The sequence below is a fragment of the Coturnix japonica genome, chromosome 8 (assembly GCF_001577835.2).
Source record: "Coturnix japonica isolate 7356 chromosome 8, Coturnix japonica 2.1, whole genome shotgun sequence".
In the NCBI taxonomy this organism is placed as follows: domain Eukaryota; kingdom Metazoa; phylum Chordata; class Aves; order Galliformes; family Phasianidae; genus Coturnix; species Coturnix japonica.
The window spans coordinates 4,045,648-4,311,200 of record NC_029523.1 but is presented as its reverse complement, the minus strand read 5'-3'; the positions used below and the strand labels follow the sequence as shown (position 1 = coordinate 4,311,200).

Below are 265,553 nucleotides of genomic sequence, written 5' to 3'. Positions count from 1 at the left end.
ATGTGGTTGCTTGGGACACAATTGTTGTTGGAATGGGAAGGCGTGGACTACAGCTTGTTACCAGACCTGGTGCTCTGCTGTGCGTGCTCCACTCACAGATTGAGCTCTGGGCCTTCCTTTGCAAAGATAATGCTGGGAGATCATGTCAGAAGCAGCGCTGTGCTGTGGACGTGAGCTGGATGCACCTTATGGGCTGAACAGGTGAGTTGAATTAGTTACTTGGTGGATTCTGGAAGGTGTTTCAGGAGAAAAGCCAGGCTGGGGAAAAGTTCCTTGTGCTGCCCTTGCCACCTCAGACTGCACCCTGCAAAAGGAAAAGGATTTTTGGTATGATAATTGATATTCAGGGGAGAAAATGCCTGATACTGGGGATTAAAAGTGAGATTGAATGGAGAAATTCTCCAGCACCAGAGACTAGATGAAAGCTGGGGCCTCTGGTCTGAGCTGGGAGCTGGTGCAGCTCTGCGTGGAACAACATAGCTGCATTTTGGTACAGCTGGTGGCACAGAGGCTGAACAAATGCAAAAGGCAGCAAAATCAAGGTCAGTGAGGACCCAGCCTGGACTGGGGAGAGACTTACGTGCTTTAGTTCTTAAAATCTTACCTGATCTGCATAACTGTGAGCGTGGTGAGAGCTATTCCTCTGCCACATTTGTTGCACCCTCAGCTCTGCACCATTGTTTACAAGCCTTCCAGTGCTTCCCCACAGCAGTGGGTGCCTCTGAAACCTCTGGGACTGCAGTCACAAAGATGTTCTTCTGTGGCCATTGACCCAAATATGAATCCTGACCATATTTGTCACATAGGAGAATGCAGAGGGGTTTAAAAAGGAAAAAAAAAAAAAAAGCGTTTAACTGGAAAGGAAACCACCTGTGAAATCAATCTTGATGGTTTCACTTGGTCATGGCTCTGTTCCCTTCCTGTTCCTCCCTACTGCCAGATGGATAGTGGTCTCAGTGAAGTAACTTCATGGTTTTGTGGGGGGCTTCCTCATGGTATATGAACCTCATCTGAAGCACTCCCAACTCTGCTGCTGTAAACTCAGTAGTGCTGACTAGGATGTGCCAGATTGGAGTGGAGCAAGCTCTGGAGTTGGCTGTGGGCAGTACTGTGTAAGGTAAGGGGGAGAGGGATTTTGTAGTCTTAAGGTCTGAAGGGGGCCCCGCTCCTGGTGAGGCTGGATGCCTGGCGTGGTGTGGGTTTGAGCCTAGGGGTGGTTTTAGAGGGCATTTCTGGCAGTCTGTGTTTGAAAGGCTTTGAGTGACCTCCTCCATTGCAGTGCTTTCTCCCTCCTCTCCAAGCTGTCATTTGTGCTGAAGTGATTTGCACTGTTTCTGAGCAGTGTCTGTGCAACCCGCAAGTTTTGTCTTAGAGTTGTTTTTCATGTGTGATTTGAGTTTCTTCTAATTAAGTAGGAGAAAGATTATTTCCTAGTGAAATGGGCCTTTGATGGCTGATGCATCTTGTTCCTGCCTGCTTCACCGTGACCAATAACTATCTTGCTAATAGTTATAGCACAAGTGATGTCTGGTTCTAGATTAACCTCAAGCCTTGGGTCCAGAGAAAAAAGTGATACAGTGGGCATAGGGAATCACTTTTCCAGCTAAATTAGCCTATGTAGCAGAAACACTGGGTCACAGCTTGACTGCAGTGATTGAGCACCTGGTGGGAAGGCAGGGCCAACCCAAAGGAGCTCAGCTGCACGCAATGTACCTGAATGACCAGAAGGGCTGGAGTCAGGATCCACCCCTTCCCTTCCAAAGCACTGTGCATGTCTCGCAGTGGCAGCACAGGGCAGAGGAAAGGTCCAAATGGCTTTGCATGCTGTAATGTCCAACAAGTAGGGAAAAGTGCCATACACCTGGTGATTCTGCCTGCACCCATAATCACTTGCATCTACATTGTTTTTACTCTGCCCACACATTTCAGCTGTACCAATAAGCACACGAAGAAACCACCCTCCCTCTGCTAAGTGACTCAGTTCATCACCCCTCCAGGAAATGGAGAGATGATCTTGCTACGGCTGATAACAGCATCTCTTCCTGAGCCTAGCAGGCAGTGAGACACCTCTGAGATGGCTGCGTGCAGCAGCTCTAGGGGTATCCCCACCTCCTCAAATGCAAATGTGCTCTGGAGATCCAAGAGCCTCTGCTGCAGACTGGGTCACCTTGCACAGTACAGGCGGGGGACTCCTCACAGGGGTGGTTTTCTCTTTCCTGCCTTGTGTGGGGCTGCCCTTTCAGGCTGCTCAGCTCTGTACTCCAGCCCTTTCCTCTGCAGTAGATGTGTGCCATGCAGTGCCACGTGTGGGATGGAGGCATGGTGTTTCTGTGCAGAGCAAGGTAAGGTGACTCGGGTGAGTGTGATGGGGAAGCCCACATTAGGATAGAAGGAGCAGGACCTGCAGGAACGATGGGAAAGCTCTCTCCATTTGAGGATTGTTTGCTTTTAACAGGAACTTCAGTGAAATGAAGCATTTTATGGGTTTAGTCTATCACTAAACTTCTGCCTTTGTGACACTTCTGATTAATGTTTTTTAAAATTATTTTTTGGGGTTTACTTTGGCAAGATACTGCTTTGTGGCATCTGCTCATGTTGACTTTCCTGCTTTGAAGGAATGCATGGATATTTTACTTGGCTTGCACATGTGGATGCATGCGCTCTCTTGTCATGTGAGCTGAGGTCTCAAAAACCAAATTGGTTTGGCAGTATTTGACTCATGGCACAAGATCTCCTTTAGAGATCTTACTTAGATGGCAGCGTTTGGGGATATACTGACTCATAATGGATAAATAATGGGTTTCATAATTTCATCCAGCACAGAGACGCTTTGGTTTTACTTTGACACTACGAATGGATCATGGTGTGCTGGTCGTGGTGCATCATAATACTGGTGAAGTAAGAGCAAAGACCGCTAGATGTCAGTATAGACCAAGGTTTGACGTTCAGTAGCTCCAGCTTGGTTTAGGAGTTTGATGGCATATAAATAGCAGAGAAAAGGCACAGATTTCAAAGTTTCAGTTCTGTGTGGAGAGCGTAGAAGGGTGGCAGCAATGAACTCCTTTGTTGTGCATGGCAGTGTCCCCAGCAGCCTTGTGTCCCTGAGCACAGTGACTGCTTTGAGCAAAGGCTCACACGGGTCTCTCAGGAAGGAGATGTTGAGATGGCTTCAAGGAGCTCTGCTCTACCTTCCCTGGCTGCTGGTAGTGATGTGCGTCTCAGGTTCCCAGGTGTACTCATCGAGCTGCCTTTCTCCACTGAAACGGCTTTATTTGCTTGTACAATGCAGCGCGCTGCCTGTATTGGAAAGCAGCATCTTGCCTGACGGGAGAAAGGGACTCTGTTAATGCACAATTCTCTCACCAGAGGGCAGGGGAAGCCTGTGAAACAGCAAAGTGGCCTCAAGGCCTGTTGGAGAGAGCTGTCCTGGGCTGCGATCTTGCAGCTAATGAAGGATAGTTCTCTCTACCTTCTAAAGGGATCTCGGGGCAGGCTGAGCTCACTGCATCATGGTCTGGTGCATGAACGGTATCTCCTTTCCCAGAGTCCCTCATGCTCTGCTCTTCTCTGCTTCTACCTTTGTCCCAGCTCAGGCTGGAGCATTGCCTTAGCCTGCCCAGTGTGTGTGTAGCCTCAATGTGGAGCTTTGGGAACCTGCTCCAAGGGATGTATAAGTCTCCCTGAATGGTGCATTTTGTGAGGCTTTGTTTGTGCTCTCTGACACTCAGGGAAGCAGAGAGCTGGGCTTAATTTGAGAATAGGCACATGGGCTGTAAAACTCATGGGTGTTGTGCAAGGCAGAAATGATGCCAGCTTGGTAGTGGAGGGGTAGAAGTGTATCCCTCTTGCTTTGGATACATAAGTGATGGGAAATGGTAACATGCAAAGGGACTGTGTTTCCTTAGAACAATTCTGCTCATGGGCCAATTAACCACAAAGGACACCTGTGGCTCCAGAGAGACTGGCCTTTGAACCAACTACAGCTGTGCCAAGCTTCCTGCTGTACAGTGGTCTGGGCTGCAGTGACTGATGGCAGCAAAGACAAGGCATGCAGCATTCAGCACTCTCACACCCAGTCTGAGCTGCTGTGAGCACTGAGCCAGTGAATCCAGAGTTGCGTTCGGTGTGCTTATTTACTACTTGGAGCAAAGGAATGACAGCAACTGAGGTTTTCAGCTAGAGGCATCTTGATTTATTGTGAGCTTTTTCCTTTTGCTACTGCTGGAAGAACAAAAACATTGGGTGTTTCAGCTTTCTGGGTGCTGAAAAAGTTATGGAACTTGGTTAGATCTGTTTTATCTATTAAAAGAAAATTAATCTCTGGCTTTTCTTGAAGGAAGCTGGGATTTCAGGAAGATATTGCCCATGAATGTCTGTGCCCAATTAGATTATTGCTCAACAGTGTTTTGTCTCTTGGGAATCTTCTTTTTCTTTCTACTTTCCTTTTTTCTTCTTCTTCCAGTTAACAGAGCAGTCTAGGGAAATTATTTGGGACAGATAATCTTAGAATGAATCTTTAAATTCTGGATTTGGGTGAGTTCTGATGTACCCTGTGAAGAAACCAAATAATCTACACTTTGAGGAAGTCACTGCTGATTGTTTCTTTACACTTTTCTCTATTGTACCTATTTTGAATCTAACAGACAACTCAGCCTATGTGGGAATGGAAGAATGACTGTTTTTCTTTCCCAGAGATGTGCACTCTCCCACTTCTGGCACAGCATGAAATGCAGCATGGAGGACTGTGAGGACAGTGCTAAGCCACAACTAGCTGCCTTGCAGCTGGGCTGCATCAAACCAAGAGGTTTTGTGTTGTTCCTCCAGTGTGGGTCCACGTATCCTCTGCCAGCATGATTACATGAAGTTTATAACTTTAAAGCTGTATATGGACTGATGTATTCAGGACTGAGAAGTAAGACTTTAAAATCTATGAACTCTGGGTATAATCCCAAGCCAAACAGACACAGTTAGCACTGAGCTGTCAGGAAGCAGAAATCCACCTTCTGTATCCAAAGCTAAGGGGAAGAAAAGTAGCACCTTCTGCTGCATCTTCCTGACTACTCTGTGTCTTGTTAAAGGTGGGAGTAGGATGTATCTGGATGCAGAGAATGTATAAGAGATTGAGACCAGGAGTTGGGAGAAGTTCATTCTCAGCAGTGGAATCCCCCAGCCAGTGTTTGTTGCAGCCTATAGAAAGAAATGACCTGAAGCTTGAGATCTTAGTGCAGGATACATCAGCAGGATACATATAGCAGCAGAACATCCCAAAGCACTTGGGTCTGCAATCCAGCCTTCCGCTCCAGGAGCCGCTAAGTCTAAGGCCTCCTTAGTAACAGGGGCAGAAAACTTCTTGAGTTTCATAGGTGCTCTGGGCCAGGATGCCCTCTCTTATCACTGACATGGGTGGGTTTCACAGTAAGATTGTCTGTGTGATGGGCAGGCTAGGATTTGTTTCTTACTGTGACTCCAGGGAAGGCTGTGAGCTGCTCTCCAATGCTGAAGCCCTCTGGCTCCTGCAGAATAGATCAGGTACCTAACATTCCTCAACTTAATTCATGTTATGTTCTTCACATTTGCTTCTGTCCTTCCTTTAGAGCTTTCTTATAGTAATATCTGCCTGCAGTGCAATATCAGCCGCTGGTTTGTTTCCCCAGAACTCAGCTGGGTACAATTCCAGCTTGTGATGGAAGCAAAGTCAGCAATGAGGAGATAAACATGGGGAGGAAAAAGGGGCCATTTAAGAGCACAGCTAAGAGGCAGGAAAGGGGAATTCTCTGGTAGGATGCTGCATAATTCTATTTTTTTTTATCCCCAGCTGAGAAGATTTTTCAGTAACTGCTGAATGACCAAGCTAAAGCAGAGGTAACCAAGGACATGTTTGACCACAACAGTGTCTGTGGCTAGTGATGGCTCTTTGGTGCCTACATTTACTGCTCATAGACGTGGCTTCTACTTGGCTTTTGATTCATTATTGGTTTCCCGTTTTTGCTTGGAGCGTCACCTCAGCATACGCTGTGTTCTGTGATATGTCGTAACCTTTGGGCTGTTGCCCCTCTAAAGCAGATTGCTGCGCAGCATCTCTGCCCAGTTTTTGTCTATCAAACAAATACTTTGAGGAGTCAGTGTAGTTGTTACAGCCAGATGGGAGCTGCTCCTGTGGCCTGGAGTCATCAGTGCCATAATACATCTTGTTGGAGGTAGCGGGAGAGGAATTGAGGAGGTCACCCAGACTTGCAATGCCTTACAGTAAGCCTGGTCTTGTTCTGCTGTATGCAAGTGAGGTTACCTCCATGAGAAGATGAAGATGACAAGGGCAAATACTTTTCAGGGAATTAAGATGAAATGAAGAGCTGGAAGTGGGAGAATTTGTGTGTGCCAACTGACCTTGTGAGGCCTTTACGTTTGTGTTAATGGAAGTTGCATGACTTCAATCCCCTAGTTGGGTAACACCAAACCCTCATAAGGCCTTTTTTCCGTTGCTGTGGAATTATGGTGTCAGAGCCTGCTGGGGTGTGAAGACCTTAAGATCGCTTGAATTCAAGATGAGTCAGCCTCCAACACTGAAGGGTCCTGTACTGGCTGACTCTAGCATTTCTAAAACATGATGCCGAGCAAGTTGGGATGTGCTCCTATTTGAAGGCACTTGGTTATTTGTCATGACAACTCCTCAATGATTTTTTCAGTCAATAAGCTTGGAAACATATTCCTCATCCCAGAAAAGTTCAGTTGGAAAACCCTGTGAACCAAATATTGTAGTTGCTTCTTTCCTGGTCTGATGGATTTGCTCTCTTTTAATCTTCAAATGGTTCTTTGGTACTTAGAAATGCTTTGATAATTGCAAGATTCCTCTGAGCATCATTTTTCAAACAAGTTGAGTTGTAGCCCTCTCCCACCTTATGAGATGTTTGACTGGTTCTGATGTGGTTTGTGGTTATATATAACATTGCTCATGTGACCCTCATATACTTCTGATTTTTTTGCATTACTAGTGAATGTACTTTGACATGTGAGTGTGAACCTTCCTCAGGAGATGCGTGTAAGTGAATAACGCAGAAGGATTGGAACAATCAGCCTTTCCCAGGCTGGCTTGCAGGGTCCCTGTGCTGGAGGTGCAGAAGTGTGGTCTGCAGGTGCTGCCGCAATGGACACTGCAGAGCCCAGTGCTGTTGTGCAACTCCAGGAGCACCTCACTGAGCACAGTTCGTGCACTGAGTTGCTGTGCACTGCAGCCATCCACAAGCATGGGATGAAATTAGTTTTGGTTAGATGATGTCTACAGGGTAGTGAAAGTTATGCGTCATCCTTCATGCACCGAACTGCAATCTCTCCATTGGTAATTCAACACAGTGTTTCAGTACTGGTCTCTTTAAAGATTCAGAGTCCTGCTGTTGCCCTGTCACAGTGTGCAGGCTTTAAAGACGTATGTTCTACTAGTCTCCGTGGTGTGTGTTAGCCATATAAAGAGCAGACATGGTGACTCAACCACTTCCCTGAGGAGCCCATTCCAGTGTTTAACTGCTCTTTCTGTAAAGAAGTGTTTCCTAACATCGAACCTAAACTTACCTTGGCACAACTTGAGGCCATTTCCCCTCATCCTGTCACTTGTCACCAGTGAGAAGAGACTTGCCCCACTCTCACTGTAAGCACCTTTCAGATACTGGAGAAGAGTGATAAGGTCTCCCCTCAGCCTCCTTTTCCCCAGACTAAACAGCCCCAACTCCCTCAGCCTCTCCTCATAGGGCTGATTTTCCAAGCCTTTCACAAGCCTCGTTGCCCTTCTCTGGACCTGCTCCAGTGCCTCCATGTCTTTTTTGTACTGAGGTGCCCAAAACTGAACACAGTATTCGAGGTGAAGCCTCACCAACACTGAGTACAGGGGCAGGATGGCTTCCCTAGTCCTGCTCACCACACCATTCCTGATACAAGCCAGGATGCCATTGGCCTTCTTGGCCACCTGGGCACACTGCTGGCTCATATTCAGCCCACTGTCCATCAGCACAACAAGGTCCCTTTCCATCAGGCAGCTTTCCAGCCACACCTCCCCAAGCCTGTAGGGTTGCCTGGGGTTGTGGCCAAAACGTGGGACCCGGCATTTGACTTGGCCCTATTGAAACTCATGCCATTGACTTTGGCCCATCAATCTAGTCTATCCAGGTCCCTCTTTAGTGCACTTCTTCACTCTGGCAGATCAACACTCCCTCCCAGCTTGGTGTTGTCTGCAAACTTACTGAGGGTGCACTCAATCCCCTCATCAATATCATTAACAAAGATGTTAAACAGAAGCGGCCCCAGCACTGAGCCCTGCAGGACACCGCTTGTGACCGGCTGCCAACTGGGTTCAACTCCATTGACCACAACTCTCTGGGCCCGGCCATCCAGCCAGTGCTTCACCCAGCAGAGCATACACCCATCCAGACCATGGGCAGCCAGCTTCTCCATGAGAATGTTATGGGGGACAGTGTCAAAGGCCTTACTGAAGTCCAGGTAGACCACATCAACAGCCTTACCTTCATCCACTAAGTGGCTCACCTCATCATAGAATGAAATCAAGTTTGTCAGACAGGATATACTATTCATAAACCCATGCTGACTAGGCCTGATCCCCTGGCTGACCTTTAATTGGTCCATGATGGTTCCTGAGATTATTTGTTCCATAACCTTCCTGGACACTGAGGTGAACCTGATGGGTCAGTAGCTGCCAGGATCATTTTTTTCAGCCCTTTTTGAAGGTGGGCGTCACATTTACCAGCCTCCAAATCCACCAGGATGTTCCCAGTCAGCCAGGACTGCTGAAAAATGATGGAGAGTGGTTTGGCAACCACATCCACCAACTCCCTCAGCACTCTAGGGTGCAATCCATCCAGCCCCATGGACTTAAAAGCATCCAGCTTTCGGAGCAGGTCCAAAACCATCTCATCATGGATTGTGCAGGGCTTATTCTGTTCCCTCTCCCCATCTACCAGCACAGGGGGCTGTGTTCCCAGGGAGTAACAAGTTTTACTATTAAAGACTGAGGCAAAGAAGGCATTAAGTACCTCAGCCTTATCCCGATCCTTGGTGACCAAGTTGCCCTCAGCATCCAACAAGGGATGGAGATTCTCCCTAGCCTTCCTCTTGCTGTTGATGTGTTTATAAAAATATTTACAGTTCTTCCTTACCTCAGTGTCTGAGTTCAGTTCTAGCTGTGCTTTGGCTTTCCTAATTTTCTTCCTTCACAGCTTTGCTACATACCTGTAATCCTCATAAAGTTTCCTTTTGTTCTTGAGAGCCAGCCAAAGGTCTCTGTTCAGCCAGCCCAGCCTCCATGCCTGTCGACATGTCTTTCATGACTTTGGGACAGTCAGCTCCTGCACCTTTAGAACAATTTCCTTAAAGTATTCCCAGCCTTCCTGGGCTCCCACGCTCTCCAAAGTCACCTCCCAAGGGACCCTCTCAACCACAATCTGAAAGAGGACAAGCTCTGCCCCCTGGAAGTCCAAGGGGGTACCAGTTCTGCTGACTCCCACCCGTGGTTCAACGAGGACTGAGAAATCTAGTATCTCATAACCATGTCCCAGATGGCCTCCAACCTTTACATTCCCCACCAGACCTTCTCTGTTAACATACGGCAGGTGCAGGACTTTGCTTTCCCTTGTCAGCCCCCTCACCAGCTGTGTCAGGAAGTTATTTCCCACATACTCTAGGAACCTCCAGGACTGTTCCTTGTCAGCTGTATTATAATTCCAGCAGATGTCTGGGAAGTTGAAGTCCCCCACCAGAATAAGAGGGAGTGACCTCGAGACCTCACCCAACATAAATATATAAACAGTTTCATAGCATGCTGCCTGGTGTTGATGGTGCTAATGGACATGCAGGATGCTCAGACAGTGGTGAGAGGGTGATAGAGCATGCCATAGATGAGGAGATGACTTCAGGCTGTGTCTGTATTCTTTTTCCTGCCGGTAGATTTGGTGCCTTATAGATGGATGCACTTTGAGTCTAAGTCTTCTGGAATGCAGACCTAAGTGATGTTCGTATCCACCCCTCAGATTGAACCTGGCTTATTTCATTTCCTTCTGTTGTTCCGTGATGCAGTTGACTTCCAATATCAAAGTCTGGCAGAGCTGTACAGCTATTTGAGAAAGGTCACCGAAAGCCAGAAGAGTTTCACAAAAAACATAGATGAAAAGTTGAGTCAGGTTCACTGAAAAGAACAAAAGGCTTCTCTTTTTCTTTTAGAATTATCTGTTTTTTGTGAAACTCACTGGTTTTGCTGTGACCTTTATTTTTTTTACCCAGATGCAAGAGGCATTGTTTTTGCATTCATATGAGGAAGGACTTCAATACAGAGCTCACATCCTGTTCTTGATGCTGCAGGATGGACTGAGACTTGGTTGGTCGTGGTACCAACACCTCTTGTTGTCAGCCTCAGCATCTATTCCTGAGTGGAAGGTTTACAGCTGGCAGTGGGGGGTGATGCTGAATTCTTGCATCTTACTAGTGACTTAGCAGTAGCCCTGCCCACCTGGATTGCTTTGGACTGTGCTAAGCTGTTCCTGAGCTTCAGGTGCTGTATCTCAAATCGTTCCCTTCCTCTGTGTTGTGTGGTGGCAGGTGGGGTCTCCTTTTGTAATTTAATGCCATCTTGCTGAAGTTTGTCTTGAGTGATAAAGATCCTAGGAAATAAGAGTGGCAGTGCCTAAGACTTTCTATCAGCCTGAGCTTTATGTAGAGGATTTTGTTGGCATCTCTGGCGTACAGCTACAGTGATATGCTGTTAGTGTGGCTTCTTTTGTTTTGGCGTAGTTCTGAGGAGCCAATAAAGTGCCTTTTGAAGAGTAGTGAGCAGCATGAGGTTGTGATGCCCCAGATGCTTTTTGGGAAGGGTAATAGTTAATGTGACAGGTCACAGTCTCAGGTGACTTTAGATGCTATTAATAGCTTGTCAGGCATAACATTGTTCTTTGAAACCAGAAGCTATTGGCTGTGGCAGCTGATGGCCCCAATGTGGCTTGGTAGTTCCTGCAGGCACCACTGAAACCAGTTATCTTTCTAGGCTTGCTGCTGCCATCTTGAGAGAGAGGCTGTGGAGCAAGGTGTAACTCAGTGACACTGCTTTGTGAATGGAAGGAAATGTTTAGCTGGACTGTTATCCTGATCCATCTCTTTTCCCTTTGAGGAATCCCATATAAGTCACACACGAATAAGTCCGTAACAAATCAAGCAGCTTTCTTAGTGGGGAGTTCCCTGGCCACCAGCAATGGTTGTCTCAGTGCTGCAGGGTTGGCAATGGTAGGGATCCTTGGATCTGTCCAGACAGCATAGTTTTCAAAGAAAAGTGTATTTAAGTATTGATTTCAGAGAAAACCGTGTGCAGCCTTTTCTTGTTGCAAAGTGATCAGGTGAGGCATCTCATTTTAGTGTCCTGTGGGCTGGGGATGAGACTGTTCCCCAATAGCAGCCATATTAGGCCAGGAGGCTTGTGCCTGCTTATTTTTTTGACTATGGTAGCATAGACCTCTGAAACACTGTTACAGCTCCAAGGTCCTTATGTTCTAATGATTCCCATTTCTCCAGTGGAACCCTGCCTCTGTTCCTGTCCTTTGATATGCCTATCCATAGTTTTCTAAAGGAAGGGAGCTCATCTAAGCCATGAGCATTGCTTTGCCATCAGCAGAGGTGCAAATGCTTCAAGGATGGTCTGTGTGTTGCTGGCTTGAGCACAGCCTAGTCAGTCTGCATGGTGCGATTGGGTGGACAAAATCTAAGAGCATCCAACTTTGACTTTGTGGCCAACTGATTAGCTGTGCAGATAAGATGGTACGATTTCTGTGGCTTGAAGAAGAAAGTTGCCTCAATTCAATTAAATCTGTGATTAAAAGCTTTGGTAATAAGACTAGGGCAGATCCTTGGGCAGATAGTGGGTTCAAGGTGGCTTTAGATGAAGTGGCTGTATCCACTGAGTAGCAGGAAATGTCTGTGCCTGCCTACTTGGTAACCTTCTTTGATCATGTGTGAACTGCATCTGAGTTCAGGTCAGTCATACCCTTTCACGCTTGGGCCTGTGATTAATCACTAATATTTGCAGGGGTTTGACTGTCAGGCAGTAACTCGGTCTGCTACAAGTCAGCTTCATCATGTTAGGAGTCTGTTAGAGTTGACTAGAAATAAGCAATCATGAGCATCTATAGGAGTGTCTGTGCCTCTAGAACTTAGATAGTTGAAGCTTAAAATCTGCATCTAACCAACTAAATATAACCAAATATGTGAACAGTACACAATATTTTTTCTTCTTTGTTAGGGAAGCTGGGAATTGCTAGAAGAACTGTAAGATGCATTAGGAATTGGTGTGCTGGGAGACAGCCAGCAATACCAAGATTAGATGTGTTGGGATGAGTGGAGGTGAGGAGTATTCCTCAGGCTTATCTCAACCCTATCTGCAACTTCCATTAATTTCTCTAGATCAAAAAGCCACATGCTTTGCAAGATATGCTGTGGGCAGAAGTTAGGAGGCATTTTAAGCAAGGAAGGATCAGAATTATCATACCAGGAATACTGAGACCAGAATAACAGAAATGGGCTGAAACTCAGCAGCATAGAGTTCTCAATGACTAATAACAAAAACTTATTCTTAAGCAGGGGCTTTGTCAGTTAGAAAATACTGAGAAGGAGAAAGATGTCAGTGTATTGGCTGATCACAGGATGACTATGAACCATTAGTGTGATTTTTCTTGTGAAAAAGGAAAACTTAGTGTAAAGAGGCACCAGGTGAGTCATGATAGTCCTGGTCCCCACTGGGACACGGGAGTTAGGATGGATGTGAAACATTCGTTACTCATGATTGCACTGAAAGGAGCCCCAGCAAAGAAATCTACAAGAAGGCTAAACAAAATGAAGGCACTGAATAGTTGTAAAGTATGGGAGTCTAACTCAAACTGTAGAACAAACACAAGAAATAGTGATGAATGTAATTTGTCTTCAAATCAGGAGTTCTCTTAGAAATGAAGTGCCAAGAAACGTAGCCAGCCATTCCTTAAGATGATATCCTAGAAGGACCTAAAGGAGAGACCTGTAATAGCATGGCCTGGTCTGGAAGCAGGTTCATTTAGTGCGGAGCTCCCAGACAAGCTGGTAGTTAAGCTGCTGCAAGTTCTATAGATAGTTCATTAGCACAAAATTAATCAGTGGAAACGTGCTTTTATAACTGGTTTAACTACAAAACCCTCCAAAGTTGTTCCAAGCTATATTCACAAGCCTCAAGTTTGCTGTGTTTTAACAAAGTGCCACTGCGCACATTTGCACTATTTTTTGAACTAAACAATTCCAAGGCACATTACTAGATGATAGAGCTGTGATTTCCCTGTGTTCTTATCTAAATGGGGCAATTAGAGATTTGGAAAGTAAAGATAATATTTAATCATCAATGTAAGCTTGGAGTAGCTGCTGCAGCCTTCTTTTGAGCTGATATCCCTGCAGCCGTACTTCAAGACAAAGCCTGTGTCATTGCTATCAGAAGCATATTGCTCTTACATAAAGTAGATAGACGTCCAGTGATTTGTCAGTATAAATATTAGGTGCTTTTTGCTGGTACTTCTAATGCCTGTTTATCAGTGCTACCAATTCTATATTTTTAATGGTAATCTGTTTCCTCTAGGAAGTCATACCCAAAGGAGGAGAACTGCTTATAGTCTAAAGGGGCTTGTGTGATTTTCTGTGGGTCCATGAGGTCAAAAATAGAGAGGCAGCCCTAGGAAAGCTAAATCTAACAACAGTGCCACATGGGATATGTTCTGCTTGGGAACGTTGCTGAGCCTGGCAGGACACCACAAGGCACAGGGAGGATGCAGCTCATCCACCTCCAATCACAGTACACCCCTTTCAGATTACTCATGCTCTCCCCTTCCGTGCAGCAAATGTTGGTTTGGGGTGGATGGGGAATGGGGAGAGTGTTTTTTACTCTCACCTGAAACCCTGTATGCTTCTGTGTTCTGTTTTCCTAAATTGTGAACAGAAGAGGGTCAGACTGTGGCCTGAAGCAGATAACTTCGCAAGCATGTTGTAGATCTCTGGAGTTCTCTTTCTTTACAATTTTGCAGCTTTTACTTTAGACTTGGAGTCATTACGTTCTGTGCTGGTCCAGCCTCAACATGGTTAAGTGCCATCCTGTTAGGAAGCATCTTTTCTTACCCATTTAATACCTGCTACTGCACTAATATGAGGAGATCTCTAGTTAATGGCTTTTTAGAACTTGTGAGGTTGCTGCGGAGCTTGCTCCCATTGTGCAGCACCAAAATCTTCTCCTGAAGATCAGGGAGTTTCAGAATTAGAGACCCAAGCAGTGCATTGTCCAAAGTCACTGATGTGTCCAAAATCACTGGTGCTTGGTGTAGCCCTCACAGGGAGGAGCACCTAGTTCCCATCAGCACTTATTCCCGAACTTCCATCAGGAGCTTATCTACTGTTTTTGATCCCAGAAATAAATGCTGGAGGCTTTAGGTCATCTCCACTAAGGCTCCTGGCCTTACCCAGAACCTGCTATGAACTGGATGGGATTAAAAACTGTGGTAATTTCCTGTTCTAAATATGTCTCCTAATGTGTAGTTAGAGAGAGGGACTGTCCACTCTGCTTCTATGTTATAAAGATTGTAGCTCAAAGTATTAGCTTATGTTTATCTGACTACCACAGAATTTCTTGTGTTTATCTTGCTTCCCCAGGTGCTCTGCTTGTAATGGGGAATGCAATGAACTCCTTGGTAGCAACTTATTCTCTTATCACTGCTTTCTGCTGAGTTAATTTTCCATGGATACGTTTCCAGCCCTACATTCAGAGATTTCTTAAAAATAGTGCAGAATCCAGGTCAAAAACCCAGGTGGTCCTAACAAGGCAGGTCTTGCATCCCCATCTTCCTCATTGCTGGGAGCAATTTGAGCTGCAAATGGATATCTTTGGGCTGCTTTCCTTAATTTGCTTCCTCTTGCACTCATGTACCACCAGGTGCAAAGCAAGAGGGAAGATGCTGGAGAAGACTGGGAGCAGTTTATCCATGTCCTTGATTGTAATGGAGGTGCAAAGCAGTGGGTATCTAGATCGGATGGTTTCTTTTTTGTGGTTAATCAAAAGTTCTGTTTTAAAAGTCCGGAAACTGTTCGGACCATCACTGGCAGCAAATGAGCTGTTTTTATACTTTAACAACAGTAGATATTGCCTGGAGCCATGCAGGTGTGTGTCAGTGCTCAGTGGTAGATGGGCCACACCAAAATATTTTTCATGTAGAAATCCCGAACCAATATTATTCTGTGCTATGAAGCATAGCCATGAGGTCCAGATGCCTCTTTGTGTCTGCTCCTGGGAGAAGAGCAACTCCTTCGCCTGCCCTAATGCCTCGCGAGTATGAGAGCTGGCCCTTGTTACCTGTGCTAGGGTGAACTCTGCAGGTCTGCACACCTTCAGTGTTGTATAAAGAGGCTACGATGCTCAAAGGAGAGAGATGGCTGTGAACTCAGCCAATCTAACACTAATATATCACCCTCTCCGTAGCTTTATTTCTTAAGAGACAAGAGTAGTAAATCTTACATTCCTGTTCAGTTAATTCGAGATGAATGTTGAGTAAAATAATGAATGAGAGATATTTGTAGATTCTGCATATGACTCTTGATGCAAATCGATGCATTGCTTTTTTACAATTGGTTTCACAGCCCTTTCTTCTTGGAAACATTTTGCCCGAGCAGATAGAATAGCCTTTCTCCCCAAGGACACTGTAGAATGCTTTTCCATCATCCCTTTCTTTGCCAACATGCAAGTCAGGCTGAAGTGGATTTTGTTGTGGCATTTTACAAGGCTGGCACTTAGAAAAATATGGGTGGACCATTTCAGCTGACAGACAAATGCAGTAGTACAGCTACAGTGTGGTAAAGTTGCTCTCTCAAGCAGCACTGTCCCTGGGCATCTTGGTACAAGGACCCCATGGACATGGCTGTTACTGCTCTGGGGCTGCCTGAGAAGCACAGAGAGGCAAGCTGCATTTCTTGCTGTGTTTTCTGCCTCTTCCTCTGTGCTGGCTGTTCTGTGCCTTTGGGTGGGACAGTGAGCTGGAGTTGGGTAACTCTTGGAGTTTGGAGTTGGGTAAGGTAGGGTGACACCAGTGAGGAGTCTGCAAGTGTCCCTAGGCACAAGGAGTTTGTATTTGCTTCTGACAGGTTATTCTGTCATTGTCTGGTCTGTAAATGAGGTCCAAGGGCACCTTGGTCCCCAGGTACTATGTGGGTTCTTAGTTTCCCAACAGTGACCAGCAGCGATAGCTACCACAGTGAATGGATTATGCAGGAGGTGGAGAAGTGCCATCTCCTAGCACTGCTGTGCCTGGAACAGGGGCTACTAAGCACATGCAGGGCTGCTTATGACACATGGGAGTCTGACTTGGTCTCCAAGCGGAGCTGCCAAAAATGTTATGGAAATGCCAGTTTCTGAGCAGTGCCACCATGGAGAAGGGGACTTGTGTCTGAGGAAAGGCACCTCTTTGCTGAGACCTGCCCTGGGTAGCAGTGTTGGCACAGGAAAGCTCTTGTTGAGATTCTTCTGTGTTTGCTCACCCATCTTACAGTTTACTGCCCTCACAGTACAGCTTCCACTAGACCCAAAGTCATACTTCAGTAGTCCAAGAATAAAAAGATATAGCGTGCTGCCTGGACTTGTGGCCAATCCCAACATGGAGAATGGATATCTTTGTTTTGAATCAGTCATTTTGGAGTGTGCCCTGATATCTGTTTTCCTTCCGTGAGAAATCTAAGTGGTTTTAACAGACTTAATCTATCTCTTGGGCTTTAGCTGTAGGATTAACTGTAGTCAGAGTCAGCTTGTCTTTTTTGTGGTATTGTTGGCAGCAGCCGTGTTGCCTCTTCTTCTAGTGTGTTGCACAACTCCTTGGGGTGCAATGATAGTAGGATCCCCTTTTCCTTTGTGACTTTGCTCTGAGAGCAGAGTACTGGAGGAGGGTATCTGCTGGTGTCAACAAGAAATGATCCTGGAGACATGGCTGGCCCACAGTACACCTGGATTGCAAAGGATGAGATGTACAGACTTTCGCTCCAACTGATGGTGAAAAAGCAGCAAATGAGAAATAGCCAAAAGCACTTGTGCCAAAGATCATCTTGTCTCTCCCATCTGTGGATATGAAGGCTGCCTTTGTCGGCTTGTCCAGGGAATATATGATTTGCAATCCCTCGTCATTAATTTCTGCGGTTTATCAGTTACTGGTTAATGAGGCCATGAAATATATACCAACTTGTAGGAGACCAATGTACTCTTTGATCCTCTTTTTGTTGTGAACGTATTTAAGAAAAACAACAGCAAACTTTTTTATCTCCCACAGTATTGGCTGACTTCAACTCTGAGCTTTTTCCACATGAAGTTTCTCCCTACAGAAGCAGATAACAACCCTATAATGGTCTTATGTCTCCTCATCTTTCTTCCAGCAGCCATATACTTTTTCCAAGTAAGCACTAGATGATTCCTGTTCAGCCAAGTCAGCCTTCTGCTATGCCTGTTACACTTCTGACACTTTGGAATCACCTGTTCCTGTGCTTTCAGGGGATGATTAACACTGATGGACTTTCAAAAGCAGTTTCCCAAGGGAAAATAGTGGGAGGCTATTCATTTCCTTTATAGCCACAAACCCCTGGCATACTGCCTCCCACTTCTAGTTCTTGTTGCAAAATGCTGACCAGAGAAAGGTGCTAAAATGGTGGTGACTGTTCTGGCACTGCTTGTGGGTTTTCAGCCCAGAAAGAAGTTTGCAAATATCCCCTGGAAGTTCCTCTGCAGAGTCTCATGTTGAGACATCCCAGGTGTGTGTGCTTTGTGTAGGCAGGCTCTTCCTTTCTCCCCGTGTGATAGGGGAAGCTGCACTGCATCTGCGATGCTATAGTTTGGGATGTATTGGCCTTAGATTCTCGAAGCAGTCAGAACTCAATCTCCTGGCAAGTAAGAGTCACTCCTTCTAGATGTGGCTCAAGAAGCAAAGTACCCAGTATTAGACCACTGGCAAAAGAAGATGAATTCTGTAATTAAGAAGATGTTGGAAAACATATTGGGCAATCTTATATTTTCTGGCATGACTTACAGATGTTGGTGAAGTCCTTGGATTCCTGAGCCTGGTTGTTAAACTTCTCAGTCCTCACATGACTACTGTTTCCATGTGCAGTAATCTCCAGGGGGTTCTGCATGTAATCCGGGAAGTTTAACTAATAGAAACTTGGGTATTGTGCTCCAGAGAAGAAAGGAAAACACTTCCCAAACACATCGTTGCAGTTCAGGGAGCGATGGAAACCTTCCTCAGTTAGATCTGCACTGCAGTTAAGATTGCAACTATATTTATTCATTAGTTGTTGATAGTAATTATTTTTCTTTAGGTTTTTTGTGCCACTGCCAGTGTTGCATGTTAGCTTACATGCAGGTTTTTTCCCCAAAACTGGGATAATGAGTTCTTGTATGTGAAGTAGATACACAAAGCTGTTCTGATTAGGAAGTGGCAGCTGTGAGGAGGTGTGCTGGAGATAGGTGTGCCTGTGAGCAGCCACAAAGCAGAATAAGTTTCAATCGTGCTGCATCTTAGTAGATGTGCTTGGGGGGAGTACATTGAAATTATTCAGCACTGGGTTAAAATAAATGGAAGGAAGCATTGCCTTCACAGAACACAATCCGAGTGCAATGAATTGCTACAAGATATTTTAGAGGCTGAGAATATATCTGGTCATAGTGGTTAGATACAAAAAGAGGTCCAGGACTGACAGTCCTCAACAAGTCAACTGTTTTTGCTTGCCGAGAGGTGTAAAGCAGTGGCTTCTGACGTGTGTGTATCTATATGCACCTTTTGTTCTTCCTCCAGAAGAATCTGCTTTTTACTGCTGTCAGAAACAGATAGTGGGCTAGATAAAATAGCTTTCCTGGGTGAACACTGTTACGTAAGAGTTCAGCACTGTGTGTGGTTTTGAAGAAAAGTCTTGGTTTCCTGGCAAAGGTGTGACCACTGTGTCCTACTATACCCTTTCCACTGCAGGAGCTTTGTCCTGTGACCCAGGAAATGCTAGCACGGCTTTCCACAAGCTTTACCAATAGAGGTTGATTTTAAAAAACAAAAACAAAAAAGGACAACAGTCTAAGGTCTCCAGGGCATTTTGAAAAGTAGGATGTCTCCCCACTCCTTGCTCTCCTTCCTTACATTAAGCACGGAGCACGGACACTGAGATTCTAGAAGATGACTTCAGAGGAGAGAAACTGAGCAGAGCGAACACATGTTCAGATGAAACTATGAGATCTTTTAGAAAGCTAATGATAACTGCTGCCTACAAGGAATAACCTGTTAATCAGCCTGCAACTTTTTAATGCTTCAGGTTTTGCCAAGATTGTTTTCAGTGTTAATTTGGGAGGCTTCCTTGTAGTTCTCAATTGTTTTCTATTCCTTTTCTTGATGCTTGGATTGCACAAGATATGTGGGCAGAGTGAGAGGAAGTGAAGGAAAAGGAAGCCTCACAAAGTTCTTGTGGTTTTACCCACAAGAGAAGGCAGATTTCTCCTATTTCTATTCTGTTCTTCTCTCTCTGGGATAATTACTGCTCCGTCAGGAAAAGATGGTGGGTATTCCTTGGTCCTGTGAGCTTTACTATCAAATCTATGGTGTGAATTTGTCATCAGCACTTAGGAGGTAGAGCAGGTACGCTTGTTAACCTTTGTGGCTTAGTAAGGATGTCATCTTGCTGTGGGATATTCCAAAGAAAAGACTCAAGATTTGCCAGGATTATGTAATGCATCAGTTATAGGACATTAATACCATAAATAATGGAAGTTGAGAAAGTCTTAACTCAGTGAATCTTGATTCAATTTCCTGTTAGAATCGCCATAAACAACAGTTTGTTATTTGAAATAAGAATGTATGCAGAAGGATAACCCATACATGTACCCTAATCCTGATATTCCTTCTAAAGCACTCAGTGCTACCTCCTGCTAGAGGCAGACTTAATCTTAAACAGTCTTTTAGTGTCTAATCGAGTGCTGCTGTTCTTACACACGTATACAGTGATCAGAAGTGTGCAGCTGTTGGCAGACAGATTTTTTTACCTACCCTTTTTATTAGGACACTCTTACGCAGAAGGATGAGTCCTTTACCTAGTGTGATGCAGGGAGGTGTGCTTACATCTGCCATTTCCAGCTGTCACCTCGCATGCCAAAGGTGAGGTCTCTCACTCAGTCCTGCACTTAAGAGTGCTATAGTTGATGTTTAACTCTGCCACTCAATTTGAAGGTAGTTTCTGTGAGTTCTTCAGCCTGTGTTGCATGGCCTACTTGGATCAAAGTGAAATCAGGATGCTGGTTATATAAAATAAAATACAGGTTCTCTGTCTGTCTCTCAGTGCAGAGCAGGGAGTCAAGGAAGATAAATGTGAGATGAAAAATTATATGCCAGGCTGAAATCTCTATGTTGCAATGGCTAGAAAGTACAGTTGCAAAAGAAAGCTGTTCAGATTTTAGCCGATTGATCTGTTTGCTACCTCCAATGCAAGCAGAGGATGGTGTATAGTTTAATATACCCTGTAGAGTATCATGCGACTGCAAGCAGAGGGGCCTGTTGCCTTCAGGGTGCTTGTATGAGCTGTGAACATGGCTGGTGATGTGACTTGATTGCAACTAGTAGATCTATGCAAGTAGTTTATGCGGTGATGTTGAAGGGTGAAGGATCAGGTCTTGGCTTGTTCATCTCAGCTAGCTACTTGAATCAGATAGCTGATATTGCTTGTGTCCCTTCCAAATTGCTGGTGAAACTGCAATGTGTGAAGAAATTGGATTTACAATGTGTGCACGTGAATTTGCATTTGAAATATGAAGCCCAAAGCAGGCTTCAGTATTTGTCTGTCTTGTTCAGCTTCTTACCTGGCATTTCCACCTAAGTACATACATACTTGTCAAGCTGCAAGTCAAAAGACTTGGTGCTAATAAGGTTGCTATTGAAGTACACGCAGCTGTGCTAATTCATTTCATAGAGAATCTGACCTTTCATTAGTGGAGTTTGGTTTGACTTTGTGCTCAAGACTTCCCATACACTTACATGACTCAAATTTCTCTGTCATGACTGTTTGCTTCCTCCCACCCACCGCAGAATGCTTCTTGAGGTTGCAGAGGTGAACAGAGGAACTGGGAGCTGGGAAATCTTCGTTCTGGTCACCGCTGAACTGAGGGACTTGTGTCTGTAACTAGTTACATCTGTCCAACATCACATCCATCTGCTTTATGTGGATGTACTACCTTGTGTAAGCAGTTAGATGCTGCCACTAGCTCAGCCTTTTTGTTGCAGAATCCATTATTTTTTACATTCCTCTCAAATAGGAGCAGATCGCTATTTATGCAGTTACGTACTAACTAGCATCCCTCATCCTACTGAGCATGGCTTTAGAGAAATAGGTTATCTCTTTGATGTTTTGGCTAGAGTAGTGATAACTTGTGTCAATTAATGTTCAAAATGTCTTTTAGATGTTGTACATGTAAAAATCTCTGTCAAGAAGTGACAGTCGGTGCAGTCTATGCCAGGGAACAAATGGAAGGTGATAGACTTGGGATCAAGGGGTGGGACGTGGGGGGGAGTGGGGAAAGCATGAAGCAAGTTGAGCAGGTCAGATTCTTTATCCTTTCTCCTCTGGTGGGCAGCAGGGACATATCCACTGGAATCAGTGAAGCGACATTACTATTATGAAATAAGTATCTCTAGTATGAAAGAAAGCAGATCAGATCAGTCTAGAAACTCTTTTACAGGCAATATTCTTTCTAGTCCCTCACTGACTCCTGATCGTGGTTTTTATCCACTCCAGTGTCTACCTTACAGCATTTTAAAGCTGTCTCTGATGTTGGCTCCTCTGATCTTTTAGTCTAAAAGAGAGGAGAAACATGGCTAAGATGGAATTATCTGATAGGATCCTCGTTCTACAGCTGCCAGTCAAAACTTGTGACCTCCTGCCTATTGTGACCTTGTGGCCTTTTTCTTCTCCCTTAGTTTTACTACTTTGCAATTTTATTTTCTTCTTCAGGAGAACTGCCGCTTGTTTATGGGAGGAAGAAACTAAGCTATTTATCTCACTTGTTCATTGGTGTCAGAAATATTTACAAAGATCTACTTACACACCTTGAAGTGTCCTTGAGGTTTGAAGCACTGGTTTGTTTGGTTTCTCCTAGCCAAGAGACCTTTGCTTTCAGGCGTGGGATTTGACAGCTGTGTTAATGCTGCCTTGTCGTTGTTGTGCTTGTTCTGGTCCTTCCTTAATGCATGTTGTTGTTAGCATTCCAGGGAAATGGTTAACTAACAGTCAACAGCAGCATCTGGAATGGCCCGTGGCAGAACATAAAACCTGACACTCACAGAAAGCACTTAACTCAGTTCTTTGCAGAGATGTGTCAAGATATCCCTGTAGGATGATGAACATTAACTCAAGATTATATGGCTGTCTTATAATGCAGTGTCATATTGCTGTGATGCTGCTGTCTTTCTGCTGTCTTTCACTTATGTCAGTATTTCCTTCCTTTTCTAGCATTGCTATCTTCTGTGCTCCTAACTTTTTAATATGTAAGGTTTGAAAGAAAATAGGATTTTGGCTTTTCTGATGTGACATCCTTCCACTGGTGAGCTGTAGTACCTATTGGCACTTGCAGTGTTGTTACTCTGCTACCTGAATCTCCAGTTAAATATTTTGGAACTGACTGAGTAAGCAGAGCTTGAGCAGTAGGTGTGAATTTAAACATTTTTTCCCACCTCCCACTTCAGCACCTTTGAATTTCAAATAAATTTTGTTATGGAAATGTGCAGTCATCTTGCAATGCAGATGAAATAGGACAAATTGCATAGGGGAAACGTAGATCTCTTAGGCACAGATCACTTCTGTTTGCCTCATCCAAGATAAATCTGTGCATTCTGTTGATAAATACATACGAGGGTGGCCTGGGAAACTGTATTGCCAGAAGATGGCCCTTGTGTTCTCCTGCTTGTTGGAAAATACAGCCTCTCACTAAACAGAGGTATGATTCATATTATAAAAACAGAAAGTACCAGAGAGGTTACGTAGAAGTCCACTTCCCTCTCACAAATATGTGAATGTTTAAAGATATGTTTTTATCCTGCACTGGGAATAAACAATCTCAGTACCATTTGTGGGAGCAGGATGTAGACAGAATGACATGAAAAGTACCTTGTTACTTGCCTTGCCCTTAAGGACAATTTCTACATGTTCTCACATCCCAGCTGATGCTTTCTATCTTAATTTTTATTAGCATGCTCTAGTGGATAGAGATTATGGGAATTGTTATTTCCTGATTCCTGTGATGTGGTATACAGGCTCTGCTGGAGAGGAGGCTGCAGTTAACTCTGGGAGCACAAGTCTGGTGCAAATCCTTGCTCATAGAGGTGAACACGTAAGAAAGGCATTTGGATGACAGCTCCAGTCTTAAGATGCAGCTTGGTAGTAAACTAACCTAAAATAAGTGCTTCAGAGAACTGGGAATTTCTGCTCTGGAGAACCTAGCTAGGTATGTGGCATTTATTGGAGTGGATTGGAGTACTGGAGTGGAGTCTCCTTCTCTGGAGATATTCAAGACCCGCCTGGACACCTACCTGTGTGATGTGGTGTAGGGAACCTGCTTTGGCAGGGGGGTTGGACTCGATGCTCTCTATTGGTCCCTTCCAACCCCTACAATTCTGTGTGATTCTGTGTGATTTCAGCTTTTTAGAGTGGAAAATTGAGGCCAAAAATTGTTGTTGCACGGTGCTCTCTGAACTTGGTGAATCTCTCCTTCCCAAGCCCACCTTGCCTCCCACTGCTTACACTTACAATAGAGTTTTTCTTGGAGGTTTGTAGCTGTAAGAGAGAGAGCTAATAAGGAAACAGCCTTCCATTCTAAAAAATGAAACTGAATTAGAAAACCAGAGAGCTTCATTTTTTTTATGAGTATTGTAGCCAAGCGAGGTTACAACCAATATGTAATTTTTCTTGAATCTTTCATCACTAATAATGACCCTTCCATGCGGTTTTATTTTTGCTGCACATTTCATAAAGGGAACTAACACTTTTTCCCCATGGTTTTTATATAAAATGTGTGCTCAGAAAAGCACTATCACCATCATTTAAAAAGCAGTGGTGGCAACAGGAGTGTCCTTCCTTGAAATTCCCTTTTTCCAGTTTAGCAATGTCAACTAATTAGATTCCCTGCTGAGAGCGGGTCATTCTGGGGCTGCTGCTCTCTCTAGCTTTCCCAGTGATATCTTTTACAGCGAGATCTTTGGTGCTGTGTGTTTTAAAAAAGAAAAAAAGAAAATTGTGACTGCTGAAGAAAAGTTTGTACTGAAACTTTCAGCAAAACCTTGAAGGAGGGGGGGAGGCTTCTGATACCTGCAAGTTTAGTTATGCTGGAAATACATCCATCTTAAAAAGAAATACAGAAACAACTGATGCTGTGAAAGAATTTTGTCTGGCTGCCTCATCTCATAGGTATTCCTCCATACAGAAGGTCAGTGTACAAAATACACTAAATTATGAGAAAAATCGAATCTGGCATTTAGACGCAATTTACACATTTTTTTCCCCTTTAGATCACAATCCTTTTCTACTCAAAGAGCAGAACCTGCTATCCAAAACTTCATGGGAATGCATGGGAAGTGTGTAGGAATGTCCTGTTGACACATGAATGAAACATCTCTTTGAATGCTTGAAGTTTAAAAAGTGCTTAATGAATTAGGCTAGACCATTGCAAGGAGCAGAGGAGCTGTTTCCTGCTCTCCTGAGATCCGCACACCCACAGGCTCCAGGGGGGGAGGATGGAAGCCCCTGACACCCACAACAGTCATGTAGTTTTGTCTAATCCATGATTGTTTAGCTTTTTTTGGTTGTTGTTTGTTTCAGAAATGATTGTCATAGTCACATCTCATTATCATCAGTTGTGGAAAATGCCATTTATTGTAGCAGCCTAATTGAAATGTTTTGGTTATTATGCATTAGAAGTTATTGCAGATCTATGTCGCAATTGGTTTTAGTACTGAACATTAAAGAATACTGGCAATGTCATCTTCTAAATATAAGAACAAGTATCACATGATAATGGTTTTTAATGGAGAAGTTTCAAGGCAGCAGAGCTGCAATGAGTACTTAGGATGAAGTAGGAAACATTGCTCATGCAGTAAATCTTCCTACATCTGAAAAGTTGCCAACTCAGAGATGCTTCTTTGGAAGCTGTGATAAATTTGTTTTCCTGTGGCTATTTATGTCCCTCTCAATGAATATTATTGCAATAAATCAATAAGCAAATCAAAAACTTTGTTAACAAGTAAACCTAAGATGGTTTCTCCTGCACATTAGGTAAATAGAGCAAGAGATACAATCAACTTTGGTGCTACAGTGTGTGGGGTTGTTTCCTTGTAGAAAACAATACGCTGTTCTTGAACTCACTTGGGTGAGCCATGGCAGCCATCATGGCAGTAGAAATCTGGTCCACTGGTACTATTGTCCACAGGATGTGTTTGTGCACACACAAACAATCAAAACCATTCATTATTCCTTTCTAGTCTGCCACCAAAACCATTGCAAGTAACTGCAAACTACTCAATACCACGAAGCGTATCATGCCTGCTTTAGAATTGTAGGCTCTGAAATTGCTTTTTAGACATTATTCATCTTACAGTCATAGATAAAATGTGCCATATTTTCACATTTCTATTCTTTTATATTCTGATATCTTTGCGTGTTTTGTCACTTCTTTCACAGTTCATTAGTGGAAACTGTTTTCTTGTGCATTCTAGTTAGGGCACTGACTCTCACTACATACTTGGAGTACTAACTCTGGATGTAGCAAGGCGCCAATGATGTGGGTTTCCAGTACAGGGAAAACTGGATGAAAGAGCAAAAAAAGCTATTTCTCTTCTTTATGGCTTTGTGCTGTCATAAGGCCTGATTTGGACACAGGATTACAGATGGAGGAAAAATCTGAAAGTATTTGGAATGCATTTGTTTAGCAAAACTCCAAAGGATGTGGTCTCAGTGGACTGAACTATTTGTAATCTTTCCCAGTCTTTCCCAAATATGGGTTTTTAATATTCTATCCAATAAATAAAATCTACTAGCTTCAAAATAAAACCATTTTTTAAAAGAGATTAGGCAAGTCCTCTTTGGATTAAGAGCCATATTTTATCAGAGGACAGCTAGTTATTCAGGCAAATAATATTGGAGTGAGTTGGCTGGTATTTTCATTTTAGGGCTTCAAATCCATCTTACTTCAAGAAGAAAAGTCTTCATTAAGCCACAAGGCCAGAGTTTTGTGAAGGAATCAGCTAATCAGCATTACATAAAATAAACTTAAATAATGACCTTTCTGGTCTTAGAGGTTAGTCATCTAACTGTAAAATAAAAAAAAACAGGCTTTATAACACAAGTTATGCTGCCAGTATTTCCCAGTCCTTACGGCTCGGTTGCATTACATTCAGTAATTCCCACCAAGTGAGTGTGTTTAGGCCTCTCATCCTTTTGTGTATGTTTCAGTTGCTACTCATTTAGCATGGTATCAGAGCTGTTATTACTTGTTTGAATTCCTCCCCATGGTGACTTTATGCACCATGGTTTGTGTTTGGCAAGGGCCAAGCTGGCAGGCCGTGTTTTGAATGTGAACTGCAGTCATTCTGAAAACTGTAATTTCTCCTCTCTGAAGAAGACAATTCTTCGCATCTCATTTGAAGCACAGTATGGAACAACTCTTCTGTCATTTGCCATGAATTTAGTTTATATTATCTTGTGCTTTGAAAGTCATGCACAAATCAGATAGCTCGGCAAAGTAATGCCATCATTAGCAGATTTCCTTACGATTTAGCAGTTGGTCTTTAGGAGATAGGACAGATAATGAAAGATCTGCTTAGATTTGAAATCTGTTTGCTTTTTTTTCCTCCCATCCCCTGTGGTAAGACAGATATTGGCAAGTAAACCTGTGAGGCATTGGTCTGGCTGAATGCTCAGTGCTTAGAATTCAGGATCACTTGCCTTTGCAGCAGTGTTTGTTGTTCTTTAGCACAGGATGGGAATTTTCTTGGTAATACTACCACAATCCATATAACAATAACAGAACCAGTCCCACAGTTTTCATTAGTAACCACTGCACTTGTCTTCCACGTGGCTGTGGGTCTGAGGTAAGTTTGAAGTTTTATATATAAAAAAAATTCTATCACTTTATCAGGCACTTCCCTCTCCATCAAGGTTACAGCATGCTGTTGTCTTTCTCTTAGTTTATTGGCTTATTACATGCAGTCAGAACTGAAGAAGCATGCTAAATTGTAAGAGCTGGTGGTTGTAGCTGAGCTGGCCAAGAGTTAATGAGGCAGCTGCAAATAGCTGACATTCTCGACATTCTCACTTGACATTCTCCCATACACTAGGCTGTTTTGCTTGATCCCCATTCGATCTGGGCAAGGGGGAGAGCTTTCCATGTCCAACTTGGTCAACCCTAAGTTGTCAGAAAAGAAGTAGAGAAAGTTGCTGTGATAATCTCTTGATAAAACTGCAAACCTGAGGATGAGGTCAGGGTAGACTGTCATGTTTGCGTTGATGTTTATAAAGGACTTTAGAATGTTCATGTTATTTTGGGACTTGTATTATCAGTTTCACTTGCCAAGATTGAGTTATCTTCACAGACTTTAATCAGCCCCTATTTTCACACGTTGCTTTAAACATCTTCACCACATTTATGTGTCTCCTGGCTGGTGTTTCTTTCAGTTTTAGCAGTGGTTAATTTGACACAGAATTTGTCAGTGCCATCTACTAATATGAATGGCAACAAATACTGTTTTTAGTCTGTGTGTTACCCAGACTATTGTTGACTGGGGTGCCACAATGAGGAGGAGAGGAAGGAAGTTGGGTGGGAGGGAGATAGAATGGGGAGAGTGGGGAAGCAGTGGGGAAGTATACGTGAAGTAGAACAGCTTGACCTTTGTAGCAGTAACTTTCCTTTTAATTAAATAGTTCATTTACCGAACTTCCTTTCTTCTTTGTGGCTGTGTAAATTCCCCGTTTTGTGTCCCCAGTGATAACACTCACCCTTCAGCTGCCAAGAAGCAAATATGCTGTTCTTATAGCAGAAATTCCTCCTGCTTTGATGTTGGATCCAGTAATTCAACAGGAAAATGATGGCAACTGCATTGACTCTGCAGTACTTTGAGTCAGGCATTGTAAAGAATGTTGTAGCTTTAAGCAGCCTTTTGGAGAAGCTGCATCAAGAGGGCATAAGGCCAACCATTACCCACCCTTTTATTCACAAGCATGTATGTTCTTACATCTGATCTGCAGGTACTTGTGTGGACTGTGTATGTCACATAAAAGTATCAAATCAAATTTGCTCAGTGGGGATGATGCTATGTGCTGCCTTGTTATTAGAGTACTGGACTAAAAGCAAATGAAATTGGGTTTATTACATGTTTTCCTGTAATTTCTCTACTGGGTCTGGTCCAAGTCACTCCTTTCTCTGCTCCAGTTTTTAGGGTGCTAAAATCCATTTATTCCAACTGGAAATAGATAGCAGGAGTTTATCAAACTCTAAAATATGTTTTGTGTTATGGGTAGAAGATGCAAAACCAGTGAGAAATGAAAGAAAACTTAAGCTGTTGAGCTCTTCTGCAACTATTTTTCATGTTTTTTGCCTGAAGTTGCTATGTCTCTTGGACTGGGAGAATCAACATTTCTTGCAGGTTCATTTTTAAGTCCTTGATATAGCAACCTTGACATATGTTTTCATTCTGCAGCAAGTCTTACGTCACTCTTAATCTTGCCAAGATCTTAACCCTCTATATTGCCGGTGATGATGTGTATCCGTAGGGAACTGAGCAATGGATGAACAGGGGCTGTGGACTGATAAGAAATACTGTGGGACCCCAGCTTGCCTTGTAACCCTGCATCTGTGTGCCACTATTTAGCTAGAAATCTTCCTCCTTTCCAGAGGGTACTTTGTGTTGTTGTTTCTAAACAGATGTTACTCCTGTCTAAACTGAATTTTAGACTTCAATCAAAGAAAGCAAACAAACAAAAAATGACAACAACTAAAAAGCAAACCAAAGATCAACAAGAAACAAGTATCTGAAATAAACCAGTGGCCAACGTGAAGAATTCTGGAAATAGAGGTGGTGTCTTTTTAAGGCAGTGCGGTCTTACTGCTCCACAAGGAGGATTTCTTTAAGCAGCTGCACAGTCATTAAGTGGTCCAAGCAGACATACATGAGTTGAAATTCAAGGTCAGGCCTCAAAATCAAATGACATGTTTTTCCTTTTACTGGTCAAGTTGAATTTGATTTGTGTATTCTTGTTTGGTTTTGGTTTTTTTTTTGTAAAAGGGTTTGTGTTTGATAAGAGCTCCAGCAATTAGAAAAATTTAGGTCTGTGTTGAAATAACCACAGATGTGCAAACCACAAATAGATCTTGTTTGGGTGGATTTCCACTGGTGCCCTTCTGTACAGCTTATCTGGATCCTCACATCATGTATCACAACTCACATCCATACAAAACAAATTGTTGCTGACCTGTTTGGGATGCTGCCTGTTTTAGGTCTCTGTAATAGGACCTGTCTCAGAATTGTCTCGCTGTTTGCAGGTGCCATGGGTAAAAGTCCATAACACTTATCAGCTCATCTTTCTGGACTCTCTACATCTAGGAAAAAGAAACAAACAAAAAACAGGAACATGAGATTCATGTAGAAGTGCTGTGAAAATCAGTGCACGTCTAGACCCCTTTCACTGTGTTCCTGACACTGCTGTTAAGTGCTCAGTTTCCCAAGACCTGGCTTTTCTGCTGCAGTGAGGCAGAAGTAGCATCTTTGGGTCAGGGAGCTGTAAGGTGTGTTCAGAATGTTGACCTGGAGAGCTGATGAAATGGAGGCAGTGTAAAGTTTCTTGTTGGCAAGGTAACATTTTAGCTAATGTGCTCAAGAACTGACTGTGGACTTCATGCTGGAATGGCCTGCACTGTCCTCCTTGGGACTTGCTGTAGGCATAGGTGTACATAGTCTTCTGTGGATGCCCACCTCTGCTGTATAATAAGAATACCAGTTTTTTCTGGTAATGCAGCAGCAGTTTTTAGAAAGTTCATGTTTAATCACCTCAAGGTGAGTAAGGAAAACACCCGAAAAGAAAGTGACAGCAGCTGTAGTACTGGTACCTGGAGACAACCTTCTGCTGACATTTTTGCAAAGCATGAATCAGGAAATTCAACCTTCCTCCCCTGCACATGTTTATCATGGTATAAACCGTGTGATCTCTGCTTCCTGTGACCCAGAAAGTGCTTAACACTTGCTTAACATTTATTGCACTTTTCTTGCTAGCTAATTGCAGCTCAGACGTCGGTGGTGTCCATTTGAAGTAGGACAGATGGGTGGAAGAAGTGTCAAGCAAGTCTCTTGTGACTCAGATTAGGATTTGGTGTTGAGATGGGCAGAAGAGGGAGATGAGAAATGGATAGGAAGAAAATGTAGCAGGAGAAAAGGCAGGGAGAGAGAAGTTGAGTTCAGCTGTGACTCTAGAAGGCCATTTAGCTCTGAGCAGTGCTTCTCCATTAAGCTTTCCATTGCCAGTAACTACTTAAAATGGGGCTGGGCTCAGTATGAATCTAGATGATGTAGGAAACGGTGCTGAACTTAGTCTGCCAAGCTGGGGTCTAGATTTATGTTCATTAAAGCTGTGAGTCTTTGGATCATATCTTGCCTGTAGAAAAGTTAACTGGTCTTTCTTCCATCATTTCTAAACTCTCTGAATTCTGGACATGGCAGTTATCAAGGAAAGAATGATACTGGACCAACAAGGAGCCACTCATCTCTCAAAACAGGGCAGCCTCTAAAGCCCCTCAATTCTGTTTGACCTTAGACAGCCAGAGTTAGTGAAGACACTGACCTCACCATCCTCCCCTTCCACTTTATATGTTCCCACATCAATCTTTCACTTTGTGCCATTCAGCAGCCTTTCCTTGTGCTTGCTTCCATCTTGTTCCAAGAGATTCTTACTCATAACTTTTCTTTCATAATAGGTTACATGGCTGTTTCTGAAAGCTGTGATGTAGTTGTGAAGAATGCTAGTGTGACAGCATACAGTTGGAATAGTGAAGGGACTTTCCTCCCAGCAGCAGCAAATAAGCATGCACGTTGTGCTCTGCATTTCCTAAACCAGAGCTTGTCAGCAGATGCAGGATTAATGGCATATTAGGCACCCTGCCGCAGACCAAGAGGTCCCTGCAGGAAATCCGTCACAGCTGGGGACAACCTACACTACAGGGGGATGCTCAGGCTGAGGATACTCACATACTCATGTACGAGTGTAATGTGAATTTTGCAGAGGGAAGGGTGTGTTCCGTCTTCCTTCTTATGACACTGAACCTGCATGTTGTTCTCACTGCTGCGTCAGTGCAGGAGTTTTGACATGCATTGTAAACCTTTACTGAAGAATTTTCCCTGCTATACAGTTGAATTTAATTTCTTCTCTGTACTCGTTATCCTACAAAGAGATGAATAGAAGATAGGAGCTTTCTCAATTTAATGCTGGTATATTTTTTTGTGGCATTCAATTTCAGATGGAATGAGTTTAGGATCAGGAGGAGTCAGGTGAAGGAATTCCTGTGGGGAAGATGCAATGCAGGAGTAGCTGGTAAAATCCTCTAGTTGTGTTCAGTAGAACACAAAACTAAGAGACAGGCAGGCTGGAAACAATGTACAAGGAGAAAGAGGTGGAACTAGGATCCTCCCCTTCCCAGACCTCATTAACGGGCTGGCAGTGGAGGTGAGTATTTCTTGTTGGAGATCGCTGTGTAGTTGAGGCTTTGAAAGAGTAGGCAGATTCTTATCTTTTTTTCTGTGTACATGGCTGCTGCATTTGAGTGTATCCTCACTTGCTGCAGCCTAGGACTTTGCTACTATGCTGTCACTGCTGTGCTTTCCATTGCATTAACACTGTTACACCCATTTTAGGAGACCGTCAAGGTGAGGCTGGATAAGGTCCTGATCTAGCTATGGTGACCCTGTTCATTCCAAGGAAGTTGGACTAGATGGCCTCCAGAGGTTCCTTCTGACTTTTAGGGTTCTATGATTCTGAAATGGACATTTCTGTTCACTTAGGCTGCTCAAGGTTATTGGGTGAGCTTGGAATTGTGATTCTTAATTTTTTAAATATCAGACCTAGCAGACGATTTGTGTCCAAACAAGGATGCTTGAAATGGAGCTCTCTTCCAGATGGCGTTGCGTAGCAGACCTTTAAGAAATCTACTTCATTGGAGTTTCTCCAGTAGAGATAAGTGGAAATTAAAATATTTCCTATTTTGGTAGATGTGGTGGGGTGCCTGGGTGGATGAGAATGTTTTGTCAGGCGATAAACAGCTGATCTTCCTTTCTCTTCCTTAAAATGCTCTGAGCAGATTATTTTTAAGGACAACTCCATCTCTCTCATGATGAGATATTAATGTGGTTAGTGTAGTTTATGAAAGGAAGTCTTTTCATCCTTGCCAAAGCTCTTCCCTCTTTGTATGGATTCTCAGAAAAACGAAGTCCTCCTAACATTGGGAAACTCCCTTTATGAACCTCTTTTCTCCCTCAGTTCTTCAAGCTAATGAGACTACCCACCTGAGTTGCACATTAGTCAAACTGCAATAACAACTGAGGCTTTCAGACCTGCTCTAGATGACATAATACTCTTGAAATAAGCCCCTAAACTCTGGAAGAACTATTTTATTGTTGATTTTATAAGCATCTGAAGGGAGGGCATACAGAGGATGGGGCCAGACTCCTCTCAGTGATGCGTAGCAGTAAGACAAAAGGCAGCAGCACAAACTGAAACTCAGGAAGCTCTGCCAGAACATTTTGCTGTGAAGTTGACTGAGCACTGGAAAGGTGGTGGAGTCTCCTTCCCTGGAGCTATTCAAAAGCCATCTGATAAGGCCTTGGGTAACATGCTGTAGAGGACTGGATGATCTGCAGAGGTCCCTTTCAAGCTCAGCCTTTCTGTGATTCTCTGAATTCTCTCTCATGTATCTGAATCTCACTTTTAGTTGCTTCCCCATGTCATCTCCATCATGGTGTTTGTGTTCTGCTATGCATGCTATGGCAGGAAGGCTGAGTACTAAAGGCAGGCTTTACATGCAGTGTTTATATCTGAGACTGTAATCATTAATCCTTGAAGAATATAGTGTCTTGCTCAAATAGGGTAGACCAGGCTGCTCTGTTGTCCCTGGTGTTTTTCCCTCTGTGGTATAAGACTGCTTCAAAAGGACTTATAGCTGAGCTGGCACTAGAGTCATAATGAAGCATGAGTTCTTCTAATTCACTGCTTGTTTGGTTACATCCCTGGGTGATTGTGTTTTGCCTTGGAAAATATTGTCTCTGGGTCTGGGGGAGAAATGACCAGTATTGTAGGGTTCAGAGTTTTGGTGAATCCCTATGAAGGGATGTGGATGTATAATTGCATGCGAAGTACAGCTGTGCTATCTGTCTGTGTAGGCAGCTTCTTAAACATCTGTAAGGATGTAGCAATTGAGCTTTTTGCCTTGGAGGCAGAGAGAGCACTTGAGGGAAACCACGTGTCCCATCTCTAAATCTAGAGAGAAACAACCTTTTGTCATACAGAGAGCAAGAGAGAATTGAAAGAGTGGAAACTGTATTGTTGCTTTCCTTATACCAGTGAAGTGGGAAGATACAAAGATCTCGATTATGCTGAGTAATCGGTGATAAAAAAGGGTCAACTTTTTTGGAAGGAGGCAGGCAGTGAGCCCTGCAAGGAGTGGTAACCTTGCCCATGGCAGTGGATTGGAACTAGGTGATCTTTAAGGTCCCTTCCAATTCAGACCAGTCTGTGATTATTTTATATGATTTTCTTGGAAGTAAAATTGAATGAATGTGTCCACACCATTCTGTGATGACTCTGTGGTACGGCTGGTGGAAGCAAGGACTGTAACTATAGTTCTCTATCAGCTTTGTCTGTGGCTGTCAGAAAGGCAGGGTGGGACTGCTGGACAACAGTGAGTAAGTTCATTTTTTGAGTCATTTGGGTGGGAGCACAGCTGGGGAGACTAAGCAGGTCACAGCAGCGAGGACACTGGGGGACTGGGTGGGAAAAGATTGTATCCTCAGAAACAAGAGTCTTTGAGAATTAGCAACGGATAAGTCTCGGTCAGAAGCAGAGTGCTGATGTCACAGCCATTGCGAAACAGGTTCTTGAATGCCAGTATATTGAAGGGTCTGGCTAGAGGAGCCAAAGCAGTTCTACCTGTGATCGCATTGGTGTGGCTATGCTTGGGAATACAGCAAGAAGCCCTACAAACAGCTGCCATAACTACTTAGCATGCAGTTTGAAAGGAGGTGACTTCAGGGTGATCTCCCTGAGGCTCAGGGAAAACCCTCTTCTGCAAGTTAGCCATAATGTGATTGGCATTTTCCCACTAGAGGGCAGTTTCATCATGTGCACGTATTCATGGCTCACAAATTATGCCTGGAGTCCTCCTTTAAGACCAGCTGAAATTCATTTGAAAGTCATGGTCGTCACTTGAATTATCTCAGTAACTGCAGCGCTTGCAAAATGATAATCTCATTTACATGGAACTATAAAATAATGATTAAGTATTGAAGAACAATGTTTTTTCTTAACTGCATTGTGTTCTGGGGAGCAGGTGTGCAGTAGATAGATACACACCCTCTTCTCATTGCCACCACATTGCAATGTGGCTGGGGCATGCGTTCTGCACTGAGATCAGGAACACAGCTCCTGGATTGCTTTTGCTGGTAAAAGCAGAGAGATAGGACCTTTGAACCATGGGGGTATTGAATGTGCTCTTCTCAGCTGCCCATGCACAGCACAGAGGGGGATGTTCTCTTTTACTCCTTATGGGTGCCTGGGTTTTGCCTTCCTGAGATCCGAACTCGTACTGAGAGGAACATCAGATGGTCACCTTGCTGGGAAACTTATATACTTACCCAGAACATTTGTCCCAGAGCCAAACAGTGTCCGGGAAGAATGGCTAGAGGCCTCACATCTCCTTTTTCTCTGTGGTTAGAGTTTGTGGGACACAAGGAAGCCTTTCCAGTATAAAAGAGCTCTGATTCAGCACTTGTGACAATGATGGATGTGTAAGTTAGTGTTGACCTTTCCACCATCTTGTGGCAAGTGGGTTCCCCATTATTAGATAGAGTCAACATGGACTTAATTCCTATCAGTGCTTGGATTAGCCACAATTGTTCACTTTACATTTTGAGGAGACTGTAGTGTGTTTTGGGCCATGAATTTCTTCTCAGCCCTCTTGGAAGCTGCATGTTACCACCTGAAATGAAGCCAACAGTTCTGAGACATGGCCACGTGCACTGGTTGCACACTATTCTGCACCACTGAATAGCGAGAAGCATCATACCAACCTGAACAGATACAACAGAAATGCTTCTGTTTCTCTGAGGCTGCCGAGTGCATCAAACATAAGAAAGCTATGCAAACTCACTTGGGGCATTCATGGAACACCAGAGAAATAGCTCTATGTTGTCTCTGCAGGTGGCTGCTCCTAGTAGATCCTGCAAGGCTGTGTGATCTCTTGTCTGCCTCAGTCTTTCTTGCTTGTGTTTGGGAACTTTGGCCGCAGTGCTCCTTCATTGCCTTGCCTGCCAGAATTTGAGTGATTCATTTTTCTGGGACAGCATGAGCAAGTTTTCAGCTGTCTGGGGCATAAGCAGAATGGTTTACTTAGGCAGGATGGATGGAGCTCTTAACTCATGCGGTGCTATAACTATCTGTAAGGTTGGACTCCAACCTATCACCTTACCAGTGCTATTCACTCCTGGTTCTGTAGGTGCAGCTCCATCTCTTATTACTCCTAGAAGTTGTATGAGGAGAAGATCAGGCCTGTGCTTCAGGCTCTCTAAGCGTGCCCAAGCCTCCTCTTTGAAGGAACTCTTCCATCTTTTACTCAAGGAATACACCTAAAGTACATGTTGCCTCTTGTGTGTGAAAACCCATCTCCCTGTGGGGGAACCTAGCTCCATCTTTATCTTTTCCACTTTTGTGGTTGATTTGGGGTGGTTGACCAGGCTTCTGCGATGGACTTAACTAACACATTGTAGTGTAATCTTGTGATACTTGTTTATTTCTCTGATTGTTTCATTTTCTAAGTGTTTCCAGACAAAATGTAGGCTGCTTCCTGTTAATTTTCCAACCTCTGTTCCCTTCCTCCCATCTGCCTCTCCCCTCTCTCACATTTTCCATGAGAAAATACATTGCTCACAGGATATTTCTTCTTCACTGTCTTTTTCTTTGTGCAAGACGTTTTTGCTGTGCAGACCTTTGGCCCCAGTCCTCTCCTCCAAAGTTGCTCTCCTTGACTCAATCCAGGCCCAGGAGAAGTGTGTTAAGAACTTTCTCCCTTCTTCAACAGCTAGGAGCAAAATGTGTTTTGTGTCTTCTGGGGATATGAATACAAATGTATGGGCAAAGTCATACTTAAATACCATTTTGTGGGTTCTAAAGCAATGGGATATTAAATACATACATACAACCTAATCTCTACAATCTCATTTCAGATCAAGGACATTGTGTTTCCTTAGAACCTGAAAATACTGATTTGTGTTCCATCGCCACACGGGACAGAATATCTGTTCTTGTATATTTCTTAATGTGAGCAGGCAGAGGCACACTGACTCATTCTGTCTCAACTGAGGTTTTTCAGAAAGGGTGAAGCAAAACGGGGACTGAAACCTGTTTCACCTTCACATTGGTTTGTGCGGAGGATCAAAGGACTACCATGCTGAGAATTTTCTGTGTGAACCCCAGCTTCCCAAAGCATGGGGAGTAGCCTCAAACCCTACTTTATGGACAACTTTCTCTTCTGGCAGTCTGGCTTTCTGGAGCAAGTGAAGTGTAGTGAGCCATGTCCTCTTGAGTTCCCACAGAAATCAGGAGCTCGTTGTGGTAACTGATGTAGCTTGCAGGGCCCAAGCCCTACCTTGGTACTGTGCCATTGGCTGGAAGTCTCTTTTTGGGTATCAGAAGGTATTTTATTTTTCTCTACCTCCTTGCTGAGTTGCTGCCCTCATCATGGTGACCTTGGATGTTCCCACCTTCTGGCTCACATCAGAGCTTGTTAGTTCTTTAGCTCAAAACAGTCGTTTTGACTACTGACACCATGGAAAATGGCATAGATGGAGCAGAGGAAGGGGACTGTCTTCCATTTTCCCCAGCAAGAAGTTCTGGGATGTCTTGGTCTCTGTGACTAGTGAAATTTCCTAACTACTGTATGCACGTTATATCCCTTGATTCAGTTACTTACTGTCACATCTAGAAGTTTGTAACTAGAATGAAATTGTCTGTTTCTTCTAATTCAGAGATTTTCTTCCAGAAAGAAGAAATTTCCAGTGTTATTACCACTTAACTGTAAGAAGTGAGGGTTCAATGACTGAGGAAAATTACTCAGTTTTCATTTCTGGCTTTTCTCTCACCACATTTTCCTTACCTGTTTCTTGAGTAGTGGGGCTATGGGTGCTTCTCTGCTCTGAAAGCTTTGCAGGTTCCCCAGGAGATAAGATTGCCAGGGTCTGCTCCCCAGTGTGCCAAGCCTACCTTTATGCTACCAAAACAAATCACTGGCTTTATTTGCAAGTCGTCGTATGGAAACTATACCTGTTTGATTCTCTATTTAATCTTACTTTACTCTTCTGCCCAGAGCAAAGCCACCGGCAGATGACTATTGACTTTAAAAATTCCATTAATTAATTGCTGGAAGAAAAAAGATGACGTCAAAAGTGCAGTCTTTGATGATGTAGCCCAGCAGTTCTGTAGACTTTAATCCAAATAAGGCTGCAGTGCTATGTCCTGATTGAAAAAGCTTCCTGTAATTCACAGAAAGATGAGGAGGAAGCTGTGCAGTCAGGTGGACTTGTAGCATGTTGTGCCTTGTCTGCTTCTGAGACACCTCGAGTAGCTGTTCTTAAGCTGCTCTTACTGTCTAGACAAACAATCATTTCACTTCTTGCTGTTACTGGAATAAATACATCCTGGAACTGTTTATACTGCTAATGCAAAACCCAACATTTGTCAACTGCCTTGAATTAGTGTTAATGTGTTAACTCTGGTAGATATTTCTCAACAGAGCTGAGAGGTTCAAATGGGTCATGCTTTGTTTACGTTTGGTTGCCTATCACAATGACTTGCAAAATCACAGAGTAAGTTAAACAAGATTCTGAGATTCCAAATCAAGATAAAGTGCTGAAATGTTTGCCATTTCCACGGATTTTCTTTTAGTTTGCTTTTAATTATTATTTTCCAGAAGCCTTATTAGCTCGTGAGCTGTGCAGCTCCTGAATCTACTGCTGACATTTTAACCTCTACAGAGGCTCTTTTGGGCGATGGCAGCACCACGGGAATTGTTTTGTCTTCCAGTGTATGCCACACAGCTTGGTTCAATTAGAGATTTCTGTAAAATTACAAGGAAGATATTCAGAAAGCCCAACTAGAGCAACTTCTTGCAGTCTGTAAGGGAAGTAAGTGCTACATTTCTGGCTTCGTCTTGAATTGAAACAGCTGTGACTAGGTTCAACAAAGCAAAGTTTTCAGTTAGAAATGAGTGACAAGACCAAAACATATAATGATCATTTGATTTTTGTGGAAATGCAGTTTCTGTGTGTGTTTAGTACTGCCATTATGTCCTATCCAAATATAACAAGGAGCAAGTCTTTTCTCCTTTAAAGAAAGCAAAATAGAACCAAAATCTTAAGCATCCAGCGCAACACTGAATGAGTACAAATAATGCTTCAACCTGTGAATGTCATTCTCTGATTGTGCGCATCTTTCCCTGTCCCTCTTATATCACAGGCCAAAATCCTGACCCTATTCAATTTAATGCTAAAACTTCCACTAATTTCAGTAAGGGTTGGATTTTACTTATTCTCTGTTTCGGTGGTGACAAGTATAATGAAATACATCTTAGCTGTCATAAAGCTGCTATTGTAGTGCTTTTAAGTTCCTGTGTAACTCCTGGTTCAATGCAACCTCTCATTGGTTCAGACTTCATTGGAAGTCTAGCCAATTCTGAATACTGCTATTGAACTTTTGATAAAGAACTGCATAACTCTTGGGGACCTGGCTTAGTAATAGACAAACAGTTGTGTTGCTGGTAGGTGTTTTTGAGGTTTGGAGTTGGCAAGTGATAGTGCAAAATAAATTTCAGCATTGCCTGGGAAAGGGCACCGGCTCCTCTGCTTTCCCTCCTTGTCTGTTACCAGGGAGCCAATGTCAGCAAATCAGTTACTGCATGGCAGGCAGAGTGAATTGGGAGTGTGGAGACCAGTCTTGTTTTCCTGGGGCAATAGCAGGCAGTTTGCATCTGCTGACACTACAGTAGTCCTTAGAGTTCTTCCTGCTGCTCCCTACCACCTCTCCTAAAGCTGGGCTCCTAACAGATCTCAGATCTTTATAAATGAAGCTTAACCTGCTTCTAGACCTGGCAGTGCAAACGGAGCATCTCCCATGAAGGAAAGACCTCAGTGAGATTTCTAGTATTTCCCTCACTCACTTTACACACCTACAGTTTGATGGCATTTCCCTCCCACACATGAGAAACTTTTATCTGTGGTTTGAGAGTTTGCCCGAACTCTTGTAGCAATAAAACCTACTTTGCTTGTGCAGCATTTTAACAGCAGCCTCTGAGACCCAGGCTACAGGAAGTAGAGTGAGGAGTTCCGCCTTCATTTTGGAGACTTCTAGTTACTAATTAATCCTTCCATCTCCAAATCAGAAAGACTATCTTGTGAAGAGAACAGAAGGCAAAGGCTTGTCACGTGTTTTGGGCTCTTTGGATCTTGGGAATAACTAAGGCATTAAGTCTCGCCTTCAGAGACATTCAGCTCCCCTGCTCAACTTCTAGTAACAGCTTAGCCAGGCACACCCATTGCTGGTTTAAAGAGGTTCTTGTGGATGCCAAGTACAAAGGCTAACCCTAGATTTTGGGCAATGATGAATAATGCTCCTCTATTTATCTCCTCACCACTTGTAGTTTTATGTCTAGTAGTGGTTCCCAAACTGGGAAATCCTTCTTTGTCTAATGTCTACTCAATTTCTAAGTCTTTGCTTTTGCACCTTGCCCCTATCCCTTCCCTTCTAATGCTAGCATGTTCTAAGACAGTTCCTAGTACTGTCACATCTCATGAGTGCTGAGTTTCCATCTTCAGAATATTCTCCACAAGGACATTGGAATAACTGCTAATTTTCTATTCACTCACTGTGGACCATGAGAGCCCTCTGTGATTCTTTGGATTTCACTGTTGTGAATGTTTGAGTGAACTTATTTCCTCTCTACCCTGAGTTTCATTTACCCATAACATGAAGGGAACAGGTTTGACTTGTTGATAAACGTTTTATCTTGAAAACGTTTGGAAATATGTGGGGAAAGACAGATGCTGTTAAAGTTCAGCTCCTGATATCGTATTTTTGCTGTGTGTACAGTTTTTAAAAGGCAGTGCAACCCAAAACTCCGTTTTTCATCTTGGATAGTTGTATTTCAGGCATTCATAAGTACCTCTGTGTATTTTTCAGTTGCAAGGAGTCTGGACAGCTCTTCATATCTCGTAAGCACAGTTTCCCAGTATCTGTAGGTGACTAGTAATTGCTAGACTTTTTCCTGATCTCTCATCTTTTGGTGGGAAATGATGTGATGTGATAATTCTTTCCATTTAAATGCTGTTTTCAGTCTGCCAAATTTATTTGTGGGACCTACAGCTGCTCATTTCACCTTCAGTGTGGAATTTCAGAGGAGTGCTCCTCGCTGACTGGGTAGCTCAGACTGCAGCTCCTGCACTCGGAAGAGTTTGTTCTCTGCCCCTTGGGTTCTTGGCTGAAATTTGGCAGGGAAATCATGTAGCTTTCAGGAAAACAAAATTTTGCAATTTTACCAAAGAAAAGTCTGGAGCCAGACAGAGTGTGATCGTCTGTCTGCGTCGAAGGAACGTTTCTTTGTTGGCAGCCAAGTGATATGTCTGTCTGAGATGGGTCTGTCTTCCTGTCTGCCTTTAGCATTTCTGTGTCATTTCTCATCTGCACAGAAACAACTTTACTATTTACATAATTAATGGGCAAGAAATTGCTTTAGTCTCTCAATGCTGCTTGTTTTGAAGAAAAAAAGAAAATATGGAATCAAGTAGTATAAAATGCCCAGCCCAAGAACAGTGTACTGATGTAGAAGTGCTTGTGGCCCCTGTGGATCTGACAGAGGAAGTCAGCGTTAACACTGAGGCTGTGTACGTAGGCAATGAATCACACAATGGGGATATGGGAGGAGGGCTACGTGGGTACTGGGAATCAGGAGCAAGCAGGACTGAGCTGCAGGGAAGGTGCAGTGATCAAGTGCTCTTCTTTGGGATGTGCTGGCAGAGTAACTGCGGCATTTTCTGATCTCTCATCTCCGCTACCTTCTGCATGTGGCTTCCTCCTGAGGAGGTGTTTATCTGAGCTTTTCAAAACAACCTGCGTAGGTTTTTCTTGAGTGGTGTTAGCAATCCAAGACCCCAAAATAAACATACGCTTATTAGCAACAGATTTCCTTTGCATCTACCTAATGTAGACCCTGCAGAGACGGAAGAGATGAGGATTTTCCTTGTTTAGTCTGTCTTTGATTTTAGACTAAAGATGTTTAATTTTAAAGTAACGGCTTCTTGGCTACTATCTTGCTTCCGAGATCTGGAGCCTGAACTCATGGCAAAACATGTTATCAGTAGCTGAGGGACTCAGCTTCAACTGAAATGGAGTGAGATTGTGGTTGCTTTTTCCTGGGGGCCTTCACTATATGCTTTTGTAAAGTGATTGAATTAGTGAGATCTATTCCATGTAGGAAGAAAAGACTGAGTTAAGGTCTTAATTATCTTCAAAAAGTTTAAGCAGATAAATATACGTGGGGAAGAGGATGAGCAGTTTTCCACGTCTGTGGTGGATAGTCCTGAGCTATTCTAGTGGAGGAACATTCAGACTGAAAGCTGGAGATATCTTTTATAACAGCAAGGGTGACAGTGTGCTGACGTTGACTGTCCAGGGCTGAACCTGTTTTCAAAGCTCCCCTATATAATGCAAGTGCATCCTCTTTCATGGCCTGACACCTACTTATGCCATTGTGTTACACTTCTGCTTAGTGATCCTTCTTACATTTCCTTCTGATGTCGCTTGCAGTTGCCTGTGTATGAAGGAGTACTCTATCTGCAGCTCATCCCATTTTGTACTGATGTTTCAGTTTCTCCTGTGCCAGTAATAATAGTTACATAATAGACCATCTTCAAGTTTCTGCCTAGCTGGTGTCTCAGTTTCTACTTTCAGTTTGTTTCTGGGTTTGATGTAGCTCATAATCTTTTGTATTGACTGTAAAAAGGATGATGGCAAACATGAGGCGTCTGTGCTGGCGTCTGTGCGTAAGTCTTACAAAGTTTTCATCTTTGCAGTTAATATTGCACTATCTGCTTTTTGGTACCTTGCTCTTTAGCTTTCAATATTGTTTGTCTTTTAAAAAATGGATCTGAATGTGTCTTGAGATTTTTAGTACAATCTGCTGTTTAGTTCACAACTACTTGGGAGAGGGTTTTGAAATAGCTGATGTGACTGAGCATTGCCCAACAAATAGGTGTTCAGCTACAAAAAACAAAGACTTCTGTTGTTAGAAAGGCTTGTTACAAACACACAGGTTATACTTTACTTAACCAAGTATCTGTCGAGTACTCACGTTTTGGATGAAGAAGCGCCAGTTGGGTAGTTTTCACTCCTCCAGGAAAATCTGCTGACTTAGTCTTCCTTTGCCCTGAGAGTTTTCATGGGACTGAATAAAAGCAGAAGCCTGCAGTTATTAGGTTGATGCACAGACTTCCCAGGAAGCAAGGATCTTTTGGCTCCTCATCAATGCTGCAAATGCAGCCTGGAGTGAAAAAGCCCTGGCACTAAGGGCTACAGCTTGCTAGAGAAGGGTTCTTCCTTCCCAACGTGGTACGGCCGTTTTTAGGTCCTCTGTGCTACTTGCATCTGCACATTCATTTTCTCTTTCTCCAGCACTAAATGACAGCGTTTATCTGCTGTGAGATCAGTGAATCTAGAGATGCTGCAGTTGCCCTTTGTGAAGAGCATCGAGTACAAGAATGAATTGATATCTCTGTAGTGCTTTGGAAAACATTCAGTGTGGGGATTGGAAAAGATGGAAAGAAAACAAGTGAAATAGAAAATACAAATACCAAGGAGGAGTTATGTGAAGTTGGGCAGCAGCCCAGAGAAGAGGTGCAGGGAAAGTCACTGGCAATAGAACAGATGTGAAAAATCTTTCTAGGTCTGAGATGATGTAGTCTGGTGTTCCCTGACACTCTATTAACTTTTCTCTGAAAGCAGCCAAACCTTCCACTTCACTGCCTGGCCAGCGCTGGAAAAAAATGTACTTTGAAGGAGTAATTGTACTGGTATTATTCAGCCTACAGTGATGTGGAAGCAAAAATTAGGCTATTCAGTATGATATACTGCAGTCCTTGGATAATATTTGGTTATTGAAAGAACTGATGCTTGAAACAGCAGATTTAGTTTGAAATGCTTTTTTTTTTTTTTTTTTCTGTTAATCCGGGGACAGAGAAGTAGCTGATTAAGTAACCAGCTTCAAAAAACAGGTTAAAAAAAATCCAGAAGTTTACATACTTTGTTGCTTTCTGCTGAAATGTCTTAAAATGCAATAGGAAGGGGTAGCTGAGGATGAGAAGGCAGTGGAAAGAGAATAAAGGTAAAATATGCCTATTTCTCTCCCCTGTGCACACTCTAAAGTTCATTCACTTCAGGAGAAATCTAATACATTTTCTTAAAGATAACTGTTTTCTTAGAAGGTGTGGCATTATGGATGTAACCAAGAGTCAGGTAAAACATTGACCCCTAACCCCATGTTCCTTCATGGTGGAAATAATAATAGATATTAGAAGATAAAGAGGAACTGAGCTAAAGTGAGACATCAGGAGTATTTACAGGTGGAAATTTTATATATTCCTTGGTTGTGTGAATACTTGGCCACTGATCTGGCAGGTCAGAGATAGAAAGCTGGGATTTGATGCAGTTACTGTGGAGGACTGATTTATCTTAGAGAAGTTCTGAAATGAGAATTAAAATCATGAAGTGCAAAGTTACTTTTAGGAGAAAAGCAAGAGCTTTTGCAATGGCTCAGGAAGTTGTTCCTTACAGAGGGTGGAGGAGGATGGGGGAAGGATGGCTTGTTAGTGTGAATGTGATTTAGGAAAACTTTGTAAGACTGTGGGCTGCATTGCGTCAGACTTTAAAATTCCTTGTAGGGACAAACAAATGGTAGTTCAGCTGTAGAAACTGTTTGTAAAACCCTAATGAGAGCATGGACTGCAGTTTTGATCCCTACTATTGAAAATGGGAAGAACAACCTGCTATCAGATGCCCTGCTGTCCTTCTAGCCAAGCAAGTGGCCAGATATCAGAGGCCAAATAAACATTTTCTCTGAGACAGTCAGTGACTGTTGTATGGAACACGTCCTTCTTCCCTCTATTTAGCAGGGAGTTTCACTTAATGAACTTTCTTTAGTGTTTTGTTTTTAAGCATCTGTAACATGGTTGGAAGCTGAACTTGATTACCTAGAACAAAACTCAGTGACACGAAGTAGAAGGCTACTCTTTTGGGAGTGATTAATAGGAATTACTGCTGTTTCTAAGGAACTCTTCTTCTGAAAGTGGTGAAAGGATAGAACTTCAGCACATTAGGAGTGTGCTGCAACTGCAGAGGAAGCACTCTTTGCTCCTGGCTTCATCAAGTGCAGTCTCTCCATTTGGTAGATTTCCTATTGTCACTTACTGTCTACTCCTGAGAAAGAAAGAGCATCTGAGGCAGTGCTGAAATGTACTGCGTGTTTCTACAGTTGTGTGAATGACTTGTTTTACAGGAGGGACATAAAATATTCTGAGGGACTTTGTCATGATCCTGGAGATTTTCAGTTTGTACTCAAAGTACTTCCCCCAGTGCAGAGCTTGTTAACCTGTTGAGTAGAGACTTCAAGAGAAAAGGAGCATTTCAAGAAGGGGGCCTCAGCTTTGCTGTCCTAAGCAGTAATTTTGGATTACTGTTCTCATCTATTACTGTGTGTACTTACGAGGACTGTTTTCAGTGCCTTTCTATGTGACCAGTTTGTCTTACTGCAGTCTGTGAAATTGTTGGCAGAGGGATTAGAAGTAATCATAAATTGCATAGGCAGGCATGAATAGATGGAAAATTCCAACCTTCTCTGGCTTTGTGATTGCTAACACTTTTCTTAATAAATTATCTCACCTCCTTTTCTTGTGTCCTATTCCCTTTGGATCTGGCCTTTCAGTTCCCTGAAGGGTTAGAGAAGTGTCTCGTAGAAACAAACAGGAAATGAAAATGATTGCTTGAATCATCTTATTATTCAGACTTGGGGAAAATGCTGCTCAAAATTCAGCCCAGGGATGTATGGAGGCGTTACGTCATGCCCTGAAGGACAGTAAAAGCAAACCTAGGAATAGATATGGTGAGGATGAGCTGGTTCCTAGATGTGTTTATTCTGCTGGGTAGGTCACTGAGGACATGATTCTGTGACTTGGTGGATTAGAAGGTAGAGCACAACAGTGAATCTGATCAAGATTACTTGATGTTGTCAGAGCTGCTGGCCTTTTTATAACTTAAGAAATGCTCTGAAAAGGCTTGAAAGTACTTGGTGATTTCCAATAGGCTTCAAGTTTTTTGTTCCATCCCTTTTTTGTGCTGTCCTGTATTTATAGTTCACTCATTACATTCTAAAGCTTTCTATATATAAAAGCTTTCTATTTTGAAATGCAGTATGTTTTTCTTCCAGTCCTGTTCAAGTGTCTCACCATCATTAGCTATGCTGTTTTGATGTTGTTACCTGTTCTGACCATGGACTTCCACAAGCAAAAGGAGCTGGCTATCTGTGATGTTTTGGTGGTCTCCAAAGTAGTTTCAAATAAGCTGTGTAGTAGTAAAAGGAGGGATGCAATAAATTGAAAGGGGATCCACACAGGTGATCTTGCTGAAGTTGCTAATTCTTCCGTGTGCCTTAAGCAACAAATCTATTCACAGAACAAGGACTCTGACATAAGTGAAACACAGGCAACTGAAAGGGTGTATGAGATGTTTATGTAAATAGTGGGCTGCAAGCAAAAAGCTTCCCTGTGGGGAATAAATCCTCTTGGCCCTGCACTATTCTCATTTCTGGTAAGAATGAGAACCTGCAGTGATCAAGCACCCTAGTCCTTGTTACCATCCAACAATTATGCTCCAGAAGTTATCAGTTTTGGTGCTGCAGTACTGTTTGTGACTCATAGTCATCTTGTGTTGGAGTGGTACATCCACACTCTACAGCTGCTGAAGAGGAAATAAGCGTTATACCCCAGCTAGCCCTTTTGTAATAAATGGTCAGTTAGTTTTCTGTCAAGTTTCTTTGTGGCAGCATTCTTTGAAATGCTTGTTATAGGACCTTCCCAGGGAAGGAAGGAGAAAACCTTTTGGCATGAGGCAGAGAAAATGGTGTGAGGAGGAAGGATTCTACTTGACCAGAGAGCTGGGTATTTTTGGACTAGAGGAAATCTATACACAAAGGACAGAATCTGTTTGAACCACATGTGAAACAGGATCTGAAACTTCACACCCAGAAAAGTGTAATCCATGAAGCTTTTCAACCAGAAAGTGGGGGAAAAAATCCTAGGTTTTGGTCCCATTAATTAAAATTCAAGGCCCAGGTAAGACAACTATAGTTTGAAGTCTGTATTGAGAAGTGCATAATCATGATGGCTATTCTGATTGTGATCACAGAATCATAGAATGGCCTGGGCTGGAAGGGACCCCTAGGATCATCAAGTTCCAACTCTTCTGCCACAGGTAGAGCCACCAAACTCCAGATCTGTGCCCAGGCTCTATCCAAACTGGTCTTGAGCACTTTCTAGAACAGATAATCCACAACTTCTCTGGGCAGCATGTCCCAACACCTCACCACTCTCTCTGTAAAGACTTTCTCCCTGACATCCATCATCTTCTATGAGCTTAAAACTGTTCCCCTTTGTCCTATCACATAGCACAAGAGGTCACAAAGGCTGCAAGCACAAGGTAGTAGTGAGTAAGAGTAGTGTGAGACTCTACCACCTCTCCTTTTTGCCACACACAGACTAGGGGACTGTCTCATCAATACATGATGGACAGAAGAAATAGTGAGATGCAAACAGTGGCAGTCTGCAAAGGAAACTAGCAAGGAAGCCTGCAAGAGGCAGTAGAGTCCCATCCTTTCTCACTGCACATCAGGCATGGTCTCCCAGACTGTGACCAAAGAGCTGTTCTGCTCCAGTACTCACCCTGTGGACTCCGTGTCCTTACAGGAGATGTAGACAACAAATCTAAAAAGACCTTCATACTTGCAAATGCAGTCAATTTCAGAAAGGGAAACTACATAAAAATGAGGAAGCTTGTTGGAAGAACAATAAAAGAGATGAGATGGTTAGAGGGTTGACCTTTGCAAGACGAATGGACATAGGGATCTCACAGTGGAGGCTCTGAGACAGTACATGCCACCTATCTGTGTCAGGAAGCAATTGGCTTACAAAAAGGGTCAGGCTCTTAAACTCTGGCAGGTTACTTACAACATACAAGGCTGGTAACAAAAATCTGAGGAACAATCCTGTCCTTTTCTTAAGCTATTTTAGAGGACAGTTGCTGTTTAAATGGGGGCTGCTTGGTACTGGAGAAGATGATAAGATGAGATCACAGGAGAAAGCTAAATGAATTATGTGGCTTCCCACCTGATGTAGGAGGAATAGGCACATTTCCCCAACTGTTCAGCATGTGTTCAGCAGAACATCTGCTTGATAGAAAGCTGTGGGACTGATGATGGGACAACATGGACAAGAGAGCAGTAGTAAGTCACTGTTATCAAGTATTGTCATGGTAGAGCCCTGAAGGAAGCTAGCTCACTGCTTATCAGGGCAGGTAGCTTCTCTTAAAACTGCCTCAGGGTTTGAGGTCTTGAAAGGTGACAGCCACAGAGACGCTACTTGTTTATTAATATGTTGCTGCTAAGTAGATGAGTAAAGATACCCAATAAACAAGTAGCGTCTCTGTGGCCCTGAGAGGTATTCTTAAATCCTTACTTATAGCAAAATTACCCAAATCAAATGTCACCACAGAGCTTGGGATATCATTGCTAAGGGTAGGATGGTGTCTTCAGCCCCCACATATTAAAACACAGGATGATTAGGCAAGAGTTGTTATCTTGGGCTGCCATCCTTAGTTTCTCCCATTTCTGGAGGAGTTACTATAAACAGGTAAAAATAAACAGTTTATATGATTTCTTCTCTAAGCAGTATCAGAAAATAACTGGACTTATGTTTTGACTGCCAAGCATTTTGTGCAATGGCTAGAATTTCAGCACAGAAACAAAAATAATATTTAAAAAACATATATGTATTCCTATGAAGCACTGTGGTTGGGGACATAAGCTATAAACTTGGCACTCAGAGGGGTCTGATTTTACTGAATGATTGAATTTTCATTCAGTTTTCAGTCATGTGAATGAATGAATGATCTTTTCTGTTTCACTTAACTTAGTTCCAGTGTTGAATGAATGTCTGCCAAGCAGATCAAGGGCTGTCCAACAGCCAGTATAAGCTATGAGCTTAGGAGTGTGGAAAGCTTTTATTTCCTTCTGTGTTGGTTGAGTGATTCACTGCTTTCTGGTCAGTGGCTGGGAATCCCACTGTGTAAATAATAATGACCTTCAGCTAAATGTTGTGTCTATTTTTAAGTGGGTGAACACAAATAGCTTTGATCTGGAACAAGTTAAGTGGGTCTCCCTAGGTGAATTACTTCCCTCCTTCCTTTCCCAGTCTGGCCTTTTTGTATCAGTTGGAATGAGCTCTGTAATTCAGTCCTGTTCACTTCCCTACTCATCCTCAGAGAGATAAATTGAACACCTGCGGGTGCAAGAATATGGAGAGTGAATGTAAGAGTATAAAGGAAATGTAAGTATGGGAGAACATATAGGTATGGTTATGGGAGGTAGGCTTGGAGTAGGGTGTATGTGAAGTCCCCACAGCACAGCAGGGTGGGGTGACAACTTTTTGTAGGTTTTTTGGGGCAACAGAAGGAATCACTTCTGAAAGCAGTGTGAACACTGCTAGTTACAGTCATCAGTCTTCAGACTGTAATGCAGGCTTCACCAAGCGTTTAGCATAACAACAGAAAGAAAATGTCCTGCTCCTATTGATGTGTGATTCTGTGAATAATTCCTGAATACTGTAAAGATTTTACTGCTGTATTGAAAGGTTATTCTGATCAAGAGTATGTAGGTGGTTACTTCATAGGACCCTGTGTTGGCTCATGAAGGAAGGCAGACGGGCTGCAAAGAGTTGTTGTTTTGCAGGCCTGCAGAAAGGGAGACATTGAAGAACTGCCCTGCTACCCCCCTCAGAAGTGGGTGCAGGGGCCCATCAGGATTCACTGGAATCCTCAGGCATTCAAAAGTCTTTCCTTTACTTTCTGCTTAGAGGTTTTGATCTCCATGATTCTCTGTTTCTCCTCATGAGAGAATGCCTGTCCCTGCTCTGCTTTGGTTAACACAGGTGTGGACTTGCTGCATATGAAGGGAAAGTCTACGAGGGACTCTGTCTTTCCTGTGAGCATCAATTTCTTGACATTAGAGGAAAATTTTGCATCTGGGAGTGATGTCTCAGATCTAATTACTTGTCATTTTTGCTCAGTTATATAGTTTTGCTCATACCTTCCAGATGTCCTACATGTCTATGCTATTACAACAACAAAATCCTTGAATATTTGTCATTTTGCCTAATTAAGGTGCTTGCTCAGAGTTATAGTTCTGCTTATAACTTCCAGATTTATTGCTGATCTATGACAAACATCCTTCCTGACAACAAGACTTCTATAGTAAGAGCAGCTTCCTTGAAATAGGGCCATGAGTCCAAAGCAGTAATTAAATATGTGATAGGTAGGTGTGACTTACGTATGAGGTGGGTGTGTAGTGAAAGGTTTTGGGTTACAAGTGGAAGCTAGTGTAAAGCCTCAGATCTGCTTGATTTGTGGAGATAACTCACCTTAAGTCCTGTGCAGAAATAAAGCAATATCTCCTCTCTAAACACTTGACTTTTCAATGTGTTTTGGGAGATTTAAAAACTGACAGCAGGAGGAGGGCTTGGCATAGAATTAACCTGAGGTGAAAACATGTTTATATTTGACCCTGATGACCAGAGATATTAATCAACCTGGTTCTGAGCTGCAAGTTCAGTGATCAGCTGCAGATAGGTAGAGAAATGCCCAAACTGGAACTTGCTATTGCTTTTCCCCTAATCTCTCACACAGTGTACCTTCCATGCATCCCCAACTATTATGGTCCTCGCCCCTTGCACAAGGTTCAAGGCAGGCCAAGGGAGGTGGTGGGTGAGCACTGTGCTAGCCAGCCAGGTAATGCCACTGAACCCTGCAACATGGTCACGTTCCTGGCATGCGGGAGCTTTTTTCACCCACTTCAGGCATCTCCTGGTTGTCATAGACTGTTACCTTTGAAAGAGGAAAAAAAAGTTGAAATCTAAATGTGGCACTTCTAGGGTTTATTTTCTGAGAGCTCTTATCTTGCTTTTACTTTCTGCAGTGAGGATGTTTGGGCCGAGTCTCATGATTAATGCTCATCTCTGCTTGCCTGGACTTTCAGTGACCCTAGAGAAATCACATCATCTTGCCTTTCTTCCCTCTCTTGGAAGTGCTGATAATACTTCCCTCCCCTCTAATGCATACCTTGCTTATCAGGCTAAAATCTGTGATGACACGAGCTACTTTCACTGACACGTGGATGTGAAGTGCTCAGTGCAGAGCAGCCCTAAAATTAGCAGACAACAGCATGTGCACAAAGCTGACTGTGGGTTGATTCCTCCCAGAGCATCCACAAGTTAGCACTCACAGGTAGCAATACATTAAAAAATAATAATAAAAGGATGTTGATTTTCCTTTGCAGAGGGAAAAACATGCTTGAGCTTTGGACCAAGCATGAGTCCAAAATACGAGATTTTAACGGTGACTAATTAGCATATATACTGAATTCATTGAATTGCTCCTCTGCTCTCCTTTTCTGCAAGGCTGTTTCAGGCCTAGTGAGGAGGGAGAGCACAGCCTGCCTGCTGGTACTGTTGAGTGGCTGTTCCTCTGGAGCATGCCACCATTGAACTAGTATAGAAGAATGTAACAGTGTGGGTTGTTCTATATTCCAGCAGGGAGCAAGAGTCCTCACATCTTTGCAAATGCTTCCCTAAACCAGATACTTGGCTTGCAACATGGTGAAAGAAAAAGGAAGTTTTCGCATAAGTGGGCAGCGGGGAAATCCAACCGCATTTGAAAGGGCTGGAGTAGAAAACTGCTCTTCCCTGTTGCTCATCACGCAGTTTCTACAGCATATAGAAATGGGCTCACAATAAGACAGCACTCCAGGCACTTGCTGGATTTGCATCACCTCTCAATTCTTTCTCATTTCAGATCAGGGTAAAGTAAATGAGCATCCTGCTTACTAGTTCTGCTTTTGTGATGAAAGGAGCAATTTGGTAGAGATACGTGGGCTGAAAGTTTGTAAGTGCTTCCTGCAAAGGAAGTGATTTTCCACAAGCGCTCATGTGACTTAGGAAACCCGTACCAATGATGTTCAGTAGAACTTCTGCAAGAAAAAAATCTTGTGGTAAAAACCTTCAACACATTAAAGTAGTTATGGGAGTCATAGTCCATTTCAGAAGTGGCCAAGACTTTGCTAACTGAATCCCAATGACTTTTGGGAAGTTCAAGGCACAAGCATTCAAGCTGCACCAATCATGAGATTTGGTCTTCCTCAACTCTAAGGCTTTATCTGCATAAGGGGACTTGCAGCAGTACTTGTCTTTTTAGGTGAACAGCTTTGTATTAGATGATGTCAACAAGGTGCTCCGAAAGAAAAAGCTGGCTTCCATCTCCCACTGAGCTGCTGTTTCCTTGGGAGATGACACTCAGTTTTCTGGCTTGTTGCTTCTTCTATGGCCACTGGGTCTTGTGTGGCTTGGACTTCTTTCAAAGATAAGAAAAACTGAACGTGAACTTCTTGAAAGCAAGTCACAATTTGAAATTCCTCCAAACACTTGGACTGGATGATCTATGAAAGTCCCGTCCAGCGGAACTATTCTGTCATAAGCTGCATTCGTATTCTCAGCATGGATGAGTCATTTACTCATTGAGGACTTTGGAGCAGTCAGTGTTTGGTGTTAGAGACATGTGAATGTCCCTGATGCCTGCCACAAAGCTGGCAGAAAACCTCTCAATGCACAGTATGCTTTTTAACCAGCATGAATAGAGAGTGTGTGGGAGCTGTGCTGGTGCAGGATTTAAGGCACAGCTACTGCTTATATCACTCACCCGTCCTCATAGAGCATAAAATGTCTGTAGACATATATTGTTCTCCACACGTGGACAATTTAGACAGAAAACACCAAATTTGGACAGTTCCAACCTAGAGTTTCTTTGCCCAGGATTTGCTGGCTGGTCCATCTGACTGGCCAGAGTCAGCAATGGTAATGTGTGTCTTCCATGTTATCAGAACTACCTCTGCACATACTTAGAGGAAAGGCCAGGCTGGGCTCGATATTCTTTGTGGCAATTTTTGCCTGAAAGTCTGAATCAAATTTTCAAATCAGGCTGTAACAGAAAGCATGTAGCTTCTATTAAATATAGAGGGAGTAGTGTACTAAAGCAAGTTGATGGTAGGTGGTTTGAGGATGTTTGTTAAATAAAAGAAGCAACTGATATTTTGTGATTGTTTGTAGTCAAGCACTTGTTTTTAAAAGTGATTATTCCATTTATAGAACCACACTTTGGCTGGCTTCTGAAAACACAGAGCTCTGTTCTTATGGCCCTCACGTCTCTGATGCTGCAGGGGGACGTGCAGTGTGCTAAGCTTCTGGGAAAGCAGGAACTCCCTGAGTCCAGGAAAAAAAAAAATTGCATTTTTTCGTGTTGAAGGCATGTGACTAGCTATTTATGAAGTCTATCTCATGATACATTCATGGTCCTTGAAGTCATGCTTCCTGTAGATTAGAAGGAGTATCTAATTAAAAGGCTGCACAGAAATATGCTACTTTTTTTATAACCTGACATCTCAGCGATGTCATCTTCCCCTTGTCCTGTCACAGCAGACCCTGCTAAAAGAGTCCGTCCCCTTCTTTCTCACAGCGCCATTGTAGATACTGACATGCCTCTCCCAGGTCTGCCCAGAGCCTTCTCCTCTCTATGCTGAGCAGCCCCAGCTCTCTCAGCCTGTCCACAAAAGAGAGGTGTTCCATCTTTTGGGTCACTTTTATGGCCCTCCTCTGGACAAAACCCAATAGCTCCACGTCTCTCCTATACTGAGGACTCCACATCTGGATGTAGCATTCCAGGTGAGGCCTCACAGCACAGAAAAGAGAGGCAGGATCACTGCTCCAGCCTGTCTAGGCAAAGTGATTTAAATTTTCAAGGAATCTGAACAATTTGGTTACTGGGGGGCTGAGAAGGAATGGTTGGGGCACTATTATTGTTTCTTGAGAGTCATGAATGTGAGGGCATGTTGTGGGCAAAGCCTGATTCAAAGAGAAACAGAGAACAGACAGAGTTCCCCAGTTATCTCTAAAGAGTAGATCAGGGTCACAAGACATAACAGGGTGAGTAAGAAGCCATGGGAAGATTCAGCAGGCACAAATTGTGAGAAGGATGTTAAGAGTGTGCCCCTGTTCTATCTAAGCAACCTACTGATGGGCATGTTGAAAACATCCCATGGGACACAGAATTCTCCATGCAGTTTTAATCTCGTGGCATTTCTGCGTCTGCCTTCTGATTTCAGCCCTGCTTGGAGGCCTGTGTGTCAGAGCCAGATCCTGAATGGTGCGGTGCAAGGTCAGGGATTTTGATGGCTCTGATGTGGAATGAGAAGTCTTCCTTCCCCTCCTGACCATTTTGTACTTTCTCTGTGACCCAGAAAGTAAACTAGGGGCAGTTGTCTTGCCATGATGGCTTCTGCTGAGTGCTGAGGCTGTATAACATGCCTCCCCTTTACATTGCTTTGCCTTCCTGCGTGTCCTTAGGAAGTGAGTACTGACATCCCCCCTCCTCCCATCCCCACAGTGCTGAGCCACAGGCAATGCCCCCATGTGTAGGACTACATTCAATGCTGTCCCAGGCAGTTCGTAGTACTCTTAATCCATGCTAATGCTGCCAACCTCTCTGAGCAGTAGACACAGTTCAGTGAAAGTAGATGAAAGGTAGAGAAATGCGTCAGTCAGTTATCTTCTTGGTCCGTCTCAAAGAAATGAGATACGCTTGCGGTTTGTATGATTTTCTTATTTCAAACTAAGAGAAAATCTACTGAGCAAAGTAAGAACAAGAACGATGTTTTCATCAGTCAAAGACTGCATGAAACAAAACTTGAGACTACAGGTGTCCTGGTAAAATGTTGTCTCCTGGTTCTTTAGAATTACAGTGCATGGGATATAAAAAATTCTAAGAGCTGCCAGCAACACTAACAGCCACAGCTCACCCCACATGATTATTTGTTTCCATTCTGCTACTCAGTTGCTTTTCTTTCCCATGCACATCCTTCCCCGTGGCTGTTATGAATTCTGAGCGCAATGGAGGTGTGTGAAGGTCCAGGTGGCAGGAAAACAAAGCACATAGACCCTGAGACAACCTGCCCAGGCAAGGGGCAGCTGGGCCACAAAGCACATACAGCAGACTGGTTTTCCAAGAGTGCTTTGCCTTTGCAGAGGCCTTGAGACCTTTGCATGTTGTGCAGGTGATGTGACATTCATCCCAAGAAGCAGAGCAGCTTGCTTCAAGGCTTTGAAGCAAGCAGCATTTTGATACTGATGGTTTTACCCAAGCAGGTGAAGGGTGTGCTGCTTCCCTTCTAGCTCATGTTTCCACCACCCTGTGGCAGTACTGACGTGCCTGTCTGTGTGGAACAGAGGTAGGAGGAGTGCTTGAGCCTTCCCCTTTCGTATCAGGACTGAATTTGCCCTGCCTTGATACAAAGTGTAGTGAACAAAGCTAGGAGCGTTACTCCAGCCCTCCATGCCTACTGCCCTTATGTGTGTTTTTTAGTTCTCTTTTCATATTTAGATACATAGAGTAGCATTTGTTGTGTTTCTAGGCTGTTCAGCAAGTGCTGGTATGTGACATGAATTCAAAGAGGAGCAGTACTGCTTAGGCTTGACTGTAAAGGTCCTTGTGCTCTGAACCAACCAAGAGGAGGAAGCTGCCCTTGACAAACTCCAATGGGATGATTACCTTGTTAGAGGCAAAAAAAGGGCAAAGCTGCAGATGGAGGTGAAAAGCTTTTCTTCTGTCACAGGCTGATTCTGAACTGCTTCAACCTCTGGCTCTAGTGCATCATTTGTGGGCAGGCTGTGCAGGAATGAGATACAATACCTTAGTTTTGCATAGCACCTTTATTAGAAGGGACAGAGATTCCAGCAGGTACCCAGCTCTGCAGTGCCACCACTTACAAAGCAGAGCTCCCCCTCAGTTCAGGGCACTGAATATAGGCACCTGTTTTTCCAGGATCTTTGGGTCAATCCTGTGATGCACCAAGGGCTCTTCCTTCCAGAAACATCTTTCTCTTGTACTTTGCGATCGAGGTCCATGCAGTATTATGAAAGTTTGCTATTTACTTTGTTTTATGGTTTATTCTGTCTCTGCAGGATGCCAGCCTGCTATGACATGCACTCCAGCAAAATGAACTCCATGTATAGAGAAATAGCAAGCTCTTCATCCATGATTATAAGTGCCCTAAGGTTTCTTGGAGGATGTAAGGGAGGAGCTGACTCAGAGCAGAACCCTGCTAGATTTTATAGAGGCCCCAGTAAGTCTGATGTCCAGAGAGAATACTTCTAGAATTAATGTTTACCTCGCAATGCAGTTTATCTCCCTTACGCAGATGAAAAGGTCTGCCAAAATTTACTGTACCATTTTCATCCCCCGAGTTGTGCCCCACAGCCACAGTGAGAGCAATGTGTGGCTCCTTGTACAGCACAAGTGCAAAAGACTCATCCGTCGTCGTTTTGCGGCTGACCTGGGCGTAGATGAAGTAGCTGCCGTTCTCCATGATTATCAGGCATTCGTTGCAATGCTCCACCAAGCCCTGGCAGTGTTCAAAGCTCCATTCCCAGGTCATGCTACCTCTGTCTTTCGTTGGAGTAGATTTTATTACTGAGGAAAATACAGACAAAATGAGTATGGTGATTAATTATATTTAAGGACAATCTTGCTCTGTACATGTGCATGTACTGTCTCCCATTGCCACATCTCTGCATACTCCTTTCCTGATGTTTTTCTTTAGAGGATAATGATGATTGTTGTTATTGTCAGGGATACTTTGAGCTTAGTAACTTAGAAGTGCTAGGTAGAGATCTTAGTCTGTTAGGAGAAATTCTGAAGACCCTCATTTACGTGGGTGACTTGGAGGAACTCCATGCTGTTGTGGGTCAGCTGCTCAAAGCACCCCAGAGATGCAGGGTGCCTTCAAGGCAAAGAGCTGGGTCTGAGCTGGTCCCTAATGTGAGAGAACTTCAGCTGGATCTGACAATGATGTGGATGGTTATGGTATGGTAATCCTCTGCTCACTGGCTTCTCTGGATTTGTCCCTCACAAGTGCTGAGCCTATGGGGTCTTGTGAAATTTTGCTCCTGTTCCTGCACTGAATAAGCACACACCTCCAGCAGCAATGTTTAAGGGCAGTGCCAGTTGTCATATGCCTGGTATTCTGTTAGGGAAGTGACAACTTATGGCAATGTCTGTTTGTGCATGCCATGATGATGCATGTTCCTACCATACTCAATGCATCAGGGTCTCAATGCAGTGAATCAAACAACAGGTGATAGGGTATCTAGCTCACTCCATAGCAGTACCTGCAGACATAACCTCTGTCCGGAGCATCTAAGCTGGTTAAGATCTCACACAGTCAAGTAATTAGTTAAAGTTTAATGGATGCAGAAGCGCTCCATGGGTGTGTTAAATCTCTTTGAGGATCTGAGCTGGTACATAGGATGCTTCTCTAGGACTCCCCTAGCTTGAGGCCAGGGAACTGATGGTCAACACCAATTAAAATTGAAACTGCCTCTGTGATACTGCTTTTATGGGCCATTTTCAGAGGTGAGTTTGGTTGGTTCTGGCTAAGACAGGAAGTTGCTGGCTGGCAGCTCTAGGTACAGAGCTGAGAATATCCCTGTGGGGGCCAACATATATTATGGGCTTTATGTTTCTGTGGTCAGAATTTACAGCTGTGTGGAGCAGGTGAAGCCACACACAAGGACTGTAACAGAATACTAAGGAACACTTATATTTGTCCCAGCATGAATCTGACAAAATCAGAAAGCAGCTTCAATATCTCCTAATACTTACAAGATCCATGTGCCCAGCACGTCCCCCGTGGCTGTGGAAAGAAATAAAGCTTCATCAGTATTTCCTGCTGAGACCTTTCACTCCATTTTTGAACTCAACAAAACAGCATTCTCATTACAAGAGCACAAAAGTGGTCTCTTAGAAAGGGAAATAACCTTTATGTCTGTAATTCCAAACAGTGACTGCTTTCAAGAGCAAACCTTGCTTCAGCTCTCCAAGACTGTCACAAGTGATATTTCTGTGGACGTGGACTCAAGGCCAGTGCTGTCGCATGGGGAGCTTTACATGATTGCGCTAGTTTCATAAAACCATGAATTGTTCATTCTGTGCATTGCACCTTGCAACTATTTATTGCCAGTCAACAGGGCAGTGCACACTGCAGCCCACACAGTGGTCACTGCTGCTTCAGAGTGTCCCTCAGGCTTCTTTGCCCCTATGCAAAGAGTAGAAGGAAACATGGAAGGGTGAAGTGATGTTCTTGAGGTTGTACCTGATCTGATGTGCAGGGATGGGAGGACTGCTGCTGACTTTTAAGCCTTCTTCTCTTTAACCCCTGCATTACGTTTAGTTGGGGAGTCTGGCATGGTGCTTTGTGGTCTGGTAGTCAGACTATATAGTTAAGGGTTTCCTAAAGCCCTTCCAGACAAGGGAAGGAGGTGGTAAACTGGCAGCAGTGAGAAATTACAGTAAATTCAGTAGTGACTCAGTGTTTGTTTATGGAGGTTGTACTCTCCTTAGAGAGCAGTTTTGGATCTACAATCGCTGCCTGGCCAGAGACCCTAAAAAGAAGACTGAGATCAAGTTACAGCTATTGGGATCCATCTCATCTTGCAGATTCCAAGCTCTGAAATGCTTAAAATCCCTATTGAAACAAAATCTCAACTGCAACTTAGGAAGCTGCTGTCCTGCGTGCTGGGAAGGATTCCTTGGAGGGAAAGGCTTTCATTACCCAGCGCTGTCTCTTTCCAGTTAATATAAGCAAGAGGACAAAAGACAGTTTTTTTTTCTTACTAAAGCCTTTCTGCAGCATGACATTAAGTGATGTGCCAATGGGGTGTGGGAACTGCTCTATGGTTCACTGCCATCAGAGGGATGCAGTTGTGATTGCGGATCACACAGAGCAGCTGACTCACAGCTCTGCAGTAGATGAGGGATTGTAATAGGGCAGCTAAAAGTACCATAACAATGGGGATTTAACAGTTTTCATGTTCTATAAAAGCAGTCAGAGCTTTGCAGGATTTGTCCTTCGGTGAGTCCCTGATGTCATTTTGCCACAAGGAGGTGGCAGACCACAAGAACAAGCCATCCTTCTCTTAACAGAAGGGGACTTTTCCCTTGTCCTTTTGTTTCTCCAGGAGTAGAATTGGAGCGAGCTGTATCGCAGTGGGACACGTAAAATATCCCAGACTAGAATTTGGATCCTCCCAGAGACTAAACAATTTAAAAACCGGCAAGCAATAAGCTGAGCTTTGTCACATCTGTTGCTTGGCTCTCCCTTGAATCCGTTTGTTGTAGCACATGCAAACATAGGAGTAGATAACACAAAGTCAGCTGTTGATATCCAGAAGGCAACATGACTCAGTAACTGTTATTTAGGTGAGAATGTATGAGCATTTGGTAAAACTGAGAGTGAAAAGGTTTCATGCTTGGGGAAATACTCGGACTCCTCAACCTCTTTTGTCCTTGCAGAGCAACATCAGTCTGCATCATATTAGGAAAGCCTACCTCACTTATGCAGGAGAGAAAACTTGAAAGAATAAAAATTAAAACATTTTTTTCCCTCTAATCTCACTAAAAGGAAAGCAAAATGTTGAAGATGTTTCCCAAGGAGCCAGTGGAAATGTTAGTAGCTCAAACCTTGGAAAGTAAAAGCATTAGTGGTCTCCAGAAGAGAAAGAACGACTAGATTGCCACTAGATGATAGCACAAATCCGAAAATATTGTTAGGAATATTTGTGTGTTGTATAGTCCAGAGATGGGAATTTGTCCTTACCTGTTTATCATGGAGCAAATAGAAGACTGCAGAAACCAGGAATGAGATGAAAATCAAAACAAATATTGAAGTATATAGAACTACTTTACAACATTTCCTGTTCTGTGGAGTATTTCCATTCTCCATCGAGTGTGGTGCTTCCATGATGCTTATCTTCAGGACAGCCAGAGGCAAGTATGCAAACAGCACCGATGTCAGAAAAGACACAGCCAGAATTCCTGCTCACTTTCTTGCCACGATGGGATATGGAGATGCTAGTGGTTTCCCCATGCTAATAACACTGAGAGGAGGGGCTAGCCATGGTTTATTTCATCACTAGCCTGGGCTAAGGGGTAGTGTATGACTTTCGTTTGGCTCACAGCCCAGAATGACAAAAGTGAAACTCCAGCAGTAAGCTGTAAGGACTCCCAAAAAGCACCTCAGGCTTGATGCAAGTCAGGTTTACAAACTCTCCAGTGAGCTCAAACTGAAAGGACAAGGTCCAAGTGCAAGAACTGCCGATGGCTGCATGCCACCTGCTCCCATCTCCAGAGGCATCAGAGCTTTTTTCATGGCTGAGAAGTTGGCACCAGATTGAATCTGTTTCTCATTTTGACAACACGGATCCGAGTGCCGATGACGAAAGGGCATTTCTGCAGTTCCCTGAGGATATGATTCATACGGTAAAAGTGAAACTACACACTCTGAAATACATGACTGCAAACAAGCAGTACTGTGGAGCCGCAAGTATGGTCTCAGTGGCAGATAGGAACATTTGCATGCAACCAACAGCACCCAGTAAAGCCATTTGAGCAGGACAGAGTGTGAGAATGGTTGGCTTTCTTTTTAAATGACTTCCAGTTTGCTGTTTGAAATGTGCTGGCTGATTTTCAGAGTCTTCCCAAAATCATTTATTGAACTGTCAACTTTGAAATCACTTTCCGCTTTTACATTCTACGTGATCTTTTAATTTCAACGTGAAAGTGTTCTTCATTGGTGTTTATTTACAAAAGAAATCTGGATGCACCAATACATCGCTTAGAGGTCTGTGGTGGCTCTGCTGTGTTCACTAGCTTTGCTTGTGGATGGCGAGTACGGAAGGTATCCTTTATACACTTCAGTGCCTCTGCTCTTCCCCTCCTCTCTTCAACCTGCAGAAGAAACCTCAGGTTAAAGAAGAGGAACACCTGCTTATGCCAGGTCCAGGCAGCTGCTGAGCTGAGCTGGCTGAGGCAATGCCAGCTGTTGGTGCAGGACACCCCACCTCCATCATTAGCCCAAGCCTATCCAGCACCATGGGAAAACTCCAGATAGGCCTGGTGTGATGTTGCTGTGGCTCACTGTCCCCAGTCTGTATGCATCTTCTGCTTGTCTTGGTAGCGACGCTGCATGGCTGACGTCAAGAAAACGGTACTTTCCACAAACTCCTAAAAAGGGCAGTAAAAGGCTTGGCATGTATGGAGAGAGCTATTAACGCCTATCACATGTGCCTTCTTCCGCTCCAAACTGTGCAGTGATACAAACGAAGAGCAATGGCCGTCTCTGCTCCAGCCCCTCTTCAGACTATCTTAAAAAACATGTTTTGTTGAAGCTATGCCTGCAAGAGCCACAGGGAATCCAGCTGTTCCTCTTGGCCTGACCCAACTGCTCAGTCACCCCAAAAGGCAGCAGCACTCGAATGACAAATATGCAATTACAAATACAGTCTGCAAGTGCTGCAGGAAAGGACCCATCTCCAAACAGTAGGGCAGAGAGCCTGCTCCCAGAGCACTCCCGTGGGCTGCCTTAGAAACCTTGGTTTGGCCCCAAAACGACATTGGCTTGTGGTTCTGATGCTGCAGCCCTGGGATCTAAGCTCGCCACTTCTTAAACTAATGGCTTTGACCACATAAAAAGCCCCAAACTATCTTCATTCTAAAGCATGAAATTGAGACTTCCTGTGACATTCCGTGTATCACAGTGGAAACGAGGGTCTAAAAAGTATGTCAAGAAAGCAAAACATAAGAAAATATCCCAGGAACGGAAAAGCAAATCTACCAATAACATTTCCAGCAATATTTTTTTAATCTGGAAAATAACTGCATTTTTCTTGCTACCACAAAATAGAGCTCAGGGTACAAAACTGTCATTCTCTGGACTCATCATTTACGAGTTAATTAGATGTGTAGGGTGTTAAAAAAAGGGAAGGATCATACAGCTTCAAGAAGGGGTTGGAGATAACTGTTTCCAGATATTGAAGAGGCATTTCACACAGAGGAGGTGGAGTCCAGCTCATATGCTATTTATATGCACTTTATTAAGCAGAGATACAGCAGTTTGTGTGCTCTCAGTTAAGTGGAAGCACTGAAGGGCTGTGGCCAGGGGCTGTAAATCTGTCTTCCCACCGTGTTACAGACACGCTGCTGGGTATGTGGCGGTGCTGCAGCTTTGTGCTTAGAGCTGCATTTTATTCTGTCATTTCCTGCAGCTTCAGCCAGGTCTTACAGTGCTGAAATGACTGTTTAAACTAAAGATGATTATTTACTTGGAAGAATATTAATAGCTGTGGCTCAATTGTGTTTTCTCTGCAGATCCCAGTGTTTTCTGTTCAGTCAGTGTTTAACTATGTTACCCCCACTTAAGAAACAGACTCGAGACTAAGGCCAGCAGAACAGAAGAAGCAATTGCCAACACGTTTGGGCTCGTTTTCTTCCTTATTTCTCAGAACTTAAAATGGGATTTTGCAACGTTTATTGCATGTTTATTGACAGGGTAGGCAGTATATGCAACTCTTGTCCTTCCATTTCTTTCCTCTTTCCTATCAGCCTTAAGAGGAGATGGAAACAAATTCATAGTAGAAATAGCCACACTTCCTACAAGGAAGCAAGATGCAATTCCTGCCTGCCTTTCCTCCCCTGTGCTCCTTCCCTGATTTCTTTAGAAGTCAAATGTAAAATAGGACTGGCAGCAGAAACGACTTCTCTGAAAGCAGACACAGGCCACCTCTTGCATTTGAGTTTGCTTTGGAGTCTATGGGTGTAGGCATTTGACTATTTGCCAACTTTTGGATGAGCTATCTGTTACAAATGATTAAAGCGCAATTATTCTGCTTTAAATTAACTCATTTCAAAGCAGGAATTTCATACGCTCAGCATTCTACAGTCCTAACCTCACTTTCTCTGCCTAAGCACCACCCTGGAAGTGATGTTGATTACTTGGGCCAGGTGTGGAGCAGGACTCACAGATGTACCACTGTATACTTAGACACGAGCTTACTGTAAACCCGCTCAACAGCAGGTGACAACTGTGGTTGGAGTGTTTGTCCAAGTCCCTCGCTTGAATGCCAGGTTGTGCTTTTTCTTAAACTTGCTTAACCCCAGGGAAGTTTTCCGAGTCCTACTGGCTTGTTTTCAGTGACGCTATAGATTGCCCCATCTTTAATTTGTGGTGCCGTTTTTCTTTGGAAACAAGATTTTTTCCAAATGCCTCAGCTTTCCAAGCCTTTCGTCAGGCTGTAGTAGTTTGCGCATCATGAAGTCCCCATGGGAGGCTTCTGACCCACAACATGACCGCTTTTGGGAAGCCCACCCTGAGCAGCAGCCAGCGTACAGGCAGCAAGAGGGAAACTGGGACAACAACCTGACAAGAAGCACTTTTTAGTTCTGGGGCTGGCCAAAGGCCGAGGCTAGCATTACAAGCAGAGAGGCAGATGTTGGAAAAGCCTGGAGTGTTTCCTGCTCCCTCTTTGGGAGAACTCTGGGTTCTCTTGTTGCATTACAGTCAACTACCAGGTACGTGGGACAGCCCCCTGATTTTGCCTTATGCTTTCAGCAAAATAGTGACACTCCTGACATTCACAGCTATGCTGAGCCCATCAAGGACAGCAATGTCAGTATGCTGCAGCACAGGGGGACACCTCAGGGGTCTGGATGGAGCCCAGACACATGGGCAAGCCAAGTGTGGCTCTTAGAGAGAACCCTGTGCTCAAACTGTTGTCTGCAGGATGTGCCAAATGTGTGATGTTCCTCCCTGTGTTGTCCCCTTGTTACGGCTTTGTGTCTTGTTCATAGGTTTCTATCCACAATATTTTGGTTGACCTCTGTCTGTAAAGCTGGTAAGCAGTGTTATCAGAATGGCAACTCAGTCAGTGTCTGATTGCTGGGATGGATGAAGCAATGTGGCTGTGTAATTAATGGAGACCTAGATGGAAAGTTGTCCCCTGCATAGTTTGTGTGTGACTGGAGCCTTAATCCAGCTGTCAGCAGCTTCAGGAGGAAGGATGGAGACATCACAGTGCCACCGGGTAACTGGAGGTGTGGCCTTCTCTGTCAGTCCTGTGGGAACGGCAGGGGTGGAAGAGGGACTGAGTTGAATTACCACCTGACATCTGCTCTCCCACAACTATTAAGGGAAGATGTTGTGTCTTTAGAACTGTGTGAGAACATTTTCCATTGCACAGCAGAGGTTTCTGGTTCTAGTTTACAAAAAAGCTGTCATTCCTTATTCCGGGGCCTTTAGTCTCAGTCCAAAAGTGCATTTCTTCCAGCACACAATACCAGCACTGCTCTTACATATCCCCACAGCAGCAGGGTGGGTTCAGAGCTGCAAAGATCTCCTCATCAGCAGCTGGTCTGTCTGGCTTTTGTCCAGTCTTGATCTCACCACCTGTCTGTATTGTGTGATGTAAAAAGGGCTAAAGCCAAGGCTAGCTGACAGTTCACACTGCAGTCAGCATCCAATCTGACATAAGGAACCCATTGGGATCACCAAGTCCAACTCTTGGCTACACACAGAACCACCCAAAAATCAGACCACACATCTGAGAGCATTGTCCAGATGCTTCTTGAATTCCAGCAAGCTCAGTGCCATGTCTTCTTGCCTGGTTAGCATGCTCCAGGGCCTGCCCATCCTCCAAATGAAGAGATGTATTTCTCCTGCAGGGAGAGAAGCCTATGAAGGCATCCCACATAGATGTGACTGAGTGCAGCAACCAGAACCTAGGCTATATTCCTCAGCCTTTTTGCAGGAGGACTAAGGCAAAGCATGACACGGTCTTCCAAGAGTTAATCTCATGACTTACCTCCAGGTCACCTTTCCTTTACCCTCCTGCAGAAAAAATTACCCACCCTTCTCTTTTTCTCCACAGCTGTTGCTGGATAATAGGGATTCTCTCATAGCCTCCTTCACTTTCCTTTTCCATGCTGTCACCTCAAAGTTAATGTTCATTTCCTCTATGTCATCCTTAATCAGTAGACACATAGGATGGTGTCATCGTAAGTCAGTACAACAGCTGATGCATTCCTCTATCCCATTCATACTTTCTGTGTGCCAGCTTTCTTCTGCTTTCCAATACGAATGTTTTTCTATTTAGTGTTTTCCAACTGTAGCCCTTTTAGCATTGTATCAATGTAAAAGCCAGATCTGCTACTGGTGCTCCACTGAAGACAACCACTTGTGGGTATCAGTGGGGTCCCTAGATGCAGCTAATGGAGCTGCAGTGACAAACTTGTGTGAGGTGTAGGTGGTCCTACTGAGACATTTCCCATCAGAGCTTTCACCAAGGGGTGGAAAGTCTGTGTTCTCCATTTCATGTGCAGTCACATCAGGGTGTCAGCTTCAAGAACTTCTGAACTCCTATGGTAACATGTGAATTAGTTGAAAATCACATGGTATGTAGGCGTGTGGTCAGCTGGATTCCTGCGCAAGAGGCTTCTAGGGCTTATTTGTGTGGTTCTTGGCTGCTGGGTACACGTCTTTGAATACTGTGGTTGGCAATAATGTATTTGAAAATCAGACAAATTTTGAAAGGTACAGCAAGGATAATCTGAGGAGCATTAGAAAATCTTAGCCATGGTGGCGTGCCTTATCTAGAGTCTATTCTTCCCTTGTAAGTTCAGTTTAGAGCCATGATTTTCCTGGTATGTGATGACATCATGTATCATGTGTTGTGACAGACTGGAAACTCTCCAGCTTCCACACTTTTGTCAGTAAACTGACTCTGGATTGACAGCGCTCTGCCATCTTCTTTCCTCCCCTCCCCAGCCTGAGTCTTGTGTCTGCTTCCTGCTGAGTTCAGCAGCTAAACAGGAGCTGGTGTGGGAGCTTTTGGAGGGGCTGAGCAGGAACTGCATCTACCAGCGAGAGAGATGTGTGGTAACTGGGAGCTGGGCAACATCCACCAATATCTCCTGGCAGCGAGATGAAAGACTTATTTTAGGAAGAAGATGAGTTGGGTGACTCTGAACAGTTTCCATTCAGAAAGAATATTGGAAAAGTAGTCATGTTTTCTGAACACACTGTTCTCCTATTTCTTTCCTGTGAAGACATATGTGTTAGTCATTATCTGTTGGTGGAGTTATATTTAGCCAATTTATTTTCCTTGTTCTCTACTTAACTCCTTTGTTTCAGTGGCAATGCTGCTAAATGTAAAGGTAGCCAATTTGTAAACCATTGGCATCTGTAGCTTGCAGAAATCTCACCAAAGGAAGCAGCACCAAGACAGCAAGCAGCAGCACTGTGTGGCATGGATGCTGCTGTATTGCAATAAGGCTTGAGTGGGAGAAAAACATAGTGAAACTGTGGAGCAGCATTAATATTGTCTGAATGTGTGGTATTAGTGTATGCCAGGGGTTAGAAATGGCTCAGCACTGCCCTTTGGGCTGAGACTGCAGGTCCAAGTACAACAATACAGCTCACAGAGAGACCTCCTTTGGAAGTGCTTGCTCAGAGCGTTGGTGCCATCGGAGCTGCTGGTGCTCTTTGAGGAGATCTGTAGGAGTAACGGTTTGGGTTTCATTTTGCAAGTGCTACTTTATAAAGGTAAGGACCATCTGCATCACAGACCTCTCATGTTCCACCAGCCTAAGTCCTGCATTCAAAGCAGAATTGGAAACCAGCAATGAACTAGTGAATTGCCTAGTCCAAAAGGCTAAAGAACCTTCCTTGATTCCTCAGCCACCATTACTTGGCTGGGAAAAGACAGCAGCTTCAGTCTTCTCTGTTTCTTTTTGCTGTGGAAGTGAGAGTGCTGCAGGGTGTGTGAATGAGAGCATTAGTAGGGATAGCGTGATAGGCATGGGGTAGAAAATTTCTTATGCTGCTTTCCATTCTAAATAGGACAAATATAGAAGTGGTTGGTCTCCTGATGGAACCCAGGTTCCATCAGCTTGGTCCATATCAACTGCTGGAGCTGCTGGAGTTTTTGTTACTAACTAGGTTGTTGGCTTAGATGGATTTATTTCAGTTATAGACATCCCCTTTTTACTTTTGGCTTCTCTGTTTCACTTGCTGCCTCTCTGTCAGCTTAACTTGTCTCCTCTACACAAAACTGAGACAGTTCTTGTATGAGACGAGTTTGAAGCAGTGTTCCTTGTGGTAGTGTGGGAGGTTGCACAGACAAGGCTGAGGTGTGCTTCTCATGTGAAGATGATGGAATACTTGGAGATGCTGTGGGATGTGCAGAGTCATCACTGGGGACAGCACTGCACCCACAGTGTGCTGCAGCAAGGAGCCGAGGGAAAGCAACAGTTCTTATCTCATTCAGCTCTTTCACTTTCCTTCCAAATTGCTTTAGGAAAGTGAAGTGCTGTTTGTTTACTCATCCATTTTCTGTCTGGCAAAGATCCCAGCTTGCCAAGATTGAAAGAACTCATCCTGAGAAATGTAAAATCGTTGCGTGATTATTCCTAGCCTAGGGCTGAGAGGCTTGCATCATCCACCCCCGGCCACTGTGATCTTCTTCCTCTCAGTCCTTCAGAAACATTTATAAGGTCACATCATGCATTGCATCTGTGTCTGGCACTCTGCCTCCCTCTGCTTCTACCCTGGTGAAATGAAACTATGTCCCGCTGCTGCATGCCACTCAGCTCTGAGCCACATACCCACTGTGGGCCAGCCTGCCAAGACATCTGGCTCCAAAACACTTGTCACTCAGTCACTGTAGTGTACTACATAGCATGAGCTCCTTTAGACAAGCAGCCAGAGCTGAGATGCTCACTGACACCCTGGTCCCTGCCCTGCCCTTGCTCCCTTGTAGCATCACTCAATAATATCTGTGCTGATAGTATTCTCATAGCCTAATGTCTAGATGTTGTTTTATAGTTTCTCCTCCTGACTTCCTCCACATTGCATCACTAGATGCTGATTTTATTTCCTCTGTGCATTTGAAGAACACCCACTTTATCAGCGATGTCAGCATCGTGAAATTTTGAAGCTGGAGGTGTGTGAGCTGCTCAAAAGCCCTCCCATGCACTGCCTTGCACAACCCTCAGCCTTCCATCACATGAGGCTTACGAGAGGGGATTTCCAATTCCATCTGCTGCAGTGGGGCCAGTCCTGGTACACTGTGTGGCCTTGGGGCAGTGCTGCTGGCAGGGAGGCAGCCTGCCCTGGCAGCGATGTGATCTGGGGGTTTTGTTCTGGGGAGCTGGATCTTTATCCATTCAATTTTGTGTAACAGAGGACTGATATCTGTCCATTTAAAGGGATATGCACCTCCATCTGAGCTTGACTTGTGTGGAGTAACGAGCACAGCTCTTAGCTCAACTCCAACTATATGAAGTTCTGTGGGTCCACATGGGGTCTGACAATTCTCTGTCCCTCCTGTGGCCATGCAGCATGGGGGTACCTGCTCTGATTATCCATAGTCCAGGGAAAGAAAGAGGAATGCTGTGGGGACAGCAGGTGTGCAGAACCCGGTGATGGAGTACCCACGGGGAAGGTGGATATCATGGCTGTGAAACAGATTCTTGGAGGACAGAGTTGCAAAACCCCTACATTGCTACTGAGGGTATCCCAGAACAGGGATTTTTAGAGTTCATAGTGTTGCACCACTCAGAAAAGCTCAAAGTGCCTTCCCATGCAGCTTGCAGACCGCAAGACTGATTGTAAATGTCTGTTGCGGTAGCAGCAGTGCCGCAGGCTTGGGCAAGCACGTGCTATGGGCCTGTCTCCAATCCCTGGGGACATGGTGCACTCGTGCATGGCCAGCAGCTGAGCAGCTGTGCCCTGCCCATTGCTGGTTGGTGGTGAGCTGTGGTCTGCATCAGCCTGTCCAGCTGGGAGGTTTTCTGCTTGGCAGGTCAAGAGCCTGCTGTGCTGCGCAGAACCGAGTGACTCTGCCTTAAAGCTCCTCCGTGGGAGTCTGCTTCCCATGTTTTCTCAGCAAATGGGCTATGTCCTGAGGAAGACAAGCAGGGTTAAAGCACCATGAAGGAAAGCAGGCTGGGGGACCCTATCCTGCACCCAAAGCATCCCTTCTCCTTTCATGTTTGCACTGCCGGGCTTGCCAAAAAGCCAGGAAAGCAATGGCCAAGCACGGTCCTGGTGTTCAGCCAGGGGCTTCTCCTGCCCCACTAGCACAGCCAAGCTCGGTGGCTGCTTACCATCTCTGCTCAATTGCTTTTTGCCTTTCCAGAGCTGAGCTTCTGCTCCTGGCCTCCAGCACGTGTTAGAAAATCCTGGCTTGTCCTCACTCCAGGCCAGAGGTAATAGGAAAACCGAGCCCTCTGTCTCCTTCACACTTTGTCACTGTAAATCTCCCAGGGTTTGTTCTTCCCTAAGCAGACTTCCCTGGGAGATGTCCTGGACAAGCTTTGTTTCTTGTCTAAAAAAGCAGTGTGGTGTTCTCCAGGACTGTGTGAACGTGTGGTTTATTCATTCACTGAAAGACTGTGAGAATCCAGACAGAAAAAAGACACATTCTTCCCTCCTTCTCTTTCCAAACAAAATATTAGAGAATATTCGGTATACCAAAGTGTTTTGGTTATCCCCATAGGAAATGTTTGCTTCACTCTTACAGTTATTTATTTGCCTTTGTAACAACTGCTGTTAGTTTTGAAATGAAGCCTGAATTTGAAATGAAACATGGAAGCACTGAATTTTGAGCAGTTAACAGAAAGCTACTGCCTGGGATTGTGGCTGCCCAGAGCTGAGCCTCGGCTCTGCTACATGACTCAGTGCAATTCCTCAATTGACTTGAGTAAATGCCTGATTTGCAGTCAGAGGAAAGAGGTTAGTTTTAGCAGAACTTGAGGCTGGTTTTAGCAGAACTTGAGGTTGGTTTTTAGTAGAAATTAAGGACATTTCATCTAAATTTAATCTGTTTGCTCATATTAAGAACAGTCACAAAACTTTTCCCCACATCTAACATGTGAGAGGACTTTTTAAGAGCTCCAGTCCTTACTTTCCCTACACACACCTCTCAGCTTGGGGCCACAGCAGCATCCCCAGTTGCAAAAGGAAACTTCAACATGGCTTTCTTGACACTTGAGAGGCAGCATCAAGGGCTTTCACTCAATGCAGTGGCGTAGAGAATGTGTGCTGGGAGTGGTGAATCAATGAGCTGAACGTTTAACTTAATATCCCTTTGCCCTGTAACAGTACTCACAGCATCCTATGTTTGGCATGTCACTACCATGATACAGGCACAAGTGAGTTTATTTGCAGGTAGAAAGCTAGGAAAAGAAGGAAATTCCACCAAATACAGTGCGTGAGGGAATACAGCTGGTGCTCTAAGAACAGCTTATCTGGTGGTGCTTCATACTCCACTGGCCTGTGGAGGATTGAAAGTGACAGATGGTCCCATTCTACTTACATGCCCTCTATATAGAAAAGCTGATTAAGACTCGGCCAAACAAAAGCTTAAAATTGCAGTCCATTCTGTAGCCACAGATGTTCCTGCCCAGCCCAGAAACTGATCATCTGGCATGACTAGCTGGCATCTATTGCTCCTCTGTTTAATTATTGACCTCATTCAGAAGCCTCTCCCCTGTCAAAAGGACAGCCATCTTTCTTCCCTCTCCTCCCAGCAAAGAGAGACGTCATTGCTGAGTGCTCTTGAGTGGGTAGGCTGTTGACAGGTCCCTGCTGCCCACCTGGCACCTGGCAGGTGAGGGCATGGACAGGAGGAGGAGGCAGGGAAGGTGCAGCCAGAAAGAGGGTGTATTTTATTTACAGACGTTCTGACTTCAGGGCATCCTATTTAAATGAAGCAAGAACAATCTTGTGATGACAAGGCAGCCTTGGGGAGTTGAAACCTGCCTCCTTTGCTTCCACTGAAAGGCAGATCCTTGGGAGCTGCCACCTCTATATTTTGGCATCCATGTAGGTCTGGTCTTGTTTGCAAAGGTCCAGATGTTTCCCCCACACATTTGAGCTGGTATTTGGTATACTTACTCCACCTGTTAGCACATAAGGTGCTCGCAAACAAATTCATGCATCTTTTTCCCTTTCACTGCTCAGGGCCATTCGTATGTATGGTAGTTAGGAGCCTCACCATTTAGGCTGAAGCTATCTGAAAGCTAATTTTCTCATCCTGACATGAGTCAGTGTGTCTGTTCTCAGAATATCTTTTCTCTCTGCTCAGGTTCTGAGGCAATGCAGATGGAGGCAAGAAATCACCTAAACCTCCATCCTCTAGGAAGCTTGAAAAGTCAGCCAGAGACCAGAATGCAGCTGGTGATGTCCTGATTTTGCATGGCAGTTTACACTGATGTGGAAGAGAAGCGGCAGCCATCATTCCACCTGAGGGGAAACCTGAATCCCAGTTGAGGCCTCTCTTATTTCTGCAAGTTACACCCTTTCTGTTGAGCTTGTGTAACCATGCAAAGGAGGGAAGCCAACTGCAGTTGGAAGAAACAGATCCAGGAATGGAGAGAACTAAGCTCTCCTTACTCGTATACTTCATGGCTTAGGGCTATAGCAGCATTACAGATTGCAACAGGAAAGCTTCTGTATAGCTTTGCCCACAACAATTGGTGGCCTGCTGGTTGAAAGTGACCAAATAAACAGAATTTGAATATTGGTCTCTGGTAGGGTAGGAACCTAGAAATCCTGGAGAGAGGAAGAAGATCCTGTGGCCTCCTTTTGATATCTTCCACCCTCCTACCAGAGGAGTTATGGGAGCAAGGCATCCTGGATTGCCTTCTGCAGGGCTTCATTGGTGTCCATCTAGCTAGCTCCATTGCACTCAGAGGAAGTGAGGTAGCTCTCTTGGGGCCAAGAGTCTAGCCTTTGGAACAGAGAGATCCCGAAGTGAGCAGTGAGAGGGACTGAGATCCATGGTCAATAGCATTTATGGGAGAGCTCAGGTAATTCCCACACATCCTACTATGGCATGTGGTGGTAAGTGAAATGGATGCTTTGGAGGAAGTATACCTGATTGTGCATGTGCAGCAAGGCAGTGGGTTGTGTAGGCAGTCATTTCTGGGGGCAAAATTGTTCTCTGTGGGAACATCTGTGCCCTCCCAAAGCTCATCTACAGGGGATGTTCCCAGCTGGGTCTGCATTGGTTTAACTATGGCCCAGCCAGTGGTGGGACTGGTTGAAAGCTGGCTTGAACAACAGCAAGTACCCCAGGGACCAGGATAGCTTACTCATGGTGCTGCACAGGAGCAGTACAGACTTGAAAGCTCTGAGTGCCTGTCTTGAGCACTGCTCTGCTGTTTGACTAATGAGCTAGTGCTAGAGACCAAAACAGAACACAGGCACAGCCAAGGGCTGCAGGCAGTACATATATGAAATAGGTTTATGAAGTTCATCTAATATTTGGCTGCAGGTGTATCAACTGCTATCTGAGTGCTGTGATTGATGCTTTAACAGCCTGCCTAAGGGATACTTGTGCACACTAGCTTTATGTCTTATCGCCAGCTGCATTTATCTGTTGGCTAGCTACAACCACAGGAGTAGCTGGGGCTCCTTCCTTCTTTTAAACAGTGTCAGAGTGTCTCCTGCAACCACCCAGTGGCTGCTCTGGTATTTCAAGCTGAGGAAAACCATCAAGGCAATTCAGGGACACCATCCATGGGGATGTGAACGCACTTGAAAAATAGACACACAAGAATTGAATGAGGTTTGACAAAGCAAAGTGCAAGGTGAAGGTGATGCACTTAGGTCGAGGCAATCCCAGATATGTGTACAGATGGGGAGAACTCATTGAGAGCAGCCCTGTGGAGAAGGACTTGGGGGTCCTGGTGGATGAAAAGCTGGACATGAGCCAGCAGTGTCCTGGGCTATATCAACAGAGAAGTGGCACCAGGGCTCTGCTTACCCTTGTAAAGCCTCATATGGAGTACTGTGGGCCCCCGGCACAAGAAGGATGCAGGCTGGATCGGATCCTAGGGAGGCCGTAATCAAAGGGCTGGAGTACCTCTCCTATGAAGAAAGGTTGAGGGAGCTGGGCTTGTTTAGCTTGGAGAAGGCTCTGGAGAGACCTCACTGTGGTCTTCCAGTGCTTGAAGGGAGCTTACAAGCAGGAGGGGACCAAGTTTTTACACAGTCTGACAGTGATAGACAAGCAGGAATGGCCTTAAAATTTGAGGATAGATTTAGGCTTGATGCTTGGCAGAGATCTTTTGCTTGGAGGGTGGTGAGGGCAGTGGAACAGGCTGCCCAGAGAGAATGGATGCTCCATCTCTAGAAGCATTCGAGGCCAGGTTGAATGGGATCCTGGGCAGCCTGATCTGATGGTTGACAACCCTGCTCATGGCAGGGGTGTTGGAACTAGATAATCTTTAAGGTTCTCTTCAACTTGAGCCATTCTATCATTCTATGATATGACGCTAAGAAAGATCATTTCAGACCCTGAGGTCTACACCCAGTCTGGGACCATCAGGTGAGGAACAAGGCAAAGAAGAAAATCCCATTGCTTTCACACCCCATTGGAGCCCCAGGAGCCCAGCAGTCCTGATCTCTTCAGGGAGAGATAAGCAAAGCCACTCATTCAGAATTGCACTACAGAATTATAAAAGCCAAAAATATTTACCTATGAGTGGGATTACCAAACAGCCATAGGCTCAACGGAAAGGTACATAAGAAATGGGGTATCTGATAAACATCAGTGCTGAGAGAGCACGTTAATCCGTGTGCTTATGTACACGATCCTCAACAGATTGCTATCTGTGTAACTTAAGAGAGATCTCTGCTCTTTCCTTATGACTGCTCTATATCCCCTGAGTAATCTAACCTTTTAAGTTGTGTTTTAACCAAAACTGTTTATTTAAAATGATGTGATTCAATAACTTTTTGGTATGATTTGTAGTAGTTTCAAACACATTCCTTATTGACCCCATATGAATCACCAGATTTTGCTTTGCATTGTGGTGCTGATAAACCTAAATTCAGCCCCAGCCTGCAAGACTCTGGACACTGACAAGGTCTGTCTGTCCATTTAAACTCTCCTGCTGGACTCCCTGCTCCTGTTTTGATGCTTCCTTTGAGAAAGGCAGCTCTTCGTCTTCAGTCTCTGTACCTGATTGCATCTGCAGAGGCAGTTTTTAGTGATTTTATGTCTCTCTGCTCTTTTGATTGGCTGTGTTCACAATATGAAGAGTTGTAGGAGTGGCACAGATGTTAATTATCCAGGAGAAATTGTTTCTGCTAAGCTCAGGCTTTAGTTATCAATTTCCCTTTCTCTGCCATTCTGGCACAGCTTTCTTTTTACATATTAGTGTCAGAATAAGGTTGTTGAGGGACATGGTTTAGTGGGAGCTATTAGTAATAGGTGAACGGTTGGACTGGATGGTCTTTTAGGTCTTTTCCAACCTTGGTGATTCTATGATTCTATGATTGAATATGGCTTGCTTCTGGCGACCAGTGGCTGATATTCAGCTCAGACCACCCCCACTTGCATTGCTCATGGTCTCAGCTTGTGCAAACACCAAAATTAGTCCTTCACATCATCAAGCACGGGACACAAGAAACACTGGAAGAAGGTTCTTGTTGGCAGGTTTGTACTCTGGATCTTAAGGTGTAACAGAAACCCTCAATTAAGAAAAGACAAAGGATGGTGAGTCTTTTGACCTCCATGAGGTAAGGCAGTGATGTGGTATCTCAGGGATTTATTTGGTGATGAAATCACGGTGTGGATGTATGCTTTAGGGAGCAGATCCTATATGGGGTTAAATGTATCATGATCTTCGGAGGTATGTTCAGTACTGATTTTTTCTTTATAAATAAACCAAATGCGTCCCTGGATTTCCAGTAAGTAGGTATGAATTCTGACTTAAAGCCAATAGTAAATCAAATTATTATGAAAAAACAGTTGTACCCAAGTCAAGTCTTGTCTTGCCTCAGTCTTTGTTCTGTTTCCTCTCTGAATGAACACCAATAGATCACCTAAGTGCTTTGGCCAGTGGCCCAGCTCCACACCCTGGTGCCTGAGGTCGCTAAGTGGGCGACCAACCCAGCAAACCACAGAAGCAGTAAAAAGTGCAAACCCACAGGTGGGATTGTGTTTGTGCTTGGGATCTGCTCTAGCTAGTAATCCCCTGGGGACAGCTTCACCTCCTGACGAGGTGACTAATATTGCTATTTAGAACAGCTGAAACTGGCTGTCACATTTTAAAAGCTAAATGTGCAAGTCTTTGCATTAGGATGAGGAAGTGGGTGTTTGAGGGGGCAGTGGATGTATTCCAATGTTTGCCGAGGTTTGCTTCACAGGGTGCCGATTCATAGGAAAAGCATTCCTTTAGTTTTCCCCCGGTCCCACAGTTGCAGACACAATCCATAGATCTGCTTCTGGCATGGTGTCCTGATCTCCTCTTGCCTGTGCTTGCGTCCTCCTCCTGCCCAGTACTAATCTCCCTGGAACATGTCAACCAGACTCACTACCTCCTCCTGCCTCAGCCTGAAGCCTTCCTGCTTCAGGCAGGAAGATGCTGCTTATGAGTGGGGTGAGCTCCATGACATTGTGCCACTGTGGCACACAAATACTAGCTGTGGTTTGTGCTGGGATGCTGAGATGCTGGCTTGCTGCTCAGCATCTCAGGGGGATCACATACCTTCAGCCTGTTCTCTGTTTGCTACTTTGCTAGCCCTGACTAATGTAGCCCTCTGCTTTCTGCTGCTGACACTGGGCAGTGCCAGCCTTGCATCGGTGGGATCAGCTGTGCTTTGCCAAACACACTGCAGCTTCCTTGTTCTCTCTTCTTAGTGAAATGAGCAGGCAATAACTGTGACTCATGCTGGCTCTCTAAAAACCACAGGTTAATTATTCATCATTAGTTGTAACCATTTGTGGTAAAAAAAGGTAATGATTTTTGAAGGGAGGTGAGACTAAATGTTTCTATTTGTTGTTGCTGATCTCGGTTCTGCTGTGCTCTGCTCTCGGTGGTTTCATCTCAACCAGGAAGCAATAGCCCTGCAGTTCTGATGGGCAGGGTTGACCATGGCTCTTACATGAGCTTTATCACCCTGTCCCTTCCTTCACATATGCAGAGAGTGGGAAAGAAAGGGAAGGAATATGTGGTGACCACCTCTGCAGTTCATGCAGTAGCGTGGCTCTAACATAAGATGCAGTAGCAGTGGAGATTGCTTTAATATTGTGGCATTGTTGATAATCCCTGGCTGATGAGTGTATTATGTGTAAGAGTTCTTGTGAAACGGCCGATGAGGGACAGACCACAAAGTCCCCATTAGTTGGGGCAGCAGAGCCCTTTTCTCTCCAGAGCCTTGGATTTTCTCCAGCTTCTAGATCCCACCACAGGCGTTTTTGAGGGGTGACTCAGTGCACTAATCTGGTTGGTCAGAGCTGTAAGATGTGACATAAGCACCATCTACAAGCTGCTACTGGAACTTAACAACCCAGTAGCAAAAACTGATGTTCATCCATGTAAGAGACTTTGAGCTTCGTGGAGACAGGGATCCCAAGACACAAACAGAAGCTGACGATATAGAAACTTACTGGTGAGTTAGTCTCACAAGTCATTAGAATTGAATTGTTTCAGCCTTTATTTCAAGACAAGTGTGTGTTCATGTATATATAAGTCAGTCTAAGTAGTATGGTTAGGTCATGGTTGGATTTGATGATCTTTAAGGTCTTTTCCAACCTGAGCGATTCTGTGAATCAAAGTGCAGTGTGTGAGATGCCCTCTCCTGCTCTGAACAGGAAGGTTGATCCTTTCTGAGGGACGGATCTGTCAGCATTGAGGCTTAGTCTCTTAGCTGGGTGTAGCACCCTGCAGGCACAAGCCAGCCTGCAGCTCAGGCCTGATGGAAAAAGCTGCCTCTCAGCACTCAGTGGAGTCATTGCTTCAGCCATGGAGATTTCCTCCAGAGCTGAGGAGCTGTGTGTGTAAAATGTGCCAGCAAGTGTAATGTACATGGAAAAGCTCACCAAAGTCTAGAGGATTTCTGAAGCTGCCTTTGATACCTGTGTCTGCAGTGGTGGTTGCTGAAGAGCCAAGCAGAGCAGGAAAGGGCCGTGGCATGGGGAGAATCTGCAAGTGGAGCTTAGTGCTGACAACCTGAAGTTGCAACCCTTCCCTTTGGACACTTCTAAGAAATAACATTCTCATGCCTATAGTATAAATATATAAATACCTTTAATAATAGACTTTGGAGCATACAGTCAGCAAGGAGATGCCGAGATGTTGCTGGAGTTCACTGGAAGCCAGATGGTCAATTTGTCCTTAAAATCTGCCCTAGTTCAACCAGAAATGCCACAGCTGCCAGCTGTGCTCAGGGCACAATGTTGTCCTTGGTAGCTGCTGTCTGTAATATGGGCTCCTGGCCCACAGTGGCCAGGAACAGTCTGTCTCTGGATTCTGGCAGAAGCCAGGCAGGGTATATATGGGTGCACAGATGTGTCATGGAAGTTGGGTTGTGAATCTCTTTGTTGTGCATGCTTTCGTAGCAAGGCCCTTCGGACCTATACAGTCATCCCTGAGGAGATGTTCAGACCTTCAGGTTCCACTTGGTCCATCAGAGAGAAGTTACCAAGTGGAGGGCCTTCATGCTTCTTTCCAAATTTCATGTGCCTGGATCACTTTTGGGTTGAACCATTCTCTGCATATGTTCTTGAGGGAGATTCTCCTTCAGCTTAACACCTCTGAGACCTGGCATCAAGATGCAAGCATCCCACCCGAAATATGGCTCAGGATCAATATTCTGCAGACAGCTGGGATGGCCTGAGAGCCTCCTCCCTCATAGCTGCTCCTACAGATCCCAAGGTAGCTACAGGACCTTTGTCCCTGCAGTCCAGCGTGGTCCTATTAGCTCCTTTTGGAAGCCCACCTTCCCTTTATGGTCTTTATTTGCCAGAGAGCATTTACCCGGTTCTCTGCAAAGGCATTATCTTCCTGGCATATCTTCCTGATTTAGCACTTTATTTTAGCAAATATACAGCACATTTGTATTACATATAGATACTGCCAAGTGACTAGAGACACCCGGGGTTTCTCTGAATATGAATGAAGCTTGGATACATTTCTTTGGCTTTCATCTCTGTTGTCCTCAATGGCTTCACACACCCCTTTGTTGAGTGTTGGAAGGATCCATCCTAGCTGCATAGAGCTCCAAAGAGATGTATGCACTATATAAACCTGTTTGCATAGTGATTTGTCTGCACTCCAGCTGAGGCTTTCCACAGCCCCAAGAGGAAGTCTGCCTGTACAAGTACAACTTGGGGAACAAGCCTCCTACATTCAAATGGATCAGTAGGAAAAGCTGTACTTTATGTGTTACATTTCATACATTGTCTTCTACGGGATGCAAAAGATGGGATTTAGTAGAACAAGGCTAAACGTCAAACGCTGGATTGTGGCATTGGAGCTGGTCGACAGAATGATGTTGTTTTCAGCAAACAAATAGAGCATCGTGATGAGATCTACTGCATTGCTGCTGTTCTGGACATCTCGCTCCCAGAGCGGGGGGGCATTCTTGTTTTCTGTATTCTGCATCATCAGCTTCAGTGAGCCCTTCTCCAGGTCAGGAGAAAAAACACCCTTCAGGGACACCACGTAGAGGCCATCGCAGGGGATCACTATGGAGCCATTTACAACAGGAATGGAGGTAAATTCAGCACTAAGATTCATGGCCACTCCTGCAATGCTTTGACCTGGAACAAAAGAGAGAAAAGATGATCCCATTAAGACAAATATCTTCTTGATAGCAGACAGTTTTGTACAGACTACCTGCAGGTAGGGTGGAAAAACATAGGAAAGGAAGAGGCTGAACTAGAGAATGGGGCAGACTGGAGCTAGGTTATCATCTGTGCAAGACGTACATGATGGGCAGTGAAAGTTTTCAGGTTCCCATTCCTGAGCATGCTGCACCTCTTGGACTGCAGCTCCAGTTGGTGTGGATACCTTCCCCAGGTTTCTGTTTATATGCTATTTATTTACTTTATTAATTAAGACATGGAAGTAAAGCATTCCTATGAGTTTAGGAAGTGTGGATTTCTCAAAAGAACAGGAAATCAAAGCATTATATAAGAGGAGGGAAAAGTTATCCAAGAAGGAAGGAAGGAGAAAAGAGCTTCCTCTGGAGATGTGGGTAAGAAAAATCCCTGCCTTTGTGCATGAAGAAAGCAGGATGAAAGAGCAGTGTAGACAGTAACAGAAGGAATAGATGGTTATGGGGCAGAATCCGGAGAAATTAAAACGTTAGCATGAAAGGTTTTCTCTGGGAATGAGCAGTGTGAGTTCCCAGAGCTGTGCTGGAAATGTTCTGCTGTGCCACACACCACGCTGGAGAGGCTGATGAGAAATCATCATCATCAGGTCTCCATCTGCACAACACAGCCCTGCTCTGCAGTGGGCAGACTTCCCAAGCTTTTTCTCTAGAAGCACAGCTCCCTATTAGATTAGACTGTCTGCCACCCTTGTCATATTCACCAAATGCACAAACAGTGTTTTAATGGTGGTTTGAAAATGTTAGTAGCTGCTCCTGTTGCTGAGCTGTGGCATGGGGCAGAGCATGCACCGTATGCGGTTGTTTGTGCCACCACGTGTGTGCTCGCTCTTCTCCAGGAAATCATTTGCATTTTTCATGAATCAGGAAATCATATACTTCTTTCAGAAACACCCCAAGAGGGTACTGTGTGTACACAGTAAATTTTCAAAAACACACGTTTTGTTCTTTAACGGAGTGAATGCTTGTTCTAGTATCTAAGCATGGACAGCATAACGCTGCTCCAGTTTCCTCATCGTTGGTTGGTTTTGTGCATCGTGGCACTGTTCCTCTTCCCACTGCTCTCCTGGCCTTGTCCTTCACCAAGACCACAACACCAGGCACTGGGTTACCAGAGCCCCCAGGCACCACTGGGACCAGTCTGGGAAGTGGGACAAGTGCCTCAGAGCACCAGGAGACCCCTGCCCAGCTGCCCACCTACCTGTGTACCGGATGTAGGTCCACTTGACTTTGTCACTGGGAGGCTGAAAAAATAAGAAGAGAAAAAAAAAGTCACTTTAATGCACCTGGGTCCCATTGATTCTGCTGGTTTCGCTTTCATTTTCCTGCTGGGAACAGGACTGCTGCCAGCCAGCTATTCGCCTCGCTTGATCTTACTAGCATTGTTATTATTATAAAGTAAGACTTCAGAGTACTTCCCAGCCAGTCCAACCTTCAGCCCGCAGCTGAACACAGCAGGGGCATGTGGTCCTGCTTGGAAAAGCATCCTGGTGAGCGTGACCAAGGCAGATCAAGCAGCAAGGAAGGACCTTGGGGTGCAGAGCCTCTCTGCATGGCTGCTCGAGTGCAGCTGGCAGCTGAGGATGCCTTTCTGCAGAGCTGGATGTGCCCTGTCTGTCACCCTTGTGCTGCGGGGCACCAAAAGGTGACTCTGGCTCTGTAGGCTCGGAGCAAGTGCTCTCGGTGCATTCTCTGGGTCAGGCTGTCACAGGATTCAGTGCTCTCAGTGGCTCCCTTCGAAGTGCATTATGACATGTTTAAAATTGGTTTACATGTTACGAGTATAACAGAAAAAGTGAATGCAAATAGAGAAGTGGGTATTTTCGTGATCAGATATGCGAAACACCGAGCTTCTGCATTAGATTTTTTAAAATCTGAACTTAGCATCTCAAACACATCTCTCGTCTTAACCACAGGAGGCCCAAATCTGCAGTGTTTTCACAACCACAATTCTTCAGTATCTTGACTGATTGAAGAGTGACACATTAAGCTGGCTGCTGTGTTTTCTTCTCTGCCTATGCTATAGGTTTCCAAAATGTGTTGACATGCATCTGACCAGCTCTTTTATATATTTTACCCCATCTGTTACAGAAATAACAGCAGTCTCCTCACTGAACCCATGGGTTTGGTGCTGCACCCTGGCAGAGGCAAAGCGGGCAGGGAAGGTGTTTGGAGTGGCAGCCTGCTGTGCTGTATGTGCTGGAGTGTGAAGAGGGTGCTGGCAGGTCTGCTCTGGCACCCTCTAGTGCTGTTACAGCTGATGTTGTGCTTGTGAAGCTGGATTCAACTACCAAAGACGAGTATTTATTGTGTCATTGCTATCTGACGCCAGTGAAACATTACTGATCCTATCCATCACTGCAGTGGCTTGAGGCTACACTTACTATGTTTCTAAGTGCCCAAATGTACGAGCATTTCACCCTTTGACTCAAGAGACTGAAATTTCCAGGTAGTTTCCCAACAAGACAGCTAAGTGCGGAACTGCTGAGCTTCTGAGGCCAGGCAGCATCCACTGCGAGCTGCCCCGTCTGGCTGTCAGTGGACGGGGTCTGTTAAAATGTGTCTGGGACAAGCTTGTGGCAATTCTAAGAACATTAGCCCCACTGTCACTTTACATCTTCGGCACATCTTTGGTGAAGTCTTGAAGGACTTCACCGTTATCAAGTAATCTAATATATTTTAGGTGACTGTGCACTGAAAGTGAGTTGTACACCAGGATATCTTTCTCATCTACATTAAACCTCTGTAAAATTACTTCCCCTGCATCTTTTCTTGCTCTGTTCAAGCAAAGCCATCTTGCAATAGGCCATAAGGAGCCTTTGATCTCCCAGTGCCATTTATTCTGCCTGTGTTCATCAGTAGGGGGTTTCACACCCTCTGACTATACCTGCAAGCAGCCTGCCCTTGGTCTTCCCCAGCTGGCTCGGCAGAAGGAGGTAATTTCAGCAGAGATGGGAAGTCACGAGCGTTGCAGATACACTATTGTTAGTGGCTCGTTTGGAGGTAGCAGCTGAGGTTTTCTCTCCCAGCCACACAGTGATACAAACCAGCTTGCTGTACTTTTTTGTTAGGCATGTCCTGTGGTGCAGATTCTCTCATTCTTGAACATGTTTCATAATGTTATTTATACTGGTTTCACTGAGTAGCCCAGTGGGATTTGGGGGTTTGTGAGGACAATAGAAAGTAATCAAACATGATCTTGCTATGAAGAAGCACAGCTACTGTCTGGCTATTACAGTTAGCATGGCACTGTCCTGCTGCGGAGCTTCCCAAGAGCAGGGACAGCCTCTTGGTCACTGCCAGGCTCTGGGCTTGTCACCTGGATGGCACTGTGCCCTCACTCCTCCCTAAAGTCTGTCTCCCTAAACTGCCCCCAGAGTCAGGTCTGATTAGCACTGCTGCTTTCTTAAGGTGAGTCCGTGGTTACCCTACAAAGTCCCGTAAGGGGACTCATGCAATGAAAGCCCCCCAGGGTACAGCCCCCGAGACCCCTCCTGCACAGCACACCCTGTCAAACAGAGCACTTGGTGCTTAAAATAGTGGGAATGGGTTGTGAGCCTGCACTTAGCAAGTGTTTAAATCAGGACTAGTCCTTCCTGGTGACTCCCAGGGCCTTGGCTTTTCATCTGCCGTGGTTGCTTCTCCTTGAGCACCCCGTTTCAGTCATTTCTATTGAGGAGGGAAACTCCAGGTCTGCATATCCCGTCCTCATCAGCTTCTGTCTAGGGTTTGTAAGGCTGACAGGCAGCACTGCCATCTTTCTCTGGCAGTGGAAGACTTGAGGTTACATTTTTACAGAACAGAGAGCTGCTGAGAGTTGAGGAGTTGCAACCAGAGTGGGACCATAGAGAGGTTTCTGTGTTCCATAGGCTCGTAGAATGGTTTGAGTTGGAAGGAATATTTAAAGGTCATCCAGTTCCACTCTCCTGCACTGAACAGGGACACCTACAGCTCTGTCAGGTGCTCAGAGCCCCATCCAGCCTGACTTTGAATATTTCCAGGGATGGGGCATCCTCCACTTCTCTGCACAACCTGTGCCTGAACCTCTCCACCCTTATCACTACCTATCAAGCAGAGCACCACAGCTTCCCCATCTCTATTGGCTTTAAATACAGCTTCTCTCAAAACAACAACAACAAAAAGTAGAAGACTGAACTGAATGAAATGTGTTATCTCTTGGAGTTATCAGTGACATCACTGTAGAATGTAACAACTGCTGTGAGGTACAGGCCAGTGAAATCTGCACAGAGCATGAGGCTTTTCATTGCACAGCAAAGCACTTAGAGCACCAGGCCATCTCTCCCTTGCAGTCTCATATGCCTGGCTTGCTTCTCTGTCGTATCTAAGTAAGAGGACAGAATGAACTCTGGTAACATGAAGAACAACACACTTCAAAGTGATCACTGCTCCTGGAGAAAAGATGTGGGAGGGGTGCATAAGCAGCACTGAAATAGCAGTGAAAACTTGTTGACAATCCACCATTTCTCACATATATACACACACAGGCATGTACCATCCTCTGCAAATGCAGATAGCTGTTCCCAAAGCCCAGTGTGCTTCTCCTCCATTTTGCTCTTATTAAAAAGCATCTATCCACTCAGACAACCTCAACTAATTAAAAGAGCATACGCAAGTTGCTGCAAGTCAGCTCCACTGGCAGCTGCTGAGGTGGTGGGGACAGACATCTTCTATGAATGCTCCTGCACAGTTCATTTTTGGAGCCATCCCACCTCTTGACAGCCTGTCCCCTGGCCCTGTACTTGGTGACTTTGGGCACTATTTTGAGGACAAGAGGTATAAGAAAGGTGTGAGAATTATTAGGAATGCATCAGAACCTTATGGCTAGAATAGGGATAAACCTTTGTCTTTACTTACGAAATCCCATGCTAAAGTTCTACAGGCCAGCAGACAACAGGTTGAACATGAGCTCTTACCGTCCAAAGTTGCAGTGAATCTGTACCAAGGTAAATCAAGCAGGCAAGCAGTAATATCCACTGAGTGGCTGCAGACACGAGGTACAGCGTGTTCCTCTTAGCCTGGCCTTTTTGCCAGCCCTTCCACTCATCGTCACTCATCACACCAGCAGGTTCCTTTTCACAGTCCTTCTGATCGTTGTGCTTTCTCAATTCCGTATCTGGCTGTTCTTCCATCTCTGCCAGCAGAGCAGGGACAGGAGGGCCTGTGGAGCACAAGGCAGATGAGGTAGGTGCTCCTGTCCCAGGAGCAGAAATGAAATGAACACGCTGCCTTCAGGAGAGGGGTTTTATGTGCACAGAGAGGCAGGCGGGGGAACTTCTTTGTGACTAATCTGAATTTCCCCTTCCTTCTTTCTTTCTTTCTTTCTTTTCTTTATTCTTTTTTTTTTTTTTTTTTTTTTTTTTTTGTGAATGTGGGGGCTGGTTTGTTGCATCCCAGTTCAGTTTTGAGTAAGGGCCTTTGAATGTAGATGTGTTTATGTCTTTCATAGTTTCAGCTGTGGATCTCTTGATATGTGATGTTTCCAATGGTAGCTAAGAGTCGGATGGACACCTATCTCTCTGAGCAGCCTTTTGACAGTAAAAGCTCTCATCTTTCTGTTCAGACTCAGGATGGGGGTTTACAGAGTTGGCTGCCTGCCTGGTTTGTAGAGTACGATGCCACTGAAATCTCTTTTCTGTAAAGAAGCAACTTAGAGGAGGGAATATGGGACAGATGGAAATCATAAAGAACTGGAGACAAAATACGTGCTTTTCATTTCTCTTCACCTTTGTCTTCTAGCTTTAAGGCCATGGGATGCTGCACAAAACTTAAGAGGGAGAAAATGGAGAACTTCTCATGGAGCATCCCTTGTTGCACTCATTGAAACCTGCACCTCACCCCTACAAGTGGAGGGACACCCCTGGGCCATCCATGCTTCCTTCCTGGAAGATCACTGCCTTTTGGGACACTGAAAACTTGAAATGCAAATCCAGTTTTTCCTATCTGTGTCCAAGGGTCTGCATTACATGTTCCTCTGCCGTCTCCCCTCCCAACACTTCCCCCTTGCTTAGTCTTCTCGTGATACTTGCATGTGATGTATGGAGTTGGTGCGTGTCAGTTGCCTGCAGCAAGGGCCATCTCTTGTGCATGTTTTGGGTGACGAGATGCGAGGCCTCACTGGAGGCTGCCCACCACTGCTCTTTCTGCCACTTTTTCAGCCAGAATTTTTTTGTTGTAAATCAGCATATCGTGACTAAAGTCAGGTGCTACCTTCTCCCAGTGAGGATCGGGCCCATGGGGAGTGCTATAGTACATCTGTCTGTCAGGTATGAGTTGTCAGAAGTTTCCCTTCCCCAAAATGTTCTCTCTTAACTTGTCACAAGGCACGTGTCCGGACAAACATGTACTCTGCTTGCAGAGAAAGCAAGAATAAGTGGTTTTTTTTTCTTCATATGCTTTTTTTTTTCCATTTAAGCAAGGATATTTCTTACAAATATGAATTGAACAAAGGGTGGAGAGCAGCAGTTGAGTGAGCAAACTGCCGTGAGGACACACAGCTCCTCAGCACGCTTGTTCATGAGAAATAACCTCAGCTGCCAAATGCTGGTAGTTGGAGTCAGGAATACACTCTGGTGCTTGTCTCAAGAGCAAGACAGAAGTCATGGAAACTTACTGAAAAATGCTCAACTTTACAATTTTCTGTTACTTCTTGGGTGCATGGGAATTCCTATCCCACTTTTGCCAGCTCACTGGGACATGCTCAAGCCCCACGTTGAACCCCAGCTCACCGAGAGGTCCAGGAACAACTCTAACCCTCTTTCCTTGTCCCAGATGTGACTGATGCCATGGTGAGGGGAAGTGATGCTGCCTCTGAGGCCGTGGGGACACAGAGAGGGAGGTTATTTGCCCCTGCAGGTCTGCAACATCCTACCTCAACTATCTGCTTCCATGAAAGGTCCCCAGGAAACAGGCTCTGTGTTTCCAGCCACAGTGTCCATCCAGAACAGGCTTAGTGAAGAGGTCTGTTAATCTCAGTGTGTCTTCAGAGTAGCTTTCCATTGGGGAAAAAATCTACCTCTGGATCCTTCCCCATGGCACTATTTTCAGCCACCTGCAGCACCTGGCCGTGCCGGCTGGGAAGCTGGGACCAGACTCTACTGATCCCATTAGGAATGGTTGGGTTGCTGAGGGTCTGTGTGGGCTGCAGGCATTTGCACCTCCTTGTGTCCTGAGGTGCCTGCTGTAGGCACGGCTCAGGGCAGATGCCCATTACTCACAGTTTCCGTGGCAGAAGCAAGGGAGGAGCACTGTGAGGCAGGCATGTCCCAAGCCTGTGCTCCTACCTGTAGCGAGAGCCACCAGCAAGTGGCTGCAGAGGCAATCTGCACAGGTCTGGTATAGCCTGGCAGCGAGGCTGGCACTTTTTCAATGGGGAATCACTGAAAGAGAGAGAAATCTTTACACTGCATCTGCCTTCCTGGAAGAGCAGGCACTGCCATGTACCAGAGTAGCTCTGCCATGTGCAGCAGCCCAGGGCTGCTCTGCCCTCTGCTCTCCCATCCTGGCCCTCCAAGGAAGGAAATTATTTCACCGTTGCTGCTTGGTTTCTACAGAAATACTGGACTTGCAGAGCTAAGACATTCCAAACCAGCGTGATCCCCTAATGCTTACATTTTGTTACATGGCTTTGATCCAGACACAGTTTCACTCGTCTCCTTTGGATATCGCACTGATTTTGTTTCTAAAAGAATATGCCCTGAAAATGTGGGTGGAGGTTGTTCATATGTGTTTCTGAAATTGCTTTGTCATTTCTGTACTTCCCCAGTGCAAGTGTCGCTTAGCCTGGGTTAACAACACAGCAGGCACTGAGTATTGAAAGCTGCATTTCAAGTAATGCATTTGGCATTGTGTCCGAAACAGGAAAGAGGACAGCTCATTCAGTATCATCATGAACAATGATGCACAAACTGTCTTCCGCGGTTTTAATCGCCTTCATCTTGTCCGCCTGCCTTGCATATTGAAACCCAAGTGCATGCAGGGTTGGTGGTTTCAAGTATGTGCTATGAGAGCTCCTGCTTGCACTCCTACAGGAAATCTTCCTGGCCTCCGGTTTCTTTGTCATCCCAGTCACTTTCCAAAGAAATGCTTCCCATTGGTACTAACAGCAAAATCATTCCAGCCAGAGCTGATGGCTAAGCCTTGGCTAAGGCAGGTTGGCCATGGGCGAGGCCATCCTGCAGTGTCACCCCTGTACCAGGTCTTGGGGCTGCTACCCATCAGTGTCCCTATGCCATGAGGCTGCTGTACTCCAGCCTGTGGGATGAGGCAAAGAGCATCCTCACCATAAACCACAGTTCCTGGCCCATTGGGAGCATTGCACACATATGGAGGCTCTTCCCCAAGGCCTGGCAGACCCCATTTCAGTTCCTATTTCCTGATAAGCACACTTAGAACCCCAGGAGGAGGAAACTGGGAGATACATGGGTCAGACAAATTTCTCAGAAGAAGAACTGCGGAACATCTGATGGAACTGTTTATAAACATATAGAAAGAAAAAGGAAATGAGAAGCAACAAGTGTGGGTTTCCAGGAACAAAAGCTAATGTTGTCTTGTGAAGGACAAGAAACTCTTGGGCAGGGAAGTAGCTGTGGGAATTTGTGGTGTCTTTGCTATGAGGTCTGACTCTTTTTTGGTAGCACTGATGATGAAAGATATGTATGAAATCACTGCTGGACCGAAGCAGAGTGAGTTGAGTGATCATTGATGGTTTGGTGATAAAACAGAAGGGCCTGTCCTAAATTCTGCAGTTTCGGAGCTCCAGTTGTTTTGGGCACTGTTGACACTGAGCTGGGCAACACTGATGCTCCTTTGGAGGCAAGGTCCCTCAGGCTTTTTCTGTCTCTTCCCCGTGGTCTTTGCCTCTAATGTAAAAGGCTGGCATCCACTTGGAGCAGAGTACTAGCAGAGCACTGCTGTTGCTGTCATTGGTGCCATCAGGCAGTACAACTTGTGCCCAGTGTGGTGCTGTCCTTCCGTGCGCAGTTCCTTCTTTTCCACCGACAGCTGCCTTTACCTCAAGCATTTTGACTCATGCAGTTTGATGAAGCAGAACAGGAATTAGCAATTGAAGCCTTGCAGTTGTGTAGGAATGTAGCAGAAATACTAAGTCATGGCTTGAAGCAGTGATTGAGCACCTGGAAGGAAGGCAGGGCCAACCCAGGGGAGCTCAGCTGCATGCAATGTACCTGAGTGACCAGAAGGGCTGGAGCCAGGATCCACCCCTTCCCAGACCTCATTTAATGTCTGGCGGTGGAGGTGAAGGCATCTCATGCTGGAGATCCCTAGGTACTTGAGGCCTTCCAAAGGTAAGCAGTTTTTCTTTGTTTCTGCATCCACAGCTGCTGCATTTGGGTTTATTCTCCTTCGTTCTAGCCTAGAATTGTGCCGCTCTGCTATTATTGCTATTCTTTCCATCATATTATTGCATTACAAGGAGGGGGGAAAAACTGAAGTGTAGGAAAGGCAACGTTTTCATCTAGGTCTTGCTGCTCAGCATGTGCTCTATCCAGTATCCTTTAATGCTTCCAGGGATAATTGAACTGAGCCAGTCTTACTTATAAAGGTTAAAGCATTTTGCTCCAGGATCTTGAGTGCTCCTGCTTCAGTGTCTTGCAACCACGTGAACTATTTTTCACCATCTGGTTTTGTTTCCATCTGGTATTTTCATGCTCCTCGCTTACAGCTGCTCTTTGGCTGCTAATGCTCCAGAAATTTCTGCTAACACAGGCATTGGGCCTGGAAGTTGTATGAGTCAGATTGCTTTTTGGCAGTGAATAGAAGAGAAGGAAATTGTGAAAATGCTGTAAAGTCATGAATCAAATTCTGGGCATCCATGTGGAGGCAGGATCTCTATGGGAGGTCATGGAAAGCATACCCAGCCTCACAGGGTGACAAGGCTTTCTACTTTCTACCTTCCAATGGCTTAAGTTTGATCACAGGCAGGCAGAAGGTTCAGAGCCAAGGCAATAGGAATCATAGAATCATTAAGAGTGGAAAATACCTCTAAGGTCATCAAGTCCAGTCATTCAACCACTAATCCCTGTCCCTCTGTGCTGTGTCTCCATGGTTCTTGAATGCCTCTAGGGACAGTGACACCAATACCTCACTTCCAACCACTGTGTTGGAATCTCAGTGAGCAGCAGGCTGAGCGGCATCACCATGGCACCTCTGCAGTTCTACTGCTGCATGTAACTGTTCCCCAGTACTATCACAAGGGCTGTTGCCATCCTCGGGCTAGGAGAAGGTTTTTTTCCAAGAGGATGGTTGCACAAGCCTAATTCTGAGATCTAATTCTGCACTAAGCACAGAAAATCCGGGCAGGATTAAGGCTTCTAATTGGGCCAGTGGGTTTTCCCAACCCTTAGGGACTATGATGTGCCCAGCACAGGCCAGGCAGCATATGGAGCAGTGCTATATGTTTAATGGCAGCATGCAATGGACATGTTGTAATGCTGAGCTCCCAGCGAGCCACAGAGCAGTCTTGGAGCTGGGGGAGGTCAGTGTCCCCTCCCCACGAGCAGTGGCATGTTGCAACAGAGCTGTGGGGTTTTAAGGCCAGCTGTAGGCCTTTATGTGTTTTGTTTGATTGTTTTTGGTTTTGTTTTGTTTTTGCACAGAGATTTCCCAGTGCTGACAGTGACCTTTGCCTGGAGCGTTATCTCTTTCCAGTGAGCCTCTGTGGATTTTGCTACTGCCTCTGAGTGGACTTCACTCACCACGACTTCAACTGAGTGGGCAGGAGCTGAGTGTTCGCTCTGGCACCTCTGAAAGGTTGGGGTGAACTTAGTCATACCAGTTTTCCTTCCTGTTCCTCAGCATGAAATCACACCCATAGCATAGTGTTAGACTGTAAAATAACAGGAGACAAAAGTCAAGCACATCTTTCTTTTGACATCTTTTTAGAGAAGAGAAACAATTGATGCTGATAATAATTAACAATAAAGCTCCCATTAAAGTAGGCTCTTTTGCACAGCTGCTGGGCTCATCCAGCTTTGCTTCCTGCAGGGTTGGAAGCCACAGGGAGGGATGTGCAGCCAATAGTGCTCCATATGCACCCCTGTCTTAGGGCGGGTTAAGGATGTGGCTTCTTTTGCTTCTCTGACTCAGTCTTTATCAGTCTGTTTGCTTCCCCTTATTATTCTTATGGGAGTTTTCTGTTTCCAGAATCGTTTCCCTTGAAAGCTGCAGCTCCTGATTCTTCCTGTGGGTCTCTAAAGTTGCACTAAGCAGTTGGAGGAGCAGAGGACAAGTATTCCTGTCGCTGCTAAATGGCTGAGAACACCCATGTACTGCTACTTCCTGCTTCAAGAGAGGAGTCCATGTGTCCTTTCACAGGTATTTCATTGGGGTCAGTCAGCCTTTTCTAACCAGCATGCATGTAGTACCACTGTATGTGCCTCTCGATCATTATCCGTTAACCATAGGACTTCAGGGACTAAAGACCTGGTGTCAATGGGATTATGTTGATGGCATAACCCCATCTTCCTCGCGTACGTTATGAACTCTATTCCCTTTCTTGTATTCTGGGTATTGTTTTATCGTTTTTTAGCAGCTATCAGATTAAACATCTGCCAGAACTGTTTTCTTCATGAACGCCTCTGAAAGAGCTCTTGACTTTTCCATCCACAAACATTTAGTTACTACTTTTTTTTTTCCCCCCCCATCTGGTCAGCTTAGCTCATAATTTCCCCCCAATTTATATTAGATCTGATAAACTGTCTGGTGCCTGTATTACTGTTTGGGACTGCCCTCTGTTTGCTCCCACTGACCATCATCAGACAGCAGTCACTGCTTTCTGAGCCACTACCACCTTTTAGAACTAAATGACCTTTCCTTGCCCTGAGAAGCACCGCGTGCAGCCTGTCCTGCTGCTGCAGGGCTGTGCTGGGAGTGGGCGCCAACCTTGCTCAGCCTCAGCAGGGCAGCACAACCTGCTCCTTGGTGGCTTTCTCTTTTCTTCTTCATTCCTTTTATTAGTGAAAGCTCCAATTGCCTAGATGCAGCTTGAATGAATGGTTGGCAGGTGCTTTTTTTTACCTGAACAGTATCCCCATAGGTGTGATCTTTCACCTTTGAGACAGATGAAGTCAGAGCATCAAGCTTTCCCCCAAGATTTGCGTTTTGTAAAGCATATCTCAAGCAAACCGCGCGCTCAGTGCGATGTGAACCTTACAACCAGTATTTCTCAGCTGCCATTCACCTCTTGCAGAACAGGCAGATAGAAGCGCCCACGGCCATCGCACGGCCATACATTTTGGTGTGCACGGGGCTCCCCAGATGAGTGCACGCAGCCCCTCTGCACCGCGTGTTTGGAGGGCAGCAAGATAGCAGCTAGAGCCCCAAATGAGTAAGCATGGCCTGAGGTTTTCTCTGTATTACGCACAGCAGCCCTCGTGCTCCGACAGGCTTTAGCAGGGGATGGCATCGTGGCTCCTAGCCCTCGCTCTGGGAGCCCACCTCACGGCTGTCACCCTGCCAGCCCCCAGGCATGTAGGTAGCTGTAACGGGTATGATGCTGCAAGACTCAAGCATGAGCTGGTAAGAGCTGCTAGCTGTGTGCCATGGGTGTTTGCTCTTGATGAATGCTTTGTTTTCTTCCTTAGCTGCCACTTTCAGAGGTCCTTAAGTGGAAAATACAAACAGCTCTGCTAGGTTCAAGGGAGGGTTGTAAAGATACAGGAACACAGCAGGGTGTCAGGGCAGGTTCTGGGAGCTGCAGGGGCAGCTGGGAGGGAGTGGGGCAGTCAGCTGTATTTGCTTACAGGAGTACATCTGGGGAAGCCTGTGCTGAGGTTGCTTTGTGTTGGGGTTTTCCAAATCCAGCAGCCCCAGAGAGATGATGGTGCTGCAGCGCTGGCATTCTAGCAGTGGGACTGAGAGTGCACATATAGCATGAGCATGTATAGATGTAGTATGTGTATATGTGCAGTTCATGTATATGTACACAGCCACACAGCTCAGTACGTGCACAATACCCAATGACTCACAAATGGCCTCATTCTATTCTACTTGCTGATAAATCAGCATGAAAGCCCACAGGCAGAAAAAATATCTATTCAATATAGGTTCCTCCAACTGCTGCTGTGACACACACAGTCTGTGTATTCCTATCCCCTGGCTCCTGCACCACTTACTGCAGTCTGAAGCCGGCCTGGCTTGCTGTGTGCAGCACTTGCACACACCATTGTGCATGCTGCACCCCAGTTCCTCCAGCTGCTGGGGCTCAAGGCTCCCTCCATGTGCTGCTGCTTCCACTTCCTTACGTGCTCTATGCATGGAACAGAGCCCCTCTCCAAGGAGACAGCTATAAAGAGAGCTCAGTCAGAAGACCTGGCACAGCCAGAGCAGCAACCTGGTGCCCTTTTCATCCCTTTTCCCTGTTTTTTCTATGCTTGTTCCTTCCCAGGCTGCACTGGTCCCTCCCTTTCCGCCCTTCTTTGTTCTTCCCACAGACATTCCATGTTAAGCCCTGCACAATCCCCAAGGCTCTTCTTGGAATCCCCTAACAAGTCTGTGTGCCTTTGGGTAATCACGCCTTGTGTTTTCTGGACAGACAAGAGAGCGCTGCGCTCCTTGGGGCAGACACAGGGGCCATGGCGGTGTGTCAGAGTCTGATCCCAGCAGATCCTGTCCTTTCCTGTCCTCTGCTTCTGGACCGTACACTGAGCAATGTACTGAGAATGCTGATTTTTCTATTTCTTTGCAATAGCTGCAGCCTTCAGGATGGGCTCCTGTGCCGGTACTGGATGGGAAGACTGTTGAATATTTTCACTAGGAGGTCACAGGAATGGTGAGTTATAACTCTGGCATTTTGTGGCAAGTTTTTCTTGGTAAATTACCCCCTTGTTGTCCGGTGTTCAGGGATTCTGTGCTTTTTTTAAGTATAAGTGCTATTTTTAGGCATTCTTTTACAGTTCTAATTTTAGTCGCTTTTGCAATGTATTACTCAGATGGCAACAGGGAAGAGTTCAGTCCCCCGAGATGACTTTTCTTTGCCAACACAAACTCTCCCACTTAGGCTGGAAGAGGAGAAGAGCCCACATCATCTTCTTTCATAGCATTTCCTTCTGTTCTTTGCTGCTGCCCAGGGCAGGGAAGGAGCTGTTGTGGCCACAGCCACTGTTCTTGTATTAACAGCTGCCACAGCCACGAGCTGGGATGTGGTTGGGTCAGTGCAAAAACAAAGCTATGTACAACAAGGTGATGCAGAACCCTGCTGGCCTGTGTCTGCTGTGGGTGGGCTGCCTGGCAGGGGTGCTATCCCAGCCAGGAACTAGGAGTTGGTTCATGCCCACTGTGCCAGGCCAATAAGCATGTGGAGTCAGAATCCCACAGAGATGCTTTACTTTGAGCAACCTGGGGTGCCTGCAGCTCAGCACGTGGACACGTTTCCTTTTGAGGTTTGAGGAAGAAAAGCATTTGCATGTGCCTTAACTCTGACCTGGGTCTAGCACTCAGCAATGCCCCTGCGGGGTTTGCCCATAGCCAGGCTGCTTTCTCACCTCCCCAGCTCTTGCCTACAGCTGCACCATCTCCAAATGCTGCCCAGTGGAGCCATCATCACTGCTCCTTGCACTGGCCAGAGGAAGAAAAAACAGCTTCTTCCTTCAGACTGCAGCCTCAGGAGGGAGACCTGGCTGCCCCTTCGTGGGCATGGCCAGGTGCCAGCCCTCCCCTTGCCCTGGCTCCCTCACCTACTCGGGGCAGGAGCATCCTTCTGGGACAGGCACATTTTCCCCTTGGGGCAGTGCCAGTGACAACCACAGTGCAGGATGTCTCGCTTGCTGTCTCCCCATGACTCAACTAGGTCAACCGAAGGCAGGCGGCAGGCAAGCAAGGAGGCAGCCGTAGTGCAAGTGGGGCTTTCTCAGCTCTGATGAACCATGGGCTCTGGTTGATGTGGCGTTTCTTCTGGCCCCGATTTGAAGATGGGAGTGATGGAAAGTCTGGTCACACTTGAGTCTGCTCTTTCACTACATCCCTGTGTAGTGTGGTATTTATGAACCCATTATGAACCTGTGTGCCCGGCAGGCTGGTGCAGAGACAGCATGGTGCAAGGGTCACCTCCCAGCTGTTGTTCCCCTAGGTGGCATGGTGGAGTGTGGAGATGTTGGTTGCTACTGGAAAGTAAAGCCTGTGTTTTTATGGGGCACCCACGCTTGTCTGGCCGTCGTGATGCACCAGCGCTGCTTGGCAGGTGTTCCTTTCCTATGGTAACACTGGAGTGAGTAGGTACATCTTAAACCCATTGTCCCCAAGGCAATGCATCAGGTCAGCAGGAGAGTCAGAAGAGCTCCCTCTCGATCAGCTTTACTTCCCAGTATTTGATACATTTGTGTTGTGGGTTTTTTTACTGCCCTTAAGCTGAAAAACCAGAGATTTTATTGGGGGGAGGGGGGGAAGAAAAATTAATCGGTGGTTGAAAAATGTTTTAAAAAATCCCAGAGAATTTCAGCTGATAATGCAGTGGAGTCATCTGCGTAGTGCAGTCATGTCTCTCCAGCCAGTGATATCATCAATACCACTATGACTTGTGCAGAATATAGGTTGGAAGGAACAGAAGCGCCGGTGTTGGCTGGAAACGTTCAAGTGCGGTGTGTGTCTGCAGGCAGTTGCGTGGCCAACCAGCGGCCTGAGTCCATGGCTCAGAGCTGAACTTAGGTGCCAAAACTCCCCCAGCATCTCGAGAGCTGTGGCACCTCTTGGCACTACTCCTCCAGCCATCATTTTATCCAGCGAATGTGCAGTTTAAGCAAGTTTTGTCATTCCTAACCACATCTCACCTTTGTGGAGCCCTGGCCAAGGAGGGTGAGCTGCCTGCATCTTCTTCCAGTCTCAAATCTAGCCCTAGGCTGCTCGAGATCAGGGTCCCATCCTCAGCTGGATTCTGATTCAGAGATGCAATCTGGCCACATGGCAGGCAGTGAAGTGATGAGGTTGGATTTCAGACTTACAGGCATGTGGAAGCTGCTGGAGGTACCTTTTGTACCTGCAGATGGCTGCAGTAAGGAATCGTGTAAGCTCCCAGGAGAGCAGTGTTGCTTTCTGGTGCTTACCCTTGTGGTTACTCAGCACCGAGTCACATGCGCCAGTTGGTACTGACTCCAAGAGAAAGGAGTTTGTTTGCCTTGGGTTTCCTGTGGGTTCTTGCATTATGAATTCCCTTGAGTTACTGGATCTTGACTTTCTCTGTGACCAGCACTCTCATTTACTGCATGTAAGGTCCAAGAGAGGATAAAGTACAGGAAATGACCACGGGGAGCAGCAGCAATGGGACAGTGATGGCTCTGTTATGCATCAGCCTGACAAGATCAGCTCCAGCCCTCCTCACAGAGGGCAGCCGAGGTGCAGCTGAGGTTAACAGCTCCTTCCCTCAAAGCCCTCGTTCCTGAAAGCACTACTGTGTTCCCGTATAAACTGTAACAGTTTGCATGGAGCTGGCACTCCAGACCATGCCACGTTGCTGTGTTGCAATATTGCTCCTTGTCAGGCTTGCGTGTGAGTTTCTTTCCTTAGCCCTTCACCAAGATTCTACTGCCCCGCTGCAAAGCACATCTCCTCTGTGCAGCTGTCTTTGGGAAAAGGAGCTATTAACCTGTTTTATTCTTATCTTTTAAATGGAAATCCGCAAGCACAGTATCTGTAATGCGCAGCATGGGGGAATGAGATGGTGTTGTGGGTTCAAGCTGTTCTCACCACTAACCTGTCTTTTTTACAGGTCTGTGCCAGCATTAGGGTATGCCACCCTGCTCTTGATATCCCAGCCCTGCCATTGCTGCCAGCTCCGTGCCTGTGATCCCAACAGCTGTGAGTATGGGAAAGGTGACCTTCCCCTGTCATCTGGCCAACAGCCACATCATGTCTTCATCAGCCTTTGGGGGGGTGTTTCCCACCCTGCATATGGCTGGATGCTGGCTGTGTCCTTGGCTGGGGGGCTGCTGCCTTGGGTCTCTGCCCTGTGATGCTCTGAATCACAGAGATGCGTCTGAAACAAAGAGCTCCCATAAATTCTACAGGAAGGCATACGTGAAGATAGAGATCTCCTTTACCCAGATACCACCAACTCCTCGCTGGGACCAGCTAATGAGAAAGCAGAGCTCTTGGGACCAGCAAGACCCCAGACCTGCTCCATGGGTAAGCCCTGAGCCAGGTAGGTGTAGGGTACAGCAGGGATGTGAAGCGATGAGCTTCAGGCTAGTGATCCCAGGAGAGAATTGGACTTGAGATGAGGTACTTCAAAAATAGAAAGCTCATGTCTGAAATGAGCAGAAAAACCACAGATGGGGACAGGGTGAAGATGTGGCTAAACTGCAGAGGAATTCCCCTGATGGAGTGCACCATGGCAGCAGCCTTAGCTGCTGCCTCCACGCCCCACGTGGCCACCATGGAGCCAGGGGGAGGCTTGGGGGGATTTCTGCAGGGACTGGGGCAGCACATGGGGATGCAGTAGCCCCAAGTCACAGCTTCAATACTCCAGACTGTAAATGAGCCAGAATACAGCATGCACCTGCTTCAGCAGTGCAAGGCAGGTGGCACTGTGACCGTGCCCAGATGTGCGTCTGTGCTCTGCTATCTGAAAGGGATCCTTTGTGCTTCTTCCCTCCCTGCTTTCAGTATTGAATGCAGCCACAGCTCTGTGCCTCAGACATGGCAGGAAATGCTCCCACCGTGCCCTGATGAGAGGTCAGCCTGGTCCTCAATTTTAGCCGAGGGCAGCGTGAGGCTGAGGCAATGTTTGCAGAGGGACTGGATGGTTGTGCTGAGAGAACACTGTTATGTGCAGGCTCTGCTGGAGATCCACTGTTCTTTTTCTTCTGCATTTCTCATTGTTGGAAATCATCAAGCAATGAGCCAGCAAAGAGCCGAAACCATTCCATGAGCTGGAGCTTTGCCCAGGCTTAATAAAACAAAAACAAGCAATAAAAGGAGAGCATGCAGTCTCCAGTGGCTGCAGGATCTATGAATAAAGTCTGTGCTTTTGCGTGTTTTTTATTTACCCCTATTGAGTAGGATCACAAGTGGTGTTAAGAGTTTATCTCTGAGACTGGGATGGGCAGAGATGTGGGGCTGCCAGGTGCCCACCTGAGCTGTAACGCCAGCAGAGGCAGCCCTGCAGCCATGCTCTGCCTGTGGCTCTCTGCAGCTCTCAGCCCATCACAGGGCTGAACTGGAGGGCCCTGCAAACTGGGCCAGTATAGCCAAAGCTGAGCCTGAATCCAGCCCTGCAGAGCAATGCGGGAGCCAACATGGGGAGCTTCAGAAAAGGGAAACGTGGTGCTATTCCACAGCACACACAGAAGCACGGCTGTGGTTAAGCACCAGCTCTGAGGTATTGCTCATTTGCATCGGGTGCTACCTCAGCTGCTTTGATGTCCCAGTGAGGTGCTGGTGCCCGGGGTGCAGTTCCTGCAGGACAGTGGAGCCTGGGCTGCCATGCAGGGCACAGGGAGACAGAAAGCAGGGGAGAAGGAGGAGTGTGAGATTGAGTGTGAGCATGGAGAGTGAGTGGGAGACTGGGATACTGTGAGTGGGAGTTTGAGTGCGAGTGAGAGTGTGGAGTGAGTGGGAGACTGGGATAGTGTGAGTGTGCACTGAGTGGGAGAATGGGATACTGGGAGAGTGAGTGTGAGATTGAGTGTGAGTGGGAGACTGGGATAGTGTGAGTGTGGAGTGAGTGGGAGACTGTGATATTCTGAGAGTGAGTGTGAGTTAGAGAAGGAGTGTGAATGTGGGGTGAGTGGGAGACGGATATTGTGAGTATGAGTGTGAGTGGGACACTGGGATATACTGAGAGTGACTTTGAGAATGAGTGTGGAGTGAGTGGGAGACTGGGAAATTCTGAGTGAATATGAGTGGGAGACTGGGAAATTCTAAGTGAGTGTGAGTATGAGTGTGAGTATGAGTGTGAGTGGGAGACTGGGAAATTCTGAGTGAGTGTGAGTATGAGTGTAGGAGTGTGAGTATGAGTGTGCGTGTGAGTGTGAATGTGAGTGTGAGACTGGGAAATTCTAAGCGAGTATGAGTGTGAGTATGAGTGTGAGTGGGAAATTCTGAGTATGAATGTGAGTGTGAGTGTGAGACTGGGAAATTCTAAGTGAGTATGAGTGTGAGTGTGAGTGTATGAGTGTATGAGTGTGAGTGTGAATGTGAGTGGGAGACTGGGAAATTCTAAGTGAGTATGAGTGTGAATATGAGACTGGGAAATTCTGAGTGAGTGTGAGCGTGGAGTGAGTGGGAGACTGGGATATTCTGAGTATGAGTCTGAATGTGAGTTTGAGTGTGGTGTGAGTGGGAGACTTGGATATTGTGAGTGTGGAGAGTATGAGTGTGAGTGGGGAGGACTGGAGGGCGATTAGAAGGGGGAGAGGAGGAGGGGGGGATTGGGGAGGAAAGGGGGAGGAATGGGGGGGGGGGGTTGAGTGGGAGGACAGGGGGGCTGAGGGGGCAGGAGTGGGGGGGGAATGCGAGGAGGGGAAGGGTGAGTGATGAGTGTGGGAGTAGGTGGCAGAGTGAGGGTGAGAGGCAGCACTCACTCTCACACAAAACCAGGTTGACCAGGTTGGACGGGGCCCTGGGCAACCTGATCTAGTAAAGGCATATGTTTGGTGGCCCTGCTAGGCAGGGGGGTTGGAACTACATGATCCTTGAGGTCCCTTCCAACCCGGGTCATTCTGTGATTCTGTGAAAAGTGTTTGTCTTTTCCTCTTCTGTTCCTCCCAGCCGTGTGCAGGTGGCCTGAAGACTCAAATAATGCAAACTGTCCCCATCTTGCTCAAGTGGGGTAAGAGGGACTAGACCCACTGAAACCAGCAGTAAAACGCAAGGCAGAGGGTGCAGCACATGGCTGGAGGGAGACGTGGGCATGTCCTCAGCCTGGCCAGCAGTGCCCATGGTGAGTGGCAGCTTCCCACGCACTGCCACATCCAGCCCAATATCTGCCATGCCGTGACTTAACTGAGCTCTGTTTCAAAACCCACAGCCCATACATGTAGCTCCTTAGGCTGTGTTTTTATTGGCGGCTCCAGGAACACAGTATGAGGAACCTGCAGCACTGCACACAGTGGGAAGGGAATGCAGTGTTCTCACCCACTCATTCAATCCCTTCTGCCACTGCCGTGCCATTTTCCTTTGGGAACAAGGATGCTGAAGACAGCAGGACCACAGCAGCTGTTTTGGAAACAAGGTGCCTGCACTCGGGTGCAGCATGAGCTCTCCTTGAGTGCATCAGCAGTGCTGCCTTTGCAGCATGTGGGAGTGAAACCGAGCAATGCGAAGCAAAGGGATAACACAGCTGCTCAGCCCATCCAGTGTGGGCCAAGGAAGGGAGCCATGTCTCAGCAAGGCATGGAGCACAGGCTGCTCCATGCAGCACTGCAGTGCTGTAGAGCAGGAACAGGGCCAGCTACTGAGCGGTAGCCGAGGAGACACAGCCACAGGAGGGAAGCACAGAGCTGCAACACAAAAGAAAACGAGAGGTGAGGTGCTGGCAGAAGCAGCCCAGAGGAGCTGGAGGTGCCCAAGGCCAGGTTGGGCAGCCTGATCTGGTGGTGGGGGCAGTCAGCTCAGGGCAGGGGGCTGGAACTGTGAGAGCATTAAGGTCCCTTCCAAGCCAAGCCATTCTGTGATTCTATGGAAGCCCACTAAAACCCACAACAACATTGTTATCTAAACAACAACCCTGTAAGTCACGAGTGGATGAGGGTGGGGAGAAAGCTGGTGGGTGAGCATTAGTCTGAAACCAAAACTTAATCTGCTACCAGGCTTGAAAAACAAACAAATATGACAACTCGAAACAATCTTCTGGTGAATATTTTGGAGAAAGTGAGGGCAGAGGTAACTAAAAAGCAGGTTGATCTGCCTTGTGATTTCTTTCTGGTGGGAAAATAGCATTTCTAATAAGAAATGAAAGTTTCAGTGGAAAACATCTGAAATGCTGCTTTTCCCAACAGCAACACGCGAGATTATCTGCTGCCATCAGCATTTCACACAGTTTAATAACAAAGCACAAATATCTGATAAACAAGTCCTTAGTTCACAGCAACACCTCCCCCCTGCTGGCTCTGCCAAACCCTGCCTGGAAGATCCGCTCCTCAGACAGACAGAACTGCCCTGGGAGACTGCTATTGTCCAGCAGACAAATAGAAAGCCTTCAAGCAGGCTTACCTACATCAGCTGCAGCAGGGTGACAACACTGCAAGGTGCTAGGAAGACTCCTTAGCCAGGGCCAAGCCACCATGTAGGATGTAACAGCACCTTACCATATAGCACGTGGCAGGAGGCACAGGGAAGAATGAGGAAAAGGGGTGACAGCTGGTACTTGGATAGGAAACGTGGCCACAGCACTCTAGAACAAGAGCTGAAGGTCATCATAGCGCTTTAAAAGGTCGTGGGTTGCTCCATGGCACAACCAGTGGCCCTCCTTTGTATGCAAAGGTGGCCTGGCTCCCCTTGTCTTTCCGCTTATCAAATGGGAGTTTCAGAAGCGGCGTGTCATTGCACAGAAACAGATATCTGATTCCGGGCACTTTTAAATGCAACAAAGACATAGAAAACCCCTCCAACAGGAAGCTGGTTTCAGAAATTCAAATGGAAACAATGCTTTAATAATAGTTAGCCCTTTTATAACACACAGCAGTCAAGGCAGTCATTGAGCTGATGCCCGTCCTCTTTAGCCATGAGCCCTGCAGCACCACTCAGACACCAGTCCAGAGGTGGCCAGGTGAGCCCTCAAGCATCTTCCTGGCCAGCCAGCAGCAAAGGGAAGGGCAGCATCTTTCAACATACTGTATCCCCACTGTTACAGGAAGGCCAGCACTTCAACAGGAGACCCAGGGACAGCTTGACTCAAACACAAAACCCTTTTAACTCACACGGCCCTCAGACAGAATAAACAAATACAGGCCTCTGGTGCTTCACTTGAGCATCCTCAGGCTCCAAAGAGTCTATGAGTATGAAAATCCCACCAGCCAGATGCTATCTAGAGACATAAATTCATTTCCTGCCAATAAGTTAATAAAAAAAATAGAGCTTCACTTGCATAAAGCACTTCTCAGTGAAAAGATTACACATACAGTTTGATTCATCCAGTTAAAATTCTACTTCAGCCTGTTATGAGCTAGGAAGAAAAGGAAACATGATCTGATTAGGACCTCAGCCTCCTTGGAGGGACATGAGCCTCCCAACCTATGAAACAGGGCTGACAATTTCCTTATTTAAGCTTTTTTTGTGCAGCAGGTGTCCCAGTTAACCTGCTTTCTATATCACGGAACTGATGACTCAGCTCTTCAGAACAAGAGGCTCTGTCTGCAGAGCTTCTTCTAGCACATACAAACAAAAGAGAGAACTTCTGCCATGTCTCACAATGTTTTGGAACTCACTTGTGATGCTCTCAGAAGCTCCCTGCTCCCTTCAGACCTGAAATCCTCACAGCTGCCACAAAGTTTCTAGCAAACAAACTCAATGCTTTCATTTTAAACCAGAAACAACAATTATGTGGGAAATCCCCCTCCCACACTCCAGAGCCTGTAGCTAGGGTAGCTCTTTGGGTAGCTAGACCTCGCCATATACAGCTATATAGGATCAGCGTTGCTTTTAAGATCTATAATGTAAAAGTCACTGGGGTAAACTTAAGATAAGCACACCAAGCCAGTTCAGATGGAGCCCTCAAATACACAAAAATGGCAGCACAGAGTAGGGGACCAAAACAAGCCTTCATTCTCCTCCCTCCCACTGCCTTCTTGCTCAACTCCACACTGCCCTACCTCAATAAGTACAACCTACAATTGCAGAGCTGCTCTCAATCTGCCAGGCCATACTTAGTTCTCCACTGTTGCCTTTCCCAGCTTCTCCATGATCCTGAAGTGGATCAAGACGGGAGCTGCTGACATCTGTACAGACACTGCCTCTTGCTATGCCTAAATCCAGTGCACATCCCCGAAGAGGATGCAGGAGAACCACCTGCACAGCTCCCTGCTGCAGCTCTCATCTAACATAAGCACAGTCACATGGTTCGTGAAATGAAGTTATAGGCAGGTAACCAAGAAAAACACACCCTCCTCAGCTCTCAAAGGTGCAACAGCAAAGGAAACTGCATGGGAAAGGGAGAAGATTACAGTTCTGTTTCAAATACTTTCCAAAGGAAAAGCAGACTGGAGAGGATCCAGAAGTTTCCTCTTCCATTTTCTCCTTGAGGAAGCCTTTCCAATTCCACTGTCCAGATGGTACAACAAGAACAAAGATTCACATGATATTTCAGCAGATATGTGCGTAGGTATGGTTAAAAACACAGTGTATTGACTTCTAACACGAGAATGCTTAACATCCCTTCATAAGCCCATTCTGTTTGGCACCTGAAGAGCACAGAGATGACAGAGGAGACAGTAATGCACCTGAAACACCACATGCAGAGTCCACTCCTTTAATACAGCCTGACCTGAATAACTCCCTGCAAAGTTAAGACTGAATTTGCTATCTCATCTCAGGGATGGAGAAGCTGCTTGCTGGGATGTCTGAACCCTTAGCTGTACTGACAGGCACAGAGGCTGCTTCTTTCCCTAAGAGCAGACAGCTTCTGGAACGTTTGAACACAACTACCCTAAAACAGGGATTAGAGAAGGACTGGGCTGATGGAAAAACACTACCCAGCACCCCGATTTTACTGCTTATTTAGCAACTAGTGAGAGATCCCTGTGACAGCCACTGCTCATCTTTCATGTTTTGTGGTTCAAAACAACTCAGAAGACAGGCTAGAAAAGATTGTCCCTTTTTTTACCTTGTTTTCTCATCTTCTGATCTGAAGTTTCCCCAGCATGTCAGTTTACACAATAGCACAACTGCTTCCACTTAAAAGAATGGAAAGGATCCCACCAACCGCAAGAGAAGCTGGACAAGGTTCAGGCAGGCTGAACTCGGAAGGAAAACTACCCCCATGGGGGATGGTAAGGAGATGGTTATCACATTCACAATTAGACACACACACACACACACACTATTCAGAACCAATTCTTTACACCCTCACATTTATTTTTCTTAAAAAACAAAAAGAAAAAAAAAAAGCAGTATTTGCAAACAAATCTCATCCCTCCTTCCCCATTCAGTGGGATTGCTGCAAGCACTCCATGGCACACAACTCTCGGGAAGCAGAGAGTGTACCACCTACATTACCTCAGTAGTATTTCCATAGGAAAAGCCGACTCCTAACTTAGGTCTTCCTTGAAGCATAGGAAGGGGAAGCATCCCAGCATCAAGTCCAAGGAACAGCACGGCAGTCATCAAAGGCCTGACGTGGCTGCCAGCTCTAGCAGAGTAGAAGGCCCTCCTTTGCTGCCAGGCGCTGGCGGTGGATCTTATCCTGCTGTAGTTCCTCATGGTTTGGATGCCAGAGTTTCATGACAATCCTCTCAATGTTCAGGGCGTAGACAGTGTGTGCAGGAATAACTTCCTTATGTACCTAGAGGTGAGTTAGAAAGAAAACTTCATGCTTTCATACTCATTTCCCTGTGTTGCCCACAGAAGAACCTGCAAGATGATCAGAGCCAGCCCTGCAGAGCAGGAACACGGGCTGTCACATGCATGGAGAGCTGTAACCTGCCAGCACAGCACAGTCTGTTATGTCACTTTGTAATGGAGCAGCAGGGTAATGAAGTCTTCATTTGCTCCAAAAATACACAGAATACAATTCTTAAAATTCTGCCTCTGTGGCCTTGAGACAAAAACCTCAAGGCCTGCTCACAGTAGTAACGAGCACAGTGTGAGAAGAGGGGGTGAAATTTCCTCACAGCCAGCTTCAGGCATTCAAATGATGCCGGGCCTCAGCGCTGCCAGAGAGGGACCCACAGACAGGCATCTCCGGAGGGAAATTCACCCACAGCACCTCAGATGCCTCCCCAGGGCTGAGGCAGACACAGGTAACCCACTGCAACAGCCTGCACACCACGATCCAGTATTCTTCTAAGCACCCATGTGGAACACAGAGGAAAAAGGGACATGCCAGGAAGGTCACTCTGCTGCATTCATGTCAAAAGAGGAAGCGTTCTCATGTAGAGACAGGGATTTCCTCATCAATTCTCTGACCAAGCAGGACAGAACAGGCATTAAACCATGAAGTGACTGTGTTACCTGTTCCCTAATAGTGGGAGCAAGTCAAAGCCAAATAACTGTAAGTTTGAGGGGAAAAGAAGGAAACTGACTGTGGGAGGATGAAATCAAACCCCTCTCTGTGCACATAAACCAAATCACAGAGTGGTAGCTGATACTCAGGACGGCACCGCCCCATGTCACGACAGTGTGATGCGAAGAGCTTACCTGTAACGCCTCAAATAGGTCATACATGTTCACTGGAGGGAGGGATGCTGGCAAAGTATCCCCAGCGCACGCCAGCAGTAGCGCTGCCTGCTGCTCTGCATCATCAGGTGGGGGCTGAGGGGCTACACTCTGGCCAGCAGAAGGCGTCACACAGGTTGGAGGGCTGCAGACAGCAAGCAGTAAAACCTTTCAGTCGTGAAAGCAACACTAGCTTTGGTGGTAACACAGCAGGGGCTCAGCCCCAGGGTTTGCTTTTCTGTATTTGTTAATTTAGCCTTTGCGTATGTGAAATTCTATCAGCCCAAATTAAAATCTCTCAAAACAAAGAGCTTAATAAAAACAACACAAACTGAACTTCAGCATGCCTCAGACCTGCTTTGTAACTGATCGTGAGTTGGTAACCTTTGGTATTCGCAACCGGTAGTTTCCACCCAGCCTAAAAAATTAAGGCACCCACAACATTCAATTGAAAGACATTATCTGTTAGGCAGAGTTGTTTGGAATGGATTCCATTTGTGGTACCATAACCAAATCTTAGAACACCCACGACCTCCTGTCAAATGCTAAAAGCTCTGTCATGGACAAACAACTGCCTCACCATACACACACACTGCCTGACACACGGCGTATGTTGTCTGAAACTGAGACTCTGCAAAACCAGATGAGCTCAAAGCTCTGCAAGTGGAAGGACCTGCAGAGGAACCATTAATACACGTGGACACAAGAAATGACAGACTGCAGCACCTCAGAAGTCCTTCACCTGCATCTCAGCCTTATGGCATAACAGCAGTACCCAAACCTCTGCCCTGCTGCTTTCACAGTATGTGAAAGCTAAACACCGCAGTTAGCAGATTCCACTCAGTCAGAAGAAAAACCAAAGTGAGTAACTTCAGGACTAGCAAATCGCATTTGAAATTAACAGCGTGCTGAAAGCTCCTTACCACTCAAATTGTTGTGAGCAACAATACTGCTCCTTCTGCCCACAGACCTCTTCCCTGAGACCAGAAGAACTCCTGTGTCACTCGCTTCAAGCGATAATTAATAACAGGGGGTCACCTCCATAAACTGATAAGGTAGCGAGGAAGAGAGACTTAACATTATCCTGAACTCTGCTGCTGAAAAATCCCCACATCCTGCCTCCCTGTTCAGCATACGGAGCCCTGCTGCTTTCACAGCTGAACACCATTAACAGAGCCCACTAAGTGGGAATTAAAACTGAACAACACAGTAACATCAGGACTAGCAAACTACACTTGAAACTAACAGTGTGCTGAAAGCTCCTTACCACTCAATTAAATTGTTATAAGCAACAACGCTGTTCTTCAGATAAGGCTGAGGGTTAACATTGCTTCCAAAGGCGTATTTGAAGTGGCCATCTCTCAGCCGATAGGCTTTTCGTCTGGATATGACAGATGTCAGAATGTCCTTAAGATGGTTCTGGAATTAAAAACATTCTTGTTAAGCGTGCTGATAAACTCATCCTACCCACCTACAGCTCAGAGAAGTCCATCATTGACTGACAAGACCTGTTCTGCCATAACCCACGAGGAGCTAAAGACAACACGTGGGCAGGCAGTGTTTTCACTTCACCACCCGATACGAGCTGGATACAAAGAACATGGCTCTGCATTTTAAAGCAGTTTGCAGGCTAATACACGATGCACTACTTCAAATGTCACAAAGAGGTTTCTTAAATGCTAGGAAATTCCCAGCCTGATCCCTTTCAAGGGTTCAGATTTTATACTTTGCACTAAATGTGCTCATACTGAAATACTGGCTTTAAAACTACAGTGAAAAGGCACACATTTTTTCAGGCTGTTGAGGTGTCTGGAAGCTGCTGGAGAAACAGCTGTCTGGGACTGCTTCCTAGTTTGACCTCACTCCCAGACAGGGAACCGAGGCTGACATCCACACCACAGCTTGGGGAAGCAATCCCCAGAGAGCTGCCTAACAGCTGCACCATGTGGGCCTGACTGGTAAATGTCTGGTAACACCATGGCTGGCCAACAGCTCCAGCAGACAGTTCATGCAAGCACTGTCTGATTCTGCTACTTCCACGCCAGATATCTTCACATGCAATGGATTTGTTTTAAATCAAACTCCTTAAGAAGGTGCCATCCTGTTTTCAATGATGGGAACAGCATTTTCCAAACTAGCTACTCAAGTGTACCCAGAGCTGTTCATAGGCAAGCAGTCCATAATTAACCCTCACAAACACCAATCCAGTAGGTTACTATCTCCAATGGTACAAATCCCTCCGATTCCAGTCTTACTCCTCCTGAGGCAAGCTGGACAATCAAAGCAGCATGACCCCATCTTCAGTGAGGGATGCTGCCCCATACTGCACACAGAGACTTCTGCTGCTGGTGTGATGGGAACACCAGGGCTGCACAGCCCAGTCTCACCTCCACAGCATAAACCACAGCTGTCACCGCATCCTCTGTGACGTTGTCCAGCCCGTGCTCATACGCAGTTACGATCATCCTTCCTTCTAGCTGGCCACGCGTAGGAAGCATCATGGTATGGGAGCACAACTTCAAGTCGTCATCCTCCTGAGGATCCTTGGCCACAAACTGCTGAGCTCCAGACAGTGGATTCTGAGGCTGGAACCGGTGCTGTGATCAACACAGTAAGAGAGTGTAAGATGATGCTTACTTGGTCAGGCCTCAGTTCACCTTGTGGACAAAATGTGTTCAACATTTACTCTGTTCCACCCACCTGCTCGACTCACTCCATTTCCCTGCAAGTCTCCAGCATGGCCAGTCACTGCCCCTCTTACCTCTGTTCACATCGCACAGCCCAGTGATGACTCTACTGGACTTTCACATTTTTCACTCACTTCTTTGTACGTTGCAGAGTTCTCATCTATCTACTTAGTCATTTCTTGTACAGAAGCCCTCTGACATTAGCTAAAAATACACCCTATTGTCTACCAACTGTACAGTCTCCTACCAAGAATCAACATAGTGATTTATGTGATTTATCTGATTAAGTGATTCTTACTCATCTTAAAAGAATAAGGATTTAACTACAACAGCAGATTCCAACACCCTAAGCAGAGCTGGGTAACTGTGCAATCAGGTTCAGAGAAGACTATAGCCAATGAGATTACTTCAGGACTGAGTCCATTATTTAGGGACAGAATAGCACAGAACTTGAGCTCACACCTTCCCCTCAACTATCCAGGACACCAACCAGTGGCCATGGAATAAACATTGCCATGAGGCTCTTATGAGGAATCATGACAAAAGCATGTTTGACATATAAACAATGAATATACAGCACAGTGGATTTCTCACATCTTGGTTTCAGGAGAGGAAAAGGGACCTTCTTTATTCAAAGGACAGTGTGGCATTTAACTCAGAGTGAGAAACCAATCCACCCACCAGCAATGCGAAAGCAGGGCTCTCTCACAGTAATTTGGAGGACTTAAGCTTTCATTACAGGAAAGCTTTGAGCGTGGAAGGGGAAATGGAAAAAAAAGAAAAGGCCTTCCAAATGTAAGCATTTCTAAGAGGAATGTATCTTGGGAACTGGAATTAAGCTGTGGTCTTTCCTACCGTTACACTGATCAGTGAGGAAACATCGTGGCACTTAAGAGTAAGTTAAGAGTATCACACTGATAAGACACAAGCCCCTTAAAATACACTCTATGCAGTACTTGCTGTAAGACATCCTGGTAACACTCATACACTTGCATAAATACACAGTAAAAACATGGTGTAACGTAGGGATGTTCAAGCAAAACAAATTCCACTTGCACATGTGGACACTCCTCCACCTGCTACGAAAAAGTCACGGTGAAGTGTGAAAACAGAAGGTAACATGGGTTACTATATCCACTCAGGCCATAGCTGTGAAAAATGCAGAATACTTTCATAGCTTCTAAATACAATGAGCCCCCAGCTGCACTCGCAGCCCTCTGAAACATGGGTCTCTACAGCACACACATAAAGCCCAAATAATGCACCTAGAGGTGTGGTACACACTCTCTGGCTGAGCCAAGCTAACTTCTCACAGTGGTGAGAGGCCTAACACAACCACCTTTCCCCCTGCACCCACCTACATGCCTTCCTTTGCACTGACCTCAACACCCATCCAACCACAAGGAACGCTGATCCAGCTGAGTAAGTCAGCAAGAAAAACCTGGGAGTTTTTATTTGGTTGGTTTGGGGTTTTTTGCTTGGTTAGTTTTCTGCCTTGTCAGAGAGGTGAACTGGATCAATGTGCGGTCAGACACTTGACGAAGCCACTTCACAGACACTCTCCCTTTCAGTAAACTTAATTCTGTTCCAACAGACCTACCAAAGGAATGCTTTGCTCCTCCTTCCGACCATACAGAATCCTGCAGGATGGAGCATACAAAGAAGCAATTCTGCTTGAGGATAGCCATGAACTCACTGCTTCTTCAAGAGTTCAAACAGGCGTGTGAAGATGATGTAACAGAGAACGTGGAAGATACATGAAAGATGGACCTAAGAGTTACTACGTTGACCACAGAGTTGCTCTCTGTTAGTTCCTGAAATACAGGCAGCAGTAGCTCCCAGCTCCTGTGACACACATCATCAATATGGCGTGGCTCCATCATTCTTTGGCAGTAAGAGCAGTGATGCTGTGCACAGCAGCCCACCCCCACAGTATTGCAGTAACCCAGAACCGTTTGGCTGCGAACACTTACATCAAACTTCTGCCGCACTGATGAAATCTTTTTCTTCCCTTTGGGTTTTCCAGGTTTGGTTGCAGAGCCACCTGGCCACGGCAGAGATCCAGCACCTTCTGTAAGTGGCAAAAAAGAAAGTCTGACAGGTTTCACCAATTTAGGGCCAGGATGTCACTGTGCACATAGAAAAGCCCTTCATATGTTTAGCCCCCAGTTAAGCCACAACTCCAGCCCAAGAGCCACAAGCCAGAGGAAGTATTTCTTTTGCTGTGCTACTTTTGGCTATCCACCCCTCCTTTGGGAGATGCCATAGCTCTGGGCTGCACCTCACAAACCCCAACCCTCTGGCTGCACCATAACCCAAACCCAATGGTCATGGCCCAAAGACAGGAGTTCTTTGGGAATAATGCTTTCAGCAGCCTTCCCCTTCATTGGCTTTTGCCAGGCTGATGCACTCATGACCTGCACACAGCAAAACCCAATGGTGGCAGCCTCCAAGAAAAGTCACAAGGAAGGAGCAAGGCGTTTGTTCCATCAGGAAGACAGCATATCTCTGTGGACCAGCTCCAGACAGATGCTAACCAGCAGGACAGAGCCACCTGGTCTCTCTACCTGCCCCTACAGCTTTCCATCAGCTCTAGCAAGCCTTGACTTGGACTCATGTTAAACATTAAGGCTCACTGTTCACATTATGCTGAAAGGGAAAGGAGAGGCTGCAAAGGCTGATGTGTCCAGAAGCAGAACAACACCAGTGTAAAGGGTGATTGCAAACAGATGAAGGAAGAGTGAGCAGCACTAATACAAAACATAAGTTTGGCCCAGAAATCCACCACATACTGTTTGATGGGAAAAGCCACAGCAGGTCAAACCACATCCCAAAAACCACACAGCTCTTGGCAAGGACAGCAAGGCGCTGGGTTCCCACACACAGGTTTACAGGATCTGCAAGCTATTCCTTTGACTACACTGCAGCATAAGACAACCTTGCACTGGATGTCCACGTTTTCACTGATAGAAAAGTAGCTCTTCCTGCAACCAAAAGCCTGGACAGCCCTCTTGTGGCTACAGCAGCAGCCTATGCATTCAGTGTGCAGCGTTCTCCCTTGGCTCTGCATAGAGAACACCTTTTCCTCTTGAGCTGTGAGCCAAGCATGCCCTACAGTGGGGTCCCTGCCCAGCTCCAGGAGCTCAGACCATTCAGCTCTGACACAGAGGGCTGCTGACAGGTAGTGCCATACCCACAAAGACATCACATTCCATCACCAAGCAGAGGAGAAGACACAGCAGCCATCCCATAGCTGGCCAACTGACGAGCAAGAGTGTAGTGCTCTCTAATAGGGCTTGAAGGATCAGGCTAAACAGTATTCAGATGAAGCTTATGAATGGTCAACTGCTAAGATGAGGTTAGAAGCAACCCACACACAGAGATGGTGTACCATCCCCTTAAAGCTTACCTACATCCAATGAGTGAGCTGAAAAGCAACACTACAACAAAACTTGTGAAAATCCAACCACCAACGGTAGGTAGCTAAAAAGTAATAAAGAGATTCTCTCCAGAAATCAAAGCTGGTGTCACTGTTTGTTACTACAGCGTCATAGTAGGGTTGGAAAACACCACAGGCAATCACATCAAGGACCCCTCTTTCCCTTCATCACAATCTCACAGCTTATGTTCTAGGATCCATCTGAGGTGATGCTTCTGATCTCACAAAATGCTTTGCTTGCTCTTTACAGACAAGTCACTTCCCCTCTTCCTTAGAATTCAAAGAATGGTTTGGGTTGTAAGGGACTTGAAAGATCAGCACCTCTGCCCTCCCCAGCTCAGGCTGCCCAGGGCCCATCCACGGCCTGCAGCACCCACAGCTCTGGGCAGCAGTGCCAACACCTCACCACTCTGAATGAAACACTTCCCCCTGGCATCCAATCTAGATCTCCTCTCTTCTAGTTTCAAGCCATTCCCCCTTGTCCTATCGCTATCTGCCCATACAAAAAGTTACTCTCCCTCATGCTTATGAACTCCCTTTAAGGACTGCAGGGCCTCAATGAGGTCATCCCAGCACCTTCTCTCCTCTAGGCTAAGTAAGCTCACCTCCCTCAGCCTGTCTTCATAGGAATGACCTGTAAGCAGGGCAGAGCCCCTGCATGGGAGGGGAGGGCTGGGTGTGCTAAGGACAGACACTGCGCTTGCGACCTTTCCCCACTCCACAGCCCTTCCTACTCAAACACACAGGCCCCAAAGTTGCAACATAATCACAGCCTGTGCACTTCAAAAGGTGAATACCCCCCATTATCAAGAGCCTAGGGCAGAATTATTCCGTCTCCTTTTCTAGGTTTCCATCTTAACAAGCCTAACTAGCTCTAGATGAAGAAAGCAAAATTTCCCTCCAGTATTCTAAGAAAAGCAGCGTATGTCTTCCTGGCCACAAAGATCAAAGCTGGGTTGGTTCAGGCATCGAGTTTCAGATACGTTCGCATTTTTTATTTAATCTTGATAGTAGGAGAATCAATGTTAGCAAGCTGCAGCACCGGCTGCTGATGTGCCTTCAGAGATAAGCTGCAGTTAGCCAAGCCCTCCTTACAAGCTGCCAGGTCTCTGCAGTGACACCACCAGGCAGGGCACTGTAAGTCAGGTACTCCTGATGCAATGCAGCAGCACAGCACAGTAGGAGAGGGCAGAGACACAAGGCCACAACAGGGCCCAGCAGACAGGCATGGAAAACAACCATCCCCCTTCTCCCATCCTCCTCTGTTTGATTGTCAGGGTATGGTTTTCTGGGTTTTGTCTGTTTGTTTTAAGATCTTCCTGCAGGGACGGGGGTTGAGTCAACTACATTCCAATGACCCTTCCTCTGGTTACACCTCACATTCCTGCTTTCTTCCTTCTCCTCCCTCTTCAACTCTCTGGAGAGAAATGGAACACAATGCAAGCCCACAAGTGGGCTCACAAGTGGCAACCCTTCAAGCAGAGCTTGCGGGAAACCCTGACATAATAGAAGTTCCTGCTATCCCAGCAAGAGTTCTAAGTCTCTGATCCATCTCTTTGAAGACACAAGATGACCACTAAATAAGAGAAATCCTTCTATCACTAACTCAAGTGCTTGTAATTAAGTTTTTCCTAGTTAACATTTAGCTAAGAAACAAGGTTACAGTTCAAGTGAGCTTTGCATTAACTCAAGGAATCTCGCTAACCTGACTGCTCGTACTCAACCATCAACCAACAAGGCAGCTCAGCAAGCAAGTCCATGCAATGGCAGGAAAGGCTTTAAACAGGATTTCCCCTGAGGGAAGGAAAAAAAACCACATAAAAGCACTTCTGAAAATGCTGGCAGAGATCAGCAAAGAAATCAGCCTCTCACGCCACTTATATCAGACTTCGGATCCTCAGGGACCTGCTGTGATCTCAGTGGGAGCTGAGCAGTAATTAAATACTCTGGTCTTTCTTGTCTTCCTCTCACCCCACCACCAGGTCCCAAATGTCCTTAATTGGGGTTTGAAGCTTACACAACCAGAGTGAAGAGGTGCAAGTTGTAAGCATTGATCCCAGTTGTCACATTCACCCACTGTGCTTACAGGTCCCCAGTTACCACAAGTTATTTTTTAAACAATAACAGTTTTAAAATGTTCATTTCCTTCTCGTCCCACTTACATGAAGGTGGAAGTACACGCACCAGCATCTGCAATGGCACACCAAGTGCCTCGAGCACACTTGCATCATGTATTTGTTTCCATAAATCAGTCAGAGAGCAGCTTCTACTCAAAGCGCAGCACTGGAGGCACCCTGTTAGCTTCCCATTCTTGTAGGGACAAAAACCAGCAGGTGGCAGGTTGGCAGCTAGGGGAAAAGTGAATCTAGGCATGACATCAAGTGCTCCATTTGTACCACACCTCTGTGTCTGGACATCCAAGCTGCTGCACCACAAGCAGCAGACAGGCAAACAACAGCCCTGCCAGAGGGCAAGATGCTCCATGCGGGTTATCTCCAGGTACCTGGAACAGGCTGCAATGATCCCAGTTGGAAACAACAAAAACCCACAAAACTCCAAGAAACCACCAGCACGCAGCATCACCTGCAGAGCACAGAGCCAGTTCTCTGTGATCAAACTGAGCTTCTTCAAGCTGGCTTCTGCAGAATGAGCCTGCCTAGAAGCACAGCCACCATGTGCTAAGTGTGGTCAACTAGCACTCAGTTACACACCCTTACTGATCCACAGAAACAGGCTCTTCAAGGGCTCTGAAACAGCATCAGCTCCAATGGAAACAAGAGTCCTTGCAAGGACTTGAGATTATGAGGTTGAAGTGGGAAATAATGGGCACATGGACGGCACCTGTGAAGCACCAGGCCCAGGATAAAGCACTGGGACACTTAACCCATTCCTAGACAGCTCTGAGAAAACATTATGGCTTTTCCCAGACTGCCAAGTCTGAACTATTCAAGTCAGTAGAGATGAAGTCTGCCCAAACGACTGCAGAAACTCTGCACAGCTACATGACTGGGTAAAGAACAAGTGGAAATCCACACAGACAAGCACAGCAGCGCACACAGGAATGAATAACCCCAACTTCAGTCACACAGCAGTGCCACCAAAACAAAGATCTTGGGTTATGACCCACACTCCCGCCAGCCCAGCAATCCAAAAATCCAACCAAGTGCCAGCCAGAGCAAACTTCACCCTTACATAAAACCAAAACGTTGCTGACCCTGAACAGAACCAGCAGTTCTTCCCCCTCAAAAGCTCAGACCCAGCTACTACAGATACTTTCCACAGAGGGAAAACAGCTCTCTCAGACCTCAGCTCACCACAACTGCAACCATCTTCTCTCCTTCACCACACAGCAGTTTCATACCTTAAACTGCAACCCAACTGTCCTTCATATCAGATCTCTAAATTGACAGTTATTTTGAAGATCAAGCAGAAAATAGCTTGCCAGCCTGACAAGAGCCATTCAGAATGCTTACACAGCTAAAAAGGTTTGATATCAAAGGGGCAGAAGGTTGGACTAATTGACCACAGCTCAATTAAAAGTTAGCTGGAAGCATTCAGTAAGCACTTTTCTATCAGATGAATACTTGATTTCAAGATCAGTCAGGAAAACCCAGCTCCTCAAGATATTATCCACAAGAGAGAGGGGAACAAAGAGGGTACCACCCAGCTGAGAACACAAAGGAAACAGCAAGCAGAGCAGATCAAACACAAAGAGCATCTCCCATTCACTTTACTTTCCAGCACTCACAGCCCAACAGACGCCCAGCCTGGAAATCAAACTGACTTACCACAAACAGCAACCCAGCACATCAGCCTCTAAGAGATCAAATACAGTCACAGTGAAATCACCTGGATAACTACCTGGTTACCTTTCTGTCTGCGTGGCAAAATGAACAGGAATATTAAGGCTCCGCAAGCAGAACAGCCACATACAAAGCCCAAACACATGTGCCAAAGCTTTACTGATTAATTTTAACAAGACCTGGGACTCACCTGGTGCAGAAACCAAGATCTGGCATCGGGTAAGAATGGCCAGGAGAAAGTCGTTGTGTGAGTGGACTGCATGAAGACAGACAGCTCATTAGGAACACACTGGTGGTCACAGGCGCTGGCTCAAAGTGGGTCTCCGTGTCTCCTCACAGCCATGTTTTCACCATTCACTTAGCTACAAAGTCACAACTCCCAATATAAAGTTTTTTAAGAGGTCTTTTTTGGTTTTGTTTTTCTCTTTGCTTAACCCAGAACCTGCTGCTAGAAGGCATACAGGTGCAAGCTGGACAGCTTCTCAGTGCACCATGCACAAACCCAGCCCTAGAGCACAATGCATGGCAGCTCAGCTGCACTTAGCCAGCAACAAGGAGGCCTGGCTGCCCTCCCTCCCATACACCTTCTGGCAGCAGGGCTTAGGGTTTGGTTTAAAGGAATAAAAGAGTTAAAATAAAGACACAAGGAGAGCCAGCACTGAGAGCGGAATACTCAGTACAAGAGAGCCATGGAGTACAAGAGAGATATGGACCTGTTGGGAGGGCCAGAAAAGCGACCCAAGGGATGGAATAACCATCATAAGGAGAGATATATGGAGAGGACAAGGCTCTGGAGACACCTGAGAGCGGCCTATCAGTATGTACTGTAGGCAGCCAAGGCCATGGATGGGCTGTAGGCACTGCTGGAGCCGGGGTGTCCCTGCTCAGTGCAGGGAATGGGACCAAACGGGACCAAACGGGACCAAACGGGACCAAATGGGACCAAATGGGACCAAATGGGACCAAAATGGGACCAAATGGGACCAAAATGGGACCAAATGGGACCAAATGGGACCAAACGTCCCCCACGGCCGCTCCGTTACCGTTGTCCTGCGTGAGCAGCCGCCGCGCCTCCAGGTCGAACTCCTCCTTGCTGATCTTCTGCTTGAACCACAGCTTCAGGTTGGCCCAGTACCTGCGGGAGAGAGGTTATGGCGGCGTTATGGCGGCGTTATGGCGGTGTTACGGCTCGGCGGTGTGTGCCGATGCTGGGTGCGGCGCTCACTGTTTCACGTTCTCTCCCAGCGCCTCGCTCAGGCTCTTCTTGGCCGCCTCCAGCTCGCTCACGTAGGTCGCCATCGCCGCGGAGCACGGGAGCGCGGAAGTCGCGAAACGCCGTAAAGCGCGGCGCTACGTTACGACAGCGGAGGACACGCCCCCCCTTACCCCGAGCCGAGCGGATCCGAACGGAGCCGAACAGATCCGAACGGACAGTGAGCGGAGCGGTGCTGTCACCATGCCGGGGCTGCTGCTGGGAGACGAGGCGCCCAACTTCGAGGCGGACACCACGCAGGGCCGCATCCGCTTCCACGACTTCCTGGGAGACTCGTGAGCAGCACGGCGGGGGAACGGCGGGGGGCGGAGGGGGAACCGGGGCGAGCTCAGCCTGTGTGTCCCGGCCTGGGGACGGAAGGTGGGGGGGGGGTGGGAGAAGAACGGGCCGCTCTCGGCTGGAGTGATACAGTGAGCTTCGGAACCCATAACCCTGCGATCCTCTTTCAGATGGGGCATCCTCTTCTCCCACCCCCGGGACTTCACCCCCGTCTGCACCACGGAGCTGGGCCGGGCGGCCAAGCTGGCATCTGAGTTCAGCAAACGCAATGTGAAGATGATAGCGCTCTCCATTGACAGCGTGCCCGACCACCTGGCATGGAGCAAGGTAGGATTGTGATTCTAAGCCAAACAGGGTGCTCATGGAATCACAGAACCCTTACAGTTGGAAGGGACCTCTAAAAGCCATCTAGTCCAACCCCCCTGCAGGGAACACCACAACTAAACCAGGTTGCCCAGGGCATCATCCAGCCTCACACTGAAAGCCTCTCCCTCACCCTGCAGGGATGGGACACCAACCACATCGTTAGGGCCACCATATCACTCGTGTCCAGGCAGGGGAAAGCACACAAAGAACAAGCAGTGACACGTTGAATATAAAAGTACAAATAAGAGCGTGTTAAATATGAAACGGTCATAGGGAAATAGAAGAAAGGTGGCACAGAAATAGCTTGTTTAAGGAACCAGAAAAGCTGCTCATGGAAAACTTCAAAGGCAGTGTCAACAGTGGTGTGCTGCCAGGTAGCATGACTCTACATATTAGGGGTATAAAATGAGTACTGAGTGGCCAGAGTACAGGACTCTGAGTGAGTTATCTGCTTCTTTCTTTACTCTTAAAAGTGGGAATGTTCTGTCATGTTTTCCAGCAGTCAGACGTATGCAAATAAGAAGTAATAAAGGTGAGAAATTTCCACATTCAAACACTACTTCATGTCTGAATGGCTTTAGAAATTGCCTGATTGCCTTATTGCTTAAATCGACCTTTGTGCCTGAGTGGTGCATAGCTGATGTCCCACCAGGCCTCAGAAGGGCCAGGGAAAAACAGCATCTAAACCCACACCAGTTACTGAGACCTTTGTGCTGGTCAAACTGGCTGACACCACCATCAAATTAGCACGTGGAACAGAATTAAATGGAACAGAAAGTTGGGGTTGTGTTTTGTAAGGGAGTGGTTTGTTAAAACCCTTTGAAGAACTGCACAGATTATGCTGACTATTACAAAGCCCTTGACTTTCCAGGAAGCTTTGCAAGGAAATCAGCCTTGAAAAGGATTTATTATGTAGGGTGACGGGAGGAAACAGTAAGTTGTGTCAAGGAAGGGAAGCAGTGACCTTGAATAGGAAGAGCCCAGAGGGTCTGCAGGGATGTGTGGTGTTCACCGTACTTGGATATCTGGGAAAAAGGTGAACAGTGAGCTGGCTTGGTAATGCTACAGAATTATTTAGCGTTACCTCAGGTAAAAGAAGTTGCAGAGAAGTTGCAAAACAGCCTCACGATGCTGATGAGATGCAGAACTTGGAAAAGCCTGAGGGCGACATTCCAAGCTTCAACTTATGTGCTGCCAGGCTGGGAGAGGCCTCAGAGACAGTGGTTTGGAAATGTCTGCTCAGCACCTGTTGAAAGAAGAACTTTGAAAGTCTTCTGGAGCAAAAAATCAAATTAACGAGGATAAATCCATAACAGTAGGAAGGCGGCTGTTCAGATCTGATGAGGTAACCCAAAGGTTCTGCCCACCCATAGAGTTTGAGCAGAGATGCCATCCTGTGGTGGCAGGTTCCTCTGAGTAAAAGTAGTCTGCATTAAATGCTAGACTAAGATCTAGAGACTGCAGCTTCCTTCACTAGACCTTAGAAATCCCAGGAATGAGCAAAACTTTGGGCAGTTAAACCTCTTCATGCAACATTTCTCTACCATCCTATTCTTTCTCTGTGGATGAAGCTTCTTTCATCTGGAGTACTGCTCAGGGGGATGCAAATGAGCAGGAAGGAAGGCTGAATTTTGCATGAAACAGGAAAGAGGTCTCTGCTTCCTTTGCTGCCAAATCTCAGTGGGCGGATAGGGCCTGGAAAGTTGATAAACCAGGCTGCTCAGCTCAACTGACAGCAAAGAGCAGTGCTGTAAAACAGAGTAGCCATAGCTGTCACACCTCTTTGCCCATCTCTGCTTTCCCAGCCAAAGATGTCACTGCTCTTCTTAGTCATGCCTCTCCCAGACCCAGAGGCTTTCTTCCCTCATAACAAGGCTGTACCTCAGCCAGTGATTGATCCTGCTCTGCTGTCCCCCAGGTCTGTGTGCTGCTTCTTCAAGACCTGGTTGAATGCATGAGTCCCTTAAGCAGGACTAACCATGGCATCTGTCCCCACAGCAGCAGGTCTGTAGCATGCAGAGAGATGGCCATCTCCTGAGAAGCCAGTGGTTGCTGCAGGGTTGTCTGGCTTGTGCTGAGCACATCAGAGGTTTCAGCATTCTCCTAGATCCCTGATGAGTTAGGTGAATGAATCACTCTAGTGATGTCTGCTTTCAGCTTGGACTCTGGAAAGTTTACAGGGAAGTGAGTAAGTCTTACATGTCTTATTGCAAAATAGGGTGGGGTGTATAAAGCTTTTTGTACAGTGATTAGCTGCATCATGGTATTACGTGTGTTTTAGAGTGAATTACAAGCCATAGGATCTGGATGTTGCTTTTCATCAACCTTCATATGTCAGTCACTACTCTGGAGAGAAGGTGCATGGTTGTCCTGGTCTGACTTTCCTCGACAGCTTCCTGGGGTGTTCAGATGGGCTGGTCTCTTGGCTTGGCTTTCCTTTCCTGCTCTGCTTTGACAAGGCAGCTCTGCAGGAGAAAGGAACCAGTTCCTTCCCAAAGCAGACCTGCACACAGCCCAACAGAGGTGAACAGCCCTTTTGTACAGTTCACTGCTGACTCACCAGCCTGATGAGAAAATAACCAGAAACATTGCAAATGAAATGTACTGCCACCTGTGTTACCACTTGACTGCTTGCAGCATCCTGAACAGCTGGGGCAGCCCCTTACTGCACCTCCTGCAGCACGGGGGTGCTGAGGGCCAACCTGCTCTCACTGCCTTCAGCACACTGAGCAGGAGCGGGCAGTGCTCAGGGCCATGTTTCCAACTCTGCCTTCCCCACATTCCACCTGAGCAGGACCCAGCCTGTTTCCCACGTTTAAAGCCCAGAGAAAACAGTAGTTTGTACATACACAGCTGATACCATATCGCTTTGGTGTGTAGGAGGCTGCTGTAATTGCTGGAGTCCACTTTGTTCCCCTGTAATATAAAGAGGACAGAAAGAACAGGCGGTTCTATTCTGGGGCAGAAAACCTGGATTAAACTTGCTTTCATGCTGACTGCTGCTCTGCTTGCGTTGCTTTGAGTGGGCTTTTCCCAGCCCTCCTGTGGCTCAGCACTTGTACAAAAATAACTCGAATGTTTTGGCCAAAGCCAGATCAGATTCAGAGATGATCAAAAGACAGTTTCTGACAGGGAGCACAAGCATTCCAATGATTTTGTCTCTGCAGGACATCAATGCATACAATGGAGATCAACCTGTGGAGAAGCTCCCCTTCCCCATCATTGCTGATAAGAACCGAGAGCTCGCCGTCAAGCTGGGCATGCTGGACCCGGATGAGCGGGACAAGGACGGCATGCCCCTGACTGCTCGTGTGGTGAGCTCCTGGCTTTAGAGCACTGTTGCCTGGCAAGCTGCTCAGCAGCAGCCATCACCTGCCATCCTGCCCTGCGTCCCTGGGAGGAGCAGCTTACCTGCATGGATAGGACCATCTTGGGAGTTAGGTTGATTCTCCTGGGGTAGATCCGTGGGTAGTGGAGCAAGAAGAGGCTGGCACAGCCTTGGCCTGCTGGCATCAGCTCCGTCTTGCTGCTGGCACCAGTTCATCCTTGTGCCTGTCCAAGCAGAGAGGGAACATAAAGTCCTTGATCCGCTGGGCTTTTCCTCTCCCCTCCTGTGCTTGTGTTAGAAGGATGCAGGCCAGGATGAGGAAACTTCAAGTAGCAGAATGAGATGGCGTTAGAAACAGGAGTTCCTACAGCAAACACTGTGTTCCATGTGTCTGGTAATCAGTTTTTGCTCTAGGAGATACCTACCACGGCATCTTTGCTGCCCCAAGCACCTGCAATCAAGCAGGGCATCTCTCATGACCAGGAGGAGTGGGAGGGCTGAGCAAATCCAGCAGGGCAGTGGGACGAACACCTTCTTCTTGACCCCTGATGATGCCCCTGTCTCCCCCTGCTCAGGTGTTCATATTTGGCCCTGATAAGAAGCTGAAACTCTCCATCCTGTACCCAGCCACCACTGGGAGAAATTTTGATGAGATCCTGAGAGTGGTGGACTCCCTGCAGCTGACGGCATACAAGAAGGTTGCTACCCCTGTGGACTGGAAGGTGAGAAGGGAAGCAGAGTTTTTGTGCGGGGGAGGTAAAGGTGCACTGAAAAATCTACCTGCTTCCCTTGGGAGTGACCCAGGGGTGCTGCTGCAGTCCAGTGATGTGAATTGGATGCTAAAACTAGATCCTCAAGGGTGTTGCTGTGTGGCATCACAGAGATATCCCTTCCATCCCTTCAGTTTTAGGTACCTGCAGTTATAGGGCCTGGCCCTTCTGGCTATCAGCATGTGAGCTCTGGGCCGAGGCGGGTCTTGCCCTTGAAGGGCGAGATAAGGAAGAGCATTGCCAGTGTCAGCTGCCAGGCCAAGGTCCACTCACAGCCAGAAAAATAGCTGGCATGAGCACTCCTCCTTAGATAGCTCGCTGCTCAGCTCCCTTTGAGCAAAGAATGGCTGGAATGGGCACAGCCCTCCCTGCATCCCAGCCTCATGGAAAACTACCAGATAAAGTTCCCTAGTTGCTGCCATCCCTATGCAGCAGCATTGTTTCAAATTCCCAATAACAGTTTAGGCAACCAAGAAGCTGAAGCAAGAACAAGCAGTGCAGCCTGCCTGCTTGAGCTAGCCAGCATTTCCCTTGGGCCCCCAGAACTGCTGAGCTATTGGATCTATACTGCTGGCTCTGGTAGCTGTCACCAAACAGGCCTGCCTGTCTGTAGCCAGGGGGACACTCCTGATGTGACAGGTGTCCCAGATGGAGTGGTGATGGAGTATTTCTACAAGTACAGTAAGGAGAGCACGGAGGCAGCCCTGCCTCCAACATTGCCAGCCTCCAGCCATGGTTTGGGGTGTGCTCACCCCCTGCACCATCCAGGGAAGCACAGCTGGCTCACCAGAGGGGACCAGCACTACCTGCACATTGGCACCTGGGCTTTGGGATGGAGGAACAAAGTGTGTGCACTGCTGCAGTGCAGAGATCCTGTGCTGTGCAGCCCACAGCATCCCTGCTGCTCTCACGGTTCCCATTTGCTCCTTAGAGTGGTGACAGTGTCATGGTCGTGCCCACCTTACCTGATGAAGAAGCCAAGAAGCTTTTTCCCAAAGGAGTCTTCACGAAGGATCTCCCATCAGGCAAGAAGTACCTGCGTTACACCCCGCAGCCTGAGTGAGTGGCTCCACCTACCCGTGCTGCTGAGGGCAGTGGGAGCCTGTGCCTGGATCCTGCCTCCCCAGCCCTGTGTGATCAGCAGCATCCAACTGTGATTCACTGACAGTGCATCCTGATACTAAGCCAATCCTCCACATCCCTGTTGTCCCCCACACTCTCTCAAACTAAAACCCTGGGTGTTTTCTTGCCTTGAATCAGCCCTACAAGGAAGAGGTTAGCAAGCTGGTGGCTGCTCCAGGTCTCACACTGTGGGCATTTCTCCTGATGGGCACCAGCTTTTCCTGGCAGCAAAGTGAGAAACGTGGTATCAGCAGACAGGTCACAAGGGGTGTCCTGCTGGGCCCATGGCTCCCATCAGGTAGCTCCAGACTGCTTCATGCCTTTAGGAGCGGTGGTCACTAACTCCTTAACACCTTCATTCGTTCCCTTGTGTAGGGGAGGAGCTGCAGAACAAAATCTCTCACTTCTTACTGCTTTCTCTTGCTGAAAGTTGACTGATTGTTTTCAGCTTTTGTGGAAGAGGGAATAAAGCAAATAAACTGGTCTTCAGTACTACATGTGGTGTCCCTTGTCTGCCTCTGCTGGGTGTTCAGCCACAGAGCACTCTGCTTTGTCCATAGCACCCTGACTGCTTGAGTTATTAGCTGGGCTGTGCACCTACACTCCCAGCTGCTGGCAGTGCACAGACTGCTGTGTAAAGCAGCCTGGAAAGCACTTTGCACAAAGGCAGCAGGTACCAGAGCAGCACTGCTGTCCCTGCTTTGCCAAAGAGCCTCAGTGGGGAAAAGGAGGGAGATGTCTGCTTATAGGGGAGGTCAGATTGGATTCAGAGGTAGCTACCCTGCTCCTATGGCACAGGACAACCCCTGCCAACTTCCTGCACTCCCACACCTCAGGGGTTTCTCACTTCAGCCAGGCACTTACCTCTAAATCCTCGGGGCTGCAAAATCAGAAGGGCTGCGATTTGCTTTCCAGGCACATTCTGCTGTTCCGCCACACAGCCCCGCTGCCCAGGGGATGCTTCATGCAGACCCAAACTTGTCAAGCGATGAACAATGTTTAGTATAATGCTAGGAAAGAAACCCGCTGGCTGAATAGCACACAGGCTGTCTGCCCATCAGCAGCTCTCAGTGCCCAGCACAGTCAGCAGCACTTGGAACCAGCAGCAATGAAGGAAGCTGGCAGGCACAGGGCACAATTGTCCTGCAGAACCAGCAAGGACTAGCAGTGCACTGCCACAGCCCCGTGCAATGCAGTGAGACCCCCTCCAGCATCCTGCAGGGATGCAGCACAGATATCTCCCAACACCGCTCCAAGCCCTCAGCTCTTCCCAGCACCCAACGCAGGCCAGGCCCAACCCAGAGGACATCCCTCCCCAGACGTGGCTGTCTTTCAGGCTGAAAACTCTTTTCATTAAGCCATAATTGCTGTCAGGAACTATTGGTGACTATTGGTGTTCTTTCCAAACGTTGCAATTGCTCTTGCACCCCTCCACCCCTCACAAACATCCCGGCCTGCTTTCCTAACAAAGCCAGACTTGAGCAGACAACAATTTGTTTCCAGTACAGATTGAATGTTCTTTTAATCCCAGAGAAGTGAAACGCAACATGTGTTGGAGTTTGCAATTACATCCAAAGACAGAAGTCCAAGCCCCCTACTCCGTAAAGTCATTTGTTGTTTAAGGCACTCTGCAAAACCAGCTTTCATCTTCTCTTCCTTCCGATTTTCCCCACACAACAGCAGAATACCTGATTTTCTCTGTTCTCCGTAGTGACACCCACATGTCCTCCTTGCTCTTATCACCATCTCCAGAAATTGGCAACATCAAATACAGCGTGAGCCAAACAGAAAAACACTGGGAGGCCGGGCCAATAAATACAGACGGGTATGGGAGGGAGCGCAGCGCCTGGGGGGGATGAGGGGCTTTGAGGTCCTGCAGGAAGGGATGTCCTCCCTGCATTGATGTGATTCCTCTTCCTCAGTTCTCCATCCCTCCCAAAAGGGGACAGGATGTGAGCAGCTGCCCATGGGCATCCCCCCCCCCCAACATTGGCGCTCCCAAAATGCACAGGGGAGACCCAGCCACCCCTGCTGCGCAGCAGAAATGACCCCCCTCCCCCCGAGTTCCAGCTGTCAATAAATACAAATAAATAACTTAAATACACCTTAAATAAATAAATAAGAAATAAATAAGAAATAAATAAGTGAGCCGAGCAACGCGAGCAAGCAGCCGCGTCCGTATGGGTGCCGAGGACAGGGGTGGCACTTGTGGCACCCACTCCGGCTTCACCCGCCTGCCCTGCAGGCGTTTCCCAGCACCCACAGCCACGCTCTGAACCCAGAGAGATCAACGGGTGCTTCCCATAGTGCTGTGCCCAGGCAACGTGTGGGCACGGCCATGAAACCACCACAGGACGGAACAGAAGGGGCACCTCGGGGCGAGGGGGAAGCGCAGCCTGTCTGTCCCTCCCTGAGATAATGAGGTGCCGGCTACAAGCGGGGATGGGGATGAAGTGCTGGAGGGGCTGGCATCCCATGGGGTGGTTTTACAGCCGAGCTCACGAGGCCAAGTGCTCATCCCACAGCCAGCACTGGGACTCCCAGTTGGGGCCCTTGGAAATGAGGGCAGCCAAGCTGCAAGCAACCCCAGCCTTAAACATGCAAGAAGATCCATAGGGGGGCTGACCGCTCCCTACACCCCGAGGAGATGCAGCCTCTCCCTCTCTGCACTTCAGTGCCACACAGCCCTTTGCTGCACCATTTCCTCAGGCTCAACCGCCCTCTAGGAGCTTTTGGGATCGTTTCTATCTTAGCAGGTCAACAATACACATCTTATTTCACACTGAAAGGTATGTCCCCCCCCTCTTCCTCCACCCCCAAACGTTGATGCAAAAATTGTATCAAAAGTTTCTAACAGCTTTTCCACACACGCTTTCCATAAACAAAACATCAGCAATGGCTAAAAACTGCCTTTGATCACGTGTCCGTACAAAAACACTGGCTGAACCTCACAAAAACAAGGTGTTCAGTGCTCACCATTTCCTCGCAGGAAAACAAAGCAGACCAGAGCTCAAAGCCTGCTCTCCCTCCAGGCTTTTCTCATGGCAAGGACTCACCCAGCCCTCAGCTAACCCAAAGCTTCCCAGACTGCCAAACTGAGAGTAATAAATAGCATGGGGATTTCACAGGTGTTTTTTGGTCTAAGACACCCAGGAGTCCCTTTGCTCATGGGGAGCAGCTCCCGGATGCCAGGGGTGTGCGTCTCAACCTGGAAAAGCACGAGCTGCACCTGAAGCTTTGCAGGGATTTGTGCGTACTTCAGAGCGATGCTGTGGGAAGGCTCTGCCCCGAGGTGTGCGCACACTGAGCAGAAAGGCTCCTCTGCAGCAGGGGGAGCAGGTTTTGCATCCTGGGGGAAGCAAAGAAGCCCTGAGCTGGGCTGTCTGACACCCAGGATCAAGTGCTCCTGATGCTGCAAGAAAGGCTTTGCACAAGAGTAGCCAGCGAAACACTTCCCAGGCTCTCCCAGCAGCAGGGGGGGATGCAAGAAGCTCCGAGCAGGAATACCTCACATCCCCACAGCAGCAAAAACCTTCATGGCACAAAGGCAAGGGTACAAGCTGGAGGTACAGCAGCAGGAAACAGAGCAGGGAAAGTAGCAAAAGCCATATTCATCTACCCAGGAACCTGCAGTAACACAGGGCACCTGAAGCTGCCGCTGGGTGGGGACAGAGCCACTGTGGCTTCTGCCTCTGCCATATCCAGGAAGGTGCAACAACCAGGGCTCAGCTGAAAGAAGGGAAATGTTGCTCCCCTGCTACAAGAAGTAGGGAATTGTACATCGCAGCCCACAGCAGCAGCACCTCCCCACAGACCAGAAAGCTGCCAGCAATCCAGGCAGTGAGGAAAGGGCACGGGGCAGAGAAAAAGGCAACCTGCCACACACCTGCAACAGCACGAGCATCCTGCACACGCACACACGCTGTACTGCTCCATGGGTGGCTGAGGATCAAACTTCCCACACCAGCAGGCATTTGGGTAGAAAATGGGTAGAAAAGAACAAGCACACAACCTCTTGCTATGCGCTCATGTCTGCAGTGGAAGCATCCAAATCCTGGAGTACCTCCAAGCTTTTCTGGGTACCACGCAAACACCGTCAGTAGCTGCCTGCTCGCCTTCGCCTGTGTGAAAAGGCATCACTTGTGATTTCTCTTCTGGTTGAGAATAATTCTTGCTCCAGCAAAAGAAATGGCTGGCGGGGATGGGGAGGGAAGGGAACCGCAAAGATTTAGTGCACTATAAAACTAAAGGATACCTAACCTGCCCTCAGGTCTCACTCCTAGACAGGAATGAACTATTGTCATCTCCTACATTCACAACCACTCTAAACACACCGAGACGCATGCATAATGTCCCGCTTCCAGCCAGCTGCAGAAAGGCCCACTCAAGTAGAGACGACTGCTGGCGCTGGGTTCTGCTCCCAGGCTCTTCCAAGTCCCAGACAGCATGGCAACGTGCTGATTATCGATCCGAAATGCATAGGTAGAGACGTGGAGGGGAAGGGTGACTGCACAACCCCCCCTGTCTGGCAGGCATGGGCTCCTTTACTACAGCTAATGGGGTGGAAAGCAGCATTTGCCACAGGCACGGTTTGCTCATGCTCCTGTTCCTCACACTTCCTTGCAAGGAGGCAGGAGATGGTTAGATAAGACAGACTTTTTTCCAGCCACAAGCCCTAGAAGCACTTAAATCCACTTCCTGGGAAATCCACCAGCTTGACAACAGCTGGGCCAAGCTCATGCTCACTTTCCAGCTGAGGAATTTCCAGCCGCAGCTACAAAGGCAGGCGAACCCAAGAGGTCTGCTTTGGCTCAGGAATCCCACTCATTTGCACCACACCAACAGCACCAAGGTCCCCACGTGCACACACCAGCGCGTGCCCCGGTGCCGTGCTACTTGGGAGGTATAACAACTATAGGCTGGCCTCGCTTAGGTCTCCACATGAGGACTTGGGCATCGTTGGCATTGGGTTTCACTAGTGCATTTGGTGGGATGGGCTCCATCCTGCTCAAGATCCGGGGCTGCTCCTGCTGAGTCCTTCCCACCAGTCGAGCACGCTGCCCTAGGAGCTGCATGGGATCAACCTCAATGTCCACTCGCATCCGCCACTTTATAGTCTGCAAGATGATCTTTTCCTTGGTAGTGGTGTTCATAGCCACCAGCCACGTGGTAAAGCTCTGGTCCCTTTTAATCCTGGTCAGCAACGGCACATTACTGTTGCTCACAGGGACAGCCCATGTCACGCTGGGGTAGAAATTGTCATTCATGCTCACCGAGAACCTGGAGATCTTGTTCGTGGGCCCGACCAGGGTCACAGTTTCTGTGGTGTTTCCATACCAGGGGTAGCTCACTCCATCAGAATCACTGATGGCTTTTACTCTCCCTTCTCGCAAGTCGGGCAGCTCCCAGCTTGACCTGGTGAATAGAGACAGAAAGGGCACGTTACTGGGGAAACGGCAACAGCAGTGCCTGAGCAGTGCCTGCAATGGAAGGAACATAGCAAGCTGCTGTGTGCTGGCAAGCACAGGGTAAAACGCTTGCTTTAGAACAGGGTACAGACAAAAGGGCAAGAATTGTATCTGAAACCCCACTGAAAAAGCCATTCCTCACAGAGCCACCAGCAGCTTCATACCAGCCAAAGCTGTTCACCAGTACCTGACTCTGTCAAGAGCAGAGCTTGGGAAACACCTTCCCACCTCCAGGAAGCCCACGATGACCTCATTCAAGAACAAATTCAGCTTTAGCTCCTTCGCTGAGTCAGTCAAGGCCAGCAGATGCCTCTGCTCTGCCAGCACAACAGCATTCTAATTAACCTGCAATCTAACCAAGTGGGTCCATACTCATTTCTGAGCTACTCTCAGGTCACTCTCTCCTTAATCTCATTAACAGAGAGAAAAAAATAACAGCCTTCCCTGCACGTCAGCTGCAGCATGGCCACAACCTACACCGAGCCTGAAGCAGCTCCCACCAGCCTACAGCTCAGCCTGCAATTTTTTTACACCCCTAAATATAGGCATTTGCTAAGACACAGGTGCAGTAATTAAATACCACAATCATGCCTGCTGCTGGTGTGACGAAATCCCTGCTATAATGTTGGAGTTGTGGGTGGGGGGGGGAATTCCAGCCAAAATCTTGGCTGCAAACCACGTTAGCAACACCAGGCGGATGCAGCGATGGAGAAGATCACCACATGGTAATGATGAGCAGCGAGTGGGAACCGTGGCCACCCAGCTCACATGGATCTTTCCTGAAATCCTAAGAACAGGGGAAAAAAAAGCAGATTCTCTTTGGATGCTGAATCCACACTTCCACTTTAAAAACCAGTGCCCCTCACAAGTGCAGACAGTGCTGGGTTCTCTGTCTTGAGGCACACTGGGTTCACAGTATGTGAGTATCTGAGAAAAACTGGCTGTATCACTGCTGGATATCAAAGAAAGGAGAACAAAACAGACACCTTAAAACTCCTCAGGCACGTTGCACCGGTTGAAGCCTCCTGCTGAGCTCAGATGCACGCAGATCTGGGCTCTGAAGCTGCCAACAAACAGCAGGAGACATCTGGCTTCCTTCCTCCCCAAGATGTGATGATGTGCACTCCCTCTGACCCTCCTAGGCACCCCAGAGTTGCATGCAACAACCCTGCCTGCTGTGCAAGCAAGAAGGATGGGGCCATCCCCAGCATCCCCTGCCTGAGCCCAGCCTCACACCAACTCCTCAGCCCTGCTCTGTGGCAGCGGCTGGCTTGGGGCAATGCAGAAGGCAGCTCATCTGTGGCTTCCAGGTCCCTCTGCCCTTGAGGAAGGGCAGGAAGCCGGAGGAAGCTGATCCCGACACAACACCGCAGCCTCTGGCACCCACAAGAAATCCCAAGCAAGGTTCTGCTTTCAGGAAGGGCAGCCAGGACAGGGCAGGCAGGCTCAGCAGCTTGAGGCAAACACGAGGCTGCTGCTGGCTGCTCCTGCTCCCCAGCAGGATCGGGTCTGGGAGAGCTGCTCCAGCCCAGCACTGTGTCAGCACAGACAGCCCTGCAGGCGAGGGCAGGCAGCACCATCTCTCCCTGTCAGGAAGCCAGGGCAGCCCAGAGCTACGCGAGATGCCACCTACTTCCATGCTGAGGATTGCCAGGGCAGCCTCCATCTGCTCCTTGCCTTGGAAACGCAAGCAGGCTGACTCCAGTAGTGACAGCACAGTGTCTTCCAGAATGGGGCTGAGGGGAGAAAGGGTGCGTTCCCAGAGCTGGAAGGTGATGGAGGGGAGCAGCTCCTGTGCCTGCACTCCTACACAGTGCACAGCTCACACCAGGGGCTGAAGGGACAGCACAGGCTGCGTGGAAGAGATATCCAGAGCCCACAGCTCCTGAGGCTGGACGTCCTCATTTCCAGCCAGAGCAGCTCCACCGTTCCTCATTTCTGAGGATGCAGGAACACAGAGATGGATAAAGCCCCGGCAGCAGCAGGAGGGCTCTCAGAGCTTAACAACCAGCACTGCATGCAGTGCCACCTAGATTCCCCTCGTTCTGCCCTCAGAGAAATAGGATCCTGCTGCTCCCAGAAGAAATCAAGAAAAATCAGGTTGACGGGTGCAGTAACCATAGCGGGGCCTCTGTCACCTCACAGAACTGCAGCAGTGCCTTCAGCCCATCACAGATCCATCCCAGGGCCCTCGTCTCACCCCAAAACCATGCCAGGGCCCCATCTCTTCACATAATGATATTGGGGTATCCATCTCCTCACACAACCACACCGGGGCCTCTATTGTGCCATGGGCTCCAGCACCTGCGCTGGGGCATCCATCCCTTCATGTAACCGTACAGGACCTACATTTCTTTACACAGGTGTCCCAACTCCTGCAGCTCCTCACGTAACCGCCCCAGGGCTTCTCAACGAACCACACAGTGCCCTACAGTGCCCTCCATCCATCCGCTCCTGTAACCGCACTAACACCTCCATCCCCTCACGTAACGGTACCACAGCCCCCATCCCACCGTGTAGCTGCACCGAGGGCTCCGTCCCTTCATGGATCGTGGGCACCTCGAGCCGTTCGCACGGCCGCCCCATCCCGTCCATCCCCGCACACCCGGCTCGGGGCCGCCATTCCCTCCCGTAGCCGCCCCGGGACACCCCCCTCCGCTCGCGGTGCCGGTCCGCCCGCTGCTCACACGCCGAGGTCGCTGTAGGTGTTGTAGAACTCCATGTGGTTGCAGGCCTGGATCCAGCCCACCACCCATGTGTGGCGCCGGGCGATGGGCGGCATGAGGACGCGTGCCGAGGCTCTGAAGTACGGCGTGCGGTAGCGCAGCACCACGGGCGAGCTCTCCTCGATGGCGGTGGCCGCGGGCTCGATGGTGGCCGACACGTCGGACACCACGATGTGCTCCCGCCGCACCCGCGCCTTGCAGGCCACGCTCTGCAGGCAGCCCATGGCCGCCGCCCCGCCGCCTCCGCCGCGCTCACCCTCCGCCGCGATCCGGGGGCCCGGGGGCGGCCCGGCGTCCCCTCGCCGCCCGCCCCACCATCGCCGCCCGCGCACCGGCGCCCGCACCGGCGCCGGCAGGGCGAACGCGCCGCCGCTCCTCTTGCGGCCCTCGCCGGCCACCGTCTGCCGGCTGGGGGCGGGGCGGGTCCTCCGGCCGGCAGGGGGCGCTGCGGCCCCGCGCCTCGTCCCGGCGTCAGGGCTCACCTAGCAACCGGGACGGGGCGGCGGAAGCGGAAGTGTGTCGGCCCGGCAGCGGGCGGCTCGCAGCTCCCGAGCGGGGCCCGGCGCCGCGGGTACCGGCACGGCCGGGCCGCCTCGTGCTGTCCGGGCCCGCCGCCATGCCCAGCCCCCGCAGCAGCCGCGAGCGCCGCAGCGCCCGGCCCGAGTTCGCGTCCCTGCTGAGCCAGCGCGGCCCCGCGGCCCCGGACAGCCCGTCCCGCCGCCGCGAGTCGGCCGGCCCCGCGCCCCCGGCGCTGCCCGACGAGGACTGCATGCGGCTCAACCCGTCCTTCGTGGGCATCGCGCTCAGCTCGCTGCTCGCCGTCGACCTGTGGGCCTCCAAGCGCCTGGGAGTGTGCGCCGGGGAGGCCTCGGCGTGGGGCAGCGCCCGGCCGCTGCTGAAGGTGGTGGAGGTGTCGGGGCACGGCATCCCCTGGCTGCTGGGCACCTTGTACGGGCTGTGCCAGAGCGACAGCTCGGCCGCCAGGGAGGTGCTGCTCAACCTGCTCTTCGGTGAGGCCGGGAAGGGGCTGCCCGGGCGGGAGGACGGGTCCGAGGGAAGGGGACAACGGACAGAACCGGAGGGAGCTCGGCCCTCCCGGCTCCCGACAGCTGTTGTGGCTGCCAAGAGCTGCGGCATCTCAGCAGTTGCTCAAGCACACAGCGGTGCCCGCAGGCTCGCTGCAGGCAGTACCTGCTTGTACTGATCTGTATCGGCCAGTGTGGAAATCAGGTTCAAAGCACGCCCTGTAATTATGCTGCTATAATGTTTTTCCCCTGGCATCCCGCTGGGTAGATGCAGATTGGACATTTTTTGCTTGCCTAGAAACTGTAGCAGCTCCAAAACAACAGAGCTGTCCTGAACCCCAGACCTTACCCTGTGAGGCACCAAGGTATCTCATGCAGATAGTTTGTATCAAAATGTTGGGTGGGGAATGTAAGCTTTGGCGCATCTAGTTCACTTAGCAGAGTGTGCTCACATCTCAGTGGCCTCCAACCACTGCTGTGCTCAGAGCAGCGCTGCCCTGGCACCAGGGTCACCCTGTGGAGAAGGAGCCCTGACATCCAGAGCAATAAAAAGAAAGGATTGAAATGAGCTCAGTTGTTTAAGAAAAAACAAACAAACAACAGCAAAAAAACCTCTCGTAAAACAAGTCGAACAAACATTCGTTCTTAAATGATTAACCAAAGAGAATGAACTGAAGTAGCCAAAGGACTTTGTGCCCAGCAACAAGGGTTACAACAAGCAGATATCAATCTCTGACAAGGCTTCCTAGAAAGAAGCAGCCGCAGCTGCCAGCACTGAAAGCTGGCTCGATGGGAGAGGGAAAACACCGCCAGCTGCCCTTGCCAGACAGCGGTTGACTCCTCACAGGCACTTCTGACTCCTACCACAACAGCCTGCATCACTCTGAGAGAAAGCTGGTACTAAGCCATCTTTTTCTTAGCTCTTAAAAGCCAAAGCCTGGTTACCTTTTACACACTGGTGCCCCCAGCAGCAGGGAGAAGCCAGGTGAGCTGTGAGCCCTCAGACTGCTGAGGAGTTACTGGACCCTCCTTGCACTGAGCCACAGCTGAGTACCTGAAGCAGGTTGATCATTTACCTAGGTCAGTGCACTTTGTGCAAAGTGATGCTGACTCAGCATGGGCTGGCAGGGACTATTAACCTGTTGGGTGCCTTCAAATTAGGGAAGGATTTGAGCCCTGAGTCACAGATTGGATTTCACACAGGAAGAAAAGCCCATCTGCTGACAGATGTGCTCACGCACAAGTCCAGGCCCTGGATGAGTGCTGTGTTCTCCTTGCCTGGGCAGTGCAGCCATGGGACATTCCACCTTCTCTTAGCAGCTTTGGTAGCTAAGCATTTTCATAGATAATGGCTTTGCATTGTTTCTCGTCTCTCATGGGTCCAATTTTGCTCACTTGCTGTTACTGTCTCCTAGCGCTGGTGCTGGATCTCGTGCTGGTGGCAGTGGTGAAAGGGATCGTCAAACGGCCGCGGCCTACACACAACAAGATGGACATGTTCGTCACCGTCTCAGTGGACAAGTATTCCTTCCCATCGGGCCACGCCACCAGAGCTGCCCTGGTCTGCCGCTTTGTTCTGCACCACCTGGTGCTCGCCGTCCCACTGCGGGTCCTCGTGGTGCTCTGGGTTCTCATCGTTGGCATTTCAAGGGTGATGCTGGGCAGGCACAATGTGACGGACGTGCTGTTTGGTTTGTTCCTGGGCTACGTGCTGTACAGCGTGGTGGAGTACTGCTGGCTCTCCCCACTGAATGCACCTGCCCTCTTTGCACTCTGGAGCCATTGATGGCTGCACCCCTCCCAAGGGAGGAGGCATATACCCTGTTCTCTAAGCACACATGGAGAGGGGGTGCTGCGACTCATCTATGTCCAGCCAACACTTAACACTAGCGGTGCTGCAGGCTCCCAGGCTTGCAGTTAGACACTGGGTGCTGTCTTGCCCTGCTGATGGGCTGTCAGGCAGAACGTGTGCTGGCCAAGTAGCTGCACTGACTACTCCAGTGACAGACCGGTCCCTGCAGAGCCTGGGAAGAGGTCAGCACATCCATCCGGCAGCTCACTGCTGATACTGTGAATCAGCATGCCCTTGCTGGGCACCTGCTGTATTAGCCTATGGTGTATGTGGTAGCTGGGGCTTTGCAAAGGTTTCTCTGCAATTGCCCGCATATCTGTGTGCTATAAATACACTGATCATATTGCTGTTGTGAGTGCACTTTCTGCAGTCTCCTCCATAATACCCACCTGGGGGGGAGGGTCTCTCCGAAATCCATTCTCATGTTTATAAAGAGCTCTGCCTTCTAAGAACCGTGTCTCTTCCCTTTTTCATGTGATTCAAACACTGCCTGGAGACCAGATCTCAACCAACAAGGTCACAGGCATCTGGCTGCCAGTACAGCGAGGAAGGGATGGGGTGGCCGAGGGTTTGGTCCACCTGTTCCCTCTCCAAGAGGCAGGGAAGCAGCTCCCATTAGCAGCCTGCTTCTAAAACCACTATACAGAGCCTTACAGCTCTTTTTTTCCCCTTCCAGAAGCCTTTCCATTGCGCAGGGGTAACAGCAACATGCCCCACGGCAGCCATGTAGGATGCAACAAGTGCAGCAGGATCTGTGGCATCGGTCACGGACTGAGCAAGTCGGGGCCAGAGTCCAGGGCTTGGGGACTTTTGGCCCCTCTTCACACTGCCAAGGGGCAGTGCAATAATGGCAAGCTGTGCAGCTGTTTCGCAGCACGGCTGGAAACAAGCGCGTCTTAGTGTAATCGGGGCTGGGCTGATCCCAGAGGAGGCAAAAGTCCAAGAGAGTGATTGATTCTGCAGCCCCAGACACCCCAGCGTCGTTCCCTCTCAGGGTGTCCCTTCGCAGGGCTCCGTGGCTGAGCGCTGGCTCCGCTCCTGGCGCAAGCCGCTGACGGAACAGCGAAGCGCCATAGCGAGCTGTGTGCTGGCTTCCTGCTCCACGGCCCCGGGGGAGGAGTGACCGGCGGGGGGAGGCTGCTCGCTGCCATACGCCATAAAGCCAGGCTGCGCTGATCGCGGCAAAGCGTCGGAGGGCGGCATGGCGAGGAGGGTGGCCATCATCGGTGGGGGCAGCAGCGGGCTGTGCGCCATCAAAGCCTGCCTGGATGAAGGGCTGGAACCTGTCTGCTTCGAGAGAAGCGGGGACATCGGGGGGCTATGGAGGTTTGAGGTAAGCCGTGCCGGCTGCAGGCTGTGTGTTGTAACTATCGCCAGGGGGATCAAAGTGACCGTGGTGGGATCGTCGAGCAAGGGCTGAACACACATATGGCCCCCAACCCAGAGGGTCCCAGGGACAGCAGAACTCCCCCGGCCCTATTGCAAGGCAGTGACCTGCTATGGGACAGGCCATCGGGATGCTCAGCTGTGCCTCATACCTGCAGGAGAAGCCCGAGGAGGGCCGCGCCAGCATCTACCGCTCCGTCATCATCAACACTTCCAAGGAGATGATGTGCTTCAGCGACTTCCCCATCCCCGACGACTTCCCCAACTACATGCACCACTCCAAGATCATGGAGTACTTCCGCATGTACGCCCAGCGCTTTGACCTGCTCCGCCACATCCGCTTCAGGGTGAGCACTGGGGGCCGGGGGCAGCACGGGGACAGGACCAACCACAGGGACACTGACATCTGCTCCCCTCAAACAGACCAGTGTGCGTCGCGTGTCCAAGCGCCCTGACTTTGCCACCACGGGCCGTTGGGAGGTGGAGACCGAGAGCGAGGGCAAGCAGCAGTCAGCCATCTTCGACGCCGTGTTGGTGTGCACCGGGCACCACACTGACGCACACCTCCCGCTGCACGCCTTCCCTGGTACGCTGCCGTGTGTCCTTGCCTTGCAAGAGAGCCCAGGAAGCTCTGATGTTGCTGTCCCCCATTCTCCTTCCTGCTTTTCTTCCCAGTCCCACACATTTTTGCTGTTCAGCCCCTGATGGGTCTGGCAGAGCCATGGTGGGCTCCTCAGAGATCTTGCTTCATTCTTTGGAGGTGGCCCTGCAGCCCAGCTTTCCTCCTTCCTCCCCACAGGCATTGAGAAGTTCAAGGGCCGCTACCTCCACAGCCGTGACTACAAGGAACCCCGGGAGTTCATGGACAAGAGGGTCGCTGTCATTGGGATTGGGAATTCAGGGTCAGACCTGGCTGTGGAGATCAGCCAGACAGCCAAGCAGGTGAGCAGCAGTGGGAGGGGGGTCACCAGAGGTAGGGCATCCTAAGGACAGTTCTATGCCAAGGTATCTCCTCTGGGCTGTCCCTGGTGTCCCAGTGACCATCACAACAACAAGGAAACAACTTTTGTCCTCACCCAGGTCTTCCTCAGCACCCGCCGAGGTGCGTGGATCATGAACCGCGTAGGACAGCAGGGCTACCCCATTGACACCATCTTCACCACTCGCATGAAGACATTCTTGCAGCATCTGATGACCCCCTCCATGGCGAGCGACTACGCAGAGAAGCAGCTGAACATGAGATTCGACCACGCAAACTACGGCCTGAAGCCAAACCACAGGTGCCAGCAAACGCATCTTTCTGACAATGTCCATTTCTGGGGCTGAGCATCCTCAGAGCAGGATGCTGCAGAGACATCTCAGTGTCCTGATGGCTCCTTCTGTCCTTCAGGGTCCTCGACCAGCACCCAACTGTCAATGACGACCTGCCCAACCGCATCATTTCGGGCAGGGTGCGGGTGAAGCCAAACATCAAGCAGTTCACGGAGACATCTGCCATCTTTGAGGATGGCACTAAGGAAGACATCGATGCTGTAGTCTTTGCCACAGGGTACAGCTTCTCCTTCCCCTTCCTTGAGGGCTATGTGAAGGTGGTGGAGAACCAGGTGTCTCTCTACAAATATGTGTTCCCTGTTGACTTGGAGAAGCCGTCGCTGGCTTTCATTGGCTACATCCAGCCTCTGGGAGCCATCATGCCTATCTCAGAGATGCAGTGTCGTTGGGCAACCCGTGTCTTTAAGGGTAAGTGAGACAAACTGTCCCCTGAGACTGCAGCTCTAGAACTGGGACAGATGGTGTCCAGCCATCTGCCTCCTGTGCCTTTGGTACTGCAGCCCCCTCACACAGGACTCTTCCCCCCAAGGGCTGAACAAACTGCCGCCCAGGCATGACATGGAGGCTGACATCAAGCACAAGAGAGAGGAGATGGCCAAGCGGTAAGGTCCCATCAGGACCCAATTGGGATGAGGCAGCAGCCTGTGAGGGCTGCTGATGGGCTCTCATGGCCAGGTCCCACCAGAAAGCAGGGTCCAGCCCGCTGTCCCTGCCCACAGGTACGTGGCCAGCCGGCGGCACACCATCCAGGTGGATTACATCCCCTACATGGATGAGCTCGCCTGCCAGCTGGGCGTCAAGCCCAACCTGCCGCTGCTTTTCCTCACTGACCCCAAGCTGGCGCTGGAGGTGCTGCTGGGGCCCTGCACACCCTACCAGTACCGCCTGCATGGCCCCGGTGCATGGCAGGGTGCCCGGGAGGCCATCCTGACTCAGCAGCAGCGCATTGTTCAGCCCCTGCAGACACGGCATGTGGAGAAGCACACCTCCACCATGCCGCTCCTCTTCAAGCTGGCTGGGGCCCTGGCAGTCTTCGCTGTCATCTTTACCTACCTGTAGGCTGCTGCACTCTGCTTGGTGGGGTTGGTAATGCTAGAGAGGCTACACAACCCCATGGCACTCACGTCCCTCACATCAAGGGAACTCTCTGCTTGTTGGCACGGCCCCACACAAGGAGTGCGATGCACCAGATCCTCCCAGGTGGGGCAGACCCAAAAAACACCCTGCAGCGACCCTGGGATGAAGGAAAAACCCTTCCCATGTGTGGGGGAAAGCCCCACCCTGCTCAAGTATTGCTGCTGGCCGAGCAGAGGCCATTCTGTCACCTGTAATTCCAACGTGCCTCCACTGATTACACTCACATGGTTTCTACATTGCAAAGGTATAGCAGAGTTCCTAACCAGATTAAAGTGTTTTCAACAGAACCAGGTGCCCGTCCTGTTACTCACGTTCCCCTGTGCGCTGATAATACACATGGGCTGGGGTCTACATGAATGCACACACATGCATACATCCACAGCAAAGCAGTCTTGCCTGAGGCACACACAGCTGGAACAGATCCTGGGGATCACACCAGTACAGATCAGCGCCATCCTTGTAACCCACACGCAGCCCCCCAAAGGACAGCAAATGGGGACATGCGCTGGGGACCTGGAGTGGTGCCGGCTGTTCCAGGCTGCCATGCACCAAGGCTGGCACTCCTGCCTGGAGCATGCCTTCTGTCTTGTTTTGCACATAATGACTTGCTAAAATTTGGAGCATGGCCATATCTCAGCCCCCACACCCAGGAAGTTCCTGGGGCAGGCTTCAGCATCATTACTTGCTTACAGAAAATAATGAGCCCTTTGCAGAGGGCGGGCGGGAGGTGTGGCATGGCAGTGCAGGAACTTGTAGATCATGTCTAGATGAAACATCTCGTGATGGCCCAGTTGACCTCAGCCATCCACACCAAGAAACACGGGGACATCCAGCACGGCTGAGCGGCAACAAACACATCCCTCCTGTGCCACCCATCAGACTCACTGACCTTCTGTGTGCCCAACGGCACAGCCTCCCCTGCCACCACCGCTGTCACTACTGCCAGACATGGCTGCCCAGAGAGTAGCCATCATCGGTGCTGGTGCCTCCGGCTTGTGCGCTCTGAAATGCTGCCTGGACGAAGGGCTGACCCCCACCTGCTTTGAGAGGAGCGGGGACATCGGGGGGCTGTGGCGGTTCGAGGTAAGCACCATGCTGTACCGAGTTGCCCTAGGCAGCAGCGCAGACAGGATCGCTTACTGTCAGCTAATGAAGCACCGCTGGGACTTCCCCTTGGTGCAGAATGGGATGCTGGTAGTGCAGGATTGGTCCTGCCTAAGGAACCACTGCTGGGGCCAGCTTTCAGCCCAGGGCTTGTTTTCCTGCCTCAGGGTGAATGTTTCCTATCCTTCCCTTCCCAGCCTGTCCTGCTCCCACCTATCCTTCCCACTGGTCCCACCTGCTCCCCCCCCTCCAGCTGCCCCACTGCTGCTGGCATTACTTTCCTATCCTTCCCAGCCCCTTCTTTCTCTCAAAGTCCTGGCTGCTCCTCATCCTTTACCTCTCCTACCTCCCACACACAGGCACAGGCCGCTGCCTTTGTTCTCCTTGCCAAGGGAAAGCCCCAGAGCTTGTTTCTGCACTCGTCAAGTGATGCCAGTCTCTTCTTCCCCAGAAGAGCCAACCTGGCATGCTCCGCTGCCCTGCCCAGCCTTTGCCATGAGCATGACAACCTGGGAAATGCAGGGGTTGGCATGGGGTTTGGGGCTGCTTGGCTAACATGACACTGGTTTTGCCCAATGGTAGAGCAGAGCCAATGCATGAGAGCCAGAGGCTGAGCTGCTGGGGCAGATACCAGGATCTGGGCTGTCTCAGTCCTGTGGGACTGATAGGATAGTCATAACATAGGTGGGTTTGGGGCTGCCATACATTCCCCTGGCCAGCACTGAGCCATGCCCCATACCTGCAGGAGAAGCCCGAGGAGGGCCGCGCCAGCATCTACCACTCCGTCATCATCAACACTTCCAAGGAGATGATGTGCTTCAGCGACTTCCCCATCCCCGACGACTTCCCCAACTACATGCACCACTCCAAGATCATGGAGTACTTCCGCATGTACGCCCAGCGCTTTGACCTGCTCCGCCACATCCGCTTCAGGGTGAGCACTGGGGGCCGGGGGCAGCACGGGGACAGGACCAACCACAGGGACACTGACATCTGCTCCCCTCACCCAGACCAGTGTGCGTCGCGTGTCCAAGAGCCCTGACTTTGCCACCACGGGCCGCTGGGAGGTGGAGACCGAGAGCGAGGGCAAGCAGCAGTCAGCCATCTTCGACGCCGTGTTGGTGTGCACCGGGCACCACAGCGACGCACACCTCCCGCTGCACGCCTTCCCTGGTACGCTGCCATGTGCCCCTGCCCCAGGGATGCTTTCCTCTTCCCCAAGACTCTTCACAGCTCTATCCCCTCTGGCTGAGCCTTGACCCCCGCCTGTGGTTGCTCCCCTCACGTCAAAAACCCCAAAGCCAAGCAGGGTGCTGAGGGTGGCACCGACCATCTCCCAGGTTGGAGATGCCACCACCTCCCTGGGTACCATCCCTGGGCTGTTCCCACTGGGCTCAGCCTGCTCCCAGAGCCCACACCTAGCTCAAGGAAATGACAGCCACCCCCACCCAGCATGGCCCTGCTCTCTCCTGCAGGACTGGACAAGTTTGAAGGCTGGTACCTGCACAGCCGGGACTACAAGAGCCCACAGGCCTTTGCGGAGAAGCGGGTCATCGTGGTCGGCACCGGGAACTCAGGCATCGACATCGCGGTGGAGCTGAGCCACACAGCCAAGCAGGTGATGTCCCAAGACAACCAGGCTCAGCACGCCCCTGCTCCTTGCTCACAGCCTGTTTTTATTCCTGGACCATGCAGGTCTGTCTGAGTTTGTACCAGCATTGCACTTCACATTAAGTGTCCCTTCTCACTTCTACCAGGTCTTCCTCAGCACCAAGCGTGGGACATGGGTGATGCACCGAGTGGCAGAAGGTGGGTACCCCTTTGACTTCTCTTACATCAATCGCTTCATCCAGCTCCTCCAAAGCCTGCTGCCCCTCTCCGTGAGCAACTTCATGCTGGAGAGGAAACTCAACATGCGCTTTGACCACGCTCTGTATGGTCTGAAGCCAAAACACCGGTGAGTGTTCGTGGCAGAGTTATGGGGGCCTGCCTGCACTCGGTCCTGCATGAGCTCTGTTTGTTCTCACCAGGGTCTTCAACCAGCACCTGACCATCAACGACGACCTGCCCAACCGTGTCATTTCGGGCAGGGTGCGGGTGAAGCCAAACATCAAGGAGTTCACGGAGACATCTGCCATCTTTGAGGATGGCACTAAGGAAAACATCGATGCTGTAGTCTTTGCCACAGGGTACAGCTTCTCCTTCCCCTTCCTTGAGGACTATGTGAAGGTGGTGGAGAATCAGGTCCCCCTCTACAAGTTTATGTTCCCAGTTGACCTGGAGAAGCCGACGCTGGCTTTCATTGGCTACATCCAGCCTCTGGGAGCCATCATGCCCATCTCGGAGATGCAGAGCCGCTGGGCCACCCGTGTCTTTAAGGGTAAGCGAGGCGAGCCGGGAATGCACTTCTCTGGGTATGGCAAGGCCAAATTATTCAGTTGCTGGCATGTGCTCCTCCTTTTATCATCCTTCTATGAAGGGATATAAAACATCACTGCATTTTGCAACAAGTGTTGCACTTTATTTCATCACATACAGCTGGTAATGGATCTCCTCACCTGCAAACCATTTTCTCTCTCTTATTTCTTTGCCCATGCCTCTCTCTTGCCCCATTTGGTGGCCCAAAGGCTTTTCCTGTGGCACAGCAGCCACGCTGGGCGCAGAGGGACACAACTGCTGATAGCACAGCTCTCTGCTTCTCCTTCTGTAGGTCTGCACAAGCTGCCCCCAACCAGCACCATGTTGGCTGACATCACACAAGCCAAGGAGAAAATAGCCAAGCGGTAAGAACCCTGCGGGGCACCAACCTGCCACCACCTCCTCGATGAGCACACACAGAGCCTGTCCCTGCCCACAGGTACGTGGCCAGCCGGCGGCACACCATCCAGGTGGATTACATCCCCTACATGGACGAGCTCGCCTGCCAGCTGGGCGTCAAGCCCAACGTGCCGCTGCTTTTCCTCACTGACCCCAGGCTGGCGCTGGAGGTGCTGCTGGGGCCCTGCACGCCCTACCAGTACCGCCTGCATGGCCCCGGCGCATGGCAGGGTGCGCGGGAGGCCATCCTGACTCAGCAGCAGCGCGTGGAGCACCCGCTGCGGGGCAGGGCCGGGCACGGCCGCTCTGTGCCGCCCTGCAGCTCGGTGCCACACAGCTTCAAGGTCCTCTTCAGCCTCGGACTCATCGTGGCCACGCTCATCTACGTCTCGCTGTCCCCATAGCCCCTAGTGAAGAGGGCTTTGGCCATCCCCTAACTCTGCCTTGGGTTTCGGTGTCGCTGGGAGGGGCACGGGGCACGTTTTCCTCATGAGAAAGGCAATAAAGCTCGTCCTTGTTCTCCATGAAGGCTCAGGCTCTGGGCTGCGCTCATTAACGCCCGCACTGCACAACGCAAACTACTCGCACCAGGCCGCGCTCCCACAGCAAAGATGGCCGCTCTCCCGGAAGCCACACCGCCCTCAAACAAAATGGCTGCCCGGTACCATAGAGAGCAGCGCGGGGGCGGGACAGAGCGCCCCGCAGAGGCTGGCGGTGGAGGCGGCCGCCATTTTGATCGGAGGCGGAGAGCGGGGCGGCGGCGGCGGCGGCGGGCAGGTGGGGCTGCGAGCGGGGCTGCCATGGGGGGCTGCGCTGCCCCCGTGTGCTGTGGGGCCGGGTTGGGTGCTGGGTGTCACGGCGGGGCGGGGGGCCCGGAGCGGACAGGAGGCGGCAGGGGGTGGGGCTGTCAGGGCGGCGGTGCGGGGGGTGACGCTGTGGGCGGTGGTGCGGGTGTCGGTGCCGTTGGTACCGTAACGCCGCGCCCGGTGACACCGCTATGGCCGGCACTGTGCCGGGCGGTGCTGCAGCGGCCCTGCACATCTCATCGTTGCCGTGGGGTGAGCCGTGGGCTCGCTGCCCTCTGAGGGCTTAAGGAATACTCGAGTAATTGCCCCGTAATGGTTTAAAGCCAGGCTTTGGCTGGCGGCCTCACCCGGCCCTCCGCACATAGCTTGATGTTCTAAGCAAATCCGCAGCTGTCACAACGCACCCAGTGAATCAAGGCTGGCTCCCTGCAGAACACAGCCGGCTGCCCCAGCGATGGGCTCAGCCCATGTATCGCCCGGCGCTGGGCAGACACGCAGCCCTGGGGTCGGCTATGAGCGCAGCCTGCTCAGCAGCACAGCCTGCACACACCGTGTTGTTACTCCTTGCCCTGGCCGCACTCCAGCCTGGCCGATTCCACTCCTGCTACTTGCAGCACTGTTGCTGTGCCAGCCGTGAAGCCGTGCTGCTCTGCCCGCAGGCTCACCCACACTCGTTGGGAGCTGTTAACAGCTGCTACTTTCACTCTCCGGCTGTTTTCCTGCTGGCTGTAGCGTTGTGTTCTGTGCAGGCTGACTGTGGGGTTGTGAAAGAGGCTCTGTTAGTGCCGGGAGACAATCTGCCACTCAAGGGTGGCTTTATTTCTCTCATCAGCCCTTCTACTTGTGTAGGATGTGGTCTAACTCACTTTTGTTTTAGGGTATAACAATTACCGGCTTAACTATCACGATGGCTCATAAGGGTATGCCTATAATTAGTTCAGCCTGTCTCGCTTGTTAAATTCCCCTTCGGCTCCCAAACTTGGCATCGGGGAAGAACTTTGGGCCTTTTTTAGGATTGCTGTCACTCTGTGCTGGCAAAAGGCAGCGGGAAGCAGCACCCTGCTCCCTGCTGGAGCCCACGGACATAGGCAACACTGCCTTCTTCCCCCTCTCACAGCGGCTGCTGAGCTGTCATGGGAAACACCACCAGCGAGCGAGTGTCCGGTGAGCGCCATGGCTCCAAGTCCCACCGCTCCGACGGCTCCGGCGCTGCCCATCCCACAAAGGAGCACCCACACAAGATCATGGTGGGCAGCACAGATGACCCCAGTGTTTTCAGCTCCCACGACTCCAAGGTAGGGGGCTGGCTGCTGCCTTTGTTGTCCTCACGTCGGGTGCTGGGTGGTGTCCCATAGGGGGCTGTGCTGGGCTGAGGCTGCTTTCAAGGAGAGGATTTTTGGTTGGGAGCAGCCCTCTGTTTAATTCAAGCTAAATACAGGCAGGGTGGCAGTGTGCCGGGGTACAGCTTTCATAGCAGGAACCACAAGCTGAGCTGCAACACAGGAGAAACATCTCCTGGGATGGATGGGTGGAGCTGCCTGCCCAGCCTGAGGTTACTATTGTCTGCAATGTGCAAATGGAGGTGGAGGGAAATGAAACGGCTCTGGTGTTCTCTGCTCAGATTCCAGGGGACAAGGAGTTTGTTTCATGGCAGCCTGACCTGGAGGAGTCAGTGAAGCCATCCCAGCAGGCTCGGCCCACTGTCATCCGCTGGGCTGATGGAGGCAAAGAGGTCTTCATCTCTGGATCCTTCAACAACTGGAGCACCAAGATCCCGCTCATCAAGAGGTAGCTATACCCCTTGGCTCACCCCGTGTTCTCCTCCATCAGTCGCAGGGAGCGTTTTTCTCAGTGCCATTTGCTGTTCCCTTTGCCCAACCTGGCTTCTCACAGTTCATCATGCCCGAGCTCGAGGTGTGAGCACAAATATGCAGCCAGCATCCTGCCTGGGGGCTGCTGCAGTGGTAGGGAGAAACTGTGAAATGGGACAGGACAGGATGGGCCTCCTTGCTTTCCCAATTACATGCCACACAGCAGCCATCCTGGCAGCAGGGCCCTGCCCAGGTGTGCTGCAGCTCTCTGAAGCTTGGTGGCCCTTCTCCTTGCCTGCTTGTGTTGCTGCTAGAGGGAGTTGTTTGGTTGTCCCTCACCTGTCCTCCTTCCATAGCAGTGTCCTCGTTGTTCTGCAGTACACCTGTGTTTTCTGTGGAAACACTATGTAGGACTGGGCATAATCCCAGCAAATACCTGCCACGGGATTATCTCGACTGCAGACTTCACAGGCACTTCATGCTTTCATCCTGCAGTACCAGCACAGGTTTAGATTCGTTGTTCACTCGCCCTGTCCAGTGTGTCTTGCACTTGCCATCATGTGATCCCACACGATGTGTGGGGCAGGGCTGCAAGCTGAGCTCCTGTTTGCCTTGTGTCCTGATTGGAACAGATGATCTTAGTGTTTTTTTCCAACCCTAATGAGTCTACGATTCTATGGGCCCTGAGGGATCTGAATCATCCTGGGGCTCTGGGCACTCGCACCTGCTCTGGCCATGCCTTGAGTGATGAGCAATCCTAACCCAGCACATGGGTGTTTGGGTCGAGGGGGCAGGCAGTGCATGACAAAGTGCTCTTCTCTGGGACAGCATCCAAAGCATCACTGCAGTAATGGTGTTGTACATCTGTTCTCTCTGCACAGCCACAACGACTTCGTTGCTATCCTGGACCTCCCAGAAGGAGAGCACCAGTACAAGTTTTTTGTGGATGGCCAGTGGGTCCACGACCCATCCGAGGTAACTCTCAAAGCTTTATCACTGCAAGTCTTGACCTCTTTGGGGCCCAAAACATGATGTAAACTCAGTAGAGGGGAAGTAGAAAGGGCAGAGGGGTAATGGCGTAAGAAAGGCAGCTCAGGCTGGGAGAAGCTGGGAAGCATGAGTACACTTCAACTGAGGGTGAACGTAGGAAGCCTCTTACCTTAGTTCTTTCCAGCCCGTGGTCACCAGCCAGATGGGGACGATTAACAATCTGATTCACGTCAAGAAGTCTGACTTTGAGGTGTTCGACGCTTTAAAAGTGGATTCCCTGGAGAGCTCCGAAACCTCAGGTCGGGGTGAGTTTTTGTGGCATTACAGCTTTGCATGTGCTATTTTCCACTTCCTACTCTGAGACTCACTGCTCTGGGGACAAACAGCTCCCCTTAGCAGGGGTGTGGGCCCACACACACAGAGATTAATGTTTGGCAGCATGTCCTGTCCCTGGCCTGAGCAGCTCCTAGCTGAGGCATTGTCTCCAAGGAGGCTGTGCTGGTGTAACCTGTTCTGTGCTAGCATGGTCCCAGAGCAGGGCTGGTGCCTGCCTGCGGCTGAGATGGCCATGTCAGACCAGTGAACACTGGGAACACATCTCTCCTTTCTGTCTGCTCAACTGTGAGTAAGTCATCTGATCTGGGGTAGAAGCCAGGTGAGAGCAGGATCCAGGCTATTTTCAGCAGCTGCTCTTGGTTTTCACACCGAGGCTATTTGTACTATTGCTAGCGCATCAGAAAGCTCTCTCCACTCGTGTTACAGCAGCGGGTTGAGTTACCACACAGATGCTGGCAGTGCTGGCTTGGTGAGTGGTGCTGGCAGGTAGTTCAGTCATGTTTCAGTCCAGGGTGCTCTGAGCACAGCCTGCCTTCCATGCTTTAAGTCCCGTCTCAGATAGAGCCTCAGCTCCAGGCCCTTGCCCAAGCCCAGAAAGAAGCCATCAAGCTTCATCTCCAAGGAGGTGGAACCTTCAGGGTGCTGGCTGTTCCAAAATGAGCAGGTCAGATGTGGATGGGAGATGCGATCTGTCCATCTTACAGTGACCACAAGCTCCTGAGGACCCTCACACAGGCTGAACAGCTTCTGTATCCTCTTTTGGAGCCTCTGTGTCAGGCAGTTGTGCAGATGTACTGCTTGCTGTGCCCCTGCGCCTGCTGCAACGGGTGCTGCTCTGGGGCTGGGTGCTGCTTGGAACAGGGAGGGGGACCCAGCAGTGCTGAGAGTTGTGTGCAGGGGTCCTGGGGTGGATTCCACAGGGTGCCTGTGTTGTGTCGGTGCATGTGCCACCTTACAGGCGTGCTTGGATACACCCACAGCTTGCCTGGCTGCTTGTTCTGCTGAGGAAAGTCTGATCTGTTGCTATATGATACGTGGCTAAGGGGAAACTGAGGTCTGAAGACCCCTCTGAAACAGAACAAGTCACCTTCTATTCCCTAGATGCTGTGGTTTCTAAATATGCTGAGCCTGTACAGCTGCCCCACTACAGGCTGATCCCAGCCTTCTCAGTACCAGTCGCAGACTGGGCTCATGAAACACTTCAATGCCTGAAAGACCCTGCTGGGTTCTTCTCAGCATCCTAGGAGCTGATCAGTGATCGAGCCACCTTATGCCTCTTCCCTTTAGACTTATCAAGTTCACCACCTGGACCTTACGGCCAAGAGATGTATGTGTACCGGCCTGAGGAACGCTTCAAATCCCCTCCCATCCTCCCGCCTCACCTCCTCCAGGTCATCCTCAACAAGGACACCAATATCTCGGTGGGTACCAGCACACAGCTGCATACAGAGAGCAACATAGAGGCCAGAAGGGGATTCCTGTCTGCAAGAAGCCTGCTCAGCCCTTAGCTGGTGCCTGGCCCTTGCTCTTTGTTGAGAAGAGCATTGATTTTTCTCAGTGACCACTCTGCCTTGTGCTGAGCCGAGCTCTGTTCATGTTCTGAACAGCCACCCAGCAGCTCAGATTGTCTGAGATGGCAGCTCCTTGCTTCTCATGCTGGGGGTCAGGGTTCTGCTATTCTCCTCTGACGCTTCTCTTGTCCTAGTGTGACCCGGCCCTGCTGCCCGAACCCAACCACGTCATGCTCAATCACCTCTACGCACTCTCCATCAAGGTAAGGGGAGGCCCCAGCGGCCACGGGCTGGGGGAAGGGGAGTGACTCCCAGAGCTCATAGAATGTGGACGGCCCTGGGGTGGTGATGGTGGCACAGAGGTCCAAGGACTCACCTGGGGATTGCTTGGCTGCCTGGTTAAACGTGGCATGCGCTGGGGTGTAGGTGGTGGTGATGTCCGTACAGCTCCCAGTTCCCTGTAGCTGCCTCCTCACAGCCTGGTGGAGCTGGGCAGCCCCGTGCTCTCCTGTCATAAGCCAGCTCCGTTCCTTGGCTCTTTGTCTTGGGTGGGTGGGTGGTTCTTGGTGGCTGGGCCAGCCCCCCCCAGGCCTATAGAGCGGCAGGGGCCTCTTCCTCCCAGCTGCCTGGGGGTGCCCTATGGCACTGAGCTCCCCACCCACTGCAGCTGATGCTTTGCCTCTCACAGGATGGCGTGATGGTGCTCAGTGCCACACACCGCTACAAGAAGAAGTACGTCACCACGCTGCTGTACAAACCTATCTGAGCCGGGGCCTCGCCCACCCCCCACGCAGGACACGAAATGCCACTTTGTCTGCACACGCTGGGCCACAGGACTGTGTGAGGACTGGCTGCTGGATCCAGCCTCTAACCTGGGGGGGGCTGCAACCCCCAGTGCTGAGCCCAGGCCTGCTGGGGCCGTCCTGCTGTCCCATTATACTGGTGTGGTTTGATTTAACCCTTGGTTTCCGCCCACCTGCAGCTCCCCTTTGGCTTCAGTGAGTCTCTGGGGCTGCTTTGCTGCTCACGGAACAGCTTTTCCTCGCTCCTGACACAGAAAGGGCTTCACTGCTCCTCTGCTCTAGACTGTGATGGCCCTGAGGCTGTCCTGGCACCGTCCACAGCCAGGCCAGCAGCAAAGTGACCTTTTGCTGCCCTGGTAATGAGCCTCCAAGGCCATGTTGGTCCTTGGAAGCTTGGGGAGCCTCAGCCTGCCACTGTCCCTCTGTTCCTCAGCCCTGGCTGCAGGGCTGTCCCGCTCCTTCTGCTCCCCAGCTCCAAGGGGAGCTCTTGGCCTCTACCACGTTCAGTGCTGAGCCAGGAGGAGGGTGGGCAGAGCTGGATGCGCCATGCTTACCTGCTGCCAGGACACCAACATCAAGGACTGAACGCCTGCCCCATCACCACCATCGGGTGCTTCTGGCGGGCCTGGGGAGAGCGAAGCAAGGCAGATACCCCAGGACCCCAACTACATCATCTGCTGCTGTAGCAGTGCCATGTGACAGGGTTTTCTCTATTTATTACAGTATTTATTGTTCTCTGTGCTGCTGGCCTGGTGTTGGAGGGGTGTTTGGGAACAGTGAGACCATTATTGTGCCACGGTGCACCCCCTGGGACAGCCACCAGGACCCCGAGGTGGCTACAGGAGGGGGCACAGCCGCAGGGACAGGTGTGCTGCAAACACCAGGACCCAAAGGAAACCTTTATTGGGGATTCTTAGGCCACTGAAGAGACTGAAGAGTGTCATTCCTTACATTTTCCTCCCATGCTGGGGCCTTGACATGCCCAGAGAGGACCCTGAAACACAGCTCCAATATCTATACCTCTCTCTCTATATATATACATACATCCATGAGCAGGAGCGGTTATGCAGCAAGGTTACACACAAGACTGAGTTCCGGGGCAAGAAGTGCTCGGCTTGGAGGGCTGTGACACCCTGCTCTGAGCACAGTGGGTGGAAGGGGGCAAGCAGTGAAGCATGGGGCAGGCAAAGCCCAAGCCAGCTGCTGCGATGCCAAGCAAAGGCAGGTGAAGGGCACACAACTGCCACAGGAGTCCAAACCCACTAACAGCAGCGCCTGGGGCAGCGCTGGGCACCCCTGAGCCCTGTCCGTTCCAGCCCTCCAGTGTGGGCCATCGTGTGGCCAGGGACATTGCTCCCATCGTTCAGCCTGAGGCTCACGCAACAGGCAGGGCTTGCTGGGCCTTCACCTGGTGAGAGAGCACACACAGAATGGGGGCATAGCCCTCAGGGACCCATGCCCCAGGAACAGGGATGCAAGGAGTGGGGGCAGCCCGCAGGACCCACACCAATGCATGCTGGGCTCACCCTACCCTCTGTTGCCTGCCATCTGTACCCAGCCCCAGTTGAGGCCCAGAAACTTTCACCAGGAGAAGGGCATCCAGCCCTGTCCAGGGCAGACTCACCTCCAGATTTGTCCTGGCCTTGTGCAGCACGTTGTGAGTCCTGGTCACTGTGAGGGACAGAGGGACAGAGTCAGCAAGGTCCCTGTGCCACAGGGTGACCCCAGGCACAAGGGTACCAGGCCAGTGTGGCCGTGCCACATACACTGGCTGACTATGAACTGTTCCATGCTGTCCTTGAGCTGGGCCATGCTGTGGAGCTGCTTGGCTGTGCTCTGCAGAGCATCCTCCCTCTTGGAGAGCTGGGCACGCAGTGCTGTGATCTCACTCTGTAACGCTTGCTCCTGGGATGAGACGTATGCCATGAGCAGCGAGCACCCAGCCCGCTCACCCTGATGGCTCCCCATGGTGCTCACCTTGCCCTGGTGCTGAGCGGGGCCAACGGGCAGCACGGTGCTCCAGAAGGTGGTGAGGAGCGAGGCACACTCCTCCAGGATGCGGTGCAGGGTGCTGGCACTGCCCCAGAGGTGCCCTGTGCCTATGCATCCCGGGACCTGTGGGAAAAGGGTGCGGGAGCAGGTGCTGCTGGAGCATCTCCATCCCCCTCCCCTGCCATGGGGAGTGTGCTACAAGGATCCAACCCTAAATCACCCAAAGCAGCACCTGCACCTGGTAGCAGCCTGGTATGCCCGCAGCCATGGAGCAGATGGAGTAGATGGCAGAGCCCTGCTTGCTGCAGGCCCCCAACCCACCCTGCCCGCCCTGTACCTCCTTTCCTGTGCTGGACAGCCCGAGTGCTGGGCGTGTCAGGCATATCAACTCATGGGCCAGTGCCTTTCCTTCCAGGACGTGCTGCTCCAGGGAATGGTAGGTGTCCAGGTGCCCGACAACATGAGCCCCTGCCAGTCCCTTGCTCTTCTTCACTGGAGGGTTGGCCCTACACGGCTCTGTAGGGAAAGCAGAGCTGGTGAGGAGCAGCGCTTGCTTCCGCTTGCAGCAATGCCCTGAGCTCAGCAAGGGTACCGTGAGTATCTCAGTCTGAGGAGCACTCATGCAGGAGGGCTCAGCTACCTACCAACTGTATGCTGGGGCATCAGCGTGTCAGAGCGTGGTGAAGAGAAGGGAGCTACCGAGCTGGTGCCAACATCCCGCACAGGAGGAGATGGGAAGCAGCCTGGAACAAGATCCAGCTGAGCCCTGCAGATGGCTGCGGCTGCTGGGGGCCTCCCTCCCTGCCTGCACCCCAAGGTCAGGAGCAGGGCTGCCGAGCTGGGCACAGTGCTGGTACCTGCACGGGGCTCGGTGGTGGGGCCGGGAAGGCTCTCATAGACACGAAGCTCTGTGCGCAGGGCCTGCAGAAGCAGGCGGTGCTCCTCACTCTGCTGCTGCAGGAGCGTTACTGTGTGCTGCAGCCTGCACAGAGGTGACATGTAGGTCCGGAGCCAGCCACAATGCCCAGCCCTGCCATCCCCAGACCTCACCTGTTTTTGTCCTCCTGCAGAGAGAGCCTCTCGTCTCGCAGCTGCCGGATGCTCTCCTGGTGCTTGCTGAGCTCCTCTGCCAGCCTCCGCTGCTCCCCACGCCGCTGGCCCAGCTCAGCCTCTGCCTCCCGCACCCGTGAGCAAGCAGCCAGGAGGGCCTCCTGCACCCGTGCCAGCTCTGGGGACACACAGACGTCAGCGTCACCCTGCTCAGCGATTCCCCTCTAGGACACAGGTGGCCCAACCCTACCTCGAGAGAACTGGTCACACTGCAGCCGCAGGGTCCGGTTGTCCTCACGCAGTGCCTGGTTCTCCCTGCTCAGCTGCAGCCCCAGCTCCGGCCCTTGAGCATAGATGTCACTGGGCAAACCTGCAGAGGGGGGCAGGTGCTGAGCTCCTTTCCCCAGCACCACGATATGCAAGGGGTGAGCACTCAGGGAGCACAGTCCCAATGGCCGCATGCTGTGCCGTACCACTGGGCTTCCCGGTGGAGGCCAGGCGGCGTTCGAGCTGCTCCCGGAGCCGGTCGTTGGTGCAGATGGACTCCTCCAGGCGCTGGCGCAGGCTGCGGATCTCCACCAGGTGCTCCTCCAGCAGGTCTGCCCCTGCACACACAGGGACACGTCTCCATGACACACACACTGCCCACCCCACACCATGCCCACCACCTGCCCCCCCTGCCCTGAACCTTCTGAGGCTGAGTCTCCCCAGCAGTGATGCTCCCAAGCTCCCAACGCTCCTCATACCTGTTAGCTTCTGGCTGCTTGGGCACCCTGATGGCAGTGTCCCATAAAGCCGGACAGCAGCTGGCACATCCCAGAGGGCGGGGGGCTTGAATAGGTTCTGCAGAGTGCCATGCTGGCACAGTGATGCTGCTGGCTTTCCGGCCTCCCCAAAGGGACCCAGTGAGGCTGTGGGTTTTGCTGTTGGCAGTGTCACACCTGCACACACAGGGCAAAGCGGTGAGGAAAAGGAGAGGGCAGGGAGGAAGAACTGGGATGACAAACCCTGTCTCCACTTGCTTCTTGCTGTGCCCATCAGTGCAGCCACTGTCTCCCATTCACCCCAAGTAACAGAGGTTCTCCCAGTGTGTGCTGATCGCATGACACAAGCTGGGAAGCCTCAGTCTCTCTCCTACCCAACGACTACCCAAAGCAGCCCTTTCCAAGGGGTGTTCATCCCACCCTCCCTTTCTTCAAGGGTGTACAAGAGGAGCCATGTGTCCCCATCATCCCCCTGCAAGAGTGCTGGGACTTGGGGAGAAGGACATTGAGTCCGGGGGGCCATGGGCCATGCAGCACAGTACAGCAGGGCAGGAAGGACCAACCCCACGCCAGGGGTGCATGCTCACTTTCTCCCAGCTGCCTCTGGAGCACTTGCAGCTCCTGTTGTGCCTCAGCCAGGGAGCAAGCACGGGTCCCACAGCAGCCCAGGGATGCAGGGAGTCCAGTGGGCAGGAAGGAGTGAGCGGGTGCCGGTGCTGGCAGGGGGACATTGTTGGGTTTGGACAAGGAGTCAAAGTGGAGGCCTGGAGACAGGAGTGAGATGAAGAGGGGTGTTAGCATTGGGCTCTGTGCTCCAGCCACAAGCTGCAGAAGGGCTGCGTGCCCCCAGCTAGTGGTACCTGGGAGTCGGGAGGGCTCCTCGGGGCACTGGCTGCACTCGCTGGCTGCTTCCCCATCGGAGCTGGGCTCCAGAACATCAGACACAAAGGAGGTGCTGGTAGCAGAGCGCGATGACTCAGAGGGAGGGTGACTGCTGCCTGGGGACTCACACCGCTCCTTCAGCTTTGCCTCCAGGCTCTCAATCACCTTCTCCTTCTCTTGGAGCTCCCGGCTGAGCCTGCAGAGACAGCCCATCAGCAAGGCTAGTGACCCTGCACAGCCCTTCCCTGCTGTGCCACATCCATCAGGAACTACAACATATGGCTTAGTAGCTTGTGGTAGCAATGGTAATGGGAGGATGGTTAGACTAGATGACCTTGTAGGTCCTTTCCAACCCTGTGATTCTATGGTAATTTGTCCACCACAGCAACACACTGTAGTGCAGGGCCACGAGATGCCAAGCCCAGGAGAGCAGTGGCACCCCCAGCACAGCCACCCAGAGCACTGTTGGACCCCCATCCCAAAAGCAGCAATGACCCTCAGGGTGTCCCTCTAGGAGAGGTTGTACCTCAGTGCCAGGACCTCGTGGCTAGGTTTATCTTCCACATCTTGTCGATCCCCTGAAAAAAAACAAAACCAACCAAGGAGGGACTGGTTAGTGTCCTCTCAGAACCTGGGCTGCCTGTCCCCAAACAGCCCAAGCAGAACAGCCCAGAGCAGGGCAGGTAGCTCCCATATCCAAATGGTTCCAGCTCATAACAGCACCCATCAGATCATCCCTTCCCATTCCCCTGTGCCCCACAGCACCCAGTGTCCCCAGAGGCACTTACTGGTGCCCAGCTTATCACTGAGCCTCTCGGCCAGGTGCCTGCCCCGGGCCAGCTGCTCCCGGAAGCCCTGGCCCAGGTAGTAGTCGATGTCAGTGCCGCGGAGGAGCTCCTCAAAGGAGCGCAGGGCATCACGCAGGTGCTGGGCCAGGCTGCGGCTCACTCCACGGCCCTCACGCAGTGTTTGCCGCAGGTGGGAGAGCTCCCGGGCCTGGGCTTGGATCAGTGAGTTGTATTTCCTACAGGGTTGGGAAAAAAGGGGTCTCCAGAGCTGCCTGTATTACATGGCACGGACAGGTGCCATGGATGCGCGCACACCATCCAGCCCTGGGACTCTGCAAGCAACCACTTCAGGCAACCCCTGCAACCTCCCATAGCCCCCCATCCATCCCCATTCCACGTGCCCATGCCATACCCTGGCCAAGTAGCAGACTGCAGCTCCCTGGGGAAGCCCCCCCCAGGCTTGGCAAGAGGCAGCTGTGCCTCGAGGAGTGAGACGCGATGCACCAGGTGCTCCAGGTCGCGCTGTGGGCACAGGGTGCCATGACTGTCTGACTGCCAGCCCTCATCCTCATCAGTGAGGCTGTGGGGTGGTGAGACTGGCACGGTGGGGCACAGTGGGGGTCGCTCAGTGCCCGAGGTGTAGCCACTGGTGACAGAGATGGAGCGGGTACGGCGCTGCAGGCTCTGGATCACCTTGTTGGCATTGAGCAGCTGTGCCTTAAGGTCCTGGATGTGCTGGCGCAGGGCTCCCACGTCCGGCTGGGCCGCAGCCTTTAGGGCAGCCTTGCCCATCCTGAGCACTCCTGAGCGGCATGGGGAGCCCAGCTCCTCCCCCAGGCTGGGCTCGCTGAACACATCTGGTTCCTCACACTCTGCAGAGGAGACAGTGTCACTTCTCTGTGCCAGGCAGGCAAGGCACAAGGACCCCCCAGTGCCCCTAGCTCTCCTTACCAGGACTGGTGGTCTCATCACGGTCAGCTTCGGTCTCACTCCGCCCACACGTCTCATAGCCCAGGTCCTGGAAGTCCACTTGCACGTGCTTGCTGAGCTGCTGGGCGTGGGGCTCACCTGCTGGACATCACCCCATCAGCTCAGGGACCCCCTGCAGACTGGGTGCACGCACAGGGCACGCTGAGCTGGGCAAACATCCCACCCACTCCTCCACTCACGGAGCAGGACGTGGTACTTCTCCAGCTGCTCAGCCTGCGCCTGCACCATTGCCTCGGTGGCAGCCAGCTTGTCCTGCAGCTCCTGGCACTGCTTCTGTGCCACCTGTGAATGCTGCTCCACACCCAGCCCTGGCCAGCTTCTGCAGGGCACCATGCCCTCCACCTGCCAGAGGGGAGATGGGACTGTGAGCCCCCCAGCACCGCTCCATCCCTGTCCCCATCCCAATCCCATGGCCGCAGCACTCACGTGGCTCCCATCCCCTCCACCTGGGCTGCTGGGGCACAGTCTCTTGGGCGCATCATCCTGGCACTGTGCCTCCAGCGCAGGGCGCTTGGCGGGCACGGCTCCCCTCTCTGCCAGCAGCCCCTGGCCATCCCCAAGGACATTGCGGCCCTTCCGCTGCATCCTGCAGGGCTCTGGTGATGGAGGGTTGCCCAGCCCAGCTTCCTCCTGCTCCCCACTCTCCAGCAGTGACGTGGCTTCACCCATCCGCTCCTTCAGCTCTGCATTCTCCAGGTACAGGCTCAGCATCGCCTTCCTGGGGAGCATGTGGTGCTGTGAAGGGCGGGCAGCAGCCAGAACGTGGGGTGCCCCTCGCCCACCCGCCATCTCCCACACCCCAGGCTCTTGCCTGATGTGAGACACAGAGGAGAAGCCTGCCTCCTCCAGCTGTGCCTTCAGCTCCCGCAGCTCCTCTTCTGCTCGCAGGTCCCTCTCTGCCAGGGCAGGGGCTGTGCTGTTTTTCTCAGTGCCTCTGCTTTCCTTAGGAGTCTGGGAACCAGTCTGGAGGAACAAAGGCAGATGGAGACGTTTTCAAAGGGACTGGAAAGTGGCACGATGCCTGGCTCTATAACCCCTGTTCCCCATGCCATGCTGCCCATGCTTACCTGCTGAGCCACCTCTTCCTCAGTGCTGGCAAAGTCAGCATCATCAACCTCCGTCCCTGCAGCCTGACCTAAGAGACAGCAAGGTGCTCAGACCAGCGGCAACAGCAGTACTGCCACCATCCACATGTCCCCAGCAGTACCCACGGTCACCACAGGCAGCCCTGAGGCAGGTGCTTGCTCTTGCACATGCTGCATGCTGGGGCACCCCAGAAAGATGAAGGTCTCCCTTCCATCCCTGTGACTTGCCCTGAACTACCTTGTGCAACTGCCCATGCAGGGGATTGCACAGCTCATCCCACCCCAGCACCACCGCTATGTGTACCACTGGGTTCTTTGTATGACACGTGCTGGCCTTGTAAAGCTACAGCACAGCTATAAGGTCACTTGTGTTCCATACCCTGGTACACAGGGGCAACAACACACCACAAATGTGCACAGGGGGCTGGGGGCCATCCTGCCACACTGATTCAGGTAGAGGGTACACTTTTCTGCTTGCTCCCAGTGTCTTATTGCATTAGCTCACTCGCTCTCACTGTCCTCCCTCCCAGTTGCAGGGCCCAGCCTACTTTGCTGGATGGGAATGGTTCAGGACAGTGACATCCCTCCCCAGGGAGATAAGAGCCCGGACAGTTCACACAGCCATACAGGGCCAGGTTTTGCAGCCTCCATCAAGCCCTGCAGAAGCCATAGCCACTTAGCCAACAGGCAAACCCATGCTATCACAGCTGAAGCTCCCACACAAGGCTGTGCATGGATAGGGAACACAGAGGAGATGCTAAACCTCACAAGCAAAGTAGAAACCAGCATATGGTTATTAAAGGAAGAGCTGAGGACCAGCCAGGAACACACCATGCAGCAGGGAGGCACAGCACCGTGTGTACCCCAGCACCTAAACAATGGTACAATCAGGAGACCCACGCATGAAAAGCAACCCTAAGGAGGTTACTAAATAAATAGATCAGTAAATAAATAAATAAACAAGGAGCGATTCCCAGCCTGGGTAGACAGTGCCCCTTGTGGCAGAGTCCATTCAACAAGGAGAGGCACCGACAGCCACTCCACTCCCTCGAGGCAGGAAAAGAGGGGAGGCAGATGCTGAGGAAAGCAGAGCAGCCTGTACAGGAGATGTTCACCACGTGTCTGACCACTCCACAGAACCAGGAGCACCCCAGGGTGCAAATTCAGGGCTCCTCAACTCTCCATGTACCGCTTGTAAAAGGGACAAGCGATGCACCCTGAGCGTTGTGTGTCACAGGCTCCTGTGCTTGAAGGAAAGGTTACTGGATGTAGGATTTGCCCACAGGCGCAGGATAACAGCACTGGCTGCAGTGGAAATCTTCGCATCCTTCAGAGCAGGGTGAGAAAGGAAAGGCCTCCACAAAAAGCTGTGACGCAGCACAGAGCACTGCACAGCTCAAAGGGGTGTTCCTAGGCATGGGGTTCTCAAGCTGGTCCTTCTGCTGGGAAGAAGAGTGCAAAGACAGGTATACAAAGGATAAAGCAAAGCCTGTAAGGAACACGGTAGAAAACCTGGGATAACCCTTCTTAAGAGTGATCCCTTTGCATCACTTAACATCAGCGATAGCAGCAGGGACAGATCTGCAGCAAAACACGAGTGTAACAAGAGCTGGGAGCTGCCAGTGCACCAGCCAAGGCCAAGCAGCTTACACTGGGCCCTGGGCTCCAAGAGACAGGCAGACAGCAGAACCAGGATGGAGGAGGGCAAGGAAGGAAAGGAAAGAGACATAAAGGCTCCTACAAAGTGAGCGGCAGGAGGAGAAAAAGGTGATCCTACACAGACAACTGAGAGGATGAGAATGAGATGAAGCAAGAAAAGCAAGGCTAACCAGGTACCAGAGCTGCCCAGCAGCACCAGCTGTGACCCTTCAGGCCACATGAGGACAGATGAACTCACCATGTAGCCAGGTGTAGCCCCCGAGGGGTGCTGACCTGCTGCATGTGAAGGGAGAGCTGTGCTGCCTCCTGTCCCTGGCCGAGCCAGGGAAGACCTCAGCAGTGGTGCAAGGCACGAGTTGCACAATGTTTGAAGCAGTCACAAGGAGATTGTACAGCAGAGAGGTTACAGGTCCAGAAGTCACAGCTCAGAAAGATGGAGCTCTTCTGCTCCAGCTTCAGCTTCCTCAGCAAACAGGAACAGATATCCAGAGGTACAAATTCTGCCCCTGGCACTTTGGGAAGTGATTCCGTATGAAGCAGCCAACCCAAACACTTGGGAAGTGCTGGACATTGGAAACATATCTGCTCTTACACCAGCCCCAGTGCTCCCAGGGGGAGGTGAAAGATGTCCTAGAAATTGCACACAGTGGTTCCAAGTGCACTTGGTCCCTAGCAAAGCAGAGGAAGGCCCTGTCCAGTGGGCAGGTGGAGCCTGTGCGTGAGACGTGCACGTTATAGACAGGAGCAGACACAGCCCAGGCTCTTACAGCAGGGAGAAAACTATCCTGCAAAGACACTTTCAAGCCAGACCGTGGCAACTTACAATCGGGGTAAGAACAAATTAATCAGTGCAATCAGTGCTAGAGTAGGATTTGGTTTGAACATGACTAATTATCGGTTCTATGCTCAGATACTTGTGGAAGAAACCCTACACAAGTGCCATTGGGTCTTGCAGCCCTTCTCGAATTCTGGCTCTGGAACCCGTATCTCCACACACTCCTTTTGTGGCAGTAGCCATCAACCCAAGAGGGTGATGTCACTGGGTAGAAAAGCAGGGAGGGAATACAAAAATTCACACTCATGCACTTGGGAGATGAGAGAGAACATCTGGCGTTTCCTTCAGAGAAAGGGAATCTTTATTTGGCCCATGGGGTAGGGAGAAGGGAAATGGAAGGAAACCAACTAAAATGGAATGATCTGAATGTGCAAATACATCAGTGGGCACCGGGGTGAGTCAGACAGGAACATACATGAGACAAAGGTGAATTGCACTGATCGCCATTTCCAAAGCAGCTCAAAAATAAAACAAAAAACAAAAAACCCTGCACCGGTTCTATCGTACCATTACTAAGTACCAAAGCAACCCTCCCAGAGTCAGTGAGACAGGCTCGCTCAGTTAGTGAACCATTTCCGTGGCAGGCGGGCGAGCGCTAGTGCTCAGAAGGCATGCTGGGGTAGGACTCTCACACGCTCCTGTTCCCCACCTCCTATGGGGCCCTGTGTGTCCAGCCTGCTCAAACGCTCCAAGCTTCTTCCAAGAGCTTCTTCCAGCTGTCCCCGCAGCTCTTGGACCCCTTCCAGCTCCACCTGCAGAGTGCGGTCTCTCGCAGCGCTAAGCAGACATACCACACAGAAAGGAACAGTGTTAGATAGGTGCAGCAAGTGCACACACACCAAACCGGCTCCTCCATCCAGGAGTTCCACTCACCGCAGGTGCAGGCCCTGCACACTCCCATAGGTGGCTTGGACACCTCTTGCCTCACATCACAGCCTCCCCAGAGCCCAGCCATCCCCAAAAAAGGCTCCAGCTCATGGTAGGAGACCCCTAGTCACAGCTGTTCTTCAGTACTTACCAAAGCACTTCATGTACGTGCTCTCTTGCAGTCAGGTAGCTCAAATATCCCAGAGGCTGCAGCCCCATGAAGGGCAGGGGATTAGCACAGAGGACAAAGAATGCAGTGGTATGCAACTGTGGGACAGCCTCCTAGATAAGAGCCTAGACACATCTCTATCAACCCAGCAGTTGGTGAGGAATTTGGCAGGGTGAAAACGGCAGCCTCTGAAATATGGCCAAATGTGTGTGGGAAACTGAGCAGGGACTGAGTAAGCCAAGGAACGGGGATGGAAACCTCAGGGCTTGAACAAGAGACAGCAACGGGAGGAGGTTATGTATCATTTAAAGCTGGCCACTGCAATCTCCTTAAGGAAAAGAGGTAGCCTAAGATCTGGACTCCTAAAACAATCATTGCTTCAGGAGTTGCCCCACTGGCCCACGCACACAAATCCCGGCAAAAAACAGGGCAGCATGGAGCCAAAGCAGCTTTGCTTACCTGTCTGGGTGTGTGTGAAACTTTACCAGGCTGCTGTAGAGCTGCCTCTCTGCCTGGAGAGCCTCATTTAGCCGATTTCTCTCAGCCACCAGCCCTTCCAGCATCAGTAACAACTGGTCAGAGAGAACAGAAAAGATGTAACACATAAGTCAAAGGTACTGGCTGCTCAGGGATATGGTGGTCTCCCCTACCAGATGCACCAACACCTCTCCTGCTTGTATTGAAGCAATCAAGTACTGCCAACCCTGGACACCATCCCCCAAAAGTCTATACCCTTGAGACAAAAAAGGGAACCAATCCTTTGCTTTCCCTATATTATATGCAGCCAGCTTTAAAGAACATGCACACCTCAGCATATCCAACAGCTGAGAATAAAGCGCTATAACTGAGCACCAGATAAAACACAAATACATTCAAACTTGCCCTGCAGGACACACTACCTGCTGCCTTCTGTTTCCAGTAGCCTCTTGTCCTCTCGACTCTGCTACGGCCACTTTCTCACGAAGTACCAGCACTTCTTGTGTCAGCCGTTCCACTGCTGGAATTTCTTCAGGATCTACCAGCTGCATCTGCAGATCCTGAAAAGCAAGAGGCAGGAGGGATCTGTGGAGAAGGGATCAATAACAAGGACAGCTGGAACCTTGTGACCCTCCATGGAATGCAGTTACCAACATTTTTCCAGTGTTAGAGAAGACCCTGGTCTCCTAAGAAAGAAATGCCAATGTATCCAGTGTGTATTAACCATAATCAACTGCTTGAAGCAAGAATTAGGAAGGAACACAACATCTGTTTAAAGTGCTCAAGAAAGTTGCAAGCAAGGAGCAAAAAGTCTAATAATGACACTCTCAAGATTTGGGGCCCATAACTTCTGGCCCAAATCGGAGGGCTGTAGGCAAACCAAAAGCAAAACTATACACAAACAGCCATGTTACTCTGAAGAGGTTCCTTGCATTAGCAGACATACTTGGTCATAGATAATCATAACAAGCCTACAGCTTGGTTTCTGATGTCTTGTCATTCATTGGAAATGAGTAACCATGAAGGACAGGATGTGGGGAAAGAAGAGACACCTCTGCAGCCATCTCAGAAGAAGCTGACCCAGCAAAGCATGTTACCTCACCTTGATGAGGTCCTCTTTGATCTGGATGGTTCTGGTCAGAGACTCTATATCAGAAGCCTGCACCTGCAGCTCTTCCTCCTGCGTGGTCACAACAGACTGGAGAGCAGCAAGCTCCCGCTAGGTACAAAAGAGGAGAGTATGAAAAACTTCAGAAAGGTAAAACCCCACTGTGCTGCCCTATCTCTCACTGAGGCACACTCATGTTGGGGAGGGGGGGTCCAAAATCTCTATAAGGGACAGCCCAAGGGTTCCCTGCAGGCAGGAAGACCACCACAGGCTTCAGCACAAACTCACTCTGCTCTCCCTTTCTTTCTTTGCCATTAGCTCCAGTTCCTCTCTGGCATTAGCAAGATCCTTCTCCAGTTCTGCTGCTGATGCTGCAATTGCAAGGACAGTTGGATTACTGCAGTGTTACCATATGTCAGCTGCTCCCTCTGACTGCAAGATTAGACCAGTCCACAATGATTACACTCCCCACCACACCACCTCTTCTTAAACACCTTTCTTCCCTACTTAATTCTTAAACAGCAGCCCAAGACAATAGAAATACCCCAGGCCTCCTGTCTTCACTCCATCAAATATGACATGTCCTGATCTTAAGGCACAACCCAAACCAGCTGCATTATTCTCATTCTAATCTGAACCACTAAGTCAAAATCCCTACCCTGAACGCTACAAAACTTCTTGCAATGAAGAAGTAACTCACCTTAAATCAATCTCTCTCTTTTCCACACACCCACCCCCAAGACATCTGTGAACCTTCATCCAAAGGAGAGGCACAGTTTTATTTCAACACACTTGCTGTTGCTCCAAGCTCGTCACTCTCTAATGGCTTCATGTAAGCATGCTTACCCCACAGCAAAAAAGTCCTGACTTGTTTGAGGACCTTGAGAGAAGCTGTCACTCACCTTCTTCTGTCAGGCAGCTGTTGTCCTGCTGTGGGGGTCCAGCAAGGGCTGCAGCTCCACAAGCTCTTTGCAGTATTTCCTGAAAACACAAAAACCTCCACGTTTGCACCTTTACAGAGAACCTCACAGCTACCCCAGGGCCCATTAGGACTGCAGCAAATCTGCTGGCTGCTTTGTTGATGCCTCTAAAACATGACAAAGCAATAACAGGAACTAGTCAGACAGCAGGGACAAGAGAGTTGCACACAAGATGGAAGCTGCATGTTTGGGCAACAGGGCTCTAGCCTTATTTTATTTCTCACTAAGAGGCTGCTGGCAGTAAGCTTCATTATAGTCAGGATTAAGCAAGTTTTGCTCAACTGAAGCAACTACAACTTTCAACTGAGATTCTGCACAGACCTATATCTTCATCCAAAGATGTGGCCCAGAGGAACTGTGCAGGTAGGAAAACATAAAGCTTGGCCCAAATATCACATATTGGGATGTCTCCAGAGCTCACTTTCATCCTGGGAATAGAAGTGAGCCACCTGCTTGCAGCTGCTTAAGAGCGTTCAACATGTCATCTCACCGATAAACCATTAACAGCTGCTCAAGCAGGAACAGGGCTTATGTAGCCTTACAGTTGTGCTCAGCCTCAAAGGGTTTTTTAGCAAAGCTGCTTTAAAAATACCAACCCCAATTGTGGAAGAGACAGTAAACACCCAGCAGGCTCTGCCAAGAATTAGTGAGACCTAAAATTAGCTCCCTTGTCCCCTCCAGAATGTGACAATGTCAGGGAGGGGATTACAATAAAGCAGCACAGCCCAGCCCAAGGAAGGACTGGGACAGTGCTGGAAGGTCAGGAGGTGGATTTTTTTCATACTCACTTGTGCTTATTGCCTGATCAAAACAAGAGTGACACTGAGTGACAAAAGCCAGTGGAATCAAGGTCAGAGTGTCCAGGCAACATTTCTGCTCCTCAGTTCCTCTGTCCTCCTAAACCTCTTTCCTAATCCCACTTTCAGTACTATCATTCCCTGTGGCACTCCCCTATCTCAGTTCCTCCCGTGGCAATAAGCTCCCTCTGGAGCCCCAAGGCCACAGGAAAAACACTGTACATGATCCTTACTTGTACAGGCTGTTGCTTGTCCTGCTTCAGCAGACTGGTACCAGTTGCCTGGATCCCGACAGGCTCCTTCCTCAACACATGCTGGCGCAAGAGCTGTAACTCACAGTTTCTTTCAGCCAAAGCATGCACCATCTTCTCAGTAGTGGCCTGATTGAGGAAGAAAAAAAAATAGGGGAAGACCGGGCTTTCTTAGAGACTACAGGAAAACATCTTGACTGATAACAAAAGCATTCTTCAAATAGTCTGGTAGCTACTGCTCCTGGTCACTCAGTGATTCCACTGCAGTCCTCTCACTTTGGCTTGCCAGACATCTACAGCCTCTCTACCTACAGAGGAACAAGTTGCTCTGCTTCCCTCACCCCCCTTCAGAAGGGGGGGGGGAAAAAAAGCAGTAGAGAGACAAGAGGAGAGAGTTTGGCCTTTCAGCCTCCTCTTTTTTTGTGAAAGGAAACTTGATGTGAAGTATCTCAGTTAACACTAAATTGCATACAGTGTGCAAGAGCAGGCAGAGCAGGAATTGTGGCATTACATGCCCAGGATCCTGCAGCAGTTTGACTGAAGTGTAAGTTGCAACACAATGAGCAAAGCTTCCTCAGAGTTCTGATCTACACAAGAAATAGTCGAGTCTTTCTTTCTGGTCTGGTAATACAGACTTATACAAGTAGCAACCCTCAACCCCCCCACCCCCCACCCCATGGTCCCTCCAACTGCCTCAAGCCTGAGAACATGAACACCCAAAAGGATCCCAGCCTCCTTCCTCATCACAAACACTGACACAGCTGAACACTGCTACAAGTGCTCCTATCATAATGTGACCAACCTAAAAGCAGCTTGGTGGTTCTCCAGCACTCAGCAACTCCAGTAGCTAGAGAGAGGCTTCAATATGCTTAACACGAGGCAGAATCATCCACCCCAGCATCCCCACTGCAGCACTGCACACAACTCACTTTGCTCCACTGCTCCTTGGTGCTCATGGCCTGCAGCAGCTCCCGGATTTCAGCATCATGCTCCATAGCTTGACGGTTCCTGTCACTGAGAAGCTCCTGCAGCATTTTTTCCTTGCGCTGAAGACGTAAGCACAGCTCCTCTGCCACCTCACTCTGTCCTGGACCCAGCTTGCACAGTAGAGTTGCTGTCAGCTCCTGAACAAAAGGAGAGGAAGGGAGAGATGGAGAAACGTTACTATGAACAAACTGCAGCCTGTTCAGGGAGAAACAGCTCTTCAGTCCAGATGGAGCTGAGTCAACAACGTTTAAGAAAGCACAGGTTATTCACATGTGCTGAAAGCAGCCAGTTTCCAAGGCACTACAAACCGCTGAGCAGCAGGCAGCCAAGAGGCTCTGGCCTTGGACCACACTCTCTGCAGATGAACTGGCTTGGAAATCTAAGTGAAGGCCTTACCTCCACTTCCTTGTTTCTGTCATGCAGGCAAGTCTGCAGCTGCTGGATGATCCCCTCCTGCTCCTTCTGCCTGCTGCAGGATTTGGCCTCAATCTCTTCCTTGAGCCAGCGGAGATTTTCACAGGTTGCTGACATCTGCTCAAGTTCCAGTGTTTTAGCTTTCAGGAGGCTCTCCAGGCTCTAAGGACAAACAACAGAAGGAGCTCAATCAGGGGCAGGGACTTTACCCTGCACAAAGACATACATCTCCATCCTTGCCAGGCACCACTTTCACATCCACATCCAGACCAGAAACACAAGAGCCCTGGGAACTTGCCCAGCACACAGGGACAGAGGAAGCCAACACCTCACAATTACTCTCCTTGACAGTGCAATCACATGAAGGTTTGCCTTGCTCCACATCGCAGCCAGGCTGGATTCCTACACACACCCTAGTACAAGGACTTACATGAATGGTGGCCTCATTGCTGGACAGGACGTTGCGCAGCCTCTCCAGGTCACCTCCACGTTCTTTTATTGAGAGACGGAGCTGTTGCAGCTCTTGTTCTTTTTCCTCTAGAGCACAGAACTTCTCGTCTACTGCTCTCTAGAATGACAAGAGTGAAATACTCAACGTGGGATAGAAAGGCTCTGCAGCTTACTGTTCTACATGGAGCACCTTAGCTCTCCCTTCCAGAAGGCTTCTCTGGAAGAATGGGCCATGAGGAACACGGGAGTCAGTGCAAGAGAGCAGTGTGGGGCTGTACTGTTGATGGTAACCCAAAGATTAAGCCACATGAAAAACAGGGATGTGTTACTAACAGAGTGCACTCACCTCCAGCGCAGCATCCCTGTCGCTGACTCGCTGCTGCAGTTTCTCCAGCATAGCATCCATGGCTGCAGAGCTCCTGCCCAAGCTTTGCTGGCATTGCAGAAGTTCCCTTGATTCCTGAAGAAGTAGCACACAACCCAGTACAGCTGTCAGTCCAGAAAACCCCTGGACAGTAGACTGAGCATCTGATCTATTCACTACACTAATGGGAATTAGAACACCTGCACCTGATTGACTAGGGCCTGTCGGGGCTCACCATGCTGTGAGCTGAGGTATGTGGAAATCTGTGCCAGCTTCCTCACCTGAGGAGCACAGGAGCATCTCTTTCCCTCCCTTCTTTTAAGGGTATGTATTAAAGCTACAGACTAACCTCCACATCTCCACATACCAAAGGAGAAGGGGCCCTGGCTAGTTATGCTCAGTCTGAGTCTTTCTGCATCTCACCTGCAGAAGCTGTTCTTTGCGAGCCAGGTGCTGACTCAAACACTGAACTCTCTGTTCTTGGGCCTGCAGCTCACGGCACTTTTCCCACTCCACAGTCTGGATCTGCTGAGCCTTTTCCTGCAGCTCTGCCTGCAGCTGCTGTACCACAGCACGCAGCTCCTGCAAAGGAAAAGCAAACACCTTGGCATTCAGTCCCCAACAGACCTGTGAAGAGTAGCTGAATCCGAAGGAACCAAGAATGACAAGGACTGCCATGAGAGCAGTCAGAAATGCTCTGCAATACTTCAGATTTCACATCTCAAAATACACTTTCATAGTGAAGCAGGAATTTATTTCCCTTCCCAGGAAATCCATTCATCTAGATGCTTCACTCTAGCCACAAGCAAAGCTTTACAGTCAGTAACAGTGAACCTCCCGCAACAGCAGATGTTAACTTTGTAACACTGCAAAAAAAGACATTTGTAACAGCTAGAAGAGTACCTGCCATAAAACATCTTTTATCATGTCTATAGGATCCTAAATCCCCAGAGAGGAAGCCAAGGAGGCTAAAAATTCTCCACGCCATATTCAAGACAGAGTTAGTCAAGTGTGTCCACACTGGTGTAGGCAGAAGTGATGAATGAGAGCAAAGTATTGACTACACTACTGTTTCTCAGCTCTTACAACTAAGGAGACTTCCAGACTAGGTGCGTGCCATACCTGGTTGTGTTTCCAGGTTGCCTCTTTCTGCTGCTCTTCCTCATGTACCGTGCTCTCTAGGAGCTGGGCAGCCCTCTTGGCTTCAACCAGCTGATGCTCTTTCTGGCGCTGAGCTCTTTTTAGTTTCTGCACCTCCAGCTGTGTGCAGAAAAGCGTGTTCTGAAGATCAAGCAGTGCCACTTGCTGCTCCTGGGAGGAAGGTGTGCCCTCTGACATCTGACAAGAGAGAGAAACAGAGAAACTGAAGATTCACTTCACAAGAGGGATTTAAAAACCAAAATCCCTGCAGCACTAAACCTGATGTATTTCAGGCTTTCCCAGGATGTACCTGCAGCTGCCCCAGCTGGCTTCTGTGTAACATGTCCTGCAGCTTGGCCATTGTCTCATTCTGCCCTTCAATGACATGATACAGCTCTTCCGTCTGCAAGTCAAAGGATAGAAAGCATAATCATTGGCAAGGCAAGCATAAAGCCTTCCATTCCAAGCCTGCAGCATGGATTGTGATACATCAGTGCCACACAACACTAAGAGCTTCACAGGAACTAGTTTAATGAGATTCAGGATGCCCAGAAATATCCTAAGCATTTATTTTCAATCACTGCCTACACAGCTAGCACGCTTCCAGTAAGCACCAACCCAGTCCACCCCACCCATCCTATACTATTACCTCACTCTCCTTGCTCTTCAGGGCCTCATTCAGACTCTGAATTGTATGATCTTGTCTCTGCGATGTTTCTCGTACAGATTTTAATTCGAAATTCAGTTCATTCAGCTTTTCCTGTAATAACTGAATGCAAAAAGATGTTGGTCGAATGGTATGTATAAAACACCATTAACTCAAGTCCATACAGCTCAGCTATTTACCAGATTGAGACAAACAAGCCACCTTCCAAAGCCTGTAAGCACTGTTTGTGCTGGGTGGAGAACAGCAAATAAACAAATGCTTCTTTCCTCAACAAGACTTCTCCAGTGCTTTTAGTCCCTCCAATGCAACCATCACGTGCAGGGTGGAGGTTCCATGTTTGGGTTCACACATCATGCTGCCTCCCACGTACTGTGGGACTTGCTCAGACCGCCCAGGACCCTACCCAATTCCTAGCATGCATGTTCCCTTAGGAGGGAAGAGCTAGAAGAGCTACTTCAGTTCAAACACTTACAGCAGATCTGAACAAGAAGAGGAAAACAACCCACCACACATAGAGAAGCTACACATCCTAAAAACAGCTTATTTGCTTCTGATTTCCCCCAGAACTCCACAGCTGCACCTTTACCATCCTTCAGCCCCTCCTCTTGCTGCCTCATTCCATCACCCAGGTACTGATGCAGCAGCTGCTGGTCTGCTGGCAGAGGTGACTGCACATTTGAGCTGCCCACTGGATTATTTAGCCTCAAGTTCTGGCTTCAGAACAAAGGAATCTAAGGAGTGCCAGCATGCCAACAGCATGGCTACAGAGGGGAACTTCTCACTAGCTCCAGTCTTTGATTTACAACCTGAGACACTTCTGCCTTACAATATTTTTAACCTAAAGAGAGAAACATTATTTCTAATAGTTTTAGGACAGTTCTCTGCTTTCACCAAGATGTATAAGAGCAGTGCAAACTGTTAAACTGTTTATTAGCATTTCTAAACATGTTGCTTGTTGCCATTCTTAGTTGATATGCATCTGCTTTGGAACGGAATCAAGCCTCAGTTTCATCAGAAGCTGGTGCAGCCACATGATCTCTTGTTGTTATTCATTAGTTTACACACCTGTCACGTTATCTCTTCTCAAAGAGACACTCCCCCTACACTGTTCAAACACTTCACCTGCATTTACTGAGCCTTGCCCCTGTTCTATTTCTCTGTCAACCTCTGTGGACTGAGCAGATCCAAGAGCTTACAGATGACCTCAGATTACAAATAAAGATTGAGTTCCAATGGTTTTATTGTTGCTTTTGTTTGTTTTCTCCTATTTAATCCCTGTTTTCCCAGTGGATATAATTTACCTTAGAGTTCAAGAGCATAACCAAGAACATCTACCCTTTGCAACACGCGTTACCTTTGACCTGCTTTAAGACAGTTCAGCTTTCCTAGTAAATCAACTTACAGCCTTAAAAGCTAAGTGAAGACGGGACCATCCTCTGCAATGATTTCCCATAAAGCTTGCAAAAGCAACAACAAGTCAGGGAAATAGCCCTGTTGTATCTCTGCTTCACCAGCTCTCACAAGGCTCATCAGGCAAGCAGAAAGTACCTTCAAAATCATGATTTGCAAAAATAAAACATGAGAAATTTACACAGTAGAGCTGGGGGCGTGGAAGCAAATGCTTTTAATTCAAGCTCCAGACAGCAACATTCAGATCCCCAGGCAGCTCACACACCCTTGGTTGGAGGGAAGTTGCAGGTGTCTGCCTTTGGAGAGGCCCAGGGGCAGCCTTCAATACTAACTGTAACAGACTCTTTAGGCACTGAATTTGCTGTTTGCAAATGAATACCTGGTTGGTAGCTTCAACTTGCTGGATTTTGCCCTGTGGTTCTGTAGCACACAGGTTGGCTGTGTGCTCCCTCGATGCAGAATCACCTGGAGCTGGTTTCTGATGTTCATCTTGCAGATTCTGGGCAGAAAAAGAAAAAAACAGAAAGGGAAAAAAAAAAAAAAGAGAGAGAAAGAAATGGTTCAAACCTTGCACTGGCTTCTATTCCATTTGGCAGCCCTCGCAATGTGGGCTCAAACATACCCCTTGGGGCCTTTGTGTCTCCAAAAAACCATGATGCCCACATCTGCCTTCCCCAGAGTGGTGGTTGGCACCTAATTGCCCTCTGCCTGACTTGGCAGAGGTTCCTGCTGCCCAAGGCTCCACTGAGGCTGCCTGTCACTCCTCACTCCCTTACTGTGAGCCCAGCAGCTTGTCTGTCTCTAACCACTGTCTGCAGGCTGATGACAGATTAGCTCTCCACACCTAAGCAACAACCCTGAAACCCCCTGCATTCCCTGCTAGCAGCTTCAGACGAACAAAGCCAGCACCGAGCTGAACTCCCTCCTGTGTTCTGACAGACTTTGCTCACAACCTTCCATCCTCCCCCTCAATTCCTCTCCTGCCAGGAGCAGGCAGTCATCCCCTGCTCTGAACTCCTCCATTTGTGCTCTATGGAGCCCTTCCTCACACCTCCCCATGCTCCAGTGCTGCAATTCCCTTCAGCCCCACAAGCCACAGCAAATTCAGAGCCCCAGCTGAGATTTCACCCATGGGACATACCCACACACTGACAATGGGAACGACATACTTTCTCCTGTACTTCCCTTTCCCCACGATTTCCTCCTCCTTCACTGCAGCTGCCTCTTGTCAGATGCAGCATTGGGTTGTTTTTTATCCCTAAATCGATATTTTAATTGCAAACCATTTCTCAGTGCCCTCCCTTCAGCGCAGCTCCAGCAATGTCAGCACACACTAACTGAAACAAAGCACTTGTATAGAAAACAAGAGCAATAATCCCTGCACTGTCTAAGCCCCACATCTGCACCAAACAGCAGATAAAAGCCAGGCTGTGAGGGCACAATGCTTCCCTGGCTGCCAGCACAGCACCATAGGCAGCCTGATGAAGTGTGGCTTGTGAGTGTGCCTGATGAAGGCTGGGCTCAGTGGCATCTCCTTGGAGCGAGGAGCACTGTTGGTTTAAAGAGAAATGCCCAAGAGGATGGTTATCTAAGGATGGTGGTTATCTAAGGGATTACGTGCCCCGAACACCAGATTGCAGCAATAAATGTAAAGTGGGACTGTAGTTTCGCAAAGCAATAAGGGAAGTGTGATAGTATAAAAAAATAAAAATCAAAAAATAGAAGAGCTATTCCCTTATGCCACACCCTGTACTTAAGCCAGGTGCTGCTTGAATGAGGTCATAGCACAAAATGGGAAGGAAAACAACTAGCAGGAACAATTCGTGGCAGGGACATCTGGAGCCCCAGAGAAGCTCCCCAAACCCTTTGAAAGAGAAGGATGAAAAACCCCACACGCATAAGCCACGTCACGCTGAGTGTGCTGCGTTCTGCTCACACAGAGCCTGGTTTTATGCTGTAAATACACCCTTAGCTGTGAAAATGAGCAGTCAGCAACACAGCACGTAGGAGCGGCGCCTACACCCGGCTTCACATCTTCATTCACCATTCGAGGGCAATGCTTTTGTGAGGCTGATTCGTTTTTAGTGTCCTCCATCCCGCCCCGGCAATTCCTTGAGCGGAGCTTTATGGGAAGAGCACAAAGCTCAGGGAAACGCCTGAGCAGATGGGGCAGGAAGCAGCACCCGCAGAATAAGAAGCATAATTGAGCACAGCATCGGTTGCCATAGTAATAAACAAGCTTTTTCCTAATCCCCGAGGCTATCGAGAGAATTAGGCAGCACTAAGGCTGCTAATGCGAATGCAATTAGGCTGACATGGATATTCCTGAATTGAAGCTGAGTGGGGCCTTCTATTCATTACAGAAAGCGGTGAAAGAGTTACAAGTTCAGCTTTTTGACTGCACCCTAATGACGGTTTCATCAAAGCCAGAACAGAGCAGCACAGGACCACCACCCACACAGCTAACAGGAGCGTTCACTGCCTTGTTGCAACACCTGCCATTAAGGGATGAATCTGTCCAAGGGATCAGAAAATAAACCAATTATCTGGAATACCAACCCTGAAGTCATCCCCTGGCACAAATCCACCCGCAAGGAAAACACCTTTTCCTCGGGGCACGTGCCACAGAGCAGCACGCTCAGGCACGGTCTGAGAGCTGACGTGCAGAGCAGGGCGATGGTGGCAGCGTGACAGGCAGGATCCTGCCATCCACCATTACCAGCACACAAAGGAAACACGTTTGCTGGAAAACACATGCCCAGAAGCTTAAAACTTTCCCTTCGGTTGTGGGTAAGAGTCAAATCAGCTTCTTAAAGAGAAAGCTGAAGTGAAACTGGCATTTTCTCAGGAGAAAATATGAAAGCTCGCAAGGAGAGAAGCTTCATTTCCCTGAACACAAAGAGGAAACAGATGACAGGAGAACCACAGGGGAGAGAGCACACCTAAAAAGGACTGAGCTGCCTATTCTTAGCCCTTGGCTCAGCTACACGTGGCTATCTGCGTTATCTCAACACAGAAGAATGCCTAATTGTCCCAAGGGCCAGGAGCAGAAACGCCGCTCAATCGAACGGCTGCACAATGACCTCTACCTGTACCCGCAGTGGCATATAATCCTCACAGAGGTCGTCCCACAGCTCTTGTAGTTCAGGAATCTCCAAGGGAAGAGCCAAGGGAGCTCTGGAAAAGGATTTTCTGTCTGCATTCAGGAAACCAGAACCAGCATACGCTAAGCCGGCAGAAGCGCTTCCATCTGCCAAGTCGCGGCTGAGCTTGGGGGGAGGCAGGCTGGACTTGATGGGAATAGGCAGCCTGCTGCCTCGTGGGCTCTGGATGGGTTTGTAGTCTAACCCCTTGATCAAGCTGAGGGCCAGCTCCAGCCTGTTCCCGCTCAGTGATGAACTAGGGGTCGTGCGGTCCTCTGCAAAATCATCGCATTTCCCGTTCCCCTTCACTCCCTTATCCGCATCTTCATCCTTCTGCTGCGGAGCGCTGGCCTCCACCGTTGTGTCCAGAGACTCAACAGAGGACGCAGGCGTGCCCTCCTCCATGCTCTCCCCATCCACGGGCCCTCTGGCGCCAGCAGACTCCGCTGGGTCACATACAGATGACTCCTCGTTGCCCATGCTCACTGACCATCGGCTGGACAGCCCACAGGAGATGCTCCTGGCCACCTTTCGTGGCACTTTGCAAATTGCTTCATAGTCAGCATCAGCCACACGCAGCGCGGCACAGCCCCGGCATCGCCGCGGGCGGCCGGCGGCTCCCTCTGAAGCATGGCAGCTGTGAGGCTCCAGGACGTGCTCATCTTGATCCGTCCAGTATTCGTACCCAGAATAAGCAAAGTCCTCCTGCAGGAGGGCAGCGTACCGCGCATCGGGCAGGTTAGAAAGGTCTACAGTCCCATCCCCGGCTCTCTCATCCGTGCCGGGCTCTTCGTTGTTCCTGCGGTACATGCTGGCGATGCAGAACTTGAGGCGGTCCTTCTCCAGTAGCAGCTTCTGCAGGCGCTCGATGGAGAGGGCCTCGATGCGCGCGATAACCGTGTCGAACCTGTAGATGCGGTCCAGCATGAAGGCACACTTGCTGCATGCAAACTCGCCTCTGCCATCGCGGCACAGCTCCCTGCCCAGGACGTGGGACAGCAGCACCTGGAGGTTGAGCTTGGCAGCCGTGTGGAAGATCCATCTCCGCTGGTTGCCGCACAGCTCTCGAGCGCAGATCCGGCACGTTTCCTTCATCCTCTTTCCTCACAGCTCCTAACCCTCCAGCTGGGGCTTCTCCAGGAGCTCCCTAAGGCCTGCACCGCTCTCAGCGCATCCCCCTGGGTACCCCCCCCCCAGCCCCGCAGCACAGCCCCCTTCAGAGGGTCACGCACTGGGGCTCCCGGGGACACTCGAATACAGAACCCCAGCACCCCTTGCCACCTCAGCGCACCACAGCGGGGCGGCTCCGCTCCTCACAGCCCACAGCCCGAGGACGCCCCTCTCTCACAGCCCCGTTCTCCTCACGCCCCGGTTCTCCTCCAGCCACCGTTCTCTCTACACAGACCCCGTGTCTCCTCACAGCCGTTCTCACAGCCCCGCTCCCTCAGCAGCCCCCCGTTCTCATATCACAGCCCCCGTTCTCCCTCACAGCCCCCGTTACCTCAACAGCCCCAGTTCTCACTCACAGCCCCCAGTTCTCCTCGACACAGCCCCCAGTTCTCCTCACAGCCCCCCGTTCTCCTCACAGCCCCCCGTTCTCCTCACAGCATCGTTCTCCTCTCAAGCCCACCTGGGATCCTCGCTCTCTCCTCCACACACTTCTCGGACCTCCGGGGCCGCCTCACCCGTGCTGCACCCTGCTGCCCCCGGCTGGCTCCGCTCCTCCTCCCCCTGATGATGCTCCTGCCACGGCGGCTCCCGGCTTCTGGCTCAGATTTCAAGATGGCGGCGGGCGGCAGCTCAGCGCGTACGCGTCACCCGCGGTGCCTGCCGGGATTTGGAGTCCTTCCGCCCCGAGGGCGCGCATGCGCAGTGCTCCGTTTGGGCACGCATGGCGAGTAGCGCCTGCGCTCTGGAGCCGTGTGTGCTGTGCCGGTCACACTATAGAGCACCCGGTGCTGTCAGCTGGCCGCTGTAGGGCAGGTGGGCGCAGGTACCGATGGCCCCGCACACCCCGACACCGCACATGGGGGCAGCCCCAGCCGTGCCCCCAGCACTGCACCCACCTGCCCCACAGCCCCGTCACTGCTCCCAGCCGGCAGCGTCTCCTCCTCGTGGCCCGGCTCGTCCGTCCTCCTGCACACAGAGCAGATGGTGGATGCTCATTCCCGGGTGGCAGCGCGGAGCTTTGCTGGGATGGCACCCAGCTCACACCCACCTCAGTGCCGTGGTGTCACAGCCGGCTCCATTCCCGCTGTCCCCCCTGCTCCTCGCCGCCTCTTTCAGCTTGGCCACCAGCTCCTGGCACCGCTGTGCCTCAGCCTTGGCCAGCGCGGTGGCCTGCTCTGCCTCGCTGCGGGCCAGCCTGGCCTCCTGCACGGCACACAGCGCTCAGCCCCGGGGAGCCCCACTAAGCCCTGACCCCGCTATGTGCTGCCGCTCACCTCCTGCAGGAGCTGGATCTTGTTCTCCAGCAGCTCGTAGACATGTTCCGACTCTCGCTGCTGCTCCTCATAGTGCTGCCGGAGCGCGGCCTGGCTGCGGTTTGTCTGCAGCCACCCTGCCAGGTACAGCATGGCACAGTGTGACACGGCATGGCACAGCATGGCATGGCACAGTGTGACACAGCATGGCACAGTGTGAACAAGCTGGCAAGTGTGGCAACGGATTGGCAAGCATATGCATGGCACAAGTGTGACACGGCTGGATCAGCATATGGGTGGACAGTGTGGCACGGCGGTGGACAGGCATCATGGATGGCAGCAGGTGGTGAACAGCATGGCAAGCATCAATGGCATGGCAGTGTGACACCGGCTGGCTCAGCATAATAGGCATGGACGTGTGACACAGCATGGCACAGCATCATGGCATGGCACAGTGTGACACAGCATGGCACAGCATCATGGCATGGCACAGTGTGAACGGATGGGTCAGCATATGAGCACATGGCACAGTGTGACACGGCATGGCACAGCATCATGGCATGGCACAGTGTGACACGGCATGGCACAGCATCATGGCATGGCACAGTGTGACACGGCATGGCACAGCATCATGGATGGACGTGTGACCGGCATGGGCACAGCATAGCATGGAACAGTGTGACATCAGATGGACCAGATATGGCATGGCACATGTAACCAGCATGGCACAGTGTCACGTGGCATGGCACAGCACCATGGCATGCACAGCAGGGCCCAGCCACCCAGGGCGCTCACCCTCCCCCAGCAGACAGGTGCTGCCCTTTATTTTTGGCCGGTGTCAGGGCCGTAAGCAGAGCCCCATCAGGCACCCCCCCCCATCCCCCGTGCCCATTCTGGTGCTCACCAGGTTTTGTCCAGTGCCTGCTGCTTCTCCTGCAGCTCCCGCTTCAGGCTTTCCACCTCCACCTTCAGCTCAATGTTCTGCAGGGCAGGAGGGACAGAGCTGGCACTGTTCACATACATCTCAAAGCCCTACAACACACCCAGCCCCCACACTGCTCCCTGTGCCCACTGAAGGCAGTGGGGGACATGCCCTTTGCCCCACAGCAGGGTGCTGGGTGCTTTTTGTCCCCATAACAAGCAGGGAACACCCACTGTCAGCAGGGGTCCACCCACCCAGGACAGCTGTTACAGCAGCCAGGTTGTTTAATCATGCTGGCTCCCTGCTGCTGATATAGCCCCACTTTGGGGGACAGACATGGGGTGTCCCTCATTTCAGGGCACAGACATGGGCTGTCCCCCCATGTGACAGCGCACAGACATGGGGTGAACCCCACATGATGAGTCACAGGAGTGGGGTTTCCATCATGTAACAGGACACAGGGGTCTCCACCACCAGCAGAGCAGATCCTGCCCTCAACATCCCATTTCCCTGCTCTGGTCAATGGCAGCAAGAAGCAAACTCCACTGCTCACCAGGATCTCTGACCCATACCGACAGCTGTGTGCCCCCATCCCCATCAAAGGGACAGCACTGGAGGGATATACCACCCAGCAGCACCTGCCCTATCCCCGTCCCCACAGGCGCTCTCACCCGCCGGTAGACATCGTCCCGGCTGTCCTCTCCTTTCTGCTGCACGCGCTCCTCCAGGAAGTAAATGCGGAGTTTGAGGCTGAAATTCTCCTTCTTGAGGTCATTGAGGTGCTGGGACAGCGTGCGGTACCCGTTAGCCATGGCTGGTGCTCCATGGGGGGGGCATCCCGGCACCCCTCACATGGCGGCACCGAGCCCACGGCTCCCTGCCCGCCCGCAGCTCTGGGACGGGTACCCTCGCCAAGGCCCCTTTCCTATTTTTTCCCCTCCCGGTGCTATTTGTGGGGACAGACAAGTGGTGAAACCCGAGCCCCACGTGGCCCCCCCGGACGTCAGCCAGGAGGGCAGTGAGGGGGAGCGCGGTGCCCCACAAGGACGGCACCAGCAGTCCCATCCCCTCCTGGGGCCAACAGACGCGTCCCGCGAGCACCCCCCGGCCCCAGCAGCGGTCACCTTCTCGAAGTCCCGCAGGGTCTGCGTCTGGGTGAGGGGACCCTCCTCTGGGTCCCTCAGGGGACACGTTTGCACCGTGGGGTTGGGATGGGGCTGAGCTGGTGGGGGGTGCAGAGTCCCCCCCGGTTCAGGGTCTTCATCGCAGTCACCCCACAGCCCTTCCATTGGGGTGTCCCTGCGGGACGTGGTGTCCCTTCCTGCCATGGGGCTGACTGCGGGGACGTCACCGTGGCTGGGGTCCCTGCGGAGAGGAGGGCACCTCCATGTTACACAGGGGTCCTTAAGGGGGCGATTTCATCCATTTGCTGCACGCACAGCAGCTTTGGAGAGGAGGAGATCTGATCAAACCTAATGTCACATCAAAGCATGGGTGTGCACAGGGGCAACATGCATGCCCACAGCTGGGACACGTCCACTGACAGCACCCAGGGGGCCGTGCAGATGGCGGTGCCCATTTGGGAGCACTTTAGCCCCATTAGCAGCCTTGATCCCCCCCAGCAGGCAGCAGGGCCACCTGAGCCCCCCAACAACCCCCCTCTGTGTACTATTGGGGGTTGGGGAGGAGGCCCGGGGGGGCCATGCTGGGTGCTCAGGGACAGCTGCTCCCCCGCTGCTCGCAGCCCCCCCAGCAGCCCCAGGCACAGCGTGGCCCCGCTGCCTGACTGATTGCAGCTCACCCACTGCTAACAGCAGCCACCGTCAGGTTTATTTTCAGCAGGGAAGCATGAGTCATTTCAGGATTGGGAGAAAAAGAAAACAGATTTTTTTCTTTTTTTCTTTCTTTCTTTTTTCTTTTTTTCTTTTTTTTCCCTTAAAACAAAATAATCTTTTTTTGTTGTTGTTGTTATTTGTTTGTTTCTGAGCCCAAAGGTTTTCGGTGGAGTTCCCCGTGGGCCCCCTTTGGGCTCAGTGCTCTGCCCTTAGCCTGGCAGCAGCCACGTGGTGCCACGGCCCCTGCAGGAGGGCACAATCGAGTGCACTGACCTGAGGGGGTAAGGCATGGTGCCCAAAGCCCACTGCACCCAAAGGCATGGTGACCAGAGCCACAATATCCAAGCAAATGTGATACCAGAAGCATGACACCTGAGGAGACCCAGTGCCCAAAAGCAATGTGTTGGCCAAGGAGGCACGATATTTGGAGACACGATAGCAGAGAGAACAAGAATTTGGAGGTAAAGCACTCAAGGAGGCACGATGCCCAGAATCAAGGCACACCAAGACACGCCATACCCAAGGAAGCAAAGGATCCAAAGGCTCAATATCCAAAGGCACAATACCCAGGAAAGCAAAATACCGAAGGCCAAAGAGACACGGTACCCAGAAACACAGCAAACAAAGACGCACCATACCCCAAAGCCTGGTGTCCAATGGGCAGACACCATACCCAAACCATACCAAAACAGACACCATACCCAGCGACGTGCAGAACCCAGCACCATGGCACACGTGGGTGACAACAAGACACGAGTGTGCCCCACGGCTCTGCAGCCCTGCTGGCACGAGGGGCGCCACACGGCCCTGACTCACAGCACCCACTGACTCACAGCACTGAGCAACAGCTTGGGGCCACCGCAACCATCCTGACACCGAGACCAGCAGTGTCACCAGGGTGAGGGCAGAGGGTAGGAGCCGTGGCCCCATCTGAGAGCATCCCCCAGGTGCCCACCAATGCAACGAGCCGGGGACTCACCTCCTGCTGCTGGGTCAGCTCCCACGGGTGGGCAGATGGAAAATGGGTGGACGGCCGCCCGAAGCCCCGCGTGCACAGCCGGCACGGCCAGGTGGGGCCGGGATGCAGAGCGTGGCACGGCTCTGCCCGCTGCCTCGTGGCAGGGATGGCTCAGCGAGGCCACCGTGGGAGGTGGGGCCGGTGCTGCGTGTGCCTGTGGCTGCGTGCAGCCATCCATCCGCCTGCGGTCACAGCACAAGGCGCCCATTGAGCGCGGTGGGACGGGGGGAGCGGGGTTGGCGGTACCCAGACTGCCGGCAGGGACGGCTCCTGGTGCGGAGCAGGCACGGACTGAGGCTGGATTTGGGGACGGGCACGAGATGGAAGAGCGGGGAGGATGCAGGAGCCGGGGTGATGGAGCCAGTTCCACTCTCGCACCATCTCCCCAGCCTCGGCCTTCCTGCAGGCCCACCAGCACCCCCCACCCTGCGGGCCGGGGTCACCCCAGCTCGGCCCCGCAGCGCCACGTCCCATGGCATGGCAGAGCACCCGCTGCTCCCCACGACATGCCCACGGCAGCCGGCTCACACCCGCCGTGCTGGACCTTCTGACGGGCAGTGCCGGCATCGCGCAGCCCCGGGGCAACGCGCAGCATCCCGGCCCCGAGATCCTCCACTCGCGGCCCCGCGCGTGTCCCGGTCCCGCATCACCCACGCACCCCCCGCTCACCTCCCGCACCGCCGCTCACCTCCGCCGCGGGGCTCGCATCCTCCCGTCCGTCTTGGGGCTGCCCCGCGCCGGGCCCCGCCGCACCGGGAGCACCGGGGGGCTCCGCGGGCAATGCCGGGCCGCCCCAGCGTACGCCGGGGAGGCGGCTCTGCGGCACCGGGCGGCTCCGCCCGCCGCTGCATCCCTCCTCCTCCACCTCCTCTTCCTCGTCCCTGCCTCCATCCTTCCCTCCCGCTCCATCCCTCCCTCCCTCCGTCTACGGCCTCCGTCTCCCGGTGCCCCCGCCAGCAGCGACCCGACCTCCCGCCCTCAAAGCACCTTTGCCCCTTCTCTACCGCTCCTATCCCGACCCGAGGACCCCCAGGGACTCCCCTAATTCCCTTCCCTTGTACCACCCCCACCCTCTCCCCAACCTCCGTGTCCTCACTATGCGGGAAAACCCCATTGCTCTCCTCCATCCCGCACCCACTGCAACTTCCTCCTTGGTGCCTCCGTGCAGAGCCCACCTGGGACTGCAGCAGTGGGATTTGGCAGTGGGGGTACCGACACCCTGTAGCCCCCAGGCCCCATCCAGGCCATAGTCCAGTTGCCACCTATGTCACCAAGTGCCACATTAGACGTACCCACCACTCCGAGGGGCTGTTCATGGGACATGGGGACTGTGTTCGGGTCTCTCCATAGGACCGTGGGTGCACACCAGTTAGTACCTTCATCCAGGTCCCCACATCCCTGCAAGGGCTGCTGGGTGTAACTCCTGCTCTGCTCCCCAGGAGAGGGCACCAGCTGCCTGGGGAATGCTGCTCGCATTGCATTGCGGTGGTGCCTCGGTCACACATGCCCTCGAGTCACCGCATGAGACAGGGTCTGCAGGGGCTGGGCACAGCGAAGGGCCCCCACCCACTGCAAGGCGTGTCCCCTGCTTGTCCCCGCACATGCAGGAGGGACAAATGGTTTGGGAGCCACCAGGAAGGGCACCCAGCTAGTGCTGTCCCAGGCTTGGCAAGTGCCTTGAGCTCGGCCTTAATGGTTAATAGGGGCCAGGGCCAGGCATGGAGCTGTGCCAAGGCACTGGAGCAGGGCCGAGGGGCCGTGTCCACACATCCTGCCCTGAATACCCCCAACATATACCGTGCATGGGGAAACCGTGCCCCTGCAATGGGTCTGCAGCCCCTCCAAGAGGCTGTATGGGGCCCTGCTGCAGAATGTCTCCAACCCCAGCCTTGACCCCACCTCTGCCCCATGCCAGCTGCCTCGGACTTTCCTCCCTTTGGCGTCACGGTTGTTCCCTGGCTGCAGCTGCGGTGGGTGCACACGGTGCCGGGGTGCACACAGCCTGCAGTGAGTGTGCCCTGTGCCGGCCGCATCGGGAGGTGTTGTCTCCATGACAAAGGGGACACCCTCCGTTCCTGCCCTGTGCCACGTTGCCGTGCCGTCCCCTCCAGGGCCAGCGCTTTCCCCACTCGGTCACCTGGCTCCCACCCCACGGAGGGCGTTTGCTGGGTGGCTCCCGTTCACCCCATGCAATTGGGAGCTGCCGGCGGGGCTGGCCCCGTGCCCCCAGCGCTTATCGGGGCATTGCTCAATGGTGGGCGCAGCGCTGGATCAGCGCAGTGGTTTGCCACCACCTCCCTGTGGCGGGGAAACTGAGGCACGGCAGTGGAGTGGGAGGTACGTGGGTTGTGGGGGTGCTCGATGCTTTTGGGGGCCCTGTTGGGCTCCCTACTCCGTCATCACAGCAGCTGAGGGTGAGGGGCTCAAGGGGTTTGGGGGGGCTGGGATCCTGGGCTCGCAGCCACCCGGCGGCGATGGGGAGAGGAGGGAAAAGAGGTGGGAAAGAGGTGGGATTATGGAAATGGGATCCAATGAGACAAGAGAGCAGCCCGCAAAACATGCCCCACCGGCGGCCCATTTAGTGCGGCGGGCAGCGCACAGCAACCTCTTTGGCCAGAGCTGTGCGGACAAGCAGCGGGCACGGACCCCTGACAGCCCCAACAGCCCCACACCGAGCGATGGCCTTTGCCAAGCTGCAGAAAGTGCTGATCAGCGACAGCCTGGATCCCTGCTGCAGGGACATACTGCGGGCCGGGGGCATCCAGGTGCTGGAGAAGCCCGGGCTGAGCAAAGAGGAGCTGCTGCAGGAGATCCGGGTGAGCAAACCGGGGTCTGCGTGCAGCTCAGAGCCCTGGGCTGGTGGCAGCGGGTGGGCACAGATGGGCACCATGTGGGCACCGCAGCTCTGTGTCCCAGACAGAGCAGACACACGGTGAAAGGACGTTGCAGGACGGTGGGAGGCTGGAAGCCCCCTCGCACAGCGGGTCATGTCCCCGCCTCCTGTGTCTGATGCAAGAATCCTGGCTGCTTTCACGCTGCTGATCCCAGCCCCAGGCCCCCGGTTCTTCCCACCCCACCACCCACCCTGCCTGCCATCCCCACGGCTCAGCCCCGATCAACGTGCGGTGTCTGTCCCTGCAGGACTGTGATGGGCTCATTGTCCGCTCGGCCACCAAAGTCAGCGCCGACGTGCTGGAGGTGGCGGGCAGGCTGCAGGTGGTGGGCAGAGCTGGCACCGGCGTTGACAATGTGGACGTGGAGGCAGCCACCAGGAAGGGAGTGCTGGTGATGAAGTAAGAGTGGGACCCGCAGCCAGAAGGGAGGCATCCTGCTGGCACGGGGCTGGGGGGTCAGCACAGAGCCCGGCCTCCCCGTGGGTCTCCATCCCTACGGGGAGGTCACACGGTGACCCCGCTCCCTGTCCCCAGCACACCCACCGGGAACAGCCTCAGCGCTGCAGAGCTCACCTGCGGCATGATCCTGTGCTTGGCCAGGTGAGTGCAGGGCTGTGCGGGGTGGGGTGTCCAGCCCACAGCCCACAGCCCTGCGCTGACTGTGCCCTCCCCTACTGCAGGCAGATCCCACAGGCAGCTGCCTCCATGAAGGAAGGCAAATGGGACCGAAAGAAGGTATGGGCAGGAGCAGTGCCTGGGAGGGTGGGTACTGGGGGGCCCCTGCTTGCTCACCACTCTCCTCACCCCCCCAGTACATGGGCATGGAGCTGAATGGGAAGACACTGGGTGTGCTGGGGCTGGGCCGCATCGGCAGGGAGGTAGCCACACGGATGCAGGCTTTTGGCATGAAGGTGAGCAGCAGGACAAAGGGCAGTGGCGGGGAGCAGGCTGGACACAGCTGTGAGCCCCCACTCTGCTCCAGACCATCGGCTACGACCCCATCATCACCCCTGAGACCTCGGCTGCGTTTGGTGTGGAGCAGCTCCCGCTGGAGCAGATCTGGCCCCGCTGTGACTTCATCACGGTGCACACACCACTGCTGCCCTCCACCACGGGTAGGGCAGTCTGAGGGTCTAGGGATGTTTTGGGGCTGTCCCCGTATCCCTGTCCCTGATGGTGCTCCTCACAGGGCTGTTGAATGACAGCACCTTCGCCAAGTGCCGCCGTGGCGTGCAGGTGGTGAACTGTGCCCGGGGTGGCATCGTGGATGAGGGAGCGCTGCTGCGGGCACTGCGCTCAGGGCAGTGCGGAGGGGCTGCCCTCGATGTCTTCACACAGGTGAGAGGGGTCCCCCATGGGGCCATCACCCAAATTGGGCCCCAGGATGGGCACAGGCTGAGGCTGGGGCCATGTGCAGGAGCCCCCAAAAGACAGAGAGCTGGTGGACCACCCCAACGTCATCTGCTGCCCACATCTGGGTGCCAGCACTCGGGAGGCGCAGAGCCGCTGCGGCAAGGAGATCGCCATGCAGATAGTGGACATGGCCACTGGGAAGGGGCTGGTCGGCGTGGTGAGTCCCCTGGTGCACCTCAGAGACCCCATGTGTGATAGATCCCCACTGCTCATCCCATATCTCTTCTCAGGTCAACGGGCAGGCGCTGAGCAAAGCCTTTGCACCCCAGACCAAGCCCTGGATTGCCCTGGCCAAGGCGCTGGGCACAGTGTTGCATGGCCTGGCCAAGCAAGCGACAGGCAATGTGCAGGTCTGCACCCTAGGTGAGAGGTGGGCACGTGAGTTCCAACACAGGGACCCATGGGGATATACTGGGTCAGAAGGCAGGAGGTGGTTGGATGATGGGATGAAGGATGGGAAGCAGGGGATGGATGGAATAGAGGGAATACAGATGGACATGAGCTGATCGCAGCACTGATCCTAGGGGCCCCCCTGAAGGATGCCAGCAGCTACCTGGCACCTGCTGTGGTGTCAGGCATGCTGGCTGGAGGAAAGAAGGAGCCGACCCTGGTGAACGCCATGCTGCTGGCCCAGGAGGCCGGCCTGAAGGTACTCGGAGTGCCACACAGCAGCCCAATGCCACTACGTCCTATCCTTCCTTGGTATAACCCCACAGGGCGCCTTGCCCTCAGGGAACATCCATGTAGGATGTGGGTGCTGAGTGGCCACCTTTCCCCACCAGGTCACAGCCACCCATGGTGACACAAGCCCTGAGCCCGAGGGCTTGCTGCAGGTGGCCCTGCAGGGCACCCCACACCGGGTGACAGGAACAGTGCAGGGCAGCAGCCCAGTGCTGCGGGAGCTCAACGGGGCTACCTTCAAGCAGCCGGCACCACTGGTGGGCCCTCTCCTCATCTACAGAGCCAAAGCATCTGAAACAAACACACTGCCCACACTCGCTGGTAAGCTCCTGGTGTCACCCCAAGCAAGGGAACATCTGGGGGGTCCCCACAACCAGCCTGGAGTCAAAAGGGGAACCATGCTGATAGGGCGTTGTGTGGAGAGACAGGAGGGGTGGTTTGGTTGTAGGGTTGGGGAATTGGAAACGCAGTGGTGCAGACTGCCCAGGGGAATGGTGGGGTCACCCTCCCTGGAGTGGAATTGTGGCAGTGAGGGACATGGTGGGGGTGGGCTGGGGTTGGACTTGGGGATCTGATACCCAAAGTAAAACAATCATGGAAAAGGAAAGGAAGAACGTTATGGAGGGGAGTCAGGGTAGGCAGAGCTATGCTACTTGAGATCCTCACTGCTGTGGGGTCCTGGTGCCAGGGAACAGACTGCAGCCCTGACCCCTTTCCTCCTGCCCAGGGCTGCTGGGGAAAGCAGGGATCCAGCTCCAGTCCTACCACAGCTCCAGTGCAGTGGGGGGGGAGCAGTGGAGCGTAGCTGGGCTCTCAGCCCCGCTGTCTGATCTCGCTGGTCTGAAGCCATGCACCGCAGAAGTCTTCCAGCTCCACCTGTAGTCCACCCCCCACCTGGATGTACCTGGAGCCCTCAGCACCTGGAGGAGCATCGTGCTCAATAAAGCATCCAGGAATGAGCATGCCATGCCTTGTCCATGTATCCCTGCCTTCTGGTGTCCTTCCTACCCATCCCTAAACCCTTCCTGATGGTGCCCCTCATACCCAATTCCAAACCTTCCCCTGCAGACTCTGTCCCTCCTGGCTCCATCCCCAGTGCTGCCCCCATCACCCTCTAGCACTGTTTGCTCAAGGGTGCAAAGGTCTCTCAGGCTCTGCTGCCCTGCTGAAGTCCCCTCTGACCACAGCCCAGGCAGTGCTCCAAGATGGGCTGGGCCTCCTACATGACAAAGTCACCCCACTTCCACCCATGGAAGCTTTCCCCTGGCAATTGTGTCTTGCCACCTGTGTTGGATCCAAAGCACTGGGCATGCACCCATCCTGGGTATACATGCCATTGTCCTTGGGCACATGTGGTGTACAGGGATAAATCCCACCTGGCACAACGGTGATTCAGGATGGGTTTAGGGGCAGGAGCGGAATACACAGCACTGGGTAATATTGGCTGCTTTGCAATAGGGAGCCAGAACTGGGGCCCTTGCCCATGCATCCATGCTTTATTCCCCACGCTGCCTGTGTTTTCGCAGAAAACACTTCTTGCTCCAGGACCCGGATGGCTGCATTCACCCCTGTGCCTGCATGTCCCCCCGATGGCTGCCCTGCTCCGTGCCCTACATGGGCTTCCTGGCGTACTGCCGGCGGTACTTGTCATCCACCCGCTCCAAATACCAGGTGCCGGGGAACAGGTCTTCCTGGGAGCCGTGCGGAGTGTGGTTGGCTGTGTGGATAGGGCATATGAGGCTCAGCGGCTCAGCCAGACCCCAGCAGTGAGGTGTCCCCCCAGCCCTGCTCACCCAGGTGATGGGTCTCCTCGCGCTGCTTCATGATGTCGGCAAAGTCCTGTGGGGCCACACGCTTGCGGGCATCCAGGCGGGCAGGCAGATCAGCCAGGCTGGAGAGCAGCTTGTCCAGGGGGGAGCCTGGTGTGGGGAGACAATGGGTGAGACACCACCCACCCGTACCCTCCCGGCTCTCGGTCCCCATGGTGTGGGACTCACCCGGGGAAGAATCCTGTGAGACACGAAGGGAGAACATGCTGGCAGCCAGCCCTGAGCCGTAGGAGAAGGCACCGATCCTGGAGCCGGCCAGGTCCCGAGCTGAGCACCTGCAGCCATTTGGGGTGAGGAGTTAGGGGAGATACAGGGCTCAGGCAGGAGGGCCCTGGCACGCTGGGCCAGATCAAATTGCAGCCACCGCAAGAGGAGATAAGGGAGGCTGTGCTGCAGGGGACAGCAAGGAGGTAACAGTTTGGCACAGCAGGGCTGGTCTCTGCCCCCACTGTGTCCCAGGGCCGTACCAGGCACCGTAGCCCTGCGCAGGGCAATGAGTGGCTCAAGGACAGGCTGACGGACACAGCAATCACACCGCCCTTGTGCCTGGCTGTTCCCATGGCTCCTTCCCAGCCAGCAGTGGGGGACAGCCATTCTCTGAGCATGAAAAGGGGGTTTTCATCTCACAGCACTGACAGACAGGCTTTATACCCTCCAGCAAGGCGGCATGGAAACGCTGGCTGGGGGACAGCGCTGGGCTGAGTGCAGTGAAAGCTGGGCCATTCCCAAAATGGCATCCTCCACAATAACATCCCACCCACACAGCGATCTCTCAAATGATGACCCTCAAAATGGAGCCCCATCCTCATCAAGATGGCAACCCTGAAAAGGATGCCCCAAAAAATGGCGGCAACCAAAACTGCCACCCCTCAAAATGGCGTCCTCCCCCTCCCCGCCAAATGGCGACCCCCTGCTGCCAGCACTGAGGACTCACTGAGCCAGGAGCGAGGCCAGGCAGCCATACATGGACGGTGTGTACATGTTGCCATTGCGGGAGGAGAGCAGCAGGGAGGGCTTGGTCTTCTGGTTGAAGATCTCCTGGCTGGCCGTCTGGAACGCCTTCTCCACCTCCTTGCTCGTGTAGGTGTCCTCCAGCTTCAGGTCGCTGCATGGAGAGAGGTGGGCTGTAAGAACATGTGGGAGTTGAGCAGAGGTGTCCCCAGCACACTGCGGGGCACCCACCGGAAGGGCTGCAGCCCCTTGTAGAGCCCAGCAGTCGTGTCAGGGTTGGGGGCAGCCAGGAAGTCATTGAGCAGCAGCCGCCCCACTGACTTCTGCACCAGCTTGCAGAAGGGCGTGTGGAAGATGATGAACTTGAAGTCATCAAGGGTGAAAGGCCGCTTCATGCCGGCTGGAAGGCAGAGCAGGAACATCAGTCACCGTGGGGTGGGATGTGGGGCCACCCGAGCACTGCAGCGTCACCCCTCACCCTGATGCCATTGGCTCTCTGCCTTCCTGCGGTACACGGCGTAGCAGCGGTCCAGGGCCCGCAGGTAGCACTGGATGGAGAGGGGACCGTCCACCACTGGGTATTCTGAAGACAGGTCGGGCTTGTAGAAATCATAGGCGTGCTCCATGTGTGTTCCCCGCAAGCCTGGGGACACAGGGGAGAACTGTGTGTTGAAGATCTATCTGCTCACGGGTCCTAAACAACCCCACCTTTGGCCCAGGGCAATCTATGGAGCCCACGGTGGCACGGCCAGCCAGATCCCCATGGAGCACTGACCTCTCTCCAGCACCAGAGGGGCGTTGGGTCCCACCAGCATAGCAATGGCACCAGCACCTCCTGTGGGCCGCGCGTTCCCCGTGGCATAGACAGCAATGTCCCCACACACCACCACGGCATAGCGCCCTGTGAGAGGACAGCGGGGATAACAGTGGGTGGGACATCCCCATCCACCCCGTGGTCCCACTACAGCTCACCACCCACATCTCCATCCCCATACCTCAGCCTACACAGGTGAGAAAGAAAAGTAGTGGGATGCCAGTAGGGGAGCATCGTTCCCCCACCCCACAGTGCCCACCCCACAATCAGACACCCCCCAGCCCCATGCCCACCATCCCAGGCACTGGACTCGACCCAGGAGGCCGCGTTGAAGAGAGAGGCTGTGCCTCCATAGCAGGCGTTGGTGGTGTCAATGCCCTCCACATCAGTGTTGCCCGACTCGCGGAAGAGCTCCATGAGGACAGTCTTGACGGCCTTGGACTTGTCGATGACGGTCTCGGTGCCCACCTCCAGGCGGCCGATGGAGTCCCAGGAGAGCTTCCCTCGCTCCACCAGCCTCTGCACCACCGTCAGGCACAGCGAGTTGATGTCCTCGTGTGCGGCACAGAAGCCCATCTGCTGCTGGCCCAGGCCCCGCGTGTACTTGCCGGCCTCCACACCGTCAAAGCGCTCCAGCTCAGACTGCTCCACGTACTGCGCAGGGAAGTACACCTCCAGTGCCAGGATGCCCACGTCCCTGGGCCACGTGCCCGTGCTGGACAAGGCCGCAGTGCCGGAGAAGCTGTGAGGCAGAAGGAGTGGTGGCGGTCCTGTGCTGGGCACCGCTCAGACTGTCTGGGCCCCACAAGCGCTCACACCCTGCTCCCTGCCCCCACAGTGCCCCACTGTTCCCCAGAAAGCCTCCAGCTGACAGCTGGCCCCCCGAGCCCCCCAGGCTTTGTCCCACCCCAGGCTGGGTGCTCACCATGCCTCCTGCATGGCTGCAGGGTGTACCCGTGCTGGCCCCCGCCTCGCCCCCCAGCACCGCGCGGCGCGGCTGACCAAACGCAGCATCTTCGTCCCAGATGGATGGACAGAGGGACAGACAGAGGGACTGGCTTGCTGTGCAGCTTTTATCAACTGCGGCCCCCCCAGCCCTTATCAGCACACTGGGCACTGGTGCTCAAAGGTCAGCGAGCAGCAGCCAACACGACAGGGACGGTGCAGCAAGTGCTGGGCTTGGAGGGCACAACTGGAGAGATGGCTGCAGCTGGTGCCCCAGCATTTGGGGATGCACGGAGCCAGGGCTGAGCATTGAGGTGGGGTCAGTGCCACCAGGTGATGGCTCAGCACTGAGTTGTGGGGTGGTGGTGGCGGCAGAGCCCACCATCACCGTGCTGTGTGACCCCATAGCAGAGGGCAGGGGGTACCCGGTGCCACTCGTGCCACCCAGGACATGTCATTCTCCACATGTGGCTGCTCCGGGGCACAAACACGAGCTGGGTGGAGGCACTGCCATCTCCAAAACAGCAGAGCAAACAGACACGTGATGTACGGAGCTGCGCTGCGATGACACAAGGAGGGACCTTTGGCCCCAATGCTGTTGTCAACACAGCCCCTCAGAGCTGTGGGTACATGGGAACCACTCCCATCTCCCAGGTCTCCAATGCAGGGACCCCTCATCACGCACCACCGTCCCTCCTTGCCTGCCTTAGGCCTGCAGCTCTTGGGGACTGTCCCCAACCCTCCTCTCCCCACAGGTCTCCACATCCACTGGCAGTGGGCAGAGCAGCAGGGGACTTTGCACAGGACACACACCATGCTCACATGCTTCTCTGTTTATAGATGTATTTTTGAGAGATAGAGGGACGAGCACGGAGGTGGGGCAAGAGGAGCATGAGGGCACGGGGCCCCGCTCATTGCGAGGGTGTGAACTTGCAGATGAAGTGGTGCTGTCGTTCACAGTCAGCACTGGACCACACGGTGAAACCTATGGGAGAGATGGGAGAGATGTGCCAACTCCCAGGTCCCTTCTGCCCAGAGAGGTCCCATAGGAAAAGGAAGCACGTGGGGCTGTAGGCACTCACCGCTGCTCCGGGTCAGCAGGGCACAGCTTCCTCCTCGGGCACCATTCCCAGGAAGGGTTGGGAGGTCATCGTACTTCTGCCCGTGGGTCCAGCGCCAGTCCCGGCTCTGAGCAGGACACGGGGTCAGGAGCACAGCCCCGCTGCGCCCAGCCCCATTGCTGCCCCCCACCCCTCACCTGCCGCAGGTAGTGCAGGCCCAGCCAGACGGGCTGCGTGCGCTGGTAGTACATGATGACCCGGCTCAGAGTGGCTGCTTCCTTGGGGTCCTCCACCCAGACCAGGTGGGCTCCAGAGTAGCTGCTCTGGCACTGTGCCTGCAGGGAGATGCGGGGCATTGCAGGACCCCGGCACACCCGGAGCTGGGGGCAGCTGGCTGCACACCCCGACCACCTTTACCTCTGCCTCCTCCCAGGTGCGGTGCTGGCTGAAATACCTGAAGCAGTTCAGCTTGTAGTAGGACCAGCCCTCGGGGCAGTTCAGCAGGTACCGGGCTCCTGGCAGAGGGGGGGATGCAGGGACAGGGATTCAGCCCCATGCCCCCACCCCGAGCCAGGAGCATTCCCCTGGAACTCACCGACCACCTGCAGGAGCACCATGCAGCACAGCAGCAGAAGGGCACACCTGGCTGCTGTCATCCTTCTCTCTTCTGAAGATGTCCCCTGTAAGATCCCATGGTGTCACCGGGTCCCTTGGGCAGACCCAGCCCTGTTGATGCCAGCAGTGCTTTGGGAGATGGTGCAGCTGCCTGCGCGGGCTGGGGACCCCACGGCTTGTGCTGCCGGGGGCAGCAGCAGTGATGACACGGGCAGAGCCGGGGCTGCTGGGGCCACAAGGCCACTGTGCATCACTGTTCCCCCAGCTTGAGTCCATGCCAGGCTGGGGGAGCAATCGTTCGCCTCAGTGCAGCTCCCCTTTATGTGAGCTAATCCCCAGTGCTGGGGATCATTTGCAGGCTCAGCTCATTTTCCCCTCCAAGAGACAGCAACAAAAGTTGGCCTGAAGATCGTATGTCTGCAGCATGCCCTGTGCCATAGGGGCAGCTCTCATCCCCCCGAGCACCCCAAGGCTGTGCTTGGTGCTGGCCCCATCCTCACCTGGCACACGGAGATGGGAAGAATAACGGCCCCTCGCGTCCGCGGGGCAGGAAGAGCTGCCCTATATAGCCCCGTGCTCACCGGAGTCACTGTTTGCGCAGCTCAGGTGATTGCCATCATAAAAATCTTACTGCTCACTGCCCACATCCCCCAGGGCCCAGCTGGAAACCTGCCTAGATCTCAGCTCTGTTTGCATTCAGCATTTCTCCAGAGAAGACAGGAAGGACCTCTCCTAGTTGGTCAATAACCCCCCCCTGCAATTAGCATTAATTACCAGAGCAAACAGAGCAACCTATATGCAAAACCCAGCCTTGCACCTGCTGGGTGCCCATCTGGAATAGCACAGGGTGGCAGGGACAAGCCTTGGGGAGGCTGCCCGTGGGCACTGTGATGGATGGGATGGGGCGGGATGGGGAGGGATGGGATGGCAGCCAGCGAGGCCTGCACCCCTCCCAGCTTGCAGTGCGTCAGCCCCGCACCGCCCTTGTTTGATCTGCCCGGGCACCTTTCCGGCAGGATGCAGGGACAGCCTGCGGCTGGGGGCCATCAGATAGCGGTCAGATGGCCGTCCCCACACCCTGCACTGACGCAGGCTCTATGGGTCCGTGTCCATCAGCTCCCCCCCCAGTCGCAGCCCTCGCTGTAGAGCTTCGTGCCACCAGGTTGGAGCCACACTCCACACCGCAGGGCTCTTCCCACAGCCCCAAAGCACTGCGGTGGCTCAGCCTGGCGTGTGCAGGCAGGCCTGGCTCTGGCAGCCTTGGGAATAGGGCAGCGCTTATGAAAAAGCATGGAAATACCCCCAAAGGAGCCCGAGGCTCCCACAGTACTCCTAGTACTCCTCTCACTCCGCCATGCCTGCCCAGCTGGTTCCTTCAGGCCCATTTGGAAGCAGCAGGACCGGTTCCCACAGGCTGCTCCCCACTGCACGCAGCGATGAGGCATGTCTCAGCCTGAGCACCCCAACTGCTGCACTGCGCAGGGCTCAGCCCCCAGATGTGGGGCAGCCCGTGGGAGGGGGCCGAGAGCTGCTGGATTCTCCTACTGGTCAAGCTGGCTCAGCTGGAAGAGAAAGGGGCTACAGAGTTTAACATTCAAAAGTGAAAATGCCTCCCAGCAGCTTTGTTATCCCTCCTGGGCATCGTAATTCAGCGAGCAGTTCCACCAGAGCCCACAGCTGAAAACTCGCCAGGGGAGCACACACACAGCCTAAGGCACAGGGGCAGCTCCCTGCTCAAAGCACAGGAATGGAGCCCATCGACAATTTGTTCTCTAATTGCTCAAGTCTGAAATCTTCCTGATCTGAAAACGCTCCTCCCCACCCACCCCGGTGCACACACGCAGCTCTCAGCCCCTTCTCAGTTCACAGACGGCTCCAGGTCCCTTTGCTAAGGGGAGCTATGCAGTGAGGTTTGCGTGCTGCTGAGCCATGGCAAAGAGGGCTCAGCCTCTAAAAGCTCCCTCCCAACCTGATCCTAATGAGCCCACCCTCATCAGGGCTCAGAGAGCTGCCCCACACGGGGCATGCCTCGCTAATGCCATCTTCGCAATGCACTGGTTGTGCCACAACAGCCAGGAGGGCCAAGGAAAACAGCAGCACGCAGACGCCGGGCACGTACTCTTTATTCTGGGGATAAAAATTGCTTATACAATTTGCAGCAACTATTTTCATAAAAGACTTTTATATATATAAAAAAAAAATAATAATGTAAAAATAAGCAAATATTTTCCATTATTAATATAGGAAAACGCTGCTGTGTGAATGGTTGCTCTACAACTTACGAGTTAAAATACCACCTTCAGGAGATATTATCTTTACAAGTAGTTTAAAAAAACAAAAGGCAGAGGGCCATCATATTAACACACCAGGCACGGAACTGGCTTCGTTCCAAAGAAAGCACTCCTCTTGTAAATGGCAGCCACATATATAAAAAGGCACTTGGTTATTTGGAGGCCAGCAGGCCCTTTGTTCTTTAGCACGGATGTAGCAACACTTCATTAAACACAGTGAAACTTGTACCTCTATAGAACCCGGCAGTGCTGGGCCCCGCCGGGCATCTGAGTCAGCTGCAGCAGAACTTCACAGTGCACACTGTGCCAGTGCGACGGGAACGCCGTGTGCGTCGGGAAAAGGAACTTCAGAATTAAAACTTCAGCCCAAACGTGGCCCCGGGAATGCGCTGCTCCTCCTGAGGCCCTGCCTTCATGTACCATCGAGAGGAATGGAAAGAAGAGAAAGCTTTACGCTGGATTAGAATGGGAGGAGAGGTGGGAGAAATACTGTACATGGTAGGATGCTCAGATGGGAGCGGCCAGCTCTGGATCTCTTTGGAACACGTGTCTGCAGGGTTCCCCTGGAGAGGTAGAAGCAAACCACCCCCAGGAATGGATGCTGCTACTTCTGCCCAGCTTACAGCCCTTCAGGGCAGCGTTGGCTTGCAGACAAGGAAGAAGCAGCGGTGTCCTGCTGAGGTCAGCTGTTTCCCTATCTCCAAAGCCACGGGGGAGCTGTGGTACCAACGCCACTGCTGTCCTGTGGAGAAGACTGTGAGACAGGCTGAAGCTGAGGACAGAAGACAGCCTCAAACCCAAGAACCAAATCACATTACAGAGCTATCTGTGAGCAACTCGTTCTGCTGCTGGCCCAGCTCCTGCTGCAGCTGCCAAAAGGCTGCTTGGGACTCAGTGCAGCAGCTTCCCATTGCTGGGGCAGGACAAGGCAGTGCTGCCACAGGACTGGAGCAGAAGAAACACTGCAGAAGGGCCAGATACCATTCCTGTCACACAGGGACACACTGCAGACATATAACAACGGCCTTAAGGTTGCTCAGTAACACCCCAGCGAGGCAGCACACAGTGTCTGTGGGGCAGGACACAGCAACCCTCGGATGGAAGAGAGGGAGTGCTGTGCAGTAACGTTGGGAGCTGACACTGTTAGGTCTTGAAGTGCTCCTGCTAATCCCAAGAGCTTCCCAGCAGGCCTGTATTACTTGTAGGCATCTCTCCCAATTCAGGGGCACACAAAGGTTGTCACAGACACACCTGGCACAACTGGGCAGGTGTGTCTCGAGGAAGACATACAAAGGGGGAGAGATGCGCCTGCAGGCTGCTGCAGGGGAAAGATGGGTTGGACCAGCGTTTTCAGGAGGAAAGTTAAAAAAATAAAAAGGTTTAAGAGAAGACTATATGCATATATAACCTCGGAATACCTTGGGGGCGGGCAGTGAGAATGGTAAGGGGGATTTAGTGGGTTCGTATAAGGAAAAGGCTCTCACAGAGTGAGGTGAAGTTGCGTGAGAGAAGGTGGTGGCTGCAGTCACTGAGGCTGCAGGTGGCCTGGGGAGCCTGGCTTGCTTGCTGAGCAGGTAGAGCCGCAGGACGGAGGGCTCTAGGAATGTGGGTGCAGCTCGGGGCCGTGTCAAAACAAGGCAGCTTGAACTGAAGGAGAACTAGTAGAAGGTGCTTCAGAGAGAGGTTATGTAGGTAACAAAACTAGTAACAAAGTAAGGATACAAAGCTGGTTTTGGCTAAATTTCGGGAGAAACAACCATGAGATGCACTAAGCTGAAGAGCTGTCTCCCCAGACACACGGTGGAACACATTTAAAAGCAGACTGGAGAATCCAGTGCAGACAGCAGTCACACCCAGGGTGGGCAGCAGTTGGTTAGAAGTGATCCAGCTGGTCTTCTCCATCACCAGCTTCTACAGTTCTCTGCTTAGGAAAGCATAAAAGCCTACAGCAACCACAGTCCCTCCGATGAAAGAAAATCCTGGGCTCATTAAGACTCTTGGATACTAAAATGGTTCTTCATTTCCATCCTGGAAGACCTTCATGAGTTCTGATGTCCACTTCAGTCGGGCTTCACTTTGGCCAGCCTTCAGGCGTACACCTGCATGTTGTTCCTCTGCTGCTCCGGCATGTGCGCGGCCGCCGGCCCACGCTGGTTGTTCCCAGGACTGGTTGCCACGTCAGACCAGTCAGAAGCAGAGTGCGGGGAGGAGCTTGACCACTGGTCTGGAGATTCAGGCGATGGAGTCAGGTATGGGTGCTCCCCTTGTAAGTGCCGGTTGTGGCTAGGAGTCCGTTCTGTGGCCGAGGAGTAACAGCTGTGCTGCGACGGAGGCGTGGGGTACTTCCCCATCGAGCTCTGGAACTGATGGTAGGCTGGGAGGATTGTCTGAGGCACCTGCCCGTCCTGCTGAGGGATGGCAGCCATGGAGAACGAGGCGCTGGGCAGCTGAGCTAAATCCGATATCTGGTACATGGAGCTGAGAGGGCCAGCCATGTTCTGAGCGCAGTTGGACTGGGCCTGCTGTGGCAGTGCTTGCTGGTTTATGCCACTCTTGGGAACCAGCTGGAAAGTCATGATAGGGGGCAGAGACTCCCTGGACACTCCCAGGTGCTTCGTATCTGCTTGAACCAAACCGCTCTGCTGAGAAACGCTGGGGTGTGAATGCATTACCGGCGGCACCATGCCGAACATCTCGTTGTACTGCGACTCGTTCATCTCCATGCGATTCATCCACTCGGTGGAAACATTGCCTGGCCGGAGCCTGCCGAGCCCACTGCTTGGAGGGGTGGTTCTGTGCTGCGAGAGCAGCTGGCTGACTGATGGGAGCACGGTGCTGGACCCACGGCCTAAGGGCTGCATCTCATGGAGGTTGGAGAAGGACATGCTGTGCGCAGCCTGCACCGACGGAGCGGTCAGCAGCGAGCTGGGTGATGAGTGTAACACCCCTGGTGATGGCATCACAGGAGACGACGTTGGTTCGGATGCAAAAGCATGGGGCGATTCTAGGGAGTCAACTGGTGACAGGGTTACTGAGCTCTCTGAAAACTGCCCTTTGCTCTCACTGAGGGACTTCTTCCTCCTCCTCTTTGCATCTTTGGTGAGGTTTGTGGGCATGATGCCTTTGGCATTCGGTTTTCGCGACTTCTTGCTTAACGAAGCATGCTTCAGATTGAGAAAGGATCTATTTGGGCCACAAATGACCGGGGAGAGGGCAGAGTTCAGCATGGCCCCGGGGTGCCCAGTGGGGCTGTGTGCTACATTATACTCATTGAGAAGCTGCACGATGTCATGGTGCATCCGGTCCTGGGCCACATCTCGGGGCAGACGATCCATGTGGTCCGTGATGTCTCGGTTGGCAAAATGATCCAGCAAGATTTTGGCTGCTTCAAAACTGCCTTCCCGAGCAGCGAGGAAGAGCGGTGTCTCCTCCTGAAAATACAGATAACGATTTTAGTGGCATCATTAGTGGCCAGGGGGAAGAACAACTTATACCTAGTGCTCTCCTATAGGTGTGGCACTAACAGGAAGCATGCTCTAATATACTGTCTCATTAACTGCCTCCAAAACCAACTCACCCTGGGTTAAACCATCAGGAAGGGATAAATGCACGCTAAACAATTTCATTAGGAAAAGCACTGTTTTGCCACGAGTCCTTCAAGGAGCTGTAAAAGCATCTGGTGCATTTCTTCCATTGATCTCCATAAAGAAAAAGTACGAAGGACAAGAACTGTGCCACCAGATCTGACACTCAGCTAACCAGAACTCAGCAGCAGCCTACTCTGATGCTCTCACACACCAATTCTGCACTGCATTCCTTTCCTGCAATGACAGCAGAACAGCACTGGTGCCCAGAACACAGCCAAACGAGAAAGAGAATCAGGGACAGGACGCTTAGTATATGAGGAGAATTAGAGTCACAGACTGGTTTTGGAAGACCTGCACTGAACACCCAGGTGAGAAAATCTGAGTTTAGTTTACTTCCAACAGCAACAAGATGCTTTGAGTTTGGAAGAACAGCCTTGCTGAGCACACCCACACCATACCTTGTTATCCTGCATGTCTCTGTTGGCTCCATTTTTCAGTAGCACCAGTGTTGCTTCCACATTGTTGACAGCAGCAGCCCAGTGAAGAGCGGATTTACCTGCAGAGAAACCCAACAGATTCAGACACAAACAAATTAACTACTGTTTAAAGACCCAAGATGGACAGAGTACATTGAGCAGTACACTTCACATATGTGAACATATCCTGTTTACACTTTGGAAATCCCAGTGCTGTGACATTTCCCTGCATCACCAAGATGCAGTGGGACTTCCAGCACTTGGGTTTGGCTTTAATTTCTCAATAACCTGTCCACAGAACCATGTCTATATTACGGTAAATCCCAGCATATTCAATCCTACATTTCTCCTGCTTTTCTTCCAGAACCATCTAACTCTGCACTCTGCAGCAGCCTGCAGTCTATTACTGCTGGAAGGATGTCCACAGGAGTGCCTAGTGTCCCATTCAGCTACAGCACTTAGGAGCAGCCCCAGCTCTGGGAGATCAGAAGCCCCCAGCTCCCTGCTTGCACCATGACAAATGTTTGCCCAGCCCAGAACATCATGTCAACATTACCGTGGTCATCTACAGCGTTCACATCTGCTTGGCAGTTAATGAGCTCTGCCACCATTCCTTCCACAGCCAGCCGTGCAGCCAGGATTAATGGGGTTGTTCCATCGTTCATGCGAGCATCCAAGTCTGTCACTCTGTTACGGATCAAGATCTGCACAACAGAAGACAGATTATTATTTTTTTCAGTAATGTTACAGAGCAAAACTGAGGACCTGGAAGAAACCCAAGAGAAAGCCTCGTAGATTACAGTGAGCAGCTGCTGTAAGAGGGTTCCTTAATTGCCATACCTGAAAGACTCCCTGGGCATCAGCAGCTACAGCTGCATGCAGGGGAGTCCGTCCCATGTTGTCCCGTGCGTTGGCATCTGCACCAGCATCCAGCAAACGTTTTGCAGCATCTGCCCTTGAATAACGGGCAGCTAAGTGCAGGGCCATCTCCCCAGTGCGGTCTGTTTGGGCCTGCAGGTTGGCACCTTGATAGATCAAATCTGTTATTATGTTTGCTGAGGAATCTTCTCCATCTTCATCGTCCTCGCTGATATCGGAACCGCCCACACGCAGAGATGCCAACATAAGTGGAGTACATCCATCTGCAATGGAAGAGATGTGATCATGTTAACCTACTGCTTGACAGTAACCTAAAAAGGGTCAAGTGCTTCTGTTCCTGAGCGGCCTGTAATTTACAACATACGCAGTAAACAAACCTAAGGATTCCAAGAATAAATGCTCACATTTGCTTATGGATTTCACTGCTTTGCCATACATACATCCTGGGCACCTAGAAAGTAAAAGGGACTGAGGTGGCAGCAGGAGTGGAACACTGTGCTAGTGAATCCATGGCAATCATAGAATGGCCTGGATTGAAAAGGACCACAATGACAATGTAGTTTCAACCCCCTGCAGCTGGGACCCTTATCAAAGCCCTGCAGAGATCATGGCTGCAGCCCTTGGATCTGCCTCCCCGAGCCAGGCTGAGCAGCAGAGCATACACTCCTCCTAGTGGCTGACAATCGGAGCACAGACATCCCTTCAACAAACTCTTTCCTCAGGGTTTGTTGGAAGGCAGAGAAGCACTGATGTACAGGCCTGGGTTCGGTTCCAAGACCCATTCGTGTCTGCAGCCCCTCTTGCTTGACGCCCAAGGCTATGCCTCTCTTTGTGCTTCTCCCTCCCTCCTCCTGCTGGCTCTGCTTCCTTGTCCCACACGAACACTTCTCAGTATTCAGTTCAGGATGCGGTCTTCCTCTCTACTGCCCTGATACAAAGAGCAGAGAGATGGGGCACAGAAAGGAGCCTTCCTTTTCTTTAGCACCACAGTCCTAAGAAAATCACTTGCAGGACTGGCCTCATGCAGTCACTGTGTTTGTCCCAGATGGATCACGCTTAGCTGCTGTATGGGGACACAGCTACAATGTGCACTAAATCCTTCAAAAGGAAAAATAGCTGCCGCCCTCCAGAGAGTCTCAGGTACATGAAGCTCTTTTTAGGACTTGGTAAATTGGCCACACACGGGTAGTTTTATGAGGCCAGCAAAAAGCATATCCAGTTCAACTGTCACAATTAAGTACTTGTTGGTGTACTAAGAAAAAGCCATGGTCACAATGTCTTTTTTTCCTTCACTCTTGTTCTGTGAAATAGCTGGAAAAGAACTCAAAAGGATCCAGCTGGAGGCAGACACCCAGCACGGAAAATTCCAGTCTGAACCACTTAAGTTTTAGCTACTGAGAAAGAAGGCCATATAACAGGAACAGTTAATCAGTTTTAATTATAGATGGTGGTACTAGTTATGCCTATAATTGCATTACCCTGGTTACACACCAACAATAACCCCACTGAAAAGAACGTCCTCACCACTCTGGGGGGACACAGAAAGAACAGCATGAAGACACAAAGGTAAAAGCAGTATTTTACTGAGACGAAACAAAAAGAAACCAAAGAAGTCCTCTTTGGTTTGCTGTATTTCAAGAAGACAGACCCTGAGTAAACCTAGAACGCAAAGAATGAGAAGGTGAAGCACAAAGTATCAGCAGATACCCAGGACTCTATACAGAAAGAATACACTGAAAGCTGGGATGTATGGGACCCACTGGTAAAGCCTATTGGATACAGCCCAAACCTGCATGTGAGCTGGTCAGACTCAACTGCCTTTGTAATCAGAGGCATTAGTGAGGCATTAATAGAGCAGGAGCTCCAGTCTTTGGGAGACCTTTGCTTGAGACAGAGGTGGTTTCAACTCAGAGTTGCCAGAGCAGATGAATGCTCACATTTACTGAGGAATCCAACCACTCTTTATTACTCCACCTGTTCTCTAACATTTTGAACTATTTCTTCCATATAAAGCAACTCAGCATCTTGCACTGCAGCGGGGCATGGCTTACAGCAGCTTGTTTCATGTCCCACAGCATACAAACAACAGGAAAACAACTCACAGGCCATATTATTCCACTGCTTTTGCTGGACAGTGCTTGGGGTGGATGTGAAAATAAGCAGCCTGAAGACTCAACAACACCATCTCCTGCACTTGGAAAGCTTTTATCCCAGCCACGCAACTAGAAGCTTCTTTATGGGGAGAGGGAAAAAAAGCCTAGATTTGGCAGAAACAGATGGCTCATGTTCTCACACTCCTGACACAGAAATCTTTTTCCTTGTGTTTTACATTTATGAGTGCTAGTGGGTCAAGGATCAGAAAAGACAATAGAAAGGGAATGAGAGAAGGGCTAAATTGCATGGAAACATTCCCACAAAATCCAATAAAAAGTAACTATAGCAAGATTATGAGAACAAACTCTCAGCATAGGAACAAGAACTGTGTTTGCAGCTTCTTCTAATCAGGTCAAACTCCTGGTAAACTTGTCTTAACAGGTCAAACACTTGGTAAACTCCTCTCAGAAACACAGGAACTGATTACTAGATGAGGCACCCAGTTCCTGGTTACTTCCAGCAGAACTATGCCTTCCAAAATTCAGGCATTCTGACATCTTTTAGGCAAGCACTGTAGTAAAGGGGGTCATAGACAACTTCATTTAGCTCCTACTGCTGCTTACATGAACTCTCTTTTCTCCTGTTCACACAATATTCCACATGCTGCAGACTACAATCCAACCTCCCCAGCTTTCTTCTCTGGAACATATGTGAGCTTTTCTCAAGTACCACAGAAGTTCTACTGATGTCCCTATATGCCCCACACTGTTTTTAAATGTTAGCAGTCTCAGCCACTGGAAACAAGAGAGATCTGGTGGATGACCTGCAGAACGCCTGAGACACTTTACGGTACTGACCTGGTCCTCTGACGTTGACATCCAGAACATCTACTTCTTGATCTGCTTGAGGTGGTGTAAGGGCCAGTGATGTGCTCCCACAGACATCTGCTGCTTCCAAGTGCTGCTGTGTCCACTGGCGCTGATCTATCTGCTCATCAGCTTCTGGGAGCAAGGCCTGGTCCTCAGTCTGAGAGCAGGAAACATGCAGCTGTTTCAAAGTGCTTATCAAGTTGCTAATGTCTAAAGTCCTCTTGGTCTAGTGAAGGTGTCTGCTCATGGCAGAGGGGTGAACCAGGCAATCTTTATAGGTTTCTTCCATCCCAAGCTGTTCTATGATTCCCTCTCTTTTTTTTTTTTAAGTTAATAAATGTGTCCATCAGCTTGGTATTTCTACCTTTCACGGTCAGAATTGCAAGACATTACATTATCATTAACCTACTCTTTCCTTTGGTGCAACAGGGCTTGAGTGAGGAGACACTGGTATAGAAGTTACCTGGTTTCTCTACAGGCCTGTGGTGGCTGTGTTCACCTCAGGGTTTGCCCCTCAGATATGATTAGCTGTACGTTACACAGCCCTGAGTCAACCTGGAAATTAATGTAGCTGTTTTCTTCAGGGAAGAAGAAATCCCTTCTTTCTGAGGGATAAGCAGGCAATGTCTGAGTATTGGAGCAACTTACCTTTACTCTCTTTGGCTGAGGTCCACCATCACCTGCCCAATGTTCAGTTGGTCCAGAATCTGCCATGTTACCCTCTGGTATCTGGACCGATAGATTTCTAAGAAACAAGAACACACCATTTTGTGGGTTGGACAGGCCTTACTACTGCTACCCATACCAGACTGAGAGATGATAAATGGGATGGCTGCAAACATGGTAGCTTGCAAACGGAGGGGCCAAAACATTAGAGTGGAATAACTACAGTCTCAGTTGAAACAAGCATTGGCCAGCTGTTGTAAGACAACAGGCACCATATGAATTAGAGGTGTTCACCTAAACAAATGCAGCATTGAGGCTCTGTAATTTCCAACTGCAAATTGTCAACCATGACACTGGAGGACTGAGCCCTGACCCTCCCACGACTAGCAAGCAATCTCAAGTGTCACACAGTCAGGCTTGACTGGAGATGCTGACTTCCCAGGCAACACAGAGAGCATAAATCAGATTGAACATACATCTTGCTCCCAGAACTGTGTGAGCTACACAGTGAGCTATGCATTTACAACTGTAAGCTTGGTCAACTCAGAGGAAAGTCAAAGCGTAATAAATGTGATTCTCCTTTTGAAACTTTCCATTATTTCTGAGTCGTGCATTTAATGCAGTGAGCTACATGTGTTAGAAGTTTGTTGTCACCTATCAATGTAAAAATGAAACACCCAATACAGGAGGAAATAATGCAACTAACATACCTAACTACTAAACTACACCACATTAGGAATCCAAGTTTAACCAGATCAGATTACAGTCATTTAAACTTCTTCAGCCCAAAAAAGATGGATTCAATTCAGAGAAAGAGCCCAAGAAGTCTTAGCTTAAAGGTCGTTTTCCCTATGCTAAGTGCCTTTACTGAAAGATTTTCACACTATGTTCTTAAAACCTTCTAACACACTGATTAACATATGGTCAGGAAGCCTAAATGCAAACTTACTTGAGTCCAACTGCATCTTCTCCAACTGGCTCCCTGCGCTTATGATTACTGGGATCCCTGCGCAGAATAAAACCCTCTGGGAGCCACAGCGAACCATGCTTGCGCTTACGCTTGGCCATCATCACACCCAAGAGAAGAATCAAGAGGATGATCAAAGCTGCCACAGCAAGTAGGTAGAGCAACTGGGTCTTTGGTGGTAACAAGGGTTCGCCTGAAAGTTCCAAGTGAAGTACAGTGAGATTTTAAAAGTTGAGGCAACGATCTTGAATCTAATTTTACATGCACTGCTTTACACTAGGAGAAGATGCCTCCTTTAGAGAAGAACAAGCATATTGCACACACAGCCTTCTGTAACTGACAGTGAAAAGCTTAGCACCCAGAAACCACCCTTAACAGTGAGATATGTTACGACGATGATCAATAATCTGAGCATGCATTTTGCAAGCTCAGGTTTCTTGCACAAGGCATTTTTCACCTGCAATTACTTACTTTGGACAGACACAAAAGGGTAAGGCAACATGCCCTTGATTGCCTGAGCAGCTAAGAGAGCCGCAGCAGCTTCTGTGTTGTGAAAGCATTGCTCTGAATCCTCTGCACACTGACGGTTGTCAATCTCTAGGAACACCCTGGTGCTGCAGAAACACAGGAAGAGAACACAGAAGTTAGCAAGAGAGACTTCTGTCAAAGTGCTGAGTTACACTGTGGTCTTTTAAGTTAACCTTTCCACTCTAAGCACTGAATATGGCAGTTGCTGCCCCAGATGGTCTAGAATGCCCCAACACACCTACAAACAAGAGCTACCAGCATAACAAGGCCAAAAGAACAGGAAGGCTTCCACTCACCCAATGACTTCTTGCTCTAGTTCTCTGTGCTTGCGAACAACCACAAGGGATCGTCGACTCCGTGCTGCCGATTTCTCTCCATAGTACGGGAATACCATGGGATTTCCCTGGGAGTCCAGCTTAATTCTCAGATTGGTGTGGAGGAGAGTTCCCAAAGTACGTAAGAAGCTGCGAACGTCACGCAGCAGCTCATCAGGGCGCATCAAGACCACAATGATCAGGGTCCCCTCTGCCAGCTTCTCAGCTTTATCCCCAGCACAGTCAAGACCGTCCCAGCCACACTCCTCACTATTACAACCCTGGTCACAGCGGCCGTCTGCATAGTGGTCAGCGCAGTACTTGTCATACCTAGAACAGCAAGAGGGTTAGAGGCAGCATACTGGACATTCACATCCTGTATAATACACCAACAGCCTAGAGCTTACACTTTACATCTGCTTGTAGTCATCAGTGGTTGAGGTAAAATGCCAGTTGTGCTCAGGATACAAAGATGTAACCCCAGCATATGGGTGGCAGGGAAGAAGTATAAAGCAGAACATCCCAGAAAGAGATGGTTCTGTTCTGATACCAGTGAGAGAAAACAGCTTATTCTGCCTATCACAAAAAAGCTACATCATCCTCAAGGGAACATCACCTACTGTAGTATTTACTGTAATTAACCGAAGAGAAAGAAGCAGCGTGACAAACAAGCAGGAACACACATTCAGAGGCAGCAAACAGCTAGGACCAAAATACAGATGGTGCAGGTATGAGCAGGGATCAGGACAGGAGGCAAAGCTACTAAAAACTTGTACGAGGTGAAGTACCTGCTATTCACATTTGCACAGAAAGCACAACACATTCATCAAGCAGCAGGAAGCTGAGGCAGCAGGTGTGAAGTGCACCCACTGTTGAAAGCACTAGCAGAAGATATATTAGCGGCACAAAGAAACCAGCCTCAGGATCAAGCCTTACTTGCACATTCTGCTGTTTTGCTGACATTCAAAGTTGTCAAACAAGCACTCGGGTGTGTTACAGAACTCGTCACACTGCCCATTGAAAAGCATCCAGCAGCGCAATGAAGAGGAGCAGTTGGCCCAGGGATCCTCCATTGTCAGGGAACAGTCGCCTCCGTCCCACTGGCAGGCGTGAGTGTTACAGTCTTCATCACAATAGCCATCTCTCGCTTTTTCCGCACACTGGGAATCCAAACATCCCAGAGGCTCCTGGCTGGGATGTACGAGCTGTTCACACTGGCTGCCTTGGGTGTGATCGGGGCACTGACAATAATAGTAAGGAGGCTGAAAACGAGGGTGGCAGCTTCCACCATTCTGGCAGGGGGCGCTGGCACAGCCTGTGTTGGTCTGGCATTCCTCTCCCACAGCCAGCCTTGGGCAGTAGCATCGCGGACCAGAAGACGTCTGGATGCACTGCTCGCCCTTCTTGCATTTCACTTGCCCACAAGTACTGTGGCTGCTGAACTCACATTTTGCCCCAGAATAACCCTAGGGGGGGAAAAAAAGGGAAAACGGTCAGGCTCAATACTTATCCTTCAGCACTCTCAGGGGTGGAGGCAAGGTGTCCCATGCAATTTCATTCTCAACTGCCACTTTCTTATGGTACCTTTGGTTTCCAGTAGATAAACTGAATATGTGTACAGTTTGCCTGAGGACACTATTTCTCGTACTACAGAGAAGAACCTCAACCAACACTAGCCTAGTGAAGTTAATGTGACTAATGTGACTATAAGCCAGCAGACTCCACAGCTGAGGCAGGTGATTCTGTCTCAGGACACAGCACTTACCGGAGGACACTGGCAGATGAACCCATCAGGCATATTGCTGGCAACAGCACAAGTGCCTCCATTTTGACAGGGCTTCCTGGGACACACATCTATGACACTCTCACAGTGACGACCTGTGATACAGACACATGGAGAGAAATGATCAGAGATATGCATGTGTGCATCATAAAATCATCACCAAGCAAAATATGCATTAAGAGCCAACAAGTCGAAAACTCCAACAAAGCTTTCCCCTTAGAAAAGGTAAAGACACCCTCAAATCAACCAAGGCTGAAGATGTTGAAGATTCCCCTGAGATCTCTTTACTTTTAGGGAGATGCTTAATGAATCCAATCTCTGGGCAAACAACTCCCACTGTCTTGCAAGGACAAATTAATGCATAGAATGTCTTCAGTACCAAGCAATGCTGGAAGTCACATAGGTGCCAAACTGACCACAGCAAGGAATCCTGAACACCTGTTAGGTCATCATACATACATCTTACATACTGCATCTGATTTCCTGGGAGAAAATTATGCCTTAGGATCAGATACAGCATCAGCGCACAGGGTGAGCAAGCAGAGCCTCCCTATGCTCATCAGCTGGATGGTGAGGTTGCATGGACTGGAGTTTGCAGCAGCATCCAGAGGGAAACTCTGGCGCCAGCATTGAAAAAGATGAGGATGACCTAAACATGACTTGGACCTCCCAGGAAAATATTATAGAAGTCTTTACACATGTGAAGCCAAAACTGACTGTTCACAGACAGGAGCAGACAGGGCAGGATGGCCCACAGAGGCCTGGCATCCTATTAGTCAGAAACCACAGTAAAGCCACCTCCATCTCCTCCAAGGCAGAAGGGTCAGTGTGGAATGTGCAGAAGACAAACAGCTAGAGGAAGAGACATGCTCCCCCCCCGTGCCTAACATTTCCAGACAGATTTCATGTCTGAGACACAACAGCTCTGCCTGTTCCCCCTAAGGAGCTGCAGGTCTGCACTCCCCATGCTGCAAGTTCCAACAACCCTTCCATGAGAGCCAGAAGCAATGTGAGGGACAACTTGTAAAAGGGTTGTATTTAAGTCTGCCTGCTAAGCTAATGTCCTGCAGCAGTGTCCTTTCAGGAACTTCCTTTGTCAGTCTTGTTATTTCTTTGCATCATATAATCACGGAGTTAGGGGAAAAATCTCAAAATCTTTAACTTTTAAGAAAAAAAAAGTAAAAACTATTGGTAAAGCATGCAGAGGGGGTCACTGGTAAGCAGGGAAAGTGAAAGGTTTTAATGGAGGAAAACTGCATCCACGAGAACTAAACTGACATGCAGACTGGAAAGCTGAAAGTTCAGACGCATCTGGAGACTATTAGCTTAAACTTAGGCCCAGCAGGAGGCAGAAAGCAGAACAGCAGTAATGCTGACAAAGAAGAGGACTAGACAGAGCTAGACACAAGATTGTGTAGCATGATTTCTTTTTGCAAAGCTCTGATTCAAATTTGGATTGTGGAAGGATCACATAAATAAGTGAGGAATGCACAGATTGCCCACGCACAGAGTAACCCATCCTGACCTCCATCTCCAACATAAGGAAGAAGGAGAGGGAGGGTTACAAAAGGAGGCCAAAAGCTAATAATGGATACTATAACACTGATTTATGGAGGAAATCCACATGCTGCTTTGCAAAAGCGGAGCTGACACACAGAGAGTTACAACTTCAACAACAGAAATGTGAAGATATGAAGGAGAGAAAAGTATCTGGAAAAACAAAATTGGCAGTCAAGAGTCTCAGGAGATTCTTTTGTCTGAGACAACCCTGGAAGTCCAACGTCTTAGTTTTTTTCCCCTAAAAAAAGAAGTGTTCAAGAACTGAGACAGCACAGAGGAACAATCAGATATTGTAGAGGGAAGTGACTAAATAACTTGACTGCCAGAAAGGGAAAGAACACCATTTTTCAAGATATCACTCTGAAATTGGAAGCATGTTTATGAATACTCACCAGTAAAAGCACTACGACAGATACATGTGTAATCATTTATCAGCTGAACGCAATCCAGACTTCCACGAGGGTTACAAGGATTAGAGAGGCATTCATTGATATCCCCCTCACAGCGCTCGCCTGCAAAGCCTGGGAGACAAAGGCAGCTGTAGCCCCCAATCTGGTCAATGCACTGTCCTCCATTAAAGCAGCGGGGTCCTCCTGACTCTGAAATACAGTCATCCACGTTCTCCTCACACAGACGACCTGTCAAAACAACAGAAGTGGCAATCTGAGAATGTGGTGTCGTGGCCTCATTTCCTGTGACGTTCAGGGTTTGGGACTACATGAAACACAGTCCTAGATACAGACAGGTAAAGATCCCAGTTTAATGCAACCCATGCCTGCTGCAGACAGTGAGCCTCAGAGCTGACTTAAGAAGCATGTGGTTTAGATCCAGTCTGCTCTCAATGCTATGTCATACTGGTATTTAGCAGCTTTCATGCTTGACTTAATTTAGGAACATAATTAAAAACACAAAACCCAAACAAAAATGAAATAAACACTCCGTTTAGCCCTGTAACTGAACATAGAGAGCCCTGTGCTGTCCCTACCAAGGCTGGAAGCTTCCAACCTTAATTTAACTTGTCTGTAACCCTGAAATTCAGCAACACCTTTCGAACAAGCCATAACAAACCAACTGAAAAGCAACAGTGATCAAACACAGACCCCTGGCCAGCATGCTATTCCTGCAGTTTGACTTTTGAGGACATACAGTAAACTACCAATGCTGTCAGGGATGCCAGCTTCTCCCTCTCTGTATTGGGCTCCCTGTCAAAAGAACTAGGTGCTAGCTCTGCCTTAGTAACACAGTGTAATGGATACAAGGGAATACAGAGGATAAACTAAGCAAAGAGTTTAGTCTGTTAATACAGATCTCCAAGTTGCTGGAATAGTTTAAACTAACCTAAAGGCATCCAACTGCTTTTTCACAAATGGTTCCAGGATACAGCATGACACAGGGCCAAAATTTAAGCAAGGGTGATGGAAACAATGCAAGAGCTAAGCAAACTTTTTGTGTATTTCACAGTTTCTTAGCTAAGAAGAAACCCTGGGTTTTCTGGAACAAAACAGATAAAGTTGGGAGACATCTTAATAGAAATCTAGTCCATCCCCATTGACCCCCATAGAAGGGTCATCTATTCCCAGAGAACACTGTCATGACCCATTCCTTTAAAAGAAAGGAAATAAATAAAAACAGCTCAGAAAGACAGAGATCCCATAGCCTAACAAATTTACATATTTATTTTTAAAGGGAAAATATGCATTCTCAAGGGATTCAGTGCACTTTGGGAACATTCTTCAAAGAAAATAGTGGATTGCCTTTAGACTGCGTTAGGAAACGGTTCAGAAAGGAAAACTTATTCTTGTAACATTCAGTTAATTGCTGAGTTTCATACCTCGAGTGCCTGGTGGACAGGAGCACTTGAAATGGTTGACCAGGTCTATGCATGTTCCTCCGTTCTGGCAGGGCTGAAACTGGCACTCATCTACTTCGTATTCACAGTTGACACCCTGGTATCCAGGTACACACTATAGGATAAAAAGAAGTATGAATAATCTTTTCATAACAGTTCCATTAGCAGGCACCTGAGAAAGGCTGACAGACAAAGAAAACCCTTGAAGGGACAGATTATGACTTCCTTTGCTGCCATACAAGTGCAAGTGATTTCAAGGAGACTGGTTTGGAAGTTTCGACTTAAGGTTTATATAATATTCATGTTTTCCTTCTGGGCCTGTGCTTCCAAGGTGCTCTACCATTCTCCAAAGCTTAAGTTTGATAGACCATGAGATTATGGTCTCCGTTGCTCTCTGTATCAGCTGTAGGAGTTGGAAGCCACAGGAAGGCAAACCCTACTCTGAAAGGCAACAGATATTTTGCTCACCCATTCTGGAGAATACAACATTCCTTTGATGCATTCTGCATATGTTTTACTACAAACCACATCCCAGGCAAAAGTAGGATTACAATGGCATACTTATAGAATTACAATGCCTTAAGTATTTAGGCCATTTCCTATTAAAGAGCTGAGCATTACCTCGCACTGGTATCCGCCCAGATGATCCCTGCAGGTAGCACCATTCTGGCACGGGCTGGACTCACACTCATTCAGCTGCTCCTCACAGTAGCTGCCAGTGTAACCCACGCGGCACTGACAGCGATGAGTGTTTCCCACATTGAGGCAAAGACCGTTGTGCTGGCACAACTGATCCACCGTGATTCCTGAAACAAAGTTAAATAAAGAAAGCAAACACGTGAAACACATTTTCCATCAGCATTGGTACATCAGCCACGAATGAATATGGCTGGAAGCAGAGCACTGAAAACGTGAAAGTGAAAAGCTGAAAAGTGACTCTTAAAACTACAGTGAGTCAGAACCACAGCTGGCTTCTGAATGAAGTCACTGCTCTGTCCCATTCGGATCAATCATCAGCACCAACACTGGCACAAATTATTTGTGTAGCTGTGTTATTTTACCATTGGCAGGCAAACACACATCTCTGAAGTGTTAATGTTACAGCACAAAGGCTCAATGTACCTAGAATGTCTGCATAAGGTATTGCAGCTTGACACCCTTTGACAATGAATCTACTTATTTGGATCTCCCTCAGCTGAAGATTGCACGACACTGTGCATGAGTCTGGCCTCCAAGTCACCTTCTGGGAAGAAATTCACTTAAAGGCAGGACATGTATTACTGAAACAGACTTGTTTTTTTCCCCCAGTTCTTCTTTCCTAATACATTTCTGACAGAAACTGGCTTCTTATGTCAGGGAGAGCCCAGAAAACCTTGAATCTTGAAAACCTTGCAGAATTTTCTAGCATATTTTCTAGCACTGAGATCCCCCTCTGAGAGGTGAAGCTTTCTGGACTTTTCAATGTGTGTTGTGTCCAAAAGTGCATGAGGAAAGAAAGCGTGGATCAATGATGGGAAATGTTTTTGATTAAAGCAGGGAGGGTGCTTATTTACCCCTTTGCGAAGCTGCCACTTGACAGGAGACATTGGGTACGTCACAGTAAGCTCCAGTCCAGCCAGAAGGACAGTCACATCGAGTCTGGGCTCCACTTTGGAAACACGTGCCTTTATTCTTACAGGGAGACTTACTGCACAGATCCATAGGTGTCTAGAGAGGGAAAAATAGCCACAACATGATATATGGCAACATCAATAGGAAACACTGATCCAGAGTATAAGTTCAAGAAGCAAGGTTAAAAAAAAAAAAAGGCTCTGGTTCCAAGTAGCATTGGAAAGAAAGGGACTGTACTTGTGAAGTTTAATCTGGTTCTTCACTGAGAATCCCAAGAGCTTGTATGTCTAGAAGGGCGTAGATGTGCAGGGAAGCAAACCCCAGGTGGCAGCACCGTTTCATCACAGAGGTGATCCTCACAGCTGCCACCCAGGGTTATCTGGCTGTAAAAACTCAGTTTTTATCTCCAAGTAAGCTTCTGTTTCCCCACTAGCAAGAAAGCTCCCAGCCATCAACAATAACATCTGTCCTTTCTTCTCACAAACTCCCTCCATCTTCACTGGTTTTTTTTTGAGAATAATAGATGTGTTCCACATGTCAACCTTTGTTTTTCCTTTATGTCATTAAATAACATACCTGCTTTTGATCTCAGCTGCTCTAGTGCAACCTCCCTGAATTCTTCCATCTTCTGAGATTCAACTGAAACCCCAGAACTGTTTTATAAGCTGACAATGGGCCAAAAGGGCAAAAACGTATTGTTTTCCCTGATTCCTTTAATAAAAACAAACGGTATCCAAATAGAGACCGACTTTTTTAGTAAATCATCGTATGGAAGTGGAAAGGACTCAAAATAACTGTCTGCCCTAATATAAACCAGCCACTAACCATCATTTCCTTTTCGAGCACTCAGCCTTCAAAGTAACGCAGCCATTTGATTGATTTCAAGCTGACTTGAGGGAAGGATGAGGTTTATAAAGTGAGTAGTATTGAATTTTGGCTGCAAAATGCCATTTTGGTTGCAGAAAGTTCTGCTTTTCAGATGCAAACCGCCTTCCCCACAAAAACTAAAGGAGAAAAATCTGTGCTTTCACAGGCAACCAACAAGAAACTTGGAATTAAAGTTTTACCACATGCACTTCAGTGTGAAAAACACCAAGCTTCTTGCTTCTGTATTTCTAATGAGTAGCTGACTATTTTACATGCAAATTCCATAACTTATGAATCATTGTCTGATTCTGTTCTCCGTATTTAGCTTTGCTAATTAGGTCAAGCCAATTTTCCTCTAAGACAAGAACGACAGCATCGCTGTGATCCACCACTCTCTCCAACACAGCTTTCAGTAACAGTTTTAAGTTTAGAAAGTTCAGATTTCTTGTGCAAAATGAGTAACACGAGATGATCAGGCTTCTCTGAGCGAAAAGCAAACAGGCCTTCTGGGAACCCAGGTTTAATTTGGGGACAGGAACATTAATCCTTTCCTCAAGTAAAAACAAAGCAATCTTAACAGAAGAGGAACTGCTGAACTTCACAGTACTTTACAATCCCTCTCAATGCTAATTCTGCCAGTGAGGTTTACGTGGTGTGCCCAGAATGCATAATTAGGCTTGCAGAGGGGCTGCTTTTTTTTACATCACTTCATTACTTTGCATTCACTTCCTCCATTAGAGGCAGACTTGACAATTTAATGTCTAGCAATGCACTTCTGGAAACGCACCTCCCCCATCACCACTAAAATGCTTCCTCTAACAGCTCCTGTGTCACAAAGACACATCAGCACCAAAGAAAGTTTCAAAATCCTCACAGAATTCTCATGCTTTCCAGTAATTTCATACACACACTGCTGCTCTGTTTTCAAGTGGCAGCACTCAGACTTCTTGCAAAGAAAGCCAACGCAGTGTTTGCTCTTCCAAAGCAAGATGCAGACTCAAATCGTTCTTGCTATTTTGATAAGCGTAGGAAAAGAAATAATTCTAACTTGAAAAAATGAAACAAGCACTGTGCTTCCACTACGCCAAGTGGTCCAGCTTACATCCAAGTATTTCTATACTTAGAACTGAGTATTGTGGCTGAAATGAGATGTATTAATTCTGAAAAAGAAACTGGAAGGCTGTCAAGACACCATTTTCCCATTTAATCTGTAACTCATCTCTTGCAGGTTTGCTTTGCATACCTGGCAAGCAGTCAAATTCACACGAGTCCTTAACAGGTACTAGTCAGTCATTTACAGCAGGAGGTTGTGGCTTCTATGCTCACTGTGAAAAACAAAATCACCTGACCCTAAGTATGCAAGTAAGGCCAGAGCTTCTTATGGAAGCTGTGAATGGGACAATCACTGCAGTTACTGCTCCGAACCTTTCTGGCTATTTTTACTGGGGTAAAATATATATACAATCAACCTGGAAGAACTACATCCCTCTGTACAAAAGAGAGCAGCGAAATTCATGTGCTGCTAATGACACTGATATTCTTCCATTCAAGTAGCAGTCTTTTTTCCCCTTCATATAAACACAGTGCTTTGTCTTAAACTGGGACAGTTTTATGTTTGGACAAAAAGCAGCATTTTCAAAGCTAACAGCTGTTCCTCGTTTAAGAAATCTTATCTAGAAAGTTGCATCGACACCCATCCTCAGAAATAAATAAGCATTTTCCTCCCTCTGACAAGCAGACACTTCCAGATCTCCAGAGTTTTGAACAGAGGCATCTGCTCTGTATTAGAGAGACACTGGACTAAGTTTACCTTGGGCTAACAGGCTTATCGAAATAGAAGGAGAAATAGCACTTGCCATGTTTGGTACTTCACATCTAACCAGGAACTCCTGCTGTTGTACAGTTCAAACAACAGCTGGCTGTGCAGAACAGACAAGAAATTACCACCCACCTGGCAGTTCTTCCCCGTGTAACCCAAAGGACATATGCATCGGTATGTGCCTAGGCTGTCCACACAAGAGCCTTTGTTCAAGCAAGGATGTGAATCGCACTCATTAATTTCCATGAGGCAGAAGGGCCCCGTAAAGCCCACTGGACACTGGCAGGTAAAGGAATTGATCCCATCCACACAGGTACCTCCATTGAAACAAGAGCTGCAAGAGAGAGAGAGCAAAAGGAAAATGAGGCAAAATGCAATTAATTCTTAGAACGGAAACATAACTGAAAAGAGACAGAAAACAAGATTACAGAATCATCCGTGCTCCGGTAAACCTTCACTAAAGAAGCATAAACCAGATAAAGTAATTCAGTGGGGCTCTTTTTTATTGTGTTCTACCTTGATGGGCAAAGAAAGTAAACCACGGTTTGAATGAGTCATTAGTAATGGAGTTAATTTCTCATTTAAAGAAATCTTCCCAGCTTCAACGTTACCACTGACAGCGCTGTACCAGGTAGCTTGCTCAAACTGACAGGTTGTATGCAAACTACATTACAAATTCTGTCTGCATTACAAATTATGAGAAACAGAACAATTTGCCTTTTCTTTTTTACTATTTTTTTTACTTCAAAGGAATCAAAGGTATGTTTTCCCAAGGAAAAACTTCATGTAACATGCAAAACATGAGAGCATGCTCCTCATTGAAATAATGTGAAAGTACTGGTAATGCTGAACCCCTTCCTCTTCTCACGAGAACCTTCCTGCAGTCCTTGATTTCTAAAACTACTCACATATGCACTGGCAGAATTCAGATCAAAGGAATTACCCCCCACAACCTTCTTGATCATAAGGAATTCTACCAGAGTACATGTCCTACAGAGAAGTTACTGGGAAAACTAGCAGAAGTGAAGCCTCATGCAAAATCAGCTCCTCGCGATTTTTTCCTCTAAAGAAATGCCTGCCAGGAAACTCCTCCTCTGAAAATCAATCTAGATCAGATTCGAGATGATCATCTTGATAAAGAGCACAAAATGAATTCCTGCTTGTCATCTGTCTCAAGCACTGTGGAAGGGTACTTTCCATGGAAGAAGTGATTGAGTCATCTCCTTCAACTTCCAGTTCAAGTTTTAAATACCTAAATTCTGACTGTCATTAAGTTAGAGCTGTCAACATCAACCTAATTATCAGAGCTGTCCTTCAGTCTCGTGGACTGAATCCCACTTTAAAAGGAGCAAAAACTGCCTTTAAGGTTCATGGCAAAACAAAGAAGGCAGAGGAACTGTCAATCATTGGGCATCTTGCACTGAAATCAAGCACCCATCTCCAAAAGAAGGAGCTCTTTCTCATAGGAGGTTTCTCACACAAGACAAGGAAGAATCATTTGAACCAAATTCAAATTAACCAACCATAATCACGCTCTTAAGTATAGCTCAGTGAATTTTGGTTGAGAAGGTGTGACTGGTTTAGCTTGGCAGACCAGGTTGAATTGCTACATCTCTCATTCATACCTGCAAGACTGGTTTCTGTCCTGACTGATAAGGAAAACAAAACCAGGATGAATCTCAAGGAAGAACCAGGCGTTCTGCTCTAGAGCACCCAACACACTTGATTAAACAACTGCTGGGCAAATTAAACACACCCTCATCAGTGACACAAGATGTTAAACTACTTCCTCCCCCACTATTTCAATTTTATAAAAGATAGGAAAGATCTTTTCTTCATGTACACAAAACGCATGAGAACAGCCAGAGCTTCACATTTAGGCACCTTATTTGTTTATTGTAACGAGACTGGAACAGATTTTTTTAATTATTTCAAGCTGTACTAGAAACTGCTTCCATCTGAGAATCTAAAGTTACTTATCTGAATCCTGATGAAACTTAACATAAACACGCAGAAAGATGATGGATACACAGATTTAACCCTCGGAGAGTTTTCAAAGATTACCAAGTGAACCAACTCAATAAGGAGCTATTGAGCATTTCAACTCAGTTCCCTACCTCCTCCTCAAAATTACCACTGCTTTTAATCTCAGTTTTTGAGTATTAAAAGGTCTCTTGGAAGATGAAACAGCTCCAGTACAAAATGAGTGGATTTAGTTCTCCTCCTCATAGTTTTTTAGCTTCAGTTACTTGCAGTTAATAACCCAACTCTGGCTTTCTAGTGCAGCAGCACTGTGAAGTTATCTCACCTCTCGGTGCATTCATCGATGTTGTTCTCACAGTTGGTTCCCTCAAATCCAGGCTGACACTTGCATGTGTAGCTGTTGACATAGTGGGTGCATGTGCCTCCGTTCCTGCACGGTTCACTCAGACATTCATTGGTATCTGTTTGACATTTATCTCCATGAAATCCAGGTAGGCAGATGCATGAGAAAGAGTTTATCCCATCCACACACGAAGCTCCATTTTGGCAGGGATCTACGATAGAAGCATTAACTTAGTGCTAAAGTGGGTAACAGTAAAAACCAGGCCTATGGTAGCAACCTTTAGCAAAGAAATGTATGACCCTGTCCAGGGGGTAACAAGTAAACAAGCTTTTCTGAGACACTGTATGGAGAAGACAACCACAAAGCTTCACCAATGCTGAGTGCACAGGGAGGTGTGGATCGGGCCTGCAGGTTTATCTCCCAGGATTTGTTGAACCAAAAGCAACAAAACCAGCCTCAAAACCTCTCATTTTAAAATTCAAGCTCTGCTCTTTTGCCAAATGCCTACCAAGAAGAAAATACAAACAGCTCAGTAACCCTTTCTTCTCCCTTCTTTGTCCAGACACTCTCAGCACAAGTCTGGGCACTCCTCAACACATGGGAGAACCTGTGTGATTACTTCTAAGCATGCAAGCAATCTGGTCAAATCCAACGTGTATGTGGAAATTAGTGTATGTATGAGTACTTCTGCATAATTAAGTGCTTGGCATTCTCCCCAGCATCAAAGGCTGACAGAGGAAAGGCTGGTGGAAAAGCCCAAATTTCACACTCCACCTTGATTTCTCCTCATCTCTGCAATTCTGAGCATTTTCTTCATTGCTATCAAGATCTTTTTAGCTGGGCATCACCTGGTGTGTTTTTTTTCTGCCTCAGTTACTCCCTGCTACTGCATTTCTTTTACTTCCACAAGCACCAGTCTGCCATCACTCAGCAGTTTCTTCCTACTTTGCTCCTTCCACTTTAAGAACCACAATCCTATGTCAGATACTGCCTCAGAAGCCAGCTCTTTTTCCTAGTCAGGCTTCCCTAGTTCAAAAGCTTGCATACGTAAAGGCAGAGAGAAATGGGCAAAAGGGAGGAAAATAGAAAGGTTACTGAGCAGTTTTTGTGATCGAAGACTATCCTCAAGCACTACTAAATACAAACATCAAAACGCAAATAAACTCAGCCAAGAATCTGCAGTTCAACACAAGTGCGAGATCATTCTGTTCACTGGTAAATGAAGAAAACAGATGAGAAAGGTAATTAAAGCTCACTTATTGACTGAGAAATGTGCTCACATGATAAAAATTTTTGTTCTGAGACAGACACCTGCATTCATTTAAAGGTCATCTGACTACTGCAGAGAAAAAGCATGCTCAAAGCAAGACCCCTGGCAGCTGGAAAATGTTGTGTCTGTGGCAGCCAGCCACTTATGACTGAAGCCAAAATTAATGTTCCATGCCACACATTTACTGACAGAGAAAGCAGACTGGAGTATCAACTTTTCAATAAGTTTTTGTTATTGGAGGGTTTATTTGCTTCATAGATTAAAGACACTTGGCTCAAGCCATGGAAGGTTTTTGTTATGCTAAATGAAATCAGCTGCAGCGGTAATCTGAAATTCCTCTTCAACCTCATGGGTGTGCTACATAACAGACAGCACTGGATCGATCTCAACACAGAGATTTTCCAGCTGTTAAAGAAAGAATGAACGCTTAAAATGTTTGTATCTTCAGATATCCATGCAAAACACCCATATAAAACTGAGCAGGGCAAGCCACAGCTTCACTGGCTTCAATAAATGAAGCTTTGGATCAATGCACCAGTGCCACTTTTTGTACTCTGTTTTCTCAGAAAGAGGCAAGGAAAAGCTCAGGCTGAGCCAGATGTGTTAGAAATTCTTCCAGCAGTGCTGCTTTGGGGCTCTCTCACGGTAACTTTTACTCCTGTGCTTGTTTGGATCCTTCCCCACAGCAGTCACAAATGTAAATTTTCTCAATGCAAAACATGACTTTTTGAATTCACACCTAAAGCCTGTGAGGTTTTGGTTTCTTTTGAGGCTATTCCAATAAAAATGAGAGTTATTCTTTTTTGTCTCTTGCATTTTACTTTTTTTCCAAGAGACAGCCAATTAAAATATATATGTGTATATACATATATATATATATATATATATACACACAACATGGTGAACAACTCCAAGGTTTGATAAAGCACTCTGCAATAGTATCAGATGAGCTTTAAAACACAGGACACTTTTCAAGAGACTGATTTTATCTGATGATGACACAGGATATGCCAACAAGAACAAGAGCCAGTATGTGCTTGGTGTCCCTTGTAAACAGCACTGTCAAGGGCATGAAGTGAATACTTGCTCTCTCAAATGACTTCCAGAGTCATCACTGTACAGCTTACCCTCCTGCAGCTGATCTCTACTCTGGAATATGGCGCCTTCCTGCTGCTTAATTTGCTTCCAAATACGGATTAACTGGAACAGCAACAGGACCCACTCTTCCCAGAATATTAATGTCAGACAAATACATTTCAAGAAGGACTGCTGTGTCTCAGATTCCCACCACACCTCAATCAAGCTTACCTTTGAAACACAGATAAAGTCTGCAAAGTTACTTTACGAATTAAAATTCCAGGCAGCCACAATTATCCATTTAACAGTGCATGGAAATAATAAGGATCGCTTCAAGTTAAAAAACTGAAAATAACTCCTATTATCAGTTAGAATATATTTCTAGCAACTGAATGTAATGGATTTTCCCTGCCTTACACGTGCAAGTATTACACAGCTGAGGCTTTGAGGTGGTTGGGTTTTTTTTCCCTTCTTGGTAAGAGCTTACAAAGGAACTTTTAAGTACCTGCTGAAGAGCAAAGCAGAATTACTTCTATGTCAAAGGGGAAAACAGAACAATCCACTGATACTCACTAGACAGGCAGTCATCTATGTTACTGTCACAGTCTCCTCCAGTGAAGCCTGGACGACATTCACACAGGTAACTGCCTTGAATATTATGGCACAAAGCATGATTTTTGCAGGGCTTTGAGAGACATTCATCAATATCCACTGTACATCTCTCCCCTGAAAAACACAGAGTGCAGAAGTAAGACCTCTCATTATGTCAATGACCAAAAGACTCGATGCCAACACAGCTGAGCACTAGAAGTACTGTATGTTCCCAGCCACGTTACCTTCCCAGCCAGGGGCACACTGGCAGGTGTAGCCTTCGGAATCAGGAGATTCTTGGCAAATACCTGAGTTCTCACAGGGGTCAGGGGAACACGGTGCAACCACTACCTGGCAGTTCACACCTGGAGTGCAGAAAGGGAAAAAACAGGAGAAAAAACAGCTAAGAGTTTTTGTGTTTTTCAGAAGAACGAAAAGAGATTGCAACCTGCGTCGTTATCCTACACAGCAGTGGATGACATTCCCATATGTGAAAAATCTTAGAAGAAAGAGATCAGATTATTCCTCATGGGCTCAGCAGATAGACATGGTAATTCCAATTAAGTTAATTTGAGCGCAGTGACAGGAAGACAAACTCATTGCACTGAGCCATAGAGGGACATGGGGAAGCCAATGGCTGTGTAATCCCAGCCTGTGAAGGATGATGCCTTCAAGCCTGCTTGCAGAGAAGACACAGTAAGACTTTGATATCTTCAAGAAAGAATTATCCTTCCAAATAACCTTGTTTCCCCATTGAATTGTTTCCATGCTTAAGAAAAATGATGTGATTTGGATGGCACCAAAGCTCCAATAATGTCCCTTCAGTTCCCAGTGCATTTCTATAGATTATATAGATTAGTTTAACTTTCTTACAAAGTAAATTAAGCTGAACTGCAATTGGGATACTTCTTAATAGGTTCAAATGAGGCTTAAGTACAGTCTTAGAAAGCATTTTATACTGCTGTATCACATCTATATTCAACTGGAATTCAATCTCATATAACCAAGGCATTTTCCTACTTGATTCCTATTTCTACAAGGTTTAATGAAAATATTAAAACGACATTAAAAATGCAATGAAACTAAAAAGAAAAGGACAAAACTCTGAATTTTCACCTTTGAATCCTTTCCTACAGGTACATCTATATCCATTCAGCAGATCCTCACAAGTTCCTCCATTTTGGCACGGGTTTGACTTACATTCGTTCCCTTCTGTTGAACAGTAATCTCCTACCCAGCCTGGGTCACAGACGCATTTGTACCTTTCAAAGGCAAAAGCAACAGGAATTTGAGGCAATTTTGAAATAACTCCACTCCAAAATACTGAAAATAAACCACCCTTAAAAACACACTTCCCTCCTCCTGTTGTGGTAAGACCAGCTCAACACATTTAAAAAGAAAACAAAAGAATTACAGAAAGTGGAGAGGAAAAGCAGGTTCCAAAGATGAACAGACTAATTTAATACCAAGCAGTGGTTACAAATGAAAACAGACAGTTGGGAGCAGCAGCAATTTACCCCATCACGTTTTAAATCTGAAGTGGAGCAGCTCTCCACCCAAATGGCCCAAAGACTTCCTGAGTCACCCAGTACTCCAGTCACACAAAACATATGCTGGCCTCCTTCTCCATCATGCAGTCAACACTTACTTTATCTCATCCCGAGTATAAGGTACATGTGGAAAGCAACAACACAGGTCAGCCTTCCTGTCAGCTCCAAGAAGCACTGAATCCTGCCCTGTTGCAGTGGCAAAACCCTTCCTTGCCAAGTGCTGACAACACTTTCCAGGTGGAAAGCCACTACTAGCCCTGGACCAATTAGGAAGTTTCAAACTATGACCTCGTTCATCCCTCCACTTATCTGCTTCACAGCCCCTGTGCTCCCACAGCCCACATCATTCATTCATCACAGATTCATCCCTAACAAAAAGAGGTCTTGATTCAAGGCTTACAAAGTCACCATTTGGTCTTCCTGGATGGGATGATTCAGCAACAACTGCTGCCATCAGAATGGCCAGAAAAAGCTTTCTTTTCTTCTCTCAGGCTTGCAACAGTGTGACTAAAGCTGATTAAATCTGCCTTGAATATGCTGTTCTTAAGACAACCACTGCTCAACAATAAGTCTCCTAATCTCGAGAAAGCTGCTAGAGGAAACAGTCAGAAGCAACCACATTCCATCAACGTACCAACTTAAACAGGAGGCCTTGTTTGGAACAAAGCAACAAAACACCATACATCAGCTTTTCCCCTAAAAGCAAATGATTGAGATGGAGGACACAAACATCTCAATTCTACCTTCTTCTTGACTTTTCATCCTGAGCTCCTTTTCCGAGCCTTGAATTACCACCTGTGTGTGATTGGTTGTTACACCAAAATTTCCCCACTTGATCTTCCAAAACTGTTCTGCCTCCAAGTTTTCTGAGTTATCTGCTTGTTCCTTCACGCAAACTATTTGGGTAGCAATAATGGCTCTAGTCACAAACACACCCTCCACACTTGACACTTTAGACTTTGATGAAGTATCTGCTGTTTTCCACTAGTTTCGATTGGAACCATCTCTTTATTTCAATTGCATTCACCCCATTAGATTGAACTACTGAACTGATGGTGCCCATGCAGGGCAGAAAAACTCATGCTGATACATCACAAAGGGCAGCTGGAAAATACAGGTCTACACCTTACTGTGATTATTTCATGGCCAGTAAATAAATAATCTGAGAAATTAAAATTCAGAAACCTCTAATCAAGGTGGAATAAGGGCGGTGGGTGCAGGGAAGAAAGTATAAAAGGCAGTAGATACATTTGATGCTACAGTAAGGACTTACCCAGTAACGATGTGTGTGCAGTTGCCATGTACACAGGGATTACTGAGACAGCCATCTGCCTGCGACTGACAGTGAGGGTGATGGTAACCTTCAGGACACACACACCGAAAGCCATTGACTTCATTTATACACGTTCCACCATTATTGCAGGGGTTGGATGCACATTCGTCAATATCCACATTACAACGTGGGCCTAAAAAAATACAAACCCAACCAAAACATTCCTTATTAAGACGTATTTCTTCTATGAACATTTGCCCTGCAAGTCTGTAAGACCATGTGATTGAGACAACTCTATAAAGCTGAAGCAGAGGTATGGATCTCGCATGCTCAAATGGCTTTAACTTAAGACACAGAACGTTTCTGCAGCTGCAAAACAACATTTCTACTCAACAAGTATTTACAAACCACTCAAGAATGTCAACAGAGCTGCATTGAAAAAAAACTATAATTAATATTCAATTTCATTTTCGGAAAGCAAAAATCACTTGACTGCATTGTATTTGAACAAACCTCTTGAGCTCCACTTGTCAAAGCCTTTCTTTTCTGTGCTAATATTACCTACTCTCTGAACAACCAATGCTGTCTGTAGTAAATATAGGTCTTGTGGTTCATTGCGTAAAAGGAACTCTAAATAACACCGTATCCTGTTTTGCCTCCTCTCTTTACAGTGTGTGCCAGAATTGCAAAATCCTGTAAGTACTGACCATAAGAATGTGTGAGGCTGCAAAGCTACAGAGAAAGAGTACTGAAGTTGATGAATATTTATAACATATAGGAAACAGAAAGCATCAAGACCCCATGCAGGCCAAATCTTTAAATACCAGAACAGGTCAATTGATCACATTTCTGATTTATTTTAACTGATAACAGTAAGAAATCCAGTAGGAAAACAAACACGGTATGACAGCAATGAGGAGGACTAAAGGCAAAAGCGATCAGGATCATGCCTCTTCCTGCTATGGGTACTGAAGAATAACACCATGACAAAGCCAAGGGAAGAAAGAAGCTTTAGAAGTTTAAAAAGATGTCAAGAGGAACACACACAAAAAAACCCACATGAAACTTCTTAGCACTGCTTCTAATGCATTTCAGATCAATCCTAATTAGAATCATTCAGTAATAAACAGTAAACAGACATGATGAGAAAACTGCTACAAATGGCACCAACTGCCTTACAACAATTATTTTATGAGCATATTATCCTACATGCCTCAAAACGTATCAAGTCCATTATAAACAGTGCTGAGATGTGCCTTAGTCATCAGAACCAGTCAGTCCTGATGCAGACCTACAGGTCTGAGCGTAGATTTAAAAGCACATAAAAGCTTCTTTTTTTTTTCAGTCTTGTTTTTACAGTTTTACACAGTTTAGAAGAGGAAACAGCACAGATCACATCATGACACAGAAGCACGGCAAGAAGTGGGTTACTGAGTTGGAAACTGCCATGTGGAAAGCAGTTCATTACAATGCTGACTTCATGCTTTGCTTTTGCTGAAAGAGAAATACTAGTTGTGGTCCAAGCCCAAGGCACAGTCTAATCCAACACCTGTCTACATTGTTCACAGTTTGTGCCCCTGGAAAGAAGCTGTGAATAATAAACCCAAGTCACATGGTTTTATTTGTTATAAAATCAAGAGCCATGAATTAGATGCAATTACCTAACAAGAATGGCATCTCACAGCACAGATTAGACCATATCTCCACATGGTGTAACTTGCTGTAATGTAAGACACTGAGATTCAAAGATTAGAAGGATCTACTGAGATATTAACTGAATCCCTCACGGTCAGTATGCAGAGAACAGCTTCCTTAGCTAACAGGATAACTATCATCAAAACAACACCTAAAGCAATCAGGTAGCTGACTTTACCTGTAAATCCAGGTTTGCAAGCACAGTTGTATCGATTAATGCCATCAATGCAGTCCCCGTGAACGCAGGGGTTACTTGCACAGTCATCAAAGTTATTCTCACAGTTCACTCCTGGAGAAAAAGGATAAATTAAAGGAATAAGGAGGTCAAGTCTCAAACAACAGAACCATTCCCTGGAAAGAGCCAAATTAAGAACCCCACCTGCTATGGAGTTAGTTACACAGGCAACTTCAGACAAAAGAGGAAGGCACTCAGAACAACATATCTTTGTTTGTTTTCAGCAGCAAATGTACCTGCCTGAATTTTGGGGTGTAAAAAGGAGGTAAGCTCCTTCAAGACTATTTGCAGCACACGTGAGAGCAGGTCAGTTCACACAGACGCAAGAAAATGCAGCAACCAAAATTAATGTGAAGGTGACAGTTGCTTCAGGCTCTTTAGAATAAACTTATTCTACATACAAATATAACACACACCGGAGGAGACGTAAGAAATAATTAAATCTTGAATCCCGTTACAATCCAATCCTTCTGCTTGCCCCTTATGTACCTGAAGTGCCCAGCAAACAATTGCATTGGTAGCCGTTCACCAAGTCAATGCAGCGTCCTTGATGGAGGCAAGGATTGCTGTGGCATTCATTGATCTGCTCACTGCATATAGCACCCATGTAGCCAGGATTGCATATACAGGTGTATGAATCGATGCCATCTTGACATTCACCGTGGTGGCAAGGATCAGGATCACAGTTGTTGATGTTCTCCTCACACAAAACACCAGTAAAACCTAAGGAAAAACGGCCGACAACAGTGATTAACTGGTACAGTGCTCCAGTGGATGTAATGCAAACATGGGAAGTATCACACTACAAACATCAGCAAATGGGTGGACAGAACAACAAGGGTAACTGGGCACCTCAACTGCTGGCCATTTTCCAGCTTCGAAACACAACTGACTTTTCCATTGCTCACAGTACACCACCTTGCAAGGAGAATTCTGGCATCAGAAGTGTTACCTTCGTTATGTTCAGAATAGAAGCAGTGAGAGGAAAAACATACACCACTAAATATTGACTTGCAGACCTGAAGGGTCTCTCCCATCTCCTCTACACAACATCAGGGAATTTGGCTTTTTCAGCATGTGAAGTTACTGCAAAGATGCTGCAGAAACCTTCCCAAGGGAACTCTCTTGGCTCATGCAGCAGTTTCTGCAGCTCTGCTTATTGAAAAGTCTCTTGTTCCTCTCACTGGGAAACTTCTCAATAACTCCAATCAACCACCAACTGCAAATTCATGAAAGGCTGCATGCAATCTCCTCTTCAGTTAGGAGCAATGAAACAAGCATTAATTTGGCCTGTTTCATTCTGCTTCAGCTGGGAAACATCCTGAGCAAGAGCAGACAGAATTTGTTCACAAGAAGGGCTAAAAAAAAATATAAAATAACAAAAATCAGGAAGATAAGAACAGCAAACGACTCCCTCAAGAGCTCTGTTTTCCACGATGGAACAGAGCTATATGAAACAGGGACAATTTAAAATAAATGGATTTCACAGATGATGTTTTGAAGCCACAGCTCATGCTGCTTCGTTTTTCAGACATTAACTGGAGACTGATACAAACCAAGCTGCAGGGAATTTCAACAGCTGAAGAGTGATTCTCACCTGAGCATAACAAGTGGATAAGAGGCTCCCCATTTTTCATACAGGTTTGTGGCTAGTTCTCTGGTCAAACATACCAGGTGACGGCTAACATTTCCAAGTTCTGCGAACGTATGCATGGATGAATGGGTGTGGAAGTAGGTGGGGAGAGGGAAGGGAAGCTAGTTAGAGAGATGGATATAAAAAGATGTTAGGGAAGAAAGAAAACCAAACCAATAAGAGAACCAACAGTGGCAAAAAAAAAATAAAAATAAAAAAAAAAAATAACGGGGGACAGAGGGAAGGAAAAGAGGAAAGACCTAAGGCAACTCAAAGAAAAAGAAAAGCCATGATCTACCACTGGGAAGGAGAAGTGGAATAATGCCAGAGGGGAAAGAAAAGACAAAAAGCAAGCAGTAAATAGAGCTATCTGTACAGCATTTGGCCAAACATTTTGTAGTTTTCAATCAGTTCTGCAGCTGGCGAATACCATTCAGGGAACATATATCACTCATATTATGAGATTAATAAAGCAAGAACACATTCAAGCATGATTTTCCAGTAACTGACCTGCCCCAGTGACGAATTTCATATTTCAGTCTTAGAAAGCTGTCAATATTAAATATTATACTTAGCATACGTTGTTTTAAAAACCAAACCAACAGATTACCTTCCTCCTGCTGTAGCTCAAATGAACTACCTTAAGACAGGCATATTTTTTAGCTTGTAACTGAACATACCTTAACGACGCACAACATCCTCTCCCTCTTTGTAGACAGTTAGATTAGGAAAAAAGAACAACAACAACAATCTGAACACAGAACATCACTCCTCAGAGAGGACAGAAAATAGCCCCAGTCCAGAGCCCTTACATAGCCCCACTTTCAGCCAAAGCACCAACCACTTTACTAAGAGTTACTGCTTAAGTCACATATCCATTTGGTTGCTTCCAGGCTGTTCCTTGAAAATGCTCCATAACCCACATGCCATGATGGTAGTGGCAGTCATCCTTTCTCACCTATGGAAGAGGATCTCTGTACTGAGATGGTTCCCAGCAGATCAAAGCTCAAATTCAGAGCAAGTTTTGTGAAACACAGCTCTCCACACTGTCTGACACTACACGATCCCAAGCTCTGCAAGAAGCACTGAAATGGATTAATATTTCATCTCTGCACTCTCAGGGAATGAAAGCAACCAGACCCCACGCTGGCTTGAGAAAGACCTTCTACTGTAGACTCCAAGTTTGGCAAAGACTTGAGCTTTTTCTTCTTTTGTCAACTTCTTCTAACAAGTGACACATACAGAAAGAAAATTCTGGCAATAATTATTCCTCTCCTGTTTAGAACTACTTTACTCCCTACTTCCAACCAGTTGTTTCTTCACCGACTTTGTGTAAGGTTGTGTGTGAAAAGAGAAGGGAGGAAGTTTTAGGCTGATTTCAGCTGTACTCTGTACAGGGCAGAATAAATTACTGAAGTCAAATGAATTTGCCTGAACAATTTGATTACTGACACGATTCAAAATAAGAAAAAATTGCACATAAATCTAACCAAGCTGACAAAACATTTCCAGCACAGAGGCAGTCCAGGAATTTTCAGCTACCTCCATAATGGAAGAGCTAAAGCCAACACATTCCATGCCTGATCAATCTGCATCTGCATCATGAACAATTCCACTTAGCATTAACTGAAAGCAACCAAAAGTTGTTCTTCACTGAGAATTAAGGTGTAATAGCTTTGAACTGCTCACATCCTCAGATCTGACCAAATGCAAACAACCACAGATAAAAATACAGCTACTATCAATCCTAGTGGCTCAAAGACAAGGAAATTGTGTAATTAAGCCTGACGCTTCTGAATGTGCAACTGAACAAGCAGTAAATGAATTCAGTGCATTTAAAAAACCAGTTCCATCCACAGCTGTCAAAGTTTCTGTATGATGCTTAACAAATCACTTCAATTACATTATTGTAAGCAGCTACTGTGTGGCATTTCTTCCAGTGTGCACCATTTTTACTGCACTTCTGTCTTTCAGTTTTATCATAAAACAGCCTCAAGCAACTGAAATCAAAATACACAGTAGTACTGCTCTGTCCACCTCTTGTTCTTCAGTTGTATACTATACAATCCAACTTGGAAGATAGAAAAGAAAGCCACAGATATAAGGCTTCTCACTGTTGTTTTTCTATTCAAGGATTCCATAGTCAATACAGAAGGAGCTGTCACCTTTTGGGAAACAAGAGCTGGGACTGAAAGGGGAAAGCCACAAATCGCAGCAACTGTGAACTCACTGCTGTCACAAGTGAAAGGGTTCCTGTGCTTAAGTCTATTCTCTGCTGCAAAGAAGCAGATTAAGCTACAATACAAACAAGAAGTGTTTCAGAGAAAGAAAGAAAACACTGACACTGCTTTGACCACTCCTTGTTGCATTTAGGTTACATGCAATCTTCAGTCCAGAGGCTCTGAACACAAGACTAACCTGTGGCACACTGGCACTCGTAGCCATTGGGATGGTCGATGCACTTGGCTCCATTGAGACACGGCGTGCTAGAGCAGTCATCTATATCAATCTGACACACTGCACCACTGAATCCTGAAAGGCAGAACGATTGTGAGAATTCAGAGGCAATCTGAAGCATTTAAAACTAAACAGCTTTATTATCAGGAATTATTTAGTTACAAATCCTTAAAATCACCCAAATGTAAGCTCCAATCTAAACTCAGATGCACCATTAAACATACACACAACACCCTGGTTTCTTCATTCAACCCACACAACTGCCTCCCTCCTCATACAAGCAACATAAGCTATACTGATGGAAATATGGCCTCTACCTAAAAACCTATTAAAATAAAGCATGCAGACACTCTGATTTTATAATATGTTTAGAACTACTTAACTACCTCTCACTGTGATATTCACAATAACGTAAGCTCTTGTTGCATTCAACTCTTTAAGGTGAGATATCCAACTATTCCTCAGCACTTACTCAGCTACAGGCACAACCACATTGCCAAACAATACCTGCCCATACTCCAACTTACCCATGACTGCAGCTAACTCAAACAGATGCTGCACCAAGACTGCAGAAACTCCCAAGAAACACTGCCCACAGCCTTTCACTGGTTATCTAAAGAGTTCTTGGTAAGGTGAAGCAGGAAAAGCTTCCAGAAATAAGTACTCACCAGCAGGACAGACACAGACGAACCGGTTTACTTTATCAAGACACTCTCCATTGTTCACACAGGGATTACTTAGACACTCATCAATATCTTCTTCACAGTGAACACCTTTAAAACCTATTAAAAATAATGTAAGAGGCTTTAATGTTTTCTGGTAGGTTTTCACCAGAGGTGAAAGTGGATGCTGAGTGTGTGCGACTCTGTAAAGGGAGAATTCTGTGTTGAATTTACAGCCAGTGTTTTCTTTTATTTGATGAGAAGAGACTGTTTTACCACGCTGGTAGGCATCAATCTATTTGAGTTTGCACCCACAAGAGGCAAGAGGTAATGAAACAATCACAGTGGGTAGCTATAAAACCTCAAGCTAAAGCAAATGACAGAATAAAAGAAAATGATAGGAGGAGTAAAATGGAACTGGGACTACAGTTCCAACTTTCACAACAGATTTGAGATGAATAAGAATTAATTCTGGTTTTCACAGTATTAAATCATCACCTGTAGGGGTCACGAGTTTTTCATTATACTTCACACAATTGTCCAACTGGCAACACACACAATTTATTATCACTTCCTTTCAGAAAGCAAATAGCAGACTACATAAGTCACTGCTATGCTGGACATGTTAATTTTGGACAAGCACAATGTCAACTGACTTAACTTTTTTAGTATATTTTTTCAGATCAAATGAAGCCTGCATTATTTGGGGAGTATTTTAAGAAGGAAAACACAAAAAACACCCATTTAATCCAGAAACATCATATACGCATCTCAAAACACAATGACTCTTAAAGCTTGCACCTCCTCTGCTTCCACAAATGTAAGTTTCTGCACGCACATTTTACTGAGCATAGCAACAAATGCATTCACACACTGCAGGCTTGTGGACTACCTTCCCTCATGGATATAGAGGTTGGTTTCTCTCTCAAGTCCTCTAATTGTTTTCTCCCTCCCCACACAAATGCCAAGTCCGCCTGGCTGGAGCCACCACAGAAAGCACACTCAGTGTTTCATTTAGCCTCACCCCAATGCAATTTTGTGTTCCACCTCAGCTGAGTTGGCAATCTTCCCTGTGCTCCTCCTCCTCATTTTTTTCCTCCTTTTCTGGAAGCCCCTTCCCAGTCAGAAACTCCCCTCACCTGGCATACAGAGACATGTGAATCCTCCAATTTTATCCAGACAGGTGGCATCGTTCTGGCATGGATTAGAATGGCACTCGTTGATGTCCATTTCACAGCGAGGTCCTGTGTATCCCTTCAAACACTCACAGTGAAAAGAGCCTTCTGTGTTGACACATTTCCCAGCGTGTTCACACGGATTGCTGTTTGCTGCAAGAAAGATAAGCGTGTGTGGCAAAACCTTTCCTCTGACCAGGAAAGCCACAGCATCCTTTATTAGTCATGGTCTTTTTCAGTGGTCATTCCTTCCTGACAAGTAATACAGGGGAAAGGACTGTTCACCCCAGTCAGGAAAGGCTAGTGTGACTGAAGAGAACATGTAGCAGTTAATTGCCTGTCAGAGGCAAAAAGAAAGATTACCATCATCACCGCAGGTCCTAATTATTAATAACAGTCCTTAAAAATAGTATTAGGTGGCAAGGATTAGAGAACTAGTGATGCTTTGAAGGCCTTATCTCTAGATCATCTTTCTGATTTACTTTTTTCCTGAGGCTGTCAATGTGTCACCGGAGCCACAAAACCAAATTTGTCCCTCATATGTTTTCAGAAAGGAACAGCCCTTTTGTCCAAGGCAGACTGAAGAATGAAATTCAAAGCAGTGCTTCTTCCCAGTACTTTCATACTGGTTAGGCATACCCCTCTTGCAACAAACTCCAGTAGCATAAGCTAGCGCACACAGAACTGCCAGCAAGTTTGTGAAAGTCCAGCTAATCCTCAAAACACAACAGGGTGATATCAGAGAACTACAGCTTTTAAAGCCCACGCAATCACTGGTCTCAGAGGGCACTCAAGAGTTCTATTCATATTGTGGCTGCCAAAGCCTTTAGTTATTTCTGCCATGGGAGAATCTGCAATAGCACCCCTGGAAACTGAGGTACTTCTGTTGCACCCTGCAGGTCTCTGCCAGCTTAACTAGTCTCTGTGCGTGCTCCTCACACAGAGCTATATCTTTGCTGCACAACAAAAAATGGTTAAGTCCATCATCTCACTGTCTTCCATATTCCAGATGCTAAGATGTTCAAGCATGGGCATCTACCCTGACTCAGCACGTTGCCATGAGTCTCTCACAAGATTTAGAACTCATCTAAAGATGCTGAAACAGAAAGGGGAAAGCAGGAAAAGAATCTCACATGCATTGAGAAGCTATGACAAGATGTGTACGCTTCTTCCTCCATTAGTTTATTAAAAAAAAAGAAACTGACCCCTGGTTATCATATTCACCAGCTGAAAACAGGAACTTACCCATTGCACATTCATCCACATCCTCAGTGCAGTCTGCTCCCTTATGGCCTTGAGGACAGGTGCAGATATAGTGTCCATTCACAGGATTGGTATCACACAGAGCTCCTTTCTGGCACGGGTTGCTAACACACGCATCATCCAAGTGGCACAGAAGACCTAGAGAAGCATACAAGCATTCATTCAAAAAGTGAGATGCAGCAGCCAGACCATATGTTACACAATCAAATTATCCATCTCAGTATTTCAGATGGAGAATCTCACGTCCAGAACCTTACAGGCCTCAACCCAGGCTTCAACGACCACAGGGTTTTCACTACACACTTATGGAACATCATATATAAATACAGACTCTGTGACTTCAGAGGTCTCTGCAGCCTTCTGGAGCACTGCAGTTGCTTACTACTACTTAAGTCACCTCCTGGGAGCAGTTAACCAGCTCTTCTCTCTTAACAAGCACGATGATTGTTCTGGAAGCTGAAAACATTTCCTTGCAATATAAGCTGAAAGAGTTTTACAGTTTAATATAAATAGTTCTTTGTTCCTAGCTGCAGAGATTTAAGAAGTCTTTGCTTGTGGATAGTACATACTTCCTTTTGTCTTTTGATCACAAAGCACATAAAAATAAACACACCACTTTAAGTACATGCACAAACTTCAGAGTTAAGAAGTATTTTTCCTGAAGTGCAAGAGCAAAATGGGTTTTCCATCCTTACCTGCCTTTCCTTCTGGACAAATGCAAGAAAACGAAGCCACTCGATCAATGCAAGTCGATCCATTAGCACAGGAGGCCGTGAAGCAATCATCAATGTTTTTACTGCAGTCATCCCCACTCCAGCCATTCACACAGACACAGGCGTAGCCTCCGTTGTGGTTGGTGCAGGTACCTCCATTCTGACAAGCGTTTGGCTGCAGCTGACATTCGTCAACATCTTCAGTGCAAAACTGGCCTGATGCACGGAGAGAAACAGGTTTTATGAAAGATCATGCTGGATTAAGAGAAGATTCCAGAACAGATAGCACAACTAAGAGCAACACTTCAAACTGACTGCTACTTCTTATCTCAGCCACACACAGAAAGACACAAGCCTGAGAACTTCCTACGGTGCTGCTGTCAAATTACACAAGTCAACCAACATCCCTACAGGGCCCCAAAGAGGGAATGAACTGCAAATAAGCTGGAAAGGGTACAGGGAGAGAGCCAGAAGACAGCCTGCAGCATGTATAGATACATCCGAGATCACCTGAGAATGCAGCAGCCAGAGGGACTAGGGAGAAGAGAGCCTCACAAAGAAGAAAAGATGCTGGCCAAAGCAATGTCAACACGCCAACAGCAAAATAACTACCAGTACAACTCACTTTTCCCACATAACTATGCCATGAATATGATTTGATAAAGAAGAATCTTTGAGATTCCTCTACCTGAAATATTTATTTACTTCTCCCCAGGTATTTCCACACACAGCCCCATTTTTTTCCTTTTATTTATGAGGATTACAGGTATGTAGTGAAGCTGTGCAGGGAGAAAATTAGGAAAGCCAAAGCAAGAACTGAGCTTGGCTGCTAAGGTAGAGGAGAACAATAAATATTTGTATCAACACACCAACAGCAAGAGGAAGGCTAGAGAGAACCTCCATCCCTTGTTGGATGCTGAGGGCAACTTGGTCACCAAGGATCGGGATAAGGCTGAGGTACTTAACGCCTTCTTTGCCTCAGTCTTTAATAGTAAAACTTGTTACTCCCTGGGAACACAGCTCCATGTGCTGGTAGATGGGGAGAGGGAACAGAATAAGCCCCGCACAGACCACGAGGAGATAGTTTTGGACCTGCTCCGAAAGCTGGATGCTTACAAGTCCATGGGGCTGGATGGATTGCACCCTAGAGTGCTGAGGGAGTTGGTGGATGTGGTTGCCAAACCACTCTCCATCATTTTTCAGCAGTCCTGGCTGACCAGGAATGTCCTGGTGGATTGGAGGCTGGCAAATGTGACGCCCACCTTCAAAAAGGGCTGGAAAAATGATCCTGGCAGCTACTGACCCATCAGGTTCACCTTGGTGTCCAGGAAGGTTATGGAACAAATAATCTCAGGAGCCACTACGAACTATTTAAAGGTCAGCCAGGGGATCAGGCCATAGTTCGTTCTATGACAAGGTGACCCACTTAGTGGATGAAGGTAAGGCTGTTAATGTGGTCTACCTGGACTTCAGTAAGGCCTTTGACACTGTCCCCATAACACTGTCGTGGAGAAGCTGGCTGCCCATGGTCAGGATGGGTGCACACTCTGCTGGGTGAAGCACTGGCTGGATGGCCGGGCCCAGAGAGTTGTGGTCAATGGAGTTGAATCCAGCTGGGGGTCAGTCATGAGCAGTGTCCCCCAGGGCTCAGTGCTGGGGCCACTTCTGTTTAACATCTTAGTTAATGATATTGATGAGGGGATTGAGTGCACCCTCAGTAAGTTTGCAGACAACACCAAGCTGGGAGGGAGTGTTGATCTGCCAGAGGGAAGAAGGGCACTACAGAGGGACCTGGATAGACTGGATCCACTGGCCAAGGTTAACGGCATGAGTTTCAATAGGGCCAAGTGTCGGATCCCACATTTTGGCCACAACAACCCAAGGCAAACCAAAAGAATGGGGAAGGGGGGCCGGAAAACCGCCCGAAGGAAAAGGAACCTGGGGGGCCGAAGGAAAAGGGGCCGAAAAAGAACCAACAAGGGGCACAAGGCGCCAAAAAAGCCAAAGGCAACCCGGCCTGGAACAAGAAAGGGGGGGGGAACAAGAACAAGGAAAGCAACCCGCCACCGGAACCAGCAGTGGGGAAGCCCCAACCCAAAGAACGGGGTCAAGTTCGGGCAACCCAAGAAAAAAAAAGACATAGAGGTACTGGATCAGGTCCAGAGAAGAGCAACGAGGCTTGTGAAGGGCTTGGAAAATCAGCCCTGTGAGGAGAGGCTGAGGGATCTGGGGCTGTTTAGTCTGTTTAGAAACTGTTGAGTTTTTTCAGTGGGTAAAAACTAATGCCTACGTACCAGTTGGTTTCATCCCAGGCTGCAATACGGGAGCACACATGCCACCACATCGTACTGGTCATAGTCCACAATAACTTCTTTGCAAAAATCTATTTCTAACCTTTCTGTTACATTAAATACTCTGAAACTGGAAGCTTTATGTTACTTTTTTAATCCTTTATTTTGGTATTTTTTCCAAGGTTCGTCGTACAAAGCTGGCATCATGTCATGTAAAACCAAAAGACCTCCCCTTTATCACACGATGAGATTAGATTAACTTGATTTAAGGCTTTTTTTTCTTCCCCTCCAGCTGACCCCACCTCCCTCGCTAGCTTCCAGTAGCTTTCCATTAGCTGGGCCAAGACTGGTTTAAGTAACTGTGTTGCTATTACCAAGATCCTCCCCCCCTTCTTCATTTCCAGCTATTTTATCAGGTGCACATTTATATTTGTCTGGAATTCCCCTCTTATTCCAAGAATAAGAAACCCAATAACAGGCCTTGCATCTTTGCTGCCAGTTCTCCTAGGCTTCAGTTTATTCAGGATTTCCAGTTAAAAAGCAGTGACAATTGAGCAGCATCCAATAAGTGCATTTAATAATGGCCTACAAATTTTGATGCATGTGCACATCTTCCTCCAACTCACGAAAACAAAAATATTTAGTGTTTCTCAATGTACCCCCCCCAGCCATCTCCATTTGTGGTACTCGAACTACGATTCCCCTTCTTTCCAAAGTACTCAAATAAATCTCAGCCTTCAGCCCTGTAAGCCCTGGACATTGTGGCAAAAGCATAAAATGAAAAGTAGAAATAAGAAAGGAGTTGCACAACTGACTGTTCTGAATGCTCCTCCCTACAACAGAAAGACCTCAAACCCAGGATCTTACCATTTGAAGAAATGAGATAACATTTCAGTAGCAGCGCTAGCAACAATAGAGCTTTCAGAATTACAACTCATTTCCTGGATAACTTCATAGTTGGGGAGGAAGCCTAACACTTCACATCGCTACTTACAAAACAGCTCTCTGCATTATACAAAACAAAACCATGCATTTGTCAGAGCAGGAGTCGTCTGTTCATTAGCTTTAATATTAACAACTCCTTTAGCTTATCAGCAAACCAAACTGGAAAGAATTGGTTATCTCAGACTGGTTCCTAGCAGTCGTGTGTATCTTGCATCATCAACACAACTAACTTCCTTTAAAAAAACAAACATTCAAGGCGTTGTTTACTTGTTATAAAAGACATTTTCCTTCTCCTCTTGGAGGAGGCCCAACAAAGATCAAAGAACACACGCTCTGACGAACGCTCATCTGCAGCAGAACTGTTTTGCAGAAGCATTCTTGCAGCACCTACATCCTCCCTTTGGCTGCAGCCAACTTAAACTTGGTGTCACTGAGGCGTGAACCATTTTCAGCTGATGCCGCCAGGCAGAAGTTCTGTGCCTTTCTCAAATCATTTGCCCTGTGATGCACAGAACATCACTCTCAAAATATGAAGTTTACAGGTTTGGGTTTTCTTGTCAGTGGTACTGATTCATTTTGTTCTTTTAAAGCAGGTATGGTGAAGATTACCCCCTCAAGCCATCTGGATTTGCTATTGCCTTCCCATTTGAAATGTCATAAGTGTTATCAAACCTTTGTGATGCCCCTGGTTGTTTTTTGTTTTTGTTTTTTTTTTCCCCTAGCACATGCAATCCATTTCTATAAAGAACAGTATCAAGTGACATTACCTCTGTGCTTGCAAGAACTCTAGGCTACTCCATATTTCCACCCTCCTAAACTGAAATAGATTTAATAAAGAGTATCAACACTCCACAAAAGAGGAATAATTCAGAGTTTAAAGATCCTTGAGCAATTCATCTATGTTTTAAGAATGTAAGGTGTTTGAGCTCCTTATACTTGACCTTCATTCAGCTTCCCAAATGCATAATGCTCCTTTTGCAGCTACTAGATCACAATCATATTAGTGTTTAATTACAAATATGAATGAAACACCGCCTCATCTTCCAGCAGTTTGCTTTAAAAACAAAGGAGATTAATCTCATAGTATAAGAGAGGCATAAATGAGTAATTAACTACTGCATTGTACTATTGGCTGCTGTAATGAAAAAAGCTTGTTCTCTATTGAAGCTGTAATTGAAAGCCAGACTTAAATAAGGTCTAGGCAAAAAAATACCAATCCAAAGCAGCATAAGGCAAGCGGAACCTATCAACTTAATGACATTCATTAGCACCCACAGCCTCATTGCCTTCAGGCAAAACAATAACAGGCTTCAAAAGATTTCAGACCTATTTCTTCAATTATCACAAACACCAGACCAAAGTCCAAGGAGTTGGTGAGAACACAAAGCAATTCCAAGCTCACTAAAAACGCTTGAGATCTTATTGCTCATCTGTGAGCGGAGGGGCCTGGAGATGCATTACACAGCACAAACTCTTCAAAAGAGAAATGAGACAAAATGAGATACACTATTTGTAAGAAACCCATTGATGGCTTATCTGTGCTCTTTAAGTGTTAACAGCACGAGATTAATGGTCAATATTGGTAATTCTTCCATATAGTGTCCTCTTTCAGGAGCTTGCACACATCAATAACTGGCTTCCAAAAAAGCCCTCCTGTATTGCAGCAACACCACTTCATCCTCAGTGAGACCAAACCATGGCCTCACCACTCAACATCCTGAAAGGGCTGGTGTATGCTCTCAAAATGGCCTCAACTCTCAGTTGCTGTTCAAACTCCAGCAACAGATGAGCATTTTGTGCATCTGCTGCAAAGAAAAGATCTGATGCTTCTGTTTTTTTTGCAGCCTGGATTTCCATGTGGTGTCTGTCCTGTGAGCTTCTTGAACGGCTTTTTCACAGGGAGCATATGACACAAACAAGGCCTTAATTCCAAATTTCTCTATGAATAACCTTCACAAGGTTTCTCTCTGACACTGGTAGATTTAAATTAAGCGAGGCAGCACTTCCCTTAAAGTTTACTTGAGGGATGCAGCTTGACTTAACTGTAATGGAACTAAGCCTATTTACTTGAAGCAGCACACTTGGTAACCTTGTTTTCTGCTTACTAAGAAGAATCAAGTCTTTCATTCATGAACTGAAATTCACCTTCCAAGTGCAAACTTCTAATCCGTTTAGCTGGAAGTTTCGACAGTTATTTCTCTACTTGTGCTTTTGCTGCTAAAAGAAACACTGCAAAAGCAGTGTGAGTTAGGGAAGATGTGAGCTTACATAATGCTTCCAGCTCAGATACATAAATCGTACATTTTAACGGGCATGTAAAAACACACATAAACCACAACAAGAATGGAAGCACGGATTACTCCAAGAAACTAATAAAAGCCTAACCTGACCTTGATATTTGCAGAGCCTGGGAAATCAGCAAAACGCCGACTCAGGTTTTGAGTGACCTTGTACAAAGTAAACAGCAAGTCCATCCCGTATTTCTAAACTGGAAACTAGAAGTAGAAAAAGGGAACAGCCTTCAACTCTTAGGGCTTTTCACCTACTATGAAACTAAGTTACTTCCTGTAGGTTTCCCTTCAGAAAAGCCGTAAGGAATGCAGCAGACGAGGCACGTGGGCTGCTCCCATTGACAGACCCCTGGGCAGGGGCTCAGGAGGTTCTCCTTCAGCAGACATAGGATGCAGTGGCCTGAGGCCCAGCACGTAGCTGTGCCAGTCTGCCCCAAAGAGAAACAGCCTCCTGCTTAAGCTCTTTTTAATACAAAGAAAGCAAAGTCTACCAAGGTAATGCAGCACGTTAAATGGGGGCAGTCCTACACAAGGACTAGAGTATTAGCTTAGGACAAATAAGAAGCCTAAACAGTCATCCTGGGAAGCAGCAACAGATGAATCCAAAAGCTGATGTCACTGAGCCATATACTCTGCATAAAATCTAATTTCAAGACAGGAAACCAGACTGATCCTACAGCTGAACACAGGCAGGACTTTCTGTCAGTTCAACCAGAGGTCTTCATCTTTGGCAGAGCATACTTTCCATAAAGGAGAAAGTTTTCTTGGCCTCTTAACAGCTCTCCAGCAGTGAAGATTGCTGATGCACAGCTGTAGTGCAAGAGCCAAAGCCTCCTGAGAGGAGATATCACATGCAATTTACGCACTAAAAACATTTAGTAGGACAAAGGACACAAACACATCACAGTGCCTTGAAAACTGAGCTGGGAGGAGTTCGCTGCATCTGTGTCTCACAAAATAACAACCACCTCAGCACTGGACTCAGACTGAACTGGACATCAGAATATCTTAAATGTGATGCTGGAAGGGACAGGTCAGTGAGAATTATGAACTGGCCCTCAGGTTTGCATGGGACCCACCATAGAGGAAGGAGCCTCCGGAGTCAAGACAGCTTGTGCTGACAGCATCCCTTCAAGCTTGTCATGCCCTCTGACTAGCACATCCCTTCACCAAGGTTGTACCATCTCTCTTGAGAAGGCTAGCTGGGAAAACAGTGGATTTAGGTAGATTTTCCCTGAAAAAATAATTTTAATTCACAATGCATTGCGAAGATTATTGCAGAGTATTCGAACACGATCAGTGTGGCTGAAGGCGGCACGTCTCATTTGAGCTGTTTGCATTTCTTTTTCCTCTTTCAGAGGACTACTAAGTCACAAGGTGAACTGCATCATAGTGAGGCACAAGAACTGGTGAAGAGATAAGAAAGCATTTGTGCAAATGACACATTCTAATTACAACAGAAGGTTACACAGCGCAATACTTCATGGGACCATAATGTTATTTCCCATCTTCAACCACCCATGTTCTCATTCAGGATGCCAGCTGGCACAGCACATCTGTCTGGGGAAAAACATTTCCCTGTCCAGTCCTTTCTTTCAAGGCAAGGAAAACGCCACCCATGTTGCCTGAGTAACCCAAAGCACGTTACTCTGTTAGGTCAGAACAGTGGTTTCCTCAAGTCACTGAGCAAGACTCCTCAATAAATGAGAAAGCATAGGAAAAATGGCCTCCGGAACCATCAGGTCATTCAGTTAAATGGCATTTGTGACAAACTGTTTTAGCTTCCACATTTCTGATTTGTGTATTTGGAAAAGCATCCCACTTATCTTTAACCCACAGAATTATTTATACTCCTAGAGAAAATTAATTTATCATTAATAAATACATACAGACACTGGAGGATTTAATTAAAGGCCTTGAAGATGAACAGTAGGCAGCAGTATCTTAAACAAATGAGTATTTATATTGCCCAAGAGGAAACCAAGGAACTTCAGACAGACTCATCCAAGTGAGGTTGCTGGGCAGCACAACAGCAGGGACGGTTTGATGCAATAAATGCCAAGTACAATACAGAAGGAAACAGACTTCTCATGGAAGGCTTGCGGCGTTAGACACTCCTTGAGGAAAGACTTCGGCTTCCCTGGAAGAGTTCACTGGGGACTTTGACACAGCTCACAGCTTTCATAAGCAAAAGAAACATCACTGATGAGACATCTGACTGCAAGGAAGAACAACTAATGCAAACAGCTGTGTAATAGCAGTGCCATCGCTTCAGTTCAGAGCACACTTTGCAGCACTGAAGCCACCACCTCTTAATAAAGAGACTGAAACTGGGGTAGAGATCGGAGTCTGATAGACTGATTGAAGAGACTTACTAAGCAAATATTATTCAGAAAGCGAGAAAGATTATGATAAAAGTACAATAGTTATTGCAAGGAAGATACATAAGTGAGCAAATATTTTCTTTGTATGTTTTGCCACCTGTTGTAGTTTGCTGACACAAGGTATCATTAAAGCAAAGAACTTCAAACTTCTCTAGAAGAGGCAGTATCTTGGTACAGATCAGTGCTCAGAGCAATGAACGGGGAACGCTAACAGGAAAGGCTCTCACATGCACGATGTCCTGATCACATCCAAGTTCCAGACCCTCTGCTGAGACCTCAGCAACTCCCTGTGGAGGATCCAACGAATACAATTGCTACTCAGCTGCAAGGAGGGCTGACACACAGGAGTGCAATGGACTGTGTGTTTCCATCTGCAAAATGTCATCTCCTCACTTGCACATGTCTAGTAAAGGTCTGCACTGCTTAAGTGCTGAAATGGTTTTCCCTGGATAAAGAGCTGGAGCCAAATACTTTTTCCCTTTTAGAAGACTTCAGAATTGAGAGGCATCATGGATATGAAAGAAGCGCTCCATGCTGAGCATATTACAGCACCTTGATTCCCTTTGGAACACACAACTACAGGGCAGCAAAGTGGTAACAACCATCCCCAAACTTCAGATGACGTTTTCTTTTTGTGTTTGTTTTTTGTTTGTTCCATTTATGGGTTTTGTTTTTTAAGATAGATCTATTTCACCTTGAGCGAAGTCAAACGCCGTCCAGGATACCAAATACTTTAAGCAGTTAATACAGAATCTGAACAAGTGAACATGAATCTCTGCAACTGTAGTGAGCAAAAAATCTGTGTTTATTTTAGGCCAATACAAAGGGAACAACAGTTTAATTTCATAACTGCACTCAGGGGCATGCAGCAGAAGTAATGGGCTTTTATGAGGGATTTTACAGCCTCCAAATACAAAACTCTGGGCTTTAAGAGACATACACACACCCTGATCCACCGAGCACTGCCCTAAATTGCTCCACAGACTAGTGGGCGGGGAAGTGCTTTCTGACATTGCTGTTCAGAGCCAGCGTTACAAATGAATAGAACAATAGCCAAGAAAAATCACTAGTGCACTGATGATGGATTGGTTTAATATGGCAGTGACTGATGAAATGATTGGGCACAGCAGGAGGGATGAAAAACATCAAAATGCCATAGATATCACCGTGCTGCTCTCCATTCTGCTCTTCTCTTCAGCTCCTCTGGAAAAGCCAGTAAGCCAGGGAAATCCCTACCACAGAGAAATTTCTGCGAGGCAAAAATGTAACAGCTGGAGCTATGCTGACAATAAAAGCTTCCTATTCTTCAGCTATCTCAGCAACACATCTCTATTAATTAGCCAAAGATAAATCACCTCTTCCAAGTATGATGGAAAGGGCAGAAACTGCCAGGAACGAGGCAGCTGTGAGCAGCACAAGTGTGAGCTATCAGCCTGCTCTCAGGCACACATCCACCCACCAGACTCACGGTGGTCTATTTGTTTCAGAGCCAAACACGTATAAGATGGACTGAAAGCTCAATACAACTCCATAAGAGATTATTTGGCACATATGACAGTAAAGAGCATTTCCCAGCCTGGAAAGTCACCAAAGGCACACTGGAAGAGGCAGTAGCATGGTTTAAATTGGATGCTGTCATTCTGTCATTGGATCAATTCAGCCGTTAACACCTGAAGTGTTTTACTGCTGCTACCTCCCTATCAAGGCCTGCTGTGCAGAAACAGAAAACAGCAGGCAGCAAACTGGAGGTTGTGTAGGTGTTCCAGAATTCACACTGAGTAGAGCACTAGCGCTGTAATTCGTAAGCCCTGCAACATCAATCTGCAGCACACAACGCTGGAATAAGGCACCACAAGAACAATAACCAGCATCCTATCTGATGCTTCCAATCATTTGCGCTCCCAAACTTGGAGCTGCCAGCTCTGGAGCCGGCCACAGGCTCCCTTCTCCCTTTGTATTTGCCAATTCAAACATGAAGGGAAGAAAAAGAATCATAATCCCTCTTGGCCTCTCTCAGAGAGCTGCCTCTTGGAGATCCTACTACAGTGACAGCAAATCACCGGCCAACTTGCCAACTTTGGCATAGACAGCTCTCAGTAAGTACCCAAAGAACCACAGTGCTTTTTAATACAAGTTTGGAGAGGCACCACAAAGTCTGCCATTGCTGCACAAAGGGAAAGTGACATGCACGCTGCACGGCTGCCCATCAGCCAGAGCAGGGAATAACCCTGGGAGCACTCACCAGCAGGTAAGAATCAATCAGTAGCAGCACTGCACATTCTGTCATTTAGGAGGCTGCTGCATTCAAGATTTATGATCCATATAATACAGCATCAGAGTTGGCTCCACAAGTTTTCAAGCCTCTGCTTTAGCAAGGCAGCATTTCTCTTTTATTTTTTCACACCAGGCATGGCTTATTACCATGCTTATCCTAATACAGAAGCTGGGGAAAGTGGTGCTCAGCAAAGTCTTAAAAAGAAAATAGCAGTGCATACAATCTTACCTAAAAATGTTAAACATTAGCTTTTTGATGTTTATCCTTCCTTCTTAGCAAAGAAAAGTCACGCCTGCCCTGAGTTTAAGGCTGGCATTTTCAAAGAGAACCAAGGCAGAGCGCAAATATTGCTCTAATTAAACAGGACCCGAATCCTTAACTCCTCCCCTTTGAAAATTCCTGTAGAAAAAGTAACCCTTGTGCTAGTGTTTAAGAGCATATGACCAAGCTAACAGCTATTTTAATTAAAAAGCACTGCTCTGCTGCCTGAAGAGCTTTTCTGCTCAAGACAAACATTTGCTTCTTAAGCCAGCTTCCAAAGCGGGCGTTATTTGGTGAAGTCAGCTGTTAGCACACTGTGCTTTCCTTCAGACAAAGGTCTCCTAGATTTTAAAATACACAGTTTGCCGAAGCCCCTTTTCAGGCAAAGCCTAAGCCTAAATAAACACAACTGCCATGGGAGCCTCACTCTCCCAGACAGCGGGAGGGAAACAAAGGGGGGAGGACAGAGCAAACCCACAGCAGCAGGGCAGTGCAGGTCTTCCTGAAGCGCCTGAGTGTGGGCACTGCATGTCCCCGGCCCCACGGCTCGTCCCAGAGGATGAGGAAACAGAGCCAAGGACTTCACTGGATGGAGGATGCAAACCAACCTCTATTGTACTCCACTCCCAAAAGGTGACCCAGGGCTAACACGGGTTCACACTGATCCTCCAAAGCACTGCACACTGAGCAGGAGCCCTCCTAAGCCAAGACAAACAACAGCGCTTACAGCAAGTGTTACTTCAGTACCCAAAGCCTTCTTGACACAGAGCTCCATAGGTTAGATCAACACAGTAAACAGGTGCATTTTAAAGACAGCCTTGTTTCTTTATCTAAGTTGTGGTCTGGAATAACTGAGCTGCCCTTCTAACCTTGGTCTCACTGCCTCCTTGGAAGGGCACCCTCACCTTCACACGGTTCTACAGTGTGACTACCACCGCTTTCTCCGTATCAGCTCACTCACGAGACCTCTGTGAATTTTAATTCCTGATCCCAAACAAGAAGTCATGAGCTGGCTGGGATTTTTTCCGAGATTAGTGAGTCAAAGGGACTCACACCAGCAAATACCAGACCTGGTTCAGAGCAACGGTGGCTCAGAGCAGGGAGAGAGACATTCCTCCTCTGACAGCAGGAGCCCTCTGCACAGTTTAACTGCTGCAGAACCGCAGCATCAAGCACAGTCTTTACATGCCAAAGACATTATCCAGGATTTGGGGCTCACTTTGAATCAAATCACACTCGCAGCACACCCAGCTCCCTGGCCTGCCAGGCACAGAAGAACAGACTTTAGTAAAAGTATCTTTATCTATTTCCACAAAATCTGTGACAGTGTCTTGAGACGACATAATATTTTTTGTCAGGACCAATGTTTAAGACTGGGACAAGATGAAGACAGACTTCAAAAAGAAAACCAAAACTACCGGAGACACAGTTAACATTCCACAACAGAAAAAATCTGGGGCAGCTGCACAAAAGCAAGTCCAGGATCGTCCTGCCAATTACAGATTCAGGAGGTTGACAGTCATTACAATCCTATGAAATAGGAGAACTTTGCAGGTGACAAAAACATCAGTGACAGCAGGAATTCCTCGTCCTTATTGAAAGGCAAGATTTTATCTTTCCGGAAAAAGCAGTGAATGAGAAGGAGAAGGCACACACTGCAACAAAGGAGGAGCAGAGGGCTCTGTGAGAGGCGTAGGAAATCAGACGAAAAGCAAACAGTCTCTCAAAAGCTGGATTCCAGCAGCAAACAGAGGAAACATTCAAAAAATGCACGCTCATGTAGTCCAGCCTACCACCTGTCAGAGAACCACAACAGGCAGATGGTTACCAAAAGGAACTGGAACGGATTCTGTTTCAATGAAGGATGCTTCAGCACTGATTTACACAGAACTGTTCTTCACCGGCTGGAATGAAGGCTTTCTGCTGCTGCACCGTAAGCACTCATTAGGACAGACAAATTAAGAGTTGTTTGTTCAGTTCTCCCCTCTCTACCAGCCTTAAAGATGATTTACAGTGTTATAAACATTGTTTGTGCAAAAGATGGACCAGCACCACTTCTATATTTCCTTATTGCTGAGTAACTCATTTTTATTGCAGCTTACTGCTAGCAGAACCAGCTGCAATTTAACCTTGGGAAAGTCACCTCTCTCCAAATCTGCTCCAGTAGTGCTCTATCTACATTCCTCATCTCCAATCTGGATGCATACAGCTATCCTACATTGTCCTGGTCATACATGAAGAAAGAGACCGAAGTCAATTCAAAGAAAACTTTCAAAGCTTACACCTCTGAGGTGTCATGAGACATCATCACTTGCCCACACGTTTACTGGGCAAAAGGAAAATGATGAATGTTATAAATGAATTCTTAAAAGCCAGCATGCCGAGTGTTTTTCAGTACACAGGCTTTTATGGAAAGCAACATACAGAAAACCCCAAATACAGGCCCCCATAAATACTCAAACCAGCAGTAACGCTGCAGAGGAATGGCTATTGCTAAGGCATCCTGCAGACAAGGGCACAGCGCTGCTGCCCTACATATTTCAGACATGACGACACGAACATGCATAGCTACTTCTGGAGATACTCGTGTTTGAGTTCAAACACCAAAACTGGCGCTGTTCATTTTGGACAAGATAACTCAGCTCCCAGGAGACTCTAATGCTCATAGTTCAAGCAGCTAAACCACTGTTTCCTCAACTGCGAGACCAGTTTTAGTTCTCGACCGACCTGATTCTTAAAGTCTACGAAGTCAATGGCCTTGAGAAGCCTTTATCTAAAACCACTGCTGCATTGATAACCTTAACATCGCCATAAACAAAGGAAATTCTCAGAAAAAAAAAGGACTCAAATTGTTTTAGAAAGCCCTGGGAATATAAAAGCTTGGCGAGTTCCGCCTTCCAGGGTTTCTCAGGAGAGAAGCATCGATTATGCGCATATAATTCTCTGGATAGACTGCACAGATAAAAATAAGATGGCCTAAGACTTGGCCACAACACCAACAATTTGTCTTAATGTTAGTCATGAGACCAGAAAAGGCTCAGAGGGAGAACCATCAACTGCACTGCAAAGTGCTTCAGTGGTTAATCAGAGAGAGAATCTACCACAAAACCAAACAGATTCACAGCCCTTTATCACCACGGCCTCTTCCAGGTGCAGAAGTCATCCCTGGTTGACAGCAGCCACCCACCCAAACCCTGTAAGCCATGCTAAGTTTACGGCACTTTTACAAATCAAAGGAACCCCCTGGCAGATTTTAAATTCAAACCATACACATTCAGACTCCATTATCTCCCTCCATCACGCTTCAGGAACTATCCTGAAATTAGTCTACTACTGACACGTTGGAAGCCACATCAAGGTTGATAACTTCTGTGGCACGGAGCAAGACTTGAGGAGTCGCTGAATGGTTTCTGGCTCTGCACCCAAACTCTTCACGCTTCCATTTGCAGGAAAGCCTTGCCAACACTCAAATAGAGGAGCAGTATACAAGAATGGTACTTGTTCATTAAGAGGAGGACTCACTTTCTACACCAAGTTTCAAAGAGCTACACAAGCAGTGCTGCATTTCTCTCTCTCTCTCTCATGTGGTTTTAACTTCACTTAAGAACACCTCATTTTAAAATTAATGAGGGGTCTTAACTACCAGGCCTCCTTAGCAGTCAACAACAAGCAGTTTTTAATGAGAATGATGCTTTCCAAGGAAAAAATAACAACTAAAAATGAAACCCTTCGGTCTCTAGTAGTCAAACACCTCACACTACATTTGTCTGAGCTGCCAGTAAGTACAGATGTTCTGATATCAAACACAGTATTTTCTAGATGGAGTGAAGAATGCGCTCAAAGTTCTTCAGAACTGGAGGAGCTCATTCAGGCTTAGATCCAAAACAAATATCCCAATTTACTTAAGAAAAAAAATGCATTGTGATATGGACTCCATTTGCCAGTTCTACGGTTGTTCCATTTCCTATGACTCCGAAAGAAGAGAAGACTTCTACCCAACTGAAAGCGTGCCAGCTAAGAATGACTACCATGATTTAAAGGAAAGAAAAAAGGAAAAAACCCACAAAACCGAAGGTATTTGTTTATTTCTGAGGTATGGGGACATTTTGTGACTCAAGATGACACTGAATTTCCTGTAAGCTACTTCCTTACGTCACGCATGATGGTTTCTTGAAATACATATTTTCCCCCCACTACAGACATACTCAGAGTAAAACAGACTTGCTTAGGAAGCAAAAGTAGCTTTGCTTGTCTAAGAACTCCAGATAAAAATTACCCAGAGCAGACAAATAGCAGTAGCAAAAGTATAAGCTTCTCATGTATCGTATTCTCTTCCCTCCCTTCTCCCACCCATGCAGTCTTGCAGATTGCTTCAGCTCTTTAGCAGTGCTATTATCCACATAAGGATCATTATCTCACATTAAAAACACCTCAAAACGTATCAGGAAATCACTGATGAACAGACTTGAAATAGCAAACCGTGGTTCATGCTTTTGTAAAATACACACCCTGTTACAAACTAATCCATACAAGCAGAAGCATAATGCAGAGTCGTGCTGTTTGGTGCCTAAAGAATCACACCACTTCTCTGTCAAAATCACATGCACATAAGCCTGTAACGCTGAATAGTGCAGTGGGAAATGCCTTGTAATGTGGTAGCTTTGATGCAAACAATCTTACTCTAAAGGCTTCACTGACATCTGTGCCTCAGACTGCAGAACAAGTACAGATGTGAGCTACACTCAGCCTTTTGCAACTTGCGTTGCACGCTGGGAGGAGGCCAGAAGTCCCACATTTCATTCCTGTGAAGTGTGCCCTGATCACACAGGAATGATTTCTATTGTACATACCTGTCCACTGCGGTGGGCAGCGGCAATTGTAGGTGTTCACACCGTCCACACATATACCCCCATTCTGGCAATTGTGATTTGGGCAGTCATCAACGTTCTTCTCACAGATGTTCCCCTCGAAACCTGTTCAAAGCAGAAACAAAGCAGACTGAAATGGGCTTTCCAGGCTCTTTTGAAACAGAATTCATCCTTTATGCAGCTTCTTCCACCACCCTCGTTTCTTCCCCCTCCCTTAAAGACTTGTCCTGTTAACCTAATCCTGATGAACCAGGACATGGCAAGCTGACCAGAGACTTCACTGGATGCCTCTGCTGATAGCATGTCTGGCCTGACAGAGCACCATTCCAGACAAGTTCTACCCATAGCGAAAAGGTATTTGGCGTTCGCTTTGTGAATAGCCCAGGACTGTTTCTATACTATGGCTCTGTCAAGGTAGAACACACGCACTTTGAAAATCAGCCTCCAAATTCCTGATTTGGTCCTCTTCAGCATCAGGAAAAAAATCAGCCTATCAGCACATTAACCACTGCCCAATGAATGCTGATAAATTAAGCCCTGAATGAAAAGCAGACGAAACCAGATGCTCAAAATCAAAGCTCCTCATGAACACAGTCACACTCTACCATGCTAGATTTTCTTTTCCCTTTAAGTAAGGCAGCTGTCAGTAATTCATCTTCCCCTCAATTTCACATGCTGCTTCACCTCACGCTTCATTAAACAAACCTGCCATTTCTGCTGGTGAGATAGCTATTTATCAAGGCACAAGTGGATGCATGCTAGTGTGGATGAAGTAAGCGGTTCCAGAACACATGCATTAATTTAAAACATCAGCTTTGCCTCTTCACTACTTTGGAATGTAGTATTAACTTGACACAGCCCTCTCATCCAAAACTACACTTTAACCTCCTCTACTTTTGATGCCCTGTTCCAGAAAGTTCTATAACATCTGCATTAAGTTACACAAGCCCTCTAAGCAACATATGATCTGCCACAGAGCCTGCTATATGGCAGATGAGCCTGAGACTGTAAAGCTCTGAAACAACTTCTCCAGACACCCAATTAATCTGAGACAATTTGTGCCCACTCCCACCTCCTGGGCTTCTCCAGTAACACAGGGATGTGCTGGAAGCAAAGAGAAGCATTGCAGATAAGCCATATCAAATGGACTGTCACTTAGCAGCAAGGAAGAACAGACTCGACATAAAGGTACCTGCAGCACTGCTCTCTCTCAAATACCTTCTTACCTTCACCCAAAGATCCTGCCAAGTTCATTACAGTTGGGTAAGTTAAATTGAAGAAGGAAAGAAAACCAAACGAACACGTTTAGTTTGAATCTGTAACCTCATGGCATCGTCTTCCTGGCAAAAGCTGTTAAGGAAGGATTACCAAGGAATACAACTCATAACAAATCACTCTACTTAAAACTATATAAAGCTACTATAAATGACAAAGGCTAAGCCTTAAAACAAGATTTGTCCTATCAGCTTGCTTTTGTGACTGAGGAGAATTATCCCACTGACCACAGATCACACTCATGCCAACAGTGTGATTAGTATGGATAGACACCCACAACCACAAGCCAGAAAGGCTTAAGCTCCTATCTCCTCAGCTTGGAGGATGTGAAGACCAGCTCTGCTTCCTAGCATGTAGTAAACAAGTCCCTGACATCAGGCATTTATTTAGAACTATCTACTTAAAACACTGCAATACTGCGATCCGTCTCCTTTGTGAATAAAGCTGCCCTATGGAGATCTAGCCTTCTTAAAGGGCTGATTCTTAAAATCAGCCCTTTAGAGTCATGGTTGTTCAGGCCAAGGCACATACATTGGAGCATGACATACACAAAGATGCTGAGACAAACTTCCCCTAAGCTGGGTTCCAGGACCTGGTTTTACAGTTGCATCATCTGAGGTTTTTCCAGAACCCAAAGAGTTCTGATGTATTTGGACACCTGAAGCCGCTCGCTGCTTCTCCCTGCGCTGGGATTAATGCACTGCCCTTTGCTTTCTGCCTGCAACCCATAACCTGACTTTTGCTCTACATCTCCAAGCACAGCCAACCACAGAATGAGAACCTCCAGGGGAAAAGCGTTCCCACTGTTAACAGAGTGTTCTTCCTCCTCTAGTACACAGAGGGATACAAGTAGATAAATTTACTCCTATGTCATCAGTAACCTCCAGCCCATCCCATAGCACCATACACCCAGTTCTCCCTGAATATTAAAAGCTGATATTAACTTCAAGCTGGAAGTTAGATTTCCTACTGCACCACCATGCCATGGGTGCTGGACACCTCCTGCACTGCACAGGGCAGTTTGATGCTCCACCACAGCACGGCGTGAGGTTACTTCCTCTTCCCAGGAAGTGTTCCAGCTCTCGTAAACAGCCTGTTCTGGCCTGACAGATAGCTTCCTGAACAAGCCCTTGGAATTCCCTAGGGTCCTTATCTTAGTTAATGGCTAATTATTTTGATGGATAACAATGAATAATCACTTTCCCAGCTAAGAACTTCCTCTATTGACTTGTTTAACATTCCACTGAAGGTTAGTTGCCAAATGAACTCCTTTTTTGTCCAATATTTATAACTACGAGCTCATTCTTATATTGAAAGGACTTGCTAGTGCTTCAGGTTAAGTCCTTTTCACAGGAGTACTTTTTACTATGACTGTTACTACTGACCAAGCCTGCCTACTTGTCTACACTCCTGTCTTATCTAAAAATCAGCAAAGCCCAGAGGAAAAGCAATTATATCACAAAGACAGAAATTAAGAAGCTGCCTTTCATACAGATCTAACACCGACAGCATCTCATCGCTTACACTTGCCCCAAAAGCTTTTTCTGGTACACATGACTTCATGAATTGCCTCATGGATGATTCGTGCAAACCCACAACCTAAATAGGAACATGACAATTGGAAAGCATAGGCTTGGCTACACTGTACATACACAGCACTTGCAACACTGTAAGAAAAAGAAAGGTGCTGAAACACTGTAACTTCAGGTTGTAGCTTTTCTTCCTATTTCCAACCCCTCATCTTCAAACACCTGAGCTCACACAAAATGAAAGTCATTCAGAAGCAATGAGGAGAAGTAGGGGAAACAGAAGTTGATTTCAGTGCCAGCCCAGAAGTCATTTAATTACGCTTCAATTGCAATTCAGGCACAATCAGTTCCTTCAAAACAGCTTCAGAGATCAGAAGACACAAAAATGACTTCGAAGACCATTCCCGATGTAACTGCTTCCTGCCACCACAACCCTAAGGCTGAGCCCCTGAAACATCTCCAGGCAGCCCAGAAAGAAGGGCTGGAGCAATTCCTTTTATAGTCACATTATTACGGGCACTGCTCCAATTCAGAGAGGGAGTCTAAAGAGGAATTCCTAGCCCACAGTCTTGGCAATATCTTCCAGACAAGCAGGACTCATTCGCTTCTTCCCTGGGTGTGACGGGCCACCACTTCCAGCACTGCAGAGGTGTCACAGCAGATAGGGTACTGTAAGGGGAAGGAAGTGGCTCGGAGCCTTGCTTTTATCTTACAGTTTAACATAAGCAGCGTGGCCCCTTCGGCCCCTCTCTCCTTTCCCCTCCCCACTCCTGTTTTTCAAATGATTTGTTTTAAAAATGAAATCAGCAAAACAACACAGCCAACTTAAACAAATACAGGAAACACAGAAGTGAAGGCTCTCAAAGCAGCACCAACTCCCCCACCAGCTCTATGAGTAGTGTTACAAGTCCAAAAAGGCAAATTCTAACCCCAAAACCTCTGTGGCCAGTGTGGGTACGTAACTGTTACTATAGCGATCTCATTTGTCTTTTCTGAGCATCCTTGAGCCAGCCCACACTCTGCTCTGGGGAAAACGTGCTCCTACCCAGACGTGCATCCCTGTAAAAGAGTGACAAAGCAGCCTGCCTTACCAGCATCACGTCCCGCAGGCTTCACCTTCCTCTCCTCTTCCCCCCCACTACGATGGTTCTACATCAGATCTTACATTTCCCACACTGGCCAAACAGATGTAAGAAAATTCTCAACGTTTCAAGGAGAAGGCCTCCAAAAAGCACTCTTCACAACTTCAGTTCTAAATGCTTCAGCACAACCTCAGGACTCCAGCTAATTCTCCTGAGAACACAGTGAATCCAGCATCCATGGCAGCAATATCTTTCACATAAATAACAAAAAATAAATGCTGAAGGGAGGAGGGCTGAGCTCTCTACATTACCACACACTAACTGTTCACGTGCCAGACTGCAATACGCTTAAGTGGAAGTCTAGTCAAAGGCATTTCCAAACAATCAGTTTTCCCAGGGACTGAGTTACACAGTAAAAAAAAATACTGACCTAAAAACAAAACAAAGCCCAAAAAATGATATGCAAACAATAGTATGATAAGTAGGTGGGGATGAGACTGCCAGAGTGCTAAGCAGGTGTTCCCAGAGAGCTCTCAGCCAGACCTGCTGTGGATAAACCCAGAGCAGATAACAGCATCAGAAAACATAAAAAATGATCTCCCAGAAAGTATTATATATTTGTCCAAAAAGGTTGCAGTGAATTGGAAATAAAACCTTGTCAGATTTGGAAGTACTGGAGGAGGAAAGGAAAGGAAAGGAAACTAACGCGCATTAGGGATTGGGACCAAGAAGGAAAAAAAAATACACATCTTCATTCAAGCACTGAAGTTCACCCTTTGACATAAACCATGTCTCCACAAGGGTTACATTACCAGAGTCTGTTTGAGGACATACTCCAACCTTGAATATATATATGTCAGTGTTTACTTACTTAATTCGCTGCCCCCAGTTGGGTTCCAAAGAAATCTGCTGTTTCCTGGCTGTGATCCAACCAGTCCCATCACTCACCCACCCATCACACTTCTTCCTTTCATACCAGAAAGTTAAGCTCCTCACCGAGTTTCCCACCTGATACATTGCCCCTCAGCCTTACTTGGACTAAGCAGCACTTACCTGGCAGACAGTTGCACTCAAAGGTGAAGTCACTTGTTTGATGGCAAGTTCCTCCATTCATGCAGGGTGATGGGGAACACGGCACATACGTGCTCTCACAGCGATGTCCTGTATAGCCTGGCTTGCACTGACATCTGAACGAACCAGGCAAATTGATACAGGTGCCCTCATGGTGACAAAGGCCTGACGTGGCACATTCGTTCACATCTATCTCACATTTCTGGCCAGTGTAGCCAGACTGACAGATGCAGGAGTACTTATGTCCAGATACGGTGCAAGTACTTCCATTGGCACAAGGCTGAGAGGTACAGGCATCAATCCACTGGCAGTCCTTTCCTGTAGGATGAAGACATAAGAAATTAACACAGAAAACAGTTCCACATGTCACGCTTCAGGTTACCCCAAAATGGCTGCTGTACTACATCCTAACCTGAACCACATACATAAAATGATTATAGGAATTAGTTTATATGTTACAATATCTGAAACAAAATTAACTTGCTGGTTACAAGAGAAAGTCTATAACCTATTTATGCATTACCAGCAAGATATAGAACAGTGATTTATAAAAATAACCCACAACCTGAAATTGAATCACACTGCCAGTCACTCTCTTGTTCTACTTTCCCTTCCAGAAAGAAAGGTGGGAATTTCCATGCTTCTCCTCAGGCAATCAATTAACATTTTCTCCACTGAAAGATTTTGCTGGCCAAATTGACTTCATTTACTCTAGAAGGTAGATTGTGAGTTACAATTGTAACAGCCATTTCGGAACAGCTTCTACAGTCAGTTTTCCCACGGGGACAGCCCCACAAGACATAAATATCCTTCTGTTTACGTATAACGGGTATGGAGTTTGACCTTCTCTCCCCACCCCCTTTAGCTCTTTTATTTTTTATTCTTTATTTTTATCATGAAGTCATTTGGACTTCATCTCATTTCCTGTGCTGGAGCTATTAAATTTTGAGAGCACACCGCAACTGCCCCCAAATGTTCTAGGATCAGGGAATTCAAAACTGTGGGGGTCTGAAGGCATGAATGCAGAATCCCACCTGTGTAACCCGGAGGACAGACACACTCATATGTTTCCTGGCCATGAGGATGACACGTTCCTCCATTCAGGCAGGGTTGGGACACGTAGCAGATGTGTGATTCAGAGTATTGACAGTCTTCTCCTGTGAACCCTGGAGCACATTTGCAGGTGGCCTTCCCTATCAGAGATGTGGTTTCACAGGTTCCCCCATTCTTACACGTATTGCTTTCACAGGGGTTCCTGTACTGGCAGTAGTCTCCAAGAAAGCCTTCTCGACACCTGCAGCAGAAAAGAAATGATCTGTAGCACATTCACCTTAAGCTTTGGTGGTCATGGAAAGATACCAAGAACAAAGTCTCCCCAGCACCTAAGTTCTCTTAATTTGCCTTAATTGACAGTAACACTGACAGTCCCTGATGATAAAGCTATAGATGTGGCAGATGAGGCTTTTTCCCAGGACTGAGCAACTTTACAGAGACAACTGAGAACTGAAGTTCCAACTCTGAAATCATTCACTACAAACCAAGGCAGTACTGCCTACAATCACAGTGGCTTTTGACATCAGAGCACCTTCTCATACTTCCCTTCCAAACCTCAGTATGAACACAAGCACTAAAGAACTGCTGAGTAACGATCGACTCCTCACACCCATCTGCACTATAACCAGCATCGTTCTGCAGAATGAAATTCAGCACTTTCAGAACCAGGATTTTTAGCAGACCCTTCCCCTCTGCGCTCCCGTGAGACAGGAACACCCATACAATCCTCCTGCTGATAGTAAACGTGGGACTGCGACGTGCTGCAGCCTGCCCTGGTGAGCAGCACCAGCACTGCAGGCAGGTCTCCCACGCCCCTGGTGAGCACCCTGATGGCAAGGTCACCGTTCCTCCCTCTCCCACAGCAAAGAGAATACACACACACACACACTATCTATAACCAGGGTAATATTTTATACAAAGATCTGCCATTACAGAATAATTGCAGTTATTTCTCTCTAACCTAAACTTATGTCAATACAGTCTGACTGTGCTTGTCAGCTGCAATCCATCTTTTAACTGGCCTTTGTACCACACATTTTCCATTTGATTTGCAGCGATACAGGACCCAGCCTGCAAACGCCACCTCTGTGCCACCCCGTCCCATTTGTTTCTTGCAGGCAGTGGGAAGCTGCAAGATGGTAAGGCTGGATAAAAACACTGCCTTAACACACACCAAGTGTGACCGTCCGCTTGCTGCTTTCCCTGCAGAGCACAGCTGCATGCTTTTACTGCTAAGAAACCTAAGCCACGCACAGCCTGTGAAAGAGGACACGCATTTCACTGCACAGATTGAGAGGCGAACATCAGCTATGTTTTCGTCCAGGACGACACAGATGCAATTATTAAATCAATGAGTTATTCACATCCAAAAAGAGCTCCGCGAAATGCATGAAGTCTCCAGCGAGCCCCGAGACAAGAATGTAACAGTGAAGCCTTTTCCTTCAGCATTTCAGAATGCACGGTGGATAATAAGCCTTAAAATTGAGTTTAAATCAAGGAATGGCCATGAAGCTCTGTTTCCAGAGGGGCCACACTAAAGGGGCCTGCTCTCATTCCTCTGCTATTTAACACTTCTATCAATGAATAACAAAGGAAAACATCAATGCTGATCAAACTCGAAGGTGAGAGAGAACACAGGTTCTTGACAGAGGAGCGCAGACTGCTTAACAAGCCAGTTCCAATGTGAAACATATTGCAGCGCTGCAAAGTCACAAACAAAAAGCCATAAAGCACTGTCCCCAAAGCAGGATTCTGCTGTAGGAAAGGCTTGCTTCTCAGGACTCCCAACAGGCACTAAATGAGATTATGCTATGCCTGGTGTCTGCAGAGCACAGCCACTGTATTGGTTTTGGTGTCTCCTCTTTATGAGGGAAGGACTGAAACAGATTCAAAGAAGCCAACAGTAATGACTGATAGAAATTTGGGCACAAAGAAAGGCTCAGGTCTATATACCAAAGGGAAATGGAAAGGAGACAGTTAATCAGAAGCTCCATAAAGAAACTAAGGTTCAACAACAGTTCCCAGTCTGAAAGATACACATACAGTAAGACGTGGAAGTCAGAAGTTCAAGCTACATAAATCCCAATTTGAAATCAGATAAAGACTTTATTTTCAGACACTGCCTTGCATAGTCTCTCAGCAGCAGAGAGAAACAACTGGAACAACACATTTAAGGTTGCAGTGGAATTTCTCCATCACTCGTGCTTGTTTAAAAGCACACCAGGATTGGCTGCTGCAGGAGGAGCATGCACGCTAGTTCAAACACAGCTATTCAGAGACACTATTATCTGAGTTACGCAACAGGTCATTACTAGATGACCACAACTGTTTTTTCTCATGTTAAAATGTATTAACCAGCTTTAGCTGTACAGCGAAAGCAACTAAGTCATATAATAGATGTGCGTAATCATAATTTACCATTCTCCACACCCAAATTAGGCTCCTTTCACCATGCAGTAATACTTTCAACTTCATGCCCAAGAACAGACATGAAAGAGCAGCTTTTGCAGGGCAAGGCAAGATTAAAAGAGCCTGCAAGCACTGAGACAATGCCATTTGCAGACCGTCCTCTGCCTCGTGCTACCCTCACTGCAACAGCTAAAGGCTTTGCAGCACTAGCTGCTGCCACAGCACAGGGGAGGCAGGCTGTGTATCCCAAGCCTAAAGCACGGCTGTTCTATAGGGCTGCCATTGCAAATGTACAGACAGAAATCTGCTGCAGTATGGCTGTGCGGGAGCTCCATCACACAGATCTGGCATCCAGTAGACACAGCTGTGCCAGAAGCTGCGCGACAGCACAACTCCCACAGCATTCACAGCTGCACTCTGTGTGCTGGGCAGCTCTGCTCCGAGCCTGGCTGCATGGCTACAGCCACATCATCGTTCTGGACATCTAGACACAATTAATTAACGGGTAATGTCAAACGGAACTTCTGCCCCACAAGGCTCACAAGATTTCAGTATAGGGATTCCTGGTTGCACCGTGGCTGGAGATTCGGGCAGCTTAACAGCACACCAGGACCCAAAGCAGACGGGATCTGTTTGCTTTCTCTCATGAAAGAAAGAGCAACAAAGTAGAGCTTCTCAGCACCCCTCCTAGGACATCTCATCAGTCAAACAAGAGGCTTCCAACACTCCTATCTTCTCCAACAAACACAAAACTGACCAAAACACACCTAAAAGATAAACCCTGAAACGCCTTTTCATTTGAAGCTGTAGAACGTCTAGAGAACATCCCATGTTTTGTCCATAAGCAAATAAACCACCCCTGGAAGCTCCTCTCCCACCCAGCCCAGTATTCAGAGACACAAGTACACCAAACCGTTGCCCCCAGGTAGCAGGGAGCCCAAATGCTGGTTAAGAGCAATTCTGGTAAGGTCTAACAGGAGGGCTCAGACCTGTGCCCAGTGCCAGCACTCAGACATCACCCACAGCTGGCCCAGAACTCCCTACGTAGCCCTTCTAGTACAAAGGGACATGGTTTAGTGGACAATGTTGGTGGTGCATGGATGGCTGGATTAGATGATCTTAGAGGTCTTTTCCAACCTTTATGATCCTACAGTTTGGTAAAATCAGGAGTGCACCAAGACCAGGCTTGTTCCAGGATCTTCTGAGGCTAATCAGAAGATCCAGCAGCGAACAGCTAAAGCTCTTTTAATGTAAAGCTCTTTACTTTCAGATAAGGCACAGCCTTGCTCACTATGCCAGAGAGAACATGCCTCCCTGTGGAAAGCTGCTAAGTCAGGTACACCCAGCCCTCATCCCCACCATTTTGCTCTCCTGATTAAGCGCTCAATCACACAGTTATGCAACTTTCCCCTCCAGCAATCCAGCACGATCCTTTCTGAACATTAAAGCACAGAAAACCTGCAGTCCAGATTTTCAGCCGTATCTCCTGCCAACAATACTTCTAGGCACAAATACTGGCGATTCAGCTCTACGTGTTGGTGTTGCCCCCAATTCACGTTGGGCACCGAATGGTTTCTATAAAAACAGAGGCAAACACTGAATAAGAAGTCCAGACTTGTGAAAGGACACCATTATCCTCTACTCCGTTCAGAACCCCAGCAGCACTCCAGCTTCCCCTTTAGTTCTCATCCCATCTCTTTAGGAAGAAAACAAAAAAGGCCCAACCACTTGCCTACAGTGCAGCTTCGAACTGTAGCAGCTTGCGTCAGCTCCAAGTGACATGCTCAGAGCAGGAAACCAAATCTGGGCCAAATCAGAGCCACTGTTTTCCCTCAGTTTTCCATCTAACACGCAGAAAAAGAAACAGGAAGATGAAGTTTGTTCTGGCACTTTCTGGAGAGACATGAGCTCTCTAACCTACTTCAACAGGAATTTGATCTTTTAAGAACAAATTTCACATACAACTTAATTCAAATCATCGTTTCTGAAAGCTGGAGAGTTTGAAATGGGAAAATGTCCTGTGGGCTGCATCAGCTATGCAGCTGCTTCTAATTAAAGCTTCTCCTTTACTCTCTCTGGGCTACTTTCCAGCACAAATACTTTAGTCGGAGCTCAACCCATTTTTTTCCTCCTTTTCAGCTCCAGCCTGCCTTTGCCTCAGCACAGGCTCTCATGGAACTAAACAAGAGGCGTAAAAACAAAAAAATGAAGGTATTTATCCAAATCTGAAGCATCCACATACCTACAAAGCTGCATTCAGTCTGACTAGAGCTACAAAGTGAAAACCAGAGACTCCTTAAAGCTGCATTTTTTGGCCCTTCTGCTATGGAAGCACACTGAATTTACCCCCCACCCCCCTGATATTTAGCTCTCTTTTCATTTGTAAAAGCTCCAGGAAAATATGACCGTTGTGGTGGAAAATCCTTCTCACCTGTCACGTTATATCTGCCTGCTCACATTCATCAGCTCAGCCCCTGCAATGGTGCTCACAAGCAGCTTTAACCAGGCTACCAGATGTTTGACTGTCATGGGAGTTTCCTATTTGGGCCCAGTGATATCATCTGGAGATGCACAGAAGGAAGCAGATGGCTTCAATTTGAAACGTGAAGGGAAGAATTTCCTTGTAGCCTCGCTTCTACCCCCACCAGCCCAACACTCCCCTTGCTTTGATTGGAAGATGCTTCAACAGCGGAGGGGAAAAAAAAAGCAGCCTGATGACTAACGTGAGAAGGGTCTCAACTATTTCACTACAGATTTTAACCAGACTTCCTTCAGGCTCCCGGCTTCTGACTCCCACACCTACACCTCCTCTCAGGAGGGAGAACAGGATCCTCTGGTTAGCTTAGTAAGCGTTCCTTCCCATGTCTCAAGGCTCTCGTTTATGCGTCATACTTTGAATGCAAACCATGGGATGGGACGGCCTCTCTGTTCTGCACTTAAAGCAGTACACAACTATTGTCTCCAGCCCACAGAAAGCACTTGTACTGCATTCAGCTTACTAAGGAGGAGCAGCAGCTGAAGCTCAAACGAGAAAGACTCAGTTCGCTGGTTTTTGACCACCTGAGCTCTGAACAGCTCTTGGTCCACACAAGTAATTCACAACAGAAAAGTCTGACCGAGTGACTCAAGTCACTGATCTTCCCAGATCTGATGTGAAAAAGCCTATGTACTCTCCCCCCTTTCTCCTCTGCCCTGGTCTCTAGGGTCTCCTTTAGCCGCCAAAGGGAGACCGAAGGAAGCAGGAAAGGGCAGTCCATTCTCAGAAAGGGACAGATTCTCAAATTTGTATTTAGCCTTTCTGGAAAACTCTCAGACCTCATCCTGCCACCACATCTCCTATGGGTATTCCCCATTGACTGGCCTCGAAGGGATTAGTCCCTAAAGGCTGCTGCTGAGAAGATATCTGCTGCAGTCCCTGAAGCACTTTTAGCCTAGGATCTTGTCTTCATTCCCAGAAGTCCTCGTAAATGACTTCTCACTCAGATGTAAGATGATCCCACTGGAAAGAAAGGTGGGTCAAAATCCCAACATGGGGGCTGAAATTACTTCAGGGGCTGGGTTAGATACCCCATACCGCCTTGCTGCTGCCTCTGAGTTTAGCTTTGAGGTTCTGCTAAACCTGTACCACACAAATTAAAAGCGCAAAGAAAATGGAGAACACGAAGAGAAAACACATTGCTCACTGAAGAGGCACAAAAGCACACAGCTGCACAGAGCCTGACAGCTTCGGGCATAAAGGATGTGCTGTGGGATACAGCCCTTTTGGCATCAGCCTACTTCAACAGCCTCCAAGTCTGACTAAGCACAGCATATGAGCCACAGTTACTACCATGCTTCTTACCATCAGCCCAACAAAGGACGAATGCTCAAGCAGTACTTCAGCTTGCATGGAGATACTGATATTCTTTCTGGACACACACAGAGTGCAGCAGTTATAAGGTCAAAAATTCAGTCTTAAAAGCCTATAAAACATGAGAAGCAGCAAAGCTTGGCTTCCTCCCCCAGGCTTGGGGCACCCCTACCCCAAACTCCCTCCTTTCTCACTTCTGCTTCTCTCGCTGGCACAGTCTTGCTTCTGCTCCCTGCCACTGGGGCACAGGGGAGGGAAGCTGAGAGAGGCCACAGCTGCCAAACAAGGGGAAACCAGCTAAGCTACCACATGCTGCAGGGCCCTGCTGAACATCCAGCACGGAAGGCCACGGCCATCTGAGTTACCACATCCACCTGCTGCAGAGCCGATCCCAGCACTAAGAGAACAGAGGGTAACACGGCCCAAATCTCTGCTCTGCTTGTCCTTGAAACAGCTGCCTCTACCCACAACTTCTCAGCCTGCCTGCAATCACAGCAATACTATTGGCAGATAGCAGTACTACCCCCCAGGCTCTTCCTACTGCTGCTTCCCAGTCATCCAACAGAAGGGAGAGGGGGAAAAAGGGCTTTCCCATGATGTTCACAATTAGATTTAGGCAGCAAGATGTTTTCCCGGTTCTTCTGCTGGAGACAAGAGCGTGCAAGAAAGCTCCCTCATGCTTAACACTCCAGTGTACCACAGGGTGTCTAGAGATGCCTTCAGATAAAACACACTGCAGTGCAAAACCAAGCCAAACCACAACTGAAACCGCTTTTAGCCAAAGCAGGACACAAAAGGCTTGGAAAGATGGGTTCCCTTCACAATGCCATAAGACATTCCCATTTCTACTGCAGATACATCCGTATTCCTTGGAATAGGGTCTGTGTCCTCACCACACCGCTCAGAAAATGAGTACAGAACGATCTCTCCAGCAAAAATTCTGCCCTTGGAAGAAGCAAACACAGGAATGCGTAATTCTCTAAATATAAAACCAAGGTCAAAGAAGGTCAGTAATTCTATCAAACAGTGCCACAAAATGACAGCCATGGGCCTGGAGCATTACCAGGGGGACTGAGCTACTTAAAGGGCACTCGCAAGAGCCATAAGATAAAGGCCCAGTTGCAGTTTCTTTACAAGGGTCACAATCGCCGTTCCCATAACAAAAACCAGACCCACCAGAATAAAGAAATCCTCAGAAGAAATCCTGCTCTCTTTTAAAGGAGCAGACGCAACAGGATTTTCTGACAAAGAAAGCTGTCACTCACTGCTTTTCCCACTATTCAGACTATATGTTTTGCTCATCAGTGCTCACGTTACCCACGTCTTATTCATCATGTACGATTACTCCCAATGCAGGTTCTTCTTCGGTTGGTCACTTCTTTCTTACAGACTGCAAGGTTAATCGGACAGGCTGACCACACACTAGAACAACTCTGCTGAGAGGAGGTACAGAAAGAGGAAGAGAGTCTACTGTAACAACTTGCTGCCCAGCAGAGGAAGTACTACAGAAAACCTGAAAGAAAAAGTGGAAGGCGTGGAGATTTAGATGATCAGTGAGCTATCCCGCAAACCTAGAAGCCAAACGGCTTGCCTTGTTAATACCTTCTGTTTCCTGAACTAACCATTACTATGCTCGCAGGCATCAAACATTCAGAAAAGTCATGTAGTTAACGACACCAGATAGAAAGTTCCTCTATTCGGAGTTCCTCATCACACAGGAACAAAAAACCCAAAAACAAAACCCAAAGACAACCAAAAATTAAAACCAAAACAGGATGCTAATCAGCCCGCTAAAGGTAGAACCTCCACAACTGAGGGTTGCTTCTTTTGCTCTCTGTTCTTTTTCCTCTTATTTTTCATTGCTTTCTGTAAAAAAGGTCTTGAGCCAGAACTGGAAAACAGACACTTATCCCTCTCTATATACTGACCTTGTCAGTTACTCTGTAAAGAACCTAGCTGTTACATGAAGGGAAGGTTGGCTTCAAACCTGCAAGGCTTTGCATTAAATGGAGGAAGGCAACATCAGAATTATATATATGAAGTTACTGCCACATGCTCTAAACAACTTAAAAGATGGTCAAATCTACCACCGTGATAAATGCATCAAGACCTACACTGCACTACAAACACTGATAATAGTTAAACCCTCAAGCAGAGTAAACAGCCTAAGACACGGTTAACAGGAACATGTAACTTGGAGAAAACATCCTTTGGAAGGTACAAGCAGCACCAGCATCAGTTGTGTTTACTGCCTTTGATGTGACCCACATACTTTGGCTCCAGACTCACACACAGAAGCACCCATCAGACAGACCTACTAACTTGTGACACTTTCTTGTTTCAGCCTTAAAACAGGGGTAGAAACTAGGAAAAGTTCCAGCTTTGTTTCAGAAGGGCAGCTCATTTCTGTTGACAGCAACCTAAAGCAATAGGAAGGAAAGGCCTAGGAAGCAGTAAGAGCTGGATTTAAAATAATAGCAATAGGGAATAATAAGTTACATATCCATCTTTATATGACATCAAGTATTGATTTCAAACTGTGAAGAACTCCAACTTGGATGATGATTTCCCTCCGTGTGCCACAGGTGCAACTTAAGTTATCAAGTTTGGTTCACCATAGTCACAGAAAGAAGCAAAGACTGAGGCTGAGGGAGATGGATACACAGAAAAGGGCAAAGAATTGAGTCTTGTTAGCTGAGCTACATCAACAAGGTGAAATTCACTGCTTCTTAAAGAACAAGAGGATTTAGCATGCTAGAAAATGGCAGTTTGTACTGGTCAAGTAAAAAGGTTTAGAAAGCAAATCTGTTTGCTGTAAATGTAGTAAACAAGCCCAGAAAACAAGATTTACCTTTTTGCAAAACAAACTGATTATTAAAAACCTAAATGTTACAGTTAAAATAGGTGAACTTCATTTACACAGACGTGATCCCATTCCTCAGGCACCACTCACTCCTCCACAGCTCCTGCTGATGATCGGTTTTCCACACAACAACAAAGTGAAGGCACCATTAAAGATGGGTGTCAACGCTTAGCGAAATCAATTACAGGATAGAGATACGTGTGGGTGTTTGTTTGGCCTTGTTTGTTTGTTTGTGACTCCCATGCTACTTTCCGAGCACACAGAAGGGAGATGGCACACTTCAAAGTGTGGAGTAACACTGAAAAAACTCAAGAACATTCAATTTGGGACTGAGGCTCTGTAAGTTAACTTCAGCTGTAGGATGGGGGGGGCAGGTTCTGGCTTAACGTGCAGGTCTCTTGAAGCAAAGATCAGTGTTTATCTCCCATTGGTTTTGCTTCTCTTCCCAACCAAGGGGAAAGCAATCAAACAGATGAGATCCAAACACAAATCTGGATGAGAACTCTGTATAAGTTAGCACAGAATAACTGATGTACTAGCAAGAAACACACACTGTGTTGCTGAACGCACCTGGGAAGTAAATCTTAACAATTCATATTTCCTTTCAGTTGATGACCCTGAATGAAAGAACACTGACGAATGAAACGATTAGAAATTAAAACAACTTACTTGCAATATCCTGTACCATTCTGGTAAGGAATGCACTTTCCCTCATTAACACAAGGCTTGGAATCATCCATACACTGTAAAGCTGAAAGGGAAAAGAAAAGAAACACAGAAATTAATTTGGTTGCAATACGTGTCCAGTCAAAGCCTCATTAACATATTCTGGGGAATGAAAATACTATAACTGAGAATTTTATATGACTGGAATGAACCCAGAGACACTCACACAGTTTAATTTAAACCCTGGCAGCATTCAGAAAGACAGAATGAAGGAAGCACCAAACACAGATTTGCTCATCAGGCAACTAAACGTACCCAGAACTTCTTTTAGGTAGATTTTCAAAGCCAAGCACAGAGTAATTTCAGCAGTTCAGACAGCAAAGCCTTTGGTATTTGTGAGGAGGAAATACTGAGTACCTCAAAGTTGTCATTTTCAGCACGGTGTTTTACAGAAGGCATTAAATATTGCATAGCTGAACAATTTTCCTCCAGGTTTACTGGAACTCATAGTGACATCAGTCCTGATGGAAGTGACACTGCAAGTGCTCATCTCTTAGCCAGGATCCAAACCCGCAAGCTGGCTGTGCTCTGAAGGCAGCAGACGGGTGAGAAATATGGAACAAGGGGCACTCTAGAACCACAGAGGTTTAATCAGTCCATCTAGACCAGAGCCTGCCATCAGAACAGCACCGAACCAGTGTGTACAGCTCTAGGAATCAGAAGATGTGGGTCCTATCCCAAACTTGACCCAGGCACCCAGAAGTCCCGTCCTCCAGCTGCCCCCACACCCAGGGTCTTTTTGGGTATTTCACAATAATCCTGGTGCACGTAAACAGGTCGCACGCGCTGTGAGGTTCAGTGCTTCATGCCAGCAAGCCCTGTAGAACACAGCTAAATCAAACCCAGCAGCATTCATCATATTTCCCACACACGAGCACGCCTGTTTCCTGTTAACTCCATTTCTGAAAATGAGGCACTTGGATAGCACTGCTCGTGCAGAGCTCTCAGGAAATGAACCGAATTCCACTCGGAGCCCCTTTCAGATAACCTCGGGGTCAGGGTTACTAAGCGACAGAAATATCAGCACTGATTTTGTATGGCATTCCCCCCCACGGCGCTCAGACACGCTTACACTGATCCGCACCTGTCTGACAAGTTTGATCCCATTTAGCAGCAGCATCCACCAGCCTCCAAAGCAGCTCCTGCCAGGAACCAGAGGTGCAGCAGCTCCTTTTAGAGCAGGAATAAGCCTCGGCACAGCTCACACTGTGCTCAGTGGAAGCTGAATGACTGGTAATGATCGGACCCCTATGCCCACCTGTGCTAAGCGTGAGATGCTGCAAGGGATGGCAAAGTGAGCCTCGAGGAACCAGGAGGGTAAGAGAGCTGCTATTCCCACCTCACTACCTTAACACTCTGTTAGCTTGTATTTTTTAAACCCATCAAGCCAGTGAAGCAAACGCTCAGAGGATTATTTCCTTTGTGCCCAGCTTTCAGATGGGATTTTGTAACCCCTTGGAGCGCCCGCGTCCCCAGCGAGAGCTGCCCAGCCAGGATTTTGTAACCCGTGTGGTAAAAGCTTAACCAGCGCCTGGCCAGAGCCAGCCAACTGCACAACCACACTGAGCAGCACAGCACGGCCACGATCACAGCAAGGATCCCATCCAGCAGCTCCAGCTCTGCTTACTGGGCCACGCATGGCTAAACGCAGAGAGGCTTTGGCAAAGTAATCATTCATTTCCCCCTGGTTTTTGACAAATTATTTTTACCTTGAACTGCTGTTTAGAGGGTCATTAAAAGAGCAGTAGTCCTTGGAATTCTTTAGCTGGGATGGATTGAAGAGAGGAAGGCAGGCTACTAAATACACACTGCGTATTAAAACTTAGAACTGAACGGTGTTAAAAAAGGCAAAACAAAATGACTTCAGCAGCTTAAGACTAAAACAGACTGAACAGAAATACATCGAAATGTGACCAGAACTGAATATAAAAGTAACGATATTCCAAAATGAATATTAAAAGTAACACGATGACTTCTCTTCAAAAAGAAATCACAGGGGAAAGCGAAGGCTGCAGTTCTCACAGCAGCATTAGCATTTCTGTGCACAAAGCACTGCCTTCCTGTATTTCATGGTATCCTCAACCATTTCACAACGTGCACCAAACCAAGGTATTTCAACACCACTTGCTCTTAACGCTGCTTTTCTGCTCCTGCACTACTCTGTGCTCAGAGTTAACAGTATCAGAAACACGTCTTCTACCTCAGCCAGCACTAGAAGGTTGTTGAGATATCCAGTACTCCAGCTAGAAATGTTTTGTTGTGTACAGCATGAGATGATACCCTTGTTTTCACAAGGAAGTCAGCCGCTGCTATCACCTCTGCTGTCCAGGCTGGGATGGAAGCTCTCTGCTTTTGGCTGGCCTCTTCTGAGCTCATAAAATAAGACTAAAAACAATGGGGATTGTTTGCTGGGTTTCTGGCCCTGCCCCAGCCCCACTCAGGTGTGCTGCAGGCCTCTGTGGGGAAAGCCCAGGGCTCCCTGCTGTGTCACTTCTACCAGCCCCATCAGGAACCATGTAGGGAGATGGGGAAATCACCCCATGATGATCAAAAGCTGCCTGAAGCCCTTATGGTGAAGTGGGCAGGCCACCACTTAGGGAGAGAAGTGTTCAATTTCTAGCATGCATTGTAGATAAGCTTTGAAAGGCCTCTAAGATGAGGGCTCTAAGTGTGCCTGAGACAAATGTTATCAGCAGCATGGCCCAGCCTAGACCCACACAAACCCTTGCAGAACGCCTGCACACAGGCCCAACTTCACCCCATTACATTAACTGGCCCACCAGGATCGCTCTCCTGAGTGCAGCACAACGAGCACAGGCACAAAGTGTTACCCTCAGAACAGCCATTGGAAATGCTGTGACACCGAGCATCTAAGCAGAACACAGAGTTAGCTGCGATACAGTTTAGCCCGGGTTTCATGTTTTTGGCTAAAGAGATTGTTAAAGTAAAACTAGAGGAAAAGAAGTCACACTTCTGCCTCGCTGTTCTTTAAGGATGCCAAGATGATCTGAAAGTCGTGATTTGGTTTCTGTTCTTCACCTGCACACTATAAATTCAGACTCCTTCCAGACTAGAAAACTGAAAGAAATAGCAAAGAGTTGGCACTGGGGGCTGTAAGCATCAGAGCTCAGCTCTGAAGGCTGCCTCTGGGAAACAGAGCCGTAACCAGAAGGAATCTGAAGGGGCTTTGCAGCAAGCACTAACAGGAAAGTAAGGCCAACAAGCTCCTCACCTGTGAGTTCAGAAAAAGCCAAGCAGGAATAAAACCCTGAAATACCCGAACAATTAAAGCTGCAAGGAAGAGACGTTATGAAGCTGGTTTCCTGTAGCACTGTGAAGTGTGGCCAGTGATCCTGCATCTAAGGAGGCTCTGACCAAAGGTTTTACTGCGAAAGGGGAAACAGATCTTCTGACAGAGCCCGCTGCACACAGCACAGCCTTCTCCATAGAGTGACACTGCATTGCTCTCCTCTTTCTGCCTCCACTAAGTTTACAGAAACTCGCTATCTTTACATCTAGACATCTGACACGTTTGGCTGAAGCTTGGTGCATGCATTGTTTTCTGGGGAAGAGGTTGAAAACAACCTATTTATCACACTGAAGGGAAAAAAAAACCAACAACCCTATCATGTTAAAATACATGAAAGAAAATGAGAGGGCAAAATATGTTTTTGATAGGATTTAATCACAACTGCTGCCATTATGCACCAGGAGGAAGGAGAGAGGGACTCAGAGCCCAGTGCTGCCAGCAGCTCATCAGCTCTCAAGTACCACCAGCACAGTCAGAAACCACAGCACATCAGGGCAGCAAGGGAGTGAAAAGCTGCGCCTGCTAGTTATCCAGGATTACAGTGTGAAAACAGAGGCCAAGAAAACCCTGAATGAAGAGGAGCAGTTCCAAAGGAAGACTGGTAGCTTCTGTCTGTGCCAAAAGGGGTGACATTCCTCTGCTGCAGCAGCAGGGAGAGAAGGAGCAGACTACTCAATAAGCTGTAAAGGATAATGCTGAGAACGCCCTGAGATAGCCCAGTTCTGAAGGAAAACCACAAAGGAGAGATAACTAATTACACGATACAGTAACCTCAAAAGATTATGTTTGGAGGAAAAAAGGCACTAATTTCTCACATCATCTGTGGGGCCGAGCGGAGCTCAGAGCAGCACGAAGGAATTCAGCCTCTGCACCCTGAGAGAAAACCCCATTGATCTAAACTGGTTGGGCTTCTTCTGCCAGCTTCTCTAGGCTACATCAACGTAAAAACCTTCAGAAATGTGCACTTAAGAGGATTTTAGAAGGACGGGGCTGTAAGAAGAGATTTGGTTTTAGAAATGCGACATTCCTTTATTTCAGTACGAGCTCAAGAATCCAAGAGCTGCCAGAAACAGCCCAGCTGCCCTCGGATAACGCAGGGCTGCAAAACACTGTCCAAACTCACAGGTGGAAACCAAGTCCTCCTGCCCGAGGACTCACCCTAGCAGCCATTGGAGGGCTGTATCCCTCCCGGTTCACACAGCACTGCTCCTGCTGAAGAACTGCTGCTAGAAGCTGAAGTTAGAACAGGCGCTGAATTCAGGATGGATTTGGAAAGCGGTTCAAAATCCTGTCAGTAATCACATCTTCCATTTCCTTTCACAGCTCCGGCTCCCTGCCTTCCCATGTTTTCAGTTTTCCAAACAAAGCCCAAATGCCTCAAATCCACAGCTGCAACATAAAGCATTTAGCTAAAAAAAAAAGAGAGTTCTCGACAAGAGCAAAAGAAACGTAGGGAAGGCAATTAAAGTGCTGGGGAGGTATTGGTGTTTCTATGGAAATCTGGCAGGCAGAAGCCATGCTTGCGTGTTCTCCATAGCCTTCCATCATTCTCCAGCACTAAATCTTTATTAATTCCAACATGACGAATGCCTGCCCTGTGAAATACCAGCCTGCTGCACGCTGCAGCTTCCATCGCAGCCCGCCGTGATGTCAGAGCAACGAGATTAAGACTCGCTGCATGGAACAAACTGCAGACACCAGTGGCCGTTTTGGGATACAAAGCTCTTTTTTCATCCTCGTGCAGGCTAAAAAAAGGACATGTGCCCTAGGAACAGACTATTTGCTAAACACAACCAGCAATTATTTCTGCAGCCCTCAGAGGACCGCGCGTTTAAAACCATACAGGCAATACTTCTGCACGGGCATCGACCAGACGCAGCCCTCAATTTCTGTTGGCAAGATTAATATCAGAATGAATGTGCTGCAAATAAGAGCTACAGAAGGACTCGAGATGCTTAGAGAAGTTCTTTCCCCACTCCCCAAGATGGATGCCATTTCCTTAATGGGTCAGAATTAAAGAAGCACTGTTCTATCCCTGGGCTTTGCAGCCTTTAGCCATGACTACAAACGCATGCTGCTTCCATGAAGCTTGAAGTTACACGCCGCAGCAGGCTGGTTCTGCTGTTAGATGAGATGCCGGCCATGCAGAAGCAATGGGCTGTCAGCACCCTGCTGCCCTGCCATCACTGCTCCCAGCTCCACAAAGGACACAGGGCCCAACCCCACCCACCCAGGCCCTTCTTGACAGCGAGGGCCACATCCAGCCCAAGGCACAGCGGAAAATGGGAGAGGGTGAATAGGACCAGAACACACTGGAGTGAAATAGCAACTTGCTATAAGTGCAGCAAGACACCTCAAAGCAGAAGGGAAGCCACAAAAGGCAACAAAGAAACAGAAGAGATCTCAATGCCAAATGCCAGCAGAGGCACCAGTCCCCTTGATCCAAACACTCAGGCCCTGAGAACAGCCATGAGCGCCTTCACATCTTCCTGCTCTCAGCAGTGCCCCGCAGGAAGTGATGTGTGTGAGCCAGATGCTAATCACGCTCAGTTCTGAAAGTCTAAACCAGCACCTTTGATAAGAGCAAAGGTGATACAGTAACACCTTCAAATGATGGAGTAGAACCTGCTGTTCAGCAAACCCCTATCAAGCAAGAAGACCTGCACCGTCAGCAGGATCTCAAGACCTCAAAAGATCCCAAGTGTGGTCCACAACACCTCTGTGTGGCCCCACACACACACACCTGCTCTGCTGGACTCAGAACTCAAGTTGCCCACAAAGGTTATGGGGGCAATCAGGGTGGGCTTTACCAGCGAGCATTCCTGCTTTGCTCATTGCGGGCTGATCAGACAAGGAGCAAATCACCACCATTAACATTAATTATCAGGAAAGTGCCCTCACCAAAAGTGCAGGTGTTCCCGCCCCGCCCCAGCTCCATGCAGCTTCAACTGCAGCCTGCTACAAACTAAACAGAGGCTCAACTGGAAAAGCAAGTTGCCGTGCCATTGGGCTTGCATGATGAGGCAGCGCTGAGCCGTCCAAACCACGGCGCATCCAGGAGCCTCCTAGTCATTGACCAAGAGGGCTGACATCAGAGCCTCGCAGCCTCTTGCACAAGAGCATCAAGGCGGCTGAACAGACACCTGACAATACCCCTGCAGTGAGTTCAGGAAGGAAAGCTGAACTCACTGAAGGAATGGAGGTGAGCACTCAGGAGCCTGGGAGAGCCACCCTGCTCCCACATGTGGGCAGGGCTGGGGCAGACACTGCCAGGTGCTATACCAGGGTGAGAGCCTCATGGTCAGCAATGAGCTGGGAAGCTGCTGCTATTAATGGCAGTGCTTAAAGCAATGTACACAGCGTGCAGACTTTGCAATACAAGCGTTTGGCCACCTTACAATGACAGAACCATTAAAGCTGGAAAAAGATGCCTAAGATCATCCAGCTCAACCATCCACCTCCCACCAACGTTTCTTCACTGAACCACATCCCATAGCACGACGTCAGAAGGTTCCTTCACCACCACCAGGGACGGTGACCCCACCACACCCCCGTGCAGCCCATCCCGAGGCATTTCGGCTCTTTATGAGAAGGAATTTCTCCTAATATCCAGCCGGATCCTCCTCCGGCACAGCTTGAAGCCATCACGTCCCGTCCTATTATCAGCCCGCCCTCCTGCGGGACAGGCGGGATGCTCCCCACGATCCTAACGAGGCTCAGCACTAACTCGACGTGCTGTGCTGGGTAAGGCCGTTCGCAGACATACACCGAGCCTCTCCTCTACCGAGAGCGCGTATTTCTGACCTCATAAGACACCTACGCCATGAAGAGCCTTTGCCTTTCCAGTCCTTTTTGAACAAACCCAGCCAAACCACACTAGGAAACTGCTTTTTTTCCCCCTATTGCTCCCTATTCTTGGATCGCTTTTGTAACGTTGGGGGCTCAGCGCAGCCCCCTTCCCCTTCTTTCCCCCCTCCCCAGCGCCTCGCCCCGCGCCTCAGCCCCGGACCCCTCGCCTCTCCTCCTCCTCCCCCCCGCCCCGCACTCACCGGCCGCGGGCTCAGCGCGGCTCAGCACGGCCAGCACCAGACCGAAGAGGGCGGCGAACGCCGGCCCCGCTCCGCGGGCCATGGCCACAGCCGCTCTCGGTCCGTCCCGTCCCGGCAGCTCGCAGCCCGCCGCAGCGCGGAGCGATCCGCAGCCAGCACCGCCGATGGCGCCCGCGGAGGGACACGGCCGCAACTCCCCCGCTTCCTCCGCCCGCCCCGCCCCGCTGCGCTACGCCCGCCCGCCGCCAGGGGGCGCTCGCACGGGGAGCGGGACGGCTCGGGGCGGGTGGGCGGTGGGGCCGGGAAAGGGGCGAGTGTGGGGCTATGGGGGTAGGGGTGCGGCAGGGCTTAGTAGGGCGGTGTCTCGGTGGGCACCTCACAGACCGGCGGCCCTCGGGTGGCTGAAGGAGCATAGCCATGCAGTACACAGTACACAGCCA

The 265,553-nt window shown here is 48.4% G+C and overlaps 15 protein-coding genes and 1 long non-coding RNA gene across 22 annotated transcripts; 6 read left to right on the top strand and 10 right to left on the bottom strand.

Annotated features, from left to right (window-relative positions):
* Window positions 1-55,492: 55,492 nt before the first annotated feature.
* Window positions 55,493-60,321, bottom strand: LOC116653776. The gene is made up of 3 exons (XM_032446303.1): window positions 59,456-60,321; window positions 57,463-57,493; window positions 55,493-56,271 (listed from the first exon to the last, which is right to left on the bottom strand). The coding sequence occupies exons 1-3, from the start codon at window positions 59,597-59,599 to the stop codon at window positions 55,904-55,906; spliced, it is 543 nt and encodes a 180-aa protein (XP_032302194.1). The 5' UTR covers window positions 59,600-60,321; the 3' UTR covers window positions 55,493-55,903.
* Window positions 60,322-76,717: 16,396 nt separating this feature from the next.
* TNFSF4 (TNF superfamily member 4) lies at window positions 76,718-83,651 on the bottom strand. The gene is made up of 3 exons (XM_015869535.2): window positions 83,257-83,651; window positions 79,524-79,566; window positions 76,718-78,248 (listed from the first exon to the last, which is right to left on the bottom strand). The coding sequence occupies exons 1-3, from the start codon at window positions 83,470-83,472 to the stop codon at window positions 77,893-77,895; spliced, it is 615 nt and encodes a 204-aa protein (XP_015725021.1). The 5' UTR covers window positions 83,473-83,651; the 3' UTR covers window positions 76,718-77,892.
* Window positions 83,652-102,329: 18,678 nt separating this feature from the next.
* TADA1 (transcriptional adaptor 1) lies at window positions 102,330-114,925 on the bottom strand. The gene is made up of 8 exons (XM_015869376.2): window positions 114,815-114,925; window positions 114,633-114,724; window positions 113,780-113,845; window positions 108,321-108,418; window positions 106,048-106,257; window positions 104,928-105,079; window positions 103,643-103,805; window positions 102,330-102,788 (listed from the first exon to the last, which is right to left on the bottom strand). The coding sequence occupies exons 1-8, from the start codon at window positions 114,886-114,888 to the stop codon at window positions 102,636-102,638; spliced, it is 1,008 nt and encodes a 335-aa protein (XP_015724862.1). The 5' UTR covers window positions 114,889-114,925; the 3' UTR covers window positions 102,330-102,635.
* Window positions 114,926-114,958: 33 nt separating this feature from the next.
* On the top strand, window positions 114,959-121,222 carry PRDX6 (peroxiredoxin 6). The gene is made up of 5 exons (XM_015869385.1): window positions 114,959-115,137; window positions 115,312-115,468; window positions 118,675-118,821; window positions 119,411-119,557; window positions 120,537-121,222. The coding sequence occupies exons 1-5, from the start codon at window positions 115,046-115,048 to the stop codon at window positions 120,666-120,668; spliced, it is 675 nt and encodes a 224-aa protein (XP_015724871.1). The 5' UTR covers window positions 114,959-115,045; the 3' UTR covers window positions 120,669-121,222.
* Window positions 116,396-119,411, bottom strand: LOC116653743. The gene is made up of 2 exons (XR_004308115.1): window positions 118,919-119,411; window positions 116,396-118,423 (listed from the first exon to the last, which is right to left on the bottom strand). It is a non-coding gene; the product is annotated as an uncharacterized LOC116653743 (long non-coding RNA).
* A 997-nt stretch (window positions 121,223-122,219) lies between the features above and the next one.
* FAM78B (family with sequence similarity 78 member B) lies at window positions 122,220-129,196 on the bottom strand. Its single transcript, XM_015869383.2, has 2 exons — window positions 128,883-129,196; window positions 122,220-126,142 (listed from the first exon to the last, which is right to left on the bottom strand). Exons 1-2 carry the CDS (start codon window positions 129,143-129,145, stop codon window positions 125,620-125,622), a joined length of 786 nt encoding a protein of 261 aa, XP_015724869.1. The 5' UTR covers window positions 129,146-129,196; the 3' UTR covers window positions 122,220-125,619.
* A 231-nt stretch (window positions 129,197-129,427) lies between these two features.
* Window positions 129,428-132,250, top strand: PLPP6 (phospholipid phosphatase 6). Its single transcript, XM_015869384.2, has 2 exons — window positions 129,428-129,931; window positions 131,362-132,250. Exons 1-2 carry the CDS (start codon window positions 129,538-129,540, stop codon window positions 131,730-131,732), a joined length of 765 nt encoding a protein of 254 aa, XP_015724870.1. The 5' UTR covers window positions 129,428-129,537; the 3' UTR covers window positions 131,733-132,250.
* A 749-nt stretch (window positions 132,251-132,999) lies between these two features.
* LOC107317106 (dimethylaniline monooxygenase [N-oxide-forming] 5-like) lies at window positions 133,000-135,940 on the top strand. The gene is made up of 8 exons (XM_015869373.1): window positions 133,000-133,131; window positions 133,343-133,531; window positions 133,608-133,770; window positions 133,984-134,126; window positions 134,265-134,464; window positions 134,575-134,924; window positions 135,046-135,118; window positions 135,236-135,940. The coding sequence occupies exons 1-8, from the start codon at window positions 133,000-133,002 to the stop codon at window positions 135,573-135,575; spliced, it is 1,590 nt and encodes a 529-aa protein (XP_015724859.1). The 3' UTR covers window positions 135,576-135,940.
* A 105-nt stretch (window positions 135,941-136,045) lies between these two features.
* On the top strand, window positions 136,046-140,236 carry LOC107317115 (dimethylaniline monooxygenase [N-oxide-forming] 5-like). The gene is made up of 8 exons (XM_015869387.2): window positions 136,046-136,736; window positions 137,503-137,691; window positions 137,768-137,930; window positions 138,233-138,375; window positions 138,515-138,714; window positions 138,788-139,137; window positions 139,468-139,540; window positions 139,615-140,236. Exons 1-8 carry the CDS (start codon window positions 136,602-136,604, stop codon window positions 139,976-139,978), a joined length of 1,617 nt encoding a protein of 538 aa, XP_015724873.1. The 5' UTR covers window positions 136,046-136,601; the 3' UTR covers window positions 139,979-140,236.
* Window positions 140,237-140,269: 33 nt separating this feature from the next.
* PRKAB2 (protein kinase AMP-activated non-catalytic subunit beta 2) lies at window positions 140,270-146,568 on the top strand. 5 transcript variants are annotated; one of them, XM_015869379.2, is made up of 8 exons: window positions 140,270-140,351; window positions 141,498-141,675; window positions 142,002-142,168; window positions 143,073-143,166; window positions 143,366-143,480; window positions 144,805-144,938; window positions 145,223-145,291; window positions 145,717-146,568. In XM_015869379.2, the coding sequence occupies exons 2-8, from the start codon at window positions 141,514-141,516 to the stop codon at window positions 145,792-145,794; spliced, it is 819 nt and encodes a 272-aa protein (XP_015724865.1). In that variant the 5' UTR covers window positions 140,270-140,351; window positions 141,498-141,513; the 3' UTR covers window positions 145,795-146,568. The 5 variants fall into 5 exon arrangements, with proteins under 5 accessions (XP_015724865.1, XP_015724863.1, XP_015724868.1 ...); XM_015869377.2 differs by having other exon boundaries at window positions 140,277-140,351; window positions 143,366-143,486; XM_015869382.2 differs by lacking the exon at window positions 140,270-140,351 and adding an exon at window positions 140,859-141,300.
* A 135-nt stretch (window positions 146,569-146,703) lies between these two features.
* LOC107317105 (myomegalin-like) lies at window positions 146,704-170,284 on the bottom strand. Of its 3 annotated transcripts, none has more exons than XM_032446102.1 (38): window positions 169,047-170,284; window positions 166,337-166,456; window positions 164,530-164,649; window positions 164,191-164,283; window positions 163,863-164,078; window positions 163,164-163,322; window positions 162,723-162,836; window positions 162,357-162,494; window positions 161,909-162,088; window positions 161,455-161,649; window positions 160,508-160,654; window positions 159,400-159,478; window positions 158,786-158,868; window positions 158,492-158,608; window positions 157,812-157,949; window positions 157,372-157,484; window positions 156,526-156,653; window positions 153,365-153,432; window positions 153,109-153,260; window positions 152,724-153,015; window positions 152,477-152,639; window positions 152,259-152,378; window positions 151,720-152,179; window positions 151,308-151,543; window positions 151,046-151,097; window positions 150,498-150,715; window positions 150,225-150,401; window positions 149,620-149,814; window positions 149,347-149,478; window positions 149,124-149,243; window positions 148,874-149,051; window positions 148,681-148,805; window positions 148,468-148,566; window positions 148,161-148,339; window positions 147,809-147,946; window positions 147,598-147,736; window positions 147,456-147,502; window positions 146,704-147,239 (listed from the first exon to the last, which is right to left on the bottom strand). In XM_032446102.1, exons 1-38 carry the CDS (start codon window positions 170,193-170,195, stop codon window positions 147,207-147,209), a joined length of 6,612 nt encoding a protein of 2,203 aa, XP_032301993.1. In that variant the 5' UTR covers window positions 170,196-170,284; the 3' UTR covers window positions 146,704-147,206. The 3 variants fall into 3 exon arrangements, with proteins under 3 accessions (XP_032301993.1, XP_015724854.1, XP_032301994.1); XM_015869368.2 differs by having other exon boundaries at window positions 152,259-152,375; window positions 169,047-170,283; XM_032446103.1 differs by lacking the exons at window positions 146,704-147,239; window positions 147,456-147,502; window positions 147,598-147,736; ... (16 more) ...; window positions 153,109-153,260; window positions 153,365-153,432 and adding an exon at window positions 154,154-154,821 and having other exon boundaries at window positions 169,047-170,281.
* A 616-nt stretch (window positions 170,285-170,900) lies between these two features.
* On the bottom strand, window positions 170,901-176,167 carry LOC107317084. The gene is made up of 8 exons (XM_032446275.1): window positions 175,968-176,167; window positions 173,570-173,810; window positions 173,117-173,227; window positions 172,428-172,504; window positions 171,624-171,660; window positions 171,319-171,473; window positions 171,167-171,236; window positions 170,901-171,041 (listed from the first exon to the last, which is right to left on the bottom strand). The coding sequence occupies exons 1-8, from the start codon at window positions 176,147-176,149 to the stop codon at window positions 170,901-170,903; spliced, it is 1,014 nt and encodes a 337-aa protein (XP_032302166.1). The 5' UTR covers window positions 176,150-176,167.
* Window positions 176,168-177,870: 1,703 nt separating this feature from the next.
* On the top strand, window positions 177,871-181,248 carry PHGDH (phosphoglycerate dehydrogenase). The gene is made up of 12 exons (XM_015869374.2): window positions 177,871-178,114; window positions 178,440-178,591; window positions 178,727-178,792; window positions 178,873-178,927; window positions 179,005-179,103; window positions 179,175-179,307; window positions 179,382-179,530; window positions 179,610-179,762; window positions 179,836-179,968; window positions 180,130-180,254; window positions 180,388-180,607; window positions 181,014-181,248. The coding sequence occupies exons 1-12, from the start codon at window positions 177,977-177,979 to the stop codon at window positions 181,166-181,168; spliced, it is 1,578 nt and encodes a 525-aa protein (XP_015724860.1). The 5' UTR covers window positions 177,871-177,976; the 3' UTR covers window positions 181,169-181,248.
* A 483-nt stretch (window positions 181,249-181,731) lies between these two features.
* HMGCS2 (3-hydroxy-3-methylglutaryl-CoA synthase 2) lies at window positions 181,732-184,944 on the bottom strand. The gene is made up of 9 exons (XM_015869375.2): window positions 184,806-184,944; window positions 184,174-184,622; window positions 183,842-183,967; window positions 183,545-183,709; window positions 183,298-183,466; window positions 183,050-183,220; window positions 182,284-182,390; window positions 182,080-182,205; window positions 181,732-182,003 (listed from the first exon to the last, which is right to left on the bottom strand). The coding sequence occupies exons 1-9, from the start codon at window positions 184,892-184,894 to the stop codon at window positions 181,897-181,899; spliced, it is 1,509 nt and encodes a 502-aa protein (XP_015724861.1). The 5' UTR covers window positions 184,895-184,944; the 3' UTR covers window positions 181,732-181,896.
* Window positions 184,945-185,643: 699 nt separating this feature from the next.
* Window positions 185,644-187,128, bottom strand: REG4 (regenerating family member 4). The gene is made up of 6 exons (XM_015869386.1): window positions 187,002-187,128; window positions 186,482-186,566; window positions 186,304-186,401; window positions 186,084-186,221; window positions 185,908-186,013; window positions 185,644-185,810 (listed from the first exon to the last, which is right to left on the bottom strand). Exons 2-6 carry the CDS (start codon window positions 186,540-186,542, stop codon window positions 185,737-185,739), a joined length of 477 nt encoding a protein of 158 aa, XP_015724872.1. The 5' UTR covers window positions 186,543-186,566; window positions 187,002-187,128; the 3' UTR covers window positions 185,644-185,736.
* A 1,480-nt stretch (window positions 187,129-188,608) lies between these two features.
* Window positions 188,609-265,309, bottom strand: NOTCH2 (notch receptor 2). Its single transcript, XM_015869367.2, has 33 exons — window positions 265,114-265,309; window positions 257,698-257,779; window positions 247,888-248,147; window positions 246,836-247,171; window positions 241,879-242,001; window positions 226,564-226,797; window positions 225,851-226,006; window positions 224,570-224,758; window positions 223,437-223,550; window positions 222,730-222,843; window positions 219,168-219,401; window positions 218,622-218,732; window positions 216,749-216,941; window positions 215,042-215,187; window positions 214,171-214,290; window positions 213,908-214,060; window positions 210,970-211,198; window positions 208,794-208,995; window positions 205,918-206,071; window positions 204,986-205,170; window positions 204,347-204,479; window positions 202,908-203,153; window positions 200,938-201,050; window positions 200,109-200,638; window positions 199,155-199,502; window positions 198,802-198,944; window positions 198,313-198,523; window positions 197,346-197,442; window positions 196,686-196,854; window positions 193,696-193,997; window positions 193,412-193,559; window positions 192,838-192,935; window positions 188,609-192,223 (listed from the first exon to the last, which is right to left on the bottom strand). The coding sequence occupies exons 1-33, from the start codon at window positions 265,193-265,195 to the stop codon at window positions 190,880-190,882; spliced, it is 7,299 nt and encodes a 2,432-aa protein (XP_015724853.1). The 5' UTR covers window positions 265,196-265,309; the 3' UTR covers window positions 188,609-190,879.
* Between the last annotated feature and the right edge of the window lie 244 nt (window positions 265,310-265,553).

Bases quoted from the DNA above. Each gene is read 5' to 3' on its own strand.
- LOC116653776 (XM_032446303.1), bottom strand. From the start codon at position 59,599: ATGGAAGCACCACACTCGATGGAGAATGGAAATACTCCACAGAACAGG. The intron at 57,494-59,455 runs GTAAGGACAAAT...TTCTTTCCACAG, and splicing joins ATTTGCTCCATGATAAACAG to CCACGGGGGACGTGCTGGGC. The intron at 56,272-57,462 runs GTAAGTATTAGG...TATTTTCCTCAG, and splicing joins GTGCTGGGCACATGGATCTT to TAATAAAATCTACTCCAACG.
- TNFSF4 (XM_015869535.2), bottom strand. From the start codon at position 83,472: ATGGAAGAACAGCCAGATACGGAATTGAGAAAGCACAACGATCAGAAG. The intron at 79,567-83,256 runs GTAAGAGCTCAT...TTATTTTTTCAG, and splicing joins ATTCACTGCAACTTTGGACG to CCTCCCAGTGACAAAGTCAA. The intron at 78,249-79,523 runs GTAGGTGGGCAG...CTTTTGTTCCAG, and splicing joins GACCTACATCCGGTACACAG to GTCAAAGCATTGCAGGAGTG.
- TADA1 (XM_015869376.2), bottom strand. From the start codon at position 114,888: ATGGCGACCTACGTGAGCGAGCTGGAGGCGGCCAAGAAGAGCCTGAGC. The intron at 103,806-104,927 runs GTAAGGAGCTTT...TGCTGTCTGCAG, and splicing joins TATAACAATTTAATTGAGTG to CCCTCCAACCTGTGTGACGC. The intron at 102,789-103,642 runs GTAAGCTCTTCG...ACTCACCTCTAG, and splicing joins ACCTATTTGAGGCGTTACAG to GTACATAAGGAAGTTATTCC.
- PRDX6 (XM_015869385.1), top strand. From the start codon at position 115,046: ATGCCGGGGCTGCTGCTGGGAGACGAGGCGCCCAACTTCGAGGCGGAC. The intron at 115,469-118,674 runs GTAGGATTGTGA...TTGTCTCTGCAG, and splicing joins ACCACCTGGCATGGAGCAAG to GACATCAATGCATACAATGG. The intron at 118,822-119,410 runs GTGAGCTCCTGG...CCCCCTGCTCAG, and splicing joins TGCCCCTGACTGCTCGTGTG to GTGTTCATATTTGGCCCTGA.
- FAM78B (XM_015869383.2), bottom strand. From the start codon at position 129,145: ATGGGCTGCCTGCAGAGCGTGGCCTGCAAGGCGCGGGTGCGGCGGGAG. The intron at 126,143-128,882 runs GTGAGCAGCGGG...TCTATTCACCAG, and splicing joins ACCTACAGCGACCTCGGCGT to GTCAAGCTGGGAGCTGCCCG.
- PLPP6 (XM_015869384.2), top strand. From the start codon at position 129,538: ATGCCCAGCCCCCGCAGCAGCCGCGAGCGCCGCAGCGCCCGGCCCGAG. The intron at 129,932-131,361 runs GTGAGGCCGGGA...ACTGTCTCCTAG, and splicing joins GCTGCTCAACCTGCTCTTCG to CGCTGGTGCTGGATCTCGTG.
- LOC107317106 (XM_015869373.1), top strand. From the start codon at position 133,000: ATGGCGAGGAGGGTGGCCATCATCGGTGGGGGCAGCAGCGGGCTGTGC. The intron at 133,132-133,342 runs GTAAGCCGTGCC...TCATACCTGCAG, and splicing joins GGGGGCTATGGAGGTTTGAG to GAGAAGCCCGAGGAGGGCCG. The intron at 134,925-135,045 runs GTAAGTGAGACA...CTTCCCCCCAAG, and splicing joins GGCAACCCGTGTCTTTAAGG to GGCTGAACAAACTGCCGCCC.
- LOC107317115 (XM_015869387.2), top strand. From the start codon at position 136,602: ATGGCTGCCCAGAGAGTAGCCATCATCGGTGCTGGTGCCTCCGGCTTG. The intron at 137,931-138,232 runs GTACGCTGCCAT...TCTCTCCTGCAG, and splicing joins CCCGCTGCACGCCTTCCCTG to GACTGGACAAGTTTGAAGGC. The intron at 138,376-138,514 runs GTGATGTCCCAA...CACTTCTACCAG, and splicing joins TGAGCCACACAGCCAAGCAG to GTCTTCCTCAGCACCAAGCG.
- PRKAB2 (XM_015869377.2), top strand. From the start codon at position 141,514: ATGGGAAACACCACCAGCGAGCGAGTGTCCGGTGAGCGCCATGGCTCC. The intron at 143,487-144,804 runs GTGAGTTTTTGT...TCTTCCCTTTAG, and splicing joins CTCCGAAACCTCAGGTCGGG to ACTTATCAAGTTCACCACCT. The intron at 144,939-145,222 runs GTGGGTACCAGC...CTCTTGTCCTAG, and splicing joins ACAAGGACACCAATATCTCG to TGTGACCCGGCCCTGCTGCC.
- LOC107317105 (XM_032446102.1), bottom strand. From the start codon at position 170,195: ATGAAGGAAACGTGCCGGATCTGCGCTCGAGAGCTGTGCGGCAACCAG. The intron at 156,654-157,371 runs GTAAGCAAAGCT...ATGTCTGCTTAG, and splicing joins TTTCACACACACCCAGACAG to CGCTGCGAGAGACCGCACTC. The intron at 147,503-147,597 runs GTATGTGGCACG...TGTCCCTCACAG, and splicing joins ACAGTTCATAGTCAGCCAGT to TGACCAGGACTCACAACGTG.
- LOC107317084 (XM_032446275.1), bottom strand. From the start codon at position 176,149: ATGCAGCGGCGGGCGGAGCCGCCCGGTGCCGCAGAGCCGCCTCCCCGG. The intron at 173,228-173,569 runs GTGACCGCTGCT...ACGCTGTCCCAG, and splicing joins CCCTGCGGGACTTCGAGAAG to CACCTCAATGACCTCAAGAA. The intron at 171,042-171,166 runs GTGGGTGCAGTG...GGTGCTCTATAG, and splicing joins GTGACGGGGCTGTGGGGCAG to TGTGACCGGCACAGCACACA.
- PHGDH (XM_015869374.2), top strand. From the start codon at position 177,977: ATGGCCTTTGCCAAGCTGCAGAAAGTGCTGATCAGCGACAGCCTGGAT. The intron at 178,928-179,004 runs GTATGGGCAGGA...TCACCCCCCCAG, and splicing joins GCAAATGGGACCGAAAGAAG to TACATGGGCATGGAGCTGAA. The intron at 179,531-179,609 runs GTGAGAGGGGTC...GGCCATGTGCAG, and splicing joins CCCTCGATGTCTTCACACAG to GAGCCCCCAAAAGACAGAGA.
- HMGCS2 (XM_015869375.2), bottom strand. From the start codon at position 184,894: ATGCTGCGTTTGGTCAGCCGCGCCGCGCGGTGCTGGGGGGCGAGGCGG. The intron at 183,968-184,173 runs GTGGGCATGGGG...GTCCTCTCACAG, and splicing joins CGAGTCCAGTGCCTGGGATG to GGCGCTATGCCGTGGTGGTG. The intron at 182,004-182,079 runs GTGAGCAGGGCT...CTATCCACACAG, and splicing joins CGAGGAGACCCATCACCTGG to CCAACCACACTCCGCACGGC.
- REG4 (XM_015869386.1), bottom strand. From the start codon at position 186,542: ATGACAGCAGCCAGGTGTGCCCTTCTGCTGCTGTGCTGCATGGTGCTC. The intron at 186,402-186,481 runs GTGAGTTCCAGG...CCCCTCTGCCAG, and splicing joins GGTGCTCCTGCAGGTGGTCG to GAGCCCGGTACCTGCTGAAC. The intron at 185,811-185,907 runs GTGAGTGCCTAC...TCTCTCCCATAG, and splicing joins CCTGCTGACCCGGAGCAGCG to GTTTCACCGTGTGGTCCAGT.
- NOTCH2 (XM_015869367.2), bottom strand. From the start codon at position 265,195: ATGGCCCGCGGAGCGGGGCCGGCGTTCGCCGCCCTCTTCGGTCTGGTG. The intron at 226,798-241,878 runs GTATGTACAATA...TCCGTGCATCAG, and splicing joins CTGCCCACCGCAGTGGACAG to GCCAGTTTTGCACTGAAGAT. The intron at 199,503-200,108 runs GTAAGGCTTGAT...TTGCTGTTCTAG, and splicing joins CAAAACAGCAGAATGTGCAA to GTATGACAAGTACTGCGCTG.